The 288,358-nt window shown below is 38.5% G+C and overlaps 8 protein-coding genes across 17 annotated transcripts; 6 read left to right on the plus strand and 2 right to left on the minus strand.

Annotated features, from left to right (window-relative positions):
• The first annotated feature begins 1,331 nt into the window (after window positions 1-1,331).
• On the plus strand, window positions 1,332-4,474 carry fosaa (v-fos FBJ murine osteosarcoma viral oncogene homolog Aa). The gene is made up of 4 exons (XM_036593318.1): window positions 1,332-1,562; window positions 2,309-2,524; window positions 2,922-3,029; window positions 3,122-4,474. The coding sequence occupies exons 1-4, from the start codon at window positions 1,458-1,460 to the stop codon at window positions 3,791-3,793; spliced, it is 1,101 nt and encodes a 366-aa protein (XP_036449211.1). The 5' UTR covers window positions 1,332-1,457; the 3' UTR covers window positions 3,794-4,474.
• A 2,560-nt stretch (window positions 4,475-7,034) lies between these two features.
• On the plus strand, window positions 7,035-18,374 carry jdp2a (Jun dimerization protein 2a). Of its 4 annotated transcripts, none has more exons than XM_036594054.1 (4): window positions 7,035-7,215; window positions 14,597-14,814; window positions 16,869-16,973; window positions 17,425-18,374. In XM_036594054.1, exons 1-4 carry the CDS (start codon window positions 7,128-7,130, stop codon window positions 17,608-17,610), a joined length of 597 nt encoding a protein of 198 aa, XP_036449947.1. In that variant the 5' UTR covers window positions 7,035-7,127; the 3' UTR covers window positions 17,611-18,374. The 4 variants fall into 4 exon arrangements, with proteins under 4 accessions (XP_036449947.1, XP_036449949.1, XP_036449948.1 ...); XM_036594056.1 differs by having other exon boundaries at window positions 7,105-7,211; XM_036594055.1 differs by lacking the exon at window positions 7,035-7,215 and adding an exon at window positions 12,675-12,940.
• A 1,677-nt stretch (window positions 18,375-20,051) lies between these two features.
• flvcr2a (FLVCR heme transporter 2a) lies at window positions 20,052-45,051 on the plus strand. Of its 2 annotated transcripts, XR_005008532.1 has the most exons (11): window positions 20,052-20,766; window positions 30,049-30,190; window positions 32,177-32,317; window positions 35,614-35,681; window positions 36,975-37,078; window positions 39,916-40,026; window positions 40,551-40,656; window positions 42,642-42,753; window positions 43,130-43,194; window positions 43,734-43,899; window positions 44,631-45,051. XR_005008532.1 is itself a non-coding variant. In XM_036593162.1 (10 exons), exons 1-10 carry the CDS (start codon window positions 20,185-20,187, stop codon window positions 43,791-43,793), a joined length of 1,491 nt encoding a protein of 496 aa, XP_036449055.1. In that variant the 5' UTR covers window positions 20,052-20,184; the 3' UTR covers window positions 43,794-45,051. The 2 variants fall into 2 exon arrangements, 1 of the variants encoding a protein (XP_036449055.1); XM_036593162.1 differs by having other exon boundaries at window positions 43,734-45,051.
• Window positions 45,052-46,726: 1,675 nt separating this feature from the next.
• Window positions 46,727-50,332, minus strand: erg28 (ergosterol biosynthesis 28 homolog). 3 transcript variants are annotated; one of them, XM_036593163.1, is made up of 5 exons: window positions 50,210-50,332; window positions 49,786-50,041; window positions 48,860-48,950; window positions 48,627-48,745; window positions 46,727-47,518 (listed from the first exon to the last, which is right to left on the minus strand). In XM_036593163.1, exons 2-5 carry the CDS (start codon window positions 49,916-49,918, stop codon window positions 47,430-47,432), a joined length of 432 nt encoding a protein of 143 aa, XP_036449056.1. In that variant the 5' UTR covers window positions 49,919-50,041; window positions 50,210-50,332; the 3' UTR covers window positions 46,727-47,429. The 3 variants fall into 3 exon arrangements, with proteins under 3 accessions (XP_036449056.1, XP_036449057.1, XP_036449058.1); XM_036593164.1 differs by having other exon boundaries at window positions 49,786-49,979; window positions 50,210-50,300; XM_036593165.1 differs by having other exon boundaries at window positions 49,786-49,990; window positions 50,210-50,296.
• An 800-nt stretch (window positions 50,333-51,132) lies between these two features.
• On the plus strand, window positions 51,133-125,018 carry ttll5 (tubulin tyrosine ligase-like family, member 5). 3 transcript variants are annotated; one of them, XM_036593166.1, is made up of 33 exons: window positions 51,133-51,242; window positions 51,972-52,101; window positions 53,321-53,427; window positions 53,745-53,827; window positions 54,799-54,905; window positions 55,232-55,362; window positions 55,517-55,599; window positions 57,920-57,989; window positions 58,101-58,185; window positions 60,513-60,614; window positions 61,246-61,337; window positions 61,737-61,844; window positions 73,488-73,569; window positions 77,065-77,126; window positions 78,777-78,868; window positions 80,279-80,314; window positions 82,820-82,918; window positions 83,976-84,067; window positions 84,325-84,387; window positions 84,824-84,856; window positions 85,160-85,311; window positions 85,409-85,628; window positions 90,086-90,203; window positions 90,767-90,913; window positions 91,040-91,134; window positions 91,264-91,418; window positions 91,940-92,731; window positions 92,850-93,031; window positions 98,990-99,111; window positions 106,931-107,105; window positions 109,628-109,869; window positions 117,449-117,531; window positions 122,944-125,018. In XM_036593166.1, the coding sequence occupies exons 2-33, from the start codon at window positions 52,043-52,045 to the stop codon at window positions 122,994-122,996; spliced, it is 4,122 nt and encodes a 1,373-aa protein (XP_036449059.1). In that variant the 5' UTR covers window positions 51,133-51,242; window positions 51,972-52,042; the 3' UTR covers window positions 122,997-125,018. The 3 variants fall into 3 exon arrangements, with proteins under 3 accessions (XP_036449059.1, XP_036449060.1, XP_036449062.1); XM_036593167.1 differs by having other exon boundaries at window positions 80,297-80,314; XM_036593169.1 differs by lacking the exons at window positions 98,990-99,111; window positions 106,931-107,105; window positions 109,628-109,869; window positions 117,449-117,531; window positions 122,944-125,018 and having other exon boundaries at window positions 91,940-92,765; window positions 92,850-92,929.
• Window positions 125,019-126,207: 1,189 nt separating this feature from the next.
• On the minus strand, window positions 126,208-145,513 carry tgfb3 (transforming growth factor, beta 3). The gene is made up of 7 exons (XM_036593170.1): window positions 144,682-145,513; window positions 138,681-138,844; window positions 135,635-135,764; window positions 133,885-133,992; window positions 132,543-132,711; window positions 131,212-131,365; window positions 126,208-127,541 (listed from the first exon to the last, which is right to left on the minus strand). The coding sequence occupies exons 1-7, from the start codon at window positions 145,028-145,030 to the stop codon at window positions 127,383-127,385; spliced, it is 1,233 nt and encodes a 410-aa protein (XP_036449063.1). The 5' UTR covers window positions 145,031-145,513; the 3' UTR covers window positions 126,208-127,382.
• A 2,218-nt stretch (window positions 145,514-147,731) lies between these two features.
• On the plus strand, window positions 147,732-165,616 carry LOC118824003 (intraflagellar transport protein 43 homolog A). The gene is made up of 9 exons (XM_036593888.1): window positions 147,732-147,843; window positions 149,153-149,260; window positions 153,905-153,975; window positions 156,934-156,969; window positions 157,425-157,471; window positions 162,489-162,561; window positions 164,601-164,676; window positions 164,892-164,954; window positions 165,292-165,616. The coding sequence occupies exons 1-9, from the start codon at window positions 147,799-147,801 to the stop codon at window positions 165,400-165,402; spliced, it is 630 nt and encodes a 209-aa protein (XP_036449781.1). The 5' UTR covers window positions 147,732-147,798; the 3' UTR covers window positions 165,403-165,616.
• Window positions 165,617-207,792: 42,176 nt separating this feature from the next.
• On the plus strand, window positions 207,793-246,449 carry LOC118823335 (G patch domain-containing protein 2-like). Of its 2 annotated transcripts, XR_005008522.1 has the most exons (11): window positions 207,793-207,853; window positions 209,621-210,355; window positions 221,048-221,109; window positions 223,499-223,675; window positions 224,574-224,653; window positions 224,813-224,877; window positions 224,994-225,033; window positions 225,128-225,219; window positions 232,451-232,539; window positions 241,478-243,814; window positions 243,909-246,449. XR_005008522.1 is itself a non-coding variant. In XM_036592863.1 (10 exons), the coding sequence occupies exons 2-10, from the start codon at window positions 209,631-209,633 to the stop codon at window positions 241,648-241,650; spliced, it is 1,503 nt and encodes a 500-aa protein (XP_036448756.1). In that variant the 5' UTR covers window positions 207,793-207,853; window positions 209,621-209,630; the 3' UTR covers window positions 241,651-246,449. The 2 variants fall into 2 exon arrangements, 1 of the variants encoding a protein (XP_036448756.1); XM_036592863.1 differs by having other exon boundaries at window positions 241,478-246,449.
• The last annotated feature ends 41,909 nt before the right edge of the window (window positions 246,450-288,358 follow it).

Consider the following 288,358-nt stretch of genomic DNA (forward strand, 5'->3'; position numbering starts at 1 on the left):
TACCTTCCAACATCACTACCTGACCTCACTAATGCTCTTGCTCCTGAATGCAATCAAATCCTCACAGCAATGATGTAAAGCCTTCCAAAAAGAGTAGACGCTGTTACTGCAGTTACTGGGCACAAACTCTCCATTTAACACATTTGATTTCAGAAGAAACGTTGCTTAAACCTGTCCACAAACTTTTTTAAACATATAGTATATGTATGTGTTCTTCTCAGTTAGTAAATTAAAAATGTGTGTCCTTCTACATTAAAATTTATTAGTGCAGCACAGATTAGATAGTCTAAGAATATGTTTTACATCTATTTTTTGCCTGTTCTAATCACTGGTCTAGTAATCGTGACTGTGGTACGCATAAGGCTCAGTGCTGAGTTCTGCTCTTCTGTATGAACTTTGAGTTTCAGCTCAAAAATGGAATCCCAGCACGTCAGTGTCCTTATATGGTAAACTTCCTGTTGGACGCCGTTGCGTCACTGCAGGGGCGTGAGAGCGTGAGGGAGGGGAGGGGGAGAGGGAAGAGGGGGACAAAACAGAATGGCAATTAGATTCAGCGCAGTGGAGGGGCTGCAGGGTCGTCTTATTTATTTTTTATTTTTTCGCATTTGCATCGACTTGACCAACACAATCGTTTGAAAGAGCTCAGCAGGCACGTTTTAAATTGTTATTAAACGCAGATTGCATATTTGCTTGGGAAATGTGTTTTTGCTCAAAGGTACATCTTTGACGGACAGTCACAGCTGACGCAGAGATGAACACTCGCAATCCACCTGAGTGACATTTTCTCATCGGTAGCTGCAGAACGATTCAAGCTGCATTAACATTAAACTCACAGCATTCACCATTTTTTGCAAGGAGAGGCTGTCACGAAGGGTCTGTTGACCCTGACAGCATGCATATGAATGCATATATATCAAGCACTGGTAATAAAGTCATTATTACAGATCATTACAGGTTTAACTGCTACTTGTGCCATATTTTTTTCACGATGTCACATCTATATTGTTTAGATTTTCAGTGCAGAGGAGGAGGAGGGGGGACACATCAGTATTTTATGAATGAACATGTTGCACGTGCCACATCGCCCTCTCACGGGGGGAGACCTGGCATGCTGTATTGCATATTTATATGAATCTGTAACGTTCGATTTGGGTCGTTATGAATTGTAATCGGGCTGTTAAAACAGACTGGCCTTATTGTTGATTGGTTTATGGCGTTAAGATGTTTTTATTTGCTGCGTGCTGTACAGAGACGCTCCCCACAGTCAGATGGTACATCCTCGGTTCATTCATAAAAATTCTGGGGGAATATAAGGAGGAGCTTGCAGAGCAGTCTGTCAGTGGCCAGGTTTACAAACCTGGGGAAAGGGAGCCTCGAGTACCAGCAAAGGAGAATCTGGCTGACAGAGCAGATCGAGCTTTATCTCTGCGCGTTTTTGGATCGTGTCTAGCGGAGAGATGTTCCTCAGCAAAGTGAACGGCGTCGACTCTGCGCCCCGCTGCAGCTCTGCATCTCCGGACGGGGACACCCTCGCAGGTTACCAGCCGATGGAGACCACACAGGTAGGTGGTAGGAGGGCAGGAGGGGGAGGGGGTGCGGGGTAGCAAAGCGAACGTTTTGTAGAAGGTTGTTTAAATTCATGCCAACATTTCTTAAAGCAAGAAAAATGGCTCTGTTTGTCAGCCCTGTTTATTTGCAATGGGTTGCCCACATTACGAAGCGGCAGTGGATGGAAATGGGAAGCTGTGGGATGAGGATGACTTAAATTTCATTTAACATGTTCATTTTCTGAATGACAGTCTAACCAGCAGAGTCTACTGCTTTCCACGACACAGCTCCACCATCATTGCCCACCATAGATAAGCATGATAAGGCTGTACACTGACGATGAGAGCGCATATTCTCCCACACTGCCCAAAATCCGCTGCTGTTGCGCATGGTTGGCATCTGTCTTGCTTTGCAGTCAGACACTTGAAGCTGCTCTGCAGCGGTTTGCTGAGAGAAAGCAGCCCACTGAGGAGACTCCACAGCAGGGCTGCGTCAGCGCTGACGTCAGACACAATGCAAAAAAAGAGTCAAATATTGATCCGAGGACTATTTTTGGATGCCTACATGTATTTAAAGAAAGAGCCATGTGCGCTGCACGGCTCATACGTCACAATAGGCTAACATCGCCTTAATATTCACACGGATAAGCAGAACGTGTCAAAGCTTCAAACGTCACATGAAAAAAGCCACATTAGATGCTGTTTGCTTAAAGCGTTATCTGCTGCCTAATCTTGGTGTTAACAAGTGCGTTTCGACACAGGGGGCCGTTTCTGACCGAGAGGCGTCTGCGACTCCGTTTGTTCCTACGGTGACTGCGATCTCGACCACCCCAGACTTGCAGTGGATGGTCCAGCCCACCATCGTCACGTCCGTCTCGCCGTCTCCGGGCAGAGCTGCAGCCAATGAGGCGCAGAGCTCCCTCAAAACACACGGGGGCAAGGGGAAAAGCGCCTCCAGGAAGGGGAAAGTCGAGCAGGTAGGCAAAACGAGCCCCTCCCCTCATGTAGCTGCTGCTGCCCGAAGAGCCCATAAGGTTGATTTCTTAATGCTCTTGTCTGAAATATATGAGGTAGCAGCAATGCCAGTTGTGCAGCAGTTGATGGGCATGCATGCTCTCCAGGAGCTGTGCCTGGGCAGGGTGCCTAGAAGCAGGCATCCACTTCATATTCACATCACGGTGTGTCTGCAACAATGGGCTATTTTTAGACGCATTGCAGAAAGACAGGGAGTGAGAGAAAGGTAGAGTGAGAGAGGGAGAGGAGTGCGCTTGCCATTTTCATTGGGTAAATTATCAGAAAATGTGAAGATCTCTGAGATGAAATGGCTAGATTTATCAGGGTGGGTAGTCTAATCCCTCTTTTGCCACTGAGCAGCTCACACCAGAAGAGGAGGAAAAGAAGAGAATAAGGAGGGAGAGGAATAAGATGGCTGCAGCGAAGTGCCGCAACAGACGGAGAGAGCTCACAGACACCTTGCAGGCTGTAAGTGGAAATGCAGATGTGTCCGAATCCATGTTTGAAATGTCACAACACTGCAGCAATTCTTGAGTTTAACTTGAATCCTTTGTCCTCAGGAAACCGACAAGCTGGAGGAAGACAAAGCAGCTCTGCAGGCTGAAATAGCAAATCTTCTCAAGGAAAAGGAAAGACTCGAGTACGTTCTCGCCACACATAAGCCTTTGTGCCAGCTGCCCGAAGAGCTGGACAGCATTTTCCCAGAGTCGCCACAGCCGCTCCCTTCTTCAGAATCGACCAGCAAGCTCCCCGAGGATGGCGCACAGGACACACCTTCTCTACAAGACTTGGAAACCCCTTCCGTCCCATCCTCAGCTATCTCGGGGAACTCCAACATCCTGCTGTGCTCCAGCGCAGAGGTCAGCCTGTGTGACCTTGAGCCATCGCTGGACGTCAAGGAGGAGCTCCTGGAAAATATCCTTGGTACAGTGGATGAGGACAGGATCTCGGTGGAAACAGCGCGCTCTGTCCCTGACATTGACCTTACTGGTTCCCTGGGATTCACAGACTGGGAAACCCTGTACAAGTCTGTGGCCAATGACCTGGAACCCTTAACCACCCCTGTGGTGAGCACCTCTACACCCACGTGCAGCAATTACCTGTCCGTCTTCACCTTTGCCTGCCCAGAGCTGGACTCTCTTGCTGAGGAACTGGATGGCTGCAAAGGTGGGACATCCAAATCTGATTCGAACGTAGATATCCTGAACTCGCCCACGCTCCTGGCATTATAAACACAAACGTGACAGAAACAAAGGTAGTTTGTTTCATGATAACGGTCTCAACTATTGGATATCACTGTGTTATGATATCTGAGATGAGTGGTATTGATGTGAAGCCCGCAGTTTAGTGGCCGCATCCACGAAATATGTAACGTGACCAAGATAGTGTTTATCCTCTTCCAGATAATTTTGATGTAGCTAAGAGCATGGAAAAATTATCCTATGGACAGTTATGAGCTATGTTCTGGTTTGAAAAAGCATGCGCAAAGATCTCATATGAATAAATAAATAAATAAGTGAACAAACAAATGAATATATAAATTAACAACATATATGTATGTATCAGTTTTATATTTGTTTGATCTGATGTGAGGTCTTCTGTAAGCTGTATTGTGCACTGTTCACTGTGCAGTTTTGTGTTTTTTGATGGCAATAGTTTATCAATGTTGTGCTTTAGTACACATTCTTGAAGTTCTTGCATACCTCAGTGTCATCATTCAGACTGTGTTTTGACGTCATTAAAATGTTTAGAGTTTTCCATGAAAACATCCAGTGCTATATCGATCAAGATGTATTTTATGATAATTTATTTTTCTACCTTTTAAATTTTGACTTGTTTGTCAAATGAGAAGAGTTAAATGAGCATTGATTGCTTATGAATTAATATTCACATTAAATATTCATGCAATGTGACCATTGTCTCCTTTATTTTTTTTCTGGACAATGTGAAATTCATATTGTTAGGTCAAAACATCCGCTGCAATGACAATTTATGCATCCCAAGAATAATCTCATTAAATGCATGAGTTGAACATAGAAATTAGTTTTCAGTTTTTGGTAGTTAGTTAATTTGTTTCTGTTAATGTGAATAATATTAACATAATGAGGGCAATGACATTATTTCACTTATGAGATATGTGTACTTCTCACCATTCACACACACACACACACACACACACACACACACACACATATATATATATATATATATATATATATATATATATATACATATATATATATATATATATATACACACACACACCCACACACACATACTTACAAAAAAAAGGGTACTCTAGAGGGACAATTTTGTATGTAAAAGAAACACTACATTCACTACTTTCCCATTGGACAGGTGCTTTACATAACCTTTTTCAAAATAGAAAAATAAAATAAAAAGCCTGAAGTCAAGACACCAGTACGGAGATAATGCAACTTTGAAAAAAAAAAATGGAATATTGTACATTTATGATAACTAAAGGTACTGAAAACAAACCCCAGTCACAGTTTAGTGTCTTAGTATACAGTACTCTGCAAAAGTCAGAGATCACCTTTCAAACATTAAGTAGAAGTTATTTATTTTCAGGAGATATTTCTGAGTAAATTAGACAATAATCCACTTCCATAAAAAAAGGTAAACAAATGATGGAAGGTGTGATAAAGCCAAGGGTGGACACACTAAATACTGAAATTAATTGACATTATACTGAGTTGTTGAGGCTTTAGTGTAATTTTCTGTTAAATATATTTTTTCCCTGATACTGAAAAGTGAATAACTTAAATTTAATGGCTGTTCTGAAATTTGAACCAAAGAATTAAATGTTAAATGCTATTGCTTTGTTTATATAGTAGTGTTATTATTTTCTACAACAACAACAACAGCAATAATAATAGTAATAATAATAATGATAATAATAGAATTTACATAACATACACAAATTAATAGACAAAATGTCCATTTCAAGTGTTTCTATTTTACTGTTTACTGTTTGTAATTAAAATGTGGAATCATTAAGTTAATTCATAGGGGCCTTAATTTAATTTTGTATTTGTTTGTTGTATACATATATATATATATATATATATATATATATATATATATAAATGTTTTTTTCCATGTTGTAGTTTGATAAATAACACTTTTTTATGTTCAACATAAAACTGACTGATTTTCCAGTTTACTGTATGCCTTTAACACATTTAGAATACTTAGAATAATCCACAAAATTAAAACATACGATCTTTTAAAGCAACTCCGTCAATGCTTGTTTGTGAACTAATCAGTGCACAACATGTAGCAAACATGCTCGTTAGACAAACTTTAAAGAAGACCTCAATTAACAGCTTCTTTACAAACACTGAAGTTCCTGCTAAACCTGAGTAGACTGATAAATCAATGTGATGATCAGTTATTAGTCTCAGTGTTCCTGAGCTCTGCTAAAGCCTGAGTAGACTGATAAATCAATGTGATGATCAGTTATTAGTCTCAGTGTTACTGAGCTCTGCTAAAGCCTGAGTAGACTGATAAACCAATATGATGATCAGTTATTAGTCTCAGTGCTACTGAGCTCTGCTAAAGCCTGAGTAGACTGATAAATCAATGTGATGAGCCAGTTATTAATCTCAGTGTTACTGAGATCTTTTAAAGAAATGATCAAACTGATAATCCCCTTCAGTGGTGGACATGTTTGCAAGTGATAGGTTTTGCTCAGGGGATTGTGGGTGCAGCAGTGGACTGATATAGGCGCTGAGAGAAAAAAAAAGTTAATTTTTTTTAAATGGTAAGGAATTTTTCATGAAACGCATTAACAGAATAATTACATAAAGAAAACTGCCAACTGGTGACAACCAGGAATGGTATGAATGGTAAAAAATAAAAAAATCCCATGTGCCTTACCAAGATGTATTGTAAATATTTTCTGAATACATTACGCTTTTATATATTGCAACAGACTACATTACCGAACACATTTAGTCCAGTGTACTCAGTATTCAGCCACCACTACTTCAAAGTATACTGTCCCAGACTGTATATAGTAATACACAATGTAATACATCCGCTGTATAGTGCATGGTGTATAATATACTCCAGATCCCCCAGAATGATTAGCACATATTCGCCTAATGCATGTGGTATAATAAGCGTATTAGTCCAGGCCAATTATCACTTATTCATACACACACTTACACACAGCGTAGTGGTCAGTGTGAGGAACACAGATTACAGCTGTGATCCAGAAGCACTTTGTGTGCTGAAATGTTTCTTTACAAGCGGTTTTATGGCTGCGAGTCTCCATATTTTTTCTGGGGTCTTTCTCTCTAAGGGTGGACGAGCTGTTTGTTTTTTGGTATCTAAGGGGTGGAGCCAGCAGACCTTCCCTGCCTTCTCCCCCTCTCTGCCCCATCTCTCTCTCTCTCTCTCTCTCTCTCTCTCTCTCTCTCTCTCCCTCTCTCTCTCTCTGTGCGGGACTTTCTGCATCCCTGCTTACGTGTGGCAGCGCGAGCAGGCTGAGTTCCGCATTCCCCAGTCCTCCCAGGCAGGGATCGCTATATAAACGCGCTGATGCAACGCTTTCCCCTGTTCAAAATCTACTCACGACCCCCAGCTGACCTCAAAAAGGCGCATCCAGTGAGCTCGGCACCAAAGGCAGGTAAGCAGGACACTCGGTGAACTTTTTGCAGCAGGACTGGCTTTGCACGGCGCCACGCTCGCAGTGGGCTACAGGGAGGCAGCGAGGCTTTTTCCTCACACTATGCAAACCCCCGTTGGGCTGCACTTTATGGCCTAAAATGGACTGTATAACCACTGAAGTGTGCAGATTAACCTATGCAGAGTGTCCGTCTGTCTGCACTTGTTGTGCTGTGTACTGATTCCGGAGCGCTGTAGTCTGTCTATCTATGCAAATGGTCCTCAGCCTACATCTCCACTTTGGACCTCACTGCACAGGGCCATGTCCACGGACAGTTTTTTTTCTCTGAGGCGAAGTTTCACCGGCTGAGCTCAGTTCCATATTGAACAGAGGGTGTAAACGATTCAGTGGTGCAGCTGATGATCCTGTAACTCTTCTCTCTGGTTTTCCATTAGATACTGCAGGGCAGGCTGCGCTCAACTCCATGTTACGTAAGATCAGCTACATGCTTTCCTGACCAATGACTTCCGCTTTGAGACTGAGTCATGGCACAGGGCGTGTTACTTTAGGATTTCAACTTGCAGAATACGCATAGGCCATATAGATAGTGCTACATAAGGATATGTCGTATACATATTGTACTGCAGCATTCACTATATACTCTGATATAGTACAATATTTCTGAATGCTCATATATTTATCAGGGCTGTACCCTCAGTAAGTACAGCCTACATAACAGTGCTGTTGGAACAAAACCTTTAATCTCCAAAATGGGAATTTTAGTAATTTTTAAATGCAAGTCCATGTATTATTCTTGTAAATTAGTACCATGAAGTGTTCAACAATATAAAGTGCCCCTGGCATTTTGAAATTATGTACAAACTTGTACATAATACACAAAACAAAAAAAACGAAATGGAGACACGTTATTCTCTACAGGATATATTAAAATAAGATGAAGAATAATATATGTATGAGGCGCAGAGACATATAGTATATGACATTTTGAACGACGCTGGTCAAATAACATGTTTTGTTGATAAGTGAACACATCCTTTACTTAAATATGATTTTTTTTCTGTTGAGTTTAACAAATTGGTCAATTAAATTTGTTAAAATGGGTTAAATAAAAAAAAAAAACATTTTATGTTTTAATTTTATTCATATGTTTACACACACACACACACACACACACATACACACACACACACACACACATATATATATATATATATATATATATACACACACACACACACACATATGTGTGTGTGTGTAAATATGTATATCGTAATATAATATATATATTACCTCGTATCTCCATTTTTATCATTTTTCAGTTTTTGACATAATTTGAAAATGCCTACTGTCCTTTATATTGTGTGTCAATTTCAAAACAAACGGTCCAAAACTACTTGGATACAATTCAAAAGAATAATTCAGGAATGATGTACAGGTAGTTATGTACATCAGTATGTAGAGCTATACTTTTTAGGTCCATTGATGAAGTAAAGAGTGAAGGTGATTTGAGGTCACAGACATTCAGTAACAATAAAGGTGTGAGATGGCACATGGTTTACATTGGTAACAAATTCGACATGTTTTTGGTTTACCATTAAGTGATCGTTGCCAAGCTAAATGCTTTTGTAGCTTGCTTTTATGTAGGTAGGGTGTCATACGTATCACTGATCCACACTGTGATCTAGAGCTGGGCAGTATATATAAAATATATATATATATATATATATATATATATATATATATATATTACAAATCAAAATCACTTGCATTTAAAGTTTGATAGTATTCTTTAAAATGTGGCACTGCTGGCTCTTTTTGGCCTGTTCTAACATGTCACTTGTCAGAAAAAATAAACAATTAATGATACTAAATTTTTATGATGTTGTCCACCACTGGTCAGAATCAGTAAAATGAGGATTTTCATTTACAAAGGAAATGATTAACGTTTAACATTTAAAGTTATAACATACTTCAGTTTTAATGCCAGTATATCTTGGAGTGTTTTTTGAGGCAGGACAAGGGAAGATGGAGGTAGCTTTCATTCTGATCCACCAACAGTCATATGCTTACGTTATGCGACCAGACTGGGAAATCTCTACAAGATTTGAACAGCTGAGTAGCAGAGTTGCGTTTACTGTTGACTTTTGAATCATCTGTCTTTACAGGTTCTATAAGCACATTTGAACTATTATTTTCAATTTGCACTATAATGATACTACAAATTATCATGTAGAACTCCATGTATGTGGTGGAGACTCTCACATTGCATTAGGAGCTTTGCTTTTTTTTTTTTGCTAGAGCCATTTAGATTAGTATAATACATCTTTAAAATTACTGTTGTCCACAAAATCCCTTGTTGTTGTGCAGTGAGCTTTGAGAGTCAAGGCTGCTAAGTGTCTGAAATGTCTTGAAGCCGTAAAGGTCATTGTCATTAAGTAGCATTATAGATAACGTCATAATAACACTGTTATGCAACGAGAAGCAGTGCAGTTTCAGTGCTTCCAGATTTCCTTGCCCTCTTGTTGTTGTATGCAACTTTTCGGAACTGAAACTGATTTTCTGTCCTGACAGTACTTGCTGTACTTTATTTATTATTAAAGGAAAGATTAACTTATTATTAAAACATTTTCTATTTATTTATTTATTTAAACAGATACATTTCACTGTCAATGAAGTTAATTATATAGCATCATAACTTCCTCAGTAAGTCAAAGCAACAAACCTGCAGAGATCCTTTGGTTTGAGTGGGATGTAGAAACTTGTTATTATTGTTTTTTTTGTTTTTAATCATTTTTAACTTTACATACAGTACTGTGCAAAAGTCAGAGACTAGCATTTGTTTATTTATTTCCAGTCAAACACTAAGTTAAATTTCTGACAGGATTAGATAAAAGATCCACATGCAAGAGGAAGAAAAAGGTCAAAGGAAAATTAGTGTAAAAAACAATGGTTTCCAAAACTGGATTTAAAAAAAATATTAAATACAGACAAAATGGGACTTGCAAGACCTGGTAGACTACCAAAACTGTCCCCATCAGATAAACAACAAACAAAGCTTTCAAGTTTCCACAGATGTTTCTGTCCACCCTTCCACTATTAGACGACAACCCAGCACTATGAGTCTGAAAGGATGTGTAGCTGTCAAGAATCCCTTACTGAGGAAGTAAATAGACAAACAAGAAGAAAACTTGCAAATCAAACAAAGAAGCTGTTGGTGTTTTCAGAACAATGGACTGACCTCCCCAGAGTCCAGACATCAACATCCCTGAATGTGTTTGAGATTACTTGGATCATGAGAAGCAGAAAATGCTAAACCTACTTCTAAGACTGAACTGTGGAGGTGTGGAAAAAATATCTTGGCAGATTTCTTTGAAAAACCCAAATCCAGTCTCCCAAAACGAATGAAAGGCAAAGTGTGGACACACTAAATACTGAAAAATGTTATATTTAGTTGTTAAGTCTTCTGTGTAATTTTCTGTTAAATATATGTGTTCTGTTTTTTTTTCCTGATGCTGATATTTGTATATAATGAATTTTTTGACTGGAAATTATATAAATTAAGGGTGTTCTCTGACTTTTTCACAGTACTGTTTATATTAGTAATTTAATCAGTGGTTGAAGAAAAGATCTTGTGGCGATATTCAACAGAATTTACAGTGTATTGAATAGTTTTTTTTTTTTCTTTTTCTTTTCGTTCCTTCTTCTTCTTCTTCTTTTTTTTTAACTTGGGCCTTTTCCCAGATGCCCATCTTGCAGGTATTTCCTTACTGTAGTGATTAATACAGGCCTACAGGTTTGTTCTTTCGCCATTTAAGAGAGCACAGGGCTAATTTAAGCCAGCCACAGTGTACAGTGCGCCCAAGCTGACTTTGGTATTTGTCTCTTTTACGCAGATGTTGGTTTTAAGGCGTAGAGGAAATTCAAATAATGCTTAATGAACACCATGTTTCGTTTGCTTTATTTGTACACTTCAGTGCCTGCTGGCTGCTGGCTAGGACAATGGAGTGGCCGATTATTTGGTGAGGACTTTTGACTTGCAGGGGTTTAATTTCTTGTTCGACCTGCATACAGATGTCTTTCTGTCACTTTTGTGTTATTTCGCCTTGGCGTTTAAGTTATTGGATAATACACTGTATTCCAGTGCCTTTAATAATAGTTCAGTATTTCAGTGCAGCATGTACATAGCTATATTTGAAGAAGCTTTAGTGTGGTGCTCAATATAGGCCCAGACAAAGAGCAACACATTCTGTATTACAGTGCTCTATAGAGCTTTCTGGTGAAAATCTAAACAAAGGGAACACTGTTGTATTCCGTTTATTTTTCCAAATTACTCATGCTGTCATCGCTTGAATACATGCTTGTCCCGACTGGCCCGCATGGAGTTTTATTTGGAAGTGTGCTACAAGTTTCAAGGATGGAGATTTGGGTAGATTTACTCAGGAAGCAGCTTTCCTTAATGGTATTCAGTAGGATGGGGGATGTGTAGGCATATTATACTCATCTAAAACTCTATTTAATAGACTCCTGCAGTTTTGTACCTGCAGTGTGGATTCTCTCGTAGGTCATATTTACAGCTCATCATTTGCGCTGTGCAGAGGATGTGAACTTGGCAAACTACCCAAATGCTTAAGATAGACTGAATTATAGCTTTTGGAAAAAAGAAGGTTCTGACAGTATGTACAGCTTGTATTGTGGTTAATGATGGATTTCCCAGTATTAAACAGTTTCAATATTTGTTGGCCCAAAGTAATGACCAGTGATGACATAGTGCAGTCTTGGCCACTGCATGGTGGAGTTCAGGGACCTCTGAACTGAATACATGTGATTCAGAACATCAAAGCATTTTATGAGTTTTGGTTTGGTAGGGCAGGACAAACACTACTATGTAGCTTTGTGGCCTCTCTGCACTGAAGTTTGACACTCACTGTACATTGTAAACTGGAAATACATCAAATACATCAGGCAATTCTATCCATACCTCACATTTGAGGCTAGTTACAGAAACCCAAATGTGCTGACATAGGCGTTACACTGCTTTGGGCTTTTTTATATGTTGTAATCATGTTCTTATTGAATTAGAGAACTGCTGATATGAAAAAAATTGTTGCTGAGAATTTGAAAATTCTAAAATAACAAGTAACAGTCCTCTTTTGTGTTCATCACGGCAATACCAGAAATCACTGAGTAGTCAACATCCACAGCAGACAGAAAATAGGATCTCAAATTTTCATGTAGACTTCGTTTGCAGCCTCAAGTCTCATTAAAAATGGGATTTTTAAAAATAAATTATTTTGAAAAAGTTTAAGAGCAAGCCAGCGGCGAAGGCTGATGACATTGTCCTGTTCTTCTGTGGCCACATTCCACTGGCCTGACACAGAGAGAGAGTGAGAGAGAGAGCAGGCCTGTGTGGGGGGAACATAGGCAGCAGGCGGGTCTTGGCTGGCTCCCTCTCTTCTTCTCTCCACGGAATAAAGGGGAATGTGTCTGGGTCTACTTTTGTGCAGGCACTGCTGTGTGCCTCTCCCCCTGGCCTCTGTAGAGCAAAAAGGGGGGGAAAATTGAGCGGATCTCGCCAAAGCGTCTGTAAATGGGAGTATACTATACATGCAAAAGAAAGGGTGGAGAAGAAGCTTGTAAGAAATATCTCGCTTGGAGCCAAGACATGGAGTGAGCAAGGACTGATAGAATTGGTAGGTGAACAGAGAGAGAGGAGCCGGGGGAAAAGGTAATTGGAATTTAATAACAAGCATGTGTTTGTATGTTCTTACTCAATCCGTATGTACAATGTTGCCAGTCTTACTGGTAGGGATAGATGGAGAGGGAATTTTGATTGACCAGATTTGCTTACTTATGTCTCTACAGTGTATTTGATTTGTTAAATCTTATAGGTGTTCAGACAGGCCAATTCTTTTCAAGAGTTCAGACAGTCCCGTTCTTTTCAGCATACGACTTTTATTATTCCTGAAGAAACCTGGAAGCTCTGCTGAAAGTAGTGGTTTCAGCACTCTTGCTCATCATTATTACAAGACTACAGGCTGTTACAGGCTCAGATAACTAAGAATTTAGGCTTAAAGCTTAGAAAATCTGCATTTTGTCACTGTACCCTTGAATGAGGCATGTCCCCAAGGAGTGATGGAAAGATGACAGAACATGATGTGACAGATGATGATATGATGATGAGATTGTATGACAGAAGTTACCACTCTTGATTCAGGATTTTTAGTACCCTATTGGCCGGTTCATTATATGTGGTTCATTACAGAAAGCCTCTAAAGGCTTCTAACAAATATCAGAAAGTGATGCCCTGTGGGGCAACAGAATCATGTTACACTATTAGCAATAAAGGTTCTGTGCAGGTAAATATTTCGTTCATCAAGGTACAAACTGTGTAAATGTATCCTCAAAGGTACAACAGTGGTTTTAGGGTTTTTCCAGGTGAAAAGTACAGATTTGTATCTTTTCGTAACCTAATGTTTTAAAACAGAACATAAATAAAAAAGCCTGGAGACGAGACGGGGTGTGTGGAGTCAATACAACTTAGAAAATATAATTTCAATGGATTATGGTACAGTTATGTTCCCTGACTAAAGGTACTGAGATGTACCCTTGAGGGGACCACCCCAGTGACAAGAGGGTCCTGCCTCAGTGAAAGTTTCTTAGTTTTTTCAGAGAGGGTACTTTGTGGCTTTAAAAAGAAGGGACGCACTGATATGGGGATTCTTTTATTTTTTACATACATATCTGCCGATGCTGATGTTGAAACATAAACATGAATAAAACGTCTACATCTACCTGGATTAGCATTATGGAGAAATATAACATTTATTTCTAAAGGGTTACAAATGCAGTCAAATGAATAAAATGCACACATTTTAACACAGTAATCCAGCATCGACAAAATGTTCTGCTCTCTTGATGTACAATAAATACCTCATCAAATTTCTATTTGAAATATCGGTCAAATCTGTTTGATGCTGGTATTTCCTGAAAAAAAAACGATATGATTTTGATATTATCATGCATCCTAATTAAGCATGTAGATGACATGTTTTTGTTAGATACACATGTAGATACAAGTTTCTGACAATACTAAGCACCTCGGATATCGTCAAACCTCATCAGAGGTTCAGTCTAGCTATGCTTTCTCCAGATTTAGTGACTGAAATTCAAAATGACTTAATGAATAACGGTTACATCACTGATGTGCCATGTATTAAAAAGACTGGGGCTTCATCATCCTGTACCATTCATAGACATACAAAGACCAAGACCTTGCAGGAGGTTAGCACTGTTTGTTTGCTGCGGTGTGTTTTGTTTCCATAGAGATGGTACTTAAGTAAAAATGAGCTCAAACCTATCCCTCTCATGGTCTCTCTTCTAGCTGTGGTCAAGGGCGTGTGTGACATGATGCCCGGACAAATCCCTGACCCCTCAGTGACGGCAGGCTCTCTGCCCAGCCTAGGCCCGCTGGCAGGCATCTCTGCCACGACGCTTACGGATCAGCTTAAATACGCCGACCTGTGCAGCCTGGGGGCCATGCTGTCACCACTGCACCTTCTGGGCAAGCTGGGCAAACGCCACCTTCCCATTAAAGCAGAGGTGAGGCATTTAAGGGGTTTAGGTAGCTGACTTCAGTACGTCTTAGCATAGTAAATTTACTCTGAACATATATAAAACATTTGACTGTTGGAATTTACTTTATTCATATTAAACACATAAAATGTGCTTTTGTTTACTAAATTTCTGATTGCATTTTTATTTATAGTTTAAAATATACAGTGTTATTCTGACATTATTAAGAACACTTTTAAAAACTAGAATCCAAACTAAGGACAGTATCCTCAGTAAAATGTCCTTTATAAATTGAGCGCTTGCAAAGAAAGACAGTATTTTTACTTTTTACTTTTGATTTTTTTATGTAGAAGTCATATAATCATGGTACGTCATTTTTTGATGCCCTGTATTTAAAATAAAGAGTTCACTAAAATGTAAATAAAGAATAGTTTGGCTTTTTAATATAAAAGGTTGTACAAAATATAATAGAACACCAAATAACTGATAATCCAAAAAATGGCCAATATATGTTTTTTGTTGGAGGGGCTCAGTTATACTGAGATTTATTAGTATTGCACAGGGAACATAAAAGATGCATATCAACAAAGATTTAGAAATTTAAATTTAATGTGAATTATTAAAAATGCCAAGAACAACAGCTCCATCTACTGGATAGTCAGGAGTCTTTCATATAGCACACAAGACTACTCATTGCCATATTGAAGGAAGCTTTGGGTAAATGGAAAGGCTGGTTCAGCATATTTCTTTTCAGTTTTCATCAGAATCAGAGGCTGGATTCACGAAAGCTTTCTTAAGAAAAAGTTTGCGAATGTTCTTCAGACAAACACTAAGAAGTTCATAAGAATGTTCTTAAGTGCAATTCTTGAAAAAACTTAAGAAGTTCTTGAATATTCTCCTAAAACAATATTAATTATTTTCCTAAGATTTTCTGAAGAAAATCTTCAATGTTTTCTTATGTAAGCTACATTTCATTTTACCACATACCATAAATGATGTGAGATACATTTTGGATTTTATTTTATTTTATTTGTTTAGTTTAATCCACTCAGAGGAGCAAAATGGACGAAAAACATCAAACAAAGAATTAAAAAAATAAATGAGCAAACAAGACCTAGAGGTGATGCTGGAAGATACAGCCAACAGAAAAGAAATTCCTATTAGAACATATGATAACTGTGGGGTGATTGATGAGGATGGGCAGGAGCAGCAGAGGCAGCTTCTGTGATAAATTTAGATCTTTACCTTGTCAACTCTTACAGCCTAAGACAAGTGTAAAGCTATCATTAAGAAAGATTAAGAACACCTTTAAGAACATAATATTTTCAAGGGTACCACTTGTTCTTAGAATTACTCTAAAGAAAAGAGTTAAGAAAAGAAATACAATAATTCTTAAGAAGTTATTTAAAGGATAACAACTTCTCGTAACTTTTTTCTTAAGAATAAAGTTAAGAAAAAGCACACATTCAAGAAGATTTTCTTTCTTAAGACACTCCAGCCCCAGAGTTCCAGAATCCTTGACCACTACCTTTAACCAATTATAACCAGGAACTTTAAAGGGTCCATATCATGGAAAATGTCATTTGTCTCACTTTTTTCAATGATGTAGTTTTGAAACACTGTTAAAGGTTCAAAACATACCATTCACTCCCCAGTTCATACAATATACTGAAACTAATCTGCAAAAAATTGAATTCACTGTTTTTGTGATGTCACTAAAACCAACACATTTACATATATGTACCTATTAAATCTACAGCAGTTGATGCACAATATAGGGCAGCCAACAGAGGTCATGTACATATATCAGTCTTAAAGGCACAAGAACAAAAACAGCCTGTTTAATTTTAAGGGATAAAGAGAGGCTGGAAAATGGAAAATGGAAAATAACTAACGACTGTTTATGGGACATGGACCACACATCTTAAATGAACCTTGGAGGAAAAATACATTAAAATGTAGGACATGAGCCCTTTAAAACACCACTGAAAGCTTGCCCTCTGTATGTATGCATTCATCTGTGCAGTGGTGAAGGTTGAAGTTGTCTGATGTCTAATGTCGATTTTTCTGCCCTCTTTTAGAAGGATGAAGAAGAGGAGAGGAGGAAAAGAAGGCGAGAAAAAAACAAAGTGGCAGCAGCACGATGTCGAAACAAAAAGAAAGAACGAACAGAGTATCTACAACGGGTGGGTATTCTGCTGTATCCTAAAAAATAATATTAGTACTTTCACTGGCAGAAGTGGCATTATTCAGTTATTCGGAGCTATACAGAGTTTAAATGATGTTACATATATGAAAATTATGCACAGTTCTGTGCAAAAGACTTAGGTAGCCATGAAAATTGTTTAAAACACTAAATCCTGACAGTAAGTTTGTTTTTCCTGGTACAATATGTTTTTTTGATTGTGTATTTATTCCATTTTTTTAAAGAGATTTCTTATTGCCAAGATAAATGGATTTGCATATTATTTTCTCTGATGCCTAAGACTAATATATCAACAATTAGACAGTGTCCTTCAAACGTCAAGACTAAGGAATATAAATGTACCTGTGTACATCTACATAATAACAATAACACTACAAAGTCCAATAGTCATGCAAAATGATTGTTTGTGTGTTCTGAAACTGTGCCGTCAGGAGTCGGAGCGGCTGGAGATGATGAACTCGGAGCTGAAAGCACAGATTGAGGAGCTGAAGCACGAGCGCCAGCAGCTCATCCTCATGCTTAATCGTCATCGGCCCACCTGCATCGTGAGGACGGACAGTGTGAAAACCCCAGAGAGCGAGACTAACCCCCTGCTGGAGCAGCTGGAGGCTAAATGAGGAGGCGCAGAGGCTCAGAGTGGTGCCTTTCCACAGTTACTGTTTACAGGTTAGCTTCCATACAGCTAGCTAGAAGCACTTAGCTCTAAGCTCTTGGACATTTAAAGAGGAATGAGTCAAGCACTCCAGCCTGTGAGCTTGGAGTTTAAGAGCCTTTGTGGACCCTGCTCCCCCTCTCCCCCGAGCCACACAGACATGTCCCAATCAGATTGGGCTATGTGCTGACAGTTACAAGTTTGTATTACTGTTACTTTTTCTATTTGTGGTCATTCAGTGCCTAATAAGTTCATCATAATCCAACAAGTTAAAAAAGAACAGGTTCGGAGGAGTTTGGTAACAACACTTACTTCCTCTCGGTATCATGTATGATGAAAAGGCTAACGGATGAAGCATTGCTATCCGTGTTTGTGGCCTTTTGCCAATGTAACTGGATGATTTGTACTACACTCCTTGTGTCTTCATGATACTGAGTCATGACTTGCCCTCAATAGCATTTTTTTTTTTTGACGCAGGCGTCATGTATGCACATATATATGAACTGTTTACATCATTCTGTTTTATTAGTTACCTACAATTTATATATATTTTCTGATTTTTATACTTCTTGTACATTACATTATATGGACTGTTATCACTAGATGTGATACATTTTATATTTCTGCAACAAATAGTTATATAACCTTTTTTCTGTGACTTACTCATTTTGTTTAATGGCTGTGAAGAAATGCAAACAAATATTAAACAGGAGTCACTCCTAAATGTTATTTTGCAATATATGACATGTATTTGGGTAGTATATTCTATAGTCCTTAATAATTAAATAATTTCTTCTTCAACTCTTTGATACCTCCAGTGCATTCTCAAATCAGGTTTTTGTCCTCTTTCCAAAGAAAAGTTGCTCCATTTTTATTAAGTAGCTCACTATATGATACAAAATGATACAAGATGAAACACAAAATGCGAAAGTAAAGTCATTACAGCAGCTGAACATCAAACATCAAACAGCCAGATTGTCTATGAAGTTTCTGTGGTCTGCATAGAATTAATATGACTCTATGACTCTATGCTAATTGAAGGCCTTAACTAAACGTCTGTGAATATTGCTCATTTTAAAAATCATGGTAGTCTAAGAATAAGGTGCTCTGATAAAAACTATGCACAGAGCATGACTGATGCATTTGTCTCTTATTTTTAAAATTTTTCATCAGTTCTCCCCATATATCTGTGTTATACTGTTATACGGATGCTGAAGGTTAGGTCCGAACGCATGATGGTGTTTTGTGGTCTAATTTACCATGTCATGTAGTCAAAGAAGGGGTGACTCTTATTGGGTTCCCTGGTGGTACACCCATCTGAGGGTTCATCCTCTCATCAGGAAATTGCTTATATATTGGTTGAACTGTACTTTCTATGATTTCAAATGTGTGTTGTGACTCTGCAAGTCTGCAATGATGTAACACCAAAGTTACACAATCAGGATTTGTACAGTATGGAAGTGAGTAAGTGTCTGCACAAACTTTCCATGCTCATTCTTTGCATACAGTACCAGATTAGTATTATGCAAGCATGATCCAGATATAAAGAATTACAGACCTAATCTTTATCAACAACAATATAATATATTTCAATATTTCTTTCAACCAGCTTTTTGTATGCATTGTATATACTGGATGGTTATGATATATTGCTTTTTTTCTGAACAGCTCACCTTTTTAGATTAAAAGATAACAATGGTGGTCGCTCTGAAGATGATTGTTCTGAATAGACGAAGTTGGTCTGTTGCTGTGCTACCTGATGGAATTGCTGTGAGGAATGAAAAAGTGGTCCGCTGGAGACATCTAGTGGTGCATATAAGTAACAGCATAGAGGAAACAATAAAGAGGGTACCGCTTTCAGCAAAGGGAAATGGGGAAAGTGGGAATTATACTTTACAATGCAAATAAGAAAAAATACACTTGGGGTTATTAATTTTGCTCAGAGAAAATCACAGATTTCTCTTTGATGTGTGTAACGTAATTTACGAGAAGGGCACAAGCTAAATCTCAAATGGCTCCGTACTCCCTATGTAGTGCACTATACAGGGCATGAAATATCAAGTTCTGCAACCAAATGGTGTATTGTGTGTCTAACAGAAGGCTATTTGGCATTTAGCCATAAGCTGTACGATCCCCTATTTAGCATTTAGCGCGCTATTTGGGTCTAGAAGCTGTAGTTTAATGACTTGCACAGTGCACTATATAATGGATAAGGATTCTATACGGAGCCTGTTTACATTTGTGTGACTGTTAATGCTCAAATATAAAAATGTGAAAAATTCCGTTATTTGTACTGCTTGTAATGAATTAGGCTGCTGGCCAATCGTAGCGCAGGTGGGCGGGGAAAAAATACCGCGGTATAAACGTCACATGAATGAAGCAGTCCGCTGTTAGTCTGCCGTTGTTTCTGTCACTGACAGTCGATAGATCACTTCCAGCTTCATCTACACTGAGTTTACAAGTTAATACTGACTTAAGCTGAAGTTGAACTTTTCTGAAAGCCACAGACCGCATACAGCTGTGAAGGGAAGGCAGAAAAATGTGCGACTGTGATAACTCTGAAGATGTGAAAGGAGAGAAAAACGGACCTGTTCCTGTGGAGAGCAACATCTCGACGAGTGAACTTGTAGAAGACTACATAGAGTGCAAGGAAATTTCTCCTGAGAACCCCCAAGAGTGCAGCACCCGTTTGTATAAGAGAAGATGGGCCATAGTCTTCCTCTTCAGCTCCTACTCGCTGTGCAATGCCTTCCAATGGATCCAGTATGGGATCATCAACAACATCTTCATGCACTTCTACAGTGTGAGCTCCTTTGCCATAGACTGGATGTCTATGATCTACATGCTGACTTACATTCCCTTCATATTTCCAGTGACCTGGCTGCTGGACAAGAAGGGGCTGCGAGTTGTGGCTCTGGTGGCCAGCTCCATCAACTGCCTTGGGACCTGGATCAAAGTGGCCAGCGTTAGACCTCACCTCTTCTGGGTGACCATGCTGGGACAGTTTGCCTGCTCCTTCGCTCAGGTCTTCATCCTTGGGATGCCATCCCGAATCGCCTCTGTGTGGTTCGGCTCAGGCGAGGTGTCCACCGCCTGCTCCATTGGAGTGTTTGGTAACCAGGTGAGTAGTTGAGACCCAGAGCCCAAAGGTTAATTGAAATGGGCAGAGGTGAAGCCTAAAGCCATTCTCAACTAAACATGCTGGTGTTAACATTGTCTATTAGCAAATGACTGTGTAGATACTGTGTGCATACTGCAGTTGGGACCATGTGAAAGAGCTTTCTTGTGAGCTGTCTTACCATTTAAATAGGAGCAGTGGAAATTTGGTCACCTTGCTTGGGATTGCAGAGTTAGCAGCAGAAGTGGGCAGAGTAGCTTTGAATCGAGTAAAGGCTTTATTAGGCTCAATTCTTCTCTTTTTTGGATCTTTGTGGTTCAAAAGAAGACGCTATAGCCTGAGAGTGAGAGATCCTATTCCTATTCTTCGAGATATACTTAAGTTTAGTGAAAGTATTAGCATTTCATGGAACTTAGTAAGGTAATTATTTACTTTTTTTTTTTTAGACAGTGAAATGCTCTTTTTTTGCCCAATTAATAGCTTGTTTAGAAATAAACACTGATCAAAAACTTTGTAACATGATTATTCAGAATATGTCTGGAGTACGCTACAGCATCATCTTTCTTTGTGCACACTTTGTGCAGAGCCTGTGCACAGAAAGACAAAGTAAAAAGAACTGTGCTACAGTTCTTAGTATCTCACCAGTATATAACTCTAAGCCTAGTGCACCTTTGACTTTGATTTGACAACAGTAATGTAGAATATGATCAGTTCTTCTGATAGCAGCAATGTCAGTTACATTCACTCAACAGAAAGAGGCTTGCCCCAGAATCCAGAGGCCAAAAGCATGAACTCACCAATCGACTACGGTCTCTTGTATACACAGAGGTGGCTTGTCGTATCCTGGTTTACAAGGCATAAAATGACCAGTCTGTGATATACAGTAAGTTAAAGCTTGGTGGTTCAGGCAAAAAAAAATCCTTCTTATACTAAATGTAGTTGATCACACAAGACATTTTGGTGTTCAAGGTTTACCTCTCTAGTTTTGCAACGAGGCTAATGTAGCTAACAAGTAATAGAATCCTCACGGAAAATGTATATATATTTCACATGTCAAATGTGTGAAAACCGCACGTGTTTACAAGCATACATGTGACGCAAACTGTCCCAGCATGGTCACCCAAAACAGGTGAGGTCTAATGCTGGCCACTTTGATGCTTGTATGCTTGCATCAAATATATGTGAATAATGTGTGATCACAAGTAAAACAAAACACCACGTGATCACACTTTTTCACATGTGAACATGTTTTAAACATGAAATGAAGTGTGCAAAAACCATATGTGTTTATTCATATTTCAAAAACACCTCCTAAATAAAACACAGAGGGAACTATTAACGTTGGTTTCACAAGCACACACACACACACACACACACAGATCTGATAATTAATGAGTCAATTGAAAATTCAAAAACACTATGATTTGGGAGCTTAGTAGTCAGGAGTATTTCATACAGGTTAACATGGAATCATCTAAACAAAGTACCTGTTTAGATAGCTAGCTCCTTAGCTAGCATCTCTATAATAGCACTTACAGTGTGCATACGTATTTAGTAACGCATCATGGGTAAAACTCAGTCAGTGTCAAAGAAAGAAAACTTGCTGTATTACCTACCTTACACACTGTAATAGGATGTCAGGGTTACAGCTCAGACTGTATTAAGCCCTCTCTGGCATCTGATTATTCTAGAGAGGATGTGGCTTTAACTGTATTCCATAGTAAAAGACAAAGTAAGTCATTGCCAGTGATGATATAATAAAGTTTAAAATACTCATTCCCATTGTTAAAAACTTACATCTATTCTATCCATTTAAGTTTTCAGGTTTAGCCATCAGCTTCTAACCTAACCTAAAGAGTCCATTGAAAAATAAAAACAGGGACAGTGCACATGAGATCACATCAAACTGCTAGCTAGATGTGAGCCTAACTTATAGACGCCTTGCAAAAATGAAGGAAAAATTTGTTAGCAGTCATGCAACGTGTTTTGAATGTAAGCAGAGTTTGAGAGGTAAATTCAAAATCTTATCAAAAGATTTGGCGGCACCCGCCTGCGGAAAGCCTGCCCTAGAGGGCATGTCGTAGGGGGACTGTAGGCACTGCATCTCTTTTTCTTCACTGGGATTTTTTCTCTCAATTGCAAGGACACTTCATTGTGTCTTCTCACTTGGAAAAGCATCTAAGAGGGCACTTCATGAGTTTTTTCGTCAGAAATGCACCTGTAGGGGACATCAAGTTTATCCCATTGTGAGGGCACCTAAATGGCACCACATCACATTTTCTCCACTGGAGGGGCATCCATTAGGACACACTTATCCTAACACATTCTCACACATGTAGGGACACCCTTTACAGCACTGCATCACATTTTATCTTTTAGAGGGGCACTTCTCCCTTAGAGGAGCACCTAATTGGGCACTTCATAATGTTTTCTCACCTGTAGGAGTACCCTACAGCACTGCATCCCATTTTCTCCACTGGAAAGGCCACACTTTGGGACACTGTCATGTAGGGACTACATAGAGGGCACTTGTTAACATTACCCTTTTCCCCTGGAAGGGCACCCATAGTGAACATCAAGTTTAGACTATTGAAAGGACACCTTATAGGGCACCGCATAACGTTTTCTCCTCTAGAAGGGCACTCATTAGGACACACCCTCAAATGGTTTTGCTCTAGAGGGCACATCATCATAATTTACTGCATGAAGGAGCACCCTAGAGGGCACTCAATCATTTTTTTCACATGTGAAGGGCAGCCAATAGGGCACTTCCGCTAGTTTTTGCCACTGTAAAGGACACTAACCCTAAACATGGGGGCACTGGGGGTTGGGGGGGGTGGTCGCCCTCCGTTCCTTCCTAACCCCGAGTCTGCCAGTGCTTCATTATGTGATTTCTGACACTGCATGGCATACTGCTACCTACAAAGTTAAGTTCTACTTTTATTGATTTCATTTTGATGCCTATGTGTGCCTACTGAAGGAGCAGCACAGCACCCAGGGCAGTGGGAGGTTAAAAAGCCTTTCCCAAGGGCACAACCAGAAATATCTACTCCTTCCGTTATTGGCACACCCCTCTTACCACTAGGCTACTAGCCATCTCAAAATAAGTGAAGAGATGTTACACAGCAAAAAAACAATAGTAGCAAGCACCTTGAACCCTGAAATTTATCTGTAGCATACTTTTGCCCTTAGAGATGACAGCAGTGGGGAACCCTTAGGATCTTAAAGGCCTTCAAGGCCTAATGATCAAAGAAAAAAAGTCATTTTTAGTTCATTTTTATTTACCTGTTGAATTTAAAATGTAGTTATTCTCTCATTTCATTGCAAGTTTTGGTTGGAAACAAAAGGATTAAATGGAATGGAAAATTATCCAGTCAGTTCAACAGCAGTTCTGTGGCAGGTGTGTTTCTTGAAATAGTTACTGTAAAACTGCTGCAAATTTATGCTAAAATGTCTTTTGTGTAATGTGTTTTACAAACGTCACAATCTAAAATTTCTTAAGGGCACTAGCAGAAATAGACATTTATTAGAATTATTATTCTGTGTTTTTGATATTTATGGTCCAAACTGAAGCCCTAATTCTAATAGCCGTGGTTGACCACTGGATAACAGCATGTCATACAGTGTCAGAAACCAGTCATATATGTGAGATTACTTAACAACTCGATGTAGTTTGAGGAAAGTGTGTGACAATTCAGGCATATGGTTTGCATGATGCTAACTTGGTGGCTTGAAGATTCCATTACTGGTTAGCTACATTAGCTTCATAGCTCCAGTGCAAAACAAAAGAAGAACACTTTTGTAATTTTAATTCAAACCTGATAATTATGATTATATAAAGAAGATGGTTAGATCAAGGCCTGTACTGAATCTGTGGGTTTGTTGTAAGTGTGCTGTGCCATATTAGTACATGTGGGCCACTTGGTGCCATAGTAGTGCTATACTACAGCACTAAATACTTTTCCTTTACCAGTGACTCAGTGATCTGAGTAACCCTCACAGGCCCTGCATCCCAGAAGGCCAGTTTGTCAGCACTGTTCATTTTCTCATCTCCTTGTCTCCTCATGACCCAGAAATGTTTGCTAATCGGCCCTGTCAAGTACTGTTCCAGTAGCCCAGGAGAAGAGTGGAGGAAGCTAAAAATCCCATCAAATATCTCCTTTGGCAAGGGTGTGTTGAAGGGTACTTCTTCCTTTGCTGAAGAGAACTATATCGAGTGACATTCATGCATGCCAGTTACATGGAAAAGCTGTCCAGTTTCTGTGTAAGGGACACATTTCCTTTCCTTATAAGAAACTGAGCAACGTCTACAGACACTTTTTAGCCTAGATGTCAATGCTGAGTTACTAATTAAAATCCTGAATAAATATTAGGCTGTAGGTTGGACTAGTTTATGTGTCTCTGTCTGCTTGATAGCCTACTTCTGTTTGGCTATGAGTCAGGTTAGATTTACATCATGTCAAAACACATTTAATGAGTCACTGCATTTATCTGTGGCATAGATGCCCCATAGATGCCCCATAGATGCCACATAGGTCCTCCCAGTGTGAGTCAAGCATTCTGTCAGTGTGCTGAAAGCAGAGCTTTCAACAGTTCATACAACAGGTTGTGGACTGCACAGTTTCTTGTTTTTTCCTGCTCTGATATTCCCAACTCTGCCAATTTATGCCTTTGGTGAATTAGCTGAAGAGAACTGCATTAGGTCTGTTGAATTAGATGAAACACTGAACTGGACAGCTCTGTGGTCGTCCACTACTGCAGATATTCCTTTCATTTAACATGTCTGTGATAAAAAGTCACTGCTCTCAAAATGGTTTCTCACTTTCAACATACAAAATACTGTATTCTGTTCAAATGGATACTGTATGCAATAGTAAAATATTGGAAACGAAGATTTATAAGTGCTGCCTACAGTACTTTGCAAAATACTAAGACCTCCCTTTCACTTAGCTAATTTTCTGTCAAAACAGCAACTAAATGCAAATTATTAATGTTATAAAATTTTCAAGGTCATAAAAAAGCAGAACACATATGGAATTACATGGAAGCCACAACAACTAAACAACTAAATTCAGTATCAGTTTCTTTCAATATTTTACATGTCCACCCTGTCTCTTTATTACAGCTTTCGTTTGTTTAGGGGGACTTGCTTTCAGTTTTTTAAAGAAATCTGCAGGGATATTTTTCCACAACTCCAAAGTCTCTGCTTCTCATCAGTCCATAAAATCTTACTCCACATCTTAGAGTTTAGGTGGTGCAAATTTCTTTTTTGTCTCCTTTTCTCAGTAAAGGCTTCTGGACAGCTACACATCCTTTTAGACACATAGTGCTGAATTTTTTCTCACACTGGAGGGACAGGATGGACTGCCACACCTATAGAGTTTTTTCTGTTCTAATGCTAAAGTGGAGCTTGATTTTCTCCTCCCTCTTTTTTGCTATTTGCAAGGCAGTTAATGTGTGTTTGTGTTGTTACTTGTGTAAATGTCAGTGTCTCTTTTAAGGGGAACATAGTGCCCATGACTTTGGGAACAGCTTTTGTTATGAGGACACAGCTGTAAATCTTTGGTTTTAAGATTGGAATGATAGAAGAGTTAAAGTGGCAGTATGGTGCACAAAAGTAAAGGGTGGTCTCTGATTCTTGCACAGTACTGTACCTCAGGTTACATATTGCATTCTATACTATGTTGAAATACTGTCCAACATTTTTTCCAAGGTTTGTTTTGAGATGGACAGTATTTCAATTTAATATAGCTAAGATATTTATATTACTGGGCACAGCAAGAACCCCTGTTGACAAGAACCTGCAGCACATAGATACACATAGATACTCTTTACATAACCCAGTGTGTTTACATAACCCAGTACATATTCACTCTTTGTGAACTAGCACTGAGAAGATCAACAAACGAAGAGGTCACATTCTTACCATACAGAAAATATTCAATAGCAGATCAGCCTCAAATGTGACAAGTACCACTAAGTGAAATATGTTGCTCTTCTCTGTAATGAACATTAGTCCATATGTCTATAATCTATTTGGATATGACTGTGTAGATCACACAGAGAATCGGAATGTGAAATCAAGAGATTTCTAATGATGTGTGTTCAAGATACCCTTTTTGATTTCTCACTTATCATGGACACAATGGAACAATGATAGTTTACTTGTTTCATTTGTTTTACTTGTCCTTAGGCCAAGTTAATGGGATTAGTGCATAAACAAGCACTTTTCAGCTGCTCTTGCACCTCCAGACAAACTTAACTCTAATACATGTGAAACCTGGAAACTTCTTAAAATTGAGGACATTAAATGTTAGTTCTGAAGGTCAAAACGCAGTGGGAGATATCGAAGACAAACAGAAAGCAAAGCAACATCTTGCAAAGAAGCAGAAGAAAACCATTTGAGAACTGCCTGCCAAATTACAAAGGAGCATTGTTTAGTTGTGTCAGACATTTATGTAGTTATTCAGCTGCTTTTGCAGTGAAATGTCACAGGACCAAAGCCATTAGAGTGAAATACAGGTGCATTAAGTAGGCTCCAGCATAGAGCTAGAGCTGGAGCTGCAGGGTGAAGTGGGCATGAGATGACCAGACTTTGAATTGAGTAGAGTTGTTAGCAGTGAGGAGGAGGAGGTGAATACAGTGGATAAACTCAAAGACTCCAGGAGGCTGAAGCCTCTAGAAAGACTAAAGTTTCCAAAAGGCTTAAGGCTTCCAAAATCTAAAGGCTCTTCAAGTCCAGCGGTTAAAGATTCCAGAGGGCAGAGGAGAAAAGCACAGTTGACCGTGGCTGTGCCAGCACAGTGAGCTCACAGCCTGCCTACCAGCTGCCAGGCTGTGGGGACGGCCATGCCAGGGCAGAAGAGACTGGGGTGGAGTCTGTATCCTTCTGGCAGGACAAAAACCAGGTGGGGACTTAAATGGGGGCAGAAGGTTCTCCTTGCCTGGCAGCATTCAAGGTGACCTAGAGGTCAGGTCATCAGACACAGTAATGTTGGTTCCTCTGGTGCAGACCAGGTTCTACAAGCGTTGTTGGAGTTCAGCATGTATTCCATGAGACATCGGACATAGTGGTGGTTGGATCTGCCTTTAATTGTATTGGAGCTTGGTTCAAGACAAGCACAGCCCACCCCAGGCATGTTCCCTGTCACCTTTTCTGGAAATGTTTGTGTGCTCTGTAGCTTCAGCATACGTTCCTGGCATGACCTCCTGCTTAGACTCAATACGGTCTGCTAAGAATGTAGTGTCCACTGCCTGCTCCATTGTAGTTCTTGGAAACCAGGTGTGTCCATGTTTGTTTTTTGTACTTATTTAATGTTCTCTCATCCAGTAGTGTTGTTTCTTTTTATTAGGGTATCCCTGGGGGTGCACACAGTTGTTAGAGTAGGGGGACAGTACATGAAGTGCTCCGTATTTCTAGCACATAGTGTTGCAGACTGTGATAAGAGCATTGGGATGTTTTGAAAATAAAGCTATTAAAAATAAAGCAAGGATGTCACACTGTCGGTCTCACTGAAACTTTGACCTATTGTTGCTTTCTGATAGGCAGATTTGTTGTTGCCAATTTTATATTTTAGGAAAGATGGTTTGTTGCCTGTGCAATCACAAGATGAGTGTCCCAGTCCTGCTTTCTAGATGGTTTGGCCCAGTGTTTGCCTGGACATTGTTAGAATCTGGCGATTGAACACCTAAAACAAGTGGAACCAAAGAGAACCCGATATCACCTCAGAACATTTTTGGGGTGTTTATTCTGATTGATAGCTACACAATCACCATGATACAGTTCAGGCAATAGTTATTAACAGACTTTTGACTAAGAGAAAGAGGTCAATCATGTTGTCACTTAACACACACTCAGATATGAAATATAATGTAGATCAACATGAAGTCTATGAATTTAATATTTGCAAATTAAGAACCATTTATTTACAACATATTTAAGGTTCTTATTTTAATATATATATAAGACATTTTTCAATTTCTCTGTTCCTGTATGTCATTCCAGTAATTAACTTTCTTAATGTTAACCCCTTAATAAGCGGGTCCAATGTTTTATTACACACGTTTATACCCATAAGAGCTCCATTAGTCTGCATTGAAGTCCCTGTAGTTACTGAATATTAAGCCTTTGTATGAAATAAACCGGAATTGTTAAGGGGTTAAAAAGTGGTTCATAAAAGAGTTCATAAACTAGTTTTATGTCACAAATAGCTTTTTTTCTTTGTGAAGAGTTTTCAAAATTATTTAGCCATTCAGTGATAATACGTTTTAAAAAGTGCTCCAGCACCCAGAGGTCTACCTTGGACACTTTAGCTCCAATCCTAATTGACCCCATCTGATCCATCTAATTATTAGTTGCAGAAGTTCTTGATTAGCTGAAGGAGGTGTATTAAATTTGGTTGGAGGTAAAACGTGATGAAAGTTGGATCTCCTGGAGGAAGACTGGTCTCCACTGCATAAAAAGAACAGATACCTTTTTGCTTGATAACAAACATCTATACATACTCATACTGTCAGTCTGTCTATCTTCACTCACTGGGGAGCATGTCCGCTCACCTCTTGCCTTTCTTTTACCTTTTTGAATGTCAGGCTTTCTTCCTGTCGCGATGGTTTGCCCAATAAGAGCATCTGCCAGGTCACTCTGATAGAAGTATACCCTTAAACTCTCTAAAGTCAGCAGATCCAGTCATACATTCCTCACTTTTGTAACCTTATACCAGATATAGTAATTTTATGGTAATTACTATATAATTCTGCGTAGTTCATGTGTAATAAACTTTTAATTATTGTATAATAAGTCTATTCACGCATTGGTGGCATTCTTGCACAATATAGGAGATGCTTCTATTAATGTAAACAACGTTCAGCTAACGTTAAGAGAAATGGGGGAATATATTCTGTACATATCACATAAATGACGTGATCTGCACTTTCTGAATCTCTTTGACTTGTTAAGTGTGAGTAGTCATGTAAACACCCAAGCTAGTGGGTATATGTGGTGCGAAGTTCAATTTACTATTATATTAATTATCTGCTGGCATCTCTTTCAGCAGATGATATCTATATCTATTTCTTCTGTTAAATTGGATGTTAATTCTTATTAAAAAACACAATAATTTTGCTGTTAATTCTTTTATGTTGTAGGATGTTTTCTTGTGCCAGTACCATTTTGTGCCAGTACCAGTCTATTATTTTTGTTGAACAGAGTGTCGTGTAAAGTGTGTGGAGAGGTGTGGGTTAAATCAGTTGTTAACACTGTCCTTTTCATGACCCTTTCTGCCCCAGCTTGGTATTGCCATTGGGTTCTTGGTGCCTCCGATTCTTGTGCCCAATGTGGAAGACATGGATGAACTGGCCTACCACATCAGCATCATGTTCTATATCACAGCTGGAGTGGCCACACTCATCTTCATACTGGTTATCATCGGTAAGATAATTTAGACCTTAGTTTGGGTTTCCCTGCATGTCCAGTTATAGAACAAAACTCTGAACAAATAATCCTCAAAACATAAGCCATGTTACATATTCCAGTCATTTTAACTATAAGAGAACTAAGGATATGCACATAAATCTGTTTTATTATACCAAATATTAATGGAGTTTTTAAATATAGTTTTTCAAGTATATCATGATATCAAATGATATTTAAATTAGCATTAATGAAGTTAACAGGTTAACATCAATAAAGTTTGCAACCAGTGTACTGCTATTCTGTGCTACGAGAATGTCTTAAAAACCTGACGGAGTTTGTGTTAATTGAAAACCAAAACTGTCAGAAATTAAAATTATACTGTGATGTAAATGTTTGGCCATACCGATGACTACTGTTTGGCATGATGTTTTTAGAAGCTCTGTGTTTACATGAGCTTGTTTGTCCCACAGTTCTGCAGTGACAGAATGCAGGTTCCAAAGTCTTTGTAACTACACCATTGCCACCTCATCATACTGCATACCAGACATAGTGACTCAGAGAAAGTGATCATAGACTATTAGTTTATGAGCAGAGGTCATGTATCATCTAGTTACACAGCAAGACAGAAAATATTTGTTTTCTGTGCTGAAGATTTGTTTGATTGCTAATGGTCTATTAGTATCATGTGTTAATCTGTCGTTGATTGCCACGTTGCATATGTGATGGTTGTACAATATCATATTTCCAGTGACTTATCTGTGTCAGGTATGATTATGATTGTGACTCATTATGTTTTATGGACATTTTGTTCTGAATGGGTTGTGAAGGGGTTGTGTGCCTTTTTTATCTGTTTCAGCCAGATCATGAGTGTTTATGTTTTTGTCTGTGGGTGGTAAAAGCCGCAAGCTTGTTAAAGTGTAAAGGGGAACGACAGGCAAGAGAGATCCTTCTTGCAGTAGCTTTGCTTATCTTATCTCTCCAGTCATCTGGGGTGAGCTCAGGCATGCCCTGTCTGTATTCACGGCTTAATTGTGCCCTCAGAAAAAGAAAAAAACACCCTGGAGACTCAGATAGCTGTGTGTTCTTGTCACCACTTTGTGTACAAATGTTCAAATACCCAATAAACAGTCATTTCTCTTTGCCAGTGGTGATCGTTGGAATTATATTTTAATAATATTGACTGTATATGTACACTTTCACTTTCACATTAATTTCATACTTACCATCAGCGTTCTAGGGAAACCTTGTTGCAACCTGCTGTTGGATGAATAGGTGTATATGTGTAAATGTGTTGGCTTTCCTGACGTCACAAAAGCAATGAATTGAAAGCAGGCTTGTTCTTGTAGCTAAGTTTTCGTATATGGACTGTACATGCTGAGGAGTGAATAGAAAAGTTTATCCGTGTTCACATACTACATAAAAGTTTTTTTTTTCAAATAAGGAAAACAAATAGAAGTGAATATAAATACAGTTTTTGTTTTTATAAATCTAAATTAATATCTTGGTTAGAAGAATCATGGTGTTCTTAAAACTATTTATCTAGGCAATAAGTGTGTTTTTCAGTAGAACCACAACCTTAACACAACATTAAAATAAATACAAATGAGCATAACAAGATTTTTTTTGTTCTCAAAAAAGTTATTATTATCTTGATTAGAAGATTACAGTTAGAAGAACACAGGTTTGGTTCCTGAGTTCTCTGTGCACTCCAGCCATTGCATGGATTTGTTCAATTTCATCAGCAACATGCCTGACTTCATTTAAAGAATAATTGATTAGATAAACTAGTTATTGGACTGTAACTGTAAATACTGGACTTCACTAATTCACAATGTTTATCTGTTTGTTTGTTTTTATTCTAATGTCTGTAAGAAATGTTTAATGCCTAGATAAATAGCTTTCCATATCATTTTCTTAGATGCCTAAGTCTTTTGCACAGTAGTGTATATTAATGTAAAGATTTGTATTGGTCCATTAGTCATAAAATGTTCTGTGTTTTAGTTTTCCAGGAGAAGCCAGACGTCCCTCCCTCTCAGGCCCAGGCAGCGATGAGAAATATGTCCCCACAAGAATACTCTTACCTGGCCTCTATTAGGAGGCTCCTCCACAACAAACCTTTTGTCCTGCTCATCATCACCTATGGTAGGCCTCACACACTTGAAAGACGACTGTGTAATCAAATATCCATCCAGTGTTGTTCCAATCATTATATTCACGCTCGTGATAAAGGATAAAGAACCAAAACAGTAGATATTGTTGTGAATATTCTATAAAGAAATATCACAAATGATCAATATTGTCCTTTGCCCAAATTAATTTTACTGAAACTTCTCGATTACGAACCTGGGAGAAATTTTCACTTCTGCCTCACTTTTCGAAGGTGTGAATGTTCAGACGGAATGTATGAATCTCCATTTTAACAAATTTTCATAGATCATGTTTTTTATTGTGCTTTCCGGTTAACTTAATGAGATACAGGTAACTTACAAAATTAAACTTTAATTTTTTTTTTAATTGAAATTTTGTTTTTTGGCAAAAGCATGACCCCAATAGCCATTTGATGTTTCAGAGTTTAACAAAGCCACAAACTGGATACGAGTTTCTTTTAAGTGCAACATTTAACATTCTTTAACATAAAACAAGCCCATTAATGGGCAATTTTTAACATCTACAAGATAATACCTCAGAAAATCCTAAGACTGAATCTCAAATGGCTCACTGCTCCCAGTATAGTGCTCTATATGAATTATGAAATTTTGGCTTTTACAACCACATATTGCAGTTTATGTTCAGTATGGATTTGTGCACATATGGCTGAATCCAGAGTAGTTCCTTATTAGACATACTGTGTGCTGTTTAGATGCAGTAGCCAGAACAGCACTGGCATTTAACCATTTCTGCTGTAAAACGTGAACTTGCAATGCCTTGACAATGGACAGTAACTGCTTTTGTGACAAAGCATATTAAGGGGTCAGAATGCGCTATACATAAAGAGTAACTCACAACTGTCAGCTCATTTTTTTAAAGGATGGCATTTATCCGTTTTTGCAAATGAACTTTCATATATAGTCACAACCAAGCATGCTTTTCAGAGATATGTTTACATAAGTGAAGATTTTCACCCTAAGGTTAAGGCCTTTCCTGTTATCATCAAAAAGCAGAAGTGATACAACCCATGACCTTGACTGCAAGCTGATGTATTCAAAAATACTCATTCTAAGAGAATTTATCAAAACATTAGCTCATATAGGCTTTTGACTTTCTCTGACTTACCAGAGCATACTGTTCTGGTTCAAGGCCTTAATTGTTGATCACAAAAACAGTCAGGACAGACTCAGCCTGTCAGAAAATAATGGTTACCTATGAACGGTGTAATAGAGTTTAAATCACCAATCACCACAACATTCTCTAGATGATTTTTATGGCCAATTCCTGTTTCTTTATTTAATTTTCATTACCAATTTTTAAACCCGAAGCTCACACTATATGGGCTAAATGAACATAAATGAAAAAGAAACATAGCAGCACATTTCCAGTAGCCAAGGTTGTAATGCAAACAATATTATTTTCTCCTTAATGGGCCAAACTGGCATTTCAAAGTCTTGAATGAAAAATCCTATTTAAATAACATGAATCAAAAAAGTGCTCCATCAAATGTAAGATGCAACTGGCTATTTAGCACACTGAGTCATGCAGGTGTAGGGGTAGTAGCAGCATTCAAGCACAGCACAAGTGCACTTACATTGCACAGATTCATCCAATTTCAAAGCGCTATATTTTTACAACATGAGGTGCCTAGGAACCAATCACATACCAATTGAAAGAGGGGGTCATAGAGTGTCTGACTGTCACCAGAAGATGGCTCCCTTCAGTCTGCGAGGAGATGGTCAACCCCTGAGCAGAAAGCGTATTGCGTTCTCCACTTCAATAAGAGTGAATTCGTCATAACTGTGCCACATGATTTTTGTCGGCAGTGAACCTCCAACAGCTCAGAGTGTTCGTCGTCAGTTCCGCAACACTGGATGATCTCCGAAATTGCGTTGAAAGAGTACAGTGACACCCAACACGCTCAATTGAGTATGGGATGAATTTGACTATGGCGTTGATGTTGTCTGTACAGCCGGAGGAGGTTCATATTGAGCACTTGTAAAATTACATAATAAAAGTTATGCTCACTTAAACCATTTACAATTTACTGCATTGATCTGTAATGATTTACAAGTGAAATAAATCAGTTTGAAATCAGATGAATCTTTTTAAATCACCTTGTATATTATATTATCATAATTTTGTCTTTCAGTTTACTTACTTCTGGCAGTATTTGTGTTGATGTATTTTATTAATCAGGAAATTATTTAAATGCACACATCTAAATTGAGTAAGTGCATTACTGTTTTTACTTACTCAGTGTACAGTGTGCTTAGATCTATGAACAATTAAAAAATCCACAAAACTTTGTAGCCATTCATTTTGTTATGTAATCCTGACACCCAGTATCCCTGGCTAGAGGCAACTGTTAGTCTTCTCAGGCTGACTCAGAGGCTTAAAGCTTTACTATGACTAATTCCATTAAACTGCACTAGCCACACTTACTGAGCTGAATGTTTTTCTACATACCTAGTATGGTATGCTTAAGCATGGCACAAATCATAAGAGACTGCAAGAGGATGTGGCCCCTTAAAATGTAATTTTAGAACATTTTAAAAGATGAATTCCAACTCAATATTTCATTGCTGCACTAAAAACATGTATATCCAAACAGGTAACTATACATGAGAAGGCAGGTTGTAATGTGAGTCAACATAACAAGATTTTATTCAAAGTAATTCTAGATTATTTCTATTGGCCCATTCATTATAAAATGTTCACACAGTATAAGGCTGCAGGCTGCTGCTGCACTCAAATTATCTAGAAAAATATAAAATACATACATGGTTTTAACATGACAGCAGTGAATTGTGTATTGTTTTCAACCTACATGCAGAATTAAGGAATCTACACTATATAAAAACAACTAAGTAGCAACAAGGATTATTGCTTACAGTGACAGCGCCTTCATGATGACACTCAATGAATAAGTGTAGAAACACACTTTTCCTCTGTGTTGTGTTTGAAATTGTGGGCATTGTTTGTGTGCAAAGACGAAAGTCCTCTGCTGCAGTGGTTTTGTGAGATTTAATGTTGATTTTGGATTCCAGAGGTCAGAAATCAGTTTGAGTTGACTGTTAACATGGACTAGATCAGCACATGCCATGTTTTACTGTTATTAAATGAACTTGGAGCTTGAATATATTGTATTATTAGGAATGATAATAACTGTCATTATGCTTTTACTTTAGAGATTTGTGTATAATTGATGATGTAATGCATACTAATCCAGTACACTGATCGCTGATTGTGAATGAAGAAAGCCTCTAAATTGCTTTTTATTTTTGTAGGATTAAATGTTGGATGTTTCTATGCTGTTTCCACTCTGCTGAACCGGATGATCATTGATCACTATCCTGTGAGTCACTACCAATCTTATCTAATCCACCCCTCTGATTACCTCGTAGGCCACATTCTCTAGAGGAGTTACAAGAGTTTTGAAACATGTCTCATCATCCTTAGTTATGCATCCCCATCGGCAGTGTCTCTGCTTAGGTCCAGTGGGTACTTTAAGGAATAATATTACATTATGATCAGTCTTCTTTTCACTCTGTCACTGTGAGGTTGTGAGAAGGTGGGAGTATAATAAGTTGCTAAGAATGCTATATAGGATGCTGAATTCCTTGTTGCTCGGCCACTGTCCTTCCCCAGTCTTTTGGTTTGGGTCACTGAGAGTGTTCTATAACTTTCTAGAGATGAGTTACGATGAATTGTTACTCAGATGAAATGTCACTGTTCATCACTTTCACATGTTCAAAAAGGGTCTACAAATCTTTTTTTGAAATTGCATTAGACCTATTAAGGAAATGGAAGCACTGATCCATACAAATGTCTTTTTAAACTGAGTTGAGATAGACTTACATAATGTCATAGATTCTCAGTCAAATGGTCAGTTTTTCTGTCTTAACAGTGTCTAATATATTTCAATTAGGCTCAGTTTGTAGCATCAAAGCAAGACAAGACACTCTGGCTTTGAACCAGCAATTAGTAATCACATAGACATTGACAGTAATACACACTCGAAAAAGCAAATCACTCTATGAACTTCAATTTTGTCACACATTCTGTCAAATAGAGTCAGTGTACTTAAACTTTGTTACCTCAGCATAAAGTTCAATTGCTAGAACAAACTTGAAGCATTTCAGTGCTATATATTTGGATTTCGTTGAAATTTAATTTGATTCTTTGGATCAAAATAGACAGTTTCTTTTACAACTTCATTTTTATTTGTTAGTGTGTTTTCATCTTTTAAATTTGCAGTTACAGATATTGTAAAGTAGAAACGTTCCGAATAGACAGTTTTTACTCACAGAAATTTAATTTTTGTCCATTTTATGTAAACCAGTTATTTAAAGAGAACACAATTCGTTTATTTAATGTCAGTATATTTTCAGTTTATAAGTCAAACAACCCTGTTAATTTTTTTGAGTGCAAAACTGTATTTCATAGGACACAAATAAAAAGCTAATATAAGACAAAGCTTTGGTCAGGATTAGTTTCGAGATTAGAATTGCATGGTTTTCAGACAAATGCTTTGTAGATTATTGGATGCTTACTGTAACAGCATTGATTAGACAATAGTTAAAACTGTTAACACAATCCTGCTATACTACAACAAACTGTCTATCATAACTTCTTCTTCCTCTCCCAGGGGGAAGAGGTGAATGCTGGAAGAATTGGTTTAACTATCGTCGTTGCTGGTATGGTGGGCTCCCTCATCTGTGGAATCTGGTTGGACAAAACTAAGACCTATAAGTATGCCTCATGTTACTGTGACTTTAAACTTCACATTTAACTGTGCAGTTTTTTTGCAAAACACAAACCTAATCCTTTGGGTAAGGTGCTAGTAATCCAGGTGACTGGGCCATTATTCAAACAAAACATCCCATGCCCCTTTTGCAAGCTGTGAAGTGCCATGGGAACTAAACCCAGGGCTGCTGACAGTGTACTGGCTTGGTTTAGAGATCAGAGGGACACTTCCAGGAAGTTTGTTCTGTCTCAAGATGTCGCTGAAGGCTTTATGCCAGCTGCAACATGTGTAGTGGTCTGTTACTCACATGTTGAAGTGGATTTGAGTAGTGATCTGTGCCAATGCCATCTGCATCCACAGCTGCACCGTCCCTGTAGTGGGCTTTTTGCTTGGTTTTCTTCCAACATCTGTTATCTTCCCAAAGTCATGTTGTGTCTCCACACCGACCAAAATCTACAAAGTTAATGCAGTTAATACTCTTTTTCTGACAAAATGAACCTACTGTTCCTTTTAATCCCTTTGAGATTGAGAGGATTTGGCTAAACAATAACTACTGCATGCTTTACAATTCCATTCCACATACCTCACATGTTCTAACTTTGAAAGGATTAAAAGCACGGGCAACTGAGTGTTTCTTACCAGATTCTTTGGGCTATTAACATATTTCACCGAAGCCTATTTATAAATTTGCATGGTCTGTTTTGTAATCTTTCCAGTACCAGTCCATTTATATGTACAATTAATAGCATTGAGTCTGTTGTGATTAGTCTATGAATTAAAGGACATATATTAACTGAAATATTCAGTTTTATCACATGCATTTAACATCGTTGTTGATTAATTTTGTCCAGTACACAGTCAAATGCAAAAGTTTGACCACCCCTGCTCCATTGAAAGTTAGTTGATTTTCTAAGTGAAAACAAGTACACATCCTCTGCAACAGGAGTGTCCAATCTTATCTGCAAAGGGCCAGTGCGGCTGCAGGTTTTCACTCCAAACAAGCTGGAGCACACCTGATACTACTTGTTTAATCAGTTGGTCTTAGTCTTCAATCATTTCATCAGGTGACCTCCTGCTTTGTTGGAGTGGACACCCCTGCTCTACAATGAAATTTGACATTTTTGTGCACACTTTCGATATATTTGTTGAATTGAACAAAAACATAAAAATGTGCCAAAATTTTGCACAAGCCATATTTTATGTTTTATTTTTTCCCAATATGTTATATTCAACAGTTATTGTGCATCAAAATGTGCAGAAGTGTGTTCTGGATGTGGATGATAACTTATGTTCACTTAGAAAATCAGCAAAACGTGTCATTTGACCAGGGGCAACCAAACACTCAGCTGTACTCCGTGTGCCTTCTCCTTAGTGTGGTGAAGCAGTGGGAGAGAATCCACAGTGTTGTCCTAATGGTCGTACTCTCACTGAGCGTGTCCTATCTCCCTTCCAGCAACAGGCCAGTCCCAGAGAATTACCTCTGTAGAGGAAGCAGGGACTATGAAGCTATTTGGAGGAATGAATTGTCGTGATAGATGCAGCTCAGCTTTTGCAAACTGACAAGCTTTATATATATTCACAACTCATCTCTTGAGTAATTCAACTGTAAGAAAGTTTTGAAAGGAGACTTCCTTTAGTGTCTTAAATGACAAATCTTGGTGCCCAACCACTTAGCATGGTGTTTCATTGTTATTTTTCCATTAAGCAGTTTCTTCCTTCTTATTATGTTTTACGATGTGATCAAAATTGTTTACTTATCACATTAATTTATCTGCCTAACTAATCTCTGAATCATTATCGCATGTAGCAGTTTTTCTCAGATATATCAATCCCAATAAAAACCTGAGCCATCAGTTAAAACAGCCTGCTATTGCATACATTACATGAGCACATACAATTCAGACTGTCATGATCAGAACTGAATTTCTTGTCTTATAAGTCTAAACTGAGCCTGAGGCCATTCCAACAGCAGCAGTGAAGTGGGACATTTTCTTACGCGTGGTTGTCCACCGCAGTGCTACTTCATAATACGCTGTTTGTTTAAATGGAGCCAGGCCCATGAAAGAAGTTGTTCAGGAATCTTGTTTTTCCTGTGAGAATGGTCGTGAATTTGATCTATGTATGACAACTGTGGGAGTGGGAAAACAATGGGGTTGGAAGTATAAGTAGAGAATACTGCACTTTGCAGTAAGCATAATGGTACAACTGAGATGTTTTGTGATATTTAATGTTTAATCTGGATCATCCTTAGTAAATCTTAAGCATCATTGTGACATAATGACATTTAATGGCACCACACATTAATGGGCCCATGCAATGGAAAACCAAATTTTCCTCATTTTTTTTTAAATGAAGAGTTTGATTTATCATGTTAACATCCCGCCCACCCCCATTTTGAATTAATTGATTTTGTGGTATCACAAAAACCAATGCATTTACATACCTACTTATTCAGTCTGCAGCAGTTTAGCTCTGCCTATTTGAACTGAAATTTTAGGGAGTGTTTCAGCCCGGCCTGCTTTATGAATGATGCATAATATAGGTCAGCCAATCAGAACAGAGGAAGTTACCATATATCAGTCCTAAAGGCACAACCTGTTTAATTCTGAGAGATAAAGAGAGATTGGAAATGGTCATGTGAAAATGAATTGTGACTGTTTTTAATGCATATTCACAGAGATAAAAATAAAGAGAAGAAACATGTAAGATATGGGCCCTTTAACAGCGCCGACCTCAGTACAGTGGACTAAAAAAAAGTTTGTTTTTTGTTTTGTTTTTTTTTTTGGAAAACCAACATATTCAAGGTTTTAAGAATTCTATAATTCACTCTTTTCCCCTCCAGGCAGACCACGCTTGCTGTGTATCTTCTGACCTTCGTGGGCATGCTGGTGTACGCCTTTACCCTCAACTTGGGCCATCTTTGGATAGTCTTCATTACAGCAGCTGCTCTAGGGTAAAAGCTATAACATTATTTGTTACAAAACATTGCTACATTAGCTGAGTGTAAAGTGCAAAGACCACCAGCTCAAAATGAGACACTGTCAATAGTTTCCAAATTCTAGTTAAGGTTTGCTGGATTCAGTAGAAAATGAAAGGAGGGAGTGTTGACTGTTTAGGTTTGTTGAGGTAATAAAGTTCATTTGTGTGGGCGTAGCAAGCCTAAAGTCAGACTAATGTACGTAAGCAGACTTTGCATTTGACACGGAGGTAAATTTTGAGGCTTGCCACAGTGATGTAGGCTGGGAGAATGTACAGTCTCATTCCTGATTTATGTCCAGCTTATATTCTTCTTCAGATCAAGGTGTCAAAGAGTCATAGTCGTGAAAAGTTTGCAAAAGCATGCAAACTGTAAAATTTAGAGCAGTGCGAAGATTTAGTGGTCATGGCTTTTTTGACGCATTTATTGTACACAATTGCCCTTTAATTTCACTAAAATATATTTGTGTACTTACACATCTTTTTATCTTTTGGCCTCAGATTTTTCATGACTGGCTACCTGCCGCTGGGCTTTGAGTTTGCAGTGGAGCTCACGTACCCAGAGTCAGAGGGAACATCCTCCGGCCTACTCAACTGTTCAGCACAGGTACAATGAGAACTGACCAAACCTCTTTGTTGCCTGAATGGTCTCTTTTGAAATAAAAGGAATAAAAGCAGTTAAAAAGTCTGAATGTCATACGACTGCTACTTCTAATATCCCTTCCAAACAGTGGTGCTCTGTCACTGTACAGCAGAACACAGCATGGTCCTGGAGTATCCCCTGATCTAAACATTTAGTATCTTCCTTATCTAACACACCTGTTTCAACTCACAAAGGGCTTATTAATTAGATGAATAGTTGGATTAGGTGTGTAAGGAGCAGGGAAAACACTAAAACATGCGCTCCAGGACAAGACTTAGAAACCACTGACCTACAGGAAGGTATGTAGCCTTATATAAAAAGAGTTGGTTGTGTAGAATTAAAATATTTATAGAGAATATAGCAAAATAGTTCACAGTGTTTAGGTTAGGGTATAGAAAACCTTTTAGCCATTCTTTCACTGTCTGAAAAAAGGATACTGTACAGGTACAATATAAATGCATCAATTTAAGGTATAAAACAATCATTAAGAGGGAATTCCAGTGAATGTTCAAAATGTGTGGATAATTCAGTTGATGAGATTCAAACGAAATCATTCAGAGTGGTTTGATGTGAAATGGTTCATTGTAGAGAAACTTACCCTCTCAGATCTCTTTACAGTAGAGGTGTTCGGAGTCATAGCCATTTTATTTGCTGTCCAAAATGACCAGTGAATTTACATGTGTCTCCTAATTCTAGTTTTATATGTAATGTCAATCATGGTAAAATAAAAAAATGCCCTGCATGTACCTCTCCACCATGAATGCATTTAAAAATATATATTTTAGGCCAAAACCATAATAATGTCTCAAGCATCAGGCAACATATTCATAACCTTTTTATGTAATAACTCTGTGAGGAAGCTTTTAGAGGCATTAAACTCTCATGATGGCTCGGTAAGTTTTTCCAGAGTGGAGCATTTCACATCAAACCACTTTGAATTATTTTGTTTACATCTTAATTATGCTGAAATTTTGGAATTCCCATTTAAGGCCCAATTATATACCTTATATACCGCTGTTGTTGGAGGAAAACCTTGTATCTCCAAAATGGTAAGGAGAAGGAAAAAAAATACTTTACTTTTAATGTGAGTCAATGGAACCAGACTTTTTTCCAAGTCATTTTGGGTCATTTTTTTAGTCCATTCATCATGAAATTTACATACAATGTAAAGGGTAAAAGGCATTTTCAAATTATGTCAAAAACTGAAAAATGGAGATACAAGGTTTTCTTCCAACGACAGCGATTTGTTACATTTACTTTCCCTGGACAAAATAAAATAAAAGGCCTAGAGTCAGAAAAAGGTGTGTGGAGACAATGCAACTTAAATATAATTGCAGCAGAATGTGGTACATTTATGTCCCCTAACTAAAGATACTGACCCCAGTGACCCCAGTGGCAATTTAGTACCTTTTTTCTGAGTGTTCATATATCTTAACAATTTGTGATAAGGCTGTATTAGACACTTAAAAACCTGTGCAGGAACCTCAAATGTTTGAACTGGGATGTGTTGTGTTCTGTTTGATATGACCTTATCAAAAATGAATCATTAACAAGAACATTTAAAATTGTTGGTCCAAAGGTACTTAATTGTCTCACTGGATAGATCTGAGAACTATTCTCAGACATAAACATTTTTGGTGGCAAATGGGGAATGTGCCCCAAATACATGGCTGCATTTACTTTGATGGATTATGCAGAGCTTGTTAGAGAGTGAGAAGAAACGAGAGCAGAAGAGAGAGAAAGTAGGCGAGGATGGCATGCGAATGAGAGATTTTACAGCTCTCGTGAAATGTGTGCATTGGGGTGGAAGGGTGGAAGAAGAAAGGAGCATGTAGATTGATACTTTCTTAGCTCATGTACGTGGGACACAGTCACTGAGACAGAGGAAGATAGGTGTCTGCAAGTAGGTATGAATTTAACCCCAGCCATTTTCCATTTTAATCTTTCAGGTATTTGGAATCATATTCACAATCTGTCAAGGCAAGATCATTGACTACTATGGCACACTAGCTGGCAACATCTTTCTCTGCGTTTTCCTCTTTTTAGGGACCATTATGACAGGTAGGAGGACCTCTTTATGCTAAAAATTTACCATTGCAGGCACCACTTCTCATGCAAATACAACATGACATTAGAAATGGTCAAACAATGTCACATATACTTGTGACTGTGATGTAGTAATGTCACATTACTAGCATGAATCTAACATACTAGACCAGTGTCACCCACACTGACATTGCATGATGTTGGGTAATGGGTGTGTATTGGTGGATATTGCCCTCTAGTGGCTGATCAAAAGTATAAAAAAACAGTAAAAGAAAAAGTAGACCAGCACGTATGTTTTGTGTTTTTCTGTATTGCACACTGATCTCACAAAGCAGACAGATTAATATTTCTGGACTGTGTTACTGACAACACCATACCTTCTTCTTCATAGCTTTTATTAAAGCAGATTTGCGGCGGCAGAAGGCTAACCAGCTGGCTGTGAGAGAAGCAGTAGCAGTAAGTGTCTGTTTTAGTTGTACCATTTCAGCTTGAGCTCTTAAATCATAACTCCAAACAGCTCAGGCAACTAAATGCTGGTTTCTTCTTTTTGCTCCACTGGGCATGTAGTATGTTTTGTGTGTGTGAATGCATGAGTAGACATCTGAGGCTCTCTGACGTTCTTCCACTCTCTACGTGACCATTTAATTCAGTTCACACTGAGATGCATGAAATGAGATGAATGAAATAACTAATTTGCATCTTAAGTATTAAATATTTACAAAACTTTCTTTAAAAAGATGGTTCTTCAGGAGTTCTTTACTAAAGGGAATGGTTCTATTTAAAACCATGGGTTCTTATTGAATCATTTCTTGCTTAAATGGTTCTTTGCATGGTGAAATGATTCTTCAGATTGATGGAGAATGTGTATATGGTTCTATATAACACTAAAAAGGGTTCTTCTATTGTTATAATGTCAAGCTTGTAACAATAGAATAACCCCTTTTGTGCTATATACAATCTATTGGATAAAACACTGTGCTTTGCTGTTTGTTCAGAAGGACTCAGGATGTCAGGATGGAGGATTATCTTTACCACTGAAAGAAGCCAAGGTCTAGGAGTGGTCTTGAAGTTTTCCTGAGCAACTCTCTCTCACTTAACGCACATCTGCTTCCAAGACATACATGGAAAAGGGAGACTCATCATAACCACGCTCAAAGAAAGGTGCTTCCCTTTGTGAGTTTTATGATACCAATTCAGTATTTGCAAAAGGATTGCATTTTGTCTGAACGCATTCAAACAACTGCAAGAAAAATGGCCTGAAGATAAAGCTGTTGAGTCGTTGGAGAGCCAGTGCAGTTAGGTGAAAGTCGTATTATTCACTGAAGATACATATGCAAAACATAAAACACAGCTGGAAAGACTGCTGGACAGTTGCAATCTTTAAAATGTGAATATTTCCCTAAAAAGCACAATCATTATGCTTCTAATAATGAATAGCTATAGCACTCTAAAATTGAGTGTACTAAAACCCTAATTCATTTATGGAATTTAATGGATTTACTTTATTTATTAATGTATTTATACAGTGAATTAGATACTAACTATGCTGATCATGCACTTTAAATTTTAAAATTATTTACCCTCTTTTCATATTGTATTTTTTATTCCTAAGAATTACAACACTTTATCCATCCTAATAACTGCTTTTCATGTGAGCAATATTGAGATTTCTTTCCTTTCCTGTCCTTATATTTTACTAATTCTATGAGTACCTGACCTAAATCTTAATCTTAAAGGTTTTAATGTGTGTTTTAAAGTGTGTTGTATGTTTAGAAGGTGTGAGATAAATGTATATATGTATAGATATATCTTTGGTTGTCTTGTTGAAAGGGAATGAAATGACTGAGCTGACTAAGTGGCTCAATACATTTTTTATTATGACTTCTCATTAGGGATCACTGAGGAGGCACCTCTGAGCGTTGTTGATGTGATGGTTTGTTTGATGCTATGCATCGAAGCACTATCTCTGAGCCAAGAAAATATACATATTCTGCTTTTACTGTAATTTGAGAATTGCTGTACAATATTGTGAGGCTATTTTTGTTTTTGTAAAGGCAATTCTTTACTTAGACTTACCCATAAACTCTTGAAAGATGACTGAAAGTGAATACAAGGCTTTTGGCAAAACTGGAGGTTGAATGATCTGGCTCACTGGTACCATACACAGCATATACATTGATCAGGCATAACATTATGACCACCTCCTTGTATCTACGCTCATTGTCCATTTTATAAGCTCCACTTACTATATAGGTGCACTTTGTAGTTCTACAATTACAGATTGTAGTCCATCTGTTTCTCTGCATACTTTGTTAGCCCCCTTTTACCCTGTTCTTCATTGGTCAGGACCCCCACGGACCCTCACAGAGCAAGTACTATTTGGGTGGTGGATCATTCTCAGCACTGCAGTAACACTGACGTGGTGGGAGTGTGTTAGTGTGTGTTGCACTGATACGAGTGGATCAGACACAGCAGTGCTGCTGTTTTTAAACACTGTGTCCACTTAATGTCCACTCTATTACCTTGTTGGTCCACCTTGTAAATGTAAAGTCAGAGACAGCAGCTCATGTGTGTCAGCATAGATTATGTTGGTCTCTAGACCTTCATCAGTGGTCACAGGACGCTGCCCACAGGAGGCTGTTTGCTGGATATTTTTGGTTGGTGGACTATTCTTAGTCCAGCAGTGACACTGAGGTGTTTAAAAACTCCAGCAGCACTGCTGTGTCTGATCCACACACACATACTAACACACCACCACCACATCAGTGTTACTGCAGTGCTGAGAATGATCCACCACCCAAATAGTACCTGCTCTGTGAGGGTCCATGGGGGTCTTGACCACTGAAGAACAGGGTAAAAAGCATGCAGAGAGCCAGATGGACTACAGTCTGTATTGGTAGAACTACAAAGTGCACCTATATAGTAAGTAAGTATATATATATATATATGTATGTATACATATCTACAAACACACCTTCTCATTAATAAATTCAGCTACCTTGAGCTGCATATGGGCCTAAGGTCACCATGCCCAATGCCAAGCATCAGCTAAAGGGGAATAGAGCCCCCCCCAGCATTGAGCATGGAGCAGTGGAACTGCGTTCTCTGGAGTGATGGATTACCTTCAAATACCTTTGGGATGAGCTGGAGTGTCATTTGTTATCCAGAAGTAATCATACAACATCAGCACTTGATCCCATTAATGCCCTTAATTCAATCACATTATATCACGGTAACATTACAGCATCTAGGGTAAAGCCTTCCTAGAAGAGTAAAGGGGGTATATATGTATATAGTGTATATATGAGAAAACCCATGGCAACAGTCGGCTGACACTAGAGGCCCTATAAGATTGATAAAATTTGGAAACTATGATTTGCTGTCTGAAGGCTAGTAATTTTTATGTAATACATTTAATGTATTTAGAACTTCTTAGAAGTCTTTAAACTGACTTTTTATTATATAGTTGTATACTAGTTATTTCATTTAATGAAGAAGCTAAGGAAGCACCATATCTGTTGATTTTGGATTCTATAGCATTAGCATCTTTTGTAATCTCAGCAGAGGTTATGGTAGATGATACCCATATAAGGGATTTTCTCTAGCACATCCCCTCAGTTCTTGTATTACGACATATTGTATACTCTGGTCTAATTAAAATATATTGTTATGTTATGCTATTGTACTAAATGTATTACTTAAAACATCCAGTGCTCTGATATTCAGTCTGGTATGTAAGTGATCTTTCTATTTAAATCTATACTGTATTCACAAAGTATTTGCATTATACTCAGCAGGGCCTCCACTACAACTCTGGGTCTCTGGAGATTAAACTGACCTGAATTTATATTTATTTTTTATATAAAGATTTTGTATATATGTTAAATGAAGAGTTTTAATTTGATCTCCTATTTAATAATAGTTATTTAGTCAACAGTTTGCCATATTCAGAGTGTGTGAATGTTAACTGCTAATCTGTTAAAATAAATATTTTTTTTCCGAGATATTTATTCTTGATATCTGTCCATTCTGTCCATTGGCAAAGACAAAGCCATTCTTCTTTAAGTGAGTTAAGTTTTATCTTTTACAATATACTTCTACATGCATACATACCAGTTATGAAGATGTCATGACAACCAGTGAACAGGTGAAATGGAAAACCCATTCATGTGAGCTTGGATTCGTACACAACTCAGTGATGATTAAACAAAAAGGCATCGAAGGACTCTTACTGAGTGCAGGTCACCAAAAATAAACATTCAACTTAGAATCACTACAATTAATTTAACAAATCATTTGAATTATTAATGCCCCTGTGTTTCTCTACACATTACATAAAAGATTTCTTTATTACTGTTTCTATTTGGCAAATTGAAAAAAGGTGATGTTCAACATTATTCCAGAGGTGAGATGGTATGCAGAAGTCCCAGATTATCTAACATAACATTGCCTGTATCATTTTGATTGAAGAACAGTTCAGTATGCTTTAAATGATTGACATCACCGCTCAGTCTGATTTTGTGAGATTACAAAAATGCGCTGCTTATAGGCCACACAGTGGTCAGTGTAAATCTGGAATAGGGCATTCAGAAGTTCTGTCCAGTTCCACGGTCTTTGTCCTTAGGCAATGGAAATGAACCAATTCAGTCACATCCAGCAACTGAAGGACACCGAGTCACTGAGGCATAGATTCAGTTTCTCTTCTTCTGCCTCGCTCCACTTACTTCCTCCGGATCCGTTATACACTGGAACCCAATTAACATGCCCACAATAGAAAAACCTAGAAATAAAATGGCAAAAGAAAAACGATGAGGCTACCATACAGTAAAATATGAAGTGAAGGTTCATAATGAAGGTTTAACATGCCTGTATTTGCATTCATGAGCTGTGACAACATAACTAATACTCAAGTACAAGACGTGCTAGTGTTTTAAATCTGACTATTACTAATCCTCTCCACTAGTACAGTGGTGCGTAAATGCTGGTATACTGCATACACCCACCTCTGATTAATTTGCCATATACTCAGCTAGAAATAGGAAGAGATGCATTTGTGTCTGTGTACTTTGTTATTGACGGTGTACTTTGTTATTTGACCATGTCTGCAGAGGGCAAAGATTTTGTCTAATCATGAGTTACATAACCAGCATGTGCTCCTTTATGAGTAATGTTTTCTTTTTTCCTCCTATTATGCTGTACTGTAATATCAAAGAGCATGAATGAATTCTTTTGCTCAATTTGAAACTTTCACATTTGAAACATTAATGAATGCACTTATTTAAAACAACAACTATTACCAATTATTTCTTAGTGTTATCTTGGCTTGTTCAAACCCAATTCATCTTTCCCTTCAAAAACACCTAGTTATAATTTGGTGGCTGAAGACACAAACTGATTCTGTTTTGAAAGTGCTATGTTTTGCCATTCTTCTGTTATACAAGTCTTCAGCTGTTCAACTGCACAGGGCCTTTGTTATGATATTATGGGCTTACTAAGCCATTATAACACCCTCACTCCATGATTACACCGCCATGCGAAAAAAAGGTGATTAGCTAAAGACATTACATTAGATAAAACATTAAGTATATGTAGCAAATGGTATGTTTTGAAACTTTAACAGTGTTTACATATTGCTTCTTATAATTTCAAAACAGCAATAGAAATTTATTTTTCCATGATATGGACCCTTTAATTATACAGTACATGGGAAATACAGTGAGTGGTGAGGATGCCCACCTATCCAGACATCACTGATATTCACCTTTCCTAAACCAGCAGTATCTCATAATGTTACAGTCATTTAGCAGATTGTGATATGATGATGTAGCAGCATGTTACAAACAAAATCATACACATCTGTCTTTCATTATGATGCCTGCCCAACTCACCTGCCACAAAAAGAGGGGCCATGACTCCAATGGTAAGTGGGGCTGTTTTATAGATAAAGGCTTCAGATAGGAAATGGCCAAGAGCCAGAACAAATGTCCACAAGGTTATATGATAAAGCCTAAGGTGGGAAGAGAGACAACAAGAGTCAAGGACAATGCAAGCATTTAGTTTTTTGCACATTTGTCATTTCAAACTAAGTAAAATCAACAAAATAACTTTGTGATTTCCCTACGTTCTGTTCTGAATGTCCATGGCACAGGCACAACGAATGATGGATGACAGTAAGGTCCATATCCCAAAGGTTCTTGCCTGAAGGCCATTTACTGAGGAATAAAAAAGCAGGAACATTGTAGGTAACTTAGTATCACAGATCTGTCTGATCTCATTAATTGTTTACATGGAGGAGACATACAAACTGTACAAACTGTAAAAAAAAATTTCTGTAAAATTTACTTTAACAGAAAGAATGTTTTACCATAAAATCACAGCATTAAACACACAGTAACTGAATGTTTACATTAATGCACTTTACAGATAAATTGGACAGAAAGTGTAAACCTATCGTAAACTAAACATATAAATCATAACTATAATACGCTACATATGATAACACTGAGTGTGGAGGTCAGTTCAGTTGCCAAGACTTCAGCGTACACAACTACAGGTGATGTTTATTCCCTGGCGTGGACCCAGTGCAACCAGATCACGTGCATCAGAGCCGATAGCCCAGGCAGCCCAAGAACCATGGCTGGTCTTGTGGGAGCTACACTACTGCGACTATATCATTTCCCACAACAACCTACTGATTGACTGGCTCCACCTCTATATAGCCCATCAAACCAAACTACTTTCTCTCTCTTCTCTATTATGTGTAAAAGATTTAAACTTTACATACATGTTAATTTTTTAATGAAATCTTGTGTTTGTGAAATTTTGTGTTAATGCTGTAGAAGTTGAATCCAATGTCCCTAGTTTTCCCATTTCTCATTTGTAGAGATTTCAGTGAATTCTGGGATAGTGAGCGTTATTTTTTTTTACAGAAAATGACTGCAAACTATACAGTAAACTGTTAAGAATGGACATCAGCCCCCGTAACAGTATGTTATTCTAAGCTGTACTGTATATTACTTCAAAATTACAGCAGTTGTTTGCACTCACCAAAATCAGGTGTGCCTGTGTAAAGTTTTTCGGAGAGAAAGCTGTGGTCGCGGAAGCTTTGGACTGTATTTCCCACGGCGATGACAGATACCATGACCAACCAGCTCCGCAGTACGTTCAAAAAACGACTCATATTTCCTGAGACCACTAACGGAAACTCACTACTGACCAGCGCGTCTGCGTCCAGCGCTCTCCTAAACCAGAACTTTAGATTGATTAGAGTTGCATTAACAGATGAAATTCGAGGCACACAGACCTACAGGTCGAAGAAAGAAAAACAAACCTAGCATTAGCTGAAGCAAAATATTTCTACTGACTTTAGGTAGCTAAGCTTGGCGAATTACTATTAATGGGTGCTTAGCTTCAAACATGTCTACAAGGACATGAGAATTATTCCCACTTCAGATTAAGCAGTTACATTTACCTGTAGCAGAAGCTGAACGCTTAGCCCTCCTGCCCCATTGCAGCGAGCACTCGCTGCAGCAAAACAGCATTTTTGGACACCTCCCCCTCAGTAATAATTACTGTAGGGACATAACATTGGACCAATTAGAAGCTGCGGACGATTGTCGCACCTCCACCTCAGTGGACCGTTTGAAAACACGTGGTTCAAGACCCCGCCCATTTCTGTGTATTCCTCCAATCACTGCAAGACTACGAGCGTCTGGCAACCGACACACGAGTTCGAGCCCTGGGGTGTTTCACCAAACCGGACTGCTCAGTAAACTGGATTTAGAAATACAGAAGTCAAGCCTGTACAACAGCAGAGGAGGTAACGAACACTCTCAGTGTTGTACTAAATGCTGCAGTTTGCTGGGAAATTCTTCTTGTATTTTAGAACAACAATAATAAAACTCACTAACCCAACTCATTCTCTGAACTGACTGAGGGAAAATAATGAGCCTGTATGAATATAATAATAATAATAAGAAGAAGAAGAAGAAGAAGAAGAATAACGTAATGCAGCTGTAAGAGCTTTAGCAAGAAGCGTTGAATAAAAAATATAAGCAGCAACAGACAAGATATGAATAAAAATACAATCAAAATACATCAAAATAAAACATTATTACACAAATATCCTGTGTGTGTATTTTTGCATACACCAACACCCCACATGTAAGTCGACAACTTCAGAAGCTTATTTCTCAAACATGGCTTAAGCATAGTCTTAGGCTAAACTGCAACCCCAGTGCTGAGTCCTCATTGAAAATCTTCTTTTAGTCTGGGGTTAGGCTTAATCTGGCTCTGAGAAACGGGCTCCAGCCGCGTCTCTGGAGAAACACCAACGCAGAAAGACACGTGAACCTCAGCAACATATAGCCGCGCATGCGCAGCTCAATGGTTGCCAGTTGGTTGTTATAGTTACAGCGGTGGGGAAAGAGGAGCTAGCCAGTGAGGCTAACTGCATCACTTACACCTGTGCTTCACTGTGGAACATTTTACTTTCACACAAACAGGTACGCTCAGAGCCACTTGACTATTAAACAGTAATGCGTACTCGTTTACCCGACCTGGAAGTTGTGAGTTGCGAGGGAGAATGGTGACTGTATTTTCACAGTTAGCTAGCTAAGCTAAGCTAAGCTAAGATAACCTACGTTAACTCTAACCCTCAGTCCAGTTTTAGCTAACGCTGTTAAAGCTGTTCAGCGAGCCAACGAGTTAGTATAAAATGCTAGATTTAGTGTATGATATAACATAACTTGTTCCCGATGTTAACGTTGCTTGTTGTTGTGTCGCTTCTTTTGTTTGCTTTAATGTGTTTTGACTGTTTTGATAGAAAGTTACCATGACTCTGGTATTAAATGAGATCAGGCTTAGCTAAGTTAGCGTTAGCTAGCTTAGATATTATCAGCTTCGTAGTCTTACTGTTTTTGAGTAGTCAATAACAGTGATTGACAGCATTAGTGTTAGTTAAATTGAAATGTTCATCCTTTCAGTTTCTCATAGGACACCTAAACGAGTAATTTATGCTAGCTTTCATTAGTGACTTACTATCTATAACTCACTGACTATACTAGCTGACAATGAAGGTTTACTTGCTGGTCATTATTGACGTCTGTAGATGGCTTTTCCTGGCGGTTAGCTTTAATTCGGAAAGAGGTTGTCTTGCATTTGCATTTGGCATTGATTAAAAAACTTTCTCCATGATTACACAAACATTACTTTGTTTTGAATGGTGTCTGCAGGTTGGAGATGTGTCCTGTCATAACCACATTCAGCTGACACAGAGCAGAACATCTCCATCTCTGTGGTGGAAATGCCAGCTGTGACCCGGGATAAAGAGGATTCGGAGGCTCCGTCAGAAGATGAGCCGGTGTAAGTGGCTGTGCAGCTCATCTTGGCATCAAATTGATCACTTTTGCGTTCTGCATGCACACAGATTGGGAAAGCAGCGATGTAACATTTAGATTTCTTCATGTTTTCTTGGTGCTACTTAAATTTGTTCTGTAGAGTTAAGAGGTGCGGTGATATTTATAGAGATAATCTCTGAACTGTACTTGACGTGACTGAAATAGGCACTGTCTGGTGTAGTCACTCCCAAAATAACTTAGTATTGTTGTTTTACAGTTGATGTTATGTTCTTATTCATTGGCTTATTAAGACATCATTTTCCTTGCTTAAGATAATGGTTATCAGAGAACACAGTAAATTATTTATTACTTTTAATGCCTGGAAAAATATTTTAGATGCATTTCTCACAAAGTAGACCAGTGCTGAGTAAACTTTAACCTGAAACATGGTTAGTCCAAGGTTTCATTAAAGTAAGCATTACTGATTGAGAAATTTTACTGCATACTCTTTAACAAATCTCCTGAATTAACTCTGAGCCAAAAATGGAAAGAGTTTGTTCTTTAACCAACTCATTAGTCTCTAGTAACAGAAGCTTTCTCAGGTACTTCAGAATGTCTGGAAGTATTCTACAGTCAAGACTCTTAGTAAACCCATCAACTGTACTATTATTTTAAAATGTTTTGACTGCCAGTAAATCATAACCATTTTGTAATGTTCAGCATTTCACATCACATGTCAAAAGAAGGAAAAAATAGTTGATGTTTTCATCAAGTGTCAGGTGACTGGTCTAGTCCTTTTATCTTGATGAGGGTTTTCTCAGCTAATTTTGATTTTGACAACTTATTACTTGCTTCCATTAGAGGTTCATGGGGCTTGTTTTATCTTACATACAGTCATTCTATACAGGCTGCTGTGTGTTTTTTTTTTCACAGGCCTGGATAGATATGCATAAACTGACAGCGCAGCCACTGTTTATATGTCTCTCTGTTATGTGATCTGCTTATCACCACCGTCATTTCCAGTAGAGCACGCCATCCACATGCCATTTTATCACTACCACTGCTTGAATGTAATGGTATAGTTTGTATTCTTTTACAAAAAAAGCATGCTGAGTTTTTGTGCAATTCTGTGTGACCACAATAGATGCTAAGTATACTGTATCTCAGTAAAGTAGATCTCTAGGACTCACGATGTTCAACTGACATTATATGTTTTCTCTTTCCTCTCATCCCTACTCCCTTAGATGTCATCCCTGCATTGCCTGGAGTGGCGTCAGCAGGAAGATCCCGGTTTTACTGTTCCATGCTGAAGCTATTGTGTTGAAAGATGCAAACATTCGCTCCATTGGAGGTATTAAGGCAATTAGGACACAACAGCTTCCATCTGTTGTAAAGTCATAAATGTACTGAAGACTTGTGGCAGGGAAATGACAATGTAATTGAGTTACACATTGTTTTATGTGATTTGGCAAGCACACCTGTCACTGGGCGTGCCCTCACAAGGCTTTTTGTGTTGATGCAACCTTTCGGTGGCTCCTTAATGAGCCTTCAGTAGTCTAGGTTAGCATGTCATTTTTAAAAATCTTAATCTGTGTTATTGCTATTGAAATACTAAGGATTTAGAGTTTAAATCTCTGAAGCTGTAACTGATTTATTTTCTCTTTGCAGAAAAATATAACTTAGCTTTCAAGATTGTGCGCACTGAGAGCCGACTTGTGCGTGGCATACTTGTGAGTCATGGATTCCATGAGGTAGAGCATCATGTACTGACAGCACACTGACAATAATTCCAGTTAAATTGTGCTTATCATCACAATTTTTGGTAGTTGACTTTAGATTATGTTAAAAGGTTAAAGTAGAGTTGACAACTCTACTTTAACCTTTTAGCAGTGGTCAGTATGACTCACTGTGTTTTTCAGTTTATATTTTAGTCACCTGCTATTTGTTGTAGATGAACACTAGTTGAATTTTTTTTCACTATTTAATTAATTTTTTGAATGTAAAAACCTTTTAATATATCTCTACCCATACTTTGAAGCAACCTAACAGACATGAATCTGGGTAGGTAAATCAGCCACCATGCTGTAAGGCTCACATCCATGTAACAGAATACAGTAAAGGAGTCTTTGTTTCCCCCAAACTGACACCGTCGATGTCAAAGCTCAGGAATGCAAAGGGACTGGCCTCCAAAATTGCTAATCCTGATTCACGAGGGAGTGCTTGCACTATTATCACGCCATCTGAGTACTTACTATTAATGCCCATTTTATTTCACTTCAGTACTGCTGGACTTCCCCTAAAATCATCATCAAAGGCAGGGCTAGTATCTACCACAGCAGCGCTTCAGCCAAGGTTTAATAAACTTCTATTGCTAACATCTGGGTTTCTCATAGCCAGTATGGATGGCTATGCCAAATCTGCCTCCACAAAGAGAGCGGGAGAGAGAGGCAGGGTGAGGGGAGGGGCAACAGATTGGAGTAGTTTGACTGTGTTATACAAAGGTCAATGTTTCAGCTGGGAAAAATGGAAGTGCTGTATAATAGAAGATACATTATATCAAGGCACTTGATTTGATTTAAATGTTAGTCGTTGAGCTCAGTGAAATGTTAACAATGTCCATGAAAATATCTTATACTATGTTCACTTAATCCTTACCACAGTTCTTTGTCTGTATAACTTACTTTTTATTTTATTTGTCCTTGATGTACTTACGTATGTTTAGGTACACCCAAACAGTAATGACTTCAACCTGATGTGGACAGGCTCCCACCTTAAGACTTACCTGCTTCGCACTCTTCAAGATTTCCAGAAAGTCAACCACTTCCCCAGGTATGTTGGTCTATGTGTGTATGTGCATTCCTTTAAAATAATTTAACATGTATTTACTGTGCAGGACACACCTGTTTTAAAGAACAAGTGTAGCCCTCTCTTCTGGTGTTAAAATAGATGTCAGTGTAATAGGCTTTTATGCAAACAAGCATGTGTTACTGCATCCTAAAGCTACACAGACTGTAGTCTTGTAATATAGATTGTAATAGACCAAAACATGCCATGCTGGATCTGTAGCAGCCATAGTGTTATAAGTTTTCTCTGATTGTTCTTGATGTCGATCTCACTCCCTCATTCTTATGGTTAATGCTATTGTTTGTTTACAGGTCATATGAGCTGACGCGGAAAGATCGGCTTTACAAAAACATTCAGAGGATGCAGCAGACACACGGCTTTCAGAACTTCCACATTGTGCCCCAGACCTTCGTGCTTCCTGCTGAATACCAGGAATTCTGCAGTGAGTGTGCCCCCCTCTGATAAGCTTTGCTAACATCTCTGTTTAGCTTTTTGCTCATGCTGAAAGTAAACATCATAAAGTATGAAAGCTCTGCACTTATTTGCTCTTCCGCTGTATTTTAATGCTTTCCTCTCTCTCCTCATTTGAACTGTAGATTACTTCTGCAAGGATAAGGGCCCATGGATTATCAAACCTGTGGCATCTTCCAGAGGCAGGGGTATCTACCTGGTCAGCAGTGTAAGTGAGACCCCATTGCACCTGATACAAAGGAAGCATTCAGTGTTTATGATCCTGTGGGAGTTTCAGTTCTCTTGATTTTTGTTAACGTTTATATTCATAGTAGCTGTATCAATCAATTTAGAAGTGACTCACACTTTAGTGTGTTCGTTATTTTACTACATTGACTGCCAGTATACTAGCTGAATTGACTTCACAACAGAGTCAAAACATATCTCTTGTTTTTACTTTGTCTTATGAGCAATTGCAAATGGCAGAGCTATCATTATTTATTGTAAAAATTGTAGAAAAAACATCAGTTGAACAGATATTTATCAAAATTTCCACTGAAGTTTTTGTATGATGAAAGTAACCTTATTTTATCATTTTTTTCCAAGAGTTAGCATAGGTTATCTTAGCTTAGCTTAGCTAGCTAGCTTTGAAAATACAGTTACCATTTTCCCTCACAGCTCACAACTTCCAGTTTGGGTAAACAAGTATGCATTACTGTTTAATAGTCAAGTGACTCTAAGTGTACCTGTTTGTGTGAAAGTATTGTGTTTTTCAATCACAGAGATGTGTGTGTAAGTCACAGAATGCACACTTATTTTAATCACCTTTATACTAGCTGTAACAGAGCAATTTTAAAGCATATAAGCAGTTCACAACGAAAGCTAGCAAGGCTAAAGTACAGCCTCCACATATCAGGCTTAGTTTGAAAGCAGTGTTACAGCTAAACCAGCCAGTGTAAACAGTGAGAGTCAATCAAAGGCATATCTCACTATATAATGTGTCTGTTTAGCCTGTTGTTTAAGCTTTTTTGCTATTTATATATTTTTTCTAAACGTTTTACTCACAAAGTAAATGAAAACTTACTGTATATTGTAGATGTCTTGTAAATGAAATATATTTTGTCGTGCAGATATTTGTTGTTCTTGTTGTTGATAAAATATTTGTAAATTTAGAACGATATACAAAAATATTTATAAAATTGGTAAATTGTGGTGTTTTTCACTTTAGTTAATCACCATAGTTATTTTTTTCATTTTTTGATGTGTGTATTCTTGTTATTTTGGTTGGAAAGCTTGTGTAGTTCAGGCAAAATAGAAATGTTTTGAATTGTATTTACAATAGTTTACCACACTGTTCTGATGAATAGCATGTTAGTCTGTTACAGTTAACCCTGATAGGGTTAATAGGGTAAGTTGTAACATTTGCACTCATTCCATTTTCAGCTTGTTCACAAGTGGTAGGTGCTCAAATCAAAGTTTACCTTTTTTCGTTTATAGTAGAGATGTGTAGGCTTCTTATATTGAATATATAGGCTGAATATTTATATATGTTTCTCAAATATTTTTAGAATTATTTAGCAAAACCCAAAATGTGTTTGTTGGTGCTCCCCTATTACTATCTAGTAATCTGCCTATTTGGTTCTGTGATAATTAGACCCAGTTGACTGTATGGTGAAGTGGTTCCAGAAACAAATGTGTGTCCTAGACATTAATGCACCTTGGAGTAAATCACACACATCAAGGAATCCTCTTTTGGCAGAGTTTCTGATGATTTTCATCCTTGGCCATAGTATGTAGTGCCCACCCCCCCTCATGAAGAGGTGGAAAGAATGTTAGTGATATTTGGAAAGAGGAATGGTTAATGGTTTTTTTTTTTTTTCTGTTTGTGTGTTTTCTGTGAACTGTTGCCAGATCTGAAGTTGGTAGCGGCAGCTTCTGAGCCTCTTGATCTAATAACCCCCCCGATGAAACAAATTTCAGACACGGGAATGGTTCATTGCTTTGTTGGTTCTGATATTCACTGTCATGACAATCTGACCACATACTCCTATTCCATCTTAAGAAATTTTATAAGCAAAGCTGTGTAAAAACACTAGTTAACTTGAATTATGGTATGTGGTGCTTAGTTTGTATTACTTTTGATCTCTGAAATATACTGTTTTGTGAGAATCACATGTGGTGTACATATGTAGAGTATACTTTACTTGTTACAGCTGCACCAAATGTGGACCTATTTGAACAGTTTTAAAAAGTCCACTGTTTTGTTCTTGTTGAGATATCATCATGTTCTTATGATAGGATATGCTTGAGATTATTGGTTTTGGACTAAGGACACATGGGCTATTCAGGAACACTCTACACAAGGAATTCATACAGTACTGGTTTCAACCCAAAGCGGATCTAGGATGTGAGAATTGGGGGTGCGATAAGAAACAGAGGGAAAATATTGCTTGGAGTCTTTAAAGTTTAGGCCAGTTGCACATGAGTGATGATGTGACAAGTAATCATGTTCTAAAATGTAACTTTTCTTGTCTTTTTGACTCTTCCAGCCAAGCCAGATTCCGCTGGATGAGAACATACTGGTGTCCCGATACATTAGCAATCCTTTACTGATTGATGGCGAGTATTCAGTAAAGAAAAATAAGCATGTAAAGAGGAAAATTTAGTAGAGATAGCATTTCCTTCTGTTGTGTAATGATCTTTGCTTTATTTCCTTATTTTGTTCTGCAGATTTTAAATTTGATGTACGGTTATATGTGCTAGTGACCTCCTATGACCCCATCATCATCTATGTTTACGAAGAAGGACTTGCCAGGTGAACCTTGTCTTTTTGCCTTTCTTTTTTTTTTCTTGTGTGCCCCTCAAGCTATAGCGTCACATAGTGTTAGAGTCTTGTTCAGAATCCTAGAACCATATTTCAGCTAGCACAGTGGTGGATAGTTACGAAATAAATTTAATTCATTACTGTACTTAAGTAGTTTTTTCGTGTGTCTGTACTTTACTGAAGTATTTCCATTTTGCGTGACTTTTTGCTTTCACTCCACTACATTTCAAAGTCAAATATCTTACTTTTTACTCCACTACATTATGTGAAATCTGTTGTTCCTTTTGGCTTATGTGTGTATAAAAACGTAACTTCAAAACAAAAGAATCGTGAAGCAAGCACACCAATCAGGGTACAGCGTGCACATTTTGTTTTGAACTTGTTTTGACCTGTTGGACATACCGACCCAGTGCAAGCATACAGTTCAATGTTAGTGCAATGTAAAATTTTGGGAGTGCCCATTCCTACCTAAATGATGGAACTAACTTTGTGTAAATAGATCACAATATAGAAATATGTGCATACATGCAGTTGTGACTGGCATGAGTCTTTTTTTCTGAATTTATGCAAACACTATTTCATTTTATAGTAAATGTGTTTCGGCTAGTTTATGTTTATGAACAGAGACCTACAGATGCAATATAGTAAAGGAAAACACATTTGTGAACCTGTGTTTAAAGCAAGTTTTTATTAAACTTAAACTTGTAACTAAGTTGCATTAAGTTAATTAATGTTTTAGTACTTTTACTTTTGATACTTAAGTACATTTGAAGGCAATACTTTTGTACTTTTACTCAATTGGAGGTCTAAAGTTAGGACTTCTACTTTTACTGGAGTAATATTTTACCTTGAGTATCTCTTCTTTAACTCAAGTACATGATTTGTGCACTTCGTCCACCACTGATCTGGCACAAGGATTTGTTTGGGCCTGGCCTCAGTTACATTTCGGAGAGATGGTTCGATGCTGAGAGTTGAGAGATCCATAAACACCTGTAAAATCTGTGCAGGCAAAATTGCACCCTTTCCCTGTCATTAGGCATCTGTACAGCAGTATCCTGACATCCAAAAAGTGCTGTTCATCTGTGCAGAGAGACCACTAGATGGCAGCAGGAATGTTTCTGGTTAATTTGGACAAACATACTAAGTCTACAAAGCTTTCCATTGTCTCACTAGTGGATGAACACTATCAAGTTTAACAAGTGTAGATTTTCCCTAAGAACATTGAAAGAGATAAAGATTACAGTGTGCTGGAAAGTTGTAAGTGGTAGAGCAGTATTACTCTTCTGATTTAGAATGATTTAATTATTTTAAACAGTACAAAATGTAACAATAAGATAAGTATATGGGTAATGAAAAGAATCACATCAATGTACTAAGTTTTGTAAGTACTGTTGTAGACCCTGATTATGTATTAAGTAAGATTACAGCTGTCTAAAGCAATTTTATAATAAAAAACGTACAGTAAGTGAAGGCCTCATACAATTTCTCTACTCTGGGATTGCCGATTGTGTAATACAGATGTCACATCACCATCTGTCCAGCTTACTGTGGAAATAAAACTGTGGGAACTCGATATATATTGGCTAGGTGTGGCTTGGGGAGACTCAGGGGTCAGACTGACTGGGATAAAATATAAAACGGTTGGCCTGTCGCTATTAGCCTTGGCACAAGCATGGCCTTCACAGAGTGACACTCAAGTTTATTTTCACCTTGCACCATTATTAACTGTCTGTAATAAATCCTGGCAGAATTCCGAATCCAACTTTTATCTTGGACATTCCAGTGGCTTTGCAGGCATTCAGGTGCTCACGATGCCAAGGAATTCTCATTATTCCACATGTGGTGTCCACCCTGTGAAATACAGCACTATTGTACACTGAGAAGGAAGACTTCCACTTTTTGGAAGAAAATAATGCTAATAATTATAATTTTTCAAGCCATGTTTTTGGATGTTTTCACCCTGAGTTTACAGTATTTTTTAACTTGCAATCTTTTTAAATCTCTTTTTCAAATATTGTGATGAATCACAATATTTGAAATGTATTCATGTATGGACTAGAACACACCAAATGTGTCTTATTGACTGTTTACTTCGGACAGCATGATTAGATGGTTCTGATAGAAATTCTGTGTTCACCTTTGTTATTAAAGGATTATATGACAAGAATGTAAAGTAAAGTGTTCTTGTAGCTATACATCTCTACAAAGCACTCTGGCTACTTTTTATTAACTTTACATATAACCATTTATAAACATGGTGTGCTATAACATCTCTTAATTTGTCCAGTCTTTCCTCTGTTTGGTTGACTGTACTGTAGATTTGCCACTGTGAAGTATGACCATGCTGTGAAGAACATCAAGAACCAGTTTATGCACCTTACCAACTACAGTGTAAACAAGAAGAGCAGTGACTATGTCAGGTAAAGTTGACTTTACTCAGACATGAATGTTCTTTTTGTATTCAGTTTCTCCCATTCCTTCAGTTGAAAGAGGTTGCTATGAACACTGAATACTGAAAAAAGAGAAACTGTCTATTGGCTCTGTCATATTTTAGACTAATCGAGTTACATACAACCATAACAGTTCTGAATCAGTGGAGAGGCATGTGTGTATCAAGCAACTCCCTATCTAGTCATATCCAAAGAAATATAAATGGCAAAATATCCTTACGCTCTAAGAATGTCTGTACACATATAACTTCTGTTTGTAACTTTGAGTAGTCTTCACTCTGAAGAAATACATAATCTGAATAATGCATCTTGCCATCACAAATCACATATTTGCTGTATGTGGTCTTGTTTTCTTCTTGTGGGGGGCTTAAAGTAGTAGAATTAGATGAATATGACACTAATTGGAAAAGATTTTAGCTGTCATGAAAAACAGTTAAATCATCACTCACCATTGTTCCCTGTTCACAAACGAAGAAGGAATGCATCCTCAGATGTGAGATAATCCCCTTGTTTGCTAATCATGTCAACATTGTTGCACTGTGCTCATTTCTCAGTGCTGTTTTGGCAAACCAGACACTGAGGGCCTGTTCTTCCTTTTCAGCTGCGATGACCCTGAAGTAGAGGATTATGGGAACAAATGGAGCATGAGTGCAATGCTGAGGTATTTGAGACAGGAGGGAAAGGACACCACATGTGAGTAGAAGCTCACATTACTTTATCACACTCACCTGTTCTATTGTTGTGAACCATACTCTTATGCTATTTCATGCATGGTGTGATAGTATGATACTGACTGGATCATTAGAGGGATTTTATATGTTTATATTTATATGAATTTCCAGTATTTCTTGGGTTTATACACAGATTGCAGTGTATTCTCATTCAGACATGCATCAGACACTTCTGTCATGCACTTTAGTAGTCTTAGAGACCCAAACACAGTGTTGTTATTGTTAGATAATTAAAAAGTAATTTTGTGTAAGAATCAGAATTATGCTAGAGTTGAGCTAGAATGGTAAAACCGAGCAGATTGATTATGATCTTCTACCAGGGCTGTGTGACTGAATAGCATTGTTTCCTGTTGTATGTCAGTGCTGATGGGTCAGATAGAGGACCTGATCATTAAAGCTGTGCTGAGTGCAGAGATACAGATTGCTACAGCCTGCAAGACGTTTGCCCCTCATAGGAACAACTGCTTTGGTAAGCCTTCTGCTTTACACTGACATTGCTATGGTCCATAAAAATATTAAAGACAAATCTTTATACATTTGAATGGACTTGAACTGTCTGAAAATGACGTTGTATTTGGGTATGGTCTTTGGAATCTGTAAACCACACTACAACTATTGTATCATGACCTTGCATTGTTTTAACTAAAAGAAAAAGATGAATGTGGCTTATGGTGGAATGAGCACAGATGTTAAAATTGTAACCTCTGCTCATCACACACCCGTAGTCAGTATCTTTCGGCATTGCTTCGCTTAAATGCATTACGCAGGCAGGCCAACTGTTTTTCATTCTGTGCTATAATGAGGTGTTAACTACTGAGGTGAGTTGTAACATATTTCTTTGCAAATTACTCAGTAACTAAGTGTGTAATCAGGTTTATAAGAACTTACTAAACTTTATTGTTCCAATCTTTGTTCTAATAAGATGGACCTATATTAATTATGGGGTTGTGTCACAGTTTAAGTAGTTTTCTTAATTAGGTCAAAAGTATGTGGACACCTAACCATCACACCTATATGAGCTTGTTGGACATCCCATTCATGTGTGTTAATATGGAGTTGGCCCCCCTTTGCATCTATAACAGCCTCCACTCTTCTGGGCAGGCTTTCCACCAGATTTTGGAGTGTGTCTTTGGGAATTTGTGCCTATTCAGTAAAAAGAACATTTGTGACTTCAGGCACTGATGTTGGACGAGAAGGCCTGGGTTGCAATCGGTGTTCCAGTTCATCTCAGAGGTGTTCAGTGGGTTGAGGTCAGGACCCTGTGTAGGCCATTTGAGTTCCTCCATACCTTGCTTTGTTGTTGGGCATTCTGGAACAGGAAAGGACCTTCCCCAAACTGTTTCCACAAAGTTGGAAGCATACAATTGTCTAAAATGTCTTGGTATACTGTAGCATTAACTTTACCCTTTACTGGAACTAAGGGGCCTAGCCCAAATCCTAAAAAACAGCCCCAGACCATTATCCCTCCTCCACCAAATGTCACTGTTTGTACTATGCATTCCAGTAGGTAGCGTTCTCCAGACATCGCCAAACCCAGATTTGTCCATCAGACTGCTGGGGTAGTGAAGCGTCTAGATGTTTCTACTGCTCCAGAGTCCAATCCACCACTCCAGCTGACGCATGCCATTTTCACAAACTGACTTGTGGCAAAGTTGGCATCCTATGACAGTGCCCTGATTAAAGTCATTGAGCTCTTCAATACAAACTATTCACCTAGCAATATTTGTCTGTGGAGAGACATTGCATGGCTATGTGCTTGATTTTATACACCTGTTTAGTGTACGGTGTGGCTGAAACATCTGAATCCAGTAATTTGAGTATTAACATACTTTTGGCGTATAGTGTAAATGAAAGTGTCCACCACATATTTATTAGAATGGACAATATGCTATTCACCTGCCCAACCTCAGCAGGTAAATGTATTTTGTAATACGTAATATGGATATTATGTCTAATATGTAGAGCTTTTAAAAAGAATTTAAAAAATTGTAATTACTTCCTAACATTTAGACACAGGTAGCTGGATCTGTTTAAATTAGAGTTACTGACCTATAATTGATCAATCGTTAACATCTCTAATTTCAGTGGCTTTTATACTGAAGCCTGCGCTGTAGCAGGCTCGTGTGAACTGTAGTTTGTAGCCATTAGCTGTGTTGATGTTGGCATTAATTGCTCCCTCCCTTACTCTCTCTTTCCTTGGCTCACTGTATCTCTCAGTTTCTCCATCCCTCCTTGGCACTCTCTTTACCCTCCTCTTGATCTGGCAATCCCTCTAAGAGCTGAGTGGAATTGAATTGGAATGGGCTGAAAGTGCATCGACTGAGCCTCCCAGGGTCGCTCCCTTCTGTTTCTCTGTAACCATTTAATTTTCTTTCTCTCTTTCTCCCTCCACTATCCATCCATCCATCTGTCATCCCTTTAGCACTGTAACATGTTCGTAGACATAATAGTTCCTCTGGAGGTGTTTAGACGGAAAATGCTATATACCTGCTCTAAGCTACGCTAACTGGAAATCACCTGCATGAAGATGATATCTCGCTTTCTCTGTTTCTCTCTCTTAGCCCCCGTACCGTCCGTCATGTTTGGTCTTTCATTGGACCAATAGGGTGAAGTTATGGTGTTGTGGGCGTTAGGGGGCTGGCATTGGGGCCAGTGCAAGTTCAGTTCAGCACAGTACGTGACTGAAGATGAGCAATCTATGCAGGTGCAGGCGCCAGTGGAATGTGATAAATGTGGCTAGATAGGCATAGGATGCCAGTAAACATCTGTATGCATTCAAAAACAACAGGTCTTCTTTAATACTGTAATCCAGAGTGATTATATCAGCAGAGAGGTATGAGTTTCTGATTTATTATAGATTAAGTATGACAGTATGCCATCGTGATAGTGTGATGATGTACAATACCACCCACATGGCACTTGAGAATCACTTGTGATCATGATAGATTGTTCCCTTGTCTTTGCAAAGCTAATTTGCAGTGTTGTTTGAGTCATTCAAAGACACCATATAGTGCCAGTGAGACAGCAGTGTCTGTTACCTGCAAGTGATGCTGGCTTGTCATAAACATACAGTATACAAGAGGAAGCCTTAGCTAGTTCACATTTTTGTCTCATTGCTTCTTCAGACACCCCTGATCAAAGTAGTAAAGGCTTTCGGATTACCAGGCTTAGATGTTTAAATAACTTTCACAGAACAGAAATGGCTGAAGGCCCCTTGAGGATCACAGGCCTCTGCTTTAGAAGGATGGACGTTGTCATGTAGTAAGCGCTAAATCACATGAACAAAGAATGCAACATGAAGATTTTTAGGAATTTTATTGTGTCGTCTGAGCTAGTTGTTGCTGGTCTAGTTCCATCATGCGACTAGCATCAGTATGAATAGTTTCTTGAATATATGCCTTTTCCATTGTCATAGAATGAAAAGGCAGTAGAGAGAAGACAGAGGTGGAAAGCTCTTCGGCCAGATGTACAGATGCTGAGCTATGCCTTCAGTCCAAAGAAAACACACTGCTTTGGTCAAGCAGGACGGGGGTCATTTTACAGAGCTTGACTTGCAATTTATCTTCCCAGCCATTGCTCCCTCTGTTTTTATACTCTAAGACTCGGGAATACTGTTCAGTTATAGTAGATTGGTGGAATAAAAATACATAGATTTTTTTTGTTGTCCTAGTTGCTATTGGCACTGTTGTGTTTATAGTAATTGGCACTGACTCACATCATTGACAGTATAGAGTAGTGTAACAGTTCGTCTAATAGAAAGTGATTCTGTGAGCTCTCTTGAAAATTAAAATGTTCAGATGTACACTATATGAACAAGGTAAATGCACCCTCAAAGGTACAACAATTGTCTTAAGGTACAGTTATGTGCCTTAAATGAGTTTTAAAAGTACACTGTGTCTTCTTTCTGAAGCGGATGCATATTTGTACTTTTTCATAACCTAACCTTTTAAATTAGAAAGATAGCATTAAAAGCCTGGAGTCAAGACAAGAGTGCATGGAGTCAACTTAAAAACCGTATTTGCAATGAAATATAGTACAATTATGTTCCCTAGTTAAAAGTACTGAAGATATTCCCATGAGGGGTACCGCCCTAGTGCCAGTTTTGTGCCTTTTTTCTGTCTCTTGTGTTTTAATGAACTTTGCGACCACATCCCTCACACACACCATTACAGATCTCAAAATGTGTACCCCTGGCTTGCTTCCCTGCATCTTTTACAGCCCTCTTATCCCCATTCCCCCTTTACCCCTGCATCAATCACAGTTCTACACATTTCACCCCCTCTGCTTTAGCTCTCTGTTTTTAAATCCCTGAGCCTTTTTTCCTCGCTTGGCCCCCCATTATTTATCCCAAACCTTCCATGCTTTTTTCTTCTGTTTGAAGCCAAATAAAACCTGAAGGTGTTATCACTAAAGCTTGAAGATTTACTGGTCATGTGAAATAAACCCTAATTTTTGATTAGTCTAATCTTTAAATGAGCCCTTTAGTGCAACTTTATCTTGTGGTCGACTTCATGTTTTCCTTTGCCCTGTCCCCCTTTTTGTGCCTTTTCTCTATCACACAGAGGAAAATGGTCAAAGTCACAATGCTTATTTCTTGTCCCAAATACTCCCAGGCTGTGTTGCCTGGCATGCACCAATAAAATAGAAAACAGTAGTAGGCAGTGATGCGAAGGGCAATAAATAAGTACACTGAAAAAGTTCAGTAGCTGAAAGCATTAAGTAGCCTATAACAGAACAGGCTCCATTGTTTTCCCAGTTTACGCACCATCTCGCCTGAATTTGGGTGAAAGCCACATAGGGCCGTTATGCACATTGTAATTTTGATACGCAGCAAATGACTCCCTCAACCATTTAGGGCCTCTAATATATTCTTTATTGTGCAAAAGCAAGTTTTCAGTGGGTTACCCTTTTCTGGCCCAAATTACAGCTCCTATCTGAACGAGTCATTGTAATTTAATCCTTTATTGCTCCCTCTCCTCCTCTGATGTGGGAAGGAGAAAAAAAACAGTCTGCTTCTTCATGCGCCGTGTGAAGAAATGAGTGTCTGTGTGTATATTGGACTGAATCTCTGTGTATGTGACTTTATGCATACAGTGAATTCTCCATTTCATCTACATATAGTAAAAACACACTTGTGGCTGTCTCTAAGAGACCATTAGTGTTTTTTTTGTTGATTTTGCATATGTGTGAACTCATGTTGTGTATGACATATGTATTTTAAAGGAGTCATGCATGGGTGTCTGTGGGTTAGCCTGTCTCCATTGCTAAATTAATTACTGAAAGTCTCTGTTTGTAAGTTGTTGTGTAGACCAGACTGAGTGCCACCCATGCAGCTACTCAGCACTCCTGCTTGTGATTAATCAACAGGCTGTTAGCGCGTATGATGCTGATTAAGAGATGTTATTGCTTAGACCTGATTAGCCAAGCCAAAGACCTATTTTATTACACACTGCACATTTCCCTCTCTGGGCTTGGATAACACTCTGCATCCTTCATCTGACCAGGCTGCACTGTCAGTAGTGGCTTGTACTCATTTCTTTTTCTTTCAGTACTTCTACTAATACTATAAAGTTACATTGTGATAGTTTCTAAAAATTCTGTAGTTTAAAGACACAAGTATAATATGCTTCATGAAATTAGCCTAAACCTTAAAAAAAGACGATTACAATTAGGGCTTTCAAATGATTCAAAAATAATTGTGGTTAATTGCTTCCTTCTGTCGTAAATGTGATTAACTTGATTTTTCAAATTTGCTCATATTTGACCCTAATGAAAGATTTTTTCCATTTTAATAGTGCATTTTGTTGCAACCATATGAGTGGACCACTAATCACAAAACAAGACTGTTCTTGGGCTCAAATAATGAATGCAGTGATTGTAGGCGAGTTATTGTTTTACACTTACATTAACTCAAAATTAGCAGTAAATATCTTTAAGGTTCATTAAGATTGTGATCTCATATCTTTTTAATGTATACAATTTAAGACTATATAATGCATATTGTCATAATTTTTTTTATTTCACCCCCAGTATTACATAGCATTTTTATTTTGTTTTCTTTGGTTGGCAGTGGCGGATTAGTCTCATTGCTGCTCCCATATCATAGCCTATGACATAGCTAATTACATAATTCTTCAAATAAGAGTGTGCGATATCACAATGAAATGCATGTTTCATTAAAGAGATTTAGCTTCCATCTAGTGTATCTGTCTAACGTTTTGCCCTGTTGTCCGGAGATCACAAGTTAAATCCTCACTATACAGCAGTTCAGGAGAGCATAAGTCCTGTATAAATTGATGTAGTGGTGTGCGTTAAAGTTGAGTATAACAGTTTTTATGTTTTTTTTTAGCATTTTTAAACATGCATTAAGTTTTGCTGGTGCATCTTGTTTGCTCCTACCTCTCAAACCTCACAAAAGCAAATTATCACATAATAATAATGTCTATGTATAGTGTACTTTTTATATATATTGTTTGTTTCCATATACACATCATATATGTATTATGTATTGCGAAAATGTCAAATGCTAACATATTATATTTTTGTCATAGTGAGAGACAAAATAAGTGGAAAAAATACGTTGTGTAGATGAGTTTAAAGTGTTGTAAGTAATCAGCCTGTTTGATCTTATATAAATGGAAGGCATTGGAAAGAGTTGTCTTTTTAGCTAAATGATATTCTATCATTATGTGTATTTCATTATGTGAAATGCAGAAGATCTTATGAGTGGGCAGATGGACATATTTCTTCATTGGTGTGGGGCGTAGATGAGGTGGTTTGTGAAATGAGTGGTTCCTAGATGTTGCTTTTGCTGTCGGAGTTTCATAGGAACTTGTCACATACCAGTAATGTCAGTGGAAACAAAGTTTTAACATGTAACATTAAGCAGCCTGCTAGTCTGTAGAGGGTGGAACACTGAGTAATATTTGCATACAGAAAAGAATGAACACAAATCAATAGAATAGAACCAAAGAACCTCTGAGCTCTTATCTGAGACTGTGGACTAAATAAAATTGATTCCAGAAATAAGATCTCATTTTATTATTCATTGTATATTCATTAGATTAAAGAATGTCATGACATGGCTAACTCAAGACAGAGATTAGAACGAATTGCACCCATTGGCTGTTTTTGTTTTATGTCAATATTTTTACATAATGTTTTCTGTTTATGTTGAGACCATTGTTAACAGTGCAGGTCCACAGTCACTTTGAAATTACTCTGACTTGGCTGAAATATGAGGTGAGCCTCATGCTTTCAAGCTTTGTTTAAGCAGCAGGTCATTATAAGCAATGAGCAGATTATGTGAAATCATCACAATGTACCCATGTGCGAAAGAAAAGCATTGTCAACTAATGATAACAGTAAAGAAAGCCAGGCATTAAAACCAGAAACATTTTGGCTGAGCGTGATGACAACTTCTTGTACTAAAATGCAGTTTGTTAATTAGGGAAAAATCATGGACTCCAGTCCTTATGCAGTTGTCAATTAAATGGTAATGTGAACCTGAATGACTACATCTGTTGTTCCGTAGGCTGAAAACAGATTTTTTTCTAAAGGGATGACAATTTCAGTATGCACAGCACGGTGCAAAATTTTGGGCACATGAGAAAAGTATGTTTAAAAAGCTATTTATCTGGTCAGTAAGTGTTTATTTGCTCAGAAAATAACAAATAATAATACTAGAAAAAGAAGTGATTTTACACCAGTCAGTGTGTTCATTTAACTTTTTTCAAACATCTCGTGGCAGCCCAGTGTTACTTGGGTTATCGTCCAGTTCCTTGTTTGACTAAGCAGTACCTCATTATGTCATATCAAGTGTGCTGGTGTTGGAATTAAAAAATTACATGCAATGGCTGGGAGCATCACAGAGAATTCTTGCTCAACATATCTACTATTTTGAAAAAAAAAAAAAACATTCTTGTTACTACTGTATTTGTTACAAGCAAACACACTTCTTACCAAGATACATGGTATTGAATAATGTGCTTACCTTTTGCAAAGTACTGCCTATGCATACAGCGTTTTTCCTACCATTGAAACTCATGTGCCACCAGGCCTGGATAAGATACAGACAATAGAATGTTACTGGCAGGCTAAGGCTTTTCATAGTGTTCAGTTTTTTATGTGGCATGTGCTCATTTTTTGGCCAAAATAATTATTATCTAATAACTGTACTATACTTGAAATATTTATAACTAAATATAAGAACTTTTTGAAATATGTTGAAATTGGTTTTTTGTACTCTAAAAAACAATGAAACTTAAGCATGGCATTTCATCTTTGTCGTTTTATCGACAAGGAAACCAATGAAAGCTCGCCCTTCAGGATGATTGCAGGCATAAGCAGTCAACATTCTTCAAGTGCTAATAATCAAAAAGATGTCTATTTGTGTTTTCTTGTAGACTTCATTTAGTGTTAGTTTTAGGAACTATTAATGCTATTCCTAGACACCATTACTACTTTGGGCTGTATTTATTATAATACATTCAGTTGCACAGTAACCCTTTGGATACTTACCTGAATGTAAATGAATTCCTAATCAGTCAATCACAGTTGCACTTCTTGAAAATAAATGTGAAGATGACCGTAAAACTCGGTGTATTGACATGTATAGTATATTCACTGTATAATGATTTTGTGCTGTGGGTCCACTGTGTGTGTGTGTGAAAGGCCTGTGTGCCTTTCATGGCAACACCTATGACATTGGTACCTTTGAAGGATCTACAGCAGGGCCTGAAAAACGTCTAGGGGAAACACTGGCATGTTAAAGGCACCTCAGATGATGTTGTTAGTTTTAGGGAATTCTGAACATACATCTCAGCAGGCTTCACCTTGACATGCCAAGAGTGACGCTAGCAGCCAGCACAGTTTTTCTGTTGTAAAGCTATAGAGGAGAAAGAAGTCTTTCATAGCAGAGCTGATATTTCATCTCTGACCTCATGCAAGCACCTCCACCCATTGTTAAATTGTTTATAAAAAGTCACCCAAAGCTGATTTGAAAACGATTTGTTATGGAGTGATGCAACAATGTCAGATGTCACAACAAGCAGTGAACTGATATATAACACCATTGTTATTGTTGTTGTGGCTTGGTGTGTGGTGCAGCCATGGCGGCGGGTTTGGTTTTGGGCTGGAGCTGTGGGTGCAGTCCTCCTTCCCTCTCTTCCAGTGCCCAGCAGCTCATAATAGCACTTTGCTCTTGATCTTTTCTTGTTGATATTTATTTATTTTCCTAACTGTGAATATTTTGTGGTCACATTAATAGGGCCTCCTGGTATATGTTGAAGAGCCAGAGAGAGAGATTCTGCTTGTGAGGGCTTAGGCAGTGGGGAAGACCGGCGTCTGCTCCTAATTGGGGGAAAATGTGTAGCACATGGAGTTTGGTTGGCAGAGTTTGGTGAGGAGCGTGTGTGTGAATTTGTGTGGAGGGTGCATGAGGTCTGTGTGTGGGGGCGGTTGTTCAGAGAGCATAAAAGGTTATGTGCACATTTATCTTCTTGTATAGTTTGTTTATCTTGCTAGTCTTTTGGTTTCTGTAGAGACCATATAGAATATTTATTTGTAGAATCTTTCTTGTGTGTGCTGAGAGTTTGTTGAATTGTTAGAAAGCGAAGGAAAACCATGGTGAAAGTAAGAAAATCAAAATTGCACCGCTTTGCCAGGACCTACTGTAGGATGTAATTCCTCTGATGTTTCTGGCCTTGGCACAGTATTACATAAAATCTGGAGGCAAACCTGACCTCAGCAACCCGTCCTGAATAGCTTTACTGTTTGCAAAATAAATACGGATGGAATCCAATGCCTGCAAGATTCAGTGCTTAATGAAAGATGAAGTAATTCAGATGTTGTATTCTTATTAGCTTTTTTTAGTAGAAGACTAACTTTAGTGATGCCTGTTGTAGAGCTGAACATCTACTGCTTGATTTAGGAAATCCACACTGTGCATTATTTGAAGGCACTGGTTAATGCAAGCAATGTTGTTTAGTTAAGCTGTTTGTTCTGTAACATTAACTTCAGATATTTATTTGCACTAGTCTTAGTACTTACATGGAAGTCTACTCAGTTCTGCATTTTTAAAGTGAGCTTAGTTTGACACACACCCTATGATATAATTAGATTATTCCTCCCATCACCATCCAATTTAAGGAGTAACTGAATTTGAACTGATGAATATTACATTGCTGCTGCACTCTGGCTGACCACCCTCTTTATGTTTATCCAGTAGTGTGAGAGCATGGCAGTGAAATCAGATCGTCCAGCCAAAGACACATATACACAAAAAAGACACTCTCTCGCCGTAATAGCAAAACTCTAAAGCTGTGCGAGAGTTCAGAGTAGAGAGAGCAGAATGGGCTCGTTTGAGCACAGGGAAATCCCTCTCTGTTCGGTAAAAGGGCTTTATTGTACAGAGTTCTTTGCCTGAGAGGCTTAAGATAGGGATAAATATTGCAGAGACTGTGAAATTGCCAGGAGCCTTTTCACACTTGGGAAAATACTTTTCTAGCTTTTTCTTGAAGTGGTATCCGCAGAGAGTGGGGCCGAGGTATATTCAACTTGCTGTAAAGGATGTTTAAATATGTGAATTTAATCAGTCAAATGCAGTCATTTGAGTGTTAATTTCAATCTCAACTATATTCTGATATAGGAGTAGAACTGAGAGAGAAATTGTTTTTGTCTTTGCTTTGAGCTGTGATTTTAATTATAGCCTTCAAATTTTAATTGGAGATTTTTTACTAATAGCACAGAGCTTGTGAACTGCCTGTAGATGAGGCCAATCAGACGCAACAACACACCCACAACGCAGCCTCACTAACTAGCTATCTGGCACCCTAGGTTCAGCGTTTTAGCCTGAAGCCAGAAAAAGTGGACATACTGGTCTTCTTGGCCAAAAAACAGGCCTAGGGTGTAATTTATAGAAAAGAATCACAATTTATATCACAATATTGGTCTGAAAAATCACAATTATATTTTTATATTTTTCTCCACATCATTCAGCCTTGCATGAGTAGTGTTTGTCTATATTTCCCAATGTAATTTTTCTTCTGTGGCTAGTATAGTTTCTCTTTGGTCAGTGCTTAAAGTATTTGTAAACATACTCTAAGCTGGCTTGCCAAAACCCGTTACAAGAAAAGTGGAAGCTTATGTAACACATTTAGTTTTTTTGCTAAATAATTAAAATAGTTTATATAGGCGGTATACACATCACTGTTACAAATGGAGATGTCAGCTTTATTTCAAGTGCCTGTCATTTGTAAACAATTCAGCCGAAAGAGACATGAGAGTAAAAGTTACAGCCTACCCCAAAGACTGAGGGGCTAGTTCAAATAGTCACTTAAAGAGACACGTTAATGGATGCAAACAATGAACAATTCAGTACAGTCCTATATTGTTTGAACCAGACATGTCATCAAACAACAACAACATTTTTGGCAATAAGAAGAACAAAAAATAAAACAATATTAAGTGATTAGTCTGTGGTAACAATTGGCCTTGTAATTGAACTCAGGCTGGGCACATATTGTGTTGTATATGAAGTATAGCTGGATGCACTTAAATAATTAAGGATATTTTAAGACATCCTGTAGTTAATTTTATATAAAAAAATTCTTTAATTCTCAGAACAGCTGCTTCTTTAAATAAGTCCTTGGATGGCACACTCCTGCTATTTTAGATTTATCTTCTATCCATACACATTTTGGCTTGAAATTTGGACCGTATTTGTCTTGAAAATATTCTAATAAAATTTTATTGAGTTCATGAGGGCATCTGTAAATGTTTTTTACTCTGGTCTGTGTTTAATCTTTCCCATTAAGTTGAAATGTTGAGTATACTGAATTTAATCCATGCTCTTCTCAGTAGCTGTTCTTTGATGGAAGTTTTCTTCAAATGATTGGACATTTAATATGTGTATAATCAGGAGCAGACAGCAAGCGTGTTGTCAACAGGCTGCTTGTATAGCCAAAGATCAGGCCTCTTCCATGGCACTGGCCTTCACTGGGTAAGGGAGCTTGAAGAGCTACTTTCTTTCCTGTCCACTGAAGTGATTTCCATAACTGTGTGTGTGTGTGTGTGTGTGTGTGTGTGTGTGTCTCTGTGTTTCTGTTTTCAGAACTGTATGGTTTTGATGTTCTCATTGATTCCAACCTCAAGCCATGGCTTCTGGAAGTGAACCTCTCGCCATCTTTGGCGTGGTGAGTGACATATCAGTTTTGACATTCTGAGCTCATACTTCTATATCATTAGTTTTTTCATTTTATTGTGTTTTTAGGTAGCTGACTGATTTTGAACTTGCATTGTTTTCATGACCTTGAATTCTTTTTTATTTTAGCTTACTGATTTTAGTGTGCCTGCAGTTTATTATTGTGTATGTAGATGATCGTGCATTAACATTTCAAGATTTTTGGTTCTCCGCCATACTGTGCTCATTTTGAAGACCTGAGTCTTAGACCTTAGATTTTTTATGTTTTCTATTTTTTTCTTCAAGTTATTATTTTATATTTTTCATTATAGCGCAAGCAAACATACAAGCTTGTCCATCCTAAATAACTAACTTACATTTCTATTAGAGGAACAGTGCATGTCCAAAAATGTCCTAAAAAATGTCCTGAGCTGCTTTTCTCAAAGGGATCTTGCCAGGTGTATGCGCTTAAACTAGAGCTTCAGAAGTAATAATTCATCATGACCTTTTACCTGTATTTTCACATGATAACACATAGTACTTTCAAGGTCCATTGAATTCTAGACGGCCGGCAGTATCACACATTAAATATGAACAACTTCATAAAAGTCTCTCTTCGTAACTGACATTTATTAGGCATCCTTTTGTGTGGCAAGTGCTGGGTGTGTCTAACTGAAAAAACAGATAGGTGAACACATAAGTGGGTTAGAGCCACCCATGTGCTTTTCACAGTTTGTTAAAAACACTGACTCAAAGACAGCCTTCATGCTGGTTTGGCATATGGAAAAAGAAATTCCTAATGAAGTCTTAAACGAGTTAAGGGTTTTCCCTCAAACACTACTCTGCCTGTAAGCATACTGTAAACATGCCTATAAACATGTTGTACAGTGATTCTTAAAATAGCCCAAGCTTCTGTGACATATAAATGTAAATGGTACATTTTACTACATTTTCAATTTTAGTGTCAATATTTTTTTGTTCAGCTATATTTAAGCTTTTATGTCATCTGCTTCTTGTAAAACAACCTTGTCCTTCTTTTCCAGTGCAGTAAAACATCACTTAAATGTGTAATTTGTACCATTACCCTGAAGTGCCCATTTAACATTTGCCATGGAAAGGTTTCAACTAGATGCTGTGTAATATTCATTTATCTCAGTTTCAGCTTTCTAATGGGCCTAAAATTGTCTGTGTGCTTGTTCTTAAATTGTGCACTGTCCTTTAAGATAAGTTGTTTCCTTCTGCTTAAACATTGACTCTTTTTAACAGTGTTAGTATTTCAGTTCTAGCCAATGTCGTAGCCATTTGGGATAAAACTCTTACACATTTACAAGTAATGAAATTGGCTCATTTGGTATGAGTAATTTAATATTAATTTGACTTATGAGTAATTTTAAATCAAATAAGAAAATGACAGATCATATTACAACCCCTTACCCCAACGCTTATTTGATTTAAAATTTTGAAAAAAGTTGGGACACTGTGCAAAATGTAAATAAAAACAAAATTCAATGATGTGCAGATCATTTAAACCCTATATTTCATTAAAAATAGTACAAAGACAACAAATCAAATGTGGAAACTGAGAAATTTTATTGTTTTTTGTAAAATATATACCCATTTTGAATTTGATGCCAACAGCATGTTCCAAAAAAACCACGTTATCAGTGGTGACAGGTCTGGACTGCAAGCAGGCCAGTTTAGCACCTGGACTCTTTTAATACAGAGCAATGCTGTTATAATACATGCAGAATGTGGTTTGACATTGTCTTGCTGAAATAAGTGAGGCTTTCCCTGAAAAAGACGTCATCTGGATGGCAGCATATGCTGCCAAAACATGTATATATCATTCAGCATTAATGGTGCCTTCACCGATGTGCCAGTCACCGATGCCATGTGCACTAATGATCCTCTATACCATCATGAATGCTGGCTTTTGAACTGTGCCAGTATTCATGATGGTATAGAGGAGCATTAGTGCACATGGCATCGGTGACTGGCACATCTGTGAGTTCAATTCAAATGTTGATTTGTCGGTCCACAGGACACTTTTCCACTTCCCCTCAGTCCATTTTAAATGAGCTTGGGCCCAGAAAAGGTGGCAGCATTCCTGGATCCTGTTTGTGTGTGCTTTCTTCTTTGCGTTTAAGAGTTTAATTAGCATTTGTGGATGCATTGACAAACTGTTTTCATAGACAGTTTTTTTCAGAAGTGTTTCTGAGCCCATGCAGTGATTTCCACTGCAGAATCATGTCCGTTTTTAATGCAGTGCCGCCTGAAGGCCCAAAGATCACGGCCAGCAAATACTGGTTTTCGGCCTTGTCCCTTACATACAGAGATTTCTCCAGATTCTCTGAATCTTTGAATGTTATTATGTACTGTAGATGATGAAAAGCAAAAGTTCTTTATTTTATGTTGAGAAACGTTATTCTTGAATTGTTGCACTATTTGCTTGTGCAGTCTTTCACAGAGTGGTGAACCCCTCCTTTACTTCTGACAGACTCAGCCTCTCTGGGATGCTCTGTTTATACCCAATCATGTTATTGACCTGTTGCCAATTAACCACCAGGTGTTTTTTTTGAGCATTACACAAATTAACCAGCCTTTTATTGCCCCCATCCCAGCTTTTTTGGAACGTGTTGCTGGCATCAAATTCAAAATGGGCAAATATTTTTCGAAAAACAATAAAATTTCTCAGTTTCAACATTTGATATGTTGTCTTTGAAGCGTTTTCAATTAATTATAAGGTTTAAATGATTTGCACATCATTGCATTTTGTTTATATTTACATTTTTCATACTGTCCCAACTTTTTTGAAAATGGGGTTGTAAAAGATAAATACCAAGAGATGTAGAGTTTTAATTAAATGACAAAAGAGATGTTTTTAAATGTTTCTTGAAAGTGTGCACTGAGCTTGACTGTCTTATAAAAGTTCCTTAGTTTAGAAGCATAATAACTGAAAGCTGCCTCCACATGTTTTCTGTATTTTACAGTATCTGCAGATCTAAGATCACGTGCTGGAACATAAACAGGCAGTCATGCTATGATGTAATGGTAACAATATGAGACTAACAAAAATAATAATAATAAAAATTAACTATGACCTCTGAAGCACTGTTTTATTTTTTTAGTGTTAAATGACATGGCTTAGAAATTTTGTCTGTGTGAAATGAGGAACACAAGAGCATAGCTATTCGAGGCAGCTGCTACAATCCTAGATAATGAATTACTTCTCAATAAACCTGCATTCTTTTATCAGCCACTGTTTGGCCCAGAGGGGAGAAAATAAGACAGCTGATTGCACACATGATAACATAGCCTTTAGTGTGACACACTCCACTTAAAAGAATGTGGCAGTGATCAAAACAAGAATTCACTGCAACCAATACCTGAATAGGGAAATGGGAAAAATATTAGCATTTCTGATACGTTTAAATAGATTTAATGGTCTAAACAGTTTATTTGAACTGTGCATTTTCACTTTCGTATTATTTGTATTTGATACTTCTAGTGATGCTCCTCTTGATCTGAAGATAAAGGCCAGCATGATCTCAGATATGTTCTCACTTGTGGGTGAGTTCTTTGTCTATACAACTTTCTACTCACTCTTAAAAACTCCTTCTTCACTATTCTACACCATCCATACTACTTGTATCTCTTTGTGTACCATGTACTGAAGAGTATTAGCAAAGGCACACATCAGTGTCAGAGTGTTAGCATGTTTAAAACTATGCTCAGTAAGCTTTCTCTGTTTTTCGCACCTGTAAAAAGGCGATAGGAAATAGTGAAGGAGTGCAGTGCACTGTGGAAACTTTCTATGCCCTCCTTCCATCCACAATATTTAGCCCAAAGTAGGCCTCTTTTCATTTGTGTTTGTTTTGGGTGTCTCTTGTTTGTAGAGTTTCTCCCTTCACTCAGTCCATATTGCAGAAGGGCACAAAACCACTATCTGAACATTCTGTCGCCTGCTGCTGTTGTTCAGTTATGAACCAAGCGAGCATTGTTTCAGTCTTGAAAATAATCCCATATTCATTTAATCTTGTCTGTGGGGTCGATAGAGAGCTTCACAAGTGACCTAAATGGTTTCAAGAGAAAACCACAGGCATTATTCATTAGCATTAGATTACTTTAGATTTGTTAACAGTAGAGCACATTTTCTTATCATTAAGCTCTTGTGGTTTGGCTGAAGAATCGCTATATGCTTCGTAATTAATTCAAAGTAATCTTAGGCATGTAGATAGCAATATTTAATGCTAAGGGCTGAGTTACGTATTGTTTACAAAACTGATTTTCACCAGTTTGAAAACATTAATATGCTTGCCTCTCTACTAGAGGGCATTAAACATTGCCTAACATTTTTTAGGCTTGTCATAAATTGCCCATAGCTATGCACCTTAGCCTGCTGATTTCAATGGAGGATGAAATTAGCTTGCTTATAGTCATGAGTGTTATGGCTCTGGTGAAGTTGCATTTTGCGTTTCTTATTTAGCTTAACTTGTTTAGCAGTTAGAGTTAACACGATAGGTATGCCTGTAGCTTATTTTTTTCTTTTTGGTTATATAACAACAAAAGGTCTAGAGTTGTCTTTTGTGGCTGATTCTTTTGATGCCAGGAGAGTGATGCATAGTAATGGCTGTTCTGTGCAGTTGTCAGCTCATGGTTCCAGTTTATTGCCCCCAGGACACATTAGGGGAGATGGGGTGCTCATAAATTGCTAGTTTTTGTTGGATGGATGCATTAGTGGCGCCAGGGGGTGGGATGATGGAGGGAGTGGGTGTACGTTTGTTAAACATACCCCATCCATTTTTCTCCAAACAAACCCTGATAGTGCTGGGCTGTGACCCAGTCTTGTAAATAGCGACAGTATGGCCAATAGCATCAGTGCTTGCATTTTTCTTGTAGGACTGTCAGGTTTGGGTTAGCCTGCTATGTTTTGAATAATTGCTGCATGTAGACATGTATGCATCACAGACTGACAGCTTGGATTCAGGAGTGCAGAAATCTCCAGGGGATTACATGTCAGCTGAGTAGAATGATTATGCTTTGTGTCATAGTTTTGGATGGATTTAGGGATTACTTTAGAGATTGTATTTAACACTCTTAGCACCTTATTTATTTATGATGTCTTATAGAATAATATTTTGTCAAAGCTATGACAGGATTAAATATGTTGTTTTTCTTAAACCATGCATTTAATAAACATTAAATGTTTTCTGCCTCCAGGGTTCGTATGTCAAGACCCAGGACTGAAACAGATGCGGTCAGATAAAGCTGGGCTTGACCCCAGTGTGAAGAACCAGACCCAAAAAACTCAGGTATGTGCTGTGATTGATAGCTAAACTTTCTAGTTTTCCTAGTCAAAGCCTTTTCCAGCACTCTACCTCACTTACAAATTCACAGTGCTGATGGCTTGCAGTGATTGCTGTCAAGAACTTTGTGAAGCATTGCTTGGTTATTAAATATGGAAAAATGTAGTTTAATCTGTACGAAATGAAGCTTTTTTCACATTAGCGTCATGCCAAATAGCATTTTATATTTATCAAACTGTCATTCTTGCATGCTCCAGCTTGCTTTTACTTTTAGAATTTTTCCATAGGGTTCTAAGGTTAATGGACAGTAATATATGTATTATATGGGGCTGTCAAATGATTAAAATAATTAATAAAGATTTTTCTTATGATTTGTATGATAGTGTTTGCCTTTTCACTATTTTACTCTAAAAGCAGCATAAATTGTTATAGCTAAACGAGTAGACAAAAATAATCTCAAATTAACCACGACAGAATTGTGTATTAAATACACAGATCACTATAATCCAATTCAAATGAGCCCAAAATGTTCAAGGTGATAAATCCCAGGAATGCACTGAACCAGATGTAATTGCTTAATTAGTTAGGCCATAGCCATTTAGTAAGTGTATCACGATTAGATTTGGCCCCATCATTTCACCAGGAAAGAAAAAAAGGAGTGGCTTCCTCCACCAAATTACCCTATGTCGTATCAGTCAATGACTTCGATTTGTCAGCAATTGTGGGCCTGTTCTCGTTCAAACAGCTTGTGGTTTCTTCCACATCTTCCAATCTACCAAAGGTGCTGAAAGTGTTGCTTTAAGAGCCATTTAAATGCTGTATTTGAATGAGAGGCCTACAATAGATGATTGAAGCAAAGCAACATACTGTAAGCAGCTACGCAACTGAAGATGGTTCAAAGGGTCAAACTAGGAAAATGTAATGTTAATGGAGTTTAAAAACAAAAATACTATTAATCATTTATTGTGTTAACGTGTTAACTTTAACCGCCCTAGTGTTATAAAATAATTTAATCTTGTGAGTGAGTAGCTTGTTTTTTGCTGCATTATGTTGCTGTGGTTCATGCAGTTCATATTCTCCTGTCACACAAACAGAAGTGTACAACTAACTCAATTTTAGATCAGACATTTTTCTACTTCACCTCAGATCCAAGGAAGCAGCCCAGATAGGGTTACTGTTACAGAGCTGGCAGGAGTAATGTTTGTAGATGTCTGTGTGTGTTTGTTGTGGAGACCACTGTAGGTCAGCATTGCGTCATTGATAATGCTGTATAATTTTTCATTTGTGCTTCTTGTTCATATCTTGGAATGTCTAGCCTATAACTACTGTGGTAGGCAAATGAGAGTAATAGCTGACATTTTAGTGCAGTTTTCATCCTTGCTATGATAATGTTTGTCTCATTGCTTGCTGTCTCAGCGGCCTTCCTCTGTGCAGTCTGCCAAATCCAAAATGGTAAGTTTGCCTCCTTTTAACATAAAAATAATAGACTAATGGAATGTCATTCTCTTTTCTCTCTCCTCTGTGCTTCCTCATCATGGCCTACCATTGGTAAGAGAGTGCTAAAAGTGGCGTTTATCAGCTGCAATTTATATTTTATTAGCGGAAATAAATTTGCTTTGATATTTAATCTTGTTTTGGTGGTCAATGATTGAAGTAGCATAAAAGAAAATTATCTTTGTATATTGTGGAGCTCAGTTGTGGTGAGGCTAAAATGTAGTAATAGCCTTACTACCATGAAAAGTCCTGTAGTGATTTTTGTGTAAACCATGGTTGCATGAAGCATTATGTATGATCAGAAAACTTGACAAACACATAGGCGCTAATTCCAGTTCTAATTATATTTAGGCATTTTATTGATGCCGTTCTCCTACTAAATACAAAGTGGAGGGATGTAGCAATATAAACATTCTGGCCTTATATTGATAATAAGTATATTTGCCCTGATTGTGTAAAAACACTGGAAAACACTGAAAGAGACCGGGCAAATCCAAATTAAAGCTAGACTAGATGACCGCGCAACCCAGACTAAAGAAGTATTTTGAAGACTTGAGTTGCACATCTAAGTTTTTTTTTAAGAAAGAAGATTGAAGTGTCTTCAAAAAGCTTTTGATGGTAGCTCCCAATCGAGGAAAAAAAAGACAAAAACAAAACATAAAAAAAACATTAAAAAACATGATTCTATCTGCATTGTGTCAGTGGCATGTCTACAGTGCACCAACTAATCTAGTCATATAACACTAGTTAATGTTCCGCTAGCTGACGCTGCATGACTAGTCATGGTTAATGTAATGGAATTTTTTACAAGACTGAATTACTGTAAGATTTGATTGTCTGAATTTTCCCATTAAAGTACTTCATGTCACGCAGTCATGCATAAGGACCCGCAATCTTCTTAGTGTTCCTCATACAAGTTGACTTTTTTTTCCCATGACAAGTCGATTAGCAACCCTACTCTTTATTGTAGACATGAAATAGGGACCCTCCAACTGGGACTGGGCCCATCATTCCATATTCCATATTTAATTAAGTTGTGTCTGGAATCTCAGCACTACTGGGAAAGCATGGCACCCAAGTTGCACTGCTTAGAGAAATAATTAACTTTGTGAAAAGCTACCTGTATCTACCTGTTTCTAAAATCAATGCTTTGCATAGTATCTACAATTATAATCTGTCCAGTAAGTTAGTAACTTTAGATGTTGTTTCTCTTGCAGTCTGAGAACTAATGAAGTATATTTCCTTCACTCAGTGGCTGTATATTTCACAGAATTGAAACCTGATTCTGAACAAATGTCTGTATGAAGTAACAGTATCATTGTGTCTTTTTCTATGTAGAGCTTCTAAATACAAATCAAAGCACTTGTAATCCTTGACCATTAAATATGTCACTTAGAGTGAGCTGTAGATGTTACTCTTTTCATGCTCTCATGCATGTTTAGAGGGTATGGTGGAAACTACCTTTATCTTGGTGTAGATTTTGAATTAAAAAAGACACTGTAGTCTCTGGATCTGTTTTTAACTTGCCTTTGCCTGCTGATTCTTTGATTAGAGGCCCTGTGCAAGATTATTTCAGGGGATTACAACTCAGTCTTTGGCTGCTATGATAGCCCGGCACCAGTCAGACAAATTAAATGTAATCCCCATGTTATTTAAGATGACAAATGCAGCCAATGATCCTCGGGGGTCAGATGATGGTTCCTGGCACACAGTCAAAAGTCTAGTCAAAACTGTCAATCTCCTGTGGCAACACTTGCCATTAGCAGGGGAGGGCAGGGAAAAATGCCAGGCAAGAATGCCAAAGGAGATGGAACGTGACATTTATTTAAGCAACCAAGAAGGGGATTGCAGTGAGGATTCCTTTCTTGTTTACTTTTGTCTGTGTATATAAACCTTTACTTAGCTTTCCTGAAATAGTATGTTTGTGGTTATGACATTTATGCAGCAGCAGTTTTGTAAATGTAAACTTTAAATCATAATCAATATTTTAAAAAGTTACAATTCCTCCATCTGTCAATTTGTTAAATCTATCCTGGTAGGAAAATCTTATTCCAAGCCTCCATACAGCCATTTATGGATCATTTGTCCAGGACCCTGAGTCTGTATGGAATTTATTGAGTATATATTTCTAAAAAAATAAAAAAGACATTTGATCATGAGCTCACTGTTAATCCAATCCATATGGTCTCATGTTAGATGGTTTTTTGGACACTGTGTTGCATTTAAGAATTCTAAAATAATTAGCAAATATTAAACAATGGCTAAACATTATTATGCACTTTCATGCAGTATATCATGAAGTATAGCAAAGTGTTTTGTGACAAACCAATAATACAGACACTGTAATAGTGGTGAAACATACTGGCTTCTTAGAGTACAGTCTAATAAAAATGTTTGAGTTAAGTTGAGGTAGTGTTGTGCAAACAGAGTAAGTGAATGTACTGCTCTCTTTTTCTTTTCCAGTGTCAGAGACCTCAGTCTGCTACCAACACTGATGCTGAAGAGCAGAAAGAGAAACAGGAGGTCAAGCAGGTGGACACACTGGGCTTGACAGCAGAGGAGGTATAAACTAAATAAAAAAGTACAAATAAACAGACAAACCTATTGATTTCATTAGCCAGTAAAACAGTTTCACTGTTGTAGGCAGTTTCACTAAGTATGAACCTTTGTCAGGCAGTTGCAATGGCCCACACTATTGCTTCTGAATGTCACAAGGACAAAGGGCACTTGCGCTTTTTCTTCATATAAGCATAGACACATCCTTTAGTAAGATTAATTAATTAATTGATTAATTAGTGTCTTCTTAACCATCATTTTTTATTTGCCATATTATTATCATATTATTATATATAAAACAGTAAATACAGTTATTGGTAAATCTCTGATTATTAGCATTCCTAAAATAGAATGTCTTGAATGTAAATTTTAATTTATACATATATATATATATATATATATATACATATAAATAAATAAAAAGAGGCTAAAAATGTGTCTTTTCAGTTTATTAGAGCAGTTTATTAGAGCATCTTTTCAGTTTATTAGAGCATTTAGCAGTGTGCAGAAAAGTTCAATATTTAGGCAAAAGCTGTGCTTTATAGTGTACCAATTTAATACTTTAGCCACAAGCTAGTATGTTAACATGTTAGCCGCAAGCTAATGTGTTAGTCACAATACAGTAATGCAACATGATTGTTAAATCCCTGATAAATATATAAACTTTTTGAAATATAGTAAATCATATAACTGTGAGAATTCAAATATGCATGAACACAGCATTACAATTAATGCAAAGCTGTTCGTTGATTTTATCCAACCAAGAGCTGTGCATTTACAACATGCTTTTTGTTTGTACTGTCCAGTAAAATGATTGAATAATTGCACTTTCCTTGTGCTACTTCAGTTACGGATAACTCTGATTTTGTTGTGCCAACTTTCCTGGCCTTGCACAATTACAGAATCAATAAAATGTACATTCTAAGGTTATGAAGACTACCAATATTAATGTGTAACGCTACATTTAAGAATCTTTGTGCACCCACAGAGATGGTCCCAGGTGTTTGTGTTTTGTTAACTTTGAGTTTGATCTTGAATGTCATGTTTCTCCTTTCTTGGCCAGTTGAAAGTTTTGAGGAGAACACAGGAGGAGCATGAGAGAAGAGGTGGATTCATCCGCATTTTCCCCACACCACAAACTTGGGAACTTTACAGGTTAGAGGAAGCCAGAGGAAAAAAACACTGACAAGAAACTTGCTTTATAAACATGAATAAAATACTTTTTAGATCTCGTCATTTTTTTCCACTTTACCTTTTTTACACCGCTTGTTAAGAGTAAAGATTTTATTTTCTTATTTTGTTTGCTATTTTGTCATTTATAACACACTCAGTACTAAGCAGCTGCTAGGAGATTTTGGGTGAAATTGGTTATGTAATAATGTTCTTTCTCTCTGCATTTGTCCCTGTCTCAGTGGTTATCTGGAATACAAGACATCTATGAACTCCATGTTGGCTAATAAACTTTTCCATGGAAGGTGAGCTTTTCCACTGCGGTTGGGAATGTTTTTGAGGGAAACGTGGTCTGTATTTTAGGTTTTTAGTTGATATTTTGTCTAGAGATTGATAGGTGGGGGTAACAATATATGTACACTACTAGTAGAGTGTTAGCTTTTCCAGAATGAACAGACTGTCTATGTGGCAGTGTGGCTTGGGTTGTCTTGTGTCAAAATAGGAAAAAAAGATGTTGGAAGAGTTGAGAATATTTAATAAAAAAGCTATGTGATACTAAAAATGGTTGATAAAAATGTTTCCCAGAAAACGTACAGCAGTGAATCATAGCTACTGGATCATCCAATGCTTTTAAGAATGTGTGGACATTATGTGTCTTATCTACACCTGTTTTTTAGAGTAGTTTATCCAGAACTGCATGTTTTTTTCCCTAAAATGTTTAAACTGCTCTTTGTTCCTCAGGTCAGGAAAAACATCTGTGACCTCACAAGCAAGGTTGGCACACTAAACTGCACATCTAAAATGTTATTTCTAAAAGGAGGTTCTGGCTAGTTTTAATCACTATTTATCTTGTGATGCCCTAAGCATCAAATTAGTCATGTTATGCGAGAGTTGTCTAGATTTACTCTGTTCTACTCATTGGAGGAGAAGGTATGGCTCATTGACATTGTGTTTAAGACGTATGTTTTGAGTTATTTGACATAGTGGAACCTATTATTTTGTTCCTATGTAGAAAGGACCTGTTTATTGGTACAGAATGTGCAGTATTTACACTTGGTATATCTGTTTATTCCTTAGGAATAAGTTGAAAGGTAATATGCTTTTGGAGGTTGAGTCACTTAAAACCTGTCACGAAGTCCAGTATGAGAGGAAATTGCTTTCTCTGGAGGCCCGAAGACGTAGACAAAAGCATATAGCTGGCTCTACCACTACTAGAAGGAAGAAAGCAGGTAAAAATTTCTGCTTTTTTGCATAAAACATTGAACCAGCAATCAAAGAAATGGAAACAGCATTGTTCTACTAACTCAGACACACCTCTGTCTTCAGGTCGACAACTCTCACCGTCTTCTCCTCACAGCAGTGAGAATGAAGAAGGAGATGAGGGAGAGGAGCAAAGGCCACAGGAAAACCAAGAACACACAACTTCGCACACAGACTCTCAGCCCACCCCAACAGAGAATGTCCAAACTGAAAAACACTTTCTAGTTAGGGTCAGCAAACCTAAAGTGGATCTATTGCACATTCTCCAGCAGGGATGGGATCTCAGGTCAGTGTGGACAATATAAGTGTACTTTCAAGTGTTAATATTTGATTATCTTTAGAAAAATAGAAGTGTACATTGGAGCAAATAGCTATTAACATTGGCTTTACATTCTATACTTGGCATGGATTGTAGTTTGTTCTGAATTATTTAATACTCCTACTTTCAGAGATCAGCCCTAAATTAAACAGACAAATTTGTTCAGAATATGCAAAGGCTGTCTCTGTTATTCATGATCTGCAAGACAAAATGTTTGTTGGAGTGAACCGATTAAAAGTAACATGATCTATTTAGAATGAATAGATCATTCTCTTTCACAGCTATTGTTTATGATGAAGCCTGCATTGTGTACTTTATAGTTACCTAATACAGAATTTCTAACAGCTTCTTCACCTTTCAGGTTTTGCTGGGGACCTTTGCTTAGAAATGTCATTAAATGTTTGTTTGCTTGCTGAGGTTCTGCTATGACTCTTTCCTTATATAACTCAAACATATATAGAATGACTACATCCTATAGTTGTTGCTTCACATTGAGAGTGAAGCCAATCTGGTAAACGTTTTGTACAGAGCAAAAAAAAATTTCTTTGTAAGTATTTAAATATAATGTACACCAACTGGCCAGTTTATTAAGTACACCTAATTTGTATCTTATTCTCCATTTTTTTCAGGTCCGCTTACCATGTAGGTCCACTTTGTAGATCTACGGTTACAGACTGTAGTCCATCTGTTTCTCTTTGTTAGCACCCTTTTACTCTGTTCTTCAGTGGTCAGGACGCCTACAGGACCACGACAGAGCAGGTATTATTTGGGCAGTGGATCATTCTCAGCACTCCAGCAACGCTGCTTTATTTGGTTCCACTCATACTAGCACAGCACACACTAACATACCACCACCACTTCAGCATCACTGCAGTGCTAAGAGTGGTCCCCCACCCAAATAATACCTGCGCTGTGGTGGCCCTGAGAGGGTCCTGACCATTGAAGTACAGGGTAAAAAAGGGGGCTAACAAATTATGCAGAGAAACAGATGGACTGCATTCTATAATTATAGAACTGAATTCACCTATATGGCAAGTGAACCTGATAAAAATGACAAATAGGGTAGATACAAGGTAGGTGTCCTTAATTAAGTGGCTGATATATGCATAATGCATATTCATATATGTTATGAAGTGTCTTACTGTTGTCCTTGCATTTTGAAAGTGGTGATTGAAAGTCAGATTTTGAAAATATAGTATTTATATTCGCATGATAAACTAGGTGATTATTTAATGAAATAGCAAACCTTTAAAAAATATGTATTATACTTAAGTTTAGTGCCTTAGTGTCTCAGAGTTATTGTTGTGTTAAATTTTTTTTCCTAGAATAAACAATGTTGCCATCCTGAAATCCAGTTTGGGGAGCGCTGACCTAATAATATATCAGTTATCTTAAACCATGGTAGCTGTAGAGGTCAGACTATTTTTGGATGGATTCTATTTCCTCTTGGCTGACTATTTCAAATGTTTGTGGAATGCACTGCTTTTTGTTTTCTGATATTATAGTACAGTGCTGTGAAAAAGTGTTTTTGCTTTGTCACATTTAAATGTTTCAGATCATCCAAATAATTTTATTATATGATAAAGACAGCAAGAGTTAACACAGCTTTAAAAGTATCATTCCATTTATTGAGGATAAAGATTCATTCAAAACCTATATTACCCCTTGTGAAAAAGTAATAAATCTGCCCCTAAATCTGATAACTGTGCCATTCTTGGCAGAAGCAACTGCAATCAAAAGTTTGTGATAACTTGCGATTGGTCTTTTGCATCGCTGTGGGGGAATTTTGGCTCACTCTTCTTTGCAGAATTGTTTTAATTTGGCTTCATTGAAGGGTTTTCAAGCATGAACTGCCCGTTTAAGGTTTCGCCCCAGCATCTTAATGGGATTCAGGTCAGGACTTGGCCACTCGGCCACTCCAAAACCTTAATTTTGTTTGCTTTGGAGTCATTCAGAGGTGGATTTGCTTGTGTGCTTCGGATCATTGTCCTGCTGCATAATCCAACTGCACTTGAGCTTTAGGTCACGAACTGATGGGCAGACATTCTCCATCAGGATTTTGTGATAGGAAGCAGAATTCATGGCTCCATCAATTACGACGGGTTGTCCACATCTGCAGAAGCAAAGCAGCTCCAGAACATCACACTACCACCACCATGTTTGACTGTTGGTATGATGTTCTTAGGGACAGCGCGATGTTAGCTTTACACCAGATGTAATGGGACTCGTGTCTTCCAAAAAGGTGTTTTTTGGTAAAAGCAAGATGAGCCTTTGTGTTCTTTTTGGTCAGCAGTGGTTTGTGTCTTGCAGCTTTCCCATGGATGGCATTTTTGCCCAGTGTCTTTCTTATTGTGGAATCATGTACATTAACATTAACTGTAGCAAGTTAGGCCAGCGATTCTATAGATGTTCATGTGGGTTCTTTTGTGACCTCCTGAATGAGTCGTCGATGCACTCTTGGGCTCAAAAATTTTGGGAGGCTGGCCACTCCTGGGAAAGTTTACCACTGTTCCCACTTTTTTTCCTTTTGTGAATAATGGTTCTCACTGTGGTTCGCAAGTCCTAGACCCTTGGCAATGGCTTTGTAACCCTTTCCAGACTGGTAGGTTTCAATGACGCATCTGTATTTTAAACTCTTTAGAATGTGGCATCATGTGCTGCTTTTTGAGCCCATCTAGCCTGCTTCACATTGCCAGACATGTTCTATTTAAGTGATGTTTAGATTAAACAGGTCTGGCAGTAATGCCTGGTGTGGCTGGTGAAATTGAACCCGTTAGTCAGTTGAATTTGGTTAACTGGTTGTTTTAGTAGCAATTTCTTTTTCACACAGGGCCATGTGGGGCTGAACAGCATGTTTCTTTCAATAGATGAAATCATCATTTAAAAACAGCATTTTATGTTTACTGGGGTTAGCTTTGTCTAATATTAAAAGTAGCTTGATGAAAGCATTCAAGTGTGGCAAATATGCAGAAATAGAAGAAATTGGGAAGGGGCAAATACTTTCTCACAGCACTGTATATATACATCTTATTCTGAGATGCTTTTTATGACTGCATTGCTTGAGTCGATTCTGTTGTTAGCTTCTTTGTTTTCTTTTTATTGACTATTTGTCTGTGTTCCTACTCTGGGAAGTGGTGTAGGACAAAACACATGAAAAAATAGACAACTTTACTAAACTGCTGATAAAGACGCCAGACTTCTAAAATACACACAAACACATACAGAGTACACACACACATGCACACACTCACTTGAGTCAGTATAAACTTTTTGAGAACTTGAGTTACTGTAAGGAAACTCTCAGCAGAGAGGCAAGGAAAGCTCAGGACAAAACTCTGGCAGCGCTGTACTGTCCTTTTCATCCACTGCCGCAGCATGTTTTCACTCCTTTTGCACGACTCCTCAGTGTCTACCTCATTCACACAGGAAGTGGATCCTTCTCCAGCCAACCAATCCTGCAGGTCAACCCTGACCTCCATGTAGAGAGTCTGGCTCAGATTGGCTGCCTAATTGCTGGAGTCAGACTGTCTTTCCTTTGTTTAACATTTTGCAGGATCCTGGAAGGACTTGAAACACATTCACTCCCCCCTCATGTTATGCAATAGCCCTACAAAAATATTTAGACCTGTTCTTTTTATACTGTGACATTAATGAATATTACATACTCCTGTCGAAAGTGTAACAAAGACACCAGTCTCCCCTTGACTTATAAAGCGCGTCAGAAATTGTAATTTGAGCAGGGAATTATAATGACAAGTCTGAGTTTGTAGAAATTCCTCTGTGCTTGCCAAGACTGAAAAGGGACCTGGGCAATTAGAGTACAGTATATCATTGTTTGTGTTTGACAGCTTTTTTCAAAACATTTTTCTGTTGCATTGTAGTCCCACTGCCCATCCCAGGTTCTGCTTGGACATCTAAACAGTTCACCAGTCTTCTGACTGAATTCAAGTCCTTCTTTTCCTGAAGAAAGACATCAACAAATACTTTCGTTGCACTGACACATACCACTGTTTGTTACATCTGTCATGCCCAACCTGTAAAAACAAATGAGATGTGCATCAGTCGTGGTGTACTTAAGATTCCTGATGGCAAACATGTACTCTGTGTACTGTGTGAAACTGTTCATTTCTCGACCTTTTTCAGTCTTCAAAGTGTATTTTTTTTTTTTCCTCGTCATGATGTTCTTGCCAGCCAGTCTAGCTGACAGGGTTTATACAGTCTTCATTTGTCTCTTTTTCATTCCCTCTATCTGATTTTGTATTTCTTTCACCATGCTTTCTTCTTGCATGTTGCTTTCCTCATTTTGTACTGTCCCATGTTTTCTTCTCCTCTCCATGCCGGTTTTTGAAGAAATGTTTAACCTTTTCTCCCTCCACCCCTCTGCTCCCCCTGTGACCTCATCACCCTGCCTCTTTCCTCTGCAGTAAGGTGCAGGCCCGGATGGCCTTCTCTTCCTACCTTCACCGAGTCCAGATGAGGCTGCTTACAGAGAGCAGAGCAAACCGTAGCTCTGCCTCATCAGAGAGGGACAATGACCAAATGGTAAATGACTTTAGAGTTTATTGGATTATATAATATATGGATTGAAGTCATTTGTTAATGAAGTTGCACTTTTTAAGCTGCAGCCAGCAGTTACTTTTGTGACTGTGATTAATCTGTCACTTATATCTTCTATTAACTATATATTTTTTTTTCTTGAGCTTTAGTTTGAGATTGTCAGCCTGAAGTGCCCATATGCTTAAAAATTAGTAAAGTTAATGTTTACATTCACCCACTATGTCTAAATAAATCTTATTCAATAACAGGTGTGTTTAAATTGAGATGGTTTGTGGAGGATTAAACCAGAAAATGGGAGCTCTACTGTTCAAATCTCTCTGCTGATTATGCATGTTCTTCCATGAGGTCCATGATTGTACTGCAGAAAAATGCTGATTTGCAGCAACTGGATTATGAAATACTGAAAACACCCCACCAAAAATGGCTTCCACAGAAGTTTCTTCTGCTTCAGCTTCAGAGGAAAAGAGAAACTTGAAGCTGTTTGCATAGCCATTGGTCAGGAGTTTAATTTTTCCATGCCTGACTCCACTCTCTCTGTCATTCTGCAGGAGTTGGTAATGCGCTTCCTAAAGAGAGCTGCCAGTAACCTGCAGCAGGACATGCGTGTGGTGTTGCCCAGCCGCCAGCTTTCCCTGCCTGACCGTCAACGCATATTGTCCCATCAACTGGGGGAATTCATCCACTTCTATAACAAGGTTTATTTTTAACATAATTTACATATAAAATGATGATTAGTCTTAATTTATGCATATTCCTACCTAAATAAAAAGGAGAAAAAATATAAATGGAGTAACTTATTGGTTCAAATGTAACATACCTAGGAGACTGAGCAAATGGTCAAAAGTTTGGAGAAGATTAAAGATGAAGATCATTGTATCAATCCAAATGTATTTCAGGAGTTTATTCTGGAAGCAAGGTTGGTGTACTAATTATCACTCTTTCAGGCTGACATACTTATTTCTTTTATGCAAGCATCACTTAATGTTAGTGTGAATAATGATAGTATCAATTTGTGTTGTCCATTTTTATTCTCACGTCTTCAAAGTGAAAGTGATCTAGAAGAAGTCCTCACTTTCTACACACACAAGAACCAATCTGCCAGCGTGTTTTTGGGGACCAAATCTCAGAGTTCTGAGACAGACAGTAACAAAGAATGCCGGAAGGGCTCAGGAGAACCAGCAAAATATCACACCAGGAAAAGTGAGTAGTTGATTTTGTTGTTTAATATGTATTTATACATGAATAGTTTGTTGCAACACAGCATGTAGTATACATACACAAGTCGGTTCAGGTTATACATAACTTGTAAAACAGTCTATTACTGTTGTTTTTTTCTTCTTAATGTTGCACAATTAAAATATTTGCTTGTTATTAGGCATAACTAATAACAGACACATTTAACTATTAACAAACACATTTAAAATAGTTTTTGTTGTTGGGCATAATTGATCTAAACCATAACACAGTGATGCAATTTGCCTTTTAAACATCACACAAATGTGTGAGCTAGTGTTTGCCAATACTATGAGTCAAGTTCTCCTCAAACAATATTACCTGATGATCTAGGCATACCTTTAAAAAACACTTGTCATGTGGTTCATCTTCGGCATGAAGTGTGGTTTTATGAAGATATTGTGTTTAAGGTCAGACGTAACGGTGGCCTGAAACAGTTGTGTTTGATCTATGTTAATTATCTTTTACATTTTTTTTTCTCTAACTAGCTTTGATGAATGCCAAATCAGAGTCCTCTGTGACTGTTGTCAAGGCCAGCCAAGCAAAAAAAGAAGAAGAAATTCAAGAGAGTGCAACCCAACCCAGAGAGAACAAAATCGCTATAACTCTTAATACGGCCAAGCACCGTAACACTGTCCAAAATAGAGATAGCAAATGCAGTACATTAAATAACAGTGAAAACAGAAGCAACAAAACCCAGATTGGAGATACAGTGACTGAAGTTCAGTCTGAAGTCTTAGCTGCATTTGAGACTGAAAGTAATGAAATCAAAATGAGAAGTACACCAGATGGAGACCTTGGCAGTGACAAATCCCACCCCACAGCCCTATCAAAAATAGTCAAAGTCAACGAGGTGCAGCCTGAAATTGTAAAAAGTTGTAAAGCCCAAGCCAGGGTTCTGGCTTCCCAGCACACTTCGTCTTATCCTGCAGCCTTAGACTGTGAGCACATCCACCTGCAGCACTGTTTCCCACCACCTGTTTCTGAACCCCAACCCCCACCATACATTCAGCCTCCACCACACCCACATGCTGAACCTCAAAACAAACCACAGGCTGCTCTACCTTCTTCATCCAACACCCTCCAGCCTACACGTGTCATGTGGGCTTCATCAGTTTCTAGTTCAGCTGGATCAGTGGCTACTACTGATGTACTGCAGCGACTCCGGTTTTCTCGTTTGGAACAGCCTTCTACTAATGGCATCTCCACTGGAACGTCCAATCCCAACGCTGTGAACTTCTACAATCAGAAACTCTCACGCCCTTCCTCTGCAGGGCAGGGTAAACTGTTGTTATCTTCTGTCAATAACACATGGTATGGATCTCGTATACTGTGCATTTATCAGTTCAGGAATTCTTCAGCTCTGTGATGTGCTATATGCTTTTGTTTGTCCTTCAGTGATTCATAAGGCTAGTAAACCCCGACCTGGTTCTGCAGGAGTGTTTAAGGAGCCAGATTCGCTGTCAGCCCAGGCCCAGTCTAACCAGCAGGCTATTGTCTCTGCCCTGAAGAAACTAGTGGAGAAACAAGCAGCTCGCCAGTACAGCACCTCCAGCCACATTAGCCTGCTTACACAACATGTGAGTGCCCAGTCACTATATGATGTTTTTTTTTTTTTAAATAGTATTTAACTGAAAATTAAATGGGTCTCTGAAAAAGGGTGGCTCTGACTTTGGCACAGTACTAAATCTTCACATTGTTTACATTAAGTTTCTTTCTGGAAATTCCTCAGCAAGGCATTACAGGGTGGCAAAGCCTTTTGCCCTCCAGAAATGTAGTGCTCTAATACTTTCATGTCAAGCCTATAATCTTTTGGATTTTAGGGAGCTCATATAATGCCATTACGGGATACGTGACTATTATTTCTGATATCAGAAATTTACTATGGAATGTAGGGAAAGCAGATTTTCATAAAAATTACTATCAGAAAGCTTTTTTTTCTTGGCTATATGTACAGCACATAAAGTACATGGTACTGCTGATTACCATTACTTTCAGTTGTTAGCATTTGGTGTGAATAGTAATGATAACATAGCCTTTTTTTTAGTGCTTAAGCAGTGTCAAAGATAAGAGAGTCTTGAAGGGTCCTGTAGCATGGTGCTTGGTAGAGTCAGTGGATGATACATGTCTGCAGCAGTTCTGTGTGAGGTCTCATTATCAGATGCTCCACAGGGGAGGTACTTTTTGTTGATATTTAGCAGGCAGGCGGATTTTTTTTCTGAGTAATTGATGCTTATAAATAAAAGAATGAGGCAAATTGGCACCAAGTGGCAGTGTAAGAACTGTATGTGTGCTACCTCTTGTTTTTTTTTCTGTATATCATTTCTGCCCTGAAGGTTTTCACTGGGAAGCCCACTGGCTGAGCTCCTTTTAATTCCTTCCCTTCCTTTCTCCTCTTTGCGATGTCACTAGACCACACAGATTGCACATTTTATGTCTCCCCAGTTCTCCGCTCTAATGTATACTGTTACATTAGAAGGTGTTTGCTTTGTTTACCATGGAAAGTTCATTTGGGTCATGGTGGAGACTTACTTTCCAGGATACAGTTTTATGAGTTACAAACACATGAACAAATCTGTTCTTTGCTTTCTTTTGCACTGGAATTAAATCAAATAGTTGTATGTTGTAAAGTTCTATTAATTTGCAAGACTTTGTCCCCAGTTACACTTTTGGAGGCAGCTTTGCTATCAGTGCTGTGAAATACTTTATATCTGGTAAAATAAGCATTCGAAATGAGTCTGCTAAATTTTATGAGAATTTAGGTGCTCTAAGAGCTTGTTTCTTTTGTACAAACTTTAAAAATGCATTTTTAAATTATTGTGTCCTGAAAGTGGCCTGTTGTGGCATTCGCTTTCTTTATATTTTCTTTCTTTCTTTTTCTTGCATGGGTATATAGAAATATTTTCTTGTAATGTTAATTTATGTTGTTTTTTCAGATGACTCTTTTTATTTTTCCTCATTTTATCATTTAGTTGTCACACTATGAGACCTGAGTGCGACCCTGCTTATATACTCTTTGAAACTTTAAAAGTAAATCATTAAGATAAATCATTGTTATGCAATGACCCCATTTGCTAACAAGTTATTTTAGTGACCAAATATTATAGCTGGCTGTCCTAACAAGTGTACATGCAGTGTTCTCTTGGCATAAGCCTATACATACTGACTGACTTCATTTACAGTACCATAACACGAAAGAGCATATAACTGTGATAGAAATGCATTTTAGATGATATGTGGTGCATTATGTCAGATAATGGATAACATGGTTACTCGAAAAAGGCTCTGTGATTGTGTAAATGGCACTTTCAAAAATCAAAACAATATTTTTTTTTAAGTGCCTCTTGTGACCTTGGCCAGAAATGCAAGTGCAACATGATAGCCATCATGAAGTAACCTTTCAGCTTTAACATGCATCATTAGCACACGCACACTCAGTACAGCCTAGCATAATAACATTTCTGTTTCACCTCGGCTCATTTAGCCCCAAATATAGAAGCTGCACCATGCAAAGATATTCACATTAGAAAAGCTTACTGCCATCTTGGCTGGTATTCTTTCTACCCAGGAGAATTGAGGCAGTAAGATATTTCATTCATCCACCATCAAGTCTTTTGGCTGGAATAACATCATAGTTTCACTGACAGATGTTTTAAATGTGTCTGTTCCTGCACTAAATGGATAATTTGCTGACGATTTTCCTGTATTTTTAGATCTGCGGTCATGAGAGCAAGAGACAAATAAAATGAACATTTAGGGTCCCGAAAAGGGACATACTTTGCATATCTGACTTAAGTCTAGCAACATATATTTAGCTTTTCAATTAAATCATTGCTCTAGGTTGGTCATCTTCTGAGGCATTCAGTGTTTGTAATGTGGCTGAGATATGACTGCAATTTCCTCTTAACTCGCACTGGAGACGTGGCACTTCTTAGTGGCATTTGACCCACAGACAGGCTAAATTCAAATGCTGGGATTTTGTAGTACAGGCATAAGATACTGTGAAACTGGGCACAGATATGATACGATTCAGCAAAGTTTTAATGGCCTTGTGCAAAATTGCAAGCAAAAGGAACACATTAGTCTTTAAAGCTATGTGGTACTTTATTGTATAATATTAGTATATTTTAAGATGGTCCAAACTATTTGCAATTAGAAAAGCATTAATTTTTCAACATTGTATAATGCACTGATGAATTTTTAACAAGTAGTCTGGAATGGGAAATAAATCAAGCCTTTCATTGCAGAGAAAAATGAAAGTATACAGCACAGTGTTACCTTTTATCTAAATGGACAAAAGCACCTCTGGCTTTTTTCTTTTTAACAGGCAAAATGACCAGCTATGCAGCACAGCACTGTAATGAAGTGCTGTTTTTAGTGTTGGCCATGCTATTTCTGTTTAAGAGCAACGTTCTTTGATATCTTTTGACAAGGGATGGTGGATCTCAAGCAAATATGTATTCAGAAAATACACTCCTTTAAGAAAACCAAGGAAGCTCCAAAAGCCTGGCTGTGCTCTGTCAGATCTTGCATTAATTTAAACACCTGTCGCTGAGGAATGTTTGACATTTCCTCTTCTCTGGCATGACAACCAGACAAACAAGCTGTCCACCTGCCTAGAAACCCAGCCTAAAACTCTGGGAAAATAAACAGTTCTGTCAGCTCTAAAAAGGCAGGAAGAGTACAGTGCTGCAGTTCTGGTCTTATAAAGACAGTACATTCAGAAAAGCAAATCTATGTTGTGGACTTGATGTTTAATCACTGCTCATCTAATCATTCCTGCAGATGTTACATCAGTCTCTTGGTCCAGTGCTTTTCATGAGTGTAGGCTTTGTTTATAGCCTATGTGTTACTGATTAGAGTGGGAGAGATATGTAGAGAATATAATCACTTCCTCCTTTCTGGGCTCTGTGTTAGCTATAATTGCATTTCCTTTGGGTGAATGGTAATGGCTTCTAGATAACCTCTACTTCATGTTTCAGAATTAGAAAATGTTAAAAAATACATAGAGCGAAAGTCAGCTTTCTGTCTCTCTGTATACATATTTTGCACATACATGTTGTTTTGTGAATTGACCAGGTCCTTGATTATTGGTCTGCTTATACTTCTCTAGCTTTCTAACCATATACCATGGCAGAGGTCTCTCCTAGGGTCATACTACGGATAGCAATATGATATGTTAACGTTATGTATATTAATGTGACTAACAACTATTTTGATAGTCAAATAATCTTGATTATTGAAACGAATAATCGACTATTAGGAATCGTACAGTTACTCAGTGGATCTTATTTAGCTATCAGCGTTTACATATAGCTTGAGGTTGTTTTTGGCATGTGCTGTCTAACAATAAAGACAATAAAGATGTATTTCCCCCCATACGTCCTATATTTATTGCCCCTCTATATGTGTAGTTTCACGATAAATGTGTCACTTTTTTCCTTTTTTCAAGTTTGAACATAATAAAACAATGAATCACAAATGAATTCGAATGTAATCCACATTGGGCACGCACGCATAGACAGGAGTTGTAGATTTAGAAAGTAACAAATTTTCCAGTGTTCACAAAATTTTGGTGCTCTGCAGCAACACGTTCTCTAGCTGTAAACATTACCATGACGTCAACGCAATGTTTAAGACTGTATCCTTCAAGCAGAGAAAAAATTATCTCAGTACAGAAGCTGAGAATGTTTTGGATTAAACTGTGTGGAAGACGGCACTCATACTAATTTTTTCAGGAATATTGTAAAGTTTAACAACATTCACAGAATATTTCGTCTCCATAACTGTGGATTACTGTGGAAATCCGCAGTGTTACCGCTATTTCCATTCCCGTGCAGCTTTCTAGTATGTTCAACGCCATTAACAATCCATTGATTGAGAGAAAATGTATTCCAAAATAGAAAACTTCAGCTGTAGCTCATAAAGTGAAGTAACATGACTGGTTTTCAGGAACATTAACTAGCTAGCTAGTTTACCAAGACAAGTCTTCATCATTCAGAGAGCCAACGCGCTTCCTCTTTAGATGCTTTAGCATAACTGATGTGGTCCCATGCCAAGTAGAGTCAGTTTTGCATATGTTGCTGAGAAGTCTTTTGGTCGTGAAGGTGTTGCCTATGCGCTACTTTTCGCTTCACTCCAGTAAGCGGTAAAGCCTACATGTCCAAGCATTCAGCACAAAAAACATACGCGATGACGTCACCAACTAATCGACAACTACATTTGCTGCCAACTAAATTGGTCATCCTTTTTAGTCGACTACATTGAATATTCGTTGCACCCCTATATTCAAGGTATGGTCAATCTATGGTCTAGAGTACAGAACAACAATGTTTCATAAAAAAATAAAGAGTTAGACCAATTATAGAGAGCCTGTAAACAACTACCAATGTGTAGTAACTCAGTGTACTCAAAGTCTTGCTGGTGCATTTTATTCATTCCAAGTTGTTTGCAAATCACAAAAATGTTAAATGTTATGGCACATACTGTTTTAGGTTTTGTAGTGTTATATTTTGTTATGTTTTATGCTGAGTCAAATAGACCAACAAAAGTGCTGTCAGTAGCTACAAAGGATTTTTACAAAAAATGTTTTAATGCTTGAGAAGTTTGACATTGTAGGCTATAGAAAGAGAAGTTATCTGTTATAATTTAGGAATGTCGACAAAGCTTTTTTCCGTTCAACTTAAGTGGAAAATTTGTCGATACCTGAAACCTACGCTGAAAATGTTATTTTATATAATTATTTATTTCTTTATATGAAATTCGTGCAATTCCGTATAAATTTAGCGCTGTGCCAGATTTTCCTGATGTGCCTGTCACAAGAAACAAAACCAACACACGCATGGCAGAGAGATGTAGTTAGACTGAGCAGAAGATGAGAGTTTTTAAAAGAAATGCTGCTGTGTTTCAGCACTTAGAGATAGACATAAAACTCAAAACAAACAAATATACAATAAAAAGGTAAAAACTTTTTTGTTGATAAACCAAAACTTTTTTATACAGGAAATGACATCATTATGTAAGGCATTTTTATTGCTAGAAGTGAATTGTAGGAGTGATGAAAACAAACTACTTGCTTGCAAGTTGCATAGAAAGTCTTTTATTCTGAAGTCACTTTATCTTGAAAAAAAACATAAAAAATTAGAGAGAACAGAAAACTTTTTTTTTAAGTTAAACCTGTTGACCTGGGGTTGGCTGTTGGATTACTTGTCACTGTTGCTTCTCCTCAGTCACCACAGGGTACTGTGTCATGGTCAGTCAAGTGTAAACTGAAACACTCCTATTGAGGATTAGGGGAAGACCGCTGGAACATATGCAAAGCCACCACCAAATAGCCATGTGGCCTAAAGTTGCGCACAGCATCAGGGTTACATCAGAATACACAGTGCTGCAATGGGCTTCTATGCGTGTGTCCTTAACTCTGTTTTTGCAATGTTTTTCAGTACATAACTTGAGCAGAGAGAGCTTTAAGTATGAGATCATGTTTATTTTGATTGTTACTGTGTAATTAGACAAAAAATGTTTTTTCCTTCCCATAGTTGACCAATCTGAACCTGGCCAATGGAGTGTTCAGCAGAGGAGGACTCAGCCTGTCCCCAGGGGTGCAGCCTGCAACAGTGAGAGCCCTACACTCAGACGCTAGCCTCTCTGGAGCTGGCAGGTAAGTGCACATGCATGCATGTACACACGCACACACATACACATGCACATGCCGGTCTGCTTGGACTAACAAGGAGCACTATTTGAACACTTGTTGTAAGGCTGACATCACAGTATATTAAGTTTACAAGTTGTTTCACAAGCAGTCTCTTATGCATTTGTGATAACAAGCGTACACCATCATGCAGCACGGCACAGTAATGAAACATTACACCACTGTTGTTTTTGGTGCTATTGTAGTTCATTTCTGTGTTGTGACTATGAGAAATCCGGTCATTTTTGGACTAATAGGTCTGCATGTGCCATGGTAAATGTTGGAATTGGAGTGAAAGGATTTTGTGGTTGCATTATGCGTTCATTCTTCTTTTAATAATACAACCTTTAGAATTCCACAAATGCCTCTTACCATTTGTGGTCCTGTCACTGTGCAGTGAGAAAATATTACACTTGCTTCCTCTACATACTTTCTAAATCAGATCACTACTTTTCCTGGGGATTGGCATAAAAGGATGTTTTTTGGTTGATTGGCTGATTTGAACTGAAATCCTTGCTGACCGTGCTACCCCTTGACATACTGCCGTTACAGATTTTGCATTGAGCGTTTTTACAACTGCTTGTCTCAAGTGTGAAATAGTGTTGTTTGCTTCAGTTTATCTCCATCCACTGATGCGCATGCTAGCATCATTCAGTAGTACAGATGCACATCAGAAATTGCTTCATGGTATCAGTATTCTCTATTGCCAATACTAATACTTTATTTAAGTGCCCATAACGGGGCCGGTACCAATACAGAATCAATATTGATGCAACACTAGTTCTTCCCTCTCTACCTCTGTTTTTTCACTTTTCTCCTTACCAATCAGTTCTCCCTTCAGTCAAAGGCAGTGTGTTTTAAGAGTTATACAAGATTGTAGGGTTCAAATCCTGTGCGTGTTACAGAGAGACTAACTGAATGTTTCTCACTGAATGGGGCAAATTAGTATTCTGTAGCCTTTCTCAGTGTAATCATCTCTGGACAATTTTATAGGTGCTTAGTTTGTGTTGGCCAAATCGGTCACAGGCAATAAAACTTAAAGGCCAGTTTAATGGTCTCTGAAGAATCTTTAAAGAGAGCTGGGAGTCTACATTTTGGTGGAAAAGAAGTCGTTTAAGCTGTGGGACTTCTGAGCAAAATTCATTACCACCCCTTTGAAATTTAAGAATCTTCTATCTGTCAAAGAAAGCTTGCACTTTTTAGTTGAGTGTTTATGGAACTTTGAAATAAGAAGCACACCTCTTACCCCATCTGTCTGTCTTTGTCTTCGTGTTTGTGTGTGTGTGTGCGTGTGTGTGTGTGTGTGTGTGTGTGTGTATAAAGTTGGCTATAGCAGAAATCTTTGTGGTGGATCAGGGCAAGAGGTAGAATAAAACATTTTCTCTCCCACATGCATTCTATCAGAAACGGCTCCTACATTCAATTTGTTATTCTGACTTATGTCATCTCTGTGGGGGAGAGAATGAGTGAAAGAGGAAGATAATTGCAGTAATAAAAGATATTTTTGTACTTCATCTATAGTTTCAAATAACATTACGTGTCTGATTTTTTTTTAAGCCCATGTTAGAGGGCTAACCTAGTGGGAGGGGGTGGTTATACTGCTGTTTCAGCAATCCTTGCATGGAACTTTTTATGCAGTGCTTCAGAGAGCCATACAAGCACAGGAAGGGTTAAGTATATGTGGTTTCTTCTGTATTTTTACAGTGATACGTGAGTGACAATGTCTCAGACACTTTGGCCCTCATCTCTCCTTTTCTGTTTTTCTAGTCCAACCCTTCTTTATGTATGGAACTATCAAGGAATTCCTGAAATGTCTGGCTTTTTTCCTTTTTAAAATGTTTTTATTTCCACAAAAGAATGAAAGACTTTTTACAATTTATATTCTTCTCAAAGGTTGCTTGCTTAGATATCCAAAACAGACTTTCACTTCTAATAACCTAAATGCCTTGTTGGCTTGTTCTCTTTCTTATTATCTGGTTACACTTCTTTACAGAGCACCTTTCACTCCACTCACACAGTATGTAGCAATTGCCACCATGCTAGCTTATATGAAATCATCCCTCCTTTTTGAATCCTGGCCACGGTCGTGATTAATATTACTGGTGATAATACCTAAGAGAATGTAGTCTTTGCCCTGAACTATTCCCTTTTTTGTTTTGGCAGTAGGTCTGTGTTTGTAGTTGAAGGTTTGTTTCTGGTCAAAACGTGGCATCCCTTTTGTGTAGCATCTGCCTGGAACTTTCCACTGGCTGCTGTCTGCTTTGCCCCAAACCAAACTAAATTAAAGCAAACCAGCCTGTTGTTATCCCTCTACACCTTGAATACGGTCTACTAATACTGAAAATGTCTAAAGTGTCATTATTTTAACAAGTTAATGGGATATGTCTACCTGATTGTTGCGACCACTATGCTGTCTTTTACTGTTTGATTTCCTGAGCCCTCCCTCAACTCTCCAAATCCAGCATTTTGAGACCAGTGGTCTGTGCCAAACATGCTGAAGCCGTTAAGCATACTGGCTCTTTAAGAAGCCAAGGGGGTGAGGCGTGATGCCTTTCAAAGAGTAGGGGCCTTTGAAGTTGCTCTCGCCAGGAGCTGCCAGGTATGCTGTATCAGCACTTCCAAACCATATTCCCACTCCTATTTTTTTTTTTCACCTATTGTACTGCCACGAATGTACCCTTCATTTGTACCTGTTAACCCCTAAACCCAGAGTTGGAACTGAAATTGCATCTTATTGAATCTGATAAAAAAACAGTGCTGCCATTTGGTTTGATTTAATGATTCATCCACTTTCTGTTGAATGCTGATAGTCCTGACACTGACCTTTTTAAAGTAATCTAACAACAGAATATATGACCTGTGGCTGAGCATTGTATTATTAGATTTTAACAGCAAGTGTGTGGCAAACATTGTAAATGACAGTGTTGTCATAAGTCTGTGAAATATTTTGGTAATTTTAGCTGCTCTTGGATGGGTGCTCGAACTGCCTCTGCTCTTGGCTTAGGTAGAGATTCATTTCCAGTAAGTTATTGGGTACCGCTTGCAAACAGTAATAATAGACGGGGTTAAGGATTGTAATGGAATGTCATAATTATTGAATATTTAGGTTTTGGAGTACAGCTGAAGGAATGAGGAGCCCAGCAGAGAGGATAATGCTGATTTGACTTTCTCCTTTACCTTGGCTCCTTATACCAGCTGTAGTACTCTGTCTGTTTCCTTCTTCAAGATCAGCAAAAAAAAACAGACCTTTTATTTCTGTGGTTTTCTGCTCACATGAGCAGTGTAGTCTGTTAGTTATCTCTGTTATTATGCTGAAGCTTTTATCTGACATAAATAAAAAAAAAGGTGATTTACTGCATGCGTTTTATTACTTTTTGGTTGTTGTAATAATGAACAGTTGACACAACATGACTAAGTGTTTACCCATCTTTTGGTATGGGTGAATGATGTTAGGTTGTTAAGATCTTACCTTCAGGAAACTTTGACTCAGTCTAATAAGTATGGAATGCTCTACATTAATAGCTTTTGACACAATTGCTTGAAAGCTTTAGCATCCCCCTAAAGTGGAACTCACTTTGTGGTACTTTGTGAGATGTTTTTGTTTAAGGAACTGATGTATAGGAGTAACTAAACTGAAAAACTAAACTCGTAACAGGAACCTGTAGCTGAGTTTGAATTGTAGGTACTGAAGTATAGTACTGTACAAACGTCAGAGACCATGCTTCAGATGTTTAACCAGAGAAAAATAAGCTCCACTTTTGCTTCAGATATGGAAAAAAATCCACAATTGTTCCTGTTTAGCCTCTGTGAGAAAACAGATTGTTGCTATGGGCCTGAAAGGACATGTAGCTGTCAAGAAGCCACATGATAAGATACTATCACAGGTTCTGAAAATTTCTCTATGGTAGCTTCTCTATGACGCTGTAGGAAGTAGGAAGTCCCAGTAGAAAGTTTATATGGTCCCTGGAGTGCCAGCATGCATTTGAGCACATTAAGGCTTTACTATGTACTTCTCTAGTACTTACTGTTCCTGACCTCTCCAAACTGTTGAAGATGGAAATGAATGCTAGTGCAGTGGGAGCTGGTGCAGTCCTGTTGCAGGAGGATGACAATGGTATTGATCATCCTATTTGTTATTATTTGCCCAAGTTTAACAAACATCAGTTAAACTATTCAGTGATTAAAAAAGGAAGTGGCTGTTTTTTATTTTTGTACAATGCATTCTGTCACAGCTTCCTTCCCATTGGTGGATGCAGTTCTACTCAGTTGACCAATCAGAAGGGACAATGTCAGTGGAACGGGAGGAGCTTCAGTCTTAGGACCATGCAGAGACAAGATAGCAGAAGGGCTGTCACTTACCTTTAAGAAGCTCTCAGGCAAATGTTTTAGTGTTCATGCTAGCTTCTGTCTTTTTTGTAATAGAGCGGTAGAAAAATCGCTTCAAGTATTTTACATAACAAAGCTCTTAGTTATGTAAAATACTTGGTGATTTTTTTGTAGAAGAGATGCGGTAGAAAAATCGCTTTAAGTATTTTACATAACTAAGAGCTTAGCTTAAAATCCAAAATCCTTGTTAGCCTTGTTGGTAATCTTGTGAAGTCCAGTTGACAGTCCAGTCCAGTTGGTTGCTTTTAAAATCTAGGGAAACGTTTGGGCTAGTTTGGGTGCACCTGTACATGAACAACATGTAGGAAGCCCTTTGTTAAACACACTAGGTAAGAGAACAGGCGTATATATGTGTGTTTTACACATATATATATGTGTGTTTTGTTTTCAGTTAGACTGCTTATTTTATTAGTTTAGGTTTAGGTGAAATAGGTTTTGTTTATATTTTTTCATTGGTGCTGTCCATGGCCGTTTTCCCAAGAGAAGCACCAACTTGGTTCTGTAACAGTTAAAACTGGAATTTGGTATGTTTGTTACTGTTGGACTGTCTGTGTTGTATAATCTTGTATAATATACATGATGTTTTTTTCAGCATAAAGTTTCTTGTAGTTTTAATCGCTCTCTCCTTGCACAGCATCTTCCACACCTGCTTCATGTTTATGACCCCCCAAACCCCTAGATTTAGGGTCAACAATGAACATCACTGAATTTTTGCGATTACTTGGACTGTGAAAAGCAGAAAATGCATCCATTGTCTAAGACGAATCTTTGGTGGTGCGGAAAAGTCTCCTTGTAGATTTCATTTAAAAATTTAAAGCCAGCCTCCCAAAAAGAATTGAAGCTGTAATAAAGACAAAGGGTGAAAACACTAAAAATAAATACTGAAAATTTAAATAAGTTGTACCTAATAGCTATTTATCTGGAGATTAAATAAATAAAGGATGGTCTCTGACCTTTGCACAGTACTTTATGTTTTGGCTAGATTTGTTCTTAAACTTAATTTAGTACTTCCTAAAACCTGTAGAATCATCTGTCAGAGCTTCTGAAATAGATTCTAAAAAAGTCAGATGTACACCATAGTTTGATGTATACCATTGAATGAACGGGTTTTTATTTATCTTAATTTGATCCAGATGGAGAGTTGTGTGCTGGGTTCTCCCCTGAGGTAGTGTAGTGAGAAATTCCACCCTAGGATAACAGTTTTGTGTTAATAAGTCGACATAGACACCCAAGAGACAGCTCAGTGGGAGCTGTGCCCCACTTCACCAAACTCAAGCTACTTTTCTGTAGCTACACATTCAGACATGCACTTGGTTTACCATGCTGTATAATAATGTGCAGTCTTTAGTTACTGGAAACTGATGCTTATTGTATGTTGGCTATGTTGATCTTAACTCTGACCTTTTGACCTCCCAGAATTCCTTCAGTCTCTTTTGGCTAGCCACTTATTAACAATACATTCAATGTTGCATGACCCTGCGTTGGCCATGTTTTCCTAAGCTGAGCAGAGAGAGAGAAAGAAAGAGAAAGAGAAAGAAAATAAATAGGTGATGGAAATACCCTGATCCTCAGTGTCCTGATGTTAGCCACATTGACCAGCTTGGTGCTTTGAGGTATTACTCCAGGGCTGTGGAATGATGCTGAATGATGTCATTTCCCTGAGCAGGCCTTTTTCCCACATTTAGCTGTGCATGAGAATAATACTTAACATGTGCATGACTGGCATTGTAGTTTTTGTTCACATCAACTTTTGGGTACAATACGTAATTTCTGACTGACACCCACCATCACTGTCAGGGGTGAACTCTAGCTCTAACAGAGAGTGCATCCCTCTCCTACAACAGTGTTGCTATTGTTCCATTCTCTTGCAATCTGTTTGTGGTTTATTGCATTTAGATTTGCAAAAATAGTTGTTTTTTTGACTGAAGCATAATTAAGAAGAGGGGCATTAAAACTGCTAGAACTGGTTTGAAGTTCAGAATTGCTTTATCACTTATTGTAGAAAATCATGTCAGAAGTGTGCTGAAAGTTTTCTGATTCTGTGCATTTTTGACTCTACATAATGGTCTTTTCACATGTAGCCTGCTACAAGGATACCACTTGTAGTACAATGAGCATGACAATATTTTCCTTAACTTGCACTGCACAGAAGTGTGACACATTATGTGAGGAATTTCTGACCATTTTTTTTTTATAGTTTATTGTTTGGATGGAACACATGGACCTTAATTCTTTTATCCTGTTTTCTCTGTTCTCTGTGCTTAAGCTTCTCTTTAAACAAAGACTTAAAGACATTCTCTCTGCATTTTTCCACTGCTGCTGTATTGAACTTGATCTGAGGTGCCCTCTCTGATGCCTTGCAGTTGTAGAGATGAACAAAAAGGCAAAGGGCTCTCATAAGCTGAGCTCAAGTGAGGGCTAATCGGGTTACAAACGCATGGAATCATTCAAAAGTTTGCTTTTCTGGGCACTCAGCTGGTGATGGTGATGGAACGTGACATGTCAAACACAGGGCACTGAGAGGTTATGTGTTCTATAAGGCTGATGTTTGCCACAATCCACACTCTTACTTGGCCTTAACCACTGGGTGGCTGCAGGTGGTGGGGGCAGAAAATCTGGTTCTTTACTGTCAGAATTAAGGAGGAAGATGCAGTATTTTATGATTTATTTTACAAACTGCACAGGTACAGGTGCCCCATGTTTTAAACATTCTGATTTAATGGGGTCATTTGTGAAACATAACTTAGAATTGTTAGTGTTATCATTTAGCCTAGACACATCTCAGTAGGAATTCAGCACACCATGATAAGTTATAATTCTTGCTCAAATGCACCTTTAAATCTTGATTGCTGGATATTCACTTTAATTGTCTTAAAATTAGAAGTAGTGAAAGGTATTAATTGAATTTTAACTTTAGTTTCCAGAAGAATGTATCCTCTAGATGCACTTCATGGTCAAGCTTTTAGAAGTTTAAAATTTTGTCATTAAATGCTGGGGATGTCCCTGGGATGTACCTGGACATAGTAGTCTATGTCATTTTGTGTGATACAGTTTAAACTGTACAATTTGTACAACTGTACAAGTAAATAATAAAAAGAACTGGCGCAATGAATTCATATGTTTTCATTTCCATTACTGTAGTTTTTCTAGTACATTAGCATAGTGATATCAGCATAAGCTGCGTTACATGTCACTTCCAGTAACATGCAGTGTGCTTATGTTTTATGATGTTCCTTTGAAAACCAGTCATTCAGTTCTTCCTGCATTCGAAATGGAATACAAACTGTTTCAGGGTTTCTTCCATGGTTAAAAGCCTGCCTCTGCCACCTACTGACATGAGTGATAAAACATAATGATCCAACCTTTGTGCATTCAGAGTTCTCTTCTTTTTCCTCTGCAGTCACAGGTGTGAAGCTATGGGTGATGGAGAGCATAACCACATTATAAGAGCCACTCCACAACAAAGTTGTCAGCCTACCTCTGGTAGCTATCAGCTCCAATTTGCCATTCAGCAACTCCAGCAGCAAAAAGTGCAGTCCAGGCAACTGCTGGACCAGAGCCGGACACGTCATCAGGTCAGTGGTGAAATATGATTTGATTATATAGCACACAAAAAAAGAACAACCCACAAAATGATGCTGAAACGATATGATACTCAAAACACATCACAAACATTTAATTTCTTTTTGACAATTCTAGTGTAAGGGGTTGTTTGTGAGGTTTAAATTGACTGACATTTTTTGCTGCCTTTTATTTTATTTTTAGTATTTTGACATTCCACTCTGTTCAGCATTATGATCTTAATTTTTCCTGTGAAATTTAGTCTAAATGTCTGTGTTTGTTTCCATGCTGTATCTTTCCCCCAGCCTTTGGTATTGACCCTGCATTGTTCATTTATATGGTCATTTTGTCATTCATGTATAATACTTTAATAATGTGTCATTGCTTGGGATCAACTTCAGAATTAGTGCTTTTGTTTTTCTTGGCTTAATTTTGGTGTGATTGTGTAATGATTTCTGCAAACACCCAACTAGAGAGTACAAACGAAGTCAGGATGTAGTTCCTGTTCGTTGAATTGAGACGGAAGGTTGAAGAGGGGTTAAATACAATATGTGCAGGTATAAACAGTTTAGTGGGCTCAGTATCCATTCTCCGTGCTGTGCAATAATAAAGCCTCAATGAACTGAATGAGCCAAACTACAGGTCAGCAGACAAGTGGCGCTTAGTTTGTGTGTGGTCATCTATTTGTGTGTGAGTGTGTGTGTATTTTTATGTATGTATGCTTAGTGGGTGAACTTGGCCTTGATGAGTCAGAGCAGTATCACTGGATATTCCCTAAACTCTACCAGTTTAATTCTGCTCCTCCTATTGGATCTCTTTCTCTTGTTTGACCAGATGCTTATTCATGAAACCACAGAAATGCCTTCAGAAAAGAATAATACTGTTCTGTCCATCTGCCTGGCACAGAACATTCACTGACCTCCAGATTGTGTCTTGCAGGTGGTTTTGATTCGTTTAAACTTTAACAATTTGAATGACGGTTCACTCTTCATAGCACTTTTTCAGAGCTTTTCAGACATTTACTTTTCTACTGTATGTCTTCTCACATAAGCTTACAGATATCTGCAACATCTTTCACAGTATTATAGAACGACATCTGTTCTCTCAAATGTGCTGTGCCCCTTCCTTATTATATGCCACTGAACATCCTCCTGAAATCTTTAGAACATTGAGATCTGAAAAATAAAATTAGGTAAAAAAGCTTTTATAAAACAATTTCTTAAAACATAGCCCTACGCGACAACTTAGTCTGGTCCTAGAAAATGGCAAGCTTTGTTTCGGAGGACACGCGCATTTTTTTGCATTTCTTTCTATTTCTTTCTGACCCAGAGAGTTTGTAGGTGTATTTTAGCACATCTGTGCAAATGCTTGTTACTCTCTTTTGTGCATTTCTTGTATGAATCTGTTAGAGGAACTGAGCCATGCCCAATAATGTGCCTTAGAAAAATGTTGTTTGTAGTTAGTGTTCTTTTCTCTGCTCATTTAAATTTCGTTCTTTGCTGTTAAAAACAGTTGTTACAGGGGCATGACGGCTACTGTGATTATCTCCAGTTTAAACACATTTCATTGTGGACTGAAATAAAGTAATCAGAAGTGTGTTATTGGGCTGCTCTGCTCCATATTCCAGTCACTGGGTGCAGACTGCACGGCTCCTTGGCTGGCTTGGCCAACAGCCATTTGGCAACATTAGAAAGGTGCCCTTTCCTGGCCTTGCTCAACAGAAGCATATACCCAGACCCTCCAACCTGCAAGTTCAGCCCTCTCATTCATCAAAACCTAGCAGCCTCGGAACACACTCACTGTCACACTACTGGATGCTTTGAAGATAAACACACACAGCAAGCATAAACATATATGAGTATACATCCTTTTGCAGAAGCACAAAACCCCACGCATACAGAAAATAAACTTGCACAGAGAAGTGCTCTCACTTTGCTTAAAGAGCCCTGAAAAACTCTGAAGTGCTCCAATCACGTAAAGTATAAAATTGTACTAGATGGAAGGAATGTGCAGCATTCCCAACCAATTCAAATCAATGAACAGTAGCCATTAAATTTCTTTTCAGGATGGAATATGTTTACCAAGTCCAGCTACTCATTCAAGTGAAATCTTGTCTAAACAAGCATGAAATGTGAAGAATTTTTGTGTTGTGGTATGTCCGATTATAAAGTATTTAGTGGCTGTTATGATAAGCCATGACATTTCTTTCTTCCATGTAAATGAACGCACTGACTTTTGGAGTCTGTTACTGTTTGACCTCATATGACTTGCAGGAAAAATGCTGTTTCTAATAAAGGCATAAAGATATGGTCATTATTTTGCAGAGATGCAGAAAATGTACTGAAACATTAATTAATGTTCTCCTACGAAAAGATTGTACAGATGTACTGGAACTAAAGCTCGGACCGTTTCAATTTCAGATGGTTAGAGTCAGTGTCAGAGTGAATATCTTCATTTTTAATGCCTTTCTCCTGTTCTGTCTTCACCACTCATTATTTTCTAATGTATGTTTGTGTCTGTGTCTGTTTGTCTCCAGGCCATGCTGGCTGGACACACACTTGTGCCTGGTGCTGTGCCCCAAAACCATGTTCCCTCCAGCTCATCCTGTGTTCAAATCAGCCAGCAGTCCCGGTACACCATGAACCAAGCACTGAGTGCCCAGAGCCATTCCAAAGCCCAGATCCTCAGTCGTGGGGTCACCGTTCTTACCCCCAAACCTCCCAGCACCATACCAAAAGATGGACCCTCACGCAAAGCTGCCACCCAACGCATCACCAAGTAAGGCCTCAATATAAGAGCACAATGCATTCTAAAATTTAGTTTGTTAATGTTATTATGTTATATGTTTTGGAATTAAGACATATGCAGCATTGTTCAGTTCATAATGCACCAGTCCTTATGCTTTGTTGACAATTGACAGGATATTTCACACTACAGCTCGTACTTACAAATGGTAATATAGTGCTATCTGCTGTTTAAAGTGCCAAGTGTCACTAACTGCTTATTACTATTTGCAATGTGTCACATTCCATTCATAATGCTGTAAGACATTTATAAAATTGCTGACACGTGCTCTTTTTGTAGGCTGAAGAATTCAGAAAATGTTTTTTTTTCTTCCACTTTACAATACGTTTTATATATGTAATCACTGCTTTTACTGATGATGAAAAATAATTATAATAATTTAAATTACTGTGGATTAAACTGTAATTCAAATGGAGGGAAAAGCTAGAAAAGCTCAGTATCTCTGTCTGATCTGGACTGTGTAGGCATTTCAGACCGTATGGTGATTGATAGTGGTATAGCCATGGCAACATAAACAAACACTTTTTTTTTAAGCTTTTGTTTTCTGGTAGAAGTCAGACTTTGTACTTGCATGAGATAAAGTTACGTTAAACTGGGAGAGACTATGTTAGTATTAGTGGCGAATGCTAAAATAAATTTGGCCACTGTGAGTAGATGGCGCTGTGGGTAGAAAATAGATGACAGATCAAATAGTGTTATAGATATAAATAGTGTTAGCACTAAGTAACTACTCAACAAACTATACAGACATCCAGTTGCAGTAGAGGAAGAGAGAGAGGTGCTCTCCAAAGCCCAGTTTCATCTGTGTTAAATTGAGGAACTGATCTTATGTAATGGAGGTGCTACAGACACATTTTTATATTAAAGCTGTGCATTACTTTAATTTAATCACAATTAAGCTGTGTTTTTAAAATGCTAGCTAGCTCGCTCCCTCACTGATACTCAGTCAAGCACTGCTGAAGATGTTTAAGTTTGAGTGGGGCGGGCCTGTGATAAGAAGCCACTGATGGCTAATTCTGATTTAGTTTGAGCAATCACTTGACATCAGCATCTTCCTACGGAGTCCCGCCTGACTCAAGATTATATGCAAATTTAATATAAAATTGAACTGAAATGCCCATCCCTTATTGAAATGACAGGTATTGTTCTTTATTTGAAAGTCAATAGTACATTCACACTGGAGCTTAACAGGAATATATTGACAAAAAAAACCCTGTTTAAGAAGTTTAAAAAATATGCAGGTAGGTGTTGTACGAAGTTACAGTTCTGCTACCATCAGTTTTCATCTTCTGTCAGCATAAACACACACACACACACACACACACACACTCACACACAGTCACACGATAGACCTCTGCCACCTTAGTAAACAGAGTAGTTCAACTATCAGGCCGTGTTTATAAGTGCTTTGGAAACCTTATTTTGTTTGGAGATTTGCAGACAAAAAGGTGGGAGGTGGGGGTTAGGGAGCAGGACCAGAGAAAGCCCAAACTGTCAACTGTTTCCCACGCTGCAGCCTGACTTTATTACTGCACATCTGGCCAAACTACACAACAATGGCAAACTTCTGTGGTAGCAGCGGCCTGTTTGCTGGAAGCACATGGGCCACCATGGTGGGCTACTTGCAGTCAGACAGCCAGCTCCCTTCGCGCCTACTCAAGCCAGGATCCCTACCCCCAACTCCCACACAAGCTCACGCTACACATACACCAGCACAAACGTTTAAAATTAGGGGTCATGGGACCATTTGAGGGGAGTAGTCCCATTTTTACATTTATGCGTATCAGGGATGTTAATTGTTTTACATTTAAAACAATTAGACATGCTTTTGTAGAAGATTAGATAAGCATCTAGAAAGAAATTTGAGTGAGTCTGTGATCAAATATAGATGGAAGGAGCAAATATAGCCGAAGCATCTGTGGGACAAGCTGGACATCTCTACTAAAAAATGGTCAAATGCCGGTAAGTGCTCTGCATTGCCTTATGTTCCCTAGCTAGAGAAATCGGACCAGATAACATGTATCTGTTTCTGAAAGAATACAGTTAAGGTGTACCATAATGGGTTTTGATGTTATCATTTGTCTGCTCCAGTTTGTGGAAAGAAGGTAGTTTTAATGTTGGCTGTGTGTATTTAGCTGAGATGCCTCGACCTGCGTGCACTGTCCTGCAAGAGACAGTTCTCTGGCCAGAGAGAGCTGGAAAGTGGGGGTGAAATTAGATTTGGGTTGCTGGACTAAGATGCGAATGTTGTGGGATTGGGCCATTAAAGACAGCTGGTACTGAGTGGCGTGCGGTATGTGAATGTTGTTTGGTTAAATAAAGATTATTAGATATTTTCTGCTGTTGATGTGAAATGTGACAGGGTTAAAAGAGAAGTGGAAGAGTAAAGAGAAGAGTGATGGCAGGTAAAACCTAAAGAAAAAGTTAAAGAAAGTTGGACAGCTCCTGAGCTGGGAGGGTTAGAGAGAGATGATAGTTGAGAGAGGGGTATGATAGTGCTGGAGAAGGGTAGGTGCAGTGTTTGCTCCTCTGTGTGCCTTCCTGGCCTGCACTGTGTTTACCCTCGGCATGTGGAATTCCAGAGCCCCTCACACTCTCCACAGTCGTGCATTTTTGTGGTCGGCCTGTGTGACATGGGAGAGTGTGGGAAAAACGGAAGCCTGAAGACCAAAAATGCTCAAATGGAAACACTGAACCAGTGAGAGAAAGACATATGAAAAGTGAGAGAGCTGAGAGTGAAAGGCACAGGTGAAGGGAGAGTAAAAGAAGGAAGTTGTTTGGAAGGATGAAAGAAAAAGACCAAAGTGAAGGAGAAGGCAGACAGGAAAAGATGATTGGAAGCAGAAAATGAGAATTAAGCAGTTTCCTTTCATTTTTGCTCCTTTGTGAAGACACACTGCTCGAGTGTTTCTGTGCTTCTATGAATTGTAATAAAATAAAAGTGAAGTCACCGCCTTTGTCTGAAATTGTCAGAGATTATATAGAAGCTGAGTCATGCTCTCTTTAGAGAAACGCCTGGCTTCCAGCCAGTTAGACCATTTACTGCGCTAGACATTATAAATGAAACATCAATCACTAAGTCTTAAATATTATTTAGAGAATTATTTAGAGTAATCAAAAATGCATCGCAGGATGAAATGCACGCTAAGCATCATCATAGATGGAGTATGTGAATGTGTGTGTGTGTGTGTGTGTGTGTGTGTGTGTGTGTGTTTGTGCAGGCCTAGTGCCCGGTGGACCTGGCTACATTTGATGCAGAGCCTGTAGCCTAAAGGGCTGCTTGCCTTGGAGATTTTTTTGCATCCTTTTTATTAAACCTATTAGGTGCTGTTCCATTCGTTGAAATTTGCTAAAATCACTCTGTGAAATGAGGTCTTAGATACAATAAAGTGATAAATAAGCTGGTGTTACATAAATTCTTAATTTTGTTCACAAAATGTATTGGCTTTGTGGCCTGTGCGATATTTATTGGCTTTGTGGCCAGTGCAATTTTTTATTTGTCTATTAATCGTGTGTGTCTCATAGATGCTTATCGCAGCTTTGCTGTATGTAAGCTGAAGAGATTTGAAAGTCATTTGTAGAATAAATTCTGTGAATGTGTGTGTGTATGTTTTGTTTGCAGGGCATGCTGAGTTTTGGAGCTGTAGTCAAGGAAACAGGCTGCAGAGGGGCATTACTAATAGGGTGACAATTACAACAGCACTGTTACTGTCTGGTGTGTCGTCACCTCCATTTGTGCCAATGAACAAAAAAGTCATTTTTACTTTTTGGCCCAGTCACAAAACGAAGGGAAAAAAAAATAAAAAACGTAATTTCTGTTTACATGTTTCTTGAATTAGAAAGGAAACTTTGAAATGCAAGTTAATTTTTGCTTGTCAGATTATTAAAATGCTTAACATTTTGCTTTCTGATTTGGTATTGATAACTTGATAAAACATTGTTTGAACTAAGCCTTATAGCAACAGATGGATGAGAAATAAGAGGAGCAGAGGAGGAATATGGGCAGAGAAATCTTAGTTTGCATAGCTGTAAGTTTTGTTTTGGAGGATCCATTTAAATGAAGCCTCAAACATGTTTTTGTAGTTTTGAAGCTGCTGGTCAGAGATCCGATCTCACATTTAATTGTCTTATAGATAGTGACTGCAGTAGAGGCATTTGATTTATTTTATGTTTTATGTTTGTGAAGTGTTCTACCTTTTATTTAGTCTTTTACCTAAAATAGAATCCTGAAAAGGGATTTTCAAAAAGTGCTAACTTGATAGTACCGCATTTTATTTGTTGTTAATTCTTTTGTCTTGCTTTGGTTGTCCCTCATAACATAAAGCTGAACAGATTCAGGATTTTAAACACATGCCATTGAGGCATATAAATTGGGCAACAAGTGGTGCAAAGTCACATTCTACCCAGCGTGCTAAATGCTGAGTAACTGGTGCAAAGAACCTTGAACTCTTATTGCCAATAAAGTACTAAAGTGTTGCTTCCTGCATGGTCAAGCTGGGTTTTTAATTGGAGCATTTCTATCTGCAGCAGTGCCCTGGGGTTGTGTAACCATATGAAAGACCAACTGTGTGGACCCTAAAAGGCAGCACTGTGCACCCTCATTACCGTGTTAATACTCCTCTGGCAAGCCACTGTTCTGTTTCTGGAGGTTAATACCAGCTAAGCTTTATTTATTGTTCCCAAAAATGCTTAGCGGATTTAATGTATAGAGTTACGGGCATGTTGGCCCCTGTTTTTCTACCCTCTTAGACAGAACTGATGATTTAACGTGTTTGCCACAGCCAGATGTTCTTCGAGAGAGGCATAATTATTTGAGCCATTCACTGCCAAAGAGGGACGTTTGTCACAAGTTCCATGATGCCTGCCATTAGGAACATGTAATTAGTCAACATCATCAAATAAAAAGCACAAAGAAATACTTTGATATCAGCTTTCCAGTAAGCACAACCCAGTCCCTTGAAAAGTAGTAATTAAAATTGTGTATTTTTTGTATTTGTCAGTGGAGTAATTTTGCTTATCGATTGTGTTGTATTGCATAAAACAAACCTTTTTGCCTTCAGCTTATAATACATTTCATCAATTGAGAAACTGTTTGACAATGTGCAGATAATTGCCTAAAACAATGTTTTTACATCTCAAGATCTGTACACTACAAAATGATTCAAAGCATTAGACTTGGCATCAGAATACCTGGCTACCTTATATCAGTAGCTCATGAAGAGCATGTGATAAACACTTGGTAAACATTTGGTAAACACAAATGAATTTTGTCCACTTGGACATTTCGTGACTGCTTGGAGAAAGAAACTATATTGCCATTATAAGGATGTACTCATCCTTTGCATAGTTTAGGTAATTGTTCGTTCTCTAGCTCTGGACCAGAGATTTTTAACCTTTTTCACAGTCTGATCCTTTTTTGGAATTAAAAATATTTCATGAGCCCCTCTTCCTACCCCTCTGGGACGCCCTACACACACAAGTGTACACGTTACAGATATTACAGAAGATTATAGAACAGCAATCAATTACTAAGTCTACTCAATTACTGGATCTGTAAACCAAAAATTATTAGCCTGGCGCTAAGAAAGTGCTTCAGGGTTAGCGATCATTAAAGCTCCTCCCTCAGTAATGAGCTCAATCAATAGGAATTCATAATCAACATTAGCCTGTCCTCTGTGACCTGTTGGTGAACCCTTTCAGCAGCAGTTGCACACATTTTTTCAAAATGATTTTCTCTCTGTTTGATAAGATGTATGTTTTGAAGTACCACTCTCATGATCTTACTTGGACCACATTGTGAGTCCTAGGTTAAAAACCTCTGCTCTAGACAGTAACAGTTTTGATTATACTTTATCACATTCTGTTTTTTTGGCATGTATTGCTGTAAGTTGTAATGGTGTATTTGTTTATAGTTGTTTGCAAAAATAAAATGGCAGATACAGTGCCCTCCACTAATGTTGGCAAAACATCTTTAAAACATTCTTTATAACTTATCCTTTTGATCTGTCATTCAAAATATTAACAATCTAATCTTTATTTGAAGTACAATGATTGAAATAAAAACTAACTCCTGTCATGAAATAAATATTTTTCCAAATCTGTATGTGCCATAATTGTTAGCACTCATTCATAAATAATAACAGCACTGAGTGTTCTTCTACAATGCTTAATGAGACCGGAGAACACATGGCAAGGGATCTGAGACCATTCCTCCATACAGAATCTCTTCAGATCCTTCAGATTCCAAGGTCCACACTTGTGGACTGTCCTCTTCAGCTCACCCCACATGTTTTCTGTGGGGTTTAGATCAGGGGACTGGGATGGCCATGGCAAAACCTTGATTCTGTGGTCAGTGAACCATTTTTTTGTTGATTTTGAGGTGTGCTTTGGATCAGTGTCCTGCTGGAAAATCCAACCCTGGCCCAGTTTAAGCTTCCATGGCTGAGTCAGTCAGGTTTTGATTTAATATATGCTGGTACCTGATTGAGTCAGTGATACCATGTATCTGAATAAATTGTCCAGGGCCTTTGGAGGAAAAACAGCCCCACCATACTTCACAGTGGAGATGAGGTACTTTTCTGCCTGGCTGTCTCTGTGTGTATGCTAACACCTCTGGGGTTTGCTGCCACAAAAGCTCTATTTTGGTCTCATTTGACCATAGAATGTGGTAGGGAGACTCAGTGTAGGCACTTGGTCCTTGACAGCAGATGCTTTTTTTCTGGCAACGCTCCCAAAAAACTTGTGGCTATGTAAGTGGCATCCGATTGTAGTTTGGGATTTGTTCTGACCTCAAGACCTAACTAATGTCTGTGGTTCCCCAGCTGTGGTCCCTGGAGATTCTCTGGCCACTTCAACCATTCTCCTCACTGTGCGTGGAGTCAATATAAACATATGTTCTCTTCCCAGCAGATTCTTAGCATCTCCAGATGCTTTGAATTTAATTATTGCCCTGATAGTGGAAATGGGTATTTTCAACTGTCATTATCGTGGCCGTTTACTGATTTATGCATCTCAACAATCTTTTGTCACACATCATTGTTGTATTCTCTGTCTTTCTTATGGTGATGGATGACTAAGGAAATTTGGCCTGTGTGTCACCTCATATTTATACCCCAGTGATACACAATGTATGTTAGGAACACTTTACCTAAGGGCAGTGTTCATGTGGCTACATGACTCCTAATTAAGCCCTTCATAACACCTGACATAAACTTATTTAGAAAATTATGAAAGCTTAAGCCAACAAATGTCAGTTGTCCTAACTCTTACAGAGTGACACTGAAATTGACAAAAGCAGCTTTTATGACAACTGATGTTGTAATAAGCCTTTCTAGATGTTTATGTAGGTTTACATCAGTTGTCATGAAAGGATTATGTAGAAGTAATGTGGCCTTATGAATGCTGCCCTTCAGTGAAGTGTTACCAATATGTTTTCCCCCATAGATGAGGTTGGGCTACCAAGTTTGTAGGTATGCGTCTTATGTATCATATGTCTGTCATATTAGAAATATGTGAGGTTCATCTAATTCTTTTTTAATCTCTCTGTCAACAGGCAAGCACCACCTGATGCTCCGTCCAGTAACGGCATATCCAATCGACAACATGTTGTCTATGACACCATGTGTGGAAAGACAGGTGAATACACCCACCATCTATATTTAAAGATCTAAATATTGATTTTTGCTGAGTTATGATTAGAGATGTCATAATGCCACTTTTTGTTTTGCGATACCAATATTGAAACTGGCAGATACCAATACTGATCATGCTCTAACTTCTCAAACACTGCTATCTCACAGAAAAATTTGGTGGCATAGCAAATACAACAAAATGACATGATACAATGTGAATGTTTACTATTTCAGGCCAGGTTTGTTACAGGATTAGAACAAATGTATTTTTTTTCTCCTTCCAAATATCTCATCCATAATTTTCTGCTGATATTGGCCTGATATGTATACCTGGTATTGGATCTATGCCTTCTATAGCTATGATGGGTCTCTTTTCAATGCCAGCTCATTTAGAACTGCATTGATTTTGAAGTCCACTTACAAAGCTTATGTAGGTTAATTAATTGAGCATTTAGTAGGAGCACAGGCCTATGCTATTTTAATGGCCATCCTTGACAGAGAGATCTCTGTGGCCAAACAGGTGAGTTACTCCGCCAGCATCAAAGGCAGGCAGCTGGGCATAGTGACCATACCACCTTTGATGAACACTGGTCAGCATAGCCTTTTATTTTTATCTCATACTGTGGCAACAAGACATCATTAGATTTCATGGCCCATCTCCACTTGGAGTATACGTCAACAGTAATGAGAATAGCACTGATGCTATTTGTAGTAATTGCTTCGTGAGCTGCACATGGTACAGCAATGGTACCCAGACTGCTTCACACTTTTTTTTTCTTCTCATTTTCATTTAATACACCTGGTTAATTATCATGCCGCTCAGGAGGTTAGGCTAACATTGGATTCCCAGGTCTATGATTGGTAGCCACTATGCTATAAAACATACTTCATTATACATTTCTGTATTAACCGTGTGGCTAAAATGTAAACTGGCAAGCAGACTGTAAGCTGAAATGAGCTGAGCATTGAGGTTACATTTTAGTGTTTATCAAGAGGTCAAATGACTGCTCAAAAAGATATCTGTTGGACGTATATATCACTTTTATATAACATACTGTCCTTCCAACATACCCCTAAGTGAATGTGACACATTTTAGCCATTCTCAGCTGTTGGATGTTGAGCTTTTCATAGCAATGGCAGCACAGTACCAGTTGTCCTTCAGCTTTCACAGCAAGACAAGAAATTTCACCAGAAACCAATGTTGCATCTCTTATTTCACTGTCAGACATGTTCCTAATATTTCTTTTGTTGTCTGTGTTGAGCTTGTTTACTGATAAACCATAATCCTGTGATGCCAAAACATGACTAGGTATAATGAGTCGTGTGAATCACTGTGAATGCAAGGTGACACTTTCTAGCTTTTAAAAAACTATGGCCTAATGGAGCCAAGCTTCCATATTTGTAACTACATTCTCCCATCACAAATCAATTATCAAGCTCAACACTGCTTGTTGTATCTTGCTTACTCTATTGCAGATGTAACAGGCAATTACACATCCTGGGCATATTAAGATTTGCTAAGTAAATGCTGTTGGACAAATACAGTGACAGTAAATTAGGAATTTGATCAGAATACAACATTTTGTCTTTGTCTCTTAGGTCATGTTTACACCCGACATTAACATGCATTCTTGGTGATCTGATCATAAGTGGACGGTGCTAAGTACAGGTGTAAATGAGGTACAGTGCGTCTCAGACACGCAGTGCGATTTGATTACTCCTTTGAGTTTTGTCAGGGATGCATACAATCACATAACAATTGTAGTGTGAATGCTAAAATGTCTCAGTATGTCCTTGACAGCCTTGAAGGATTGCCTTAATCAGCTGCGTCATCTTTTTTCATCTCCTCTCCTATTTGTTTACAAGTTGTGTTCTAGTTTGTCACAGACTTTTGGTGTATTTCTGTCTGACAACAAACAGAGAGAACTGATGTGGTGAATGTACATGGTCACTAAATCTTGTCACGTGTTTAAGATGGATGGAAATCCCAGATGTAAATGGCAGTGCCTCTTGCTGTCCACTTTTGATAGAGACAGATGTTAATACCTACTGTGAACAGGGCCATATTTGTTATATACTTTTTAAACCTTACCTTGAAAGCTGTAACTTAAGGGGTGATGCAAGATGTGTTAGTGATGAGTTTTCATAAGTTGGTAGCAATATAAATATATAAATATAAAGTTAATAATAAAAAGAAGTTTGCTAGTAACTTCTAGTGATTTTTTTTCAGTCTGTCTGTTTGAAGCCAATGTTTTCTGCCTTCTCCTGTACCGTGTGAGAGTGTGGGTGTGAGCACACACAGTCGCGCATGCTCACGCCCCTCTTCCTAGGGTTGCACAACACTTTCCACCTTGGAGCCTGAATGTGGGTCTGGAAGAACTGTTGATTTTATTGCAGTAACAGTGATATTAAGCAGTTTAAGCTGCTGCACATCTGTTTGTCTGATCAGGACTTTCCCCAAACGTCTTCTATACTATGTGTCTACATGTATCCCACAATTTATCATGGAACACACACTCAGTTTCTTCAAATCTGGAAAAACTAGCAGAAAATGACAATCGTTTTGCACAGACCAAAAAATATGCAGTGTGCAGTCACTTCTTTCTTTCGTTACATTTTTTTCCCCCTTTTTCAAGGTATGTACTTTGGCGCGGTTCAACAGACGTCTTATAAACTCATCAATAACTGCAACTTGATCTGCAGGGAGCTGCTTCTGAATTTCATGAATGCATTTTTCCATTGTATGGGGAAAGAGGTTTGGGAGGTGCTTGGCACCTGAATAATAACGGGAGCAGAGAGAAAAAAGGAGGTAATTTGAAGACAGAGCAAGAGAGAGGGAGAGACAGAGAGACGATAAAAGTGTAGAGGGAACAGCTGAAAGTCGAGCGCAGCCATGCGTTGTGTTGCTGTGTTGTTTTGAGAGTGAGAAGGGCCCTCTGTGTCTTTGTGCTTTGTGCTGAGATAAGTGGGGTGTCCTGATTGAGTGTGACAGGGAGTTAGAGCTGATCTATACAGGCAGCATTCTTTGTGATCAGCCGTCAGTGTGCATCCGTCAGCCTCTCTCTATTGCCATGACCCTCCTTCTCTTTACCTCTTCCCCATTCCCACCTCCTCTTGTTTATTTCTCTTCTGCACTCTCTTCTCATTAGGCCTGCCATTAGCAGCCACTCACCATTCTTTATTCTTTTGCTCTCATTCAGACACATTCTGATTTTATTGCTGTGGGCTGATAAAACGAATGCCCAGAGTACTCACTGCTCCGCTGAAGCACTCGCTCTGAAATATTTTGGCAATTTATAAGAGCCGTGACAGTGATAGGTAACACTCTTGCTCTCCTCAAAACAAATGTGCCACAAACAAATCTAATCTGGCTGGAAATAGGATTATTATGGAAACAAAGTTTGAAGTGGCTCAAGTTTTCTTAGAGAATGTTTTAGTTTGTCATGACTTTGTTTAGTTTTATTTAACTGTTTGCTACTGGTGTAATGGGCATAAACCAGAAAACACAATTGTGTCAGTGAACGGGGTTGTTTTGGCCTTGGTAGAGCTGACTGTGGTGTGTGAAATTTTAACAGGGCTACACCTACGTTTACCAGAAAGATTATAGACCCTGCCATGAGACAAAGAGGACATGGTGTGCCCAGACCTGTAACATACGCCCTGAATCCAATGAGAGCTTTCACCCTGTACCCCCCTGAAAATTCTAAATCAAACAAAGAGTCGACCAATTAGACTTCCCTTTCAACCTTTTGCTCGGTTTTGGCAATGGCGTACAGTACAGTTCCAAACCAGAAACCACACCGAGCCTCATTTTTCACTGCGCTTTGGTATTTGATCTCCTCCTGTTCTTTTGGTGTTGGCTTCTTTTTGTTTGCTATTGTCTGTTTAATCACTGAATTTACTATGAATATAAATCATTTTGCGAGGGATATGTTGAGGAGAAATATATGATGAAAATGGGGAAATATTTTCCCCATTCTCTTTTTTTTTCCACCACTCTTCTTGCTGAGCTTGGAAAAGCTGCTTCCAGCAGTCATGTCACTGGATTGGAAGTAGGGCTTGATGTTTTCGTTCTCCTGCGCCGTAAGGCCTCACGGTGTAAAAGAGCACCAAAATAAACAGAGTCTGTGGAGAGGGAATGAAAGAGAATACTGTTTGGGAGCACAAACACAGCAGCTCTGACTGCACTTGGAATTTCTTTTCTCCTGTAAGACTGGCTCGGGGCCAGGCGATAGACCACGGAGAAAGGAGGACAGGGGCAGGACAGCTGCAGCTTCTGCTGCTGCTCTTATCTGACATAACCCCATTTATTGGATAACACATGAAATTCACCAGAACCTCTCCTAGTGTGACATGTGCACCAGTTAATTTAACTGAGGGGAATGACATCTGCAATCATGTCTGTGCTGTTGTTTTTATAAAACTGTTATTAATAGTTCTTTGACTATGGTAATGACTAGATACTGTAAATTATACCATGGAGAATCTGTGTTTTGCAGATTTTTTTGTCATTCAGTATTGTCTATATGTACTATCTGTAGCACTTCAAATATAAGCATTTGTTGGTTATTTGCATAGTTACTTTACATTGACGAGCTGGTATCCAGTTTCTTTTCTGTCCTTTAAGGGAAAGATATACAAGATACATTACTACATTACTAATTATAGCTATTGCTTATGAAGTATTTACACCAGAAGATATGTCAAAAAGTGTATATGTATTGTTGGTGTAACGATAAACATTTTTTTCTGATTCAGTGTCTCAGCATGATACATTTTGATACAGCTGAAATAAGGAGTGCCTGAATATTCACCTTATGTTCACTGTTTAATGTTAATATGTTAATGTTTACACCATCATACAGCTCACATGCATGCACACTAGGGGCGTAACAATGCGCATAATTTGAGGTTCGGTACAATTTTCAGTTGAGAGGTCAAGGTTCAGTTTGATTTTTAATATTTTGTATTGTGAAATGTTAAAAGTTATTATACTTAGCTCTATTTATATACTACATACATCTGTTTGAACTTTCCCAAATTGAACTTTTTCAGTGCCTAATCACAAATTTATAATTGATTTATAAAAAGCCCAGTCATTTGCGCTTTGGTGCATATATGCCCCTCCCCCTCCCCACTCACTTTACTCTGATAGGATGCACCCAGATGCCCAGCTTTGATTGACAAGCTATCATAAAAGATGATAAATGAGAGACCCTCAGAAGAGAGCCAGAGATGTTGTGGGCCATACAGCTTTACATTTCGATACACTGTTTCAAATTAGATTTTTCAATACATATTGAAATAGTTACACCCTTAATATGTATTGTGTATGTGTGAGAAAGTGAAAGATGATGATGGTCTTTTTCCCCTACAAGTCCTTTTACACTGTCATCTATTCTTGTCTTATTCTAGGTCTCTCTGTTTATAGCAAACTATTCCAGACTCATGGGTCCAATCACAGATGACTGAGCGAGGGCTGGTCCAGTAACCACCTGCAGGTGTAGGATCCACTCACTGGTACAGATGTTTCTAATATAAAAATGAACCCTAGGTTTCACCTGATGCAATTGCCTCTACCCCCCAAAAAAGGTCAGCTGTGCAGTTAATGTACCAAAAATGTATTTTTTGTGCTTCCTAACCTTGTTATCTTCCTCCATGTGCTGTCCCTCATGCTAGACAAGAATCATATCTTCCCTTATAGTATTTTCAGTCTGGGAACAGCTGACAAATGCTGCTACCCCTGAGACAGTGGCTGACATCAAACCAGCCTTATTTATTTTCTTGGAGAGCATGTGGGTGTGCAACAGGATAGCCTGCAGTGTAAGAAATCCCTGGCTTTGACGCGAACGAGGATCTGTTCCATGGCCCAAGACTTTCCGGTGGCCTTCAGTTCCTCCCCATCCCACCACTGCAGTTGTCCAGCCCCATTCTCACATGCAACTGCTGCCATGGAAAGACTGTGTGAATAGACAGGCAACAACAGCTGCTGCCTCTACTGTACTGCGCCTGCACACTATAACAGGCCTGGCAAAATAAGTGCAGGCTCTTCATTACAAGCAGTTTTAATTTTGAATATGTGACACAGTTTGGGTTGCAGTTACATTACATAAACCACTTTTAAGAGAGAACGCCCATGCATTTAAAACTGTGTTTCTTTTCTTGTTTGAAACTAATGGAATCAAAAGCATTACAGCGAATGTGTAATGTCTGAATGATTATTTGACCTTTCAAGACATCTGACAGGAGTCTATTGAAGAAGGATAAATGTTTTTATATACTGCTAAATTGTTGTAAACAAAGTGTAGCTTTAAATATCCCCAAAGGACACTAAGATAGTAAAAGACTTTCTAAGCATGCATCATAGAACTGTGTCACACTGTGTCAGTCCAGACCGTTAATGCTCTGTGTAAAAGTGCCTCATTCAGGTGCCACATAATGCTTGTATATTGGCATCTTTGAGTACATTGTGTCATGTTTTTATGATGTGTTCTGAAAGTACTTCTTTCATGGCACCCTTAACAGTCGGAGTCATAGAAATAGGTGGCTCCGTAGCATAACTGGATCTGTGTAATTCATTAACGGCCCCTAAAATAAATCTCAAGTTTACATTTCTGGATAATGATTTGAGGGAAACCTAATTATGTCTTTCTATTTGAAAGCAGTTGACACTTCCACAGTGTGCCCTAATAGTACAGCAGTTAGATAAATCCTGTCTCAGGGAGAATTGGTAGTTATGTTGATTTGTTTGACAGACATATTCACACCTCTCCTGGTATGCTAATTATTAATAAAGTGTTATATTAGGCTTGGCAGTTGGCATGGTACATTGTTGGAACCTGTTAATATTTTTTGTTTCATAAACATTTACTGATTAGATCAAATGCTGTTTCCATTTTTGTAGACTGTAAGTTTTTCTTTGTCATAATGTGTGGCCATCAAGGCATAATTCTGATGTATGCAAAACAAAACCTAATGTCCTAAATCAAGGATATTATACTGTAACATTTATTTTCTCAGGGTTTGGCTTTATTTATTTTTTTCTTTTTGGGAAATCTTTAGTTTAGTTTTTATAGTGTTTTATTATTTTGTACTTGTCCTGTGTGTACTTGACAACTCTCAACATAAATCAAAATAACTTTGTGTTATTGATTATTACAGTGTGGAACTGAATGTTTGGAGTCTGTGACAGAAATGTGTATGAATATAAGCCTAACAAGTTATTAATATTTGATTAACTCACAATCCACTGAGATGTGCTAGTAAAGAGATGGTAGAAATCTCTATTCCATGTCGAACGCAGTTTAAGTGGTTGTGGTTATAGTGCACATTGTGAAATTCTTCTGGATACATAATTATAGTTTTAATCGAAGACAAAATTTACAGTTGTCTGTGACATGACTAGAAGAATGTTACATGTATACTTGAATTGTTTAATGAAAATGTTGTCTCCTTCTTTATTAGTAAATGCACCAAGATTGTGCCGGTAACTTTTGTCATTGTACATGATTTTTGGTTAAAAAAAAATCTGATTTAATCCTAAATGCTTGAATTTTTGCAACATATCTTAAACCGTTTAAAGGGCCCATGTTTTTCTTGTATTTGATCTTTTTCCTTGAGGTCTGCTTAAAATGTATTATACTGTATGTGATTAAGTACCAAAAACTGTCATAATTATTTTTTTTTGACCATTTATCCCTTAGAATTGAACAGGCTGTTGCCACGCTTTTAAAACTGTGATAGGTTGTCCTGTATTGTGCCTCTTTTAAAAAGCTGTTTGGGATGAAACACCTCTCATAACTTTAGCGTGAATGTGCAGAGTTAACTGCTGTTGGTTAAATAAGAAGGTATATGTTAAATCACAAAAACTGTCTTCAAAATGATTAGTTTTAAAATATGGACTGTCTGGACTGGGGACTGAACGGAATGAAATTTTGAGACTTCAGCAACAACAGGTTCTTTTATGTACAGAAAATGGTTTTCCCAGGCATGGGCACTTTACGTTTTTAATTTTAATTTCTGTAGTATTTGTGAGATCCCACCTGATATCTAGCTGCCTTCTGTAACGTGACGAGCATGAGAAAGTGACAGCTAGCACAAGCTTCCTCTGCAATACATGTGTCTGATCGCTGCATCTGTATGAGCTACTTGTTTTTGCATGGCATTACTCTGCTAATGAACTAAGCCACAGTTCTCAAGTCAGCACTTGGCTAGTTTGACTCTCAGCAGTGAATGGCTGTAGCATATTCTGGTCAGCTTTCTGCAGAGATTTAATTGTTAAGACCACAGGAGACTTAAAAGAGTCTACTGAGAGTGTTTGGTAGGCAGCTTAGATATCTGAGCAATTGACGCTCTCATTATAACATACTGAGTTACTCTACAGTGTTGCAGTTTGAAAAGATGAAGGCTTCATATGCTTTGGAGCAAGGTTCACATCTTCCTAGACTTGTAGCTGTCATACATTAAACTATGAAGTTGAACACAAGGCACTTTTCAGTTCCCAGGGCTCATTCCAAATATGTCAAATCATGTACTAAAGCGTGGACAGAAACTGATGGTGTATGACCATTGGCTTTAGTGGCTTGATGCATGTTAGTTCCAAACATTTGAGCAAGAACCTCAACAGAAGTGTAGCCAGGTCCTCTTTAAAACCATTGTAAGGGCTTGCATAGACACAAATTACAGTAAAGGATCCAGGTATCTATATTTTGAAAGGGCTGTATGGAGCTCAAATAAATAGTAATGCGCAGAATCTTACAAAGAAAAACCACAGTCACTATATCTACCCTTACAGTACTCAATGCATTCATGACCTTGTATCAGATCCAGTTTTCCAAATATTCCAGAAATAAATACAGTATGTTTTCAATACACCATTATACAACAACTGCATGAGAGAACCTTACATGCTTTGTCTTGCATTACTGTTACAGAAAATCTCCAAATTCAGTCTTATTTGTCCAAGACTATTTTTAATAAAAAAAGGTGTTCTCAAGAGTAATAGCAGTTAAAAAAAAAACATGTACAGTTTGTGATCTAGTTTAAATTTCATGTAGTGTCATACATCATTTTACATTGTATTGTCTGCTTCATGTCCCTAAAAGATTCCAATGTGTAACGGAGGTAAACAACCAAAACAAAAAACATTTTTCAGAAATGTTTCTTTCCAGCATATCTGTATCGTTATTAACATTATTTGTAAGATTATTGGCATCTGTTAGCCTGTCTTGTAGACGAACAGTAGGGAACTGTGAAGACCACAGCGCAACTTTCAGCATAGATGAATCCTGTGCGTCAAGGCTTTACAATTTAAACGAAAAAGAAAAACCTGCCGATCACCTTAGCAACAGCCAGGCGATGCTCATGAACTCTTAAGTCTGTTTTTAATATATCCAGTAGGCATTATCAGTCGTCCTTGGTGTCCTGACCACAGCTGCTGAGTCATCCTGGATAAAGCAGCTTCTGCATGTGTCACTAAGTAAGCACTGTCGTTTTAAGTGATTCGACTGGTTCAGAAATGCCCAAGACAAGTTGCATGGAGGCACAGACAGTTCAAAATTCTAAAAAAGCAACAAGGAAAGGAGAGAAAAAAAGAGAAAAAATGCAGGGGAAAACCAGTTCAGATGGTCTATGTGGAGGTCCGAGGGTTGGTATAGTAGCATTTGGTGGCAAATCCACCTTGAAACAAAACTCATAGGTGATGTAGTGCTTTGATGCATCATGCTCCAGGGCCTCAAAGTGGGTGAGAAGGATACATAGAGGTATTTTTAAGTCCAGTTCTCGCCCCTCTCACTCCCCCCCTCTTCTTACCAAAGTGTTAGGACCTCTGTGGGGCTGCCCTCATACCGAAACCCTCAGCTGCACTTGCAAGATTTGACAATCATGTTGGAAAGTTGCTCGACTTTGGGTGTTCGTCCCACATAGTAGAGGATAGTTAGAGGCTCTAGATCCTGTGGCACGCAGCAGGGTGAGGCTGACGCCTCTGGGTTCAGAGTGTTGTACAGGCTCAGCAACTGTGGAAGAAGGTAAGAATGTAGTATTATTATTGTGGAGTTAAATTGCACACTGAACAGTAGGGGTGGGAATCTCTAGGCACCTCACGATTCGATTACGATTCAGAGGTTTGCGATGCGATTATAAAACGAGTTTCAAACGAATTTCAAGTTTATTTGTCATTTGCACAACATGTCAGGACATTTATGCATTGAAATGCTTGTGGTGAGGCTCAGCTAATCACTCTACAGAAAGTAAATAAGTAAAAATAAAAATACAAGAAAAACCAACTTAAATATATTAAATATGCACAAAATATACACAGAATGTAGAGACAATATACATTTTAAAGTGACTCGGTGTTATTGTTATTTAAAGTGACTTGGTACTTTTAAAGCAAAGTATTTGTAATGATCCATAATGAATTTACTTCCAATATCTTTTTTTAATAAAACAAATGGAAGTGATGTGGCAAGTGAACTAGAAGACTCTCATTCGGTGCTCTTGTTTGTAACTTCGGTTTTGGTCTCGTTGTAGAGACTGGGGGGGGGTCGCTCGCTGTGTCAGTAAAGTATCTTTGAGACGGGACGTGTGCAACATAGCGCGAAAGCCCTGTTTCGCAATGTCTGAGAACTGCCGCGCAGACTGCAGGTCACCTAGCAACGATGCGTTATTCGCATTTATAAACACCGCAGTTGATTTCCTGGTACGTAAATCTGCAACGAGAGACTGTCACACACTACAAAAGTGGCGAAGCTGAAGTCAGCTTCTCTTTTGAATTCTCCCGTTCCACCTTAAATGGTGCCGCATTTACATTCGGCGCCTCAGTTAGAATTTAAGGTGGAACGGGTAAATTCGAACAAGAAGCGACTTCAGCCTCGGAAAACAGTCGAACGTTGAGAGACATTTAACTGATCAACCTCTGAGGAAACGTTTTCTGGCCGAGATGGGAGGAAAGCGGCTATAGTTAAAGCTTAAAGCAGAGCAGAGTAAATCTGTGTTTTCGTTTATATTGTTTAGCCTATACCAGGACATTATCACATACTGAGACATACTGGACATTAAATGTTGCGGCTCCTAAGGTGGTTTGATTTTTGTTGAAAGGACAATATGTTATCATTTGTGTTGCGACTCCTGATCTAACCTGGCTTAATTGCAGAGGGAGCCGGTCGGATTTCTCGCTCATCCAGCTGTGTTTTTGTTAGGTGCCGCCACAGACTGTCCGGGCGCTGCACTTCCGCACTTCCAAGTTCCGCCTTTTGCGTTCCGTCAACATTACGTTATAAATTAAATATTTAGAAAGTCGATTTTTGACATTTGTCAATCGATTCAGAATCGTTCACGTCCGCATCGCGATGCATCTAAGAATCGATTTTTTCCCGCACCCCTACTGAACAGCTTGTCTGCTCCTCATCACACCTTTTGTGTGAATTTTAAAGAGCCCATCCCCTACATTCTTCATTTATGACATTTATGTGGTTTTATGTACCAAAAACTGTCACAATTAATTTTTACATGACCAATTTCCAATCCCTTAAAATAAAAAAAACAGCAAGTTTTCTTGCTGTTCCTTTAAGACTGATATATGTAAATTATCTCTGTTCTGATTGGCTGCCTTGTATTCAAAAAGCATTCCGGGCTGAAACACTCCTGAAGGGGCAGGGTTAAAAAAGCTGCTAGCTGGTTCTGATTTGCTTCACTGATCAACGTGAGCAATTCTGTCTGACAGCTTTCTTAGTCTTCCAGATCTTGCCTTGACGTCTTAAAGACATTTCAGACAGTGAGTGGAAATTGTGAGCTGGAAGCGCTTTAATATCTTTTTAGCTTCGTTTTCAGATCCTGTCATGCTGTGACAGAAGTCTGTGGTTGATGAGTATTCGCACAAGGTTAGAGGTGTCAGAGAATTTATTACACTCTGGAATTGAAAATTCTTGACTTGCCTAACTAGTTCTGAGGAATCAACTGGGGCCTAACAAGTTAACTTCTAAGACTTTTACACATGGCACAATTACTTTTTACTAAGTTAATCAAATATAAATTAACTGTGCATTAACATTTGCAAATATTGTTTGCTGCAAAAGATGTTACTTCTTTTTCCTTAAAACAAATCAACAAAATATGTCATTTGGCCAGGGGTGCCCAAACTTTTGCATAAAACTGTAAATGTGTTCGTTTTTGTGACGTTGCTAAATCAATTAATTCAAAACAGGTTGATTTTGCAGCTTAACATCCGTGTATGTACTATAAGCACTGGGGAATGAATGATATGTTTTAAAACTTTAACAGTGTGTACATGCCACTTTAACCCTTGTGTGGTATTCATGTGTTTGTTACTCAGTGGTCTGGTGAACCCGCTGCATTATTGTTTTTTTTAAATCAATACAGCCATAATAATTTAAGTTAAAGTACCAGATGTTTAAAATATCACAAGTGGTCAGCGTAGGGTTCTCCTTTAGCAGCTGTAGCCAGTCAGCAGCCTGTCCATGTTGTCCATCCTCACACACCCACACTAACACTAACAGCAGGCCATATAGGAGGAGAACACAGCACCTCCACACTTTTATTCCCCCCAACACCACATGTGTAATATAACTGTGTAGGGGTGAACAGTGTGAAGTCATTAAAAATTTTATTTTATATGTTCTTCACCGAAAACCAGCAAAGGCCAAGGAATCTGGGCTTGAAATAATAAATTGCATAATTTTTTTTCTTTTGGTAAACATTGAAAATGGTCCCACAGACCCGAACACCACACAAGGGTTAAAACATTTAATACACTGAATGTGAAGAAAATTCAGTTTTCCATGATATGGGTCCTTTAAATAAGCTACACTGAGTTGCCAGTTTATTAGGTGCACCTGCCTTGTAGCTACACTTATTGGCCATTTTGTCAGGTACACCTACCACGTAGGTGCACTTTCTAGATAAATAATCACTGTGGCCCATCTGTTGCTGCACAATTGATCAGCCCCATCTACCACATCCATCATTGTAAAGGGACCACTACAAGACCACAGCTGAGCTGATATTATTTGGATTCATTACGCATCTGTGACACTGGCATGGTAGTAGCATGATGTTGTGTGATACCAATGTATCAGGCACAGCTGTGTCTGGGATTTTAAACACTTACTGCACACTTTTTTTAGAAACTCCTGTCTTGTTGGTACACTTTATAAGGGTAGTTACAGACTGTGGCTCACTGTCATCCTTACACAGTTTGTGTAGAGGCATCCTCTAACCTCTCATCAGTGGTTCGTTCCTGACCACAGGAGGCTGCTGGGTGGACATTTTTGGTTGGTGGTGTACACTCAACCCAGCAGTGACAACGAGGTGTTTAAAAACCCAGCAACACTGCTGTGCCTGATACACTTGTGCCACTGCCATATAGGTTCCTTAAATGCAGTGTTAAGAATGACCCAAGTAATAAAAGCAGTGGGGCTATTGATTGTCCTGTCCCATTGATGGATGGAGTAGAGGGAGGCTGACAAACTGCATCAAAGCAAATGGACTACAGTATTTATATACCCACAAAGTGGCAGCTCAGTGCATACTATTAAGGTGCACTTGCAAGGAGACATTTATTTATTTTATATGGTTGCTCTTGTTGCTGTAAAAGGCCCTCCCTGTAAAAGTCGCAATAAGTAAACAAATAAACAGGATCATGTCCCACTCGTGTCCCTCGCTCACCGTGCTGTGAGTGGTGTCAGCACTGCGCAGGTATGGGCATGGCCCTGAGCAGAAGTTAGCGTGGTATCCTTTAGGCTCATGAATCCATCTCCAGCCCAAATCCTGACGGAAATCAATGTAGAGCCGGCGAACACAGCAGTTCTCCTCATAATTACTGCAGCAGAGAGAGAGAGAGAGAGAGAGAGAATAAAACAGACAGTGACTGATCAATTGCTCCACTGCCTCTCTATTCATTTCCAAGCACACCATATACCTCTTTATTCCGGTACTCTACTTTCTTGGCACACTCAATGCATTCATTTGAAGACATTTCCATAGCCTCAATGAAGTAATACAGCTAATTCTTACTTGACGTTTTAAGCCTTCTATTTTCATTCTGTATTGCCTTATAAACAGCTCAGGCTGTGTCTTTGGAGGCTCAGAAATTCCACTGCGAGGTGTGTCATTTTTTTCCCTCCTGGACTGGGCCCAGGCGTCTAATGCTGTCGGTGAGGTAAAGTCAGGGATCCTCGCTGTGAGGAGCGTACTACAGACGAGCCCACTCTGATTTGAATACAGGGACAGATCTCAACTTGCTGATTCTTCTTCCATGCTTAAAGCTGTCAGATGCCAATTAGAGGTTTAGTCATATGGTCTCTTAAGGGAACTGTGGTGTGCTAATAGTAATTGGAATGCAGACTAGAGAGGACTGGCAAACTCACTTCAGTGATGAAATATAAATGTTTTGTTGTTGATTTTTGTTTTTATTATTTTCCATTGTGGCAGTATGTTGTGGTTCTGTGAGCCAGATTCCTTGGTGAGCCAAGAGAAAGACAGAATCTGTTCTTGTTCATGATTTTTATTTCAATAAATACTTCTATTGACATATAAAACTGTTCAAAAGTTTGGAATCACTTGTCATGTTAATTTTATGTTGTTATCTACAATAATATACAGTGCAGATCTGCATGTTATAAACTAGACATCAAGATGTATTTTTAAGTGTTTTATTATATGATACTATTTTTGGACAAACAATATATTATAATTATCTATTTACAGTCAATTTTTGTCAAGTTATCTGCCTCCAGATTTCACCACCACAAGGCATTCTGAATATTCAATTTATTATAACTCCATTCTTGGAGCTATTTAGCTTTCTTGGTCATTTTAGAATCATCTACAGCTACGTTCATCATTGTGGACACACTAGAAATGTCTAAAATTTTGCCTACAGCTTCCTGCTAATTCAGTGAGGAACTAACAGACTCATTTTATGAACTTATCTGCTGTCAAGCTTGTTTTATATTAAAGAAACACTATTTATTAAACTATTTAGAAAAACTCCTCACGAGAAGCAGTAGTTGGTGTCCAGTGCCCTTTTGCGTCGTCTGGATGTTGGTGGGACGTCCAGGCGATGGGGCGGCAGCATCATCAGGATGAGGTGGGGTAGAAGCTGCTCCTTTTGCTTCTTCAGTCGGCTCAGGTCCCAGCGGTTCTCATCGTACTCCTGATCCATACCTACACAACAACCACACAGCTCAGTGGGTGCTAAAGGACAAATGAAAGCCACGCCACTGCTTTGTTTCTCCAATCTCTGGTATTTCAGCCCACCATTGGTCATTGTTCTGCAACTTATCCCATCAGAACAGGCCCCTCCATTCTCCCCCTTCACCCGTCTGCTCATCCAATCTGTCCCTGATAGAAAAAGCAGCTCAGGTCCCAGGAGAAGCGTCGCCAGTGGATACGGACGCCCCTCTTTAATTCAGGGCCAAGAGTCTGAGCGCCCGTGGCAGCAGCGCATTCCTCGCACTGAAGCCCGTTGATGGAGTAGGGAGAATTCCCAAAACCCCCAGACCCCGAGGCCCCCCAGCACTAAGTGAGATTCCACACTCAAGTGTGTTCCCATGATCAAGCTCACAATCTCTGTCCTTCTCTCTCAGCATTATCTTCTTCTACGACTTAGACCCACATGTGTTGGATAGAACTTCAGAAGGCATTTATGTTATCCCGGGTAGAAATGGTAGAGGAAAGCAGAGATGAGTTGTCAGGGCAAAACCTCTCATCTCCACAATGTTAACTTTACAGTGAAGGAAAAAACTTTCTTAACTTTGAATGGAAGATAGTGGAACCAATTTTTTTTTTTAAGTAATTTTAGAACATTTCTATTGTTCATTAATCATGAATAAAAAGGGCAGCTGGCATTTTCACCTTTGGTAAAATAAATGAAAAACAACAAAAATAGTGAAATGGTTTTTCCCCGAAAACTACATCACCCAAGCACAATTTCCAAGTAGTGGTCCAAACTTTTCTCTGTAGTATTTAGCATTGATTCACAAAGTAATGATGCAACATGGCAATTTCCCAAATATGTTACAATACTTTATAGACCTGCTGACTAAGCTTTTAAACCAAGACTCACGATTATCCGTGCCAAAAAAGTCAGAATGTATTTAATCAAGCTGTACAATTTAGTACCACTAAAATCAATGAATTTCATTTATTTAAGTGAGTAAAACTTTGGCTTGTAATTGCCTGCTCAATTCAATCCAAAACGATTTTTGTAAAACAGCAGAGTTGCCTTCTGAATTAATTCACTGATGCATATAGGTTACATCGTTCCACCCACACCGCAATCAAACTGAGGAAAAAGATGGAAGCCTATGTGCTTTTCCTGGCTCCGGTGCATCTCACCTTTGAATTTGACTTCCAGCACCTCATTGACGTTTTCAATGATGTCACCATTTGGGTTGAAGGTGTGACAGGGACAGTGCACGCTGATCTCCAGGCCAAGGTTAGTCTCTGCACAGCATTTAAAGAGAATAGGCAGTTCAGTGAAAGAGCTGTGTTGTAGTTCTGCTCCTTGTGATTTATCATTCAGACATTCTGACCTTATGACTATAGTCAAACAGTGCTAAATCACAGAAATATAAGAGAACACTGCATGCAAGGCATGCTAGAAGCTGACCAAACGGTCTAAATCCTGTGCCTTGTCAAAACTGTTTTTGTATTAATACAGATTGTTATTTGTTACTTCCTGAAACCATGATTTAAACATTTTCATTTTGCAGTTCATTAAGTTCCAACTGTTCCACTCCAACTAAGGCTGGGACAAACACAATTTACTGTCAAACACATTTGTTTTCGAAACTGTTCTCTTTAGAATAAGTTTCCAGATTTTTTTTTTTCCCTACTGAAAAATGCAAACTCAACTAGGGTGGTTCTTAATATCTATTTTCAAGCTATTTACCTTGGTAAGACACTTCAGAAACTCCAAAGTGCTAATTATAGCTTACATATGAATCATATGGACTCCTTAGGCAGCGAAATAAGAGACTTGGCAAAAAAGGTTAAAATAACCCTCTGCTAAGGTTATTTTTCTGTTGGTATCTCCAGTCCAGAATACTATTGCAGTGCAGACGTCCAAGAGAAATCTTACTGTCCCAAATCTAAATGTGCATCTAATACCAGTATTTGAAACTAATTTCCAATTGCTTTTAGATATTCCTATCAGATAGCCTTATTGGCTATGAATACCTTAAACCACTTTATAAGCCATGCTGACGCTGATCCTTATATTTGCTTATACTGAGTACTGATATCAATACTACTCAGCAGGTGCTTATAAATTCTGATATTTATACCATTTCACTGTGTAAATATTTTGCTAAAGACAGTGTTAGGTGTCACAAATAAAACATACTGTGCTTGAATGGCATTTTTAGTGGTTGGATAACTTTTTGAACTTTCAGTGCTTCATTAAATTTGATGTACTGAAATCTTTGCTGATCGTGCTCAGCCACGTGCACAGATAGACCCCAGGGGCACTTGAGCCCCCAGCCCTTTGCCCTCAGACTGTACAAGTTCCCTCTTGGAAGTGTGTTCTTCAAAATCTGATTCAGTGAGGCTCAGCTCAGAGATGGCCCGGGAATAGAGCTCGTGGGTCAGCTTGGGTTCTACAAGCATCATCACTCTTGGGTGCCCCCTCTGGTGCAGTACTGACCGCTAGAAATCCCACCAATAAAATACAGATAATCTCTTTAAGAAAACGCCACATTCCATAATGTGCTTATTACAATAACCAAAGATGATGTTGGCAGTAAGGGGTGTTATTAACTTGCTGCACCACGTTTTTATTATGGTAAAAAAAAAACAGGGATTTATATGTGGGGATTACACACTGGTGACTGGGGTTCCAGTCCTGCACAGATAGTAACACTGCTGCTTTGGAAAAACTTTCCTGAATTGCAATATACAGTAAATTAAATTACATGTTGCTTGCTTCAGTTAAACTCCATCTACTGGTGTGCATGAAAGCATCACTCAGTCAGCAATTGCTTCATGGTATCAGTATTATCTATTGTTCATACCTGTCCTGTATTGCCAGTGCCAGTATCAGATCTGTTACAGTATCAGTATCAGTGTAATGTTAGTTTTAACTCACCTCTGTACATGAGCCACTCCCTCACTGTCTCTGTGACATCAAAGGAGACCCACTCTGGCGTTCCCTTGGTCAGAACATTCTTGCCCCCAATGTACCTCTGCTTCGCAATGTGCTCATCGGGTCGGAGTATCTGACAATCAAACAGCAGATAGCAGCGTCATTAGCACACTGACACTCAGTTCAGTCCTAACTTCAACTCCAAGCTATTCTAGATGTAGTTTTTGCTATTTTTTTTACAGCAAAATAAAATTTTGATTGCTAGTATGAGCGGTTGTGTCATATGGTAACATACACTTACACACACATACACACACAAGCTCCAGACATTGGCCTGGCCAGCGCTGTCTGAGCCAGACACTCAAGGATGCCCGAGGCCAAAGCATTCTCCTCTCTCCCTCATGGAAAATGTGACTCCCGGTGTGTGAGATATCCCCATATTGCATGTTAATGCCTGCATGTAGCCCCTTTTACCGGTTCAGAATAAACTGCTTCTCCAACGCCCTCCAAGATTTACACCACACTGGTTTACACTTGAACTTATTTGGGAAAATAAGGTAATAAAGCATAGTTCTGAATGTTGTTCTAAGCTAAAAAAAAAAAAAAATTACCAGATCGTTCTACTCAGAAGGCCTTGAAGTAGCTGAAAACCACATTCAATACTATTACATCTAATGTTTCATTTCACTTGATAAAATCACTATACTCCCCCATAGTGCATTAGAAGTTTCCAAAACTATCTGACTCACTATAAGGAGGCTGGAATAAGTAGGTTTTGAGCAGCGTCAGGACCTAATCTTACTTCCTGTGAGACTCAAGCTAAGGATGGGGGTCCTGTGAGACCACTCAGGCAGCCCACACTAAAGCTTGAGCCTCTAGAACTCCTGCCAATCAGCTTCAGGCAAATGTGTGGGGGCGAGGGTCTCGCTTTGCACCCCCGTTTCCCCTCCCTTTCCCCTCTGCCTCCTCCTTCCAGTGGCTGACCCGGCCTCTATCTCCTGCAGGGCTCCTGGAAACCATCTGTGGTCCTGTCAGGCCGGGCCTGCGCCGTGGCCAGCGCCTGGCGGAGAGGAGAAGTGGTATGCAGGGCCGGAGACGCACGTCTCTCTGGCAGGAAACGCTGGAACTTGATCAGGGCTCCCAGCCTCTCCTGGGAGATTAATGAGGAAACCGACCCAAAATCCCCCCTCACCTCATACACACACTCTAAGTATATATGTACATACACAGACTATATGTGTATTTATAATATGCCTCTAAGCACAATATATCTCCTACAACTCTCACCTTCACTCAGCGTATTATGTTACCACACTCTGGCTATGACAGAGGCAGAAAAGCAAGCTTTACTCAGGCTTTCTCAGAATACTTCCTTTGTTCAGCTAAATTGTGCAAATGCACTTCTGTATAATCCATTCACCGGCGCCTGGAATAAAGATCAGTGCCTTGAAAAAGTGGAGAAGCAAGAGTTAGGGGACTTGATATAAATTCAGTATTCAGTGTCCTTTTTTGGTCCCACGATCAGATCCATGATGATATATAATAGCGTCTGGTGTTAAGAAACTGCTGGCCTGGGAGTTAACTGTGCGAATTAAAAAAAAAGAAAAAAGATTCCTTTAACCCCTTACACCCTAAAGGCTGACAGTGGACCCACATGTCAAGTCTTCATTCATAACTACATAACTACCAAATATTAGTTCCATAGTTACTGAATTATTCATAGAACTTGTTGAATAATAAGATTAATAGCTAAATAATAAGTCTAGGATCTAAGGGATTAAGACAAACTGTCACTGTCAGAAAAAAAACACTCTTAACATTCAATGTAAGTTAATGTTACAAGATTTTAATTTAAGTAATTTTAAACCATTTCTAACGGTCTGTTCAACATGAAATATCAACACAACATAAAGGACAGCTGGCATTTTCAAATTATGGGAAAAAAAGTGTAAAAACAAAGAAAACGGAGATGCGAAGAAAGGTTTGTTCCGACAGCGACAGTTTGCTTTTCTTCGCCTCAAGTTTCAGGTCATGGCACTGCAGTAGTTAGAAAAGGCGTTTCTTCCTCTTCAACAATTGCATTTTTTATTGTGGGCCAGGGGGTCAGAGAGACCTCCTTCAAATGAGACTATGCTTTGTAATTGTAATATTAAGACATGTGATTGCAAGCAGCTTGTGAGAGGCATATTTTTTGCCAAAATATTTTTAAGATGTACAGGCCAACCAACTTTATTAATGTTCTGTTGGTACAAAGAACTTTTGTATTCATCTTTGAAATGTCTGTTAGCTCAATGCTCAAGCCAAAAACTGTAGCATTCTTCTAGGTCACTGGTTCTCCCCATAGTTCTGATTTAACACCTTCAGTCAGATGGGTCCAGGACTCAATTTCTCACTGCTAACTCTCTGTCACTGTGCATTGTTTTCAATGTAAAAGCTGAATAACAAGCATTAGAATATAGTAAGTCTGGGAATTTGAAATGTTTAACCCCTTAACAAGCCACGGGCCCACCGGCAGGCCCAACACACCTCTATGACCTAAGAACAGCTCCATTAGTTTGCATTGAAATTCTGATAGCTCCTGAAAAATAAATCTTTGTATGTAATAAGCCTAGGAATTTAAGAGGTTAAGGAATAATGTGAAAGTGAGTTATAGAAATACTAGGATTCTGAGAAATCATTCCTGAAAAGCTGCTCTTGTTGGGAGCCGTATTATTAGCCTTATACACTAAGGCATGTGGATCTACTTTTCCTCATTCATATAACTATGTAACTTACACATTAGTTGTAGTGTAGTAGCTACTGGATAATGTGTATTAAGTGTATTAATAATTAACCCTGAATTTAAGGGGTTAAATGTATTTTAGCATCTGCTTCTGCCACTTTAGGGTCTTTTCTTTAGTGTGAACTCTATTACTGCTTTTACAGTATTTCTCATCAGTAGTTACAACCTGAGACTTACTGTAGAGTAGCTCTTAAAATCCATTAGTGACTCAGCCAAGTCCTGTATTTGTCATGAAAAACCACTTACACAAAAGAGTAACATGCCTACCTGATAGAGCTCAATGCGCTGCTCGTTCCTCTTGGCGCTGGAGTTGGGCACCCGCAGAGCGCGGAATTCTGCTCGGAACAGGTTGGTGGAATTCTTCTCCATGGATGAAACATTAAAGCGAAACACTTTGGATGTTATTCCTTTGGGACAGTAGGGCAGGTCATCTGCAAGGCAAGAGGGCAAAGGTCTCTCCCAGTCCATTTTTATGGAGCATCACTGCCTAAATTCAATTTTGATTCTCAGATCGCAATCTCCCTCTGATGTGAATGAAAGTGATTACTCGCTTGAGGAGAGTGTGCAGGCAAAGCCACGTCCCATCTGTTTGTGCTTTACGGAGGAAAAGTTAGCAACAAGTTGAAGTCATAAAATGAAAACCAAATGTCCCAAGCAAGGTTGGTGAACTAGGCTGAAAGGGCCTGGGATACCAATGCGGTTCCTCCCACTCACTCTACTACAGAACAGGTGCCTCTGAGCCGTAAACTCCCAAAGCTTGAGTGTTTTAGGAGGAATGTCTGTCAGCTGATTAGCAAAACTGTGATTTGTGCTTGCTCTAATGCCAGACCTGCCCACATATGCAATCATGCCTTTGAACAGCGATACAAACAGCATTCAGTGTCCTCTCAGATAATCAGATCGTTCCACTGTTTCATGTAAAACTACTTTAAATGAGTTCTAAGAGCTGAGCAAGCTGATGACAGACCACAGTCCATTAGCAATCCATGAAATCCCTAGCTGGTTGGATGGCATGAGAAATGTGGTAGGCTATATTTATGTAATAAACAGATTATGCCAAATGGACTGCTGTGCAGTGCAGTTCTGGACAGATTCCTGTGTATACCTGTTTCTTAAGCACTCCAGATAGGCATTCGTTTCTTTTTTCTGGACGCTAATGCAACTCAATTCACTTATTATTTTTATAGCCTGGGTGCATGCAGTGCCGAACAAAACAAGCACATGGCTACTATTTTATAAGCCACATGGAAACACAGATTTACAGCCAAGTCATCAGCTATTTAGATGCAGTTAACAGGGACACAGAAAGAATTGTATGACAACATGATGGCCTGGAATGCTATTCTTCATAAAGCTTCTGATCTTTAATACCTGTTTACAGATCTGGCACTTAGACTAATAACTGTGTTTTCCATGTCCCTTTTCCAAACAACCTTTTCAAAGTTCAGTCAAATATCGCAGTAACTTTCCACAAGGCCTGAGAATCTACAAAAGTCTTGCTCTGCACTGTCTATCGTTCTCTTTCAGTGCTGTGGTCCTCCTGCTGAAGGTGGAAAGCCCCTCTTTGAGAGGAGATTTGAAATTCTAATCAAGTCTTTGGTTTCCTTTTGGATGACCTCATTTTTCCCATTGCAATGGTTTAAGGTGGATTTCGCATTATGGCCTAATTTTGCCAAGGCATTAGTCTGTAGGTCATTTGTTCCATGACTGTGAGTGTGGGGGATTGTTGGCATAATTGGGTAAAATACAAAATTATAATTTACAACCCCCTTTATCACATCTGAGTTGAAGGCCAGCACCAAGATGCTTACATCAGCAGGAGACTGACCTCAACATTTGTCAGCATGAATGAAAATATCCAGGTAAAAAACATAAAATCTAGTTCCATATTAGAAATATTGGTTGGTCTATTATCGGTTATACCCTAATTATCATAGAAGACATATAGAGTATATTTAATTTGTGTTATAAAGTTTGTTTGTTCTTAGAAACATTATTTTATATCATTGCTTTGTATCTAATATATCATTTTCAATTAGGCAAATAAAATACTTCAGTTTCTTACACGGTGTATGTGAGTATAATATCTAACTTCTGAGGTAATCGGTGAGATCATCTTCAAAAAACGTACAATTCCAGAGAAAGGACAGCAGCAACTACAGTCCTCCATCATTCCCTAAGCATCCTATAAAGGCTGTGTCCCAGACACTGCTGGCCCAGCACCCCCATTCTCTCTTCCTGTGTCTGGGATGTACCTCCATCCTCCGACAGGTGACATCACACAGAGACTTCTGAAAAAGTAATCTCTGCAGTCAGGACAGCCACAGCGCCCAGAGGGCTGCTGGAGATGTCAGAGAGTGGAGGTAAACACAGGAAATGGAACAGAGGAGCAAAGAGGGTCACGTGCCGGCCAGCTGCTGAGGAAGAATTTGGACCGCGTTTAACAAGAAACAACGTTCAGAGTGAGTCAATGTAGACCTGTGTTTTTTTCCCCTCTGATTTCATTTCTTATCAGCTTTAATTTGATTAAAAAAGGGTTTCAACTCTCAGACTATAAAAGTACAAAAGAGAGTTCTTTATCAATCAGTCTGCCCTAAGAAAACACTGGTTCATGTTCTAGTCCCTCTCCTATGGGAAGAAATAAATTCAAAGAATTGAAATTCTTGTTCAAACTGTGCGAAGATCAGAGACCACCCTTCACTCATTTATTTTTCAATCAAAACTGCCATTAAGTACAAGTTATTCATTTTTCATTGTCAGAAAAAGTGCAAACATATATTTAACAGCAAATAACACAGAAGCCTCAACAACTAAATAAAATATCCCTTTTGCAGTATTTAATGTGTCCACAATTTGCCTTTATTACAGCTTCCATTCTTTTCAGGACAATTGCTTTCAGTTTTTCAAAGAAATCTGCAGGGATATTTTTCCACACCTCCAAAGTTCAGTCTTAGAAGTTAGTTGCATTTTCTGCTTCTCACAATCCAAATAATCCCAAATGCATTTAATGATGTTGAGGTCTGGACTCTGGAGTGGTCAGTCCATTGTTCTGAGAACACCAAAAGCTTCTCTGTTTGATTAGGAAATTATCTTATTTTTTGTTTCATTTTTCCAGTAATGGTCTCTTAACTGTTGTTTTGTCTTCTCAAAGTAGAAGGATGGACAGAAACACCTGTGGACTTTTTTCAGATCAGAAACAAACATGGCTTGATTTTCTCCTCTCTCTCAAAGATGAAAGAACTGTTTATCTGTCAGTGGCCTACCAGGTTAGAATATCTTTTAATACATTTTACTCCACTTGTCTTTACTCCATTTGTCTTTTTTTCTTTTTTTCTTCTTTACGCGTATAATTGTCATATACCTGATCTTATCAGAAATACTCCCTGAAAAATGAATAACTGGGACTCAATGGCCATTTTAACTGGAAATGAAATAAATGAAGGATGGTCTCTGACTTTTGCACAGTATTGTTAGCTGTATAAATTATTATATTTTCTTCATTTTGGGCCATAAATGACTTAATATTATTATCTACTTACAAATGATTCCACTTTCTTTGAAATTGGGTCACCCAGTAGATATTTCAAAGGCATTTCTTTTACATTCTCTTTGTTGTTGACCTATGTTAAGTGACCATTTGACTGAATGACTCTTTGGGCTATTTAAAGTCTTAGAGTAAGCAGCACCACTACAACACAGAGCTCTTGTGTGTCTCTGCACTCTGAATGAGGCGGCTCTTGAATAAATCATGACACACACATACACTCACACAGTCTTGTAGGCTGACTACGCTTAGATGAGATAATGCGCTAAGGCTTGCTGCAGAAGTAAGACTTTTTTCCACTTGATCAGGGATGAAGAGGAGGAAAAAATCTCCTCTGTGTGTGTGTGCATGTGTGTGTGTGGAGTTAGGGGGAGGACTCTGGCCCTCCAGTATTGGCCAGAAAATTTGGTCTCTGTTTTGCTTGGAAATTACATCACCTTCTTACTATTCCATATATCAGAAGCAGTGCTGTCTGCAGCTCGAGTCCACATCCTCCCCTCCCTGCCTGCTCAATCACTGATTACCTAATGCCACATACTATTAACCATCCTCATGATCAGGTCATATTCGTCTAACTATCTCAATTAACGTTAATTAATGTGGCCCTTGCAAAATCTATGTGGAAGAACGTCTTGACTTCTGTTGGTAAAACAGAAGTTAGATTGTGCTTCTTTTCTTGGGTTCAGATCTTGGGTTGCTATCTCTTGGGATATGTGCCACAGAGGTCAAAAGTCAGCTTACCAAAGCAAAGCTAGCACGGCACAGGCTATGGAATGCAGGTGTGAGACTGAGAACGTTCTAACGGTCCATTTTTCCCACCAAATTCAGGCCTGCTCAATGGGCAAACAAACTTGGTATTTCAAAAATGCTTTCAAGTGATATTACTCTGGTTGGCTATTTTTGGAGACAAACAAAGGAGGAGAAATCACTAGAAGCGTGATCTGTTGAGGTCTCTAAAGTCTCTAAAAGGATAAATGCTTGGACAAAATGTTTAAAAAAAGAGAAAAACTAATGATTCCATGCACATTCCACACACAGCTGAAATGCAATTCATGCGTAAGTCAGTAGTTTAGTTGGTGTGAGTGGACTGTGAATATACATTCCATGGTTTCTCCATGCTGACATCAACCACATTCTAGCAAAACAGGCCCCCTTAATGGTCAAATTACACAATGGAAATTAGAAATAAACATAATTATTTGACTCTGGAAACCATTACCGATGAGGGAGCAAATCCTTTCCTCTTGTGTTGATATCTGCATATGCTGGGAATGAAAGCTGAAAGGGTGCTTGCTTGATAACCAAAAGATCACCCAGGCCAGTTGCTTTTTTGAAATGACGAGGCAACCATAAGCCATATATTTAGTATGGCAGCTAAAGTAGCTGAGGGAGTGTATATTTTGAGTGTCAGAAGCACTCTAGTTGACCTGAAATCCACATTTGGCGCAGTGGCTTGTTTGGAAGCCAGAGGACGGTCTGTTCAGTGTCTCTCTAGCATAAAACACCTGTTGATTTGAAAAAACAGTTACATGATGCAATGACCTGCTTCCATCACTGCACAGGCCCAAGTCCAATTCTTTCACTTTCCAAAAAGCTTGTGTTCTCTTGAGACTTCACTGCAATGGAGAATGCAGAGTTAAGCCATAGATGGGATAGCTGGTTGACGTTAAACGTACATTATTAATCAAGAGAGGCTCTAGATGACAAGAGAACGCATGGGCTCTCAAAAGCATCACTTTACAGGCCTGTGCAAAACTTACAAAGGCTGCTATAAAGCATTCGTGATATTAACACATGGTTCCAGACAAAGAGTAAAAGGACAATTATGTACATAAACTGCGGTTATGGCGTCTGACAAGGGGGGAAAAACACTGACGACTTGTTCCGTGGACAGTATAAGCAAGGCTCGTTAAAATGGTTCCAGTGGAAAGGCTGCCTGAGACAGTCTGGTCGTTAGCTCAGTAGGAAAGGACTGGCGAGCTCCCACACCGCTCCAGTCACGGCTGAGGACAGTGCATGTGCTAATATTCCTCTAAAGAGGGGGTGAAATGGTGGAGAAAGTCCTGCCGTTAGCCCGACATATCACTATTTCCCCTCTATTTCACAGCAGTTTCAAGAGCTGACCCCTGAAATCTGGGGCCTGTGTGAACTTGGATGGGACCACAAGGCCTGGCCTGCTGTGGACTCATGGAAAAATCCACTGAGGTATTTTCCACTGAGCTTCAGGTGAACGTGCTAAAATGGAGAGTAATAAACGATCTGATAAAGGCATGTCCTCTGTTTACCATTTTAGCTCCCTCTTGAACTTTCATTGGCCTGCAGTTAATAGCCAAAAGAACATCCTAAACTCTTTAAAGTGGGAAGGTAGGCTACAAACACATAACCTCCCTTATTGAATGTGCTCCGTTTTATTTTTCCAATTGTGCTCTTCAGTTGTGTGATGCCAGAATAAAATGTTATTTGAAGGTCATTCTCATACATACACATCAGTTTCCATCACAAAGTACCACAGTTTAAATGACATTATTACTCTGTGTGGTGTGTTTCCAGCTGTGGTGATCTAATGACAGAAATCAACCAGAGCTGTTGCCTAAAACAATATGCCTTATGTTATTCCTAGTAAGATCATAGGCTGTCACTGTCCCACACTGGAAGACTTTAAATCAAACAGGGTAGTAAAATCTCTTGAACCAGTAAAACAAACAGCTGTTTATGGTTACTCACTGTTTTCAGGTGGTCCTTGGATCATGTTGAATTTGTGTATCTCTTTAGCGTAGTACTCAGTCTCTGTGTTATCCTGGCCACAGCTTTGCTGCCGGTCCCTGCCCAGCTCCTCTATCAGCTCTTTAGTGCTGTTATAGAGTGCCAACACCTGGTACGGGACCTGATTGGGACCTAGAGCTTGCGGTGGACTTGTCAGTCGCAGTTTGCTCAGGATCTGTCCCCGGATGGCCTCCACTCGCTTCCTCTTGATGTGGTCAATGTCCACAGTGGTGCAAGTAGACAGCGAGAAAATCATGGTCACGCTGTTTAGGAGGAGGAGGAAAAACAAAAGTGCTCTGCCTAGATGCATGGTGGTGTGTGTGTGTGTGTGTATGAGTGTGGGTGTGAGTGCGTGTGCGTGTGTGTATGTGCGTGTGTCCTCACTTGTCCAAATACCAACGAGAGTTCCAGTTCACTTAAGGTGAGCTGTAGTTGATGAAAAAAATTAAATACTTCTAAATAAATCTAGACAAAAATATTTTAAAATAATAAGAAAAAAAAAAACTATGAAAGTAAATTCCAGATTATCCTCTCAGTCGGTTGGAGTTCAAGTCGTGAGGGAGTTTTCTCCATCCTGTAAACTTAAGCTCAGCAGCCATGCACTGCACTCCAAAAATGCATCCCTGGAGAATTCCATAACATGGCTAATGCATGGGTGTCTGCTACGCTAAAGAGTTTATTTTTTCAAAGCCTTCCTGTCCCACCAGCATATTCCCTTAAAGCAGCTGCTGTTACGGACTCTGTACCCTCGTCCCCTCGCGCCTCTTCTCGCTGCAGATGAGCTTTGGGGCTCTCGCGGCTCTTTATAGGGAAGGGGCCCGTGACGTCCCGGGACGGAGGAGGGGCAAAAGAAGAGCAGCTTCTTAGCCACAGCCTGGATAAAGGGCAGCAAAACTCTTATTATTTTAGCGGTTCAGTCAAGAACAAAAAAGTGGTGACTAGAAATGGGTTAAAAGAACTGTCCACGCCACGCATACAGAAGAAATCTCAATTCTCTCTTTCTCTCTCTCTCTCTCTCTCTCTCTCTCTCTCTCTCTCTCTCTCCTTTTCTCTCTCTCACGCACACACAAATACATGCACGCACGCCACCACCTTTTTACATGCATGCGCGCCCCCTAGTGGATCTTTAGACGAACATGCAAACAAAATGTATTCTCCACCTCTAACATACAGAGCCGTGTGGAAGCCCCTTTCTGCCAACGGAGAAAATATATAGCCATTTAGTAAGTCATCATACTGAGAAAGTTTTCCGTAATTATGACATAGCATCTTATAATTATGACTTGCTATCTCATAATAAAGAGATTCTATCTCATGTTATTTATTATGACTCATAATAGCAACCTGAGAAAGTTATTAGTGTTTTATTCAATTTTTTTTCAGAAATTTTCTCAAAATTATGACTTAAAATCTCATAATAATTATTTACTATTTCATTATAATGAGAAAATTTTCTCATGAGAAAGTCATAATTATAAGAAGGTTAGTCATAATTATGAGAAGGTAAGTCATAATTATGAGATACTAAGTCATAATTATGAGATAACAAGTCATAATTATGAAAAAGTCACAATAATGATATGCTAACAAATAATTATGAGAGAGTAGGTCGTAATTTTGAAATTGTAAGTCATTATCATGACATAGTAAGTCATTATTATGAGATATTAAGTCGTAATTATGAGATATCAGGTCATACTTATGAGACTGAATCTCATCATGAGATACTAAGCCATAATTATTAGATACCAAGTCATAATTATGACATAGTGATTATTATGAGATTAAATCTCATTAAAAGATGCTAAGTCATAATTATGAGATGCTAAGTCATAATTATAAAATCATAGATTTTTTTAACACATGGAGATTATTGCAGTCACATGAATGTGGGACTACACATGATGTCTGTCCACCACTTGTTCACTCATTTGATTGATTCATGACTGACAATGACAAAGCTGAGATTTAGATCTTTCATACTGTCCTTCTCCCCCAATACCTGTACAGCAGTCAGCTGTGATAATAATAACAGCATTTTCATGCATAGGTCATTACATGCTCTATCTGGCATGAAGTAACTGGTGTAGGAGGCTGCAAATCAACATTTCTATATATGGTGAAGACCAAGTCCCTTAAATCAACATCCACTGGCAATATTCTAGTAAACAATAAAAGACCCCAGATTGCTGGCACTCAACCAACTATCCATTGACTAACAAAAATAAACTCTGTACTTCCATCGGATGCCATGAACCTAAATTAGTTCTCATTGAATAGTTTTACCACAAGGACATGGACCCCAGGGGCATGAAATGCCTTTACATGTGCGGTGGATGTGTAGCGCACTTTTCTGGATAGATTTTTCATGGCTAACGTCACATCATTGCTCATAATATTTTCCTTTGAAAGCAATGATCTGTTCATAATTTATCATTTCTAAGCCCTATTATTAACGATAATAACTATGCAGTTGCTTGAATTTCTTTTACGATTCATGACAAGCACGGGAATCAAACAGTGTCATTAAAGCAGAGGAAAATATGCATGTGATGCATATAATAGCCTAAAAACACACATGCAAACAAAAAGACAGTGAGCTTACATACAGGCTGAACATTCAGAAAAGATAACTATGGTTAGAACGATGGTAAGTACAAGTAATACTGGGCTGCCACAACAAAGCATACATTGCAAACAACAGAACACTGAAAGATCAGTAAAACAACAGTTAAGAGGGAAATAAATAAGTAAGTTAGTAAGTAAGTAAGTAAAAGGCAGCTTAATGATTGTCTTCATCAATCAACAAAATTTGGTCAACTAAAGTTAACAGTATTTGGGCTTTCTTGTTTTTCACACTTTTCAGAGACACTATACAACAAATTTTGCACAGTACTGTATATATTCATTGGATATATCCATATGTATCCACTGCAATCTCAATCCAATTTAGTGCGCCATTGTCATCACCATGGCGACGATTGCTGCGTGACGCTTTCTCGTCTCCAGGAAGTAAAGAGTGCGGAATAACGGGAAGCTGCGCTGGACTCGCAGTTTCTTACAAACAAACAAGTAGGCATGGACGAGTCGCTGCAGCTGGGAGACAACGGATTCCCGAAAAATGTAGGTTATAGTCACCTTAAACGACACAGAGTGACTGTATGCACGCAAAGGGAACGTTTAATGACTTTATTTTCGTGTTTTCATACCACAGGCTGCTATTGTTAGCACACCGCTTCTGTAGCGGCTCCTTTCACTGTGGATATTTCTCTGTGAAACACAACACTCAGCGACTTCAGCCCAAAACTGAGGAGGAAATTACACTCTTTTCGTTCAGATTCACGGGCGGCTAAACCTCTTACTATTACTGTTCAGACGAAGCTGAAGTCAGTTTCTTTCTGAGGCGCCAGAATATAACTGCTGCACCATTTAGGGTGGAACGGGAAAATTCGAACAAGAAGCTGTCGAACAGGAAGCCAACTTTAGCTTCGTTGTACAGTATGATGTATAATGTTAAGTTACCTGAAAATATAGAAAAGTGCCGTTAATAATTAGCCCACTGACTTCATCTCTGCTAGCTAGGCTATCCAGCTCAAAATTGTGACAATAGCTAGGTTAGCTAAGCTAGCTAGCTAAATGTGAAAGATGAGCTTGCTTGCTTTTGCTGAATTTCGACTGCAGCCCGCAAGCCTATGCAACTAACGTTAGCTAGCTCTTTATTGTTTGCCATCGCCCGTTTAGAACGGAAGCGTCAGTTGCCCTAACAACAGCAAACGGTTGTCCTAGCGACAGTAAACTGTCACCAAAAGAAAGCGGTACTGAAAATGATTCTCAACACTTAGCTATTTATCGTTTTCTTTCTTTTTTACCGAGTAGAATGCTTGTTTAACCCATGCTTGTTTTAATAACATTAATTATGATAAGGAAAATACCACAGAAGTTGTTCTGATTAGTCTAAAGCAAGGATACCCAGTCCTGGTCCTGGACATCTACCGCCCTGGAGTGTTCAGGTCCAGCACATCTGTCTCTAATTAATACTCAGATGCCCCAGAAGGTCAGGACTGTGCACCTCTAGTCTGCAGTGATGAAATTTTGTGTAGTTATACCATGGATGAACATCTAACAGTACCAGTTAGACTTTTTTGTTGCACTTAATTTTCATACTTTTATTCACAATCAAATTTGGATTTGGATTTTGTATTGTTTCAGTATCAGTAGTCCCAAAAAGTGACCGAAAGACTGGATTTAACATAATACATTAAGTAATAAAAGTATTTTAGACATAAGTTTTCCCCAGACTTTTGAAATTTTGAAAATGTTCTTCAGATTTGTACTCAGGCAAGCTCAGAGAACACATGAAATTATATGAATATTTAGATGTGGACATTAATGGATTAATTTTATTCAAAAGTCTGGATATCTTTATCACCAGGTTGTTAAATCTGGCAGAAGAGCTCGCCAGGCAGCCGACATGATGGGCACAGAAGAGTCGCGGCCCGGGCGCAAAGCTTCCTCCTCCGGGACCTCCACGACTGGAGAGGTAACCTCAGTCCTGAATTTACCATATTAGATCTTCCATTTCAAATTCATCTTCATTCATGACAATGGTCATTGAAAAGCCTAATCATGCTGGTGTGTTTGCATCTTACTGAATTCCTGTGCATGAACCAAAGGAGGAGGACGATACGGTACAGTAGTAAACGCATGGCTTTGTTTGGAGTGCTTTGTTGTGAATATTGCTCTGTAATTTTATACCTTGTGTTATCAGTTAATTAGATAATAAGAAAAAAAGCTCAATCAAATGTAAACCTTAATGATGCAAAAACAATGGCTCTAAAAATCACTTGGTATAAAGTTACTTTGTGCTTTGGGCTACATAACTTTTTTTTTGTAGTGTGCCTACACATTTTTTTAGGTCAAAGTTTACTTTATGATGAATAAAGAGCTGAATTTGCAAATGCAAACATAATTAGCAGAATTATTAAATTGTAGCATTGCTACAGTTATTAGCATTTATGTCAAAAATAAGGATGCTGCAGCACTCAGTGTAGGCCTGCTGTCAGCTAGCCTACACAGGCCATTGCTACTCATAAGTGCGTCAAGTAGCATTAAGTTCTTCGTAGTTCAGGTTTTACAGCAGTCTTACACCAGCACATTGGCATCTGCAGTATGGAGGTCTTGGTTTGTCCCCATGACTGGTGAGAGCTGTACACGGGTCAAAACTTCACCACTAGGAATTCTAGCAATGTTATTTTTCTTTTTTTTTCCCAGTAAACTTCTTAAATTAGCCTAACTTTCCTGATGAAAAAACAGGATTCTCGCGCCCTCTGCAACCTCCCAGCTACATGAAATACATTTTTTGAAGTGTCATATGACTGGACCAGTTTATAGATAGTCAGTTTTAAATTGTGCTCAGTTCTAAAAATACATTCTGTATTAAATAGGTCACATTTTTGACATTCAGTGAAGCCAAGAATGGCTTGATTTGGTGGGACAGACAATGGTAGGGCTGTGTTCACATCTAAGAATACCACCCACATTGTAAAACAGCTTTGCATTTAAGTGCAGTTTTAATGGGAGTATAAATAATGATGTTTTCCTTTGGCATGTTTTATTTCAGGTGTTTTAGGCGACTTACATGTGTCTTATTGGAAAGTGTAACTAAATTTAACTGGAACACTGGTTTGCCTTTTTCATGCTTAATTAATAGATAGTGGTAATTAGAATACGTCTAATAATTGATCATAGCAATAGCGACATGCTACACTAAGAAGCAATAGAAACAGTAGCTCCACATTAGAGTGCCTGAAGTAACTTTTTGCTAAATATTGCAACAGTTAATGTAAGAACTCTTAAACCTAAACAGTAAAGAAATTCCTTGAGGGTTCAGTGTCATTTGCAGCCCCAATTTGGTAATGAGAAATGCTGTGCATTTTTCAAACCAATTGGTTGTCCGCCAGCCCTCCCTCTCACTATGGACTGTTCCATCATTCAGAAGTTGGTCCTCTATTTTTTTTCTGTTTGACGTACTTAATCTTAGCCCAATTGACTATTTTCTTGGCTATTTTCAGAATCTAAGAATGAGAATGAGAGAGTAAAAGGCTATTTTTTTTCCTGGAGCTATTTTGGGTCATGCCTGGGCAGCCCTCTAGGCCTCTGTGCAGTTCCCACACTCTGCTGTTCTTTATGCTGCTCATGCTCCAGCACCCTCCAAACTCTCAGACAGCAGCAGGTCCACTGCCACTGAAACCCATCAGACGTATGTGAATAGTTGCTAATTATGTCAGGGAGTGTGAGTCATGCAACCCTATGCTAATTAAGTGTGTTTAGGTAACCTAATTATATGGCTCTTTTAGGTCTGTGGCTATGTTTAAAGGCAAAACAATAGCAGAAATTAAGCAATAAACTTCAGTCAAACCACTTTGTGTGGTTAGGTTTTTTAAAGTTTTCTGTATACAATGAGTAAAAGTGTAAAGTAAACATTTTTAAAGCACCTTATCATTTTATAGATCAGGTACTTGCTTGAACTATGTTAAGCTGATGAGCTCATTGATTTAATTGTACTTACACTGATGAAATACAGTTATTTTTACTGGTGTGTAGTGTGCTCCTGCCTGGTTGAGGGTGTCGTACGGAAGACATCTTTATAGTGAAACACCTTAGTCAGAGTCATATTTCATCAAAATTGTGTTGATGTAATATGAATTTTATAATGTCTTGTTTGATAAATCACTTTTTTACTATAGCCTTGATCTTTTTCCGTATTTCAGAAAATTAGCAAGTGGTGAGAAAATTAGCAGAGGTGACTTTTATGGTGCAAACTGTGGTTCTCACCATGCTGTAATGCGTATGATGAATGGGAGCTTACATCAGAATCGTGCCATATATGGTCATTCCACAGAGCGCGCGGTTCATTATCTTTAACATGCTGAAACTGAAATAATACTGAAATATATTTTGTTTTGACAAAAACATCTGCATAGCTGATAAGGAGTACATTTTTGAAATTTCTGCAGTGAATGTGAAATCTTACAGTTTTCAGTAACTCAGTTCCAAGGACCAAAGAGGAGCATTGCAAATTTTTCTAAATGTAGAATCATAAGAAATATTACTGGTTTTCCCAGTGTCCTCAATGTTGTATAATGTAGATATATTGGGAAATTCCTCTGATTTCAACATGTGTACATAATACAAGGGTTGAGATGTAAACAGTCATTCAGAGTGGTTTGATGTGAAATGGTTCGATGTAGAGAAACTTACTGACGGTGGTGATAGGAACATTTAATTTGCTATCCAACACCACCAGTGAACATACATGTGTTTTTGGAGTTTTTATATGTAAAGTTGATGATGGTAAAATAGTGTTAAATCTGAAAAAAAGTTTATTTTGGGTACTATTTTGCCTTAGAATGGTTTGCATGTGCCTCTCCACCACAAATGGATTCAAAATATATATGTTTTAGGCCAAAATCTTATTACAGAACTATCGTAAAACAATGTCTCAGGCATCAGGCAACATATTTACCATTTTATGGAATAGTTTTCTGTGAGGAAGCTTTCAGAGTCAGACCTCTGGTTCCCATCATCACCACTGTGAACAATTCAGACACGGTACGTTTCTCTACACACTTAAAAAAGATGGTTCTTTAAGGGTTCTTTAGTAAAGGAAATAGTTCCATTTAGAACCATTACATGCTTAAATGGTTCTTTGCATGGTGAAATTGTTCTTCAGGTTCTTGATGGAGAATGTGTAGTTTATAGTTCTATATAGAACCTTTTGGAAAATGTCAAGCTTGTAACAATAGAAGAACCCTTTTGGTGCTATATAGAACCATTTTCAAAAAGGTTCTATATACAACCATGCACAACACATTCTCCATCAATCTGAAGAGCCATTTCACCATACAAAGAATCATTTAAGCATGAAACGGTTTTATATGGAACTCATGGTTTCAAATAGAACCACTGGCTTTACTAAAGAACATTTGAGTGTAGTGTGTAGAATAGTGCATTTCACATGAAGCCACTATGAATAACTTTGTATGCATCTTGATGATTAATGATTTAATTATGCAGTTTTTTAATGGTGTAATTCCCCTATTAGTAATGAAGAAAAACAGGCTACATTTTGTTCTGATCTATTTGTATATATTTGATCTACATCTGTTTTTAATCTATTTCTATATAGCTCAGAGTTTTCATTGTAGATCTATATCACTCCTTTAACACAAAACAGTCAGCATGTTCAGACTTGCAGCAGCGAAGGACTTGGTCCATGTCAGTTGTATATGCTGCAGGTAAGAAATTCTGGAGGGGGATGAACCTTTCCTTTAGACTCAGTCATTATTATGTGTCTCTGGAACTCATTTCATGCTCTTTAAATTGGCTTTCAAAAGGTTTTATCTAAATGATGTGGAACTGTCAAACAACAAAGTTTAGCTTGTGTTATAAACAACATTTGCAGACTGAATGCGCCAACCTGCATGATTTAACCACATGATTTAAAAACATGTAATTACATTGAATCAGGAATGGTCAAAGCAGTATCATGGATACCCAGAACTGTTTCTGAACATGCTATAATAACAGAGAGCATTGTAAATGTATATAACATAATTGATTTATTGTTTCTTTTGGTTATTTGATGTTGATCATTGTAGAAATAATTTATTTTTAATAATTAATAGTTATTGACTGGTCTGCAGCTGCTGGTCTGAAAGTTGCAATCAGTGAACAAAGCAGAAGCCCTAGTCTGGTTGCTGTACATTTACTGTGGGGCTTTAGAGAACTTTAAAAGGGAATCGTAGGGCAGTGCCCTCTACTGGTTATATGTTGCCACATACACAGTAGCTGCAGTTGTTATCTAGAACGCATTATGCAGCTAATGTAGGTCCACATCTGTCTTAGATTACTGATGCAACTAAACTTGGCTCATCATAGATCTCCGGGATCAGGATTCAGCAGCTCTGATCTGGGTGAATTAATGCTAATTCATTTTTAAACATGAAACGGCATAGAACTACATTGAATCTGGCATGGAAATTGAATATCATGCAGGTAATTGTTATATTGTTAAAAAAGTGCCACTTTCAATATCAGTTTTATGCGACAATTTCAGGTAGAAATAGTGTACTAGTATAGAGTGAATTGAACAGGGCCTCAATAACTGCTTCTCTTGTGTTAGGGACCCCCACCAAAGCCACCTCGCCGACAGGGAGGTTGGGCTGAGGAGACCACTGGATCGGGTTCTGCCAAGTGAGTTCAGACAAACTACCTCTACCTCTGTATGCTGTAGATGACTGCAAAAAAAACGAATGTCGTGTCAAATTCTTCATGCATCACAAGAACACAGTGCAAGACAAATGTCCTGTCATCATGGAGCCAGCCTATATTAGTGACACCTAGCATTTACACCTTAGCTTTTCTAGTAGAACACAGTGTAATCCTGCAAGTGTGGAGATTTAAATGCCCTTATCTACCACATACATGCTGGCTTCAACAGCTAGATTTCCCCTGAATAAAATACTACAAATTTTTATGCTGTGTCTCTATATGCAAGGCAAATGTACACAGTATCTTTGTACATCAGACATACACTTGTATTACTTCTTGTAGTTCTTGTAAGAACTAAACAGTACTCAAAATGTTATTGTAAATCCATTTCTTTGCTTCTGACCCTGAACCTGACCATCCCTGGAAGCCCAACCCTAAATATTACTTTGATGTTTCACAGGGTTAGTGTCTGATGTTTTGTTCTGAAATGTAAGTAAATGGGTGTATACGTGTGTTTAAGGTCACACACAATTGCCATCCAACCAAGTATTTTGAGAAAGCAGTGCAGCATGTAAATTATCTTTATGAAAATAAATACTACATACGTCTCTGAGCTGATTTTTGTGTGTCGCAAGAAGATAATGGCTGAACTCACTGACTTTCAGTCATCTGATCTAACCAGCAAAAGTAGCCAACAATGACTTCAGAGCTATCCAAGAGGTACTGCAATCTTGAAACTGAATGCAGTGTCAAAAAATTTGGTTGGGTTTTAGCCCAAGTAACTAAAGAGTGGATATGTAAAAGAACTAGACTATTTTCAGTTAGTTAAAAATATTCAATAACTCAGTTCAGTGATTGAGTCTACAAAGATGGTTTGAGATTTACTGAAGTGGTTAAGCTTAGCGAATCACAGAGCAAAGCAGTAGGCCATGTCAGCCACAGGAGGACACTGTTCTCTGTGGAAATTTGTGGAAAACAAAAAGTGCAACCACTAAATTGTTTTATTTACCAATTACTAATTCCCTCATTTTGACCAAAAAAAACATGCACTGTGGCTCAGTATTTGACTTGAACTTGAAAAAAATTTAATTCAATAAAATAGCAGCACTCATGTAAAGAAACTCTGTATAAACTACAGTCCTCATATCAGTGTAGACCTTATCATTGTGAACAAGTCTTTTGTTCTAGTTGATTCTGTGCTCTGCTGCTTCATTAGTTCTCTCCTCCAGAGCTGGAGATGCATATACGGGCACATTGAAGTTAACAAGCCAACTCGATTGGATTCATTTGCATGGTTTACTGAGTCACTGGTTCAAATAGTAGAGAGAAGCTCTATACATCTGTCTCAAGAAAGGTCAGGGTGTCGGTTCTGTGTGTCTGCCTAACCTATCTTGATTTTCTCTGTTTGGGGTAGAGAGAGAGAGAAAGAGAGAGCAAAGGGAAAGACTGCGATACAAGGTGTTAAAGGGGTTCACAATGCATTGATCCTCCTCTCTGAAACAAAGTAACTAATGGTCCCCTCTAGAGCAGGCAAGGACTTTTTTCCGCTCAATGTCACCCCTCATGCTCAATCACCGCTGCCCTGCTCGCACTAATCCCACAGCAGAAATCCCAGGATTTGCCGATCTATCACTCCTAATTGACACTAACTGATCTGTCAGTTTATTGATGAACCTTTGAAGCCAGGTTGTCACAATATATTTTATCCCTAACAACTTTTTCCAGACAGTTTTACCATGTCTATCGCTTTACCGTACATGAGTCTTAATCAAGGGGCCCGTAATGTGTCTTAAATGTGGCTCCGGCAGGACAGGACACACTCGAAGGGCAGTGAGGTGAGCTACTGCTGCTTTACCGTCCAGTATAGAGCAAAATTACGAAGGCAGACCTTTAGCAGCATGCAGCTGTTGTTTAGTAAAATTCACTGTAATGCCACACTTCATCATAAGAACAAAATAAGGAGGATCTGATGGATTCTATTTTCTCAATATGCCATGTTTTTTCTTAACTTGTATTTTTTGGTCAACAGTATGAAAACCGTAGAGCACAAATAAGTACATTTATCTAAATGGTGACTGCGGTAGTGCAGTAGTGTAATGAACATGGCTGATGGTCTCTACGTGGCGTTTTAATCCTGTACAACTTTAGAGGTGATTCTGTCCCAAAAGATGTTATATTTTGCACTTAGTTTGTTTGACAAACAGCAGTTTTTACAGAACAGATTTATTAATATCTTAAAAACAGCCTTTTTTGTGTTTACTGTATATCTAGAGAACCTGTTCAGCACACATAAACATTGTAATGTTCAAAAAAAAAAAAGAAAAAATCTTTTACTACAGAATGACATGTGGCAAAAGTCTATAAATGTGGCAAAAGTCTATAAATTTGTGTTGAAGTAAACAGACATGCTGTTTTTCAGTTTGGTATTAAATGCCTTGTGTTTTTTTGCCCAGTAGGGGGCACTGCATTCTAAGAGAAACCTTTGGATTTATATTGCACATGATTAATCAGAACAGCACTGATTTGTTTTATCTGCTTAATCAACAAGTTGTGCCCTGACTGTAGCTGTATTACTGACACTGACTTGCTTTGAAGAGTACAGGACAAAGTCAAGCGCTGCTTGTTTTTTATTCTTTTATGCATCTGTGGTGTAAATAATTGTTCTCTTAACAGTAATGTTTTATGAAGATATAGTTTAAATAAATAATTAATAAATAAGAAATCAAGTTAATAAATCAAGATAAATAATTAATTACGTTGGTACATTATAGAATAGTGGAAATAATAAAATTGTGCTGTTTCCTTCAAACACAGAATGCATCCCTAGTTAGAGCCACAAGTGCATTGATTATTAAGAAAAAAGCATTGAATAAAAGCATTTATTGCACATAAAATGTATGCTTGATTATTTTAACCTTTTCTCTGTTTTGCCCTCCAAAGATCTGGAAGAAGGCAAGGTGCTGAGGAGGTTGAGGAGTAAGTTCCATGCCTTTCCCCTTGTTTTCATCCTAGTTCTATTGTTATTATTACACATTGCTGATTAAATCAAATGAAATTTTAATACAAATGGGAACGTGTTTGTTTATGCTTGTTGCTAAAAGGAGGAAATTACCACTGGCTGGAAATTGTCCTTGGTTGCAACTAATCCTGGCGTTCCAAGAACAATCACTTAGCCTGATTAAAAGACATCATGGTAGAGTTCTCATCACTTTAGTTGAGGTTGGGGGCCAAGATGGCTGGCTTTTTGCATTCTTCCACCTCTTTACCTGCTCCTGTTAACCATGCAAAACATATTCACAGCAGGAGAAATTAGTATGGGTTTATGTTACTCCTGAGCAACAAGACTTTTCCAAGACTTGTTTTGGTGGTTTTTAAGAAACAATTACATCACCTTGAATTTAACAGACATCTCTCTTCCTGTTTGTGTGTAGCCGGCGGCTGAGACCACAGACCCCCGAGGGCTCTGATGATGAGAGCGGTGAGTACCCCCCATGGCCCTGCTAGTGAGGCTGCTCAGCTTGCCTCAGTGGAGACAGATTTGAAGAAGTCTCCACTTTGACAATCACTTACTGCTTGGGCATGATACTCAATTACAGAAAACTAGGAGCAGTGGGTGGTAGCCAAATTGATTGCAGGTGCAGAAATGTGCAGTAGGCCAAGATTATACTGAATGTGCTAACTGGCTATAATTGACCTATGAATTTCATTTATGTACATCATCCATCGACAAAACAGCTCTGAGTGATTAATTGCCAGTATATCTGGTAATGAGTGACACCTACACCTTATTTGAAGTAAACATGATATTTTTGATGTCTGTGGCAGGTGCCTTTTTAACATTCGGGCCTTATTAATATGTATTACTTGAGCTGTGAAGTTATATCCATATCCTCCACACTTCGTAATTTTGTTAGTGGCAGCTCTCTTGCGTGTGTTGGACTACACTAGTCCCAGCCTGGAGTGGTTCTCCACTGAGAACGCTGCTCCCACACACCCTGGAGCCCTGAGCTCCACCGCACAAATATGTCAGGACTTTCAGCAAAGCACAGCCTGGAATAATTGTTCCATTTTTCTACCAAGCAGCAGGGGAAATAAGGGTTGAAATTGCCAGAGTAAAGAGGAGAGGTGAAGAGCAAAGCCACTGGTTGCACATTTTCTGAAGGCAATGGTGGTAAAGTATGCAAATCTTAAATACATTCAGAGTAAGTTTAAATACATTAAAGTCCCAAAACATCACTCAATCTGGTCACCACAGATTTATTTCATTTGATGGTTTTAATGTACATTTTTCTTAGCTGTTTTTGCTGTTCATGCATATTTTGCTTAATCAACCCTGACATTTGATTTAATCACTTTAAATTAGAAATGAACATAAGTACTGAAACAATCCAGCAAGTACACAGATGATGTGCTGGCAAAGTTGGATGTGTGAAATAAGTATATGTTACCAAGAAATGGTGTAACGTAATGTTATCTGTTGAAAATCATATGCACCACCAAAACTATCACCATCAGATATACAATACTTAGAGCTTTCATCTTTGAGAGATAGGAGAAAATCAAACTCCACTCTTGCTACAGGTCTGAAAAGATCCACAGGTGTTTTTCTGTCCTTCCATCCTGTTATTTTGACTGGAAATGTAATATATAAAGGGTGGTCTTACTTATAGTACTGTAAGGTAGGAGAAACGGGATATTTAAAAAAAAAAGCCATTTACAGGGAAAAACTGTCTAGACTTTTTGAACCACTTTAAATACTACAAACCATATATTGTGTTTATTATATAGCAACTACCAGTAAAATGTTCCAGTTGATAAGAGTCTCTTGATGGGTGTCATAATTGCAAAGCTGGCATTTTTATGAAGAGTGCATTATTTGGTGTTGGGGGAAAAATCTAACCACAGACATCACCAGTATGATTTGAGTCTGGCATGCCCTGAATGTTGCTGATTTCGATATGGGTCCTCCCGGCTGCAGTTTGAACCAGTACGAATACTGAAGGAAACAGGCAATAATAAAGCCTGTGCTGGATATGGTACTTTTAACAGGCCATTTTATTATATCAGTATTTTTTACTATGTTGCAGCCGGCGTTGACATACATTTTGAGTCCTGGTGATTGTTTTGCACATGGTTTTGAAACAGTCAATTTAACAACGCAGTCCAACACATAACCTCAGCCCCCGAATACCACTCTACTGCCCACACGCTATGAAATGGTCAGATACACTGAGACCCTGGTGGTTTAGGGTCTAACCCAGGCAATATAACTCATACAATGATTACCTTGTGGGCGGTGAGTTCCACAGGCTGGCCTTTGGGTGTTACTGAGCTTTGAAAAATCACATATTTTGTATTCCATTTCTTTTCGGGTAGGACATTAACAGATCTTAAATGCTGTGATACTGCAGTGAAATGTAGCCTTGCTTTTTGATGGATTCATCATATTAGCTTGTATTCAGTGACCCTTCCTTCCCTCTTGACCTCTCATAATAGGCTGCTTTGGAACCATCATATAAAGGTGTTGTTTTGCCTTTGCTACTTAGTCATGACGTTTGCATACACAAAGCGTAGCCCTCTCTGTTTCACATTGAACTCTCATAGAATTGTGTTGATAGTGCATTATTTGCTAAGACGAGGAGAGGGCTGGAGGAGAAAAAAAGCCTGGAATCTATTTGCAAAGAGCTGGACATAGAGGCTTTTTGATGTCATTGCGCTAAGACCATTAAATTTGATTGGGGGTCCGGGGGGGACGGATTCTGCTGAACGCACTGCTTTGGAAATGAGAGGACAAAGTGTCACCCAGGACCTCATGAATATGAAGCAGCGCTTGGCGCGCGCCCGCATTTATTTGGATATCAGAAACGCAGATGAATCTTGTCAGTGACTAAACGAGGCTGGCATTTTTAATTAGACTTAATTAAAAATAAGAGAAAAGCAAGAAGTTATCAATGGAGGGATAAGAGGGCTTGTTATCAGTGTCAGGGTGATGGAATTTAACATGAATTGTGTGGCATGTTGCTGTGACCTGAGCCTTACAGTGAAAAAAGACTTCTAGAGTGTGTCTTGGCTTTTTAAAGTTATTCAAAAATACCAGTCTAACTGATTACATTCATGTTGATTACAGGTGATCACACTGATAATTGATTTTCCCTCGTGTGGTGTCATGAAGGTGAAAGTACAAAGTTGTTTTTCGTCTGAAAGAACTGTGACTGATTTCTTTAAAGCTTAGTGCATGTGTTTTGTTTTCATAAGGTCCACATTATTAAAGCTACAAACCTCAATTCCAAAAAAGTTAGGACATTATGTGAAACACAAATAAAAACGAAAAGCAGAGATTGGAAAATTCTATTTAAATTGTTTCTTTTTTTGTTAAATATATGCTCATTTAAATGTGATGCCTGCTACGTTTCAAAAATGCTGAGACAGGAGCATGTGTACCACTGTGTTACATCACCTTCTCTTTTAACAGTACTTTATGATTGTGTGGAGACTGTAGACATGTGTTGATTCAGGTTTACGTGTGATTTAGGTGTGATTTTTTTTTCTTCTTTTATACTTCAGCTACGAGGCCTATATATATATATATATATATATATATATATATATATATATATATATATATATATATATATATATATATATATATACACACACACACACACGACAGACCATGGATTTTGTTAACAGTGTTAACAGTGGTCTTTGGCCCGGACACGACATCCAGTATTTCCATAAACAGTCTGAAACGTTGACTCGTCAGACCACAGTACACATTTCCACTGTCCATAAGTCCATTTCAGAGAAGTCTGTGACTTTTCTGGATCTTGTTGATATATGGTTACTGCTGTGCATAGCAAAGTCTTATTTGTGAATGCAGCAACGGTGTTTATTGACAGCAGTTTGTTGAAGTATTCCAGGACCCATGTGGTGAAATCCATCACAGAAGCGTGCTGGATTTTAATGCAGTGTTGTCTACGAGACTGAAGGTCATGGATATTCAACTGTGTTTTTAGCCTTGCCTTTTATGCACAGAGATTTCTCTAAACTCCATGAATCTTTTAATAATGTTATGCACTGTACAGAGTAAAATATCTAAAATCCTTGAAAGTTGTGTGATTAAACCTTTGAAGAATGGGAACGATGTTTTTTTTTGCTATGCAAAATTGAATATGCATTATTTATCGCTGCTATCATAAAAAAACCTTGTATCTCCAAAATGGTAACTTTACAGGAGAAGGAAAAAAGGTACTCTATTTTTAATGTAAGTCAATGGATCCAGAATTTTTCCAAGTCATTTTGGCCATTTCCTTTGGCCCCTTCATCTTGACATTTACACACAATGTAAAGGCCAACAGACATCTTCAAATTATGTCAAAAACAGAAAAATGACAAAAATGGAGATGTGAGGTTTTGTTCCGACAGCAGTGATATGTTGTAGTAAAAAAAACTAAAGAAATATCTGAACTGTACTGTATGCTCTACCGCTGTTGTTTATATGACTGACTCCAAACACACTCACCAACATACACTCACTCCAACAAAAGTCCATCCAAAAAAAAAGGGGGGGGAGGCTGTGAAAGTTCGCCCCGTCCTTCTTTGGGAGTGACGCCATGCTCTGTCCTGTTGAGTTTTGCCAATTAAAGTGGGTTCCCACTGTTTTGAGCGGCGGGCAGGCGGCTCATGGCACTGTGGCTCCTGCCAGGGCGCGCCGTGACTTCCGACCCCACACAGATGGGCCTGCACGCCTGGAGCCCGGCCCAGCCCGAATGGACACGGAGGTCGCCTTTCCAGCCCGAAGGGTCCTTAGGGTAGCCTCTGCTGACAAGGCCCAAATGCTTGGGTAGTGGGGGGTAAGGTGGAGTGCGTGGGTGGTGGGGGGTGCACAGGGGTTGGGGGGGTGCGCTTTCCGGGGAGCCCCTGGCCAGAGCCCTGCCTCGCAGCAGGAAGAGATGCCGCCTCGCTCACTGAATATTCATGGCCGCCTGGTCACTGTGACAGGGGGCAGCACGGAAGAGGATAGAAGAGAGCGAGAGAGAGAGAGTTGATGATGAGAAGGAGCAAGAGAGGGAGGGTGGGAATCAAACACCAATTCACACACAACGTAAACAAAAATGAACAGAGGAGACAGACGGCATCTGTGAAGCCTTCTGATTCGAGGGATGTGAGATATGTTGCAGCTTTCACTAACACCCAGCAGTAGCAAGCAGCATATGGCCTTGCGTGTTCCCAAAGCTTCAGTGTTTTTTTTTTGAAAAGTTTAAAGTGTTTGTGTTCAGTTAAAAAAAGATGCTTATAATTCTTCAGCCCTCCTTTTCCCTTTTCTCCCACTCAAACTGTGATCTGTGCCAACTGCTGGTCTGTTTCTTACCCACAGTGATGTTACCAACATCATGTTGTCCAGTGCTTTTATTCAAAACTCTAACCAAATAGTACTGTAAATTGTTCTCAACAGAATGAGTGTGTGTTATTGTTGCTCTCTGCATTGTTTTTAGACATTCCTGTGATTCCTGATCTGGATGAGGTGCAAGAAGAAGACCTCACTATGCAGGTGGCCGCACCTCCAAGGTACACTACAGCTTTGACTTCCAGTTAGTTCTGATATGGCAAAAATATTGCTGAAATAGGCTACCATGCCCAGTATACAGTATGAAAAAGTTTGAACACCCCTGGTCAAATGCCATATTTTGTTGATTTTCTAAGTGAAAACAAGTTAATACATCATCTACAGAGAACATCCTTAAATACAGCAATTTTTTACTTCAAATTTTAGTTCACAATTAACAATAATTTGCTGAGTTTAACATATAGGAAAAAATAAGACATAAAATATAACATGTCTTTTGCATAGGCTGCCTTTTTCCTAATATGTAAAACAATGATTGTGCATCAAAAAATGCAGAAATGTGTAATTTTTCTCTTAGAAAATAAACAAAACGTGATTTGACCAGGGCGCCCAAACCTTTGCATGTGATTGTAGTTTAACCCACTCTGCATATTTGTATTTCGATTCTGCCTTTGAGATGATTAATGACTTTTGGCTGTTTCTCAGGTTTAAAATGATGTACGCTGTCCATCAAAAGTTTGGGAAAACTATGCATTCTTTTAAGTTTTTTTTTTCATATTCTACAGATGAAACTTAAAAAGAGTGGTGAAGCAGCCTTTTGTTTTTAAGCACCAAAAGGTCCAAGTGTTCCAAGATCTGGAACACATTACCAATAAACATTCATCAGGCTCCACCTAACACTGATTTATATTTAAAAAAAAAAAAAAACAGCTAAAAACATATTTCTTCACTTTAGCATTTCACTAGCTTTTATTATTTTCTTACTTTTACTGGCACTACTTTTCTTTTTCTGTCACTGCTTTTGTTTGATGCTTGTTTTAATATTTTAATTTTTTATTACATAGCTCTGTAAAGTGCTTTAAGCTGCCTTTTAAAGGTATTAATGGTGCTATATAAATAAAGTTAACTATCATCATTAGTTGTTCCTTCAGTTTTTGCAAGGAAAAAAATCTAAAGAGCTTTCTATTTCATAACAATACATTAATAAGCATTACTTGTGTAGCACCTTTGATACATGTAATGCAGTTCAGAGTGCTTCACAGAGGGTTGTAAAACAATGAAAGATATTAAAAATAATATGGAAATAAAATCATACAATAACATAAAAGCAAAAAAGGTAATGTTTCAATTTAGAATGAGATTTCTTATAATGAAGCAGGAAAAAGATGGAGAATTGGCCTTTAAAGTGCAAATATTCAGTTAATAACAGTGAGTGAAGCTGTTTGTGCATTATTCGTGTTGCAGTTTGAACTACAGCACCACAGATAAGAGATCGCAGAAAGCAGGGAAAGATTACACTTCATCTGTAACACTAGTCAATCTAATAATCATGATCCCCTCATCTGAAAAAGATCTTTAGATATTTGAGACACAGAGTTCATCCTCTTATTGAAGTTAGCGTGTGGCTAATGTTAACAAGAGTTGTGATGATTAAGTCAAGTAGTTAGCCCCATGTCACGTGTGTTGGGGGTCCATCACAGTGGCCCAGGTTGTTAATGTGGGTGCCCTGTCCCCTTTGGCTCCCTCTGTGTGCCGTGTGGGAGATAATGTCCACACTGAACTCATCGCAGGGGCAATGTAGCGTGTAATGTGGCTTAAGTAGGACTGGCATGCACTACTAGGCCCTGGCTACTTTTACAGACTCCCCCTCATTTTAATTCACAAATTGCAGATAAGCAGCTGGCTTTCAATTTAGAGACTGACTTCTACTTGGCGTTTGTTTCCGTGTGCCCCAGCACTTCATAATCAAGTCATTGTTCATGGTGTATTTGTTTTTGGACATACTTTTCAGGCTATTCATCGATGTGCAATTTGTTGCATAGTGCAGACATTATATTGCAGCTATGATTTGTTCATAATCCCAGATTCAGTTATTTGTAGTAGTATGATTATTAGTGCTGAAATGTTAGAAACTGTCTAGGCAGTTTTTGTTTCTTGCTTGTGATTCGTTAAGCTTCTGGTGAGTCATGGATGGTTAACTGAAATGGTTGAATGCTTTTCAAGTTATTTTCATATTTTTATGTGAACTGCTTTCTTTCAGCATCCAGGTGAACAGAGTGATGACCTACAGGGACCTGGATAATGATCTTATGAAGTACTCTGCGTTCCAAACTCTGGTAAGACAAGAGGATCCAATCAGCTGCTCACACTGATTCAATGCTTTTTAGTAGTGCAGCTGAGGTCGCTAGTTACAATACAAACCCACAGTTGAAGTGGTCACAGTCGAAGCAGCCTAGGACCCACCTTTATTCCACACTGCCTGGAGGCCTAAAAGCTGTCTCTAAGCATGGGAGAATCGTGTGGGTAATGCATAGCCTGTGTTTTTGTTCAGGATGGCGAAATTGACCTGAAGCTCCTCACCAAGGTTTTAGCTCCAGAGCAGGAGGTGAGAGAGGTGAGTGGAGCTTTAGAGGTAGCAGCAGGGTCAGTCTATCTCCAGAACTGACCAGCTGCTTCTGGGCCACCAAAGGGGGGCAATGCTGTGTCTCTGATGAATGTAAGATTTATGAAGTCTTCGCTACAGCTCTCCATCTCTCTCGCTTTCTCTGCCTTTGTCTCTATTTTGCGTCTTGTTTTATGAGTGCTTCGCTCATCCCTTCTTTTTGCTCCTGCCCCCTTTCTTGTCTTTCTTGTGCTCTTGTCCTTGCTCTGTCTCTTTATCTTATTCTTCCCTATTCATTTCATCACCATTACTCCTGGCTTTCTCTTTACCTCTCTTGCTCTGTCTGCAGGAGGATGTTGGCTGGGACTGGGATCATCTATTTACGGAGGTGTCGTCCGAGCTGCAGACGGAATGGGATCAAGGAGAGAGAGAGGAGCAGTCTCCTCTTCCTGTGGCCTGAGGATAGATGACTTTCAGTGAAAGGCCAGTGTCGTTCGTTACACTCTAGTGAGCCTCTTCTTGTGCCCAGCTGGGTGCACGTCTGAGTTACACCTGTATATTTGGATTCATCGTATTATTGTTCATATTGAATTTTTGACTTGATTAATTGTCCTTTTTGTGGCATGTCTTGATACTTTGATGCAACCTTCTCATTAAAAGGCCGAAACCCTGAACTACTTTCTTCCTAAACTTTCTCAGTCATCACAAGACCTTTCGTGTCATTCATACTGTCTAAAGAGAATTTGTGAGATCAAGTCCAAGGTTAATGAGCAGGTAAGCTGATTGGTTTAAGTTGATTGGTTTAAAATGAACTTTACCCATCAGAACAACACAACCTTATCATTATTGACTGCACCATCGACTCGATCTTTCTGCTGTTCTCCAAAGCTTCCTTTTTTTTGCACAATTATCTCAACCACATTGAGCTAGGATCCTATTGACATCAGTGGGATTAACATAATTAAATGTTTGTATTGGGCCTAAAAATCACACTCTAATTATGAAAGGTTAAGTGATTAGATGATGTTTAACTTCTTTTGGCATCACAGTTTATTCATGGAGACTAACAAAAACAAAAGAAAGTATAAAAAGTCAGTGCTTCTTTTAAACACAAGACTTAGGTAATGACATTTTTTTACACATTAGTGTAATGTTTCACATTTGTGAATTCAGTGTCCAGCCAGCTGTGCCTGAATTCTCAAATGGGACCAAAGACAAAAAAGTAGCCCTAAAATAACAAAGCACACTATCTTGTGTCATTAAGGCAAGACACTACAGGCAGAAATGACCAGTCAGTCCAGTCAATCATTAGTTTTATACCATATCTGTAAAAAAACAAAACAAAAAAACAGGTATCTCCGTGTTTTGTTTATTTATTTATTGGATTTTTATTTTTGCACATCATTTGAACACAGCACCTGTTCTTAACGCTGTGTTCAAAGTTCATGCTGGATGAAGCAATAGAAATACTCCACAATTACTTGGAATAAAATCTTTTTATTTTCCTTAACTTGCATTAGATGTTAAGAATTTGCCCTCTCTTCCCTGTTCTCTTGTACTGTAATGATAAAAGTGTCAAAACAGAATTATTGTTATTTTTGTTATTATGTTTGGTTATTTGTATATTTCAGCTTCTTTAGTTAACTTTAATGAAGATTTAGCTCCACCCATGCTTGTCCTTCATCACTAAAAAAAAATTCCTGTGCAATCTGACTAGAATATCCAAAATATGTCTATTTCCTTTGTAGTAATGACAGCATTTGTGGGAATGCTGTCATTACTACAAAGGAAATAGACATATTTTAGACATATGCATGTTTTCTGAGACCTACAGTTAGATGGGTCTGTGTGATGCTTTTTTGAAGTACATTCTTAAATTATTTTTTCTCCAAATCAGATTGTCTTTACATTCAGAACAAATAATCTCAGTTTCTAGACTACCTGCACTGAAGAAATTTTTCGTGTTCAATACTAACCCTATTTTGAAGGGTATAACGGAATAATGTAGGGTAATAGCTACATTTATGCTAGATTATGTAGCACAAAATTACCTGAAAAGCATTTTATTGTAACAGTACATAGTGTTTTCTTGATTAAACAATAAAACTCCAGGTTCCAGATTCCAAGAATTATTTTTGTGATTTTTTTTGTTTTAAAATATGTACAAATTTATGCACATTTAAGTAAATCTCATCGGCATAACTAAATGTATTGTTTTGCAGTACATGTAATACTTGAATATCAGTAATTAGCTGGCAAAGATTCATTGTGATATTTAATATTATTGGTTGTGATATTTTTTGTTAAAAAATGACCCTACTAATTTGTAGTGTCTTATCTTGAAGCTGCATTCAGTGACTTTAGACTGTAAAAATGACTGTAAACTGTAAATATATTGTTTAATGTAAAGATATAATCTTTTAAATTTCTGTGACAACACCTGTTGTACAAAACCTCATATATGTAAGTAGAATTGAGTTGAGTTGATAAGGGACATTGGCATTAAGAGGAGAGAGAGAGAAAACGGAGTTTGCGTTAATTACACGGAGTACGCAGTGTTTCAGAATGCAGCACTGGGCCAAAGTGATGTCAAGCTTTATGAGTTTTAAATAGAAAGCTTATGCTCCGAGACTGTAATTGGGCATAATTGTGAAAAATCTTTAACTCCATCTCCAATTCTGTCCAAGCTGCATGTCAGGTGCGAAATAAATAAATAAATAATAAAAGCCGACACATTCTGCTTTTTTTTTTCAGCCTTCCGCCCCAATCTCTCTCTCTCTAACTCTGTTTCACTCTTTCTCTCCACGTTGGCTTATTTAGCCACCTTTAATGAATTCTGCCCATATGCCCTGAGCAGCTGCTGCGATGCCCCTTCCTCCGTCCCCTGCCGAGCTGTGAAGTGCCCATCCATGTACAGACAACCTCTAGCTGTCTCTCTCAGGGATGGCAGTGCCTGCCACTCCTCCGCTGGCACCGGGCCGCCAGTGTGTTTAGGGGAGGCGGCGCGCGGGCAGGCCGCTCAGATTAAAGCCTTGTGATAGTGGGTAACTGACCCGCCCCAGACAACTGGCCCCAGCACCGGCCAGTCTGCCGGAGGATTAGGCGACAGGGAGGGAGAGAGACAGAGGGAGAGGGAGCAGTGCTTGGCATGAGCCTGTGTCCAGTTCCTCAAAGTGACCTCTCCCACTCTGCTTCTTGAAAAACTGCTTCTCTCTCTCTTGCTCCATTTCTACTGCTCAGCTGCTGTGCATGGCCAAAACTGTTGATCGGCTTTTCTCAAATGATTTATGAAAAACTGGATTATTTGATTTATTTGTTTGTAAATTTGTGTACAAGTGATAAAACAGAATCTCAAATAAATAACAGATTATTTGAGGTGTTTGTTTTTCATAAAGCATTTGAATAGGCTTGGCATATAAGGTGAGAACTTCAAAAAGTTTCCATGAGAAAAAAAACAATGTCTACGATGTTCTGGATGGATATTTGTTTACGATATCTTTGCTGTCAACCTCCTATATCAGTTTTGAGCAGCTTTGGGCAGGAAGTACTTTGATGGTTTGTGACAACGAGATCAAAACAGTACAATGACTTTTCTTTTTGTACGTTCTTAAAAAGTTGTTTTCGAGATAGAAGATGCTCTTGTGAGATTACACACTTTTTCATACATCATCTAGTGAACATCTCTGTGAGATTGATTTACAGTGTTCCAAGCTGATGGTCCCATTAAAGCTCTTGCTGTTATCAGAACTGTGATGTACTCAGCAAGGACTTTATATGGTTGCACATTGTAATGCTTTTCTCATACAGCACCAAGACTTTCCCCTTTTCTGTCGACGCCATTTCCCTTTTTTTTACTCCAGTCTATACTGAGGAACATACAGAATGTTCTCATGTGAATCAGACATGTTTTCTTTTTTGTTTATTTTTTCCTGAAGGAACTGTTTTTTTCTCTATTGGTATTCAGGCATAAGTAAACAAATAAAAGGCTTGAAGCCAGGCCAGGCTAGCTGACCACTGCTCATTCTCAGGCCCTATTTTCCTGAGCCCTTCATCTGTGTTTTCATTGGATCTTTTCATGGAAATGACTTTTCATTCCTGCGGCCAGCACAACAAATGAGAGGGGAAGTAATACATTTTTAATAAAAGTTCTCCCTGGCCTGAAAAACATTTTTTTTTTAACTCTAAGCTCCATGCATCTGACTGTATGTATTTTGATACAGCAGTACGCTTAATTGTCGGTCAGAAAGGAGATAATGGGCTCCGTTGCGTTTCTAATATGCTGGGCTGCTGACAGAAGTTTCTCCATCTTATCTGCTCTCAATATCTGCTTTCCATAAGGCCTAGAGGCAATATACGGCCATGTAATTAAAGTGTTAAGAAAATGTGAAGATGTGGAGATACTGTTGTCTGATATTGGGCCCCCCTTTGGACTCAGAGTGAGTGGTGAGGACAGACATGACCAAGTGTGGAAGTCACGGGATGTTATGAGCGTACGCTGCTACTTGCTGTGCCTCGTGCCGTGCCTGCTCTGAGCGGCCCATGGTGAACTTTACTGTACACTGTGGGAGAACTTTTAAAACAAGGTGATGTGCTGTATTACTGTAGTATTTTCTTATGAAAATTATCTATAGTAGTTCTGCAGGGACTTCTACAGGATTCCTGCAATAATATTACAACAAATTGGGACACTTACCATAGTTTAATATTGGATATTACACATGTATTTTAGATAACTGTACAATAGTCCTACAGGAGTATTATACATTGTAAACCCAAATAAATTAGGAGAACTCAAGAACTTTAAGCAAGTCAGTTGCCTTAATTTTTAAAGATAATAAAATCACAAGTCAGAAGTTTGTTGTAAGTTACAGTTACATATTATATATTTTAATACCATAATCAAATTATTGAAAGATGGCACAAATATATTCAGTTAGGGCAACTTCAATTTTCTCAATTAGGTAAATGTAATTAAATCCTTAACGTAAATAAAATTACTAAAATTGAAACATTTTGAATACTGAAAATTGATGAGAACTCAAATGGTGTGTCATGAATGGATGTGTTCTTATTAAACAAAAAAGGCAGTAAGAGTGTAACGTTATTTAATATTCAAAACAGTTTAGCTGGATTAACTTCGGGGCTTCACTGCTAGCACTAGGTAGAAGAGAGCACTATAGATACAATGGTATAAAAGCATAATAATTAGTGGATTACTATAGTAAATATCAAACAGTTGGCTTCAGAATGACCAGAATCACCCATGTAGAGAATGATGCCAGTCCTATCAGAAGCTTTTCAGAGGCTAGCCACAATCGACCATTTATTTCAATCATGTTGATACATGCTGAACTCAAACATAAAAGACCATCAAGGTTAAAATCATAAAACTTTCAAAGCTGTATTCAAACCTAACTTTTAGCATGAAAATAACATTACACAGCAATTCGTTTATGTGAAAAGAAGAATTAGCTCTGAATCGCAAAAACCAGCAAAACCACTAGGAGTGCTTTGATCCCTGTAGAGGATGTGTTAACTTCTTTTCACTTAGAAAATCAGGAAGATGTAATTGTACAAAGGGTATTAAAACCTTTGCATACAACTGTAACTAAGTAATTGTTTAAATATCATTAACTTACATTTGCTTTAAATTACAGAGTGAATCCTATTTTAAAAAATCCCTGCGCTGGCTTAATGTCTAATAACATGACATCAGATGTAAATCTAACAAGGATAGATCTTTTTACTTAAAACTGCAAATAGGACAACTAAATCAAAAGTTATCATGTTCAACATATTTGATATATTTACTTTGGTATAACTGTTAAATAGATATATATTATGTTTTCTTCACTCAGTGTAATTAGCGAATTTCATCACTGGGGTTTCCAGTGTACAGAGGTGAAAGTATTACAGATTACTATTGAAGTGTTAAACAGCAAAACTGAAATCTTGGAGTTTCTTATTGAATTGCTATAGCTCATTTTTTAGTTAGGGTTATAATATCTACTGCAAGGATCAAAGCTAAAAGCCATTAAGAACAAAACATTGACAGCATAAAGCTGATAACTTTGTCCATAAACTCCAGTACAGCACAGTGTTAACAGTAAATTAATAGCCTCCCTGATTTTTAATTTGAGTTGAGGTGAACTGATCCCTGCAGATAAAACCAGCTTATAAAGCTTTAAAATATTTAAATAGCTTTGAAAATAATTAAAAAAGGTTTCTGAAAAGGCCAGTTGCTTTATTTAAAAAAAGAAAAAACACCATCCAGTCCCACTGCTGGTTTTATTTGTGATCAGAAGAAACTGTTTTGAGGCTTAAAAGGGGTCTCACATTACATTAGACCTGTTTAACCTCTTTGAAATTAGTACTTATGTGTGCTTATGTGTTCCATTCTTTGTGCTTAATACAAAGAAGAAAGTGTGGAATCCAGGGCAAAACTTGTCTGGGGCACAGTGAGGAAAACAGAACTTTTCCGACAGCTTTTTGTTCTCTTTTTAAGGCTCTATCTCTTTTTACTTCATCCCAGGTGGGCTTGGACATAAAGCGAACAGGCTGACGGCCGCGCTGAATGCCCCTGGGCATCTTCTCCGTGTCATGTTGTCAGAGGTACTGGGCAGCAAGTGAGCGAAGCAGTGGGGGGCATCGATTGGTGTGCGTTTCAAGTACAAAATTATTTAGTGAGAAATGCTGTATACTTTTAGACATGCATGCTCATTACAATAGCTCTGTTGTTGTTGTGGGCTGGGTCTCGTACTTAGTCAGTGTGTGTATGAAGCCGCAGTATTTGCTAGCATGTGTGATTGCGTGTGTGTAGATGTGGAACATGAAATACAGTCAGGCCCCACATTTGTCATGTATTTTATTATTTTTCCCTCGCTCTTCTCTTTGCCGGACATGTGGCCCCCTTCATTTTTCACATGACTGCTTTTCTTATCATTGTGGACCCTCATGGCTGGCCCTGCCACTGACTTAAAGGCAATAAAACACAAAACATTCTGTAAAACACGGGGCCACTCATGCCGGCCTGAGGCCCCGAGTCACCTCGGGAGGAAATTATGATAATAACTCAGAGCGGCCGAGGAGAGGCGGTGGAGGGGGGTGGAGGGGTGTGTGTGCAGGAGTGGACGGGGTAATGCCGAGGGTCCAGAGTTCATGGTTTCTGCCCGCAGAGGGACAGGTCAAGGTGCTCTCCAACATACTGTCTCCCATAAACCCTCTCTATCCCCCAGCTGAACAGGCTACAGCCCTGAGCACAAGAGAGCCTGTTTGTGTTATTACCAAAAAGATGGAAGAGTAGAAGCGTAAGGTTGAAGTAATGTAGTATAAATGCAGCAAAATGTAATGTTTCACAAGTGAATTAAATCAAATACGAAGTATCACTGTAACAGAACATGTTGGGTGTTGTGTGAAGTTTCAGATGTTTGTAATATCATTAACTGCTGTAGTTGTAAAGGACTCTTATGAAAAGGCAAAAAGAAGGTAGTGCGAGAGCAAGAAAGCAGAAGGGAGACCTTGTGTCTCAGTTAGGGCATGATGGACTATATAATTGCAATATAAACTGCAAAAATTCAACATAAGTGTGCGAAGCGTTGTCATGCTAAATGTTCATAAAATTACAGCTGTTATAAAAATGTCCAGAATGACAAATTTATGAAAACATTCAGTTAAATGGGGTCCGAGCTTTCGAGGCTTGCATTAAAGGAGCAATCTGTAAGAGTTTTAAACATTCCAAAATTAACCACAATTATCAACAAAATATGAAGAAATAACAGTTTTGACATTATGTCAAAGATGTTTATTCATTGTGTTGCAGGGATATCCACTGAAATTATCATGCTAACCTGCTAGCTTCGGCCCGTCCGGTCTCGTAATGCCACTTTGTACCTCAAGAGGTGATAGTGAGTCACTGTAGCATCAAGTCTGCCATCAGTCCAACATGAGAGCAGAAAGAAGTAGCAGCTCACTCCCAACAAGCAATCATGTTCAAAGTGACATAAATAGACGCAAAACAAGAGTTAACATTATCACTGCTTTCCACCTATGGAAACAGCTCTTGGCGAGCAAAGAGATAAAGCCTGATGCTGAACTCGCAACATTTCTTCTACACACTTAAAAAAAGATGGTTCTTCAAGGGTTCTTTAGTAAAGAAAATGGTTCTTTATAGAACCATGAACACCCAAAGAGCCCTTTGCTGGATAGACTGATGGAGAATATTCTGTAGATTGGTTCTATAGTAGCTTTTTGAAAAGGGCTCTACATAGCACCAAAAAGGGTTCTGCTATTGTTACAAGCTTGAAATCTTAATAATAGAAGAACCCTTTTTGGTGCTAAATAGAACGTTTTTCAAAAAAGGCACTATATAGAACCATCTAGAAGACATTTTCTATCAATCTGAAGAACTCTTTTATGATGCAAAGAATGAGGAGGTTCGTTGGGTGTTGGTGGTTCTTCATAGAGCCATTTTCTTTACTAAAGAACCTTTGAAGAACAATGACTGGTAAGTAAACAGGGAAGAAGTGAAGAGTTCAACAGGTTGTGTCATCTTACATATTGCTCCTTTAACATGTTTCATGTCCAGATCATATCTGGATTTGCTTTGCCCAGAGTCCATTTACTAAATTCAAATATTTTTACTAAAATACACTATATGTACAAACGTATTGGGACACACCTCTTAATCATTAAAATTTAGGTGTTTCATTCAGTCCCATTGCTACAAGCACCTAGCCATGCAGTCTGCCTTTACAAACATTTGTGAAAGAATGGGTCGTTCTAAAGAGCTCACTGAATTTCAGTTTGGCACTGTAATAGAACGCCACCGTTGCAACAAGTCAGTTCACAAAATTTCTTCCCTTCTAGATATTCCACGATCAACTGTGAGTGTTATTATTTTAAAAGTGGAAGCGTTTAGGAACCACAGCAACTCAGCCACACAGTGGGAGGCCACGTAAAGTTAGTGCTGAGGCGCATAATGCATAAAAGTCACCAACGCTCTGCTGCCTCAATAACTGTAGAGTTACAAACCTCCTCTGGCATCAACATCAGCACAAAAACTGTGCAACAGGAGCTTCATGGCATGGGTTTCCATGGATGAGCAGCTGCCTGCAAGCCTTACATCTCCAAGCACAATGCCAAGTGTCAGATGGAGTGGTGTATAGCATGCCGCCACTGGACTCTGGAGCAGTGGAAACTGCGGAGTGATGACTCACACTTCTAAATCTGGTAGTCTGATAGATGAGTCTGTTTGGTTTGGTGAACGCCGGGAGAACGTTACCAGCCGTACCCAGTGTGACCAGATGAGATCCAATTTTACTGCATAAAAGGTAGATCAACACATCGAATGTGTATATGACACAAATCAACAAGCTTGGCTTGGACACTTTCATGGGGCCAGAGTGCAAGAAGACACCAGCCCTGCATATCCAACTCACATTTGTGTAGCAGCAGTCTTGTTTGGTGTGTCAGCCACTTTGAACATTTCGAACTACAGCTTCTGTTACATATAGCAGCGTACAACCTCCACCAACCAGAGATGGGGACTTCACATTCAATTTTGATGTTGAGTGACTCGCAACTTGGCTTGAACTCACCACAAATCGTGACTTGACTCAGACTTGTGACTTGCGAGGTAAAGGATAAACCATTATATTTCCAACCTTACTTGTGTGACTTCTGAGTTAGTTTTGCTACAGTCATGTTAAGTCACTCATTAAAACTTTAGATGGATTAGCTATTGCACTAGCTAGTATATAAAGTACAGACTAACCATCTCTTTCAAGTTATTATGCCTCTTTCCTTTAAGCATTACATTTACATGTTCTGTTAATGATGATTTTCTGCTGGGGTTTACTTTTGTACAGTGCAATGCCTGCAGGTAATAAACTGAACTGAACTAAAATTCTCTGCTAAAGACTCAGTCTTCAACGCTTCATAGCAGTTCTAATACATGATATGGGTCTTAACAGTATTCTACACCCTGTTGCATTTCCCAGTGCGCACACACTATTTGCACTGATAGCGGCTAGTACACTACAGAAGTACAGAAATAGTCAATTTTAGACAAAGCAAGGGACAGAGAGAGAGACTAAGATCTTACACCTGCTCTAGTTCAGGCTGACCCAAACTACGCCGGCTTTTTCTGACATCTGTGGCTGCTGCCACTCTTCCTCCCTCTCCTCCTCCTAGCCTTCCGGTGCAGAGGGCTCCATCTGTCCGAGGCTGCCGGGGGTCTGGGCAGTCCTACTGAGAAGTGCTGAGAGGGCCCTGGGCCCTTGTGGTGCAGCGGCAGGGGCCTCACAGTTGCAGGCCAGCTCCACTCACTGCTTCACCATGACTCTCCTGCCAGCTGGCCAAGCTCACTTCCTTACAGACAGAGAGGTAATGGCCACCTCACACCTCCTCTCTTCATCTCTCTCTCCATCAACAGATCATTTCCCTTTCTGCTGTAGACCTAACAGAGTGGCATCCAAAACGACCATGGAGATGAGAAAAGTGCTGCTTTTTTAGACTGTTTTTATCAATGTTGAATGAAATAACTTGTTAAATCTTAATTTCTTGTATGTGGGTCCACACTTCATTTTCTCACTCTCATAACTACATAACACAGGCCTTTATATTGGTTTCATAGTAGTTACCAAATAATTAAAAATACTGAATAATAAGATTTGATAACTGGATTGGGTTGATAACTGGACTCTAAGCCTGGAGTTTAAGAGTTTAAGAGTTTCTTAGAACTAATCTCAAGGTGTGTGTCACAAATTCTCTGTTTTTATTCCCTTTAAAGGGAAAAAATGTTTATTTAGCAAGATTTCCTCAGTTTTAACCCATAGACACCTAGACATGTTGCTCTCAGTTGTTTTGCGATGTGTAATTATGTAATTACATTATTAATTACTTACTTTATTACATAACAAGTTATATTTACATTCAGTGTGCATTTGACTTTTTCCATTTGTTTCAATGTCAAGAAATGGCAAAAACTAAAAATGTTTTACACAAAACAAGACTGTACAACAATTACTTTTATTACTTATCAAATCATAAAGTATCTCTTCTTCTACTGACAAGCACAATGGTGGTGTAGATTGAAAGTTTAGGCAGACTTTCTGTGCTTGTTTCAATGAGATATGAGTAAAAAAAAATAATATTAAATTACACCATGTATGAGACTTCTAAGATTCTTGCATGAAAAGTGTGCACACCAAACACATGAGGAATACGCATGCTTTCACCCTTGGTGAGAAAGTAGATATTTGAGTTGAAATGGTGCACAAATGATGTCCTCTTGGACTGAGAGCGCAAGCTGAGCGAGTGCTGAGTGAGTGTTGAGGAGCTTTGAAATAGCAGGCAGGAGGTCTGTGATCGCGCACAGCCCCGCTGGACACAGCTCCTGCCTGGGCATGGTCAGGCTCAGCGGACTCCTGCTGGGTTCAAACACCACTGGCTGATGTAGTGGATTTGAGCTTGCTGTCAGAGCTACAGGGTAAAGCTGGGTAAGGCAGTTCTGGAGACTGTGCTGCCCTTTTGAGCTTCTCCAGGGCATGTCTGTGATCTAATGACTGTGGTCACATCAGTGCTAAGGAATAGCTGGCCCCAGATAAATTACTTTGGGATATTAGTAAAGGGAATTCTGAGGCATCTGGCCAGTTTTATGGGTTTTGGTAGCTGTTCAAGATTGGTACCAACAGGACCTCACAGTTCTCAAGGGCATTCTCTTCTGTCTGGTAACACCTGCAGCTAAAGCAAACAGCAGTTTAGTGAATTCTTTACTTTGCAGGTGAAGATAAAGCCAAAACCCAAATTGTTGTTATTTTTAGAATTATTAATTTGTAAAAAGTTCATTTTAAAGCTGGGAAGCTAATGCTAATGTTGTTAGCATTTATGCTACCATTAGCGTCTTTCACACTGTACAAAGAAAAATATAATCTTTGTTTATTCTGTACAATTCTGTGTAAATGTAGACATTTGTCTGAGTGCATGCAAAACAGTGCAGTATGTTGTTTCATGTCAGCCAGTAAGTTAAGCTAACTAGTTAGCAGGGTAAAAGCTAATTAGCCAAATTAGATGCTTTAAAGTGGTAGAATTGACTAAAAAGACAACTAGTCATTAATTGTGGTTATTATGATGGTTCCAGCTGTATCGCAAGCAGGTGGGAAATCAACTAGAACTAGAAGTGTAAGTTCCTTTGGTTCCCATTTGGGTCAGTTGGCCAAGGAAGTGTAGGAAACTAGTCCAGACTAGTCCAGTGATTCTAGTCAAATCACCAAATAATCTTAAAAACATTCCATCATACAAAATGAATCATATACCCATGTTGTGTGTATGATTATTTCCTTACCAAAAGCGTATTGTGTTAGAGTTCTCAGGTCTTTTTTTTCCATTTGATTTACATACCGTAGACCTTCATTGGCACATCTTTCTCTTTCTAAGGGTTTGAATGGAATTTCTTCTTTTTTATTTATTGCTTTTGACATTTCCAAGGACAAATTTCTCTAATTCTCAGAGTCTCTTATTCACCTTGCGTTCATTTTTGATCTCCTCTCATGTCCGTCAACATGGACACAACATCACGTTTCTCAGGCCTTCTGCTTATCTGATCAAATTACTCATATTTTTAGCTTCCTGCACGTCGGATAATTTCAAATGTCTTTTGGTCTCACCCAGACACACACCCACCTACAAAATGTCCCCAGAGCTTATATTTGTATCAATACCAAAATGAAGGAGAGTAAAAGTGATGGAGACGGTTGAGCTGACATTGGACGCTGAGATACAGTGAAAGCTCAGGTCATACAGGGCTGGGACACTGTGAGACGCTGGTCCAGTCGACCTGCCACAGTGACTGGGCTTCATCTACAAACTTGCAATAAATATCTAGCCATCATTTATTTTAATTCACCCCTTTCTTTGGCTTGGACAGAGTGGATTCTTAACCTTGTAGGACAAGGACACCCATGTGCCGCCTGCCTAGCTTCGGCCGCTAAATTATTCTTCATTCTTCTGGAGAGTGTTTGGGGGAGAGGGGAGGTGGGGAAGGGTTGAGAGAAAGAGAGAGAGAGAGAGAGAGAGAGAGAGAGAGAGAGAGAGAGAGAGAGAGAGAGAGAGAGAGAGGGGGGGGTACGAGTAAAGGGGGAGTGTTTGAAAAAATGACTTTAGCACAAGAATCTTGAACTGTCTGCTTCAATGAAAAAGCTAACCTTACTAAGTTATCACTGAACCTCTGGATAAGAAATTGAGACAAAGTATTAAACAAGAAAGAAACAGAAGTGACAAGAAAAGGGAAGTCAAAGAAAGTGTGGAGGAGAAGAACAAAGAAAGAGAAAGGGAGAGAGAAAAAGAAAGAAAGAAAGAAATTATGGCAGATAAAGGGAGAGAGAAAGAAGAAGAGAGAAAAAGAAAGTGTCTAGGAGGGATACCTGGTGAGAGAGAGTGTGTAAAGTGTGCAGGAGAAAAAATATAGAAAGAAATAAAAAATGAAAAAAGTAAGAAAAAGACGATGGCCAAATGAGTGTGTTGAGGAAACACACCGAAAAAAAGAGAAAAGAGTGGAGGAGAATAAGAAAGAAAGAAAGCAAGAAAGAAAGAAAGAAAGAAAGAACGAGAAAGTAAGTAAGACTGTTTAAGGAAAGGTATGGACAACTGAGAGAAAGAAAGAAAGAAAGAAAGAAAGAAAGAAAGAAAGAAAGAAAGAAAGAAAGACTGTTTAAGGAAAGGTATGGACAACTGAGAGAAAGAAAGAAAGAAAGAAAGAAAGAAAGAAAGAAAAGGAAAGATGAGAGGAAAAGAAAGGAACAAAGAAAAAGGAAATCTGATGGAAAAGGATGGCTGACTGATAGGATGTGTAGCAGAATAAAAGAAAAAGAAAATTTGAGGAAAAAGCATGGTTGACTTACAGAAAGAAAGAAAGAAAGAAAGAAAGAAAGAAAGAAAGAAAGTTAGAAAGAAAATAGAGGGAGAGAGAGACAGAAAAAGTGACAAAGAGAGAGAGAAAGTGTGGAGGAGAAAGACCAGGTGAGAGAGAGAGAGAGTGTGAAATGTGGAGGAGAAAAAGAAAGAAAGGAACAAAGAAAGAAAGAAAAAACATAAGGAAAAGACAATGGCCAAATGAGACACAGTGTGTCGAGGAAACACACCGAGAAATAAACGTGGAGGAGAATAAGAAAGACAGAAAGAAATAAAGAAAGAAAGAAAGAAAGAAATAAAGAAAGAAAGAAAGAAAGAAAGAAAAAAAGAAAGAAAGACAGATGCAGAAAATCTGAGGGAAAAGAATGGCTGACTTAAAGAAAGGAAGACAGAAAGAAAGATGAGAGGAAAAAAAAGAAAAAGAAAATCTGAGGAAAAAGGATGGCTGGCTGATAGGGTGTGTAGTGGAATAAAAGAAAGAAAAAAAACTGAGGAAAAAGCACGGTCAATTTTAAGTAAGAAAGAAAGAAAGAAAGAAGAGAGGAAAATGATGGCTAAGTGAGAGGGCCATGTTGGGGAAAAAGAAAGAAAGAGAAAGAAAAGGATGGCTGACTCATAGGGTGCATGGCAAAAAATAAGAAAGAAAAGACAAAAAGACAGAGAGAAATAAAAAGAATGACAGAGAAAATGTGAGGGAAGAGAGGATGGCCGACAGAGCGAGAGGGAGAGAGGGAGAGAGGGAAAGAGGGAGTGGGGGAGAATAAAACGAGCAGCCTCTGGAGTGATTTATTTGCCAAATCAGGACACAATGAGTCGATTATGAGTGCTCTAATAGGAGAGAGTGTTTGGGGACTGCTTAATTGGCTGTGATTGAGTTGCAGGCTGGGAGTGGGGAGAACAGTGGAGCTGGGCGGCGTCTGTCAGGCAATCATCAGCTAATCAGAGCGCTGAAATTAAAACTGCGTGGCTGGGGTTGAGGAGGGGATAATGGCAGGCCGAGCTCAGGTCTGAACATGTGTATGTGTGTGTGTCTGTGTGTCTGCGTCTGTGTAAGAGACAGTGTTGTGTAAGTGAAAATGTGTGAATTCCTAATAAAATATGTGGTTTTCAATGGAAATGGAAAAATTCTGTTAATTTTATATTTCAGCCTTTTATCATTGTAATCTATGAAATTTGTACGATTAGAGAAACTATTTTATGTGCAATGAAAGTAATTATTTAAAATTTGCATGAAAGCTGATGAATGCAGGGTCCAGATGATGGTGCTGGAGCCTGTTTCAGATGCAGTAGCATTATGCTGGGATGGTCAGTTGGCCTATCACAGGACTTTAGTCCTGAGAACTGTGACCACACAGAACAAGTAACACTACATATAAATCAAATAATTTTAACATTTTTTTCTTCAAATAATCCATGTAACTTTTGCACAGTGTTCTGTTCAGAGGGCTTTGGCTGGGGCTGAGGAATAGTGGCCATTGGTGGAGTTTTCCTCACTAGGGGGAGGTGTTTAGCTGTGCTGCTGCAGTGCACGAGCTGCTCCGTCCCAGGCCGGATTTGGCATGAAGGTTGTTGGTTTTCATGCTTCTGTCACATACAGTACACTGTTACATTTCTACTACACATAGTTTAGTGTGGCCCATTTTTATAACTGATCTCCATGATTACATCCAATGACTAACAGTGTTTTTATTAGAGTCTTAATACAATAAAGCTGTGGATCAAAAAAGGCATCAGACTGCTTTATATTGCCTTACTCATTAAGTTTATATGTAATTTTGCTGACTTTCATCTAATGATATATCCAAGTATATATGTCTACACAGGCATATAAAAAAGTTTTAAAACACCCATCAAATTACATGTTGTTGATTTTCAAAGTGAAAATAACACATCATCTATGGGATACATTTAAATGTGGCATTTTTTTTGAAAATTTTACAGCACAATATCTGTTTATTTTCAAAAAAATTTACACGGGTCAAATTTCATGTTTTATTTTTTCCAATATGTTGCTTTAAGCAAATAAACAGTAATTGTGTATTAAAATGTTAAAATGTGCAGATACTGTCACAAATTTTGTTTTTCTTTTGTTTATCAAAGAAACCAGGTTATAGTTATTTTTATTTTTATTTACTGTGTGTACACTCTGTTCTCACACTGTTCTCTTTCACAAGGAAGCAAATAAAAAAAAAATCTGTCTTTACAAGGGATAAATACAGGCAACTGTAGTGAAACAGAAAAACATTAAAAATGAATATTCATTAGCATTTAAGTTTAATGAGCATTTAGTACTAGTAAAGTTTACTCTGCATTAAAATGTGGAGTTTTAGCAAAACAGATTTATCAACTGTAAAATGAACTGCATAATTTATTTTACTATCGATATGACATTGATGCGAAAGATGGTTTTGATATAAAAAAAAGACATTTCACTGCTCTTTGTTGTATGACGCAAAGCTGTATCCTGTTGAACTGCATTATAGACTGTTAAAGTCTAATTTAGTTCAGGTTCCTGTAATAATTCTGAATATTGTTATATGTGAGGTGGGTTCTCTCTACACAGCACTCGTCTCTTCTAACTGTGTCCTTTCTTCTAAACACACCTGCTTCACTGGAAGCTTTTGGACTGAGTTCAGTCCTAAACTGGATTAGAAATAAAATAATCCTGCATAAGGCCTCTAATCTCATTTACAGTGCGGAATAGCAAAGCAGCGGCAGCCGTCCACTTCCTCTGCCTTCGTAAGGTCAAAAGGCTCCATCCACCAGAAATGTGCTCACACACTGCATGAAGGAGTAAGGCACTGATCTCGTTATTCTATCTATCTATCTATCTATCTATCTATCTATCTATCTATCTATCTATCTATCTATCTATCCATCCATCCATCCATCCATCCATCCATCCATCCATCCATCCATCTTTAACTCAGCTAGAAATGTTTATTATCATTTCTGTAAAAACAAACAAACAAAAGTAATAGTCTATTTTAAATAAACTAGAGCAATAAAATGCACCTTAAAATACACACAGGCTGTAGTTCTGTAAGAATACCCAGTAAAATCCAGTATAAAATACAAAATGAACAGATCATTGCAGTGACCCCCACCCTCAGAGTCCCAGGCAGAGCTCAGTGTTCGGTTTGTTTGGAGACGGGACAGTTTTCTGTGACGGCTGTTCCGGGCACAGGATCAGCCCGGGCCCCTCCCTCACACCCACCCATGGAGCGCGGCCCCCTGCCCGTTTTGATTTAATTAAAGGGAAGAGGGCGCATCAATTTCAGCGGCGGCGCAGGGAGATGACAGCACACAAATTGAAAGTAAGCATCTCGGCTGGGGCAGGAGGGGGCCTGCTCATCATTAACATTGAACACAATTCTGTGTGCCATGTAACAAGATTAGAAACATTATTATTATTCCTCCTCTATACACACCGAGCCTGTCAGAGAGGGAGAGAGAGAGAGAGATAGAGAGAACTTGAGAGAGAATTTGTAAGAGTTAAAAAAAAGTTCAGAGACAAAGAAGAAGCTTCTTAGTAGACTTGTTGCCAAATAAATGAACAAACAAATAAAATAAATTCTTCTAAAATAACTGAAAAGTTGTACAATATTAAGAATGGAGTTATACTAAAATTTATATCCAGAATGACTCATATTTGAAGCCTGTTGATCAAATCTTGAGGCAGATCAACTTATCAAGATATTACTATATATAAATAATCACAGCATACTAATTACCACTTAATAAGGCCTCAATATTGCCCAAAAAAACTTGAAAAATTGAATGAAACATCTGAAAATACCTTTCAGTGTCTATCTTATAGTATTAAATCTGCAATGTATATTTTGAACTGTAATGTCCATGTGCACAATTGCAAAGTTTACCATAACCTAAGCTGTTATGAGTTGTGAAGTTCAAAAGTCCAATTAAAATGTACACTGTGCATAGTTTACCAACAGTAGCACTTTCGTATCTCTATTAGCTGAACAATTCTTATTAATTTAATGCCATCACCATTCTCACTAGATGATTTCCCTCACCCTCTTTTATGCATGTGTACAAAAGAACCTGGATAGGACAGACAGAAATGAGAAAATATGCCTAAATATCACAAAAAAAGTTTTAAGTGCTTAAATAAGGTGCAGAATATGGTGTCCTGATAAAGGAGAAATGCAGAAAACAGTGATGTAAACAGATTTTTTGAATAAGTGATGACAGAGCAGAAAAGAAACTGATGTGTTTCCATTTCATCTGATAATAATAAAACATAGTGGCAAATGAAAGTCAAATAATAAAGGCACAAACATGCACTCCGCAATGAGGTGTAAGCCAGTGACGTGGCAGAAATTTTGGGGTTGCATCTGGGCCACATCGGCCACCCCTTTAAAACTGTGTGTGATATGGTAGCGTCCGAATTAAGACATAGCCATCAACATTACATCTGGACTGACATTCACAGGGGTTTGGGTGGGACATAGACTTCAGCCCTAATAGAGTGTTAATAAAGGTTTAAGTCCTGCAAGCACAGTGAGCAAGACTCTTGTATCTTGCCATATGGGAATCTGCACAGGAGTGGTTGATGGAAATGCTGATTAATTCACATTTTCTTTTATCAACTTTTTGTAAATGCACTTTACATTTGCAAATGTTTGAATGGAAACTCTGTTACTGTAGGTTTATGAAGAGTTTTGTCTGAAGTTTCTCTTTGCTTGATGGAAGAAGGAAAACTTACAGATGGTTGTGCTGAGAGGTGTCAATCATTATTCTGCCAAAGGTCTGTTGTTAAAAGTAAGGAAATGTTTGGAATACACATCTTTATGATAGCGGCCTTCACGGACATGTGAAGAGCCTTATGAAGAGGCAGTAATGCGGACTGAAGAACAGTAAAGGAACAGAGTAGTAAGTGTGGGGGTGAGAGTCAGTCTCCTATCTTGGCATGGTGAGTGTGTGACACCAGTGGTGGATTGAGCACACGTCTCAGTGCCTGTCCAGATTACATCACATCCCACTCTGCTGAACGCTGTAGCAGTGGAGAGTACAGCTGATATATAAATCACTGTCACTGAGTGACATCCACTCCCTCTACATTTATACAAGGAGAGTGAAACAGCACACAATGCCTGTAAATTGAAAATGCAGCCTGAAATTGAGACATGACACAGTCTGTGTTAGCACGCTAGCTCATAGCCACAGAAGAGTACTGTAGCTGTTGTCTGAATGAGTTATTTACTGTAAAAAAAAAAAACAGCAAAGAAAGAGATAAGAGCCTGCTTCTTTTAGCTAACCCACTCTTATTTTTTTCTCACCTTATGCTTTAACCAGGTCCTCCATCATGAGCATTTTACTGGACTGTAGCCTACTGTAAAAGTGTTTGCTAAAGTGCTGGGCACTTTCAACAAAGTGCCTCCTGTAAAAATCGTTGACAGACAGAGGTCCACAGAGAGTCTATCAATGAACCAAACAGACAAATGAATCACGATGATGCCAAACAAACCACTTGAATTGGATTATAGATGCTGTTATTGGAATGGATAGTTGTCCATTTGCCAAGTGGCCATTACCCTGACACCCCACATCCAAATATCTGTACTGCAAATATAAGATCTCTCATATTAATAAGTTATCCTGTGAATCAATCTGTTATACTGTCTTAAATTTCAAAGAATGTTTCTGCAAGTGGTCAGTCTATAAACGTAAGCTGTGAAGACATCAGTCACAACAAGCTTAATGTGGATGGTGCAAGGAGAAAGCAGGAGAAGATACTGCAAAGGAGAGAGAGAGAGAGAGAGAGAGAGAGAGAGAGAGAGTGTTCTGATGTATTAGTCCAGATGAAAATCACGCAGTGCTGACATATGATTGACAGCTCATTTGATGACCTTGAGGAAGTGTGGTTGAAACTTTCAATCTCATTTAAGTTTGGGTAAAGTGGGATTGAAAAGTGAGGATTTATTTTCTAGGCTTTTGTTGTTTGTTCTTCCTTTCAAAGTAGCCCAATACAATCGTGTGAAACGGTTGTGAGGTGACAGAGAACTGGTGTGATTGAACCTCAGATGGTACTCTCGTAAACTTGACCACTAGATTGCATGTTTTCTTTTTGTGACCGCAAATATTCTTGAAGATTGTCATCTCAACACTTGGCAAATAGAGTGTGAATTGTTTGATTTATATATAAATGGTGTCAAAAATACTATCAACACAAGCTTCTTTGCAAAATCGTCTTTAAAACAGGATGTACTTCTGTTCCATTTGTGAAGAAGGAGAATAGGAAGGAGAAGGTGGATGAGGAGTAGGAGAAGAAAAAGAAGAAGAAGAAATTAGAGAGGAAACCTCAGCTGAACTGAAGGCCTAACTTGTCAGATTAAACACCGACATAATTAGGAACTGACAGTGGAATCCACCAATCAGATTTTGATTCTCACTGGCCAGAAAGAATTTTGTGAGACAAAACATCACTCTAGGCCTTCTGGAGGTCCTAGACACGTCACTGACTGCGGGTTCAATGATATTGTGACCTTTGATTTTCATTAAGCCTTTTGAAATGTATAACAGTGGTGGCAATTCCATGCCAGGGATCTTGACTAAAACACCGAAAAGCTGCTATAAGGGAAAATATGGGTTAATATGTTTATTACAAACTTTAGATAAGCGTGGAATGTCCATAAGTGTTATAAGTGTTGTCTGCAGGTCAGAGAATGTTCATGTGAGTTGCGTTTAGCTTATCTCTAACATACTACTAGACATGGTAGTAGTAATAAAATAAGTCGTAGTAGTAGTACTAGTAGAAGACAAAGAAGAAGAAGAAGAAGAAGAAGAAGTAATAGTATGTAATAGTTCTAAGGAACCAGCTGTGAAGATACTGAAGTTTGCAGATGACACCGCTGTGGTGGGTCTCATAGCCAACGATAATGAGTCTGTCCATAGAAAGGAAGCAGCTGCTCAACTGGTGCAGCAGCAGCCACTTGCTGCTCAACACACAAAAGACTGTAGAGATGGTGGTGGACTTCAGGTGCAGCATCAATGGCTCTGTGGTTTCCACTGTGGAGTCACTCAAGTTCCTGGGCACCTGAAGTGGGAGAGGAACACAGTCTCCATAGTCAAGAAAGCACAGCAGAGAATGTTCTTCCTGAGACAGCTGAAGAAATTCAACCTGCCGCAGAGCCCGATGATCCAGTTCTACACAGCGATCACGTAGTTCATCCTCACATCATCTATAAATATCTGATCTTGTTCCTGCACCTCACAAGAACAAGAAGAAAGTTCCAGGGCATGATCAGTAGACCGGAGAGGATCATTGGATGCAGCCTGCCAATGCTTCAGGACATCTACAACAGCAGGGTCATGAAGTGCAAAATAACAGCTGACCTGTCTTATCCTGGACATCACCTCTTCCAGCCACTTCACTCTGGTAGAAGATTCAGAGCCATCAAAACCAGCACAGCCAGACATGCTAACAGCTACTTCCCCAGAGCTGTGGCACTCATTAACCACAGTGGACACCTTGCATTTTAAAATTAAACTAAACTGTCCAACCTCCTTAGTGTATTACAGTAACTCCTCTGTAACATAATGCTATTTGCACAACTGTACAGATGTGAAATTTCTGCAAATATTCACATCATTCTGTAATATTCTTCATAAAATAGTTTTTATAGTATGTCATCAGTGCGCATATATATAGATACTATTATCTGTATATGTACAGATATTCATACATATCTTTAGCTCCTCTCCATGGCTCTTTATTATTCATTATTCTTTCTTCTATTTATTGTATTTTTAGTTTAATTTCCCCTACATTTCCCCTTTAAATTTCCTTTAGAAGCAGGTATGTGGAAGGAATGAAACTGTGTATAAATCTTCAGTGGAGCTGCTGGTGCTTTCCTAACAGGGAGCGTGTGATACTTAATCCAGGTGTGGTGAAGGTAAGCTTCCCCTGAAAGAAGATAGCCAACAAACACACATCAATATTAAGAGAGGGATATCAGGGAGATCCCATTGTTGCCAGTCAGTTTGATGAGGACTTAAGCCAAGTGGACTTACGTTTGAGGAAACTCTACCTTGCAGTTTGTCATGCGGTTGGCATGTGAAGTTTTAATTGTGATAGGTGAACGAATCAACACTCAGATTAAAGTCCACAAGCTCCTAATAGACACATAACCACCAAAATGACGACACACAGCATGAATCCTCAAAGGTCATCAAATCTGTCTATGTTGCTTGATTTTATGTAGCATATTCATCACTCATATTTTCATTCACTTATACTGCAGCAGCTGATTTTCCAGGAGGAGATCTCATTTAAAGTGCATAGAAGTGTGTATTAGTTGTGTTGTCAGTTTTGTAGTCTATGATCTGATGTTTGACTACAAAGATTTTATAGGTTAGTTCATTGTGGAATTCAAATTATAATCTTGTCTTAATATTATTAATTTTTCAGGAAAAAAAACAGAAAGCATATATTTAACAGGAAATTACACAAAATCTTCAATGACTATAGTGCTGCTTGTGACGCCTTTATCATTTTGTAAATTTCTACATAAACATGACCTAAAATATGATCAAGTCTTCATTTATGTCACAACAATAAAACCCAATAAAACTAATAACACAAACAATTATATAGTTTTTCATCCATTTACTGAACAAAGGGATCCAACATTTTAAAAACATGAACCTGAGGCTTCACCTTTAAAGTCTGGTCTTTACTACACACATTGGTTAGTGCATGCCATGCCTCAATCAAATGAGATTTCTAAGGACCTCAGAAAATTATTTGCCAGTACTCATCAGGCTGGAAGAGGTTCCAGTTCTATTTCTGAAGAGTTTGGACTTCACTGATCCACTGTCAGGCAGATAGAATACAAATGGAAGAGATTCAACACTACTATTATCCTAAACCGGAGTGGTCATGCAGCAAAAATGACTCCAAGACTATGGTGTAAAATATTCTGGGAGATCACAAAGAATCCCAGGGTAACAGCTGAGGATCTGCAGGTCTCCCTTACACTGGATAATATCAGTGTTCATGAGTCCATCATCAGGCAATCACTGAACAAGAATAGTATGTATGGAATGATCATATCTGCCTGTTTAAAGTTTGTTAAATACCACCTAAATAAGCCAGAAGACGAAATAATGTTATGTGGACAGAAAAGGCAAAAAGAGAGCCACATCTAAACTTTGAAACATGATGGTGGCAGGATCACGTTATTTTGGCTATTCTACTGTTGTTTTACTGCAGCTTGCTATCATTTGATTGAGCAATGAAATCTGGATTGAATCAAGAAATTCTACAGGAAAATGTTAAGGTATCCATTTGTAAACGGAACTTCAACAGACGTTGAGGTATTACTGCAAGAAAACTCACCAACATAACAGAGTTGAAGCTGTTCTATAATGACGAATGGGCCAAGATTCCTCCAAGTCAATGTGCAGGGCTGATCAACAGATGTAGGAATATATTTGGTTGAAGTCATTGAGAACCAAGGGAGTCATGCCGGTTCCTGATAGCAGAAGTTCACATACTTTTGCCAACAAAAACATTTAATGTTAGAGTACCTAGTTCAATAATATGAAAAACTATATACTTTTTGTGTCATTTGTTCAATTGGGTTCTCTTTATCTATCATGTTTTCAATCACACTCCATTAATTTAAATTGCAATAGAAACAGCCAAATAAGGACGTTTTTTTTTTTTTTCAGGAGAGATTTCTGAGGAGATTAGATAGAAGAGAATCCACTTGCACAAGAGAATCCACTGAGGAGATTAGATAGAAGAGAATCCACTTCCAAAACTGGAGTTTAGAATGTGGGACTGAATATAGAAAATAGAACTCCTAACAACTGTGCAAGACCTGGTAGACCAACAAAACTGTCACCATCAGATAAACAGCAACATCAGATAAACAGAGAAGAAAAAATCAAGCTCCACTCTTGCTTCAGATCTGATAAATCCACAGGTGTTTCTGTCCATCCTTCCATTGTGAGGAGACAACTCAACATTATGGATCTAAAACAATGTGTAGCTGTCAAGAAGCCCTTAGTGAGAAAAGGGAATACAAAAAAAACTTTGGAAATCAAAGAAGCTTTTGGTGTTCGTGGATTGGCCACCCCAGAGTCCAGACCTCAACATCACTGAATATGTTTGGGATTTCTTGGATGGTGAAAAGAATACAACCAACTACTAAAACTAACTAAAACTCTGGAGGTGTGAAAAAACATCCCTGCAGATTTCTCTGAAAAACTGAATGTGTCCTGAAAAGGGTGGATACTATAATGAAAGCAAAGGGTGGACACACTAAATGATAGTTTTGAGATTCTATTTACAGTGCTGCTTGAAAGTTTGTGAAGTCTTTATTGTTTTGTGAGTGTCTTCTTGTGGATGTATTAGATCTGATGTGAGAGTAGAGCTTGATTTTCTCTTCTCTGTTTATCTGATGTTGCTGTTTATCTGATGGTGACAGTTTTGTTGGTCTACCAGGTCTTGCACAGTTGTTAGGAGTTCTATTTTCTATATTCAGTCCCACATTCTAAACTCCTGTTTTTCTTCACTTAATTTCCTTTGACTTTCCCCTTTCTTGTGCAAGTGGATTCTCTTCTATCTAATCTTCTCAGAAATCTCTCCTGAAAATGAACTTTGGTGGTTTTGATTGCAAACTAAATTAATGGAGGGTGTAAATAAATAAATAACAGTCTGTAGTATTTTTAAGATTAATTCAACTTATATGCAGTCACAACACGTTTTATTGTTTTAAAAATCTGTTATGATCCGTTTTATGGCTACGGAAATTAATTTGTCCTTTTCAATTATTCCAATTAATTCCAGTGCCATCATGATCATAAATACAAATGTCCTTTTCCTCTCTTTGAAAGAAAGTTCGCCCTGCTAGTGTTCTTCAATAAGAGTGCACACCCACACACATGATTACACACACACACACACAAATATTATACATACGCCAATTAAACATATCAAAGTACTCAGTTTGATTTCTTTAGAACTTAAAATGCTCTCTCTCTCTCTCTCTCTCTCACTCTCTCTCTCTCTCTCTCTCTCTCTCTCTCTCTCTTTCTCTCTCTCTGATACACGCAGACACACAAACTCTAAATGAGGTCACCAGAATTGCTCAGAGCATTAGATATCAGCTGTGTCCTTTCCGTGCAGGCCACTGCAGCTCTAGTTGCTGGGCCAATGTTTACCTTTCTGACAGGCCTGACACTGGCCTCAACACTCCTGTTACATTTTGGCCATATGCACTGACGCAGGTCCAGTGATACACACCAGCTCTGGGCTTGAACTGTAGTGACTAGAGCATTCTAACAAGCCCCAGCTCTGTTGTTTAGAGTACTGTGTGCCAGAAACATAGATGATCTCATAGTCTACACCAGTGGTCCACAAGATAACCTCAACCTCAACTTTGTACTCGTCCAGTGGACAAAGGGCTTTTTAATCGTTTATCGACTTTGCCTTTAATGGCCTGTTTTTGTCTAACATCACATTTTAAATGTCTGTAGAGCTCTGCTGAGCATTCGCCATGTAGTTATTATCTACACTACTGATGTCCATAAGTCTGCACAGTTAACAGTTTATATCTGATACTGAGGTGTTAAATCTGATATGAATGTCATAAAATATTTTTTTTCCACCCACTAGCTAGTTCTACCCCTATCACCCAATGCTAAAATGCTGGGAGGGTGAAGGCTAGCATGTGCTTCCTCTGAGACAAATGAATTGCCACCTCATCATCACGTCATTGTACAGCTCAACACACTTGGAGGAGAATGCACTGCCAATTCTGTTACATCAGCTAACAGATGACTGTGTTGGCTAGCAGTGGGGACTGGCTGTGGCGTCACCAGGGATGGTATTCACGATGTCCAGATGATAGGGCCACCACTCAGCATCGTTATTATGGTGTAAAATAAAACATCTTCATTATGGCTGGCATAATGGCCTGCTGCTTTTATTTGACTCTAAAAAGCTAACTTAACTGTCTTCTAGCTAATGCATTTTTCAGCCTTAAGGATACCAAGGATGTGGATGTAAATGAAAATGCAACTTTGTTGTGATGAGGTTTTGGGTTCTATGATTTATTTTTATTTAACCTTTAGAAGTCTGGAATTATTATTATGATTTTGCAATTCTATTTTAAAGTAATTGCATAACTGAATGTTATGTAATGAATTACATTTATTAATTTTGACTTTTTACATTCTTTTCAGTGTCAAAAACTTAAAATAACACTCCAGCCAGACTGAGAAAATCGTCTTCTGGTTATGTATCCATAGATGGAAGAAAGTTTTGAAAATTTTCATCTGCTTTGAGGGGGATTTTTTAAGGAGTGGCTGAAATATATATGCTAGTGTTCTAGTTGTAATATTAACTATTAGACTTTATTCTGCATTCGGCAGCTAGCCAAACAAAAACATCAACAAAAAAAGAGACAATAATAATAATAATAATAATAATAATAATAATATTAACAAAAACACAAAAAAGCCTGAGTGTATGTGGATGTCATGTAGCCTTCCAACACTTCATTTACAGCCATAATTCACCCAAAGCAGCTGTCAGCGGTAGTTTTTCAAAACATCCTCCCACCTTTAGATATATCATCAGAGGGAGGTTTTGCTAGTCTCACTCGAGTGCCCTTTAAGGATGTGTTTTACTTCCACAAACAAAGCCAACCATTAGTGAGTCAATGGTCACTACCCCTTGAACCTCTGTTGTGGTCTGTGATTGGGTTGACTGCTGACCCCTGCACGGACTCCTAATCGGTCCTTTATACACCTGCCTTTAAGTGTGCTGAGGTCCCTACTGGTCCTTACCAACATACTGGCCTCAGTTGCTAGTCTACCAGATTTAATTTGCATTCTCGTTATTTTTAGAATTAGTCACTAATTTCCAGTCTTGATCTGAATGCTTCTGTCTACTGATTAGGCTCATGTTTATTCATGTTGTTGTAGCTCTTATGGCTCTTATTGTGTTATTATTTTGCTATTTGGACAAGTTCCCGTTTTGAGTCTTGATTCTTGTCAAGGTTTATTTCTCTCACTCTTGTGGAGTTTTTCCTTGATTTCTTTGCTTGGGGCATTGAACTGGATTGTTGTAAACCTGCTATGTTATAAAGCCTGTTGTAAAAAATGCTGCACAAATAAATTTGAATTGAAGTGAATTGAATTGAAAAAATTCTTCTCTTCTTCTTACAACACTAATGCAGTATGTATTAAAAGTTTAAACTCTGCACTTTCAAAGAAATTTGCAGGAGCGTGAGCATGTCTCTACTAACTGAGCCTCTACCTCTATCCTCCTTTGTTATTTTGTCGCTTTCTGTTCCTCCTTTCTTTCATTTGCTTGCTCTCTTTCTGTCATTCTCCCAGCCTCACCCCATCTCTTCTTACTCCTGGTCATTTTTCTCTATCTCTCTCCACCCAACTCTCCATTCTCTCCTCCTCATCTTTCTCATTCACCTCCTCTGTCCTCTCTCCTCCCTCTTCCCTTCACTCCTCCTCATCTGTTTCTCCCAGGCTCTTTACTTTCTTTTTCCCCTCCCCTGTCCTCTCTCTCTCTCTCACTCCACTTCCATCCCTTCCTCATGCCTTCTTGCTCCTTTCTCTCTCGTCCTCCCCCACCCCCACCTTGGCCACGGTTCTGGTCAGTGGACGGCCAATGTCTTCCATATTCACCCGTTAATGCAGGGAAACGGTGCAGGCCTTTCTTCAGAGTGATCATTAAAATTTATGGTGAACTGACTTCGCCCAGCTTGCAGGGTTCAGGTGGTATAAGTCATAATTACACCATGACAGTAGAAGGGGAGCAGCAGCGGTCATCCTGGCCCTCTCAGCCTGGCCACTCAAATGATATAATTACTCAGGAAGAGAAGTGCATGCCCCAACAACACAAATTATTACCTGTTTGGATGAACCTCATCTGTGTTCCTGTCACTTCCAGCAACTCCCCCCTTCAGCTGCCCAGTTCATTTTCTATATTTTTCTCCTATTCATATTTGCTCATGTTTAGAACCTTAAATTACATTTTTTGCATTTTTTATTTATTTATGCTTAATTTATGATTTAATTTTAATTTATAGTACGCTTGGCACTATACGCTATCTATCTATCTATCTATCTATCTATCTATCTATCTATCTATCTATCTATCTGTCTATCTATCTATCTATAGATATATACAGTCAGATTCTCAAGCATCAGTGCAGATGTTTTTAAAAAGAAAAATCTCATTCTGTTGTTTTTATGTAATTTTAGAATTTATGTGCCTAATTTCTATAATGCTCAAGTTGTTAAGATGTTTATAATGTATATAAAACACTTAAGTTTTTACTTACCTAAAAGCATCTTTTATATTTTCAAACATTAGTTTAGATATTTCAAAATTAAATATTTAAATACTTTTGATTTCATTTGTCCTTATAATTTGTCTGGAATCTTTGTTAATTTTCATGCAGATATATCAAAATAATAAAAAAAAAGTAAACTTTTGATTTTGCTTGTGCCTACAATAATAGAAATTTGGTTGTTTTTTAAACTGTGTGTGTACTGTGTACAGTAAATACTTACAATCATATCATTTGTGTTGTCTTTATCATTTGCTTGTATTGTGTTTAATTTCTATCAAACTGAAGGTGTCACTCACCTGGAAAGAAAAGGAAATACTGGTTCTATGTGGTGCTTTTGCTTGTGTGGAGTTCCAGCTTCACTCTGCTGAGCCTGTGCTTGCTGGTGGCACTCAATTTGTCCCTGGTTAAGCTGTAATAGAGTTGGGGGTGAAGTGGGCTTGACATACACACACTCCGTTCCCCCTGCCTGTGTTTCCCCGCTGGCCCTTTCATGACATGAGAGTGTGTGTGTGTGTGTGTGTGTGTGTGTGTGTGTGTGTGCGTGCACGGGGAGCCATAAAGCATGACTGCCGGTGATTCGCACTGAGGACATTCCCTGCTCACTGCCACCTCTCATTCAGGAAGTAAATAAGTCAGAGGAGGTGAGCATGAAAACGGAGGAGATTAGAGGACAAGAGGAGAAGCTGGTGGGCTGGATCAGAGAGGAGAGAAGGACTCGGGGGCTGAAGGGAGAAAAGAAGGTGGAGAAGAGTGTATAGCATATGTATATGGTTTTTACTATCTTTTAATTTTTTAGATGATTGTCTTTGATGTAATGGAAATGTAATGACTGATTGGTATGTAAAGGATCCCCTCACTTCCCTTTTTGAGCAGAGCAGGTGATGGGAGTTGTGTAGAGATGAACGGCACATGCGTCCAGTCAGTGTCCAGCCCCTCGGCAGTGTGTTAGAGGGCCGTGCGGTGTGAAGCGCTGCTTGGCCGGGGTGCTGTGTGGTTTGATTTGTTGTAAGCACTAAAGCAGCAGGACGCAGGAGCTTCCAGCCTTTACCCAGCATGCCTGTGGAGAGTGATACTTCCTCTGTTGTCTCAGACTCGTTGGTGAAGCTGTGCCAGCAAAAGCAGAAAACACCCCACTGTTCACCATGACCAACCTTGCCCACCACGCACACCACAGGAACACACACCACTTGCATTGGCCTTTTTGTGTGTGTGACACTGTGTATGTGTACTGTATGTATATGTGTATATATATTAGACTACATTGGACACTCCCACCTTCTTGGTCCACCTTGTAGATTTAAAGTCAGAGACAATAGCTCATCTGTTACTGCATAGTTTGTGTTGGTCATCATGTATTCCTTTATTAGTGGTCACAGGATGCTGCCCAGATGTAACTTGATATTTTTGGTTGGTGAACTATTCTCAGTCCAGCAAAGACGTTGAGAGAAGAAGAAAAAAATAAAAAAAAATAAAAAAAAACAAAAAAAAAAAAACAAACAAAAAAACAATATATATATATATATATATTCCATCACAATGGAACTAAAGCCTTAAATCTCTTAAATCTTTACCTAAATCTATATTTGGAAATGGTCTCTTTACCGCTTACAGACAAAATCACCCCAAGCTCATCTGATCTAAATGCCCGAAAGAGCAAGTGGCCAGCACTAACGGTCAGTGATTGGAAAATGACAGGGGCTTTTGTGAGGCTCTCTCTGTGTCACTTGTTGAGCGCTGTCTGTTGAAGCTGAGGAGTGTTGACAGAGACTCTGCTGTAATCTTAAGGGCACAGGAACAGTGCAGTGATTGTCTTTAATCACTTGAGAGGGTTTGTGGTCATTACACCACTAGAAAACATACAGAACAAGAAATGAGGACAGAAGTCCTCTTTAAAAATTAATTCTATAATTTCTTCATGCATTAAATTTCAGCATGTTTTTCTGTTTAAATGCTAAAATGTTCAGATTTGAGGTTCATCCCTATTTTCAGTTCTTGTATAGAGATAGCTGTGAACCCCAGTAGGTCTATGGCTAAAAATACCTGTTGCTAGTTGCAGTAGGATGATGATAATAACTGTGGTCTCCTGTAGGTCGCTCTCATGAAGGGCTTTTCTGTGCGTGATTGCGATTGGAGGGACAGAAACACAGAGACAAGGGCTTCAGCTCCTTAAGCACTGATGTCAATTAAGTCTTGATTGGCCTTTCGAGTTTCTCTCTCTCTCTCTCTCTCTCTCTCTCTCTCTCTCTCTCTCTGTGCTAGTGAGGCAGAGGGAAATAGAGTGAAGGGGTGGGTGGATATGTGTCAGTGGTCAGTGTGTGAACTGTTCTTTTTCTGGATCTACAGTGTGTGGGTGTGATTGTGTACACTGTGTGGCTTTGTTTTGAAATAAGTGGCTCTATGTGTGTTTACCTTTGTCTCTGCACATTGTGTGTAGGTGTGTGTGTGTGTGTGTGCACACATGTGCATGTGTTTGTTTTCTGTACATCTGGATAAAAAAATGTCCTATGTAGGAAAAGTACAAATAATTTTTACAGAAAACAACACATATATCAATTTCAGTCTTTTACATTATGCAAATATTTCATGATGAATGGACCAGTAGAAATGCTCCAAAATTACTTACTTTTTAGTAATAAAACTTTTTTGCATTAACGTATGTTGCAAGTTAAGACCATTTTTGTCTTCTCCTGTAAAGTTTCCATTTTGGAGAATTTTTAGACAATAAGCAACATATTATTATCACACATAAAGTCTTAGGCACCTAAGCACATTGTTTAAAACCATTTATCCTGGCAGCAAGGAGAGGAGAAAATCAAGCTACGCTCTTGCTTTCTGTCCATCCTTCCACTGTGAGAAGACAACTGAATGATATGGGTCTAAAGGGATGTGTAGCTGTCAGGAAGCTGTTATAGACAAAAAGAAGAACATTTGCAAATCAGACAAAGAAGCTGTGCAGAAAATACAACCAGCTGAACTTTGGAGGTGTGGAAAAATATCCCTGCAGATCTCTTTGAAAACTTGAAAGCAAGTCTCCAGAAAAGAATGGAAGCTGTAATAAAGACAAAGAGTGAACACATTAAATACTGAAAAATCTGATGTTTAATTTAATTGTTGAGGCTTCTGTGTAATTTTCTGTTAAATATATATATATATTTTGTTTTTTTCATGATGCTGAAAAAAGAACTTGATTACTATATATATATATATATATATATATATATATATATATATTTATATATATATATATATACGCTTATCTATAAAATTCATATAAGATAAATTATTATTATTACATGTACACACTTAAACATAATATATAATATGCATCATTATTGTATACATACATACAAAATTCATATAGGATAAATTATTATTACATGTATACACTCATATATACACTTAGTTATTGGAACATATGGATATAAAAATAAACCTGTGTGTGTGTGTGTGGGGGGGTGTCAGAAAGAGAGAGAGAGAGAGAGAGAGAGAGAGAGAGAGAGAGAGAGAGAGAGAGAGAGAGAGAGAGATGAATTCCACTCCTGAGCTACTGAAGCTATAATCACAGCTGTGATCACAGACAGGGAACAGTGAGAACAGCCCTTTGCCACCCTCTACATCTTTCTCTCTCTCTTCTTTCTCCCTCTCTTCTCTCTCTCTCTGTTCTCTGTTTATCTTTCTTTTTCCACTCCCAGCTTCACTCTGTCTTTCTCTCCCTTCTGCCCCTATCCCCCTCTCTTTTTCTTCCTTCTTCTCTCTTTCTGTCTCTAACCCCCTTTTTCTATTCTACTCCCACCTCTCTCTCTCTCTCTCTCTCTCTTCCACCCCTGGCCCTGTGCCTGCTCTTCCGCTCACCCCCATGTTCGCAAATCACTTCTTCCCGTGTCAGCAGGTAAATTGTTTTGTCCTCCCAATCCCTGCTTTCATTACCTTGTGTAAATTAAGCGATATGTCGTCCACCGGTGCGCGCCGCAGCTCTCGGTGCCGCCACGCCAAAATCATGAGATTTGGCATAATAAATGAAGACAAACTGGCGCCGGCAACTGCTCCTTTCTCTGCGCCGACTCGCTTTCATTATTCGCTTAACTTGCCGGAGAAAATGACTTAACCCTGACCCGCACATTACGTCCCATATTCACTCCAGATAAAAGCCTTTTTACAGCGGGCCCCCCACAATTTATATTCCACCAAGGAGGCCGCTTCTCTCTGTCACTTTTCCAATCTCGGGCCCCCTCAACACACGTCATTAAACTTGTCGTGCCTTCCTGTATTTGTCCATCAGTCCTTCCTTTTACATAAAAGCTGGCAGCATTATTCTTGGCTTTGATGGCGCCAACTCATTTTTCCCCTACGGAATGTTTGATTGGAAGAAATATAGCCCAGGCTGCTGGCCCTATCTCCTCTTCCCTCTCTCCACCAGGAATCATGCGCTTGATGAAATAGTGTTCCCCCAGCAAGAATAATAAAAACAGACTTGTGCATTACGGGCCGCTCTCAATCTGCCAGGCTGGGGCCGTGCCGAGGCGAGAGAGAGTCCCCTGACCGAGTTTTATAGTTATACGGGCAGATAAATAGAAAGCGGTGAGCAGCCTGGGTGGAGGCCACAGCCGAGCACAGGACAGGGCGAAGGCAGGGCCATCATGGCCACCGTGAGTGCTCACACATGGAGTTGAAGAAGAATGACATTTTCCATCAGGTCTTTCTGAGCTTCCTCTGAGCGCCATATTTATACAACACAGGAGTGAAGTGGCTCTCAAAAAGCTTAGCGCTTCCAAATTTTAGCATGGTAATTGAATCACAAACATCAAATCGTTATTGTACTGTGCAAATGTTCAAGACAAAAACCTACAGCTGTGAAGGTGCTGAAAAACTTCCACAGTCCTATATTGTATGCAAGCAATTTCTTTCTTTCTCAACAACTTCATAAAATGTACATTTTTCAATATAAGTATGAATTTTTGTCCAGCCTTTGCTTTCATTACTGCTTTCATTCTTTCACACTTTCCTTCACTTTTTTAAAGAAATCTGAAGTGATATTTTTCAACATCACCAAAGTTCAATTTTAGAAGTTGGTTGCATTTCCTGCTTCTCAAGATCCAAGTAATCGCAAACTCATTCACTAATGATTTATATCAATCATAATCTATCATAATGAACTTGTCTTTTGCTTTCTCCCTTTCGTTTTCATACTGTCTCCAGGTTGTAAGGAACAACAGATGTATCAGTGTATCATCACTGAAACAACTTCAACCAACAAAAACAATGCCCCCTTAAGTGGACCAGTCTTGTTTGCTGATAGTGTTGCTGATGGCAGCTGATGTCCACAGGGAGCTGCTGAGCATGGTGTGTGGAATCTTGAATGAGAAACCAAACTACAATGGCCTTTTTCCTCTTTTCTCTCACTGCTGTATGAACACCATTCTTTTCTGCTAAAGTGTTCTTTCAGCATATCTAATTAATATCTGATAAGTTTCAGCTTAAAGAATGGTTTCAACATTCTCAAGGGGATAAGTTCAAACAGAATTCTACATGTACCCTTTTTCTTTGGTATTTCTGAACCATCACTTTACAGAGGTGTGCCAGTCCGACAGTAGACAGGCCCAGAATCCTGTAAATATTATTAACATTTCTATTTTTTACATTTCCTTTTTTAGAGGGTCAGTGGTTTTCAATATTAACCCCTTGCACCCTAGACTTATTATCCCATCATTGACCCCTTAACACAGTTCTGCAAAATAAATAGAAAATAAAGCAATTAAGACCAGCTGTGTTTTACGGAAATTCTTTGCACCACAAAAGGTAGCATCCATTTGTGTTACAGTTTGAACCATAAAATATAGCAATATCAGGTTCAGCTCAGCTTTTTAATATTCCAGTACTTGTCAAATTTACCTGAATGTCATTTTGTTACAGCCAGTCTGTAAAGCATTTGACACTCATCTTGTCTTCTCAACTGTTTTCTGTTTGTTTCCAGTTTGTTCAGTTGTTTATTAGTTGTACAATTAGGCTTTTAGCTTTAATAACTTATTTACTGAATGAATTACTGAAAAACTGTAAAATATGAAGTAAAAATGTTATGACATGCAAGTCTTACAAGCTCCAAATGTCAGTCTACAGCTGTCATGAGAAGTATAAAACCCTTTTATGAGAAAGTGAACAAACAGCACAGTTAACTTGATGCTAACATTTTATGGTGAATTCCATAAAGGGGCTGGCAGAAATTAACAATATGCTAGCAGGGTTGAACACATTGGCAAAAGCCATGCACAAAAGAAAGTTTTCAAGATGAAACTGTGCGGTTGACTCATCTTCATCACTATATGACACAAATGAAAAGATTCATGGTCTTGTTTCATACCATTTTATGTCCTTCTTCATGCACAATACATGTTGCACTAAAACAGATAATCACAGACTTGCTACTGGTTACAACTTTAAGTAAGAAGGTAAAATACTATACTGGGCCTTTAAAAACATTCCTCATACTCACATATCTCATTTACAAAAATAGTTTTCTAAAGAACCAACCATTAAAAGGTTAAAAGGTGCTCCTGGGTGAAAATGTTAGTGGGCCCCTACTCACTGACCACCTTTTTTGGGTGGTCAGTGATTTTTATGATGTTACAGCAAGTCAAATGAGGCCTATACAGCATCACAATGTCAGCATACTAACCAGTGTGTTGGCATGTCACCACTATTAGCACATATTTCTTTTCCAACTGAAACAAAACAGGAACAAGATAATTTAAACATTAATAACAACAAAGGTTAAAGTAAACCAAACAACCAATGCAACATTTCCCTATAAAGCATGCATCTGTTTTTTACAAGCAAAAGATTAACCCATAAAGATGACCTAAATTAAAATCAAACCATGGAAATATACATAAAGATGAAAAAAGCAGCAAACCTAAAAACCCAAATCATCGAGCAGCCTAGATAAACTGTACTGCCACAGCTGGCATGTTGTTTTCCCATTGACGCCATGTCCTAACAGCAAAATGCTGTTCAAATGTAGTATTGCATCATGTTGTGAGGCCTGCAGGACATCTACACCGGAAAGGTCAAGTGTATGACAGGTCAAAATGTAAACCAACCATAGACCTATTAACAGCTGCTTTACTGACAGAGTTGTCCAGCTGTGGTCCGGGGCATTTTGTTAATAGAGTTTGTAACAGGTTACATTTTATACCCACATTTGACATCAGTGGTCTAAATTACATAGTTAAAATAGTGTTATACTGCCATGGCGGTGGACAGCTCTGTTATGCTAACTTGTATCTGCTTAGCTAGTCTACCTAGCTAACAAACAGTATTCACCTCCATGACTTCCAGCACTCTGGCTGTTTCTCTCCAAGTTGTTTACTTTGGAGATCCCTTTCCTCCACAATTTATGAAAGACTTTCTTCTCGTTCTTTGCAGAGCAATGCAATATGTTGAAAACAGAAATGGGGAGTCTGTCAAAAATGGTGCATCACATCACACCACATCGCGCTCTGCTCTTTTGGTTTTGTTGTTGCCACTCATGTCACTTGCTATCAGGGTATGGTAGTAGTTCATTTTTACCCTCTGTACCGTTAGTAAAGTTCCCACCGCAAGTCAAAAGAGCTGTTTCGATTTTCTCATAATTGCTCATGGGGGCCCCCTAGTGGCTTGGGCCCCTGGGTACATGCCCATAAAACCCACTGGATGATGTGAGACTAGCACTGACTGCACTTCATCCTACATAGCCAGCAGAAATTCTTTGGTTAGTGTGGGACTAGACTTATTCTGTGTCTGAGAAACTGCCAGTTGTTAGAGACCCTGAGGCGCTAATACACTTATTCAAGGTACAAAATACAGGGGGTCCTGCAGTGTCCAGGACCCCCTAATTAATCTCTTGTACTCCCTAAATGTCTCAAAATCAAAATACTTGGGGGCCCCTGAAAATAAACTTAGGGAATTTTTTTTTCTTTAGGGAAAAATAGACGCTCAGTAACAGGTTCTGGGAACCTGCCTCAAGGTGGCACTGTAGCAAATTAGTTCACCCTGTTGGTCCTTCATAGTCTTGCAACTGCAACTATACCCAGGATATGTCTGACCAATATTACAATATGCCGCTGCATATCTGTGAATCTGAAAACTCACCCAACTTCTCAAGAGACTGGTGGAAAGAGTGACTTATTACTCATTTCTCAAACTGAAGACAAAAGAAGAGACGTGTAAGACCTCAGTGAATGTGTGAAAGACTACATTACCAAGCTAGAAAAGAGGATTTCAAGAAGAGGAATTTTTGAACCAAACAACTTGGTGCCATTGAAGCACCAGCGCCGCTAAGAGGAGTAAGTTAGCAGCCAGCTAACCGTGAAGTAGCCAGCCAACACGGGACCCCCCAAATACCAAGGAGAATACTGCTCTTACTGCTATACTTATATAAAGTATTAAGTGTCAAGTATGAAAAGGCATCATTTGTTAAAGTTCTTACTCATAGGTCAGGATTTAGAGAAGCCTTTAATGGCATTTAGATGACCTTTAGTTGTTAGAGACCTGCAGATTCTAACATTCATATTGTTGCATTTAAGTAAAGTACTAAGGGTCAAATATAAGAAACAATAACTTATAAGTTCTCTTTAAGCCTTTAATGGCATTTAGATGACATTTATTGCCAGTTAAAGTATTTAAACTGTACCTACCCCCAAAAAAGGACAACCTGAGGAACTCAGTGAAGCTCAACTTGGAGCTTTGTAAAGAATGCATCTAAAACAAGTGCTATACATTGAGTACAAACTGAAAGAAAAGAGGTGGTGGAGTGGAAGTGGAGGAATGGGAACAAAAAAATGGAACAAATGAGAAGCAGTTGCTTCATTTTTTACAGTATAAAACTTTTGCAAGGTCGTTCAAAGAGTCACGTTGCTACACAATACCTGCATACAAATATGCTCCCTTGTTCCACAAGTCGTGACACAGTGGCTCTTAAAACGATCATTATTACCATACAAATAGACAGATCTATTTAACAACTGGCTTTTTATCGCATAACAGTTATTCTTTAGTGTTGTGCCTTGAAAGGGATTGAAATGCAGCTCCCCCCTTTCTTGCTGGAGAACGTCTTAGCCTTGATAAAGGCTTGGAGCAATAGATGGAGCAAGGCTGACATCTTCTTAAGAGATGATAGGAGAGCCAAATCAAATAGGATGGAGCAGTCACTCTCTGTGCAGATAGGTAGTTCATTTCACCGGCTCTGCGTTGGCATCCCCAGTGACTCCCTGCCCGGGGAAGATAGCTTACTCGGACTTCATTCATTATTCCAACCCTAGCCTTTTCAGCGCTTCTAAACGCTCCCCTTTTGTTCTAAGCTGAGGCGTATTTTCCTCACTTTGATGAGAATCTCTAAATTTGGGTTTGCAGACCAATGTGCATTATCACTGGCTTTTTTATGTAAGAGAGTGGAGTGAAAATCAATTATTTTTTCGTGATACATAATTGAGTGCAAATGAATGAGTTGAGTTGTGCTTTTTGAAACAATAGAGTCTTGGTTATCCTCGTTAAATGTTTTTCTTGCCCCTGGAGGTAAGATGTGTGGTGTAGATTTTTAAACACTTTCCATGCAATAACTTTGTTAACAGTCATCAGACGACTAGTTTACATTGTATTCAGAATCCTTTTCTTGGGCTTATATGCAATGGAATGCAAAGCTTTGGGCATCCCTGGTCGTACATACAGCAATTAAAATATTGATAGTATTGATAGCATATTGATATCTCATGCTTTGTATGTCAGTATTAAAACACAAAAACAAATATTATTATTGACAGAAAAAATAATATCATACATATTTAGTATTGAAATTACAATGGCATTGTTGTCCTTTCCATTGTGTCACTAAAATTCTTAGTTTATGTTGCTATAAATATTTCAGGAAATGCTCCGATAATTATGAATATGAAGATATTTATGAAAAAAGGAAGGAAACAGTAGTACAGTAAAGTGTTGAAAATGACTATTGATTTTGGGTTTAATCACAATAATTATTGATATCTGACAGCTCTTTTGCAAATAGGTCATATGTAAAAGTTTGAACACTCCCTGGTCAAATTACATTTTTTGTTAATTTACTAAAAGAAGATAAATCAAAACATCCTCTACAAGGAGTAATATTAAATATGGTAGTTGGCAGCAAAAGTTTAGTGCACAAAATACATATATATATATATATATATATATATATATATATATATACATATATATGTATTTTGTACACTAAAATTTTGCTGCCAACTGCCATATTTAATATTACTCCTTGTAGAGGATGTTTTGATTTATCTTCTTTTAGTAAATATATATATATATATATATATATATATATATATATATATATATATACACACACATTCATATATACAACCCCATTTCCAAAAAAGTTGGGACGCTGTGCATAATGTAAATAAGAATAGGATACAATGATATGCAAATCATGTAAACCGTATTTTGGAAGGAAAATACTATAAAGACAACCAATCAAAAGTTGAAACTTGAAAAATTTATGCCCATTTTGAATTTGATGTCAGCAACACATTCCAAAAAAGTTGGGACAGGGGCATGTTTACCACTGTGTTTCATCAACTCTTCTTTTAACAGCACTCTGTAAGCATTTGGGAACTGAGGAGACCAACTGCTGTAGTTTTGAAAGTTAAATATTTTTCTGTTCTTGTTTGATACAGGATTTCAGCTACTCAACAGTTCACGGTCTCCTTCTGCTTCTTAAGGTCTAATTTTTCATTTCATAATGCGCCAAATGTGATCAGTGGGTGACAAATCTGGACTGCAGGCAGGTTAGTTTAGCACCTGGACTCTTTTAATATGGAGCAATGCTGTTGTAATACATGCAGAATGTGGTTTGACATTGTCTTGCTGAAATAAACAAGGCCTTCCCTGAAAAAGACATTGTCTGGATGGCAGCAGATGTTGCCAAAACATGTATATATCATTCAGCATCAATGGTGCCTTCACAGATGTGCACGTAACCCATGCCCTGTGCACTAATGTCCCCCTCTACCATCATGAATACTGGCTTTTGAACTGTACACTGACAACAAGCTGAGTGGTTTTTAGCCTGGAGGACACAGTGTCCATGATTTCCAAAAAGAAATTCAAATGTTGATTCGTCGGACCACAGAATACTTTCCCACTCCACCTCAGTCCATTTTAAATGAGCTCAGGCCCAGAGAAGGTGGCAGCATTCCTGGATCCTGTTTATATATATGATTTCTTCTTTGCGTTTTAGAGCTTTAACTTGCATTTGTGGATGCAGCAACGAACTGCCCCGGTCCCAACTTATTTGGAATGTGTTGTTCGCATCAAATTCAAAATGGGCAAATATTAAACAATAAATTTCTCAGTTTAAATATTTGAAATGTTGTCTTTATACTATTTTCAATGAAATATATGGTTTAAATGATCTGCACAACATTGCATTTTGTTTTTATTTACGTTTTGCACAGCGTCCCAACTTTTTTGGAAATGGGGTTGTGCATGTATATATACACGTATACATGTATATACATATAGACACACTCTGGGGACTGGGGAGCCAAATTTTGTACTTCTCTTGACAACCATCGTTCAACCTCCAAAATTATCTTGCATAATTTCATAAACTGGAGAAATGTGTCCCCCCTCTTGAATTTGAACCAGTGCTTATATCTATAACTCAAATGTTGTGGACGCATTTATTGCATGCAACATTTTCAGCTGAAGTCTTAGCCTTTTAGATGACAAAGAGCAACTTCCAAATGATTCATGTGTTCTATAGCTGTGCAGCAGAATTGGAGAACCTCCAAGGTCTTTTTTCCAAAAATCCAGATGAGAGAGAGATTTTCATTGTGTTCTGACACCACTCTCTGAACTGGACCTAAAGGTTTTCCATTTGGAATCAATCTGAAAGTAAGATAATGAAAGCCTTCCCAGATAAATTCCTTAGAGTCATACAAGATACTCAGGGAACACCTAGTACAAAAACATCTCTTGTCTGGACCTTAATGAACAGAGGAATTACAAAGTAGATGAATTAAAAAACTATCACCTGTCCCTGTCCAAACAATGTACTAATGAGAAATTAGTAAAGTGGAAGAAACAATGAATATTAAATGCTGTGTGAAGCATGCTCTGGCCTGACAAGCTAAATTGAAACTGCGTATCCTGAGGGGGCAAGGTTTCTAAATTGCTAATTATTAGCCCTAAAAGGGATCTGATGCTGATATGTTTGCCACTGAAAAGGCAGATGCTGAATAGCGCAGTGGTGGAGTCCCCCCCGTGTTTTTCCTCAGTCTTCTCCCCGGATGCTCTGGCTCGTCTGAAACAATGAGGGCCCCTGAGCTTGAGTGTCCCGGAGGCCTGGGTGAGCGGAGGCCTGGGGGCTGGGTACAGAGGGAGCCGCTCTGCAGCACAAAATGTGGAAGGGACAGATAAGGGCTTAGCCGCTCACTGAGGCCCTCTCCCAGGAGCCCAGGGGGAAATTTGCAGTTATTAAGAGGAAGATGAGAGAGATTAAATGGTCTTTGTGCTCTTGTTCACTGAGTTTCCTTTTTCATTTTTTTTTTTTTCAGTTTTCTCTTTTTTGGTGCACTTGTGTGAGAGGGAGTTTTGGTGAAAGTAGTTATTACTGCTCAAGCAGAAATTACTTTTTTCCTTCACTTATCTGTTGGATAATTTTCTTTTTGTGTTTTCTGAATATGAAACGGCATGATTGGACTGTTTTCCTACTGTAATTTCTTTTATAAATGCATCATCCTATTTCAATTTTATACCTTAATTGTTTCTTTACATTACAGGGCTTTGTTAAATGTTGTTTTGGTGTACCTTTGCATAGCCTAGCTCTTTTAGCTGCAACTGAAATGTAAAAAATCACAACATTAAAAAATTGTTGGCATTGGCATAAAAAATCATTCACTTCCTTATTAAAAATTTCCACTGAGCTTTCAGTACACATTTTTATTTTAGAAATGCAAAATGAACAGGTAAAATGCCTTTAGTACTAGTAGATCAAATTAAATTAAATTCTGACATGAAAATTTTACTTCATTGTTAGGAAATATTTTGGCATGCACAATTTTCCTTCAGTAAGAATTTGTGGCTTTTTCCAATTCATGAGAGGAGATGAGAGGAAACATTTTATTAGAATGAATTTCAATTCCATCAAATTGGTTGGTTTTGATGAGAAATGGTGCACTGTAGAGAAACGCAAGAGCTCAGATCTTCATTACAGAGGTGGTGATGGGAACCACTGCAATGTCTACAGCATAAATATAGCCATTGTATAATGTGATTTTTTTGTGATAATTGTGAGTTTTTATATGTAAAGTAGGAAATGGTAAAAGGTGAATCTTAGAGGTTAATCTAAAAAACCCAATTACTATTTACTATGATACTATTTTACCTTACAAAACCCTGCATGCACCACTCCTATTATTGTGTTTAAAGAGATATGTTTTAGGCCAAAATGGAATTTTAGTTGTAGCCATTTCAAGTAATAGCTTTCTGTGGGGGAGCTTTCAGAGGCAGTAAACATTTTAAATGTCTAGATCCTATCACCACCACTGAGAACAGTTCACATCAAATCACTCTAACTGACTTTGCTCACATCTTAAGGCTTTAATTATGCAAAATACTGAAAAATCACCCTTTAATTCATGACATTGTGAAATTCTTGTTATATGTTAAAATTAACTGTGACAGTGGGATTGTTACTTGAAAATGAATTTGTTAGAGTGAACATCCAATGTCCAAAGTCAATTCTTACATGTAAGAATAACTTTAATTTCTAAGACTCTCATAAAAATGAATGAGAAAAAGCAATATGTCTTTAATAGTGAGAACTGAAATTGTACATGAATTCAGTTTTTTACATATGAAATTAATAAATTAATAACATTTTTACTTCTACTTTACAGCTATTGTCTCAGTAATATCGCAAATTAAATTATTTGTGAAAAAAAAATTCAGATTAGCAGACGCAGCTCTTTTTTTTATTAAATATATGCACTTATAGCAACAATAAAGAAACAACAATGGAGACGTTTGTCATCACACAACTCTATTATAAGTTTGGATCAAAGCATATATCTTGCATGTTTCTAAACAAAATACAACTGGAGGAGAGAAACAGGATAGATAGATAGATAGATAGATACATAGATGGATAGATAGATAGATAGATAGATAGATAGATAGATAGATAGATAGATAGATAGATAGACAGATAGATAGATAGAAGAAAAGTAAAAGGAAACAACACGAATAAACCGATATCAAGAAAAAAGGAGATAAGAGAATCTAGGTACGATGTTATAAAACAGAATATTTACACAAAATACCAAAATTAAAACACTTATTGCAGGAGGTAGATAAAGATCTTAAAATAGACTCCACATCTTTGACAAAGCAACAAAATAGAGGTCTATTCTTTTTACTCTTTACACTTATGTATATACGACTTTGACAATAAAATAATTAGATTATAATTTTTAAAATTCATGTCCATAATTTGTAAACCCAAACAAAATCAGACGCAGCTCTTTTGACGTGGCGAAGGACGGACGTGACGTCACCAGCGCGGGGCGGAAGTCCATCCCATGTTTTCAGCTGTGAAAACAAAACAGCAGGATTGTGCAGCTGGTGAGTGAGAGAGAGCTTTAACAGCTTTAACAGCCCACTTACCTTTAAAAGACTTTTTGCAACGATTAGGACGTGTTTACGCTTTTAAAAACATATTTCAGTACAGTATTGTATTTATTTGCCGGCTTGGTGAACGACATGATGATGACTTGGTCGCTGCTCAGTATTTCTGATATTAGTATAATGTGCGATGAGGATGCAGTGTTTTCAGTATTTTAACTGTACCTGGTTCTGATGCACAGTCTCATATTTTCGTCTGATAACGTGAGGCTTTGACGAGGCTGAAGTCAGCTTCCTATTCGCCAGCTTCTTGTTCGAATTTCCTCGTTCCACCTTAAATGGTGCCGCAGTAACGTTCTGGCGCCTGAGACGGCAGAATGTAACTGCTGCACCGTTTACACCGTTTAAGGTGGAACGGGAAACTTCGAACAAGAAGCTGGCGAATAGGAAGCTGACTTCAGCCTCGACACGGCTCTTCTCTTGTCAAGCTTGTTGTTAAATCAAAGTTAAATGTATTGAGTGGTATTGGATGTGTAAAATCATACGTGAATGACATCTTTGAAGTCATTTCTCTTGAAGGGCATCCGTGTTATGTAATCCTCTTGTGCGCTCGTATTGTTTTGATCTTTCATTGAGGAGCCGTGACGTCATGCGTCACACGTCAGTACCAGTGCATGACTAGAGCAGTGCAGTCTAAATCAGTGGAGAGGACCTTTAGATAGTGAAGATCTATGAAAACGTAGGAAAACAAATACAATCCCAAACGGTAGCATTCTGTATTGTTTCTCATATTCGCTACATATAAATTGTATAGCAGATTTGGGACTAGAACTTGGATCCTAGCAGGCAGTCCTGCACTGCTTACCAACGTTTTCTGCTATGGCTGCACAAGGCATCTTTTATCAGTCTTTATGACAAAATTGGCCTTTGCAGTCCTCATATCACAGGCTGCAATATGCAAACAAGCTCTTTAACAAATTTGTTGTTTATTTTATTGTGTCTTGTGAGCTTCCTGTGTGGCACCATACTAGAGTAGAGTTTATGTTGGTGTTTTGATGAATCAAGACAATCACATTATCCAACAAATATAGCCATTTTGGACAAAATAGTGCAGGGCCATTTTTCATGTCAGATCAATGGTCAAATGTGGCAGTATTAGGGATGCTCTGATCATGAATTATTATGGCTGATTCCCATTTCTTTATAGCCAAATTGACCTTGGGCCAATTATTTTTGGCCAGTTTCTATTTGCCTTTTTTACCTGAAGCTTGCACTGTGTGGGCTAAATAAATCACATAGTACATTTTATCGGTCAAAGTTACAACGTAAATAACATTTATTTGGCATTAAATTCTTAAGTAAAGCATCAGTTGCCTTTCTAAATAACATGAATCAAAAAAAGCCCCACACCAAAAGTAGCACAACTAGCTGTTTATCCCAGTGAGTCATGCATAATTATGTTTTGGCATTTTGGTGTACCAGCAGCACTCAGATACAGCACACTTACTTTGCTGGTTCATTTTGTCACAAAAACTGCAACATAGATTGGCCCAGATAAAAATGAGAATGGTCATGGTTATTATTTTGTTTGTTTTTCTTTTTAGTGTTTAAGCAGATAATATAAACCTGATAGAAGCCATAAAAGTGAATATGTTTAAAACTACGTCTAGCTTTATGCAGTTTTTTGACATGCGACAACATATGTTTCTTCTACTTTAGAAGTGTCAATAATGTGTTTAGACTTTACTGATGTGCTTTGTTTGGTAGAGTTGCTGATATGGAGGAGCTGGTGCAGGACCTGGTGTCTGCACTGGAGCAGACGTCGGAGCAGGCCAAGCTGGATGAACTGTGGGAGGAGATGGTGCTCAGCCCATTGCAGCATCGGCGGCAGGTCCGCAGACGTAGGGGACGCAAACGGCGCTGTGATTTCTCCCTGCATGGCCCAGAGCACAGCCGCTGCCTCAGCGAGGCATCTGAATCCAGCCTGGATGAGGCTTTCGCCAGAAACCAAAGGCAGGGCGCTACAGCAGCTGTGGCCATAGCAACAGCGGCTGTGGTTCCTGCTAACTATAGTGATTCAGATGATACGGTGATAGCAAAGCGCTGGCCATCAGCATCGGTGTCTTTCAGGGCAAGGCAGCATTCCTGGCCAGAGTCAGACTCCTTCACTGAGAATACACCAGGCAGGCCTCTGCGCAGGCGCCGCAAAGTCAAACGAATGACCTCGGATGTGACTGTAAGCCTACAGCAGAAACTCAGAGTGTCTGGGTTGGAACGTCGTGAACAAACCCATCATCATTATCATCATCATCATCATCATCAGAGGTCGTATAAGAAGCAGAGGCTGGGCCGATTGAAGAAGCGCCCTGGGGCTTGGCCAGGGCAGGACGGGGGCTCTGTGGTGGCTGGAGTGGGAGGCCTGTCTGCGGATTGTTGGAAGGACAAGATCCTGCGCCAGGCCAAGGAGCAGAGGGAGGCCTCAGATGAGAACATGTCAGAATGGTATTTCTGCTTTGCTTCTTAAACAACTTGAATCCCTGAAAATGTAAAGCGCATAGCTGCTGGACATTTGATTGCACTTTATTCAGTTTTATTCATCACATTCAAATAGTTTGAGCAGCAGCAGATCAACAGTAAAACACTCAAACATGGTCCACTGCAGGTGCATTCTATGTGTCCTTTAACTTACATTCTTTTTTCAGCATTGACAAATTTCAAAAAGTTCTTCAATGGAAATCAAATAAATTATATTGAATAACTAGATATCTTTTGGTAATAGACTTTTTACTAGTTTTGAAAGTTTTACTTCAAACATGTACGTTTGTTAGATTCTGCTGAGATTTATTTAGAGTTAGTTCTCTAAATGATGACCACTAATGCTTTCATGTTAATAGTGCTCCCTGCTAGAGAAACTTCAGCCTGCAGCCATGTCTGTATGCTTTACATATTAAAGTTTTTTTCTGTCGTTATTGTGGGGGCACTCTGTAATTCAGCTTTAGATACTTTAGGAAAAAAGAAGTATTGTATTTTCATAAGTTTACAAGTTAAAAAAATACTGTTATTATTACTTCAATTAGTCTCCTAGTTTACTATCTGTTCTTTTTCCCAACACGGCAGTTATCACTTTGAAGTATTGTCAGCATTATTACATTAAGTTAAAGGCGCAAATAAAATGACAAATTATATATAACTTCTTTCAGTTTTGGTTAAGAATGTTCATTTTGGGGCATCACTGATTTTATCCTATTTTATTTATAGCGCAAACTTTATTTATATGGATAATGACCTATAGATCTAGCTATAGATCTAGATTCTGGGTTTAGTTTAAGCTTAGCGTCAGAGTGAGTGTTACGATTAGGGGCGAGGAATAGTCAAGGTGATCTTATAGATAGTTGAATGTAACTTAATGACAAGTTAAGCATCTGCAAAGCATCCACAGTGGACCATCCTCTTTATTCAGTTTGAACATTGTTAAAAAAAAGAAAAAGAAAAAAGCATTATTTTTATGTTACGTGTTATTTTTACAGATTACAACAAAGCTTCTTTTTTACACATCAGAATTAATTTTGTTCCTTGTTCCTTTTAGTGGCTAAGCTGATAATATAAACCTCACAGAGGCCATAAAAGTGAAGACATTTATAATGATCCACTAGCCGACCTAAATCTCTTTGGCAGTAGTCAATGCGGCTTCATTGTACCATGATTCATATAGGCACTAATTCATCTATTGAATTGGTATTAAAAATGAATGCTATAAGGCAGTATAGTCCTTTGAGTTGCAATGGTGATCAGCAGATAGGAGTCAGTGTTGCTTGTTTCCTCCAGGCTACAATTAGGTTATGATGTCTCTTTTCCAGAATTACAAATAAGAAGTTTGGAGCTGTATTGATCTCTGGGAAATGAAGTTCAATAGAATTCCAGTTAATTAAAGTTAGCTGAGTCTCCCGCCTCCCAGCAGCGGTGCGGCAGCACTCTCTCTGCCACAGATGTGTATCACACAAATGTCTGAAAAGTGACATTGGCTCAGTGAATTACCTCTGTGTCAATGGAGGCCTGCAATTTACTTCTCTCTTGCTATTAGAATTTTCATAGATGGATATTGTGCAGTCTGTTGTTCAAGGAGTAGTGCTGAATATGAATTCTAGGGTTTGGATAATTTATTTAATACATGCAAGTATGGCATTTAAGGCACAATTCTAGGGTAAGTTTAACAGTTTATTGCTCTGTCTGTAACATCATTAAGCTATTTATCTGGGTGTTTTAGATCGTCAGCTAGTCTGTCCTTCTTCCTCCTGCTATGCCATACCTCAGCCCCCATCCCCACCCCTTCCTCAGCCCTTCCTCAGCCCTTCCTCAGCTCCATGATGATCTAATTATCTGTGGGTTGGTTTAAAGGAGAGAGTGAGGCGTCAGCAGCGGCAACCAATAATGGGGCGACAGCCGGCTTTACATCTTCTGCTTTAATTTGTGCTGACCCCGCGTGGCCTCTCGACGGTGCTTGTTTTCTTATTTTATGGAAAAATCAATACCCCTTCTGACGGAAAACAGCTCCAGAGAAGAAATAAATGGGAACACTGTGTCGCCCTGTCAATCATTTCTCACTTACACTTGTGCCCCTCGTGCCTGATGGCTGTGTGCTGGGATTGGATAGGAGTGATTCAGAGAGTAGCTGAGTGGTAGCTGAGAGGTTAGCATTTAAAGTTTAATCATGGCAAAAAAAAGGGGCTGAAGACCCCAGTACCAAACTCCAAATCTGAATTAGAAGAGGACAAGACTGTATGTTTTGAAAGTCATAGGATTGAGGTTAAGCAGGATAGTCAATGCATTCTGAAATGCTCATAACAGCTTTCCCCTTAGGGTCATGCTACACACACGCGCACACTGCGAGGCCAGATGTTAATTTTAAGCATGCGGCGTATGTGAGGTACACCCCATCTCCCCTCTCAGCCCTCGTGCACAGACAGTGTCCAGACTTTCCTTAAGCCAATCCAAGTGTGCGTAAAGCAGCTGTTGGCAGCTCCAGCTGGGCTGCCCATCCTTGATTAGACCTGCGCTGGGCCTGATGGATGGCACACCACCTGGTGCTCAGTCTGGCCTGGCTGGGAGGCCTCACCTGTGGGTACGCACACCCACCAGGGCTGGGGCTCAGGCCATGAACAACCTTGGCCCTCTCTAGAATAACCAGCTGACCACGAATCAGCTTTCCATGAACTAGGGCTGAACAATTTGGAGAAAATATCTAATTGTGATTTTTCTGATCAATATTGTGACTGCAATTACAGTAGCAATTATTTTTTCCAGGCCTGTTATGTTGGCCAAAAAGACAAGCACATCTACTTTGCCTAGCTTCAGGCTTGAACGCTGAATGTAGCACACCAGACAGCCAGTCTGTTGGATGAGTTGAGTTAGGCACAGTACATGGGTGTTTGGTTGATTGATCTAGCTCATCTACATGTAGTTAACAAGCTCTGTGTTGTGAGATTAAATTCCCTCCTTAAATTGGATTAGGCAATGTCGTTAATGTTGTACGCTATAATTAAAATCGCAACTCTTCTGATTTGAAAATTGGCCTCATTTACCTTGCAGTTACAATATAAAAACACTTTTATATTATACTTAGTTCTGTACCGTTTTATTTATTATCCAAAATGACCAAAGTGAACCTGCTTGTGTCTTGAGTTTTATATGTAATGTTCATTATGGTTAAATAACAGTGGCTATTTTGCCTTACAACACACTGTAAGTACCTCTCTGACATAAATGTATTTTAAATAATACATTTTAGGCTAACATTTTTGTTTCTAACCTATCATGAAACAATGCCTCAGGTGTCAGGCAGCAATAATTATAACCATTTTATGTAATAACTTTATATGAAGTAGCTTTTAGAGGCAGTAAACATTGCAGACTTCCTCTCAACACCACTGTGAAAAATTCTCCTTAGGTTTCTCTAGAATGGTACATTTCACATCAAACCTCTCTGAATCACTTCAGTGTCTCAGTAGCCACAATTAAGCATGCAGCCTTTAAGCAATTAAGCATTTTTAAAATAACTCTTTGCTTTTGAATTGATTTTTTTTAATGAAACTTTATAGTTGAAACACAGATTCATTAACAAATGCAAACTGCTCTGTCCATTTAAACTAGAATGAAATTTATTGTCTTTTTAGTTACCCTGCTGGTACCCTGCTGGTTCAAATTGTTGAGTTAAAATAAAGCTAATAGAAAAGTAAATACCGTGGCCTCCAAAAGTATTTGGACAAGTATTTGCGCCATACTTGCAAAAATAGTACGTTTATTGGGTTAGGATACAAAATGACAAACAAAGTGACATTTATTTTAAACAGACCAATTCAAGACATTCATTTACTTTTTGACAAAGTGTTCTCCCAAAAGGGGGCTGGTGTATTTCAGATTATTTATATTTTGAGCAGTTTCTTTGCAGACTTATGCAGGTTTGTATTCAAAATGTCTTTCTTCTATATGGAGCTCATGATCTCATCAATGAACCCAAGCTCACCCACACCATTTGAAGAAACATAGCCCTGCGCTTTGATGTTTCCACCTCTGTGCTTTACAGAAACCTTGGTGCAGTCTGGTTGGATGACTTCTCCAGGCTTTCTCTGCACAGAGAGTCTCCTGTCAATTGTGTTTAAAGTGTTTTTCTGTGAATCAAATATCAATTTGTCCAACATTTTGTAATAACCCATAGAAATTAATTAACATGGTTAAAAAGGTTAAAGTGCACAAATAATTTTGGGTGGCCATTGTGTATTTTTACACTATTATTAAGTATTGATCGATATGAGAATATTATTTGAGTTTATTTGTGCAGAAAGCCTCTTGAACTTCGGTAAAGGGTCATAGGTTTGAAACTTCCAAGTTAGAAGTACCCATTTTTGTCTGTATAATAAGTAGAGGTGTCAGTGGTGGCATGAGTACTTTGCCGTCTTGGTTGCTATTCTTCAGAGCTGCTTCCACTTGTGATTACTTTGGTAATTTTGATTTGGCAAAGTAGTCGAGGAGTTTGGGATTGTATCCTGACTTGCCCAAGTTCGTTTCCATAAATCCCTGAGACTAATCCAATTACCCAAGCTGAGGGAGACTGGAAGACCCTTTTAATCAGACGCTTATGGAAGAGGGCATGGTCTTGGAATGGGTCTCCTTGTTATCAGCTAGACACTCCCCTGGTTTTTTGTCAGCCTTCTTTGTTCTGGAGTGAGGAATAAGCCAGCTCTCACTGACTCTCCATTGCTCAGTAATCTCACCCCAAACTGGCCTACTAGGCCTACTAGTCTCAGGAGGATGGGATTATATCCTAATGATTACACCCTGTCTTGGAAGTGTGTTTTGGGCTCACTTCCCCAGAATGTATGTAGACAATGGGACAAGAAGAGAAAGATATTAGCTCATCCAAAGCGAGCTGCCGAGGGGGATGTCTTTCGGGAGGTCTTGGGCTGTGTGCAGGAATTTGGATTTGCTTAGCCATGGTTGTTTACAAAGAACTGAATGCCAGTGTGGATGTGTTTTAACATTTATTATTCATCTTTGCATATCTCAGCACAGGGTTTTACTTAACGCAAGGCAAGACAGAGACAGATAAACTTGCTTGAAAGTTCTCCCACTGAAGGTCATGTTAGAGGGGGAAGGGAGACTCCTACAAGCCGAAAGAAAAATGTTAGTGTCAATAATGCATGGCATTAATTAGGTACTACTTAATGGAAACAGTTTCATATTGGCAGCAAGCCTCTCAAGGCAACATCACATTACACCTTTAATATTGTTTAATACTTAATGTGCAGTCCTAATTAATTGTTTATATTGCACCTATCATTCTTCTTCAAATTTAACACAGCTCCTCTTCTCCGCTGACATTCAAGCACATCAACGGTGATTCAGTTTCACTTGGATTTCTCAAGATACTGTTGGCACTTAAGTGTGCTTGTATCTGATATAGTTTGATTTCATTGTTTATTGTTCAGTTCTGGAACATGCACATACACAAAAGAGCTTTTAATTAGGTTTTGGCCCATCTTGTGTAGTTAAAAAGCTTAAACATTAAATGGCAGTTAACATTCAGGCAATACATACTTCACAGAATCAGTTATCTTTGATAAGAAGTTTAAGAAGACTTTTACCATGCACTCTTAAAAGTAAAGGTGTCAGAAAGGGTTCTTTAGAGTGATTCAGTAGCTGTTTTGTTTCCTTAAAGAACCTTTCAGTAGGTGGTTGCATAAAGAGACATTTTTTTAAAGTGAGATGTGCAAGTTTCAAGAACCTTGTTAAAGTAACACTTTCTATCAATGCCACATTCATAACACTTTATAATGCGTTCATTAAGCATTATAAACATGGCTTTAAACATGAATAATAATGCATTATATCTTATAGCCATGTTTATTATGCATTATAAATTAACATGCTTTGTAAGTAGTGTCGACGTTATATTGCCAGTACTAAAGAAATTCAGTCCCAGGGCATTATGGCCAATGAACCAGAGATGTGGTTCAGACTAATTTTAATATTCAAAACAGAATTAAATTAAAGTGACAGACTTTTTATACTTGCCATTATGGGTATAGATTATTGTTGATAGATATATGGCATATGCCAAGAACTTTTATCTTGTATTTGTGAGCTCTAAATAAACAGATATTTTAGACTAAAGGAACATTTATTAAAACCGCAGCATTTCCAGTGTTCCAATCTGGTACTAAAAAATTAACTTTCAAGCACCTACAGAGGGTGAAGACTGGGAGGTAAATGTCTTAGCATGTCATTATGACTAAGCAGGTTAGTCATACTGCATTATGCAAGCTGGGACTGAGTTTCTTTGGCATTGACAGCACAGAACACTACTTGTCGTAATACTTTGCAATACTTGTAATGCTTATAAAGCATTACGTTAACAAATAATGATGCGTAATATGGCTGTAAAATGTAATGGATTTTTATAAACATTTATAGCCATGTTTATAATGTTTTATGAATGCATTATAACATGTCATGAATGTGTTCATCATTTCTTATAGACATGGCATTCATAGAAAGTGTTACTAAACCTTCCACATAATGTAAATAGATCTATACCAATTAAAGGTTTTTCCTCTAACTGTACATCCAAGCTAAGAGCCACTTAGGAATAATTTTTTGTGAATCCTCTTACCCAAAACCAACATCCCAACATCTCGTCATTTAACCATGAGGAGCTATAAATGCACCATTATTATTAAATAAAATGGCCTCTATAATTCCTTAAGTGTTTCTGGGTGTAACCACACCAGCAAGGTTGCTGCCAGATGCAGTGCAGGGAGCAGGCAGAAGGCTGTGGTCGTCCGTGCTGCTGTTTTTACAGGGCGATTAACGCTCATTATGAATTGTACATTGCCAGGAGGAACAGTAGCCGTCTTCCTTCTGCTGACACATAAGGGCCTCTGTAATACTCCAGATGCGCAATCTCACTTCCAGAGGCCAGCAGACAGCTGAGGAGCATGTGTGTGTGGCCGTGCATATGTGTGTATTTATGCAGGAGTGCTGGGCTAAGCCCGCCTCATTCCCTTGAGACCATGACCCCCCTCCTACGTCTGCTTCCAGGGTGTATGAGGGTGCGGCAGCACAGAGGCCATCTGCTTAGAGTGATGCATGGTGGGGCGGCAGACCGGGCCACGCGTCGCCCAATATGGCGAAGTCCTGCATCAGCGAGTGTCTGACCCCACCAACCTCTCTCCACACGGTCAAGGTCAACTCTGATCACCACAAGGCAAACTGCAGAGCAGACAGGACTGTCAGTCCCCGCTGCTGCACACTAGGGAAATGCCTACTACTGCACTGCATCTCCATGATCAGACGACGTGCAATGTGAAGCGCTTTCTGGCATGAGTTTTTATTAGGGATGCATCGGCACACATGCTGGTATCAGGTATCGGCCCGATACCGTGCTCATTTACTTGTACTCGTATTCATAAAAATGTATCGATACCACCTGATACCATGTGACATGAGTCTAGTGTACACTGCCGTGCTGGCAGTGAGCAAGGGTCTGTTCACACAGAAAAGTGTTGCTGACGCTGTGGCTGTCAGACGTAAAGTTGTAGTTCCCTTTAAACATTCTGCCTTGGCATATTTCTGCCAGACACACACTGTATTATTTTTGGCTCATTTTAAACCCACAATCATAGCCACTTCCCCAATACACGTGGAGACACGTAGGCTAGAAAAATTGCTACCAAAGTTTTATATTCGATTTTACTTTTTTTTCACTGAGATTTTTACACTATGATTTTTTTTTTAAAAACAAGCTGTAGAGCAGGCATGTCAAACTGGAGACCTTCCGGACCAAAGTGCTGCGGAGATTAGCGTTTACCCCCATCTAATGCTCTGAATTCAGTTCATGAAGGCCTTGCTAATTAGCTGATGAGCTGAATCAGGTGTGTTTAATGAGGCAGTGTGCCAAAGTCTGCAGTGTTTTGACCCGCGAGGACTGGAGTCTGACACGTGCTGTAGAGACACTGTATTGTCCTGCTGTGTACATCACTGCCTGCTTTAGTTTCAGTGCTCAATGTTAGCAGAGCTGCTCAGTTTCTCTTTACGCAGTATTCGGTGCGCAGCGTGTTACATTGAATGAACCCACACAATCACAATCACATCCACTTCCTCTGCGATTCATGTAGTATGTCAAACGGACCGAGCGTTTTCATATGTTGTGAGCGTATTAATCATAGGCTCTGTCAGCATCCCATGGCCTTTTCAAACATGCAGTGTGTGTTGTCACTAAGGAACAAGATTTCTAAAATCGCACAGTGTATGTCTGGCTTTAGAGGACATTCAACTACAGCAACTACAGAGACTGTTGTTGAAAAAGACAGATGAGGATCAAAACAGTGAAACGTACAATACTTACAGCTTGAAGCGCTTTTCTGACATAGAACAAAACCCGCTTTTCTGTACTGCAATGCCACTCAATCCAAGGTAACTAATGTGACATAGCTAGTTAACACATCATGTAAGATCAGCTAGATTTTAATGACATAACTGTTAAGATACATTGCACTCATTTACACTAACTTAATTGAACTTAATTACTCAGTTTATGGTTTGTTTTTGATTGTCGGGCAGTAGAAGACAAGATGGAGAGTTCTATTGCTTTTATATAACAGTTTTACAAAATAATAAAAAACTATAGCCAAGACTCCCCAGATTGTTTTTGCTGACAAAATAAGAGTTCTACCTCAGGTGGCATGTTGCGATGATTGTTGTTTCTTAGCAACCAGTGGTCAGTTGAATGATAAAGGTTTGGTGGAAAAAACATGCTATGATCAGATATAATGGCAAAAGTAGAACACTTGTCAACTAATCAGATGCTAGTTGTTTCATGATCGATTATCCGTGGACTGTTATTTGATCAATTGACGAATCAAAGGCTCATTAAAGTATTGCCAGTTAAAGTATTGCCATCATTCTAAAGCCCTGTCCTGTTTACTGCACTGTTTCATTTTAACATTTACAAACACTTTGATGCACCCTTAGTGTGGCCTTTGACTACTGCAGTGATGTGGACTCTTAGCCAAAGTTCATAATGGAGAGGTTTGATTACATATAGTCTAGTGCAGATCTCAGAACGAGAACGTCTCATTCCTGAGAAATTTAAGCTAGTGATAAAAGTTTTCTTACCATTGGCTACATGTAGCCTCTGTCATACACAATTCCCACTCAAAACTAAATTGAGCTGTATTTTTGAAAGATTAAGTTAGCTAACGATTGTGCTTCACTAGCTTGCTTGTTTGTGTTATGCATTGCTCTGGACATTAAAAAAGCACAGACTAGAGGGATTTGGGGGACAGGTTTTAGAGGAGGTGTACACATGTGTTAGCAGATTTTGCATTGATTAGCACCGCAAGTTTAATGAGTTGTCCCCAGACATGTATTCTTATTATGAGATTATGTCTGGACCTGCAAGACTAGTTTACAGCTGTATGACCAGTGTAGTGGAGCTAAAAAAACATTTGTTTGTTAATTTAACTTGTCATTGAGCTGTTTTATGCATGTTATCTAATACTGAAACTGTGCAGATAAGCAAATTAACAAATGTTTAATAAATAAGTATGACTGATACATGTACGTATATAGCCTGTGGAATGCGCATGTGTGTTCCAAATGCATTTTTTAAAACTAGCACATGGATTTGTCTTGCCCACTTCTGCACATGTCAGGTAATCTTTGAAGTCCTGTTTCTATTTGTTTTGTTCTTAATGCATTTAAAATGGACAATCCCTTTGGCCCTGGGGTGCCCAATCCTGATCCTGGAGATCCACCACCCTGGGAATATGCCACCGAAGAACTTCATTACCTGGATCAGGTGTGTTAGATTAGAGTTGGAGCACACCTCTGCAGGACCAGGATTGGCCACCCCTGCTCGGACTACTGTGGATCCATGAAGTTCTCCCTCTCAATTCTAGAGTCAACTGTAAATATACATTGTGCACTCAGAGCAGTAATGGCTTGCCACAGCCCGGTTCTGCCACACCAGTGCTCAGCACAAGAAACCTGAGGTGGGACTCAATCTGTTTTACAAAGTGGGGAACTGTGGGTGGGGATGGGGATCAGTGATGTGAGCCGGTGCTCCAGGCCACAGCAGCCTTTAGAGCAGATGCTGCCCAGTTGTTGAAGTTGAAGCCCGAGGTCCATTCTCAGTCTGCTGAACGAGCAGACGGGAAGAGCGGGAGGGAGAAATCTGGTGCATTCCTGTCATCCTCAGAAAAGGCTGGGCAGATTAGATTGGAGCTGACAGGAGTGGGGATATTCAATTAGATTGGGCATGTCACTCACGAGCTTCGATCCACATCTGTACCTGCCCCTCCCCGACATCTTTGTGTTTGTAATATGGAAAGCAGACGTGAGCGGAGAAGGACCTTGTGTGTTTACTTTGGTCTTATTCTACTTGACCTCCATCTCTGCATATTTTCATAATTCTAATACATATGTGATGTCAAAAGTCAGGAGATGTTTTGTTCTCCATGTATGGTCAGTATATGTGTATGTAATGGATGTTTTCCCAATGATAGTAATACTTAAAAAAAAAAAAGAGTTATGAGTTTGAACCTTTTATTATATTTAGAAAATATTGTAATGCTGGAATTGCACGATTAGATCATTACATTCAGATGATGAAATGCCGCTTTCTCTGTTTTATTCTAGTGAAACAAGCAGTGTGTGCAGCAGTGACCCTGGTCTTTTCACCAACGATGAAGGAAGGCAAGGTAGGATATTGAACACACGTTATATTTGTGCCATTAAAATGTGTAATATTTATATAGTGATTTGAATATGAATATTAACAAAACAATGAACGTTTCTTTATTGTTTGCTGTTTCATTTTTTAATGTATTTTTTTTTATTTGAAGACATACAACTACATGCACTTCATATGCACAATACAGCCATGCAGGAGAAAATATTGCATTTTTTTTTCTCTTCATTGTACGAGACCCATAGCGTGTACTGCAGTGTTAGGAAATGATCAGCTGAAACAGTTTTATTTGTATTTATGACATTAATGATATTTTGTTTGCTGGATTACATTACAAGGAAATGAGCTGTCTTTAAAAGGGGAAAATGAAAATGAATAACATGTAATACGCAGTCAAATTTGAAAACCAAGTGATCTGTGAAAGTAAATGCAAAAAATGCAAATTAACAAAATGTAATCACATCACAGAACAAATTTTCCCTGCTACTTATTTCTGTTTATTTCTTAGAAAAAATGAATACAAATGGTGGTGTCAGAAAATAGAAAAACGATGTTTAAAGACGTGTCTGTAAATGTATTTTGTATATAGTGGGATGTGGGTAAATTGTACAGTGAGCATTTGATTCTGTGAATGCTGTAACTATTTCTAATACCGTAACAGTTCATTCTGCTTCATGCATAACATGGATCATGAACCCTTCGGCCTAACCAAACCCGTCATACCAGAAAATGTTCTGTAAAGTAACAGGAAAAAGCACATGGGATAATGTCGCAGAGTAGGGTTGGTTGCTGTGGGTGGCAGTTGCCGGGTGCCCATGCGGCTCTAATGAGAGGTTGTCATGTAGCGCTAATGAGCGCTGAAGGCTTTGCTAATCTCATTAGCTGTGGTGGCACTAGGCATCCTCTGATTTAACAGTTGTCACTACACCTTGACTGTGAGAGGCATGGCCTTGCCGTGTGGGTGACTGACGGGTCCGTGGAGAGTACTGCGTCTGAGTGTGGTGTGTGTGTGTGAGGTGGGGTCCTCTTCTTGCTGTTCTGAGTGGTGCCCCGACAAAGCCCTCGGTTGACCCAGAAGTCATACTGAGATTGCACTTCACTTAACACCATTTGGCACCATTTGAGGGCATGTGCATGAGTAATTGAAATGTTATGTTGCCAGTTATGATCCTGTTGTCTCTTGAAATTATTCATTGGACAGAAACACTGATTCACCAATTAGTCTGTGCTGTGGAGACATATCTGTGGTGTAACAATAAGGCAATATTAATTAACAGGTAATGTAGACTATAGGTGCACCAATTATGAATTGTTATGCCCAATTCTGATTCTGATGGCTGATTTGTTGACCATATATATATGGTAATATAGTTACCATATAATAACCAATTGGGCTATCTTTTAATATTACTTAATAATTTATAATGATAGCTGTATTCTACACAGACAGCATGCAGTACTGTTGACATCCAGAAGGTCCCTTTATTCACTTGGTTGGAAACCAAAATACTGTCAAACTGGCATCCCTTCTGGACAAGCTTTTAGAATATTTACAAGTGCCGTTTAAAGTATGTATATGTGTAACTGATTAGTTGGTGATGTTAAAAGAATGCTAATTTGCATAATATTGGTTTTAATTTAAATTATTGCATAATTTAATAATAACACATCACCCCAAGATTATTAAATAGTTCTATTATTATCTATTATCTATTTATCTAATAGTTCTATTTAATCTATTTATATAGAATGAATCAAATATAGTGCACTGGTTATTCAGCATAATGAGTCATGCATATGTATGCTGTGAAATTTTAGTGTAGATCTAGCAACAGCATTCAAATATTGCATGAGTACACTTACCTGGCTCACGTTATTTATGTCATAAAGCTCTGAGACACTTTGCAAAAATAAAATTAAAAAAAAAAAATCATAAATTGCTTGATTGCTGAATGTGTGTTTGGAGCAAAAATCTTCTACCTCCAACTTCTTGGCTGATCCGGGCTGATTATGATCGTGCAGCCCTGGTATAGACCATGCTGATGGCATTAGTAACAATATAAACTGTTGTCAGTTATGGCTCTATTGTCTATTGAAATTATTTGTTGGTCAGAAACACTGGTTTACTGATGTAGCTACACTGAAAGAATGATGGTAACAGTAGAACGATAGAAATGTATGTGGTAAATTTATATTAAGAGCATCCAAAAAGCAAGCAAAAGTACTGTTTTCCACACTACTTTTTTGGAACATTCACAGCTGGCAATAGTAATACAGTAGGAAACATGAAGCTATATGTGTTTTGTTTTTGTTATTTTTAAAACCCTCCCAGTTTGTTTTTAGTTAACACAACATTAAGAGTTTGCACAGATTGCTCCAGTACGATCTTCTCCCTGCAGGTGATGATGAACAGAGTGACTGGTTCTTTGAAGGCGAGTGTGTGTCAGGCATGAGCGTTCAGGGCTTGCGGTCCAGCAGAGAGTCAGAAACTGCCCCCAGGCCTGCTGGGCTGGATGCTAGGAGAGAGAAGAGTCACTCAGCTACTTTCCTCCAGCCTGCCCGCCCCAATCAGAGAGGTAGAGCCAGCCTCTGACAAAACTGTGATGAACAATTACTGTCAAAATAATTTAGAAGGAAATACAGTGGCCCAAAAATTATTTGGACACTAAAAACATTTAACTGTTGCTAAACTTAAACTAATATTCTTTCGATTTCTTCGTAAAATGTTTAGAGAAATTATTTAAAACACTTCTAAGGCAACATCAGAATGATGCTAGATTCTTTGTGTTGAGAAAGCCTGAAGAAGAGTTCCAACAAGACTGTACTGAAAATCATGTATGAGGCTGTTTTTCTTAAAATGGCGTTCGTGAGCTTGTGTTTACTGATGGGATCTCAAAAGTGTACAAAGGCAGTTTGGATGCAAACCTACAGAAGTATGGAAATAAGTGCTAAAAAAAACAAACAAACTGTAACACACCGACTGCCTTTGCCAAAACAATTTAAATAAGTAACTAAATAAATAATAAATAATAAATAGTAATAAAAATTATGGTTTTGAAATGGTCTGTTTAGAATAAATGCCACTTTGTTTTTACATTTTGTTCCTAACACAATGAAATGAATACATTTTTAAGTGACGCAAATGTCCAAGTACTTTTCGGGACCATTGTATTACTAAGCATATAGTGAATATATCATTAATAAACAATAATAAAAGCAGCATAGACCATGTTAATGGTTGCCGTTGGTAACAATATATACATGTGCTTTTCATTAGATAGATGTATCAGGGATAAAATGATGGCAAATGGCATCAGAGATGGCAATGAATATGATGCTGAAATGAAAATGATATTAATATAAAGATAACATTATCTAGGGTACAAAGAATACTTGCAGTCAACAACAGCATCTTCTGTTTTCTCTCTTTCTCTCATAACTTCTCTCTGAGCATCATAAGCGTATGTGTTGCAGGTTATCATGCCCGTCTGAACCGTTTGCCAGATGTGGCTGCACGCTGCATAAGGAGAGGCAGGAGGAGGTTGCCTGGCAGGGTGAGGCCTGACTGTCATATTATAAACATGTTATAGGACCTGTAGCACACGCTGCTTTTACACTGTACTGAAGAATCCTGGCATTACTCTATTAGGTTAGAACGCTCTTTACCTCTCTGGCCTGTTAAACAGAGCACTGATTTTGTATTTGTGTCACAGGATAACAATATGGCTGTTTTTGTGGACAAAATGAGGAGCTACCCACATGATTCCTATCGGAAAGAGTAAGGCTTTACCCTTTCTTTTTTACCTTGCATTACGGTTAATCAAATGAGAATATTAATTTCAATCATAATAAATGAATGAATAAAAGAATAAATGAGTGAATAAACGATTTCAGGTTTTGGTTGCCTTCCTTTGGAAAACGAGACAGAAGTCAGGTATGACTTATTTTGTCAATTGCATCAGCCTGTCCTGTTTTTTTTTTGTTTTTTTTTGGCCTCCATAACATTTGCATACTGAATATGTTTGCAGCTGAAGCCTCTGTGTCCGTTGCCCATGTATCCTATTGGCATGGTTCCAGAGAGCTCCCTTCCCCGGTGCTCTTCGCCTATGTGCAAAAGCAGGTAAGTGCTTGCCTGTAGCCATAAAATACATCTCAAAATAAAAAAATCACATTAGCACTGTGAAAAGTTTCAAAATAAGCCATGCTTTGCTGGAAGAATTATTTTTGTCATTACTAGAAGAACTTTGTGTTGACTTTTATTAGCGCTTTTGTCCTGTCACAGTAAAATAACTAAGCTTTGCTTTCTGTCTCTCTGTTTATATCCACTAAACACTCTTCTAAATTATCATTGAGGCGAGTGGCAAGGTGAAAAGCTATTGTATTTATGCCAGTCACTTCAGAAAAACCTCCCCTCACTGTAGGCGGGATTGAGCTGGTTATAGAACGTATCAAAAAGATTTTTGTGTCTCCTGGGTGCGTGGAAACCAGCACTGAACAGATTTGCTGTCAAAGCTCAATATATTGATGGAGCATTTTTTAGTTAACTCCTCCAAATGAACCGTGCATAGAACAAGAGGGGCTGTGGGGGGGTGGGGGCTAGGAGAGTTAACCGATTTGACCTGTATGAAAGTTTCCACCAGGGTCAGTGTGTTTTTGATGTGTATAGAAACACTGAAGTGGACATCTCCCTCAGGACTGCAGCTCAAACTGTGACCTTCTGATCTATCGGGCTTGATATGCATGAAGAAGTGTCTGATGTGACAATGTACTGAGTGTTTTCTTATGGTCACCATACATTTAAGTAAAGATAAGAGTCCCATCCATGTTGTACAGTGGATAAGTTGTATTTGAAAGCACTCTAAACTTTTATGCAGTAGTAATTTGATATGTGTCTTGGTTGTTAATCTACCTTAAATGTTTAAGATGATGTTACTGCTTCATTTGAAATAAAAGTAAAAAAGTTCTTCCTTATTTATTTATATATTTATTTAGACTGTCTGTCATGGTATGTCAAAGGCAAGCTTAGAGGCAAATAGCCGCTCTCAGGGATGCTCGTACTTATTGAGAGTTTAATTGCCCCAAGAATGTTCGACTTCACTGCATTGTGCCTTTGGTGCCTATTTACAGTGCATTCTTAATTCTCTCCCTCACTCTCTCCCTCTCCCTCTGTCTCTCGCTCTCCTGGGCCATTCTAAAAAGCTCTCCCTCTTTCCTTGATGAGGGGCAGAAACACGACGCCAATGAAGCGGCCGCACTTCTTAGCGCTCTCTTTCATACTCATTGCCTTTCTTCTCCACCTGAAAGGTTTCTTCAGATTGGAGTTTGAAGCATGTTGAATACTAATTTCTATCTATTAAAAGGCCCTGGTATCATTGCCATGCTCTCATTTGAATGCTGTACTCAGGGGAGGCCTCTTAATTCCTTTATAGAAGAATTCAAGACCCCTTTTACTTCAAAAAGTATAAATCATACTCCCAAATGAACGAGGGAGAGAGGGGATTCGTGCGTGGTGCCTCTGATGTGTCCCGTCGCTTAGTGGCAGCCGGGTTGAGCTCCCAAAGCTGCTCAAATCCGGCCTCTGGGGGGAAGACATGTCTGTCCTCCTGACCTGGGCCTCCAGCAAAGCTCCCAGCTGCAACAATGAGACACTCAACATATACATATGTGCAATGCATATAATACTGATAGAAAGTAGTGACTGTCTCCCTCGTCCTGCAACTACAGGAGAAACTTTTTTTGTCACAGATGTAGTCATACTTATTAAATTTCATTGACCCCTGAAGATTTAATATTCCATTATGAGTCAGTTTTTGGGAGTGAGATTGGGACACAGCCTAACACATTTTTAGTTCATAATAAAAATTTGAGAAAGATTAATCATTTTGCATGCATGCAATTCACACATCTCTGCTACAAATGAAAATGTAAATTTTATGTTGAGCTGCTACTATTTGTACACAGTTCAGCTGAAAGTGGTGTGAGTGTGACAGCTTGCCCCCTAGGTGGGGTTAATTGTAAAAGACCGAGGAGTGAGCTGCAACAGTCTCTAGAAAGGTCTGGTAGGTTGATGGAGAGTTTAGTCCTGAGTTATTTAAAGTAAACAAGCTTTCCAACCTAATAAAAATACCTACATATATGGTCAAATGCAAAAGTCGGGGGACCCATTTTGGTCAAATAAAGTGAAACTAAGTGCACATCTTTAACAGCAAACACAATCTGCACATTTTGATGCACAATCACTTTTTATTGGCTGACACATTGGGGTAAAAAAAGTTGTGGGGTATTTCACTATTACTTTTGCATACAACTGTAAATATAAATGATAAGTGAAAAGAAGCTGTGTCAATCTATTTTTGTCAAATCTATATTTTTCATTAATCCTTGAGTCAAAATGAAACTGTTTTGATATGGGAGGGATAAGGACGTCAGTGTTTAAGCTAACCCCACCATTTGGAGGCTGTACTTTAGCTGGGCTAGCTCTCACTGTAAGTTGGTTATAAACATGACAATTATGTTATTACAGTCACCAAGAGGGTGATTAAAATTATACAGGTGGGAAATCTGTGACACAGTTCAGTAATCAAAAAACACGATAAAAAAAAGGTTACTCTTATAGTACAAAAACATTCTCATGGTGGATTTTTAGAAGTAGGCGTCTGATTGCTGTGAGATTTGCAGATGATGTCATGGTAAAGTGAGAAAATGACCAAAAGCATTATCTTCTTCAATTTCGTGAACTACTTATGTTATATTTTACCCTGTGTTAGGTTGTCTGTTGGTTCTCAATTGGTTGGTGACTTCAGATGTCCAAAATATCTTCTTTTGGCTTGTGTGTGCATAGATTTGAAAACAGTAAAGTGGTCCCCCAGAATTTAAAAACGGTCTCATGAAACTTTTAATAGCAGAAATTATGATAACTTTATTTGTACAGCACCTTTAATACATCAAAATTCAGCTCAAAGTGCTTCACAGTGTGTCCAAATAAAACAGTAAAACAATGTAAATAAAAGTGACTTTTTGTTACTTAAAGGACAAATTTTGAGTATTAAACATCTTATTTCTACTGTTTATTCTTAAGCTCTTCGATCGGCCCTGAGTAGAATCCGATAAAAATCCGTTTTTATCTGAAAAATGTATTTTGTGTTCTTGATGAAAAGAGCATCTGGATATTTTTCTCTATTTTTCCCAATCAGTGTGCTTATATCATATACAGTAGAGTGAGTGTTATTAGCTCTCCACAGCTTGTTTTTTATGGTTGTGATCCTGTGGGAACAAGCGTCAGGCGGTGACAGATCGCCCTCTAATACCTCACACTCCACTGCCATGTTAAAATGCATAACCGCGTCCCACCGGCTTCTGCTGCACGCAAGTTTTCTCGATCGACTTTATTTATTTCTAAATGACATTCGCCGGCTCCAGATAAATCATAGTCCTCCAGCACTCCTCTTGCCTGCTTTTCATTTTAATTGTGAGATCTCGATGTCAGCAGTTAGTATATTGGTGTGAGTGGCCTATTGATTATTGATTTGCTAGCATTGATTGCAATCCCAGGGGACCCTAATCCTTTTTGATTCATTTGAATACCTCTATTCATCTTAAGATCCTCCTCACACCTGGAGTGCCCTGGAGCCTAATGAAAATAGATGGCGGTCCAGCAGCTAGCCGCAGCTCTCGTGCCTTTTTGATTTATTATTTTTAATTGATATATCTGCTTTGGAGGTGTGGTCATGCGAATGACGATTGACCCTCGTGTCAGTGTGTTTTTTTACTCAGTGCCTAGGGGACCAGCGAGCGCTAAAAATGTTAGAAGTGTCTTTGGATGACTCCATTGACCTTTTGAACGAACTTTTCTTTGGTTTGCCCCCTTGTCTTTGGTCGTCAGTCAAAGTTTTGTTCTCCTAAATATTGAGGCATTTGCCTGTGTTTGAGAAATGCACAGCAAAAACTTTTACACAGCATTTAATGAATCCCGTCCTCCAGATACTTTTACTCCATCAATAAAAGCTTTCTTTCTCACACTAAAAGCTTTTAATAGGACAGTTTATTCTGTGAGACGTCTTTATCAGCCAGACTTGGTTAACACAGAATCCATCCACTTTGTTATAAAATTTATACAAGTGGTTTTCCATAAATTACTTTATTGAAACCAGCTTGAAAAGTAACTGTCAACTGTTATAGCATTATATCCCTGTTATAGGGATGCATCAATACTGATACTGGTATCGGTTATCGGGCAATACTGTGCTCATTTACTCGTACTCATAAAAATTCACCGGTACCAAAGTTACGCTTCCCCAATATGGGTGGAGACACGTAGGCTAAAAAAACTGAGATGAAAAAACCTCATACTTGGTCTGAAAAAAAAAATGGTACCGATGCACCCCTATTGTCTAACAGTAGTTGGATATTAGCTTCACTATGTATTGTACAGTACTGTGCAAAAGTCTGAGACCACCCGGCAATTATGTAATTTCCAAAAATGGTCAAAAAATGACCATTAAATACACATTATTTTTTCAGCTTCAGGACAAAAAAAGTAGAAAACATTTAGTGTGTCCACCCTTTGCCTTTATTACAGCTTCCATTCTTTTCAGTTTTTCAAAAATATTTTTCCACAGTTCAGTCTTAGTGGTTGATTGCATTTTCTGCTTCTTTTGATCCAAGTAATCCAACATACGTTTAATGATGCTGAGTTGATTTGTTTGTTTTTTTTTTCTTTTTTGTCTGTTTCCTCTTCTCAGTAACAGCATCTTAACAGCTACACATCCTTTAGGACCCATAGCACTAAGTTGTGGACAGAGACACCTGTGGATTTTTTCAGATTTGAAGCAAGAGTAGAGCATGATTTTCTCTTTTCTCTCATTGGCAGTCCTATTTTCTCTATAACCTTTAATCATTTTTTGAATTCCAGTTTTAGAAACTCCTATTTTTTCACTTATTTTCCTTTGACTTCTCTCTTTCTTCTGCAAGTGGATTATCTTTTGTCTAATCTCGTCATAAAAATCTCCTGAAAAAGAGTTGTACTTAATAGCTGTTTTGCCTGGAAATTAAATAAACAAAATGCACAGTACTGTAGCTTTTTATTTATTTATGTTTTTTTGTATTACTTAGAACATGTCAGGCTATTTCAAATATAAGTACATGTTTGTTAACCCTTTGTCTTAGAGGTTGAGGGTACAGATGCAGAACTTTAAGCAGCGCAGAAAGAACCTGTAGACAGGAGAGTCTCTCCTGAGCGGGGCCGCCTCTAACGGTCTGCCAGAGAGAACGAGACAGGGAGTGCTGGGGAAAGCGGGAGAGACGGAGGGCCATAGCCCTGTGCATTAGACACAAGCGCATCTGGGTATTACTTTTAATACCGGCCTGGGCAGCAGTGAGTGAAATAATGTGGTGTTTAAGCGCCCATTGATTTTGGAATTAAAAAGTTAGTTTGCAAAGATTTACTGTGGGGAGTTCAATGGCTGAGCTCTTTATCAGTGCAGCAAATGGCTGGTTATACGCTGTCCGACAGAGCTACGATTGAGGGATCGATAGACGCGTGATTTACTAACTGGGCTACAGCTAATCAATAAGTATAAAAGTAAATGAAATATGCATTACGGGGATTTTATTAGAGAGGGGTAGCAGGCGGAGAATACCGGTCAACCATTTATTTTTATACCTATTGATTATACAACATAGAGACTTCGCTCAAGCCCCCCTCCCAAGGTAGTGCACCAGTATCATGTGATTTATGGCTTTTGAGGTCAGGGAATGCACAGGCAGTTAAAAGGTGGCTGTGACAGGGCCCTATCCACACACATGTGAGGTGAGGGGTTCATATAGCTGCTAGAAATGACCTACACTTTGGCAGATATCAAGTTTCTGCTGCTGTTGTTTAACACGTTAGTCAAGTGACTCAAAAATGAGCTTTAATGTATATATCATCGCTGTTGAAACAAAGTCTCTGGAATGATTACAGGAGAAAAATGCTCTTAACTTTAAAGTGCATTAAAGCATGATAAACTGTATTTTTGTTATTATTGCAGTATGAATTTCTGGGATAAACAATTTCATGATGACAGAACAGATCAAATTACTTCACATGCGCAGCACCAGAGTGACATAATTCAATTGTCAGGAATGTAATGTTAGTCCAGTAACTGCTTCCCTGCACAGGACTCGAACCGTGGTCTACCATGTGGTAATCAAGAACTTGCCATTCAGCTAAATGGACAATTACAAACTGTAAATGTGCACACTCTTTTCTCACTCCTAGAGTTGTATCTACGATGTGTGAAGAATTAATGTCTTCTGTTACAACAAACCTGCATCACCATAAGGAGCTTTTTAAGGAATTAAATATATATTTAATTGTTTTTTGTAGTTTTTTGTAGCCTAGACTGTTCTTTAGACTTACTGTGCAAAGTAGTTGCAATTTGTAATAGTGATGTAAGTAGCTTTAAATATTTCAGTATTTTTATTTTGCAAAGTAGTGAATGGTGTTTGCAGATTAGTAAATTTGTATTTTTGTATTTTTGTTATTTGCTTAAAGAAGAGGTTATATTTCTGTTTACACAGCAACAAAAAAATCATTATTAATTGCTTCTCATATCATTATGATCTCCAACAGCTTTATCGAACATTGCATTTTACATTCTTATTATGTAGCCCTAATGTAAAATATTTCACACTATTCCAAGTAATTTTAGACCACTTATCTTGGTCAGTTCGCCATGAAATGTTCACACAATTGAAAAGCTGACATAAAAATGTTGGTGAGAATTCAGCTGTGTACAGTATTTCTCATGGGTGTGTGTACTTCTTTCCTCTTACTGAATCAGATGATGTGTACACTCACTCATATACACCCATCAGCTCCTAAAGCATCAGCCCCTTCCCCCTCCACAGAGCAGAGGACCTTGACCTTAACTTTACATCCCAGTAATCAGGGTTCCCTGTGTGAGGGGCTTCTGACATATGACACAGGGGGGTCTGCAGCCAGGGTAATTTGTTTATGTGTACCCGGCAGCGACAGAGACACACAGCCCACACACCTCCTTTTCCTCCACTGATATTTCTGTTAAAACTCCTACACTACATCTTACTGCTTTCTGCCTTTAACTGCTGCATTTCTCTGGGTTACCCATAGCCCCAGCTCTGTTTTTCTTTGTTTTACTAGCTTCGGTTTCTTCTGAGTGGATAATTACTCAGCCTGGCAGTTCTCAGAGGACATGATCTTTAGCTATTTTACACTACATGTTGCCTATTTTCATTTTTGGAGCCCAGGACAGTTAGTTGTAAATAATCCATTATATTAAAAACATAATCGTAAAAGTTTCCTAATGGTTGTCTATCTTTTTCTTCTCCAGTAGACAGCCTAATGTGCAAATGGGATTGCTGTGTGCAGGAGACATCAAGAGGAGGAGGAAAACCACAGCTGTTCCCACCACCGCTTCAGGTACTGCCCACTGTCATGTCCAGATTATTAAAACTAATTAAATTACAATCCATAAGACTTACAGATTACATTAGAAAATGATACTTCAACAATACTAGAAGCTAACAGTACAAATTTCACGAGGAGCCGAGTATTTTTAGCTAATATTTCTACTTAATATTTCCATAGTGAAGTTTTGTACTAGTCAACAAAAACTGTTAAAACTGTGCTATGTTAAATTGAATAATGTAATATTTTGCAATAGTGCCACACTCATGGACAAGTCTTTAAAAAATTTTCTTTGAATTTCTGACAAATGTGGTATTTGAGTTATATTAGAGATCTGTGTTTTTGGCTTGTATCAGAAAGTACCTCATTTGCTAAAACATTTTGTGAAAATTCTAATCAGTGGAGTTTTCTTATGTTCTAAGCTTCATACCTCACCTGAAACCTCCACTGAGGCTTCCATATGTTTTCATTCAGCTTTTGATTTAGAGTATGTCTTATAGAGAAATTCCACAGATATTCCAGACAAAAGAAATGTTTCATGTATTTTCTGTGATTTCTCTAAAAAGGAAAATAAAACAAATAATCAGTAATGACTAGAACTGCACAATGTAATTATTTTAAACTGTCATAGATAGTAAATACAGTCCAACCCAGCAGAAACATGGTTAAGATGATATAGATCCTTAGTTCATTTTTTAGCATATGTGACAAAGATGCCATGCTGGTGCAGTTGATGCAATTAAGAAATGTCAAGAATAGTGATGCATCTCTTGCTGTTAAGAGTTCCTCAAATTCTTCTCAGAATTATTTGATACAAAAGAAAAAACACACTCTAACTCATTTACCTCGACTGATGATTTAGTTGGTTCTTTCCGTTGCTCTTAATTAATCGAATATCAGTGGTCTGTCTTGTGTGGTTGGCAGCTGCTTGTTGCAAAAACTTTGGCTCATGTTTCCTATTCATCCATAGATGGTGGAATTAAACTGAAGTTTGGAAAACTGCCCATGTACTTTTATTGCGCAAGGGTTTTGCTACGTGTGACTTGAACAGTTACTGTCCGGTTAAAACATTTTCTTGTTTAGCTAAATTCTTCATATCCTGAGGTAAACTCGCAATTTTGATATTCAAAAATGTATTTAGGACTGAGAACATTAATGCTTGTTTGTGTGTGCATTTCATAGAAGGTAGAGCTGCATTGCCTTATTCAGCAGTGTTCTATTAACCATTCATTGTTAATAAAAAGAGCTAGTAAAAAGAAACATCTACTGGTTTAGATCACAGTGGGTGTATTGTCTATTCTGCTGGAATAACTGAACGTATATAGGTGCAACTTGCATGCAGTATCTTTTATTGATCATTACTAAGGGTGTGCCACAAGGCTTTATATTAGGACCTATATTATTTATTTTAAACGTTTGTGCTGAAAGTGTCAGACATAGAGTGAAAGAGTGTGCTCTAATTTTGCTCCTTTGCTTCTACTGTGAAATAGGTCATTTATAATCTGCAGAATTCTTTTTGACTCCCGACTGAACCCTCAACTGATGTTAAATGATGTGTGTGACATTCTTCAGGTTCCATAGTGCTGAGTAGGCATGTGCGTTAGTACTTTGAGTGAAATATAAACAGATGCGTCCATGCTTTTGAATTCCTTGATAGTTTGATACTTTGATTCTTTTTGTAATCATTGCTGTCATAAACAAATTGTTATATCTCCAAAAATCGTAAATTTATAGGAGAAGCCAGAACATTTTTAATGTTTAAGGTAAGTTGAAGTAATTTTGAATAATTCCCATTTATCCATCATCCTAAAGTGTTTGCACAATGTAAAGGGCAGCTGTAAAAAAAGACTTTGATGTACTTTACATCAGTATCAGAGAAAGTTCCAGAAGACCCAACTCCATCTATGCAGTTTTTAACTGCACCTGTGTTTTTATTTATTTATCATTTTTTAAACCTTTTTTTTATTCATTTCAAATAATGGTGATTGCATCATATGCATGCTTTAAAAGTTACTTGCAAACATGAAAATGGAAGTGTTTGAAGTTTGGGTAATATAAATTCCATCATTACATGTTTAAGTAATACATTCAATGCACTTTTCAATACATTTTTCAAAGGGAACCCCATTACAAATGTGATCTGATAAGCCTTGCTTGTCGTGACCAGTCCCAGAAAGGGGAAGATGACGAGAAGGGGCTGGAATTGGAAATGGTGCCAGGCATCAGCCCCTCGTCCGTTTGGGCCGGCCCGCCTGCCTTTTTTCATTAGACTGATGGTTCCTGGGTACCTCGTGCACAGCGCTGCAGGATTGAAATCTGAATTGGTTTGTCCACCTCTTCTCCAAAGTCTCCTCTGCCTGTGCCTCTTCCCTGGTGCGCTGTTTGTCATTTAAATAACAAATACCCCCAGTTTTCTGATTTAGTGAGGGGCGCTGGCCTCTGATGTATATTAATATTGCCGCACAGTGCACTGTACCAGAGTCCATCATTCATTTGGATAAAAGAGGTGGAATTTAAAAACAGCCGATGCTGTACAGGGATACAGATTGCATCCATTTATTGCTCTGAGTGATGGAACGGCCGGCCACTCTGTCCTTCACCCCCCCACGCTACCACGTTGCTTCCCATAAAGCCTAAAAAAAAAGCCTCACCCTTGCCCCCTCACCCTCCCTGTGAGAGCGGGCGGGCAGGAACTAGATATCCCTCATTGCTTCTTTCCTAAAACCTGTGGAGAAATTGGGTTATTTCTACTCTGAAAATATGTGTTTTTCAAGTTTTAAAATGGTCAGTTCTAATTCAAAGAAACTTTAAATAAAAAGGTATCGTTTTTTCTCTTCTCTTAAAACAGAATGTGACTGACAAAAGAGCTAAAAGTACTTTGTGAAGTGTAGTTGCAGAAACCTTTAAAATCTTCCATTGCTTTACCGCTGTCAGTTAAAGCCTTTAAGTATTTAGCATTTAAGTTACTTGACGAAATAATAAGCTAATATTACATTTTGAAACCCGAACCGTCTTCAGCAGGTGTTGTGTTTTTCTCTCCTTCTCTTTATATGCGCCCTTGCTCTGCAGTCTATGTTTATTTCCTGAGTGTGGAGTCTGGAGTGCGTCTGTTGTGATTTATCATGCAGTGGGTGTCATCCAATGTCAGTTTCTGTGGCTGCATCTGCTCTGTATAAATCTTTACTTTGGCGTCTCACAGGGCCAGCGCTCTCTCCGGTTATATTAGAGTCAAGGCTTGGAAAGATATCGTGTTTGATTGTTCAAATGGTAATTACTTTTCTGCTTTTAATTTGTGTTTGTGCACGGAAGCCATGCTATTCGCGGGATCCCGGAGAGAGATGTAATCAGGCGAGTGCCACAGAGACAGTTTCCAGCGTGTGACAGTGTGATTTTCAAGTCCGTACTAAGCAGTGTTGCCGGGTGACAGGATGAGGTGTCTACCAGAGTTCCTGTGGGTATTGTGCTGGTTGTACCCAGCTGTTGCTCAGGCCTCTCTCTTTACCTCTTTAGCACTTAGCAGACATTGTGTTGAAGCTAGCTGTGAGAGAACTCATCAAACTGTTTGGATTGGATGAGCACTCCACTTTACAGGTTCAAATTGGCTGCCAAGAACACATCTCACTCTCACTAACCTAACAATACAAATACACTGCTCTCCAAAAGTTCTACACAAAGAACAGCACACCTGTGCTGTAGTGTTGTTTATTCTGCTACACAACAGGGCTTATTTAAAGCAATATTTAATTCGCATTACAACACATTATAATTAGAATGGCATATATAAGTATATTGAACTTAGGAAAAGTGACTCCTCTTTTACTCAATCTAGTGCGCTGATTATATCGTTTTAAGATTATTTTGGTTTTAGGTTGTGGAATAATCAAAAGATGCAATAATTATTTAATCACACTAGTAATGTAATTATTCACGGATTGAATTGAATGATTCAGAATATAAAATGTCACAATTAGGCCTGTTGCGGTTATGAAATTTTAGCTGATGTTTAGTTACCATATAATCAGCTGTGATTAACAGCTGTCTTTTTTGTTAAAGACATGCAACTATTAAAGTATAAGTCTGAAGTAGCCAAATTGGCCGGTTATTTGTCTTTCTTCCCAGCTGTTGATGCTCATTCGCTCCCAACTGATGACAGACACAACTCAAATAAACAAACATTACTCACTGCTGCCCCTAAAGGTGTATAGCAGAGTCACATGTGAGAACTTCTGTTGTTTTCGTAAGACTTATAAAGGTTTCTTTTATTTGCATGTGTTTGCCTTAACCCAGGGGTCAGCAATCCAAATGCTGAGAAAAGCCCTTTCAACAAAAGTCAAACCACCTTGGGAGCCACAACATTTTATGTTCATTTTATTGAAGCAACGTTTTACCATCTTGGCTGTAAATGTGTCTCAGTATGTGCTAGTGTACTAGTATATAAAAAATAAAAGTTTCTCAATGCAGATTAAATTATCAGGAAACAGCTGAGTGCTTATAAATGCGGTCTGTGCATCTCTAAATTATATATGTTCGTCTTAAATCTTTCTCTTTGCCTTTTCGTTAGCTACCAGCTAGGCGAGATTGTTGTTGCTATGGTGACCAGCAGTCTGCACGCCAACCTGCAGGCTAAAAGGGTGAATTAGCAGTTAAGGGCCACATTAACTCCAGCGTTTAAGACCATTTATTGTTAAAACTTAGAATGATCAGCAGAGCTTTATTTTACTGCAAAAAAGGAGTATTTTATTTTTACCTAAAAATCTAATTCTGCTGTAGAGCCACAACAGGGCAGTAAAAGAGCCGCATGTTGCCGACCCCTGCCTTAACCGAACGGATGAAACTCACCCAATTCACTTTCTGTTTGTTGTGATGTAAACACAGGATTGTGAAAGCTAACAACTTTGGAAAGTATTTGCAGTCAGCCCATAAAAAGTCGGATGGAAAAGTTTTAACTCCTCCGGTTAAATTATATATTTTGCTGACTTTCTAATTTAAAATATGCCAACACATCGTCTGCAGAGAACAAACTTAAATATGCAACTTTCATGCAATTCTTAGTGCACAAGATCTGTTTATTTGCTGAGTTTCACATATTAGAAAAAAAGTAAAATATAAAATGTTATATATAAAATCTGTAAATTTGTCACTTTTCAAGAGACAAAAAGTTCTTAACTGTTGATGTTAGTTAATGCAACAAGACTTTATTCGAAATAATTTTGGAGCCTTGGTCATGATATTTTTACATAATGTAAAGGGCAACTGGCATTTTAAATGATGTAAATAAATTAATGAATGAATGAACAAATAAATAAATAATAGTTATTTTTCTAAATATAAATGAAAGATTTTAATAATATAGTTTTATTTGTATGCTCCTTCTGTTTCTGCTCATTACGTAAATAATGCCACAATCCATATGGTTTCACGTGTCACTAGAGCATGACGTTGGTACCCTCAAAACACAGAATCTCATCAACCCATCAGCAAGGGCATACCTGTGGGCTGGCATGCAAAGCACCATGCCAGCTTTCATTTCTATTTTTGGGCTTTCATTAGAGTGTTCTCTCTCTCTCTCTCTCTCTTTCTCTCTCTCTCTCTCTCTCTCTCTCTCTCTCTCTCTCTCTCTTTCTCTCTCTCTCTCTCTCTCTCTCTCTCTCTCTTTCCCCTCCATGCTGTCCTTCTCTATTTTTTCTCTGCCTGTCTTCTTTTACCCTTCTTCTCATTCCTTCATCTCCATCTCTCCCTCTTTTTCTCCCCATCTTTTTTGCCCCTCTCTCTCTCTCTTTTCCCCCATGGTGACAGATCACCTGTGTCTGAGGCCCTGGTGTTCTTGCCCGGCGGTCCGGCCCCCTCTCATTAATGCCCACGCCGGCGCGAGGGCCATATGGCAGCGCAAGACAAATAACGCCAGCGCTCAGCCATCACTTCTGCTGACAGAAATGCAGCCCACCGCACTATTTCGCCCTCGTCTGCTCCACTCTGCACGCTCCTCTCTCCTCCTGCGTCCTTCAAAAGCCCACCACTGAGACGCTTAGAGCCTCTCCCCTTCTCTCCTCTCCTCTTCTTTCCCCACTTCTTCTCTCCTCTTCTCTCATCTTCTCTGCTTTCCTCTCCTTTCCTCTCCCCTTCTCTCATCTACGCTCCTCTCCTCTCCTCTCGTCTGCTCTCATCTACTCTCCTTTGCCCTCCTCTGCTCTGCTGTCCTCTCCCCTTTGCTCATCTTCTCTCCTCTCTTCTCTCCTTTTCTCCTTTCTTTTCATCTCCTCTCCTCTCCTCTTCCCACCTTTCCTTTTTTCTCCTCTCCTCTCCTCTCTGTTACTCACCTCTTCTGCCTCTTTTGTCCAGTAGAAACCATGAGAGTGCTTTGCTTGCATGTTGGCACACAATCATTCATAAAGCCATTATGAATACTGCATAGCATGATAAGACCTGTAATGTCTGATACACATTGAGCAGGGTCTAGTGACAAATACCGGCATTAGCACCTGTGAAAGGATTTGTGAGAGCCACTCAATCATGACCATCATGCTTTTATACTGCAATGGTAGTCACACTGTGTGGTGGGATATCTTATGGTATTTTAAGCATTTATTAAAGCTTATTTCTAAGTCATTTATTTGCGTCAGCTTACCTACTTATGTAGTTTGTTATAGATAGAGCCTTGTAGTGGATTGCATGTTGTGTACTGAAGATTCTGGTTGAATCATTATCTTTTTCCAGCAATATAAATGAAGCAGTCAGTAGTTTCTATTATTTAGTTATTTAAAATTGTAATTTTCTAAACATTTATGCGAACATGTAGCCAAGAGATTTTAACTTTTGTTGCTCCAGTGAGCAGCATCAAGTGGTTTTCCATGGCCGTCCTCCTCCACCCTCTCAAGTGCATGCAGCCTGGCTATATACAGTAGGCCACACAAAGGGCTAATCATTAAATAGCCGTTCTGTCCTATTCATTTAAGTGCATGAATCAGAAGCCTCATTACTGTCAATGTGTAATTAGCTGATTAATAAACAGGGGAAGGCCAGGACTGCAGGAAGTGCTTGATAATTGTTTTTTGAGAGCCTGAACACAAGGGGCCATTAAGATATTCAAATCCTTTCATTCAAGCTAGATCATTATTTTACAGATCCGGCGCTTGTATATCTTCTGTTGATGTGTGATGGCTTCTTTGTTCCTGGAAGTTGTCATAACATTGCTGTGTTCATGGTTACAAAGCTGTGGAAAAAAACAACAATATGCAATTAACTAATGTTTGCAAAATGCCAAAAATGTTGTTTCTTTTAACAGGTGCGTTTCTGTCTACACAGTAATGCTTTAAAGCTACACACAGATTCTAATGAGTTTGCACTGCAGAATTTAAGGGTTTTGACCTTTTCCTAAATATTTGAAGGTCAGATGTTTCACATGGTCATGTGCTCAGTCGTTTCTGAATGTGTAAACCCAAACCTCTGTATTTAACTTCCGATAACTTAAGTGTTTGGTTTTGTTTGGGTTAAGCACAGCTCACAGTTAGCCATCATTCCCTCCAGAAATATTAATCAATGATCCTGCCTTCCTCCCCGCGCCGGATCAGTTTGGAGGGGAAGTCATCTGGAAAGAGGCACAAGCAGATATAATGGGAACTAGCAAAAGCACATGCCAGTGACGGCTGTATTGCCTAATCCTGTGAGACAGGCCAGAGCCACAATGTCAGTTTTAGTTCCCTCCTGAGTCTTCTAACCCAGGACCTCATCTCAAAATGGCTATGTAAGCTGAACAAACTTCTGAAGCGACCAACAAAGACAGCGCACTCTAAATGATGTTTTTATTTTGGAACGTGCGGCCACCAGCATCTCTGATAAGCTTTTAGGTCAGGCATTTTGGTCATTGTGGTATGATGAATGTTGTATGCAGGGGCAGCAGTTGAATTCTGGGAAAGATAATCAACTGTCCATTTTCCTTGTTAAGTAAACATCTAAAAATGTAGCCCTAGTATGTTCAATAATGAAGGTTTCTTACTCTGGTTTGTTGGGCTGACATACAAAAAGTAATATATTGAAAATATATAGTACTATATATTCTGTTTGTATTGTACAATACTATACAAAAGTCAGAGACCACCCTTTAATTTATTTAATTTCCTCAAAACATTACTCAAGATACCTCTAACACTATGTATAATGTCAAGTCTTTCAGTATTAAATTTGTCCATTCTTCTGTGCATCTACTGCTACTTCAACTCTTGCTTTCTTTCAACTCTTGCTTTCTTTCAAACCAGCCAGTTACAGCTGTGTCCTTATAACAAAACCTGTTCCGAAAGGAGTTCCTGACGTTATGCTTCCGTCTAGAGACACTAACGTTCACACAAGCTACTACCCAAACACACTTTAGCTTCCTTGCAAATTTCTTCCTCATATACATATAAAAATATCCACATGCATAAGGAAGGGGTAAGTCAAAGTGAAAATAAAGGGTAAAAAGTTTCCAAAACTGGAGTTCAATAAACTCCTAACAACCTTGCAAGACCTAGAGGACCATCAAAACTGTCAAAATCAGATAAACAGTGCAGCTTTCATCTTGAATCCTGAGAAGCAGAAAATGCAACCAACTTTTAAGACTGATCTTTGGAGCTATGGAAAAATATCCCTGCAGATTTCCTGGCAAAACTGAAAGCAGGAAACTGAATGGAATGGAAGCTTTAATAAAGCAAAGGGTGGACACTTATTTTGAAAAATGTAATGATGTATTCAGTTGTTGAGGGTTCTGTGTAATTTCCTGTTAAAAATATGCTTTCTGCTTTTTTTCCTGGCATTGAAAAATGAATATCTTTACTTAATGGCCATTTTAACTGGAAATAAGATGGATGAAAGAGTTGTTTTTTTTTTGCACCGTCCTGTACTGAAAACACCTAACTACATATTTTATTTTCATAGGGCCAGAAGGCTAATGCCACTTACATTTCTTTCCCTTTCACAGCATACCTCCCCTTTCGCAAGGAGGCCAAGCGAGAAGAGGTCGACCAAGGCCTCACGAAAGCCCCATCCACTCGAGGAGATTGTGCTGTTCCCCTGCCCTCCACTTCACGGACACATTGCTTCATCAAACCAGGGACTTCATTCAGCAGCCACGGGGAGCATGAAGATGACTGACGGAGACACTAGCACTGACAGCTCTCTTTTTGGGCTCAGCTACTCAGGGTGGAAGACCTACGCTAGAGTACTGTCCGAGAGTAATATCTGAATCAGTGCCGCAAGTGTACAAGAAAAATTTTTGGGACATGAACCTCCTGTGTGAATCCCCATTGTGAATTTAGTCTTTCCAAAAAAGCCACCATTTTACAGAAAAAAAAATGCTAATGCAATCAAGCCTGTTAATCACCTTTGGCCATTTTCTCAAGGAGGAGGGCTTGTTTAAGAGCTGTCCCCATTTGTGGGTCAAGATGTAAGCCCAAGGCAGCTCCTGTCTTTAACCCTTGAGTCATCAGCCCACCTGCTAACTGATCCAGCAACTATATTCATTCAAAGTGAGACCGCCTTCGCCTTCCTGGCATTAGAAATAATCACGTTTTTTTCTTTTTTTTCCAGTAGCTTAGTCTATTAGAGAAATCAGTCTATAGTAGCTCATCACAAAGCTCTGCTACCTCACGCTGGGACAAAGTTCAGAAGAGCACCCACCGAAAAAGCGGCTCAAAAACACAGGCCCCCTATTAGCATGGATATAAAACGCTAGAGTGCTCTAAAAACACTCATTAGCACAACAGAGTGAGTGTGTGTTTCTGCACCCTCCGGGGCCTCCACCCACCACCCACCCCCCCGCTTTCACCCTCCAGATTCAAATGTTCACACATGAAAGTTTTGTGCAGCCCAGTGCTTGTTCAAACGTGCAGTTTAATTGTAAAGTAGTGAGTCGAAACTGGGTGGTGGCCAAGTCTTAATGTTTAGCTGAAAGCTAGTCTAATTCAGTTGTTTAGTGTTTTTAGTTGTTTTAGTACGGGTGGGCAATATGATGATATTTATCGTTGTTTTGATAAATTACTTCACAATATGCTTTTCTGAGCATATCATGGATACAGTCTTAAGGCTGCAGATTTTTTGTTAAAACTGAAAGAAGTAACATTAATGAGTAAGGAGAAAAAAGATGCTAGAGTATGGTATCTGGGTTGCTGCGAGTTTTTCAGCCGACAACATACATCTTTACAAATTAACGTCACATGCACAGGCTCGAAAAGGAGCTCCAGCTCAATGTTTAGGTCTCAAATGCAAAACTAACATCATACTACTGCAGATATGATGACAACAGTAGATAATTCACTCACATCCTTAGAAGACTCACCAAGTTTTGGGTGAGTTCTCTTTGAATACACTTGCAGCACACTTGCAATCAGAATCATCCATGTGGGGAAGGGGTCTGAAGTACAACCAATGTTACAAAATGCTCTACTGTACGTTGTGTGCTGTTGCACCTTTCCACCAGAAAGACCTCCAAAACTTGCGTAGGGTAGCTTTAAAGGACACCGACCAGCTGCATGTTTCATTGCTAAGAGACAATAATTAATCCAGTTTAATGGAATTTAGTGCAACGCTGGGTGTAAAACATGGAACTAAAACCATTGTATTCATAATTTTTGTTAATCATTTCTAAACATGATGCTACTCGTTCTATTTTTATCTGTTCCAACTTATCAATTCTCAGAAAACATATTGTGAAATATTGTGATGGATATTGTGGATCATGAAAGTGAGGTATTGTGCTATATTTTGCCATATTGCCCACCCACGAGTGTTAGTTAGCATGAGTTTTTAGATTTTCATTGTGAGCATGGAGTTGTTGTAAATGTGTTACAGTCAGTCAGAGAAGCCTTTGTGTGCTTAATCTTGCCTATATCACTTAAAGCAGCAGGTGTTAATGTTTTACAAATACACAGCAGACTACAGTATATTTAATCAGGCATGGGCTGCTTTTTGCTTGTGTTGACGTTTATAAATGGACCAGTGTGGACCTGTAGACAGCTGTAGTAAGCATTGTGTCCCTTTTCCACGGCTCTTTCCATCTTCATGACCAGCTGCCTTTGTGATGTGGGGGAATTGACAGATAGGTTGGTATATTTTCTTATCACGTTTTGTCAATCGTCAAAGCGATTGCCTCACCTGCCTCCGGCTGTAATTAGTCGTTGCCATGACAACATCACTCGATGAGCCCCTCCTCCCTTAGCCTGTACGGCCTGAAATGAGTTTTGTCGGCGGGGCAGGAAGTGAGAGCGGGGGGACGACGCGTGCGCCCAGTCAATCGCCTCAGCTACAGTTAAGGAATCCAGTGGGTTGATGCTGCTCATATTTCATCCTTGGTAAAGATTACCTGTCAGCCCCAGAGGAGATGTATTGATCTGTTTTCCTTTTTTTTCTGCCAGCAATCACCTGACAAAGGCACCTAGGAGTGCGGGAGTGAGTGATGCCCGTTCACGTCTCCACCCCAGTGTGCTGGATTGGGGGCTTCCAGTGACCACTCACACTGGAAGATAATGCCATCATAAACTCTACGTGAACTTGCACATCACATCAGGAACAACATACAGATTCTAGTCATCATTGAGGACCTTTGGTTTGGACTTTATTTCTTTCTCAAATAAGATGATGGTTAAATGGCTCAGTAGTGGGCAACTGTCCTAAGTATCTGTTGGGGTCTGGTTTCGAAGAGTTAACCCTTAGAAGTCTAGGGTTTTTAAGTGTACTTATGTATTTATTTACATAGCAAGTTACACATTAAATTACATTCTGTATCAACAGGTTTGCACTTCTGACCAACAGTAACACGAATATGGCAACAATGACTTTTCATCAAATTCAAACCATAATGCAACATTTCCTCTTCTGTTTACAAATACAATATTGAAAGAAAGTTTAAGACGCACACTTTCAGTAGAAGTTCCCTGCTTGTTTTAGTGAGCTGTGGGTAAGAAATAATTGATATCGAACACCAAACTTTTGTTTTCATCTGTGATAACTGCGACTTCTAAGAGTTAATGGTAAAGGAGGGAAGGTGACTTGGGTTAGGCTGGTGTTAAAGACACACATCTCTCTTATTATATTGTTAAAAATGGCTTAATAGATGTAGATCTTACTCCCTTCATGATTCAATCCAAGTGAAGCATTAGAGTATAGGATAATGCTATGCCTAACACAAAGCCCTCTGCAGCACTGAGAACATTCTGCATTAAAAAAAACTCAGTGGCGTATGTTGTACATGACAGCTTTGTGCTTAAATTTGTGCAGATTTCCTGGCAGCTCAATATCATTGTTTATTTTTTGAATGTTGAGAAAATAACCATATGAATAAATGCAGTACTATATACTGTAATAACTCTTGCGTATATACACTGAACTTTGAGTTCATTGGGTGCACCTATCTTGTTGCTGCACTCACTGGCCGTTTTATCTGATACACCTAAAATATAGGTGCACTTTGCAGGCGTACAGTTGCTGACTGTAGCCCATCTGTTGCTGTACAATTTGTTTTAGTCGTCCTCTATTCTGTCCATCAGTCGAAAGGGACCACTAGAGGACAGTTGCTGACCAGATATTATTTGGGTGGTGGACCACTCTCAACACAGCAGTGACATTCACATATCAGTGCCATGGCAGTGGCGCTGTTATGAGTATATCAGGCACATCTTACACATTTTAATGTCACTGCTAGGTTGAGAGTGGCCTACCGACCAAAGATATCCAGCCAACAGTGATCCTGTGGTTTAAAGATATCTGTAACATTTTATGCATGGAAAGTGATTGGCTGATATTGAAGACCTGTGGTATCATCAGTATCGGCAAAAGTATTGCCTATAATGCCTATAATAAAATAAGAAGTGCAAAATTTATCCAGACCTAACCTTTAGCACGAGAATATGTTATAATACACACAAAAACTTTTTTTGTGATGAGAACTAATGTAAAATACGAAAAAAAAGAGATAACAGAAAAACACAAAGAATTCTGGGTCCCTGATGCCACAATATTTATACTATTTAAGACCATGTGTTTCTGCTGTTTATTTGTGTTTAAGAAAGTGACAATTGAAAACCGACAATCTCTGTCTATAGAGCACTGTTTAACTAAAACTATTGGAATATAAAATTCAAAATGTAGGTTCTAAAAATAATTTTTAGCCCATTAAAACCAGTAATTAATACTGGCCACAAAGTGTTCATATGGGTCCATCTATCAAAATAGGCGTGTCTAATAAAGTGGCAACTCTGTGTATTTTGTGTTTCTCCACTCCATCCTCAGTATCAGCCTCCAGTCCTACACTTTTGTCCTTCTATTTATTACACATCAAATGCTTTATGCTGGTGTTTGACAGAAGTTATTGTAGATACGTAGATATGTAGTAATAACCATACATTGGGCATGTATTATGCAGTGAACATTGAATCTAATCATGGAAGAATTGGTTTCATTTATTAAGTGGAACATTGTGTATTGCACTGAACGAAACATGTCGGTATCATCTTTGGGCAGCTATTTATTAAGGTATTGAATATGGAACCACAACAACAATATATCATAACATGTCAGTACAGTATATGTGTAGTAATGGCTGTGAAAGCATGCATATTCAGAGTACTTGTCAAGTCATATCAGTAAGAGTGTCAGTAGATGTAAAACACAGTTTTGTCGTGCTGAGCTTGACTTAAATATCCAAAATCTGTGAAACATACACTTTAGTAACTAATGCCATAATCAACATGTTCAGAACATTATACTTAACCAGACAATGTTATTGCACAAAATGTGGGACATGCCATCATCAGTCAGTATGTTGAACACTTTCAGTTTAGTTGTTGGGAAAGACCTTGATGTAGTGGTCAGTATTTGTATGCCCATTCTGCTTTTCATTTTTGGCCAATAATGTAAAGGATGTGAAGTAATGAAGAATAAAAATATAATTGGAGGATAATTTGTAGCCTTGTTTTGTTTTACGTGCACATTGTTGACTGGTGAGAAAATATCATATATATTAATTTTGTTTGTGCCAGTACTCTTTCTTTCGTTTTCTTGACTTTAGTCATGAAGCACCTTATGGAACTGGCTTGTAACCAGGGTTTTTATAGTTAACTAAAACTATTGCTAAAATGAAAACTAGCAGTGAAAAAATGTGCTCATCAACTGTAATAAAAATAAAAGCCACAGTTTTCAAAAACGCAAAAACTAAATCAAAACTATAATATAGAGAAAAAAAACTTTAGTTTTTGTTTTTTCAGTGTGTGAATGAGAGTTTAGAAGTGAAACTCTTCTGTGTTTGGTCATCTTTAAGGAAATTTAATTTTATTGTACTCTTAAATACCTACTATCACAGTGTTCATCATAATACTGAAAACAAAGCTAAAACTATTTATGCACCCCTAAGACCAACTGAAACTAAACTAAAATCAAAACCAAAACGAAAAAATAGAAACTAATGAAAATTCTAAAACCTCTAATAACACTGCTTGTAAATCACTCATTCATATTTAGCAGGCTGAGAATTCTCCACAAGGGGGCAGCAATAGCAGCTTTTAGTGCTTAGTGTAAGCGGTGCTTTGCGTCTTTGACACTTTGTGTTTTTGTTCTTATTCTTGGCACAAACAAGGTGCCACAAAGGGTTCTTTGAGTGACGCCATAGAAGAAATACTTTTGGTTCTTTTCAGCAGTGGTTCTCAAACTGGTCCTCAGAGAAGACAGTCCTCTTTTGCTCTATTTTTGTGTGCTACAAGTTAGGCTGGAGCAAAATATCTGCACCGTATAGAGTTTCGTGAGCACCAGTTTGAGAACCACTGCTGTAAAGAATCAGGTATGAACAAGAGATTTGTGAATGTGAATATCAATTTAAAAGATAGAAGAACCTTCATTCACCTAACGTAAAGGCTCTGAACCAATGTAAGGACTCTTCCTACAACATTTGCATTATTTGGAGGTTTTCACACTCACATATCTCATTTATAAAAATAGTTTTCCAAAGAACCATCCTTTGAAAGGTTCTTTAGGGAACCAAAAGTGTTTTTTCTATCATCCAGCACCATGAAAAGAACTCTTTTTTTGCACCTTTGAAGTATAGAGCTTCTATATATTATCAGAACTGACTGTTATAAATCTGTTCACTGTCACGTCAGATTTCTGAGAGGGTTCTAGCATATTTCTGCCTTGCAGGCCATTTGAACTCTTAGGTCGGAGCTTCTGAACTGTAGGACCTGCAGTACATACTGGGCCATAAGTTAAACGCAGACTCCATCCATGTGCTGTTAGACCACTCTGGGCTCTACAGTGCACTCTTCTGTTATGAGGTAAGAGTACATTTCCTGTGCCTTTTAAATTGCTCAGACAGACAAATGACTCCAGGCTTGTGGCCTAAACTCAATCATTAGGTGGCCCTTGGTTAATCTCCTAGCCTGGACAAGCACTGAAGACGTACACTGCCCCTTTCCTCTTGCGTCAAAAGCTGGGCAATTCTGTGCTTACCATTGGTCCAGAGTTACAAATCACATCTTCAGATGTCCGTCAGCCGCTCTGCCCGCTTCTCTCTCCCCGCTTTGCTTTTCTCCTCCGGAAGATTGATGGAGAGATGGAGGAAAAATCAATGCTTTCCTGCAGCGGCAGCGAACAAGCTTTGTCATGTTTAAGAGTAGCTGATGTGCAGGCACGGCTTTTTCCTGGATCTCCACCGCCGTTGCCTTGTGCCCAGCTGAGCGAAAGTGGCATGGAGAAACAGACATGACAGAGTGGCCAGCTTTGATTTACTCTAATCTCCGGATCTCTCTCTCTCTCTCTCTTTCTCTCTCTCTCTCTCTTTCTCTCTCTCTCTCTCTCTCTCTCTCTCTCTCTCTCTCTCTCTCTCTCTTTCTCCCCCTCTCTGACTGATACTCATACACTCTCAGGCCTCACATTACCAGTCAAAAGTTTAAACACACCTACCTATACAAGAGTTTTCTCATTTTTGTATTGTTTGCATTTTAGAATAATAGTGAAAACATCAAAACTATGAAATAACACATATGGAATCATGTGGGGACCTTCTATCTCCTGTTTTAGATTATTTTAGAAATTATTTTCGAGCAGCTTCATGAGGAGTCACCTGAGACCCTTTTTACACCTGGTCACTTCATGTGACTGATATCTGGATTGTATCCTGATATGATTCTAGCCACACTCGGTAGTCCAGTTAGTCGGACTGAAATCGGATTGCTGTGTAGGATGGAATATGCAAATCCACTCATTACGCAGCAACCAGTTACCAATTGTTTATCCGCTCAGCCTCTTCATCTGCAGTTTGTTTTGCACAGTAATAATAAGATGTGTCCATATTGCTGTCAAGCATCTTTTTTCATCTGGTGTGATTATCTTCGTTGCAAACACGGATCACGTGCCCAGTGACATACTGTGTGGGGAGGAGTTTTGCTCGTCAAGTGTGTCTTGAAGAGACAAATGCATTTACACTACCATAATATGTGGCTCAGATGTGTCTCAGACCATCTCCTGAAGTGGTACGAACGATCGAATTTGTATCTGTTTTAAATGGATCTTGGGTGCATTTACACTCATTTTTATGTGGCTTTTGGCATCATCCTGACATAATCTTGATACTCAAGACTCATGAAGTGACCAGGTGTAAACAGGGTCTGAGATGCTTTTCCAGCAGAACTAAAGAAGATGCACATTTGCTAAAACCTTGTAACTGAAAGCTATTTGTTGACAGGTATTTAACATAAATGCGTACTGTACTGTTTTAGGCACCTGAGAAAAGTATATTCAAAAAGCTATATAGTTGCGCAGTATTTATTTGCTCAGAAAAAAACACTAATATTGGAATAAATACAAATAATATTAGCACAGTAAATAGTCATTTTATGAATGTCAGTGTGTCCGTTTAACTATTTCCAGACGTCTCCAGTATTAATTATCATCCAATGTCTACTTTGGTTATTCAGTCCTCCATTAACTTAAATCAGGAGTGCTGGTGAAGGAATTTAAACTGGGGACATTGAGGAGAAATCTGGAACCAAACCGTTCTTTTAACTCTTATGTCTACTTTTTACTGTATTTGTGTTTATTCATATTTATCCTGATGTTTACTGACAAAATAGAAAATCAACAAAACATGTAATTTACACATACTGCGTGAAAGTAAGTAAGTTTAGATCATTTATCTCAACATTAGTTCTAAGTGAAAATAAGTTAACACATCCTCTACTGAGAACACATCCTAATGCACAATCAGTTTATTTGCTGAATTTTTCAGATTGGGAAAACGTAACATAAAATGTAGCCTATGTAAAAGTTATGACTCATTTGGTTTTATTTTCTTCAAATATGCTAAATAAATAGAACTTTTAATATAAGTTCACTAATTGTATTTGTCTTTGAAATTTTCACTTGCATTTAAGTCTTTACATCAAAATACAGTGTATGGACAAAATTATTGGGACACCCCTCCTAAATACTGAGTTTGTGTTTCAGCCACAGCCATTGCGAACGGGTGGATTAAATTACACACATAGCCTTGCAGTCTCGATAGACAAACACTGGCAGTAGAATGGGTCATACTGATGATCTCAGAGACTTTAAATGTGGCACTGTCATAGGATGCCACCTCACAAAGTCAGTTGGTGAAATTTCTGTCCTGCTAGAGCTGCCCCTGTCAACTGTAAGTGCTAGGATTGTGAAATGAAGGCACTTAGGAGCCACAATAGCTTAGCCACGAAGCAGTAGACCACGCGATCTCACAGAGTGGGGAAGCTGTTATAGCTGAAAAGGGGGACCGTATCCATATTTATGCCTATGAATTTAAAATAGGATGCCATAAAAACTCCTGTAGGTGTAATGTGGTGTCCCAATACTATTGTCCATATAGTGTATCTTTATCATTATGAAAATGCATGTTCATTTAGGTGTCCAAAATTTGACTGGTATTGCAGACTGAGAGGTTATGTTGGATGTTGTCAATGTATTAAAGGATATAAATGAAATACATTAAAGTTTGTTTTCAGTATATTACATTTTATATAGGCTTTCTGTTTGAATGTGAATGGGCAGAGTTGCCACAATATATAGTCAGTGGGTGGTGAAGAGGGCAGTTTGGGTCCACTGGCATTTTTCAAACCAGCAGCTCAAACTTCAACTCACCTCCCTCTTATAACTACATAACTTACATAGTTGTTAATGAATAATAGACGTAAGATTAATAATTGAATAAAACATAATACTCAAGCAGTTTACAGATTCATTCTCAGCACATTTTGGTGAAATGATCTAGTGGTGATTTGTAGTTATTATTCAGTGTAAGTACATTTGCATTCTTCTGTGTTTTGGTGAATTACCTGAGCGAATCTCTACCTTTTTTATGTACCTGATTGCTCTCTGCAATTGATGCTGTTTATCCCACCATTTTATTCATCTCCTCACTCACTTGCTCACTCTGTCACTTGCTCATGCGTGTGTTCTTGTTTGCTTCTCGCCTCCTCACCCTTTTCTCACAGCATGTCCCCTTTCCCACCTCTCCTCAACCCCCCCCTCCATACAGCATCACTTCCATTTCTTTTCATTCTTTCTGGCATTCTAATCAGGCCTCTGCGAGCTTGAGCGCATGAAGTACGCAGGAAGTTGTGTTTCCTGACAGCCAATAAAAACCCAATAATCTCCTCGATTCAAGTGGCCTCATTTTAAAAAACACTAACTAGTGCTATCACTCAGCCCCCTTCCTTGTTCTGTCATTTCCCTCTCTCTCCCTTCTCCCTTTAATGCCCTTTTTTATTTAATATATAGCCCATGAAAAATGAGAGACTCCTGTCTTGGCGTGTAGATATTTTGTTGCTGATGATGCGCGACGAATTTCCATCACAGCTTTGTTTCCAGCGGGCAAGCGGATAATCTTTTACAGCGTGGGGAGGGAGAGCTGCACGTCCATCAATCTCTCGCGCTTATGGCCGCTGCACATGGCTGTCGGCCGAGCAGAACTGCAGCACACAAGCCATACACACACACACACACATACAGCTAGGGGACACAGCAGGGACATGAGTGTGCAGGTGAGATTTGCCCTGCAAAGTAAAATTCTGACCATGTTTAAATCTAAAATTTTACATTTTAAAGGGTCCATAACATTTGAAACCAAATTTTCTCACTCCTTTTTTTTTTAAATAAAGCAGTTTGATGTAGTTTGTAAAATGAAGTTGCTAACTGTACCCTTCACTCCCCAGTCCATACCGTCTTTATATGACAAATAAACTGCAAAAATGGCCCATTCTGAATTCATTGTTTTTGTGATGTCACAGCAGTGGCTGGGTGAAGTTATAAGGAGTGTTTCAGACTGCATTCTGATTAGGGCACAATTCAGGGCTGCCAAATCAGAACAGAGATAATTTACATCTTGTCACTGTCATACAAAATCCTTACAGCTCAATGTTTGTCATTATTTATTTTATTTTTTTTTTGCATACATTAAAAAAATTGCACTTACCCTTTTGTCTTGTGTTGCATTTCATGAAGAACGTATCTATGTGACCACCTCCTTGTTTCTACACTCATTGTCCATTTTATCAGCTCCACTTACTATATAGCTGCACTTTGTAGTTCTACAGTTACAGACTGTAGTCCATCTGTTTCTCTGCGTACTTTGTTAGCCCCCTTTTACCCTGCTCTTCAGTGGTCAGGACCCCCTGGACCCTCACAGAATTTGAGAGGTGTGTGGAGGTGCAGTGTTGTGTTTCAGAGGTGTGTGGAGGTGCAGTGTTGTGTTTTAGAGGTGCGTGGAGGTGCAGTGTTGTGTTTGGGAGGTGTGTGGAGGTGCAGTGTTGTGTTAGAGAGGTGTGGAGGTATAGTGTTGTGTTTGAGAGGTGTGTGGAGATGCGGTGTTGTGTTTAGGAAGTGTATGGAATGTTTGGGAGGTGTGCTGAAGTGCAGTGTTGTATTTGAGAGGTGTGTGGAGGTACAGTGTTGTGTTTGAGAGGTGTGTGGAGGTGCAGTGTGGTTGGGAGGTGTGTGGAAGTGTGGCGTTGTGTTTGGGAGGCATGTGGAGGTGCAGTGTTGTGTTTGGGAGGTGTGCAGAAGTGCGGTGTTGTGTTTGGAAGGCATGTGGATGAGCAATGTTGTGGTTAAGAGGTGTGTGGAGATGCGTTGTTGTGTTTGGGAAGCATATGGAGGTGCGGTGTTGTGTTTGAGAGGTGTGTGGAGGTACAGTGCTTTGGCCTTGACTCCTCTGCACCTCACTGCTCTCCTGCATGCCTGCTTCTTTCCGCTCACCCGCTGCACGCTTGATTGACAGTAATGGGTAGTGGCAGGATCAATGGGAGACAAGTGAGGGGGAACGTGTGTGCGTGTGCTGTTCTCTCTAGCTGAACAGTGACTGAGAGTGTGCAGTGGCTCTGACTGTGGCACAGGAGCAGCAGGAGAAGCCTCTTATGTGTCTGTCACTCTCCTGGCCGCTCTAATTTCTTTCTGAGGCAGTGCAAGCAATGGCTAAGCATTGTGGTCCTCACAACTTTGACCGTGGAGAACATGTACATGTTTAGTGTCTGACGTATTTAAACACTTTAGGAACACAAATGAAAGAAAATAATAATGAAAAGCTAAATATAGTTTTCCTGATACCTTAAAGTCCTTATAGCATGTTTACAAATCACTAATTTTATTGGACAAAACGTCACTCTAGGCCTTCTGGAAGTCCAAGATACATCACTGATCATGAGTATGAGTGATATCCCATACAATGCGTTACAATGCCTAGTTACAAGCCTGAAATGAAAGATAAGGAATATCTTTACAACCTTTAAATGTCTGTGTTTAATGTAAAACAGCCAAAAAGTGTTCATGTGAATTGCTGTTAAACTACTAAAGTTCTATTGGGGTGCTAGCAGAAATTAGCATCATAGTAGAGTATTTTCATTTGTAGTATGACTTCATTTTTGACCCTTGTGGCATAAACTGAAAGGTCCAGGTGTAATAGTTACTGTTCTCCACTGCAAATTTCAAAAAATTAAACCCTGAAGCATTTGTGTGTGCCTGAGAACATTAAAGAAACTGTTGGCAAAGATCCCTCCATAAAATTACATAAAAATTGTTATCCTTTTCATTATTTGGTCTCAATATGTAAGTTTTCAGCATTTATTGTCTTTAGGGGCTCATTATAGTTTTAAATTAAAGTATTTTTTTGTCTTTTAATCCCATTTAGAATGTAGTGTATTGGATTTTTTTCTCTGACACTCCTGGAGACAACATATCTGTCTGTGCATGAGTGCTTTTAGAGTCTGGCTTGTTGCAAGTGTTTGCTTTTTCCTGTCGAGATATGTCAGATGCAGGTTGGATAACGTCTGTTCTCCGTGGCTGAACGTGTGTGGCTATGTTTGATGTTTTAGCAGAGAAAAAAGTCCACAGAGAGACAGTCCATCTATGGAAGTGGAAAAAGTAGGTGTGTGTGTGAGCGAGAGAGGGCAGGTAGGGTGTCGTGAGGGCAGCCCATTCTCTAATTGATCGGTGTGAGATGCACATGAAGAAGACGTTAAGGCGAAATGAAGTCATAACAGTGAATGGAGACATTTATTAGGTCAGATGTGGGAACCTCAGAAACGTTGAGATTGTTTATTGATTTTTCTGTTTTGGCTGGCTGCTCCTGGGCAGTCACTCATGCTGGTGCTGCCACCCAGGCCCACGTCCAAGCTGACATAGGAGATGATGCTGCACCACCGTTTCTGGGACTAAAGTGCCGTCATCACCAAATCGGTAATTGCTCCATCCATAATCTTCCAGGTTTTGCTTACTGGTTGTATCAAATGCACAAGGTTTTGGGAAGAGACATGCAATAACCTGTTTGAACTGGTCAAATTGTTTGAGGAACATTTTCATATTGGAGGAGCTGTCCATATTTTGTTACATCTGTAACACTTTACTTACCGTAAATGCTATAAACATGTGATTTGCTGAGTTGTCATTATGTCAAGTTATATAACACTGTCATGTTATGATTGCTGTTAATTGTAATGTCAGATGGCATAATGTTGCCAACATCTGTTATGGCAACTCATGACAGCATATTACATCTGCCATGTTTATGGCATGTTTATTGTCATTGTTATGTAGTATGCTTCAAGTAAAGTGTGATCAGTAAATCTATAGAGTGAGGAGCTCAGGTAAACAGGAAGGAGCTGTTTTTATGCTGCATTAGAGACTAGCAACTTTGCTCTCTGCTTAAATGCCCAATTATGGCCTCCTCTTTCCATCATGCTGCGTGAACCCTTTCACTTCACTTTAGTTGTGCTCACTATTTAAGTATTGCTATATGAGGGCTTGACTGAGATTAAAAAGAAATAGCTGTGCACACAGGCAACAAAGTTGCTTGGAATATTCCATCATTTGCTGCATAAATTACTTTATCAATCAGCCCATTCTGTTCCTCTGTATCTTTACAATGTGTGTTGTAAAATAAATGTATTTTTTTAATCAGATTTTATAGCCATCATGGATTCCCTTTGCAATAAGACTATAGTTAGAAGTTTTAAAACATAGGCCAATGACGTTTTAGAAATGAAATCCCTAACCTTTGCTCTCCTCCCCATCCTGCAGTTGTGCTGCGCAGTATTCCAGTGAGCACACACGCAGCAGTGTGATATGAATCTGCCTGTGCTTTATTAGACGGAGCAGTGAGCTGTAACTGACTGTATTGTCCACAGATGGACTGGAGTCCACAGCACTCAAGACCCTGCATGGCCCTGCTGACAATACAATCAATAACCACACTCTCATTACATGACCCCTCTCCCTCTCTCTCTCTCTCTCTCTCTCTCTCTCTCTCTCTCTCTCACTCTCTCTCTCTCTCTCTCTCTCTCTCCCCTTTACTCATACTCATCTTTTCACTCATTCTCCCCGCCACATTTGTCTCTTCTCTTCTCTTCTCTTCTCTTCTCTTCTCTTCTCTCATTATCATTTATTTACTTCTTTTCACTTTTCCTTTGTTCTTATTTTTTACTTCTTTTTTCTATTCTTTTTTCTTCTCATTTACTTTCTCTTCTCTTCTCTTCTCTTCTCTTCTCTTCTCTTCTCTTCTCTTCTCTTCTCTTCTCTTCTCTTCTCTTCTCTTCTCTTCTCCTTTTTTCTCTAATCTTCTCCAGTCTTCTCCTTTTCTCTCTTCTCTTCTTTTGCAAGTCAGCTATTCAGTACTATAGTGTTGGCTCCTCTCTCTCTCAGTAAGTAATGTTCTTGATCTTCAGCAGGTTGGGGATTGGCGTACAGCACCACGCTCTCAACGTGGGCCCTGGGGCCCATAAATGCTAATGCCCTCCACTTGCCTTCCTCATAAAGCCCAATAAAAGAGAGCCATAAATCCTGCTAATTAGCAGTGTCCATCAGGGCCGTTAATTGGAGAGTGGAGACTCGTTGGCAGGTGACCTTGCGTGTCAGAGGTGATGCTAATGCCTGATGGAGATTTGTGAGTGGTCAGATGAGTGTGGAGAATCTGCTATGTGGTAGGAAAAGTGGCTGAAACAAGGAAATTAAAACAGCGTTTTGGGCATGATTTGGTCAAAAATCAAATTGTCACAATTTGTCCTTTCCAAATGTAGTTGAGTAGCCCTGAGTTTGGTGTCCAAAATCAGGTTCTTGAGTTTTGCACTTGAGCTACCAGGCTAACATAGTTAACATCTTGGTAACACTTTACTGTAGGACAGTGTTCATAGAGCTACATGACCCCTACAGAAGCCCTTCATGAAAACTGCCATAAACCTACATAAACTCTTGTATACATAACACCTATTCCAGTAAGGGTCATTTGTCATAAAGTTTACATTGCCAACTTTGATGTCAAGTTAACATAACATCTATGTCAGGTAACTGTTTTTTTCTGACATTAGATTGTTATGACACTTTCTGCTGTGTTTGTAGCTCTGTGTACATCACAGTGAGACGGTGCTGATAATATGACATAGCTTGCCAGGTCAGGATGGTTGAACAAAAGTGAATATTTTCTGTGGCCCTCCAGTAAATTGAGTTTATTTTACTATTCATAAAATTTAAAGGGGACCAGTCATGTCAGCCCTCTAAATAAACATTCAGAACAGAAGTCAAGATTTTTTTCAATGCTGTTCTTAGAGATATTAAACAGTTTTACTTCCGAACCTATAAAGTTTGATATCTACATCTCTCAGAGTTCATCTGCTCTGTTTCAGCTTAGAGGGTACTATATCGGCACTGCACTGCGTGGCCATGCCCCCTCATCTACCACGAGTTTAGCATATATATAATAAACATATTTACTCTGAGTCAGTCAAAATGCTGACTTGTGTTATTAAAGAATGTGCAAGAATCACACACCGCTGAATAACTATGAAATAGGTAAAAAGTTATTGGCTGCTAGAATCAACCATACTCTGACCAAAACACACCATTAAATGCAATGACACTTCAAGCCTAAAGATTTCAAGGATGTAAAGTCTGGACATTTTGAACATCAAATCCAGACTAGAGCTCACTCTTTATGTGGACACTCGACAGAAGCGTCACCAAAAAGGGAAACCAGAGCTGAAGTAGGCTGTCTGTAACTGTTAATAACTAATAACTCAATTAGCATTGATGACAAATGTGCTTTGCCACTAGAAATGTTTGATAACATTACAATTTTTTAAATTCATAAGCTGATGTCATAGACACATGCTCGCACCTTGTGCTGTAGCCTAGCTCATTGGTTGAACTATTTGTTCCATAATCTCTCTTCAGTCACCTCCTCAGGAAACTGATTAAATATTATATGGTTTCATGGTTGTTTCAAAATCAAATGTCTCATATTCCACCGTTACCATTGTTGCATATGTAAACACATTGTTAGACCCTGTCATATCAAATATAAATAGTCTGCTTCATTAATGATGTCCTTAAAATCCCATGTTTATTGCCTACTAAGCCTTGTTATTTAGTAATTATAGGGACTTTAGAGCAAACTGGCTGAGCAATTCTTAGGTTGTAGAAATATGTAATAAAACTTTGGGCCCACCAGCAGGCCCTGGCCATGTAAGAGGTTAACAGCTGTGGCTAGTTTTGTATTCCTGGTTGGATAGATGGTTTCTGCTTGTGAGTTTGAAGGGAGTGGGTTACTGAATGGTTGTGTGTAGATGTTACATCAGCATTATATCACTGTGAAAAATGCTAAGCTACAGTCAATTGTAATAATGTGCTGTCATTTCACCCAAAAATGTGTCATGACACAACCCAATGTCAGAAAAAATCAATATCACATGACATAGATGTTATCTAAACTTCACATTACACTTGACAATAGCCACTTTTATGACAGCTGATGGCTAGAAGAAGACAAAAAAGCCTTTATAAATGTTTGTGAAGGTTCATGTCAGTTGTTATGACAAGTCTATGTAGGTGTCATGCTGTCATCTCTAATAGACCTGCTTATGTAGTGTCTTACTGCACTAAATTTGGGGTAAGGGGACAATTGTGTAAACTTAAAAGCTTTGGCAGATGGTTTAATGTCTTATCTTTTTGGCCTACTGGCCTAGAGTTCAGAAAAGCCCCATATAGTAGAGCTCTTCTGGAGCAGGTGCTCAGATTATGATAATCTCCCATCTTTCAGCACCTCAAACTTGTCTGTTCAAAGAAGAAATGAAGCTTTCAATCCCACCATCCACTCACAGCAAGCACGACTTTTCAAACGCTCAGGTTCAGAGCGAAGGAAAGTGAGAGAGAGCGAGAAAGGGACATTGAAACTGGAAGACGGAGAGAAACACAGAGAAGATAGAGAAAGTAGAGCTCTTCTGTGATCACCGGTAGCCTGCGCTCATCCCTTTCTCTCTGCAGCGATCTCTCTTCGTGTGGATTAGTGGTTGAGGCTGGGTTAAGCAGGAGCGGAGGGAGCGCTGGGCCGGCCACCATGCTGAGAGGAGGCCCACATCCGCTTCCTCCCCAGCTCCAGCCAGAGATAATTCACTCATCAGCCTTTGAACTGCAGATAAGCACGTTAGAGGATGAGCCCAGAAATGCCCCTTTGTGCTGTGTGTGCACGCAGAGAGACGGAGAGGAAGCTGACATGGCAGATAGACGTGCTTTTATGTATGATAATCAATAGGTGCTGACCATAACGATTGGGTGTGCTATTGTGTTGTTTGCTATTCAATTTTGGTCAGAATGCTATAGCCGCACCTCAAATGAGGGTACAGCTTAAACACCCGGACAGGCCATTATTCGTTTTTTCATGGTTAGCCTAGACCGCCACTTTAAGCCAAGCTCACCTCCTCATAACTGCAGCTTCCTGTCATAGTTAATCCTGTTCTGATTCATTTTGAGTGATCCCCACCCCCGCTGCTTTTTTATGAATGCAGAAAAAAAAGATGAGAGGACGGTGAGCGAGAGAGGAAATTAATTTGCAATAAACGTCCCATACAGAGTGGCTTTTGTTTCGGCTCATGGCACGTGGTGGAGTGTACCTGCCAGGTGTTGTGGGCTGTGACCCGCACCCCTGTGCTCCGGGGCAGGCGGGAGGTGATGAAAGGCCCCAGGCTGCCCCATCAAAAGCCCCATTCAGGCAGAGCCGCGGGCAGCACAGAGGAGGACAGTGTCAGGCCCTGGAAACGTGACACCCTCTGACAGCAGCGCGGGACGGCTTCGCTCCAGAGCTGCTGACAGCACACTCAGAGCAGAGCGCAGCACAGGCCCCGTGGCCTCTGCGATCCACTGAATCAAGGCCTGTGGCTTCAGTGCATTAGTGCAGCAAAGATAATAATGTAGGTGAGAAGGAAGAAAAAAGATAATAAGGTCATGTTCGGTGTCTCCAAGTGTAACGATGATGTGAAAGAATGCTAGAGAGAGGTACTAATGGTTGGTTGAAGACGTGAACAGGAACAAGTGTGTCTGGATATGTACAGTGGGTCTCACTCTTCTCTCTGAGACTTCTAGGAATATCAACAACTGGGAGTGCTGTTCATGATGTGACTGTACACTGACTGAAGTATGCTGTCTTGTCATGTTTATTCAGAATGGGCCAGTAAAATAACAATATTTGGCACAATTTGGTTGATCTTTGTTTGAATTCAGTTTAGATTGGTTCTGTTTGGCTCAGTTTAGTTTAGTGCACATTCAGTGCACAAATAGGCCAAAACACATCCCTCAGTATGTTTTTTACAGTTTTTTTTCCTGCACCTCAAGACAAGTCATGGGAAAGAAGATCAGTGAATATCTTATAGAAAAAAGGAAGGAAAAGTTAAAGGAAAATAAGTGAGGTTCCAAAACTGGAGGTCAAAAAATGCTTAAAAGATGGGAAAATCAGACTCCTAACAAGAAGACCTGGTAGACCACCAAAACTGTCCCCTTCAGACAAAACAGTACTTAAAGCTTCCATCTTTGAGAGTTAATTAAGCTCCACTCTTGCTTCAGATCTGGAAAGATCTACAGGTGATTCAGCCCATCCTTCCACTTTGAGAAGACAGCTCAACATTATGAGTCTGAAAGGATGTGTAGCTGTCAAGAAGCTTTTACTGAGAAAAGGAAAAAGACAAAAAATAAGAATTTACACTAGAGAAAATATTTACCTTAGAACTCTGGAGATCTGAGATGTGGCCTAAAAGAGTCCAGACCTCTACATTATTAAATGTGTTTGGGATTATTTGGAATTGAAAACTGCAGATTTCTTTGAAAATCTGAAAGCTAAGATTAGGGGTGAATATACTAAATAGTGAAAACAATATTTGATATAATATTATTTCTAGTTGTTGAAGCTTCTGTGTACACATCTGTTATATATATGCATTCTCTTTTTTGTGATGCTGAAAAATGAATAATTTGTATTTAATGACCATTTTTACTGGAAATAAAATAAATGGTCTCTAACTTTTGCACATTACAGTATAATTTTATTATTGTATAATTTATTGCTTATCTTCAGTATAATTTTACTTGTGTTTTTTTCAGTTTTTCTGTTTTTTGAAGCATTTTAAAGTAATGTTTTTTTTTTATTTAAGTTTAATAAAACCAATTAAACAAGGTCACCACTGGAAGTCATTTTTAAGGTTGAATTGACTGAATTTTGTACGAGGAATAATGCTTAATTTAATCGGCAGATTGCATGTCATCAAACGTTTGGATTCCAACCTTAAAAATTCAGTCAAATTCTTAATTTAAATATATAGTCTAAAAAATCTGCAAACCGAACGGCCATTTATTTATCATCTTCATCCTGGAGGATCAGTGTGTCTGTCCAAAAATAAGCCTCAGAGAAGCTACTGAAGAGAGCAGCTGCCTGCTTTTCCACCTGCACTCACCATTAAGGCAAGGTGCACCATAAATCCTACTCGCTGCATTAAAACACTGCTGGAATGTTCCATCCTACAGACGCTGGATCCCGCGGGGTCATTCAGCCTGCCCCGTGCTGCAGGACGGGTTAGCGTGCAGGGGCGCAGTGCTTTGATCAGCGCTCCCCCCCCTGCGTAGAGGATTCTCTTCCTAATCCCCTCCACAGCATGTGAGCCGTCCCGTGGCTCCGCATGCTTCCAGCACAGCCGTGCCACCTGGCTGTGCATATACAAATCACCCAGCCTTGTTAGCATAGTTTAGTGAAGATGTCAGCTTTACGAGGCCTGGGCCACACAGCCTGCGCGCGCTGCTGACGTATGTGTGTGTGTGTGTGAGCACGCGCAGAAGGGCATGACCCGCGTTTGGGGGTGTTGAGGCATAGCTGTTGCTACTGCATGCAAGCCCCTGACACTTCCTGTAAATTTGGGACTGTCTGTGGCATAGGCCTGATGGAATGGCAGCCAGAGCCTACAAATAGGCTTTGTGCTTTAGTGATTTAATAAGGAGAGGAGAGGGCCATAACATATGCAGACTGAATGAATGTAGGATTGGGTTCTGCCTCTAAAACCACAAGATTCATTTGACTGAGAGCTGACATGCCCCACCTTTGTATATACTCTTAAAATGAATTGTTCACTTCTCACTGGGGGAGGGTGTCCTCACATTTAAAGGGCTCATATCCTACATTTTTCTTGCATTTTCTTTCCACTTATGAGAGCTGCAAGTATGTTTGTACCAGTCATAATTCATTTTTACATGACCGTTGTCTTTATCCCATGTAATAACCAGAGGCTGTTTGTACCTTGATGAGCTCCTGCTATGAAAATCACATACCTCCCATTTTTCAATTATTATTTCTCTACATCATTTGAACTCTAAGCGAACATTTCTTGAATAATAGACCAACAAAAAAGTCCAGAATTACTTGGAATAAAATCTTTTTATATTAGCCTACATAAAGCACATAGACATTTTTGCCTTCACCTGTAAACTTTTGTTTATGATAAGACAGTGATGATATGTAAATGACCTCTGTTCTGATTGGTTACCTCAAATTGTGCTTCTCTCACAAAGAAGTCCAGGCTAAAAAACTGTGTAATTTCAATGTAATGGGTAAATCTGAGCTGCTTTAGGTTGAATAGGCCTGTTTAAATGTGTCAGTTTTTGTGACATCACAAGGTCACTTCATTCAATCTGGTTGCTTTACTGCTTAGCTTCCATGTATAGAGTGTATGGACAGTTTTGAAAGTTTTACGGTGTTTACATACAACATCAAACTCTTTTATTTAAAAAAAAAACACGAAAAATGTGTTTTTCCATGATGTGGACCCTTTAAAATGGAAATTCAAATGGACACAAGGACTCCTTCAGTTGCTGAATATCAGCTCAGCAATGCCACGCAGCAGCACATAATGGCCATCATATTGGTTTCTCTCTGTGTCTTGTTGTGATCATTAGCTCGTTAATCTAATTTCCCTTTCCGGTGATTGAAAGCCATGGGCTGCTCTTACTTTATAACGCAGATAAATCTGTGGCCTGTCGTCCGAGAAAATGTAATCTGTCACGCGTCAGCCCCGCGCTCGCTCACCTGATGGTGGCTAATGATGATGTCGAAGGGCACGGGCGCTGCTCGCCTTCTCCACAGCCTTTGTTTGCCTTTACCAACACCTGATGCTGCATTCATTAATCGCCCACAATTAGCTGTGAGCACAGCCGTGCCAGGAGAGCTCCTTAAAGAGAATTATGGGCCATTAAAAAGCAGGGAGGGACTCTATTAGGGCTGACCTTTTCCTTTAAATTACTGATATTTGAGATTTCATTCTGAATTCAATGAAAACTTCATTCTTATTCTTATAGCGGGGGCCCTTTTAGTTGCCATGTTAAAATGGGGTGCTCTTCTGCCCGGAGGTCATTAATTACGATCTTTATATATTAAATTAAGAAGATGTCAGTGCTAGATTCACTTTTTCCTCTCTCACTCACAGGTTAATGCATGAGCTGAGGTATACAGCCCCATGTGGACATACACTGATAAGTGAGTCTATGAAATGCTTCTCTTTCAGTCCTGGGCAAAAGTCCACCACTCATTCAAGTTATATATTTTTCAGCATCAGAAAAAAAGCAGAAAACTTATTTAAAAGAAAACTACACCGAAGCCTCAACAGCTTAACTCAATGTCATTTTTTCAGTATTTAGTGTGTCCACACTTCTGTTGTTTTCAGGTAACTGGCTTTCAGTTTTTCAAAGAAATCTGCAGGGATATTTTTCCACACCTCCAAAGTTCAGTCTTAGAAGTTGGTTACATTTTCTGCTTCTCATGATCCAGTAATCCCAAACACTCTGGGGTGGTCAGTCCATTGTTCTGAGAAACACCAGCATCTTCTTTTTCTTCTTTTTTCCACATTGTTAACATCCCATTTTCTTTACTTTTTCGTAATAATGTATCTGAAAACTTGAATTTGTTTTTGTTTATTTTCTTTTCTCACTAACCACTTAGAAACTCCTGTTTTTCACTTATTTCCCTTCTTTATGCAAGTAGATCATCTCACATCTAAACACCTCAGAAACATCTCCTGAAAGATGAATACGCTTTACTCATTGTCCACTTTTTGACTAATTAAATAAATGAAGGCTGGTCACTGACTTTTGTACAGCACTGTATAACTGTACAAAAGTCTATTATACAGCTGGACTCTGTGGAAATCATTTTGCTCTTCAGAATCAATAACACTTTTCAAAGGCAATTTGCTGCTTGAATTTAAGGTGTGAAAATTTGTACACACTGTCACACTTTTCAAACGGGGGAGCGTATCTGTGCCTTTTTACAAGATTGCCCACAATATGTTCCGCAGATTGTCACAGTTGTGCGCTACAGCCGTTCAGTACACTATACACCAGCTTCCTCTCTCTATCTAACTCTCTCTCTCCCTCTCATACGCACACATACACACACAGGCTCTTCCAGCAGAAGCCTGACTTGCATGCATTTATTTATTCGTTATATTTCCTAATTCAGTTTGACGAATGAGTGACAGGTTGACACCTCATTCGGCAAGATTAATAGAACGACACAATATTTACGTCGCCGAGACAGCCAATTATCCCACCATCTATCACCAAGATTATCTTTCTGATTGAAAACTACTCGTCCATGTAATCGGAATTATTTGGAATTAGAAGGGAATTTATGGCTTCTTGTGTCACTTTTTCTGGCCGGTGGTAAATTAGAAATATTAGATACATAAAGAGAGCACAGAAAAGGAAGTATATAACACACAAAAATGAATGTCATTTCTTTTTATTTCATTTCAGTCCAGTTAAGCTGTGTCCAGGAGCGAAAACAGGAGCATGTCGCTTTAAGGAGAATGTAGTTCTTATTCACTTATTCAAATAAGCAGCTTTGACTGAGGGCAGAGCATAACAGATTTTGGGATACAAGACTGATGGAGGAGTAAAAGAAAACTATTCAGCAGTTTTAATAGCAGAGTAATAAGAATCACTGGAATTTTATTGGTCTAGTGAAAAGAGGTATTCATTAGACTTATTTCTATTCGGACTTCCTCACTGCAGCAAAATATGCAGCACTGTAGAAAAGTTAAAAACACCCATCATTCATTTAATTTCCAGTCGAAATGGTCATTAAGTGAAACCATTAAGTGTCAGGAAAAAAGCAAAAAGTATACATTTAACAAGAAATTACACAGAAACCTCACTAACTAAACACAACATCACATTTTTGGTAACACTTCATTTGGAGTGGTTCTTTGTAGATGATTAATAAACTCTTAATAGATTATCAGTAAAACATCAACAAGGTATCAGTGATGTAGCAGTTATAAAGTAAATATCATGTCGATGTTCTGTTGATACATTACTTACATTAAGTGGATGTATTGTTAATATGTTACTTCCATTACGCAAACCCTAACCTTACCAACCTTACTCAAAACCTAACCCTAACGCTGGCCCTAATCCTAACCAAAACCTTAACCTCAACCCAAAATCTAACCCTCATATGTTTTCGACATGTTACTGAGAGTCTGTTGAGTGTTTGTTTCATCTAAAAGAACCACTCAAAATAAAGTGTCACCACCAGTATTTAATGTTTCCACCCTTTTCCTTCATTACAGCCTCCATTCTTTGGAAGAGACTTGCTTTCAGGGTCTTGAATAAATCTGCAGTATTTTTCTGAAGCTAAGTCTCAGAAGTTGCTTGCATTTTTTGTTTCTCACGATCCAAATAACCCCAAACACATTTAATGCTGTTAAGGTCCGGACTCTGGGGAATCTTAAAAACAACACTTTCATTCCTTTTTGTTTATTTTCTTTTCTTAGCAACTGCTTAGAAACTCCTGTTTTCACTTGTTTACTTTTGACTTTCTTTTCTTTATGCAAGTAGATTATCTCACATCTAAACACCTCAGAAACATCTCCTGAAAAAAGAATATGCTTTACTCATTGACCATTTTGACTAATTAAATAAATGAAGGCTGGTCACTGACTTTTGTACAGCACTGTATAACTGTACAAAAATCTGTTATACAGCTGGACACTGTAGAAATCATTTTGCTCTTCAGAATCAATAACACTTTTCAAATTTACTTTTCTCAAGGGCTTCTTGACAGCTGCACACCCTTTCAGACTCATAGCACTGTCTTCTCACAGTGAAAGGATGGTTTTAGATCTGAAGCAAAAGTGGAGCTTGATTTTTGCTCAAAGCTGAAAGCTTTAAGTACTGTTTGTCTGATGGGGACTGTTTTGTTGGTCTTGCACATTTGTTAGGAGTCTCAATGTCTGTTTTTTTAACTCTAGTTCTGGAAACTTCAGTTTTTTCCACTCTTCCTTATGCAATCTCATATATAATGTCCTCAGAAATATTTCCTGAAAAACCATGACAAACCTGCACTTATTGGCTGTTTTGACTGGAAATTCATTAAACAAGGGTCGTTGCTGAATGTAAATATCTCTGCCTAATACACTGTAAATCATACAGTGAGTACTGAATGCTCCTGGATGTCAGTATGCCAGACTTCCAGACCTGTCTGATGAAATCTTTCATGCAGTCAAATGCTTGACACTCAAGTGTGTTGGTATCATTCAGTTGCTTCTTTTAAGTTTCTTGCTGTTGCAATTTTGATGATCTTTTAAAATCTTTACTACACTGCACTTCCCTTTCGGGAATAATGTTGTAAAGTGCTGTGGGTTGAAGGAGTAAAGGCATTTCATTGAATTACCTGACACTACTGATCAATAATAGCTAAAACAAAAAAAGAATAGTGTTTATGGTCTACTGTAAATAGAGATGGCTCTATTTCACTATTAGGTGAATTGGTTCTTCTTAGACAGTCTTTTATAATGAAATTTGAATCGTGACGTTTGATCCTCTTATCCTCGCTGGCACCAAAAAGCTTTCGGGTCAAGCGCACCTCGCTTTTAAAAATAGTGAAAATTGTCACATCTAAGCATGTTGGTGTCGTTCAATATCATTGCAAGAGACGCGTTCAGACTTGTAAACAGGATTAGACTGTCCCAATATAGAGCTTTCACAACTCGCTTGTTTATTTTTATCCTCTTATTAGTGGAGTTGTATCCTTAAAGGGTGCCAAAATTATCCTGCAAATTGCTGACAATGAAAAATGAAAGGTCTCTAACGGTTATTATAAGCAATCTGTCTGCATTGTGCCACAATGTGACTGCTGTGCTTGCGATACCAGCGGGGGTGACCTCAGCGAGAGAGAGAGAGAGAGGAGAGAGAGAGAAACAGACAGAGAGAGAGAGGTTGAAACTCAGCATTTCATCTTTAGACCCTGAGCAAAGTGGACTCAAAGGTGACTAACATGTCTCCTCTGTTCTTACTCTGGTGCCAGATGAGAACAGAAAAGGAATGTTTAATTTAAATAGACAAAATTTGTTTTGTCCAGTTTGTAATGAATTCTGGGCTCTTCTGGAGCAAGAGTGTACTGTATTATTGTTATTATTTTTATTTTATTTATTTATTTCATTTTTATTAATTATTTAATATGCTACCTTCCCTTTACATTGTGTGAACATTTTAAGATAAATGGACCAATAGAAATGGTCCAAACATGATTGGGATAACCTGCATTTAATTACCCCATAGACCTATATATTATGACAGCAGAGTTATACAGATACAGTATAAGAAACAAAGTAAGAGCTTTCAGTTTTCAACTTTTCCAGTTTGAACAACTGACCTATTAATGCAACCACAAATGCATAATTTGGAGCAACCGTTGCTAGGTTGGACAAGCTTTACAGGGAATTTTCCATGTGTATTGTACAGCTTGCAAGACTGCAAAAGAAAACACTGTAAAAAAAAGTGCTGTAAATTTAAAGCAGAAATCCTTCAGTGCTCCACTGTATTCCTTAAATACAGCACGTCTGTAAAAAAGGCTGCATTCTAAAAGATACAAGTTGGGCTTGTAAGAGGTTAAAATAAAGGGTTTTACAGTAATTAACTGTTATTTGAAAAGTGTATTGGGTGAGTGAATGTAGAACTGGGGGTCCCAGCATCTCTTTCAGTTTTTCTGATTTCTATTAATTAGCTTTAATTTGTTTATCTACAGCTCTTTTCACAAGGTATTTATCATTATACCTGCTCCAAAGTATGTTTTACATGTTTTATTATTCTAAACATGATGGTATTTTATGTTCAAGTTAACTACTTCATCCTGTAGAGTCACATTAAAGCAGATGTTGGATTACTGCCCAGCTGTGCAGTCTTAAAGACAAGCAAAACTGTATGTAATTGCTATTAATGCCTTTAGTATTAAGAGTGTTAAAAATTTAAATGTTGTTGTAATCAGTAATCATACGGTCGCACTGTTGCAGTGATTTAAAAAACTAAAAATAGCTGAAATTTTGTTTTTTTGTGTAACCTAACAGTGATGGCGTTGTAAAAAAGTTACAAGCAACAGACTTGCTGTATTATGTAACAGACTACTGTATTATGTAAATAGGTTTCTCAATCTGTAAATAGGAATTACAGTAATATCCCTGTTCAATTACAGTAAACATCTGGAAACTCTGCTGCCTTCTATATATTGTAAAATTTACAGTAATGACTTTGATACCGATTCCTTAACAATACTTCTTGTGTTGAAACTTTAGCTTTATAGCTAATTGTTTAGCTGCAGTATGTTTGTTTCATACATACAGGTATTTCATATGAAAACTCTCACTGCTGGTCATATGGAGCACTCGGGGCACTGATGGAAACTTCTTGCATTGTTAGTCGTCTCTGCCCACCAAGGGACCAAATTAAGAGTTTGCCCACATGTTTCTCTTTGCCCTCTCCGTGCCCTGAGTGACATTTGTATTCTGATTGGCCGTGCGGCTGTCGAGGCTGAGAGATGCTGCTGAAACGTTGCATATGTAAATGGTGCGTGTTGTGTGAGGTGGCGAGATGTCCCGGCTCGCTGACTGAAGGCTTCCTGCAGCGTGTAACTGAGACTTCCTGGTGTGGTTGCCACAGTGAGGTCGCGACCCCAGAACATGGCACAGACTCACGGCCCTGTCTGCCTGTCGGCTGAGAGGAGTCATGGAGAGAGAGGGAGAGAAATAGAGGGAGAAGGGGAGGGGAAATGAAGAAAGTTGGTTTATCTATTTCCACTCGCTGCTGGTGAAGTTGTTTGGCAGAGAGAAAAACAAGAAAAGAGAGTAAGATAGAGGAAGAAACATGGCATAACAATTAAAGTGCACTACAATTATAATGTAAATGCAGTGGTTCACAAATCTTCTGTTACACTTTAGTTAACGTAGCTCAATTAAGAACTAGTTAAAGAAAACCTGACTACAACATTGAATAAGCACCAGCAGTAAAGAAGAAAACGCTCACCTGCAGAAAACAATTATGTGGCATTTGGGTTTTAAACATTGCTGTTTATGGTTGTTGCAGTCAAGCTTTCCACTCCAATTAACAGCTCAACTAAACACTGTGACAGAATTAACAAGTGTTATAGAAAAACCAAAACATTTGGATTTGCATTGTAAATGATAAGTTGGGTGTATATTTTAGTATTTACTATTCTGAAATTTGATATTCTAACATTTGGCATTTGTTCCAAATCTTAAGGAGCAGTGTACAAAACAAACAAACAAACAAACAAACAGAAACAAATCAGTAACACTTTACTGAAGAGCAGCATTCATAAGGCTACATGATACTGACATAAACCTACATAAACATTTGTTAAGGCTTAGGACTGTTGTCATAAAGGCTTATTTTGCATATTTTGATGTGCTTTCACTTCAGAAAGTGTTGACAACTGACTCTTGTTGGAATGAGCCTTTGTAAATGCCTATATGGACCATTCTACCAAACTGGTTCTAACTGTGGTCCCACAGTAAAATAAAAAAAATATATATATAAATTATTAAGTATTCAGACCTCAGATATTTACAAGGCTCCTTTAAAAGGCTTATGTTATGATCTATTTAATCCCAAGGCATTAATTGAGATAGTAATTATCTAATTATATACTAAATAATTATTTATAGGGTACTTTCTATTGGGAGATCTGTTCCAAACCCTGAATGTGTCCCAAGTCCTAAATTTCCACTTGTGTTAATCATATTTAATAATTTTTGTATGCTTTTCAAAGATTTTTTTAAGATCTTTTTTTAAGATATTTTTACTGAAAAAATCTGCCCCACATTTTCCTGTCACTACCGAAACACAAAGAGTTTTAGTCGATAGGCGGAGATTTATTTTAGCCACACCCCTGCATTTTAGAGCAGGAAGTGAGACTGTACCCCTGTCCCTCATGGCCACATGGTGAACAGTTAGATCCCACTGTTGATGTAAATTTGTCCCAAAGACTGAAAATCAGTGTGTAACATTAAGAATTATCATTACAGAAAGACCATCTGCAATTAATTAAACCTTCTTATCTTTTAATTAAAAATTTAACTGTTCGCAAACGTTGTACAACTGTTCACAAAAGCTATGGTTGCTAGTCATGTACTAGCTAGCTTTATTGAGTTATGCTCAAATTACCTAAAATTGTCACTATCGAAACATTTGGTAAAGTTTCAGTAGTGTTATGATTGTTTTGTTAGTGGTAAAATGGAATATTCAATCATTTATTTTAATAAAATAAACATAATTAAGGTACAAAGTCATTCAAAGCAAAACGATTTTAGTCTAAAGTCCTAAATGTGTTTTCAACTCTGGCTTTAAACCAATTCAGTAGAATGATCCATACATTTATACATAGGTTAGTTAGTCAGTTGTGATAAAATGCTTATGCAGGTGTTGTGTAGACTTATGAACACTGCCCATCAGTAAAGTTTTAGCAAAAAATCTCATAATTAACACAAGTGCAGTTTTCCAGTGATTTTTTCCTTGTATAGATCTTAAACATGATGAAATCACAAGCAACTCTGAACATGTTACACAATTAAGTTCAGATCATTTAATGGCCACTTAATTAGCTGCTTATAAAACATTTCTAGTTATCCTTCTCTTTGCAAAGCTCAAAGTGATGACTCAATTGGGCAATGTCTACATCGCATGCTGGTGATACAGAAAAGATATTTAATCACCATTTGTGTGCACGGCCATCCCTCACTGTGTTGAGTCTGCTCCCTGCATCAGAATGTGCTCAGCCAGCGTGGCTCGCAGGGCTACTTCTAAGTGTTAAGTTGTAGGAATTTTTCTCTTTTTCATCTTGTAGCCTGGGGAATCTCGGCGGGTAGGAGGCTCATTTCCTCATCAAACAGTGCGCGAGTGATTTGGAATATTTATGAGGGCTCCAATTTAAGTTAAACATTTAACAAAAAAGCATCCGATTAAAATTATACAGCAGAAAGAGTTAAAGTCCCCGTGGGGGGGCCTGGGGTAAAAACTGAAGCAGGAAACAGGTTGAATTAAAGCAGGATTTTACTGAGAGGGGCAGTAATTCTCTCTCGCTCTCTCACTCTCCCTATGTAATCGTTATCAGTGCAGATTTAAAAGGTGTTAATGAATTTGTATCAGCTCAAAAAAAACATGTCTAATGTAAAGCTTAAGATGCAAATCTTTTCAGCTGGAACATCATCATAATTGTGTGTAGACTGTCAGATGATATCTTAGTGAAGGAGATAGATAAGACCAAGGCATTGATGTACAACTCAGAGAGTCATTAATTACCAGCCAGTTTAGAAACTGAGGCCTAGCATTAGCATGGAGAGTAATCCATATCACTTGTAAACCTATGACCTAGTTTTGACGTGATCTGTAAATAAGAATGAGAAAAATGTAATGCCATAAACATGTCATAGTACATGTTACTTAAGTTGTCATGATAGATTATGTCTAGTCATATAACATTGTCATGTTACCATTAGTGTTAACTGTCATGACAGATGTTATATTGTTGTTGATGATTGTTAATTAGAGAGCACAGCAAAAATTAGCGTGTGACATAATCTCAAACCTTATGGCAATGTTATGTCATTGAATTATTTTTTTTTTTATGAAAAAGAATTGAATCTGACATTTCAACTCAGGACAGCATATAACATCCAACATAACATGTTCATGGCATAGCTATGTCAATGTTATGTAGCAGGGTTCAAATAAAGTGTTTTAAGAAAATAGTTTGCATGGATCTTTATGTGTTGGTTTATGTTGCAATGTGCTTAAGTAAAACTCAGTCAAATCGACCTGGATTTAGTGTGTTGTTAGCAGAATTTTAAACACAAAATTTTGAAAATACCAGTGAGGACATGCTGCTTTGAGAGTATGAAAGCAGAAGTTCAACAAACATTTTGTTTGCATAGAAACACGATTTCATCCACTACCTCAGGTGTTACTTCAGCCTAGTAATTGTATTTACGTCTTGGCCTTTGAACTATACTTTTCACAGTGTAGTTCACGCATGTCAAGCTACACTCCTTTCCATTTCCAGTCTTCCCTCTGACTCTGCTCCTCACTGTATTTTTACACTGAGTGGGTAGAGACAGGCTGCTGTAGCACTTCAGTGCCAAAGTGACTCATGCTTGCTCCAGTTTAATCACCCCTCCCTGGGGGTCTTCTGTGGATCTATGAATCAGGTAGGGAGAGAGGGACCTGGCTGGTTTGATCAGCAGGAAGATAGACAGGCACTCTGGCCCAAGTGTGGCCTACATAAATGATAATGGGACCACTACAGGCCGTGTTATGACAAGCTGGACTGTGTGATGGAGGCTGGTCAGACATCCATAGAGGTCCAGCTCCCATTGGGATGCCCCATCTCCCCTCCCTAGGAATGGGTTTAGGTGCATTATATAGACTAGGGCAGCAGGAAGAAGTGTGAGGGATTTGTGCTTCATACACTATTCACTTTAAAAAGGGGATTTTTTTTTCTTTATTTATTGCAAACATAAAACAAAGTCATTGAGAGGGGTTTGATGTAAAATGGCACATTCTAGAGAAATTTACTGATCCAGAATTGAAGCAATAAATACTAGACATCTGAAGTGTTTAATGCATCTAAAAGCTCCCTTACAGAATGTTAGTACACAAAATTGTTATGAATATGTTTCCTGATGTCTGAAATATTGTTTTATGGTAGTTTTGAGATAAGGCCTAGACAATATTTTTAAAGTCCATTCATGGTGGAGATCTACATGGAGGGCATTGAAAGGCTAAATGCAACCAAACTTTACTTATCGTCGCTGTACAAAGAAAAACAAGTTATCTCCAAAATAGTAACTTTACTGGAGAGGGCAAAAACATTCTTAACTTTGGATATAAGTTAATGTAAAGAGTCATTTTAAAGCACTTCTACTGATTCATTCATCAAGAAATTTTCACACAATGTAAAGTACATCTTCCATGTGCAAATCATGTAGAAAATAAAAATAGATAAAAATGTAGATCTTTCATTGAAATGTTTTCTAGGAAAACAAAAGTTTTAATCTGATGAGAAACTACAGCACACAACTCAGTTTTGGTCAAAATATGTATAAAATTCATAATTAATCTACCTAGTTTTGAATAGCACCAACAACATAGCCCAACTCAGAAACTGGAATTTTTAATAAAATGCCTCTAAACAGTGCTTAATTTCTCATTATGTAAACAGCATTTTTACCAATGTTTTGTAAAGGTTGTCTAACCTAGCATGAGCTAAGAAGGTACAAACCTAAATTCTGTTTAAGCTTTACCTGTTAACCTAGGCTTATGATTCAGCCATGGGCCCACATTTGGCTAAGGGGTTAAATTTTTGATGTTTTACTATGTGAAAAATTACCATTAATATTTTACCTTATGAACTTTGTTTATTTTGTTTTTTTTTGTAGTATTCATTGTTCGTTTGTTTTTGTTAATGCATGCTATCCATCACAGAAGCATGTAGGTTTTTAATGCAGTGCTGTCTGAGGGATCGAAGGTCACGGGCATTCAATTGTGGTTTTACGTCTTGCCCTTTACACACAGAGATTTCTCCCTGAATCTTTTGATGATGTTATGCAGTTTAGTGGATGAAATACCTAAAATCTTAGCAAAAGCTCATTGATGAATGTTCTTAAACAGTTGGATTATTTGCTGATCCATTTTTTGGTAGATTGGTAGGCCTCAGCCCATCAAGGACTAGGCTTGCTCTGGATGCTTCTTTTATACCTAAGTATAATTGCATCACCCATTTAAGAAGCTTTTTGACCAATTGCACAGAGTTCTTAGTCTTAAATTGCCCTCTCCCAACTTATTTGGGACTGAGGTTTGTATGTGTGGACAGAGCAAGGATAGGTCAGCTAGAAATACTGTATGTGATGGAACTACAGTAACATTTCAACTGCTGCTATTTAGTAATGAAAATGATAAAACTTACTTAAACACTTAGCACTTATTTTTATAAGAAATACTAGCTTTTTTCCCCAGGAACACAGCTACATCTACACTTCCAGTTAAAAGGACAACTGCTGTGCTGTTACTGGAATAAACGCAGTGTGCTGTGGCTTCTCCTCGCAGTAGGAGTTCACCTTGTGTTTGTATTATGTGTGTGGCAGCCTTCAGGGCACTCACTGATGCCTACTCCACTGTTCTATAGCCTCGGGCCATCATATGCTGCCCGCTATGGCTCCTGGCCCAAACTGCATGTGGGTGCGGGTGTGTATGTGTGTCCCAGCATGTTTATCTTTCTTTGCGTCGAGTGCAACTCATCATGCTTGTGTCAGTTGTCAATTCCACTCATGCATTGCCTCAGAGACAATACACTGCAGTCTGTCCATGCATGCATGCAAACACAACCACCCTGCACTGGTAAACATTGTTTGGCTGTGCTCCCTGCTGGAGAATCACACGCAAATGTAATGTATGAATATGGTTTGCCGGAGGGTCAAGGATGCCATTGCGTTTTGGTACACGATCATATAACCTGTTCAGAGATTCCGGGAATCGTTTTGTCTTTACTCATAAATTCCATTGTTCAACATGATTGTTTTCCATTAAATGAAAGGAGAGCCGTTGTCTCCAGAGATTTTGAAAGAGCCATTTTCACTGCTTATGTTGCAATAGTTTTGTTAAACAGTTACTTTATAGAAAATCTTAGAAGAGTCTATTTAGACAAGCATTACTTATGGTCTTAATCATCCTCTGGAAAAAGCTCCGTGCTGACATGCTCCAGGACACACTGGTGTCGGTTGGAATGCTAACACATGCACATGGAATTTGAAGAGAGTAATTGTGAAGTGTCTATTTACACATTACAATTTGTCATTCTGTGATTACAGACTGTAGTCCATCTGTTTCTCTGCATACTTTAGCCACCCTTTCACCCTGTTCTTCAACGGTCAGGACCATACATGAGCAAGTATTATTTGAGTGGTGGATCATTCTCAGCATTGCAGTGACACTGACGTAGTGGTGGCGTGTTAGTGTGGGTTGTGCTGGTATGGGTGGATCAGACACAGCAGTGTTGCTGAAGTCACTGCTGGACTGTGAATAGTCCACCAACCAAAAATATCCAGGCAACAGTGTCCTGTGGGCCGCGTCCTGTGACCACTGATGAAGGGCTAGAGGATGACCAACACAAACTGTGCAGTAACAGATGACCTATCATCTCTGACTTTACATCTACAAGTTGGACCAACAAATTAGGAGTGTCTAATAGAGTGGACAGTGAGTGGACACAGTTTAAAAACTCCAGCAGCACTGCTGTGTCTGATCCACTCGTACCAGCATAATACACACGAACACACCACTACCATGTCAGTGTTACTGCAGTGCTGAGAATGACCCAACACCCGAATAATACCTGCCCTGTGGTGGTCCTGTGGGCGTCCTGACCATTGAAGAACAGGGTTAAAGGGGGCTAACAAAGCATGCTGAGAAACAGATGGACTACAGTCTGTAATTGTAGAACTACAATGTGCACCTATATAGTAAGTAGAGCTGATAAAATGGGCAATAAATATAGATACCAGGCAGATGTACCTAATAAAGTGCTCAGTGACTGTTTTTTTTTTTTTGTTTTATCTTTTTTTATGGTGGAGAGGAACATACAGGGTGTAGTAAGGCCACATAGCCCCAAAGAAAGCTTATTTTTCAGATTTACCACTATTTTACCACTATAAACATTACATATAAAAAACAGAAGACAGTAAATAATACAATTACTGCATTTAAAGGACATTGTAAGGTTCTTTATCTTATTTTTTACACCATTTGACAACATCAGCTGCTTTTGTACTTTATATGAACACTTTTTTTACATTATATGAAAACAATTAACACTTTGTTATATGAACATTCAGTTAAACTAAAGGGGAACTCCACTAAGTTTTTAAAGTCTTTTTTCTCACTAATTTTCCATTATCAACATTATATTAAAGACTAAGTAAAATGATGTATTTGTAGTCATTGTGCTTCCTATTACTGTAAACAAATCTGAATTGGTACTTTTCTACCATTTCACATCAAACCATTCTGAATGACTTTGTTTACATCTCAATTATGGAGAAAAATTCTGTTTAAGAGAGTTTACTTTTTGTATAAAGTGTCCATGTTGGAGATATGAGTTTTTGTTTTGACTGTGATGTGTTGTATAGTAGCTGTTAAGCTCTGAGATTTAATTTCACCAACTTTTACACTTTGGCATCTTTTATTCAAATGCCAAAGTAATGGAGTTCTTTTACATCAAGATGGTAAGATGAATAGATTTTAGAGCCTGGTGACCTCTGGGTGATCTCTACAGTTTGCTTGTCGGCAAGTCTGTTAGAGTTGGACTGCATGGCACAGATGTCTTTCCAAAGCAATGGGGCTGTGATTAGCTGACACGGCGTGTGGGTTTTGCAAGCTGTACTATTCTGGGACAGGGTGGTCAGGCTGAAATGGGAATGAAGGTATTGATCCTTTGGCCTGGATGAGAATGATGCACCACAAGCTATTTTGGTAGCGGGGGGGGATTCGTTGCCTTTGAGTGCATTATGCAATATGACGTAGATGAGCTCAATGATATTGGCTCTGAAACAAAATGGCTGCTTTATCACATGACCTCTAAACCACACAAGCCAAAATAACAGTCCCCTTTGCCCTGGCTCTGCGAATGAGAGATGACTATAGTTCTTTATATTCTCTATCTATATATCCAAACTTTAGCCAGCAAAGCACGTTCTACTTGCAGTCAGCCATTACTATATATAGGACACTCTTACATGCATCTCATCAAGTGTGAGTCATAGTGAATACGCATGCATTTTCTGAATAGGCAATGTAGTCTGCTTACTTTACTGCCTGGTTTACTAACTTGTGACTTGTGATAACTGTGATATTCTTAGTAGTGATGTTAAAGAGCTAAAAATTGACTGCTTTTAAAAAGAAATATGCACGACAACTTTTGCTTCAAACTGCAATTCTCAATATATTTGTCCTCCCACTGTGCCTTGTGGCTGACAGTGATGAATATTTGGCCAAAAGTTTGTGCTCTACATAATGATTTTCCTTAATGAAAATGGATTAAGGCAAGGGGGGTATGGTTAATGTGTGTGGAATGGTGTGTTGTGGGCTTGATAGGGTTTACACCCCTCTAAAAGGCCATCCATGGGTCAGTGCACCATGCAAACTCACCACTCTGGCAGCCTGTTTGCCCCTCTTGGCGATAATACAAAGAACATAAGAGTACAGCTTTTATAGTTCCCAACCTTTTTAGTGATTCCTTTACCCCAACAAATGTGGTCTTATTGGTAATGTGCACAGCTACTTTTAAAATTATTACTATTATTATTATTAGTAGCAGTAGTGGTAGTAGTAGTACTAGTAGTAGTAGTACTAGTAGTAGTTTAACTTTAACTGATTATACAGCAATTGAACTTACGCAACTGAAAATATATTGTGTAATTCTGTAAAATAGTTTCTATTAGAGCTAAACGATATTAATGAAAAATTCATTATCATGATATTTTCCAAATTGTCGCTGTCAGAACAAAACCTCATGTCTCCAAGTAAGTATCTTTACAGGAGAAGCAAAAAAACATTCTGAACTTTCAACGTAAGTTAATGTAACAAGATATTATTTTAAGTAATTTGGAAAATTTCTGTTGGTCTGTTCATTGTAAAATGACACAGTGCAAACAGCTGTTTTTTTCTAATTAATGTAAAAAAAATATAAATGTCAAAAATGGACACAACTGTAAAATGTGGGAAAGAAAATTTGGGTTATCATGTTCTAGAATGTCCAAAAATTCAGACAAAGTTAAGCAAAATGAACAAAACAATTGATAGGAATATCAACTGCAAATGTGAGCCAATGGATTATCCCACTGGTCCCAGTTGTGATATGTTTACATTTCCTTTAAGCATGATATAAATGTGGTTATCTTAATTAAAATATACGGTAAATAATGGGCTGTGACAGTGATAGCTGTTTTATAACATTTTACTTAGTTCCTTTTGTAGAGCTTCATCATTCTTTGGTGCATATTTGACATAAAAGGCATGTGGAAAGTCAGGATAACCTTTAATTGAGAATTTGCCTTTCAGTAAAATACACATTACTTCAGATACACAAAACTTCAGTCACAGCTGTGACTGGTGGGATTAACACTTAAAAGGCCAGAAACCATCAGTGGGTCCAGGTTTTGAGAGCTCAGCAAGTTTGCATTGTTTGGCATGTAGTTATAGTATAATAAGCCTGAGAACATACTGAAGTTGAGATTTTAAGGGGTTAAATAGGTTAATAAAGTCCTGGGCACTGCTACTCTTATGCTAAAAGACTGTCTTACAAACCTGACATGTCTTGTTTTTTTTTTGTTTTTGTTTTTGACTGCTCCCGCTAAAATGACATTATAGGATATTTTACACAGTATTGTTTGTGGTAATCATTTGGAGAGCAGATTTCCATGATTAATTTTTACATATTTTGTAAAGGTTTTTGTACAAAAAGCATTATAGATGACTTTTAATACTTTTTTTATGATGTATGTTGTTGGCTGTAAACGTTACATACACAAGAAATATCAATTATGGTTAATACATGTACAGAGAGAAATACATATGTGTTTTACATTATACATAAGCTGTTATTCTTTTCAATACTTGTCACATCCAAAGTTGCTGCAAATAAATATATAGCATTTTAGAATGAAACCCTTCAGCTGTTTTTTTAAAACAACCTGAAGCACCCATCAAGTTAGATTTTGTGTGGTGTGTAGTGGGTAACACCTCTGCCTTCTGCGCTGTAGACTAGGGTTCAATCCTCTGCCTGGGGAAGCACTCTACACTATACCAATAAGAGTCCTTGGGCAAGACTCCTAACACTACCTTCGCCAACCTGTGTAAAAAATGATCAGATCGTAAGTCGCTCTGGAAAAGAGCGTCTGCTGAATACTGTAAATGTAAATGTAAGTTTAGTGCAGTTACACTATACTGATGTGTCAATACACCTAATATATCACAAAGCACTAGTTTCCATTATATCAGGTGATCTGTACTGTAGTCATTCTCATATGCATATGCATGAACCAAAGCAGCCATTTGACTACTCGGTAGCGAGACGGCTCCAGCCAATAGCAGCCGGGTCAACAAGCAGCAGTAATAGCAGATGGTATTGTGTGGATTTGAAAAACGATGGCCTCTAACATGCCCCAGGCTATCCCACAGGCCTGTGCACTACCCCCTCTCCACATGTGGCTGCCCACTGTGGACATTAACTGGTTAATGGTGTACTAGCTTATTGATATCACGCGTGGGGTTTTATGGACCACATCCACCGTTTTAGACCCAATAACTGAACTTCCAGATTCACATCTATGCCAGTGTAAACTCATTCATAGATGTTTTAAGGCTTGAACAAACATTGAGTAATCAGTCATGAGAATACGCCAGCCTGTATGACTTCATTTGGAAACAAACTTTCCACATTAACACTGGTGTAGCATTTATTCCTTTCTCAAATATCATGTGCTCACAGGTTATTTATTTAACTTTATACAGTGGTTGAACCCTGAGGCCTTTGTGTTCAGATCACTGATAGAGGCAAGGTCCTAACATCGCTTCCTCGAACATGTTATAAATAGATTTATAAGAGTTATATCTTCATCACGTGTTTCAGAAATCTGTTCTGTTCACTGCGCTGCAGGTTCCTCTGTGCTGAATTCACTCTTATGGTTTAAAAGTGTTCATTTGTGACCAGTTGGATTTAAATGAACACTGCAGATGTTAATTCAACACTGGAGTATTTGCTGTGTATTTATGCATTCATTTCTGAAAGTTGTTTAACCTCCCCCCATAACTGCAATGGTCTATATGTAGGCCTTCTTCAGTTCCTTTCTCTCATAAATACACAACATACATATTTTTCATGTTTCACTGCAGTCACTAAATAATGAATAGTGGTTAGGAAAGCTTTTTTAAAAAATATATATATGTTTATTTATTTATTGTATTTTCCAGGTAGCACTTCGCTTTGTGAATTATTGGAAATATTTTAAGCAGATGAACTTTCTGAAAGTTCTGAATTTAGGAATAATAAAGGACTGACTTGATACCTTCAGTAATTAACCATATATGTTTTTGGTGACACTCTGAACATACATACCAAAGACACTCATTTCCAGCTTGCATAATGCAAATGTTTTCGACACTAGTTTGCTTTGGATCACTGCATTTGCTGTGATTTTAATAAACATTGTTGCAGTCTAAAATAGACTTCTCTTTACTTAGAGCTTGTGAACACAACAAATTAATTCTTACAATATGGTTATAATATTATATACTGTATCTGTCAATAATAACCAATACCTATTATTTAATTTGCTTTTTTGCTTGTTACAACACTTTAAAATGTATATGGACCAACTACTGAATTAGTTCGAACTGCAGTCCTACAGTAAACAAACAAACAAAAAGATTTACAATTATTATGATGTATTTAAACCCAAGGCATTTAAATGGGATGATAATAAGCTAAATATATACAAAAATCTTAATTTATTGGGTGCTTTCTACTGGGAGGTATCTGTCCCAAACCCTAACCCCCTAAATTTCAACTTGTGAAAATAATACTTTTTATTGTCGTTTTTTTTTTTCTGAGTTTAATTTTTAAATAAAAAATAAAACACAGAGTTTTAGTCCATAGGCGGAGCCTTATTTTAGCCACACTCCTTTGAGACTGCATCCCTGTCCCTCATAGCTACGTGGTGTCCCAAACTTTGAAAACCAATGTGGAACATTAAGAATTGTCACTACCGACACACATATTTTATGAAATTAAAGAAACTTGTTGGTGTTTTAATGAAAAATATTACAATTTCATTTGTGTCATAATGAGCTAAAATTGTCACTACCGAAACAGTCACTACTTCAATATTTGGTAAAGATTCGGTGGTGTTATGATTGTTTGGTTAGTGACAAAATGATATCTTCCATCATTTATTTGAATAAAATGAACAGAATTAAGGTGTAGGGTCACTCAAAGCAAAAGGATTTTAAGTCAAAGTCAAATGAAAGTCAGAAATGGGTTTTATACTCTTTGACCCAATTCAGTAGAATAATTCTTACAAGCAATTCTTGTTATACGTTACGTTACGTTACATTACGTTACGTCACGTTACGTTACGTTATGTTACGTTACGTTACGTTACATTATGTTAGGGGTGTCCGGCAGCTTAGTGGTAAGAGAGGATATCCAGCAACAGTCCTGGGATTTGTGGGTTCAAGCTGAAAAAAAAGACTTCCCAGGACTGACAGGGTATTCGTGGCTGTGCCCTTGGGCAAAGCATTTCAACCCCTGACTGCCCCAGGCGGCGCTGTGCTGTTGGCGACGCTGTGCTGCTCCCAGACTGGACAAATGACAAATCTTTCTTGTAGGACCTATAAAGTATAGCATGCCTCATGAATACATTAAAACAAGTTATAAATGTGCTCACTGTTTTTATAAACATGGCATTCACAGAAAGTGTTTAGCAGCAAAATATTTTTGTTGTTTTATATTTTTAAGCATACAAAAGTATTTAAACTTAGTAACTAATTTAAAACTAGTGCTTTTATTCCTTATGCATAACTCCAAATAAACAAAATGAATTTAGGATGTATGTATGGTGGATGTATGTTTTGCACATTCTAAGAGATGAAGAGAATTTATAAGAGAATAATAGTCTTATATATATTGCAGTTTGGTTGACAGCACTGGGTTAAATGTATGCTTTCTGACTGTAATCTTTCATCATTTCATTCTAGCTGAGGCTCTTTAATCACAGACTGAAGGCCCAGCTCAGACTATGTCCGTCAGAGTTGAAGTCAGATAGAAAGATAGAGCAGCTTTAATATCCAGCAGCTCTGTGTCTAATACGCAAGCTGGCAGAGTTCTGGATGATGACAGCGAGGTCATTGAGCCTACTGAGGAGAACATGACCCCAAGCCCTGGGCATGGAGCACTCTGAGTGCCACGGTCCATTCAGCACTCTGTACACTGCCAGCCCACCGCTTCACTGAGTAATAGCTGCTGTATAGAGAGAGTATTCAAGAACAGCATTTAAAACCGTTCATCGTTTATCATGGACTTCACAGTGATTATATTTAGTTGTCTGAGAAGACAATATGAAAATTATGAATGATGTGCATTTATGGCATAGATGCATTGATGCACACTCTTAAAAATAACTCTTTGCCTTTGTTTACAGCTTCCATTCTTTTCAAGAGACTTATTTTCAGTGTTTCAAAGAAATCTGCAGGGATATTTTTACATCTTAAAAGTTCAGTCTTAGAAGTTGGTTACATTTTCTTCTCACAAAAGATGAAACTTTCAAGTACTGTTTATCTGATGGTGGCAGTTTTAGTGGTCTGCCAGGTGTTGCACAGTTGTTAGGAGTCCCATGTTCTTTATATCTTGTTATAATCTTTTGATCTCCAGTTTTGGAAACTATTTTTGCAATTTATTTTCCTTTGACTCTTCCCTTCCTTATGCAAGTGGATTATCTTATATCTAATCCCCTCAGAAATCTCTCCTGAAAAATGAATAACTTGTACCACCAATTTTTCTAAATTTGTGCATAATTAACATAATTAATTACAATATAAACAAAGTCATCTAGAGTGGTTTGATGTGAACACACCATTCAAAAGTAACGTAGAGTCAGAATTATTTATAGTAATGAAGAAATCCAGGCATCTGAAGAGTTTAAAAGCTCACAGACATGAAGTTATTATATTAAATGGTTATGAATACACTGCCTGATGCCTGAGACATTGTTTTACAATAGTTTTGAGAAGATTTTGGCTTCAAACATATTTTGTTTGATCCATGTTCTAAGGCAAGACAGTCTCCAAAGAAAACTGTTTGTACATCATCAACATTTATACAAAACTCAGAGGACGTGTAAGTTAGCTGATCATTTGGAATAGTAAATAAAATATCTATATTTGTATTGTGGCTTTATCAGACAGTAAAGAGTCAGTAAATTTCTCTACAGTGAACCATTTCACATCAAACCATGCCAAACTACTTTGTTTACATCTCAACAAATTAACTATGCAAAAATTTTGAAAAAACATTGGAATTTCCCTTGGCTGTTCTGACAAAAGAAATGCATGAAGGGTGATCTCTGACTTCTGTGCAGTACTATACATGGTTCTTTGCTTGGGCATCTTGTTCTAAGAGAAGGCTTTACATCATGTGGAGGTTCTTCAACTTTAAAAGGGTTCTTCACACTCAGATCCCGTCTTTAAAGAGACACCCACTGATACTAAAGGGAACCAAGAGTGTTTTTAGCTCCTAAAGAACCCATGTTTGCATCTTTACTTAGAGAGCATATTCACTGCTGTAAGTAGCGCTACTGGATGTTTGGTCTGTACATGTGTATTATGTCCCTCCATGTTCTTTCACATAAAGAAATTGTGGTTGGAAATGCGATGAAACTTGTTTTTTCCCCCAGGAGATTGATCAGGACACAATCTCTGTTGTTACTTGGCTGCACAGTTTGAGTGCACATTATACTGCACAATCAATGTCCATCAGCCGTTTCATTTGGACATTTTTGCTCCTCAGAGTCAGAATAATGTATCCGAGGCCGTGCTGAAAGCCGTTTAACCACTTTGGAGCTGTGTCTCTAATTGGATTTTAACTGCAGAGCCTATCAAATGCCCAGCAGTGACCATCATCTCCACTATTGGATTTTTCCAATACTTTTATGCATCAGGTCCTCGTCTGCATTCCCTCCCTGGTTAAATGACATGCCTTTTAATCAGGAGCTGTGTAAAATGTCCATATGAATTGCGCTCATCAAACCTGGACACACGCGCTGAGCAGTCCATTAGCAGGCCAGACAGAAGATTGTCTCTAAAATGAAGCCATTAGTTACGCAAAGCCCATGGAGTAAGCGCTTGTTTGGATAAATCGGATTGATCTGCCTGCCACTGTGGACGAATATTTTACCCAAAATGAAATTTAAACGCATGAAGGAAAAAAACAAAAACAGCAAAACAAACAACATAGAGGACAAGCCGGCGTGGTGGGGGGTAACGGTGAGAGGGGATGTGAAGGTGGATGGTGGGCACAGGGAGCTGGATTGGGGGTGTATTCCCCCTCTCTGTCTCCTCCTCCTGGAGCTCCAGGAAGAGGATTTTCTCCAGGTTGAGTCGGCAGGGCTGATGATGAGTCGCTGAACGGAGGCTGCGGTCTGAATGCTCCCAGTTAAAGGAGAAATTAGGGGCCGAGGAGAGGGGCTAATAACTGTTATTAACCCCGCGCGGGCGTCGCCGTGCAGAGAGCGCCGTGGTAACGAGGGCCCACTGTCAGGGCTGTGAGGCGCGACGCCCAGCCGCTCGCCCCCTAGGAGAAGCTAACTTATTAAAATAATGAATTAGCCCAGCAGATTACTGCAGCCTGCGGCAAAGGCAATTATCCCTCTCTAAATCCCCGGACGGGGCTCCCCAGCGCAGCCATAAAACAAGCGCTCGCAAAAAGAGCGGCAGCAGAAAAGCCACACTCCAATGAAAAAGGCTGTTAATTAGGATCTCTCCCACTGCGGGCAGCCCTTTACTTCAGCCATAACACAGCAACCACAATGGAAGAGTGAAACAGAAGCACACAGAGAGAGAAAAAGGGAGAGAAAGCAGAGAAGTGTGAGATAAGATGGCAGGAAAGAAAGAGGGAGCTGTGGCAGGAAGCGGAGGGACAGCACTGTCACTGGAGACCACTAGTGCTCCTTCAGCTCAGACTGTTTAGGTGCCAGGTAGAAGCCTCACTTCCACTTTATTTGGACAGTCCAATGTAGATTAATGACAGATGCTCAAATTATTAACAAACTATCTGGTCATTGACAGATCTCAGAATCAGTAGTCAGTTCCACATTATGGCATGGCTTATTAGGCACATATAATAAAGTACAGTAAGACAAAATACATATAAACAGTATATACAGTTGAATTGTCTCTTTTTTAAAGTGTTGATTATTTTATGCCTTGTATATTCTTCTATATACTACTAATTTATTTCAACATCTGCACCGTGAGAAAATACCTGTGTCCTGCACTTGCTGAATAAAAAAAGAATCTGGTTCTGATTTTGATTAGGGTTGGAGTTAGGACCAGGACTAGGCTTATTTTTAGGTGTGGTTGTCAAGGTTAGCATTAGAACAGGGGTGTCCAGATTCTTGTCTTGGGGGGGCAAAGTGCAATTTTTGTGGTGGGCTGAGGGCTATAAAGGCAAAACAATATACAAACAAAGAAGGCAAGTAGGTCTCAAATAGACTTTTTAAAAATGTATTTTATAACAATACACTATAATTAGTCATTGTGCAATGCATGACACTATTGTTCTCCGATTTATGTTCTTTTCCTTTTTTCTCTGCTGAATTTTTATGCGTTAACTTGTCCCACAGTTACCTGGATACCAGCACTAAGCTAACTCCAGAGTGTTTGGTCTGACTGTGAGCAGTGTGATTGTATACACCTGGAATACCACAGCATCCGCTTAACAATCCCCTTAACAATCCCCTGGCAACCACCAGCAGCTATCAACAAAGACCCTTGCAATATCAGGGAGTAGGTCCACTATTGCCTTACGGACAGTTACTAACCTCAGAAATACAGGCGTTCCTATCACTTCAGCTGACCACAGAAAGGTGTCTCACTTTATCTTTGTCATAATTACCAAGATTGAAATTTGAGGATGTGTCCAGAATGTTCAGAGAACATCAAACACACAACATTGAGTCCAAACTAAATCAATGGATAGGTGAAAATAACTATGACCAAGATTAGATTAGCCAAGTCAGCTGGAGATGTTAAAAAAGCTTGCTAACAATAAACTAGTTGGCAAAAAGCTAAAGACGCACACATGCGGGCAGGGGGTCGCGCCTGGTCATCATGGTCCGTAGCGCCACTGTATACGTTTTTCACAACCTCAGCTTCAGTGAAGGAACATCTACCTGCTGAGGACTTACTCTCTCAGATGCTGACAGCTTTTGAGGGAGAAAATGAAAACTGTTTCTCTGAAAGCTTCTGTAGCAGCAACTTGAAGCACAAACTGCATGTTAATGTTAATGTTAGTCAGTGAAAAGGGCCTATTACTTAAGATGTGCAGTCACTCTGCATTTTCTTCAGTTTCTTACTAAAATACTTTTTAAAAATACAATATATAAGAAAAAAATATAAGAATTTAATTTGTTTTTAAAATATAATTTAATACATATTGTACAAAAACATGTTTGTTCTCTCAATGGTTGTGCGGTGGTGTTAGTGTAACTATCTGGCAGGTCAAATCAAACATTCTCAGGCTGAATTTGTATAATTAAGATATTTAGTAAGTAGTAATGTAAGTTAAAGACAAGGTGAGCATCAACAAAGCATTCGTTTTGGATTATCCAAATAAAGTGTTAAGTAGCCAGAGAGAGACAGCAACACAGACTGGTGTGGAAAAATGAATTAGCAAAGCAACTCTGGTGGCATTAAATGATGCCACAGTATAATAGCCCTCTATAGACAAAAGCAGACAAAATCCTATAACTGAGCATAAAGCATTTGTCTGTGTGTATATATGTGTGTGTATGTGTGTGTGTGTGTGTGTGTGTGAGTCTTCTAAGTTTCAGCCTCCATTCCCACGTCACAAGCTGGTTAAATCTCCCTGGTGTACCGTATGTGCTTTATCATGGTAGTAACTCGTACGCTGTGACTGGAATGAGTCCGTACGGACTCCACCACAGCTCTCTGATGGGCTCAACTCAATTCAATTGAACTCAATTCTATTTGTACAATGCTTCTCGCAATGTCATTCCAAAGGGCACTTTATAAAATGCTCTGTTAAAGTTAGGCCTGCTGTCCGTGCCCGTGTTAGGCCCTCGCTGCTCAATGTTTTGTCTTTGCTGCCTTTGAAGGTGAGAGGGACATCAGTCCAAGAAAGTCGGGCAAGACTAAGCGACAAGTGAAGTAGGCCAATAGCAACACTGACAAAAGGGCTTTGCCATACACCATGACATATATATACCTATTAATGGTTACAAATACAAAACGTATCACACGTTTGACACCGAATGAACAAACCGCAGAGTTTTCATCCTCTAACGTCAGGACCAGAGGAAGTTTTGAAGGCTGTGCTCACCTTGTCCTGTATAGAACTTAACAAAGGAATCTGCGCTGGACTGTAGGCAATGCTGGTGCTATATAAAGACAATGTCAGTATCATGGAAATCCAAATATACCATAAACCTGCCAAACAAATCCAAAAATATTAAAGGCCCCATTTCATGGAAAACCAATTTTAAAGAGCACATATCCTACATTTTTCTTTTATTTTAGGTCCACATTTAAGTTTTGTATGGCTTAAAATACAAAAACAGTCCTAATTTTTTCATAATCCATTTTCTAACCTCACTTTATCACTTGAACAGGCAGTTTTTGCTACTGTACTGATATATGTAAATGAGCTCTGTTTGGCTGCCCTGTATTGTGTTCATCTGGGTTGAATCACTCCTTATAACTTCAGTGTGAATGGGCAGGGCTGAACTGCTGGATATATGTAAATGGTATTTTTTATAACATCATAAAAACAGTGAATTCAAAAACAGGCTGTTTTGCACCGTTTTTCCATACAAGTGCTGTACGGACTGGGGAATGAACATTTTTAAAATGTAACAAAATCTATATACTACATCCAACCCTTTTTTTAAACAATTAGAAAAAAATGATTTCCAAGCAGTCTGGGCTAAAACACTCCATAACATGAGTGGAGGTATATACATACACACACACACACACACACACATATATATATATATATATGTATACATATGTGCAATCAGAACAGAGATCATTTACATATATTTACATAAAGTATTTACATCTTAAAGGCACAGTAACAAGAGCAACCTTTTTTGATGCATAAAACCTCACAAATGGCTGAAAAAAAGAAAGATGTAAGCTACAGACCCTTTACTGTATAAATATATAAAGATATTTATGAGTAAATATGACTATATAATATACAGTACCACAGATTTGTGATCACTGATAAGTTTTCCTTTATAAAAGCAACAATAACAAGATGGCAGCAGGCTATTACTGTAAAACAGTGCACCTAATGCTGCTGAGGAATGACTTATATGATCTAGAATTATGGACTGGGTTGAAGCCATTCTGTACCAGCCAAATGACTCAATTCACCTCATGGTTTCTACATCCACGTTTACATCCAGCACTGCATATCACTGTCAGGATTTACATATTATGTATGAATACGTGTCTGGATTTGCATATGCATGAAGAGCTTATGCTCAGGGACTACAGCTTGGTGACTGTAGGTCAGTCGCTGCTCGTCTGGTTGCTAACAATAGATATTTTGACACAGACGTGGCACCATGATGAATAGCATTGTAATTATAGTATATCTGATCACTCAGAACGTTTTAAACGAAAACAGCAGGTACATCTGTACAACTCTAGTCCACTGCAGTGACTGACACTCCACCGAGTGACACTTCGCTTCAGCATGTCCATATACAATGACCCTATTAACGTTACATGGACGGTGCCTGAGCGCTCAGAGAATATCCCTCCACCTCCAATCGCTCCTTGCTCCGTGGCTGCCTGTGAAGAACAATCAAACAGCCCCCTACCCCCCTGCTATTTATCACTTTAAGAC

The sequence above is a fragment of the Colossoma macropomum genome, unplaced genomic scaffold, assembly GCF_904425465.1.
Source record: "Colossoma macropomum unplaced genomic scaffold, Colossoma_macropomum, whole genome shotgun sequence".
In the NCBI taxonomy this organism is placed as follows: Eukaryota; Metazoa; Chordata; class Actinopteri; order Characiformes; family Serrasalmidae; genus Colossoma; species Colossoma macropomum.

Excerpts from the sequence above, each read along its gene's own strand:
- LOC118823335 (XM_036592863.1), top strand. The coding sequence starts at position 209,631 with ATGGAGGAGCTGGTGCAGGACCTGGTGTCTGCACTGGAGCAGACGTCG. Across the intron at positions 221,110-223,498 it reads CAACGATGAAGGAAGGCAAG|GTGATGATGAACAGAGTGAC; the intron begins GTAGGATATTGA and ends TTCTCCCTGCAG. Across the intron at positions 225,034-225,127 it reads GAAAACGAGACAGAAGTCAG|CTGAAGCCTCTGTGTCCGTT; the intron begins GTATGACTTATT and ends ATATGTTTGCAG.
- erg28 (XM_036593163.1), bottom strand. The coding sequence starts at position 49,918 with ATGAGTCGTTTTTTGAACGTACTGCGGAGCTGGTTGGTCATGGTATCT. Across the intron at positions 48,746-48,859 it reads ATGGACATTCAGAACAGAAC|GCTTTATCATATAACCTTGT; the intron begins GTAGGGAAATCA and ends TTCCCACCTTAG. Across the intron at positions 47,519-48,626 it reads GGCCCCTCTTTTTGTGGCAG|GTTTTTCTATTGTGGGCATG; the intron begins GTGAGTTGGGCA and ends TTTTATTTCTAG.
- ttll5 (XM_036593166.1), top strand. The coding sequence starts at position 52,043 with ATGCCAGCTGTGACCCGGGATAAAGAGGATTCGGAGGCTCCGTCAGAA. Across the intron at positions 84,857-85,159 it reads TCTGTGACCTCACAAGCAAG|GAATAAGTTGAAAGGTAATA; the intron begins GTTGGCACACTA and ends TTTATTCCTTAG. Across the intron at positions 90,914-91,039 it reads TCATCCACTTCTATAACAAG|GAGACTGAGCAAATGGTCAA; the intron begins GTTTATTTTTAA and ends TAACATACCTAG.
- jdp2a (XM_036594054.1), top strand. The coding sequence starts at position 7,128 with ATGCAACGCTTTCCCCTGTTCAAAATCTACTCACGACCCCCAGCTGAC. Across the intron at positions 14,815-16,868 it reads ACCTTCCCATTAAAGCAGAG|AAGGATGAAGAAGAGGAGAG; the intron begins GTGAGGCATTTA and ends GCCCTCTTTTAG. Across the intron at positions 16,974-17,424 it reads GAACAGAGTATCTACAACGG|GAGTCGGAGCGGCTGGAGAT; the intron begins GTGGGTATTCTG and ends CTGTGCCGTCAG.
- fosaa (XM_036593318.1), top strand. The coding sequence starts at position 1,458 with ATGTTCCTCAGCAAAGTGAACGGCGTCGACTCTGCGCCCCGCTGCAGC. Across the intron at positions 1,563-2,308 it reads AGCCGATGGAGACCACACAG|GGGGCCGTTTCTGACCGAGA; the intron begins GTAGGTGGTAGG and ends GTTTCGACACAG. Across the intron at positions 2,525-2,921 it reads GGAAGGGGAAAGTCGAGCAG|CTCACACCAGAAGAGGAGGA; the intron begins GTAGGCAAAACG and ends GCCACTGAGCAG.
- tgfb3 (XM_036593170.1), bottom strand. The coding sequence starts at position 145,030 with ATGCATCTAGGCAGAGCACTTTTGTTTTTCCTCCTCCTCCTAAACAGC. Across the intron at positions 138,845-144,681 it reads CCAAGGACCACCTGAAAACA|ATGACCTGCCCTACTGTCCC; the intron begins GTGAGTAACCAT and ends CTTGCCTTGCAG. Across the intron at positions 132,712-133,884 it reads GCTGGAAGTCAAATTCAAAG|GTATGGATCAGGAGTACGAT; the intron begins GTGAGATGCACC and ends GTTGTTGTGTAG.
- LOC118824003 (XM_036593888.1), top strand. The coding sequence starts at position 147,799 with ATGGACGAGTCGCTGCAGCTGGGAGACAACGGATTCCCGAAAAAT. Across the intron at positions 153,976-156,933 it reads ACTGGATCGGGTTCTGCCAA|ATCTGGAAGAAGGCAAGGTG; the intron begins GTGAGTTCAGAC and ends TGCCCTCCAAAG. Across the intron at positions 164,677-164,891 it reads ACTCTGCGTTCCAAACTCTG|GATGGCGAAATTGACCTGAA; the intron begins GTAAGACAAGAG and ends GTTTTTGTTCAG.
- flvcr2a (XM_036593162.1), top strand. The coding sequence starts at position 20,185 with ATGTGCGACTGTGATAACTCTGAAGATGTGAAAGGAGAGAAAAACGGA. Across the intron at positions 37,079-39,915 it reads GACAAAACTAAGACCTATAA|GCAGACCACGCTTGCTGTGT; the intron begins GTATGCCTCATG and ends TTTCCCCTCCAG. Across the intron at positions 42,754-43,129 it reads TTTAGGGACCATTATGACAG|CTTTTATTAAAGCAGATTTG; the intron begins GTAGGAGGACCT and ends TCTTCTTCATAG.